This window comes from Xiphophorus maculatus, chromosome 7 (genome assembly GCF_002775205.1).
Source record: "Xiphophorus maculatus strain JP 163 A chromosome 7, X_maculatus-5.0-male, whole genome shotgun sequence".
Lineage (NCBI taxonomy): Eukaryota > Metazoa > Chordata > Actinopteri > Cyprinodontiformes > Poeciliidae > Xiphophorus > Xiphophorus maculatus.
Genome location: NC_036449.1, coordinates 15902871 through 16190398, shown reverse-complemented (window position 1 = coordinate 16190398; position 287528 = coordinate 15902871). Strand labels below are relative to the sequence as shown.

The window sequence follows — 287528 nt, the reverse complement described above, 5'->3', positions numbered from 1 at the left end:
TGAAGATGGGAGTCACCGAGGCCACCAGCAGGTGCAGACCCTCAATTAGCTGCGAGTTAATGTCACACAGAAATGTCAGGGGGAGAACAAAGCACTGCCTCGTGACTTTCAGCAAACCTCAAAGAGCCGTGAGAGGTGAATGAATAAACGTTCCCAAATTTCCCTGTCGTTTGCTATTATCTATAGTGTAAGTTTTTAAAAATGAGGCTTTTATTCTTTGATAGTGCTACCCATGATAATCAAAAACGAGTTAAGAAAAATTAGCATATGTGGTGTTTAGGAGCATAATCGAAAAGGTCACCTCTGAAAAGCTTGGTCGGGTCAGTGAGAAAAGCACCCGTTTTAAAGCCCCACTTAATTTGGAACAAAATACTTCAGAAAAAGAGGTCTGTCATGCACCAAAAAGAAGGACTCGTCTGTTTTCTCTTTTCTTTCATTTGCATAATTTAATGAATCAAATTCATTGTAATGCAATACCAAGTGCCCCAGCAACATAGAATGACAGTTTGAGTTAATGAAATGTGTTAACGGTATCATCATTTACTTGTATGTTAATTAGTCCAATTAATTTCCCCTGCTCGGTAATCTGAATATTGTAATAATCTTTGCTTCCCTGCAGGAATGAAACCTATGATACACAGACCTCAGGGACGATCAGTGATGGGAATCAACGCTTTTTTTTTCCTCCTTTAAGTTTTGGGGACCGCAATGTAATCGTTTTTTGTTTTTTTTTAATTGGAAATGTAGTTATAATCATGCAAATTTTTACTTCAAACTTTATGATGATTTGCCTGAAGGATGGAGTTTGGGAATGACACCCCAGCATTGTTTGATGCAACAGCCAGAGGTGTGTCTCCTGTCCTGACAGCTTAGTGTAATACGGCATCAGTAGCAAATATTAATTTTTCTAGCAGCTGCATGTAGATTTGTTATTGTGCATACTTCCACACTGCAGTTAGCAGAGCTCAATCTGGACTGTCAGGAATTTGATTCCAGTTTTTACCCAGGTTGGGATAAGTAGAGAGTAAGGAAATTTACATTCAGTCATTCATTCCGTAATTTCTTTATTTCTACTGTTTTCTCTCTTTGATCTTTCTTCTTTCTGTCCTTCTCTGTTTTATGTAATTCCCTCCTTCTATATCCCTCTGTCTTATCTAATGTTTTCCTTTTGTTCTTCCTTTCCTTTTTTTCTTCAGTTCTTTCATTGTGTGGTTTTGCAGATTGCTTATTTAAAGTCTCATCCCTAAATTCACACTTTTCCTAAATTCACTTTGAATTGAATTTTAGGTAGCAGCACGTGTACCTAACACTGGGAACTTTGGCAAGTTTCTTACTTAAAAATTTGTAGGGATCTTGAGTTGAAGTCGCATGGGGTCTAACCAAGCCTGGGGGCCATCATACCCCTTCCCCGCTTCCACCAAGACCAGGAGCAGTCTCTCATGGGAATGGCTACCCAGACTACAAGCCACAAACAAAAATTGCTCAGTGCGCTGCAAACTTGATCCTGAAACACCTTTAATACGGAACAAATCAGAATCAGATCAGAATTATAACAAGATTTCTTTTTTCCCTTTTTTTATACTGATCTAGATAGAACTCCATTCTCCATGGCAGATTAGTAGATTAAAGTGAAGAAATTAAAGATTAAGTGGTTGCTGTCCCTTCTGACTTGATTTATGAGAAACTTTTGGCAACCAACTTCCTTTGTCTCTGTTCTGATGAATATGTCAACATCACTGTAATAAGAGGAGCTCTCATCGTTCCAGTTAATGAGTCTTAGCAGGAACCTTTGGTTTAATCACAACGAAAACAGCGGCTTTGATTTGCCAAAGCCCCCATCTCGCTGCAGCAAACACTCAGAGAATCTTGTAATTGTTGCTGCGCAGACATAATGTGAAGCACATTTTGCAAAAATGAGTCAAACAGAATCTTGTTTTTTGAAGAGTTTTCAATTACACGACCACGGTGTCTTTTGTGACAGACGGGTATCATTTCAAACTGTGCTTGCATTACAACTTCTCTGTGCCGTTTTGTTGTAGCAGATAGCTGTGGTTGTTCTTGCACCCTTTTCCGAATTGCTGTGTAATTGAACACGGTGCTCAGCTTCTCCAATTCATGTTGCAAAATGCATAAATAAAATAACTATGTGGAGGGAGAGGAACACTGTAATCATGCAATAACATTTTCCACTGTACGTGTGGTAGAATTCAAAATGCTATTGGGATTATGGTTCTTAACCATTGGGAGGTAATGTGAACTGTTGGCAGAAATGACTTATTTCATTATGCTGTCCCAAATATATGAAATACTTCAGCAAGAGGGCTGCTTCTTCCCTAGCCGTGCCCAATTTTAACTGTTTTCCCCAGTTGTTGAAGGATAGGCCTGCAATTTTGTAAAATGACTATTATTTGCCTTTCTCAAGGAATCAACAACTTGAAAGTACAGTGCAATGAATTGTTGGGGTTCTGCAGCTGCATTCATTTACAATGTTTCTTTTTTTTTCTGCAGCAGCTCAAAGAATTTAGAGCGGAAAGCTGTTATTTATTTTCTTTTGGATATGAGCTGCAAGTCTCTTCATAAGTGGAAAGCACTTACCATCCTGCCTAATGTATTTGTTTACCACAGACTAGTGATGCTTGCTTCTTCTTCTTTTTTCCTTAAACCATTAGGACATTTGGGGCAACATTTTTAAAAGTGTCGCGTCTCCACACACACATTCTTGCCCTTGATCTACTGCAAAAGTCAGACAATAGCATAGATCTGTTTTTTTTTTTTCAGCCACAGAAACCCAGCATGGATCAACTCAATAACCTGATATTCCAAGAATGTGGACAATTTAGCAGAAGGTCAGCATCTTTTTTTTTTTTTTTTTTACACCAGAGACCATTTGGTGACCTCCCTCTGGATCCCCAGCAGGACCAGAGGAGGATGATTGAATTGTCGAGCCAGAAGGTGCCAGTCCGCACACTGGACTTCTCAAGGTGAACAGATACCTGGTGTGGGACAGGGGAGCTATTATGTACAGTGTCTTGTTGAAGTATTTATGCTCCTTGAACTTTTTCTCATTTTTTTATGTTAAAACCACAAACTTTGTTGTATTTTATATAATATACCAAAACAAAGAGGTCCATACCTCTTTACCTGGAAGGAAAGCTATCTAAATTCCTTTAGACATTTTTACAAATAAAATCTGAAATGTGCCTTTTTATTCATCCCCATGCAGTCAAAAATGTTTTACATCCACATTTCACTGTAATTATGGCTGTCAGTCTTTTTCCACATAAACCCAAGCTTAGGGAAACTGTGAACATTAGTTTTAAAGTTTTATTACATATGCTCAGACTGCTTAAGGCCTCAGCTTTGACTTGTATACATGACAACATTTTGGTATAAATCCTTCCACCGTAGATCTGGTTGGATGTTTAGGGTTGCTGTCCTGCTGGGAGGTGAACCAGCAGGACTGAAGTCTGAAACTATTCTCAGAATATTGAAACTATTCTCAGAAAATTCCCCTATTTCCGTATTTTCTCGTCGAGTATATCTGAAATATGTCAAAGAAAATGCACTTTAGAGCTACTTGATATTTGCACTTGCAAATCAGCCAATCCAGGACCGCCATTAATTTTCCTCGACGGTGATTGGCTGAACTCCAAAGAGTGGCGATAAACTTTCAAGAGAAGACGTTAGCTACATCCGGGGCGCCAAGACGGGTTTCGAGGAGGTATATTTGGTCTTTGAACTATTAAAATAGGCAGTTATAAGCTCAGATTTCAAATGTTTGTGGGATGATTATGGTCAGTATGATCATCGATGACGGCAGATAAACGGTTTTTCTGCAACAGTAAATTGTTTCTCTGCCATTAGCACATTTATCAGCTGGTACATGAGGTTGCTAAGACCTTCCTCCTGGCTCTGGTTGTTTTTGGTCGGGAATAATCGGGAGCAGTGCATTTCGTCAGTCAAAGATTACCCTACTACTACGACATGGTGACAGTTTAACAGATATGTAAAAGACATATCGACTGTTTATTGGTCTTCGTGATTCTGTTTGTTCTCTAATGTTTTCTAACAAACCTATGGTGCCTTCACAAACCAGCTGAATGTACAAGAATTAATTTTACAGACAAAATTTCATCCTCACTTAATTGCTCCCCGTTTTGTCACTTTCTAAGCACAAACAGCAGTGTTTTCGTTTTTCATCACACTAAACCTGGTTTTCCTAAGTTGCTTTTTAGGAATGTTTTGAATGGACGGTAAAATGTAAAGAATTACACTTGGTAGAGGAGTACAGCCTGTGCACATCCGTGTCTGCAGATTGCCTTCCATCTTCTTTTTATTTGCAGAGGTGCCCTTCACAGTTTTAAATTAAACACTCTAGTTTCAGGGAAATTATGGTCTGACCATGTCCTATTTCAGGAGGGTGGAGTTCAGACTGGATCTGTCTTTGCTGTCTTTATAGAAAAATCTCTTCCTCCTGCCGTTTTGCATTTATACTATATGTTTTTTTATCCAGATCCAACTGTGAAAATTGAGTCGACAATGAGACACCTGCATCAACATTTTCCACATTATGCTGTTATGTTGAAACACGGTGTGCATCTGCTTTTTAGAGTGGAGAAAATTGAATATGATTATGTTATAGATCTATGAGAAGATTAGATGGATAATTTTTAGCCAGTCCTCACAGCAGTCATATAGTTTTCACTCCATATGAAGTACCTCTCTCTATTGTGCACCTCAAGGTCAGTCAACTGCAACTTTCCCGGCTTTGAGTGAGAGAGAAAAAATGTGAGATTGTGTTCAGTATTTTCTTTTGGTGACAAGAGGTGGCCTCCAACCCATTGAGAGTGATTTCAGATATGAAAGGAGACGTTTTGTATCTGAAAATGTACATTAAACGGTGTCAACAACATCCGAGAGGTCAGAGTATAGAGTCCCCATGGAGAGTGAGTCTGGCTGCTGCGCTCGAAGACCCGACAGCCCTTCCCTGAGTGGCGGCTCCGTGATGGCTCTCAGTTTCTCTCGTCATGTCCCTGGCAGCTTTGACACAGGTAATATGCATGCAGCCTGACAGTGGCTGGGATGTGCTGCAGAGACAATGATGTACATATCATTTTCCTTGGTGACTGATTGAAGACTGTAATCTGTGCTGGACTTTCTCTCTGATTACACACGTCTCAGGGAGCAAAACAAGGACTCGGAGCTGCCACTGGGCACTGTGCTCATTCAGGGCTTTCAGCCTTCAAGAGGACTGAAGTCCGCCTTTACGGTGAGCTCAATTTTTGTCCCATTTACACCATTGTTACAAGTGTCGGATAGAATGCATCTAGTAGATAGTGGTCAAACATTGGCTGTCTGAAGATGACACAAAAACAGAGATGTGTCTGCCACCCAAGGTCATCCCATTCCTGTCTCCATCATAAAATTCGTTATGTGAAAACCACCACTGTCTTGACTGATAACTAATAATGTATAAGGTTTAGTTGTATGCAGAATTAGGAAGTCCCATTTATAAAGGAGATGTGCCATGTTTAATGTAAGAAAGATATCAGCTAATTACATTAAACATTCAGTCTTGTTTAGTTATTTCTAAGTTCTTAGGTTTGGTCAGTGAGGATTCACAATGGACCACTGAGGATACGTTGATGTTAATGGAAGTAATGTATTTTTTTACTGTGTATTCCACTGCAGCACTGCAAAAATAAGCAGTGGATGTAACTGGAGTTTTGGTTAAATTTGATAATTTAACAAAATCAATCTATAAAAGTAGATGTCTCCGAAACACTGGAAACATGTTTGTTTTGGAGACGCTGAATAAAACACTGGTGACATTTGATGCTAACAAAATAATTTTGCAGTTATTTTAATGTAGATATTCTATTGTATGAGTCAACTTGAATGCACCACAGGGGTACGCGACGCAGAGAAAAACATTTAGACAGGAAATCTTGGCTAGAAAAGCAACACATGTATTATGACTGATGTCCCCAACATATTTTAAATACGTACCGTCTTCCTTGGTGGAAGTCCTAGAAATCTGAGAAGTCAATAACAAGCTAAGCAAATCAAACTATCTGAAGATCACATAAAGTACATCTGGCTAAAAGTTACTTTACTCTGCATAAGCCATTAGACACCTTGAGGCAGATGACTTCTTGTGTTTTGCTTCCTACTTGGAGTTAAGACAAAACTTATTCACAAAACTTTTCTTGCACAGTTATAAAGACCAGAACACAGCAAAATTCAACATACACTTGGTGCTGGTTGATGGTTGAAATACATTATATTACTAAAAGTTTTCGGTCCCTTGTCTTCAAACACACATGACCTTGAGTGGGATTCCATTTTTATTGCATAGAGTTTAACATAACATTGGTAGACGTTTTGCACCTATGGCAGCTTCAGATCTTCTGAGAAGCGTTTCCACTAAGTTTTTTCTTTAAACATTCTTCTAGGAGTGCATTCATGAGATCAGACACTGATGTTGGATGGATGACCTTGCTCAAAATCTCCTCTCTAGTCCACCCAGAAGGTGTTCCGACAGGTTGAGATAAGGACTCTGTGCAGGTGAGTAAAGTTTTTTCATGTCTCAAACTTTTACCACCAAGAAGTACTGACATGCTGTAGTCTTAAGAGTGCATGTAATTGACAGACAAAAAGACATTCTAGAGAATTGTTAAAATTCTCTAGAATGTCTTGCTGAATCCAGAGACGCTGGGTTTCATACCTCTGAATCCTACACTTTTTATTTGGGCCTCCCCTAGGATGTAAATAAGGCTTCAATGCAGCTGCTTATCTAAGGAAAACCCACTCCATGCTCTGAGCTAACCTGAAAGCCACATGACGTCTGGTGGTGTGTAGCTATTGACTATGCATAAAATTTGTGACCTTTTTACATTTTCTTTCTCAAGATCCAATGACTCCTCTTTTTTAAATGGCCAACCACGTTGTGGGATAGGGTTGCTGTTGTTTGCAATGCCAGCTCTTCACTGGCCAGAGTAACCTTGCGAGGTCTTTCTGTGAAAGCTGAGAGATTTCCTTGTTGACAATAGATCAGTCCTTTACAGAAGGTACCTTGCACATTACAAGGTTGGTCTCCAGGGAGAAGTAATGGGTTCTGGGCAATTGACCAACCCGCCATGCTTTACTGCACCTGCACTGAGTTAGAGCTGTCATCATTACCACTTCCTCTAACGTTCCCCCGCAGCAACCCAGACACTCCCACTTAGGGCGATATTTCACTTTGGTGGAACATTTTCACTTTGCATGCATCCCTCCGCACACAAATGGAGATGGCTTTAAAATTCAATGCAGTAAGGTTATATCTAAGAGGAATTTGAGGTATTGAATAGTTTTTTTTAGAATAGCCACCATTAGTGATCTGCCTTGAACTTTTCAGGCGGACAACTAAGCCTTTTGAAAAGAGACATTCTTGAGGATAAAAGGTTGTAAGAAATGTCTACCCATACTTTATCTGTGTCAAAATATGAAGAAGATGAGGTTAGTCATTTCAGTGGCATTTACCCTCTATTTTAGTTGAGTTATTCAAAAATGATTGCAAGATTGTATAGTCTGAAAATAATTATTAAGCTGCTCTGTGAAAAAGCCATTTGAATGGTTCATTAAAATGACTCAGATGGGGAACAAGCTCCTGCATTAGTTGGTTAATCAGGACTTGCTGTTAGAAAGCACCTTTAACTTAATTTTTCATTAGTACAAGCCTTTAGAAACTGTTGAACATTCAAATGAGTGCAGCTACACGACAGGCAGACAGAGGAGGAATCAAAACTGTGGAGGTCACCGACATCACGCACATATGGCTTACTGATTACAGCACCGTCTGAAATCCGGACTAATCAACATCTACAACAAAGTCTTTGAACTCCATTTACTGTTTGACCCATATGCACTATAGTCAGTGGATAATGTATTTATCTATCTATTTTTTAATTAACAAATAGTTGTTTTTCACTGCAAGGTCAACTTTATGATGACCAGTAACAAAGCAAAGAATATTAAAGTGAAATCAACAAGCCGGAGTAATTTGGAGATGGAAACAAGACTGAAACTTTAGGAAATTGATAAATATTAACCTATAGGAAAACAAATTTTTTTCTGTGTTCATTTGTATTTCAGAGAATTAGCTAACATTACGCTGCAAGTATTTTAATGTAACCATGTTTCACAACTTTTTATTTTTTATGATGAATTTTAAGTAGCGAAAGTATATTTTTAAGGAATAAATCCATCAAAATGCACCTTCTGTTTTCTTTTATCGTTAATTTTGAAAAGGTCACCAGTCAGGTCACGAGATCACTGTCCAGAGTTTCACATCATCAAGCAAATTTTGATCAGACAAAAATAACTTGAGTAAATACAAAAAGCATTGGTCACCATTTCATTTATTAAGAGAAAAAAGCTATCCAAACCAACTTGGCACTACTGTATGTGAAGATGTAATTGCCTGCTTGCTATATCACAAATTAACTGTAATGAACCACCTTTTTTGAACAGCTAGGTGCCTGACCAGTGGAATCAGCAAATTATTTAAAAACAGCCTGTATGGCTGCATGAAGTAGGCTACAAGATGCCAAAAAAAAATAACGCCTCATGCCCTGATCTGATACAGACGTGCAACAAAGCTATTAGCTTCTCTCAGACTATAGTTCTGCAATAAACGTGCAACCTGAAAGGTGGTACAAGTACTTCCTGATGTTGCTCAGGTGTGTGATACTTGAGGGGTCGATTTCTAAAAGTTTTGTTGAGGCCTAGTCAGAGTTTGGGTTTAAATCAGTTAAGAAACAATGCATAACCACTGTTCATGCTCAAAAACCTTCCAATTTTGCCAAATTAGAACAATTTTGCAATGAAGACAAACACGTTTGACTCATTTTGGTCCACAAAGATGTAATAGACTGGTTGTGACTGCATTCTTGATGAGCACAACCAGACACATAGTGAAAGGTTAGGTTGGATGGCTTTTTGGCCCTAATAGAAAAAACCCCATAATTTTAAGACTGCATTGTGTTTTACTGATTTTCTTTTTCTGAATCAAAAAATGTTTTTAATTTTTGTTTTTACTTTTTTGTTAATGCAAAAACATTTAAAAAACTAAACAAAGTCAGTTTTTTGTCTAGACTACATATAAAATCCAAGTTCTCTTTGCTTTATATAAAGACTAAACTCAATAAATATTTAGTTAACTGTAACATTAAAAAGCTATTCTAATATTGTAAAGGTTTATTTCTTTCCTTCTACTATGTTATGTTCTTTTACCATTGTTGCTTTTTCAACCAGATTTGATCAAGTCTCAGTGTTGTGAGCCAGTACCAACTTTGCTCTGACTCGCAGATGTTTTTCTCTCAGTTTTCACTTCCTCCTCCCACACATGTCTTATATCAGTATTTGCCGGATCCAAAACGACCAGCTTCGAAAATGAAGGAGAGGAACTTTACATTGTGCCAGAAAAAGGAATGGAAATTGCGGGCAGTGTCAGATAATTGAGCTTGTCGTAAGAGACATGTTAATAACAGACGAAGATGCAGAAGACTTGTCACTCCGTACCCCGGGTGACAGACTCTCTCTGCCGTTGATGAGCTGTTTTAGAGGGGAAATTGTTCCACGCAAACACCATCGTTATTACAAGCTGGCAAGCTGCTCGCTTGTGTACCCAATTCTGCTCGAACTGACAGAATCCAATTGACCGGCACATATTCATGCACTTTATTTTCTTTATTCTCACCAACAATGCAGATAATTACTGCACCAAGTAAGACTGAAAATAGAATTTCACTGTGTCCCAGAAAACAATGCCAGAGCTGTCTCAGCAACATGTCTGCTGAAATTGCTGTGACTAGGAGTCCTACTGTAAGACAAGCAGCAATCCAATATAACTTGTCAACTTACAATCTACTGAAACCATAGTGACACTTTCTTCTGCTATGAGGTGCAATAAAATCACTTGAGTTCTGTATTGTGTCTTTACTTTAAAAAGAACCTAAGTGTCCTGTTCTCTCCTATTGAACAGGACGTGTGGTTACTGCAGTGTTAGGACATGGATAGGGTTGATCTTGTCATAGGTAAACACCTGCATTTACTATCGCTCAGCCCTAGAAGGTGTCTGCTTCTCAGGCTTGAAACATTACAATCAATGTCTTTAGACATTAAATGTTGTAAAGTCTGAAATTACTGTATCAGAGTTGAAACTTGCCATGTTATCAGTAAGTATGGTTTTGGCTTGACTTTTATTTGGAATCAATGGGAGGCTGGTCTGGGACTATACTTTCTTGGCTTTTAAATCTCACCCTTATCAGTCAGCTACAAATTAGACACTACCTATGCTCAGTGGACGGCAGCACTTTGGGTCTTCTACTTCAGCAGATCCTTTATCCCGGGCCCTCAGTCCTCTGTCCTGTATTTTCTCAAAGAGAGGTGTGAAATTTGCAGCTCCAAGCCACATACAGCTCTTTACACCTTCCAAAGTGGCTCTTAATGTCTTTAACCCAAATTTTTGTATAACTGTTTTTAAATATCTAAGCAAGAAAAAAATCTAATTTACCAGTTTTTGGTTTTTACATTCAGTATCTGTATAGACGTAGCTGGAGTCCGTTTTTTTGTTCCGTATTATATTACACAGGGTTTCTTTTTTGTTTGTTTTTCCCACAAATCTGGATTTGTTATTTTACGAGAATGCATTTATTATACCTTTAAAACATATAGATTTTTTTATTGTTTTAAAGTCCAAATATAGGAATCAAATGATTTAATAACGATTTATTTGTAATTTTTTGTTTTTGAAAAGCTTTTCCGAAGGTTGTGGGTTGAAGGGTCAAGCATAAAGTACTCATCAAATATTTTTTCTCATAAAAACCTTTTTGTACATCCTTTTGTTTAATTTGACATGCACTTTTTTGTACAACTTAACTAATCAGTTTACACTGCAGCTAGCTCTCTATGGATTTGCTTTGTAGCTTTGTTCTGCTTTTTGCCCATGTAGCTTGCTAACCAGATATTTTTTCAGAAATAAACACACAGCCATAAAACCCACTTTACAGTTAATTTTTTAAATTCACATCATACTTTTCGAGCCAGCAGGTGACATTCAGGATCGTGGCCTACAGCTCACAGTTCACCTGCACATTAAGTATATCAGGCTAAGCTCTACGTTGTACCACTCATGCAGGTTGTCCAAAGTGTGACCCTCTGTGTATTATTCTATCTATACAGATTCTGGAGGATCATCAGCTGTCTCTATGCCCACAGACTTGTGTGTTGCAGCCGTTGTATTTGATTTGTATTACTGTATATCACAATAATACACTCCCTGTTCCAGCTCAAGGTCCTTATGACTCTATGACTATCTGCTCAGGTGTAAAACTGGTGGCTCAACTCAAACCCCACATTTTGTGTCAGTGGTGAGATTAACAGATGTTAATTAAAAAGTAATCTGAACTGAGCTGTCTACATTATTTCTAAAACATTCTGAATTACATTTTACTACATACAATTAAATATTAAAGCAAACTTCTTTACTGATGAATTTTCCCTCTGTGAGTCAATAAAGGCTATTTCTATTCTGTTTTACTGGGAGCAACAAACACGATTTATCCTGCAGCAATACCACTAGGAATAAGGTGGATAGAATCAGAGCTGTTTAGCAAAGTTATCATGAATCTATTAGTTCACTAATTGGCAAAATTTGATTTCCTTGTGGTTTCTACTATGGTCCATGAAAAGAAAAAAGAATGATCAAGTGAAACAGGGCTTGTTGAGGAAATTGAGATTTGCAACAATGTCTAATGATTACACAGACCCATAGCAACTAGAGAAAGACCTGATGACCAATTATCTTGTCATTGGAGACATTTGGAGACTCTGGCTTGAAAGCTCTTATTGTTCTCACCTTTGCCAATAAGTAGGGGGACTGCTGAGGGCCATACACAACACACTCAAAGGCAACCCCGTCCTCACTCAGCAGTCCCTCCAAGCTGCACTTGGACCTGGAGATAGTCATCCTTTCACATGCAGACTGCAAGCGAATTGCACATTGTGAAGGCGTGACTGGCTGGGGTGCTGTTTAAGGGTTCAAAGTGTATTAATCAGACTTGAGGGGGAAAAAAAGTATTTTTGGGTTATGTTTGTCAGTCCCTCTCTGGATGAAAGAGAATGCTTCAAAAACACAATAATGGACTGAAGAAAGTGAATTTCCAAACATGTTTAGTGTATTTCTTGGTCTCTTTTTGTCTCTCTCCACGTTTTTGATTTAGGAAACAATACTTCTGAATTTTTAAAGAAATTCTCAGCAGATATATAGTTGTTAATTTATTTATAGGATTTCAGATATTTTTAATAATGCTGCTGAATCAAGACCAAGTTTGGCCAAAGTGTTGAGATATCTATGAAGATTAAACGCTGAGTGTGATCACTTAAATGACTGAACATAGATTTTGGTCTGGTTAAAGGGTACATTTACTCTAAACTTCATGACTGTGTTCCCATCATTAATCCCCTTGGGAGTTTATGTGATCAGCGATTGAGCAAATGGCTTGTTGTCTGTGATACCTTCGCCCCTCGGAGAATACTGCCAATGCCTAGAAGTGTCTCACAGGGACCAGAGCACATCTGCTAAGTTCATGCCCCTCTGCCACGTCCAAAAGCTCATTAATAAGGGGACGTTACCAACGCCATGACAGCGTGTCATGTATTTTCCTGAACTTTAACTTTTCTTGCGTGCCCCAGTGTGTGGAGGATGTGCGGCTGTCATAGTAATGTATAGGGACAGTGTAGTGCCGCTGTCCAACAAGTCGTCCGTTATCTGAGGGAAATATGTCCGTCCAGAGGAGGGAGCAGCTTTGTGCTCTCAACCAGGCCATCTCTCAGCCTTTGTGCCAGTAACAAGCTCAGCTCAGGCTCCAACGAAGCGAGAAATTGTAAACTCTCCGGAGAGGCCCAGCGGAGAGATAAGGGCTTAGTGTTTGCTGGCAATGTGCATGGGGATGAATCTGATACGGCCGAGTCCCACGCCAGAATGGGAGTGATGATACCTCCCCTTCTATGGAGAGTTATGTTTAATCCCCTTTACCAGTGTATTCACTTGCAAATATTCCTGTCACCATTAATATGTATTAACATCCTTCACAAGCTGTTCAATACAGATTTATCGGACTCTTTTTTTTTTTTTTTTCTTGCCTCTTGTGTTCACCATCATCTCAGTCCTGCTCTTGGACCAGAGCTTTTCATGAGCAGAAAAGACCTGCTGATGTTCAACCAGCCCAGAGATACAGCAGGGACTCCTCAAGCAGCCTGCAGACAAAAAGAAAAAAACCTCAGTGCTTTATTTCTCTCATACATATTGTTAATACTTTTTTAAATAAGTATATGCCCTGCTTTCAGCTTACATCATCGTTTATGAGTGTTAGGGGGGAAAAAATAATTTTATTAAATGTAACAATAATTTAATTAGAAGTCAAGATTTTACTCTTGACTCCTTTAGACACACATCAACATGCTAAATCAATGTTTCCATCAAATCAAATACACAAAAAAATCCTGAACCAGATGATTTTGGCTCCATTTCACTGAGAAGTCCTTTAAAAGTGTTCAAGGAGAACATCCTTCATTTTTAGGTCATTATGCAAATTTCAAAGATTAGGTGCAGCATAAAATACATTTTTCCCCCTAACTTTTTGATCTTTGGTATTGACAGCAATAACCCATCCTTTATTTTTTTCTTACATGTAAATCTTTCATTGATTATAAAATCTTTAACCCTAATATTTACTTTCACAAACACAATCATTTACTTTATTATAGTTAAATAATGTAAACTTTTACATAAAACAGATTAGTTGTAAGTTCCCATAAGGCATTACATTTTAGGTATATATACATTAAGGCCGTAGCAATACACTAATTTCACAATACGATACGCAACATTCTGCTCACAATACGATATATAACATAATATGCAGCAAACTGCACAATTCGATACATTTGTAAGATTTTCTGGAAGATTTTAGAGGGACAGAGTGATCTGGTTGTTTCGTTACATGTAGGATTTATTGTATCGATACTCGTAAACGGAAAATTGATACTTTACAAGGAAAAAAAATAGCGATAAATATTGCAGAATTGATAAAAGTACACAACCCTAACATACATACTAAATTTTGTCTTGAAATTACTTAGGTTTTTTTTACTGTAGATTTTTACAAATAACTCACAGTGGCAGTCAATGTGCTTACAGTTTTCTATAAAACCAATCTAATTTATGTCATTAACTTGCATAAAAGTTAATTAACAACAAATCAATAAATTTAGTACATTTGCAAAAATATGTAGAGAAAGTATGTATCTTTCTGAAACAATCAGAAGCCTCACATCAAACTTTCATTTACCAAAATGTATTTTATGTTTAAGTGGGTTGACATCTCATTTCAGTTTATTGTAATTTAGTGCATTCAACAACAGGATAAAGAGTCTTGGATGGGATTTGCGAGAGATTTTTGTTTGTGTTCGGTGGTCTAATCCAGACAAAGCCGTGAGAAGCTCATTACAGCTTGGTGAGGCCTTAAGCCTGCATTGTCTGCATTAAAGCAGCCAAGAACTGTCTGTCAGCTTCCTGGCAGAGCCAAAATCAAGCTGTCAATTACTGGACGTGTTTATGGAAATTATATGTTTGTTAACATGCTGGAAAAATGTGCTCTCGGCTCAAGCAGCATGTGTTCGGGGAAAACAATTTTGCTCGGAAATCACCTTTCAAATGGGATGAAGGTGATCCTCATCAGATCACAGACAGAAGAGGCATTTTAACGCTCCCCGTCCTGATATATGTGAGGGAAAAAAGCCAAGACGGGAGGAGACAAAGCTAACAATCAGAGGTGGATACATAAATGACGGCATGTTTTTGTTTATCGAGTCTTTTCTTGTGTTTCTTTGAGCTCCTTTGTTTTCTCTTTTGGATGCAAAAGCAGTTCTGGCAGCTGATGCAGGGGTGAAACAGAAGCATCTCTTTAGGATTTGAAATCTTCCTGCAGTTAGTATCCATCACACTTTATAGATATTCCTGAATGTGCCAAAAGGTGAGTTTGAACCTTCACTTGCACTCCTTCCTTTTTCCATTAAATGTATAGACATGTACCTGAATGAAAAAAACCCTCAAAGTATAGCTCCACTTTGAATAGATTCATGGAAATGGCTTGTCAAAATGGAGCTCTCTGTACAATTCCCTGTAATATCTCCAATGAGATGTTTATGTCAATTTCCGCTCTGATTTTCTCCCACATAAAGGCCTTGATTTCAGCCTCCCAATGATCGTGAAATTGAGCCAATCGACATGCATGTCTCGGATGTCTGGTCGAGCTCATCTAAGACAAGGTAATTTTGCCGGGAGCAATTACCATTGTAATGTATTCCAAAGCCGGGGCATTTGCCGCTGCTTAGGTGAGCCGCTGACAGCATGTTTTGATTTTTAAGCAATTGTGCTTTTCGCTCCGAGATCATGCCCAGGTCTGCGTTTCTCCCTATGTAACAACCCTCCATGATTCCATTATTTCACATTAACATCTAATTACCGCTCTCAGACCTGCAGCTACATTGAAAAACCGCGTCGAGTTCTGGGGGTTTGACGGAGCTGTAAGTAAAGATGGGCTGGTGGGTGTTTATAGGAAGAAGAAACTCTAACTGTACGTATGCAGCTCCCAACGGACCTGTATTACCTGTCACGGATGATGACAATACCTCTGAGAATGTCGCTGTGCAGTGAAACTGTCATCACACGATTACTCTCACCATTACTGGCCCAGACGTCTCAGTGTAATGGCTGTGGCACACTTAACAATTCAGATCGTATTTTCAGTCATTGCCACTTAAATGCCGCAGTCCATTTTATGAAAAGATACAGATCTGTGTAATCTGCCAGGAGCTCAAGCGTCCTCAGAGAGCTTGTCAGGCAGCATTTTTGTTGTTCATAAGAAGTTGTCGTGCCCTGCAGCATCTCTCTTTGTTGGTCTGGAGAAAGTGTCTTTTTGAGTGCCCTATTGTGTCCTAGTTGATAGATGCTTGTACATAGACGTGTTTGGGTCCTATTATCTGTTTCAGTCATCGCAGGATGAACTGTAATGTCACATTACAGTTCATCTCGTGATACCACATTACTAATGTGGCGTGGTATCACAGAAGGAAATTAGTAATGGTGTATATTGTTCAATACAGCTTATGAGTGAAGATCAGCTCAGCATGTTAAAGGATCTTTTAGTCATGGATCATCAAATACGGATAAAACTGCAGATTTTATGTTCTCATAACCTCTGTATATCCTTGTTGCTGAAGAAATAAGGCTGAAAAATAGATTTGTATTGTTATATGTTGTTTTTGAATCACTGATATGTGTAACTCCTCCACAGATGCAGCCTGCCTTCTTTGAATGTGAAACTTGTCATCCATAAAGGTATTGCAAGTTTATTTGTATAGCGCCATTCAAACGCAACAAAAAATAAAGGTCTTTACATTTAAAATAAAGTAGCATGATTTCAAAAGAGTTATATCCAAAAGAAAAAAAATTATAGTAAAATTTAAGTATCTCCAAAAACGTATGACAGAAACTGGCCTTTATGAGAAAGCAGCAGCAGCCAGTGTTTTTCTTAATGATTCAAAAATCAAACACTTTGAGCACATCTCAGATTTTCAATGAGTTTGTTCCAAAGTTGAGGAGCACAGAAACTTAATGCTGCCTGTTGATTAGTCCTGGATTTGGGGAAGATGGAGTAGAAAGGTGTCCGTCTGCCTGAGGGAGGGCTACAGTTTCATAATGACTAGTTTCTCTGAAATGTATTTATGTACAAAACAGCTTAGTGCCTTATAGACTAACAAGAATGAATCAAACACAGCAGTTTTTATGGCTTGTTTAAAAAGGAAACCACTTGTTCTATTCATGGTTTCTCTTCATTTTTGAATCTTTGCTGCGCTGACATGTTGCTTTGCATTTTGTGGGACCAAAACCAATACTACCCTTTCCACATTAGGTTGGATGAATTTCTGACCCATCCACTCATTGATATTATGAACACACTGACTCAGTGCCAACAAGGGATTGCGGTTGTGAAATAGAAAGGTATGCATCATCAGTATATGTATTGTGAAAGATATTGTAGCCTAATCCAAGTTAGGAGGAGCAAATTGATGTTTAAATAGATTTTTATTCTCAGATTATGGATAAAAGGGGGAAAAAAATGATAGTTTCAAAAATGTCTAAAAACCCAAATTGCCCCTTTAGTCCTACCAAGAACTTTTTAAAACTTTCTATTTCAAGCCTTGTGTTAAATTTCACACCTTTGTTTTAATTACAGTTCTGGAGTAATGAAGAGGTTTTTACTACTGTTACCCCTTTTACTGTGGTAACTAGTACAGCACTTTAAGATCACCTTTGCACTTTATTAAAGGTACTTTAACAAGCTCTTTAATGAACACTTCACTTTAAGCATAGATTTGCACATCAATAACCATTTGCACACAATAAGTTTTAACCATTTATTCAATATTCGTTCAGTATTTTAATAATTAGCATGTAGCCTTTTGTTCCAGGCTCTGCACAGCTGCTCCTCGTTAAAAAGCGTGGCGGTGAAAAGCAGAGGAGAAAAGAATTGTTACTTGGAGCTAATACGCTCTACTGTTTAGTGGTGATGAGCTGTAAACTCAAAGTACAAAATATTTATAAAAAGTAAACGGTAGAATATATATGTATTTATTAAAGTGCATGCTATGTGTATAATGGATGGTGCAAGCTGATGAACACACCTGAGTAAATGACTGAGTCTGTTGAAGGCCTATGTTCTGTCACTAGAAGTGAGATGTTTGGTGTGGTTCGAAAGCCTGACAAGCCATGTAATGTCCATCAATTTGTGCCAAATGTGGACAAATAAAGGCCTACTGTTTTTAATGTTCTCCACTATAAATCCAGCTGCAAAACGTCAGTATATTTGGACTTGCGTTGGTTGAGGCAAATCATAGCTAAACTTAGTTATGCACCAATCAGTTGGAAAAAATATCGCAATCAGCTGATTTCCCTTAATCGTCTCTGAGCAAATAATTAAAATATTAGTTTCTTTCACTTTTTTTTATTTAAATGCATCTGAGAACTCCCACTATTTTGAGTCTCTGAATTCATCAACACATTGCAGGATATGGAAAGCAGTGAAGCTATGATAAGAAAAAATTCAAGTCTTTCCCATCTCTAAATTTGTCACAGCAACCCAGATGATCCATTTTCTTACCCTTATAAATATATAAATACCCAGATCCTTCAACCCAGTGAGAACCCCACATCTGAATCCAAAACAGAATAAAACTGAAAATCTAGTCTTGCTTGTGCATTTACTCGTAATTCAGTTCAATTAAATGTAAAACACTTTATTTCTACAAAACCAATGTTCCAACAAATTTAATATCGCAGAACTTTAAGATTAGGCTTTTAATAAAGAGTGATATATTTTTGTTTGTTTATTTATAGCTACATTCACACTTCTCAGCACCCCTTGTAAAGATGTGTAACAAAACATAAAACAAGTCTATTTCAATAACATAATAGCCTTTTAGTACAATATAGGAGAAAAAATACATTAAGAACAAAATTAGTGTCATAATTACCAGCAAATCAAAACATTCCTATAAAATAAATATAGTTGAAGTATTTCTGAATGCATATTTTATTTAAATTGATTACAATATTACAAAACATTAAATTATTATTTTTTCCCAACCTTGTGTTTCTCTGGAATATTAATATTTTGTTACAACGCAGACTCCTTTATCTTACCCACTCCTCCAAATAGGAAGATAAAATGTCATTCAAGTGAGGTTGACATGTTGATCATGTCCAAAAGATGGCTACAAGAAACTAAAACGTACCCATAGATAACAATAATTTAAACGTTTAAAACATCCTGAACTACAACAAGATAGGCTGGATCAGAAATTTATGTTTGAGGGATTTCAAATATGCAGGGTATTGCATGTATGTTTTAACTCTAATTAGTGACAACATTAAATGTTACCATCTTACCTGGTTCAGTTGTTTGCCGGTCTTGTAACAGTCGAAGGCAACAAAAAAAAAAAACCCTCATCAGGCCTTTGCATGATAACAGATTGAGTTTAACAAGCCAGATGGGATGTAATTGTCTGATCAATCCCATGTTTGTGAGCTTTTATGCTTTTTCTTATGGTTTGTTTTTCTTACATGCTATATCCTCTGCTGATCTGCCGTCCCCTTGGGGAGTGCCTGTGTCTGAAACGCTTGCTGCCTGACCAGCGTTGCTTTGCTTGGTTTGTGGAGTCATATTGGGCGTGCTGTCTCAGTTAGGCAGGAAGAGACAGGTTTTTATCTCTGCTCCCGGTCGGCCATGCCGCTGTGGTTTCACCGTTCAGCTTTTCAGAACGGTACCCTGTTAAGTTCTAGGATTTACAGTGTCCTTCTGTAGAGGTTGCTGAGGACTTCACCGCTTTGAGGAGTTACACATTTTCAAAGGATCATCCTAAATTAACTTTCTTCTCTTTGAAGTAGACTTTGAAAGTGTATACACTCCTATCAAAAAACCAGTTTTTGTGGCGTAGAAAAAGAAGCACAAAGTTTTTCACAGGAGGCCAGTTAAAATGAAAAATCAAATCTGTTAAAATTCAGAACATTAAAAATCTCCAAGATTTACTTTTTTTTAATACTAACCCAAAATATCATCTATAGTAAATGTTGATGATTTTGCTCCTTGCATCTTTTAGCCAAAGAGGCACAGAGCATTGTTGTGAGAATGTTTGCAGAGAGTTTTGAGACATTAATAAAAAGACAACAGGGAAACCTTTCATCCAGGCTGCCTGGCAGTAAATGTAAACTGCAAACATTTCCAACAAGGACTGGCTGTGCTTTACTTGTGACAATAATTTTATGTTTTCTATATGTTTGAACTCAAGATATGTTGTTGCAAGAAAAAAAAAACTTTTCTACTGACCAAAAACATGCAGATCTGATTAAAATCTCAATTTCAAAGCATTAATCAAAATCAACAAAAGGAGGATTTAACCTGAAGCTGACATTTTGGTGGTCAGAGGGCTCAGTGATGCAGATTGTATAGCAGCCTTGCTTCTGTTAGACTATGCCAGGCTAGCTGTGGCTACAGTGTAGCTCACCACCATCAGCATGGGTGTGTGAACGTGTGTTGGCGTGACCAAATGTAGTGTAAAGCACTTTCGAGTCCTCTGTACTAAATAAAGTGTTGTTCAAAGACAGATCATTTCCAATTTTTCATCTAGAAGGAGTTCTGAACTATAGAAAATGACTTAAAAAGGGTTGCTGTGGACAAAAAATGTCCTCAAAATTTGACAAATTTACAGAACGTTTGCTAGTTATTGTTGCCATAAATTAAAAATGACTAGTATATGGTAGTGCAAACATATGCAAGTCGTTGCAGGTCTTTCTGGCTCTATCAGATGATTGTTTTGCAGTTGAATTACACAGGATATCTCACATTAATGGCAGAAAAGTTTTGAAACTGATTTTACAGGAGATGACTTTCCTACTTCACAAAAATCTGATATTAACAAAGGTGTGTACTCCTTCAGGAGCCACTTTATATCAAGGCAAACCCTAAGTTCATTAAGTTGAAACAAGCACATGGGAAGCAAACATACAACGGATTTAAAACTTTTCCAAGACAAATGCAGGCATTGTTATTTCCAGGCAGGTAAGTAAGTAACAGCAGGCACTCTTTCCAATCACAACTTAAGAGTTGGTCTCTGTACAGACGTAAAGAGGTTAACCCTTCACTTTTGGAAGCCACTGCCTGGTTTTCTTGCCTCTCCTTTACTTTATCACAGTAATTGAGTCTATTTCGTGGCACTCCTGTTTCTTTTCCGAGATATATAATGCACTGGATTGATGCTCAACATGCTCAATCACACAGAACTAATTTGACTCTATTGTTTGACAAGTGTTCCTTACAGCTTGGTGTGAGCGAAATGCAATCTAAGAACAATTATGCCATTTTCTGAGAACAGTATGGGGCAGGTAAGAACCGTTTTAGATTTTCGCAGGTTAAATGTAATGACCACTCTTAAGTACTGAATTGCAGAGTTTGGGAGAAAGAAAAAAAAAAAAAAAGTTGACTGCTTTTTCTGCAGGAAAGAAAAGGAAAGTGAAAGATGAAATTCCAACACACCCGCCATTTTTCCTACCAGATTCTTACATCTTGTTTAAAAGCCGGCGGATTGGTGACAGCTGCAGAAAAGAGAGTCGGGTCATTTTATGCACTATTTGGCGAGCATTTAATTTTAATTCTGTATCACATCAGGAACCTAATCTTGAAAAACGGGTTGGTAAAAGATCCTGAACGTTTCGGGCATTTTGGGAGGCAGTTAAGTGAAAGAGCTCAAGGTTGCGTGGGACTGAAGCCCACCTGAATCACATCTTTAAAGCCCCTGTTGGACTTTAAAATTTTTATCACCCTTGATATTTGTTCTCAATGGCAAATTAACAGCCTTCCGTCTGCCATTCAGTTTCCTTTTCGAAGACGAGGCTTAAATTTTGTCTAACTGCCTGAATTTACTACTCTTCTATTTTTCACACGACAGAATCGATAGCGGGACTGAAGAGGAGAGGATAAAAATTTATGGTATCTTGCAATTTAATGGTTGAAAAGATGCAATTTGAAAGATCATAAATTGTGAAGGAGCTCATGCTTCATTGCTCTTGATTCAGTGCTTGCTGTTAGAACTTGATTTGCGAGTGTCTGCAAAGTGTGATTAACGAGGCGATCAATGTGCAGCGCGGCACACTATGGCACTCCTAATGCTCTTCATTAGAATAAATAAAATAAATTGACTGCAGCTCTGTGAAAACTCTGTAATGGTTAAAAATCAAAGAATGTCACCCCTTCTCCCTCTATCCTCCCCCCTTCAGCCACGATTTAGCTTCTCCCAGCCTGCATCCACCTTGATCACATTATCCTGACAGCCTTGTCTCTTAGACTGCAGGGGCCCGGAGACGAGCTCACGGCGAGGAAAGTAAAAGGTAGCGCCGTGTCAACGGGGGCCACAGGCTGTTGCTTAGTTGACTGGTAATCATAAATCGGAGGCTTTTCTACTCAAAGACCTTTGGTGGGGGGGTGAGGTGGGGGGGTGCGGTCTGTGGAGTATTAATGCATGAAATAGCATTTCAAGCTGATAAACGGTTTGCAGGATGGTCAGTCTGCATAGACCGCTTCTCTCCTCGTTCTCGTTTCATATTGTTTGGAATAACATTTACCAGAAAAATCTATTCCACTCCATCTCGTCGTCTTACCAGACGGCAGCTTGCCGTGGTGACGGGTGGTCGGACTCTGCTGTGACGTTTGCATCTCCTCCAGCAATGTTGTCTTTGGATTATTGTCCTGTTAGATTATTCTTGGATTGTGCTCAATACGAGCTGTCATGCAGTCACTTAACTTGGCCCCGGCATTGATTTCTTGTTACCTCATCTGTGAAGCTGTTAAAATCAATTAGGTATGAGCAAGCGGGCTGCAGAATGTATTTGTAAATGAGCTCGTATTGATGTTTTCATCTTTTTCTCTCTATTAAAAGCAAAGTATCGACTCCGACGTTGACCGCGTGTGACATGCTCTCTCTTTATTAAAGTAAAAAAAATTAGAGCCAAGGCAAATCTCTCAGTCAGAATCACATCAGAGGAGTGTGATTGCATGTGATGTTTTTTAATTTGTGTGCTGTGGCAGGATTGTAGATGCTGATGAGATGGGGCTCTTTGCAGGATGGTGGTAAGGGGCGTGATGGAGTCTGTACTGTAAGGTGAGTCACCTCTCCTGCCATTCAGAGCCACCTGTGTTAGCTCTCTGGCCATTAAACGTGCTCTGAGAGCTCATTTTTCATGGAGATGTTTAATTGCGAGCCCGCCAAGGCTCTAGCTCTAATAGGCTAAGTGCCGGCTCCTACAGAGACCACGCAAGCTGTATGTGCACAGCAAAACTTTGCTCCGTGCTGCAGCACATCAACACTCATTATTTTAATCATGCTGGAAATCTCACTCTGCTTTCCAATCACCATACATTTGTTTTTAATCTATTTAGAAATTGCCCATAAAGTAATTCCTCCTTGATAAATATTTCCGTCGATGGACGGCTCAATTATTTGTGAAAAATGTCTTATTGCAGTTGAACTTAAAAACGGAGAAACTTTCCTGCACACTACAATCACTCTGAAGTGATTGCTTAAATGCATTCATGTGTATCAGATAAAATGAACTAATTATTTTGACAGGAGGTTCAGTCTTGTATAAAAATCATTTGTGCTGGGAATTAACTCCAGAGATTTGCGTTTCTAAAAAAATAAAGAGCTTAAACAATTGAACAATCTAAACAAGCGGGACTTCTAGGAAGTAAGAAAGACACAGGACAGAATAAAAATTAAAATGAAATAAACATTTCTTAACTTTTTTACATATATTTATAAATTTGTACACTGCTTCAATTGCTAAAGTATTTATACTGCTTGAATTTATCCACATCTTGTCTTGTTGGCATGTTATGTTATAGACCAACAAAATGGAGCATAGCGTTATGAAGCTGGAGGAAAACAATTTAAGCTTTCTAAATTTTCTTAAGTAGAAGAAAAATCCTTTAGTCTGATACCCCTAATTAAATTCCAGTGAAACCAACTTCATTCAAAGGTCATCTAATTAGTAAATAGAGTCCACCTGTGTGTAAATTAATCAGCGCATAACTCCAGCTGGTCTGAGCGACTCACAGGTTTGTTGGAGAGCGTTAGTAAACAAACAGCATGACGAAGACTAAAGAACACCACAGAAAGGTCAAGGAAACAGTTGTGAAGAAGTTTAGTTACTAAAAAAAATATCTCAAGCTTCGAAGATCTTACATAGCATCAATCCATCATCCGAGAGAAAAGACTAAAATACTACTGCAGATTCACCAAGAATGCAGTAGACCATTATTCACAAAGTACTTAAGAAGCTCATGGTAACCTCTGGAGGAGCTGTAGAGAATCATAGCTCGAGTGTGAGTCTGCTAGCATAAAAACTATTGGCTATGCATTCCATAAATCTAGCCTTTATGAGGAAGGAAGCCCTTTTTGAAAGAAAGTCATAGAACGTCTTACAGATTGTCTCAATTCACGTAGGAGGTCTGCAAACATGTAAAAGAAGGTTTTCTGGACAGAAGAGGGCAAAATTGACCTCTGCAGCCTACAGGGAGAACACATTTAACCGTGAACAAGCCATCCCCGCACTGAAACGTGGTGGTGACAGCGTCATGCTGTGGGGACATTGTTCTTTTGGATGAACAAGGAGGCTGGCTAGAGTTCATGGTAAGATGGGTGAAGCCAAATACAAGTCAACACTGGAAGAAAACTTTTTCAAGGATGCAAAATACTTGGCAGGGAGGTTCAATTCCCAAATTGTGGACATGCAGCTAGCGCTGTGATGCAGTAGTTTAGTTATGAGTTTATTCATGTTTTCAAATCCAGAAAATCTGATTGTGAAAATGTAAATTAACAACTACTTTCCATCCAACCTGAAGAATGGGCAACAACTTCAGTCTCTGAACGGTTGTGCTATTGAAGGGGAACCTGAAAAACAGTGATTTTTGTAATGTTATAAAAATAAGAAAAAGTTTATCTGGTTTGAATATTCAGATACTGGATAAATAAGTATCACTGAAAGAGAAAAAAATAACTATCTCAGCATTGACCAGCAAATACAAATAATGTTTGTTTTTGTTTCCGGATCTACCTCTAGACACAGAAGAAAACTGGCATTTTAAAGAGCTAATAGAGCAAGATTAAGAAATAAGCGGTCCAGTCTTGACAAAATGACAGGTAATAGTTAACTAATGAAATCTGAACAGTCTAACATTTTTCTGTGGTGGTGAAAATTGAATTTTTTTCCTAATGATCAAATATGAAAATTAAGTGCTGAAGAGAAAAGGTTCAGTATATTTAAATACACTTCTCCCCCATTTCTATGAAAATGGATGTAGATGTTCTTTCACTCAGTTTATTAGTGTAACACAGAACAGGAGTGGTTGTCTCATTAGATAATGTCACTAATACAGTTGGACTGCAGTGCATTTGTCATTAATTTTCACTAGTAATTTGGCTCGTGAGGATTTTTATGTCTCTGCCACTGATCAATTATTCAAGATGCCAAGATACCGAGTCCAGATTCAACACTAAACTAAAGTGGGTCAAATCAGTACCATCTGCAGGTTTAAAACCTAAAAGCTTTAAAGTGCAGTAAAACAACACACTTTTTTTTATCAATGTTACATGTTCTACATTAGTACTGTCGATGCTAAGTTTCCACCAGAAAACTTGCTAAGCCCGGTGGTTGGGGCGCTCGGCTGTTATTCATCCAGCCGTCCGCTGTGTTTTTGAGTTAAAAAATGTGTAAAGTTGACAGGAAATTGGAAAATATGACTTGATAATTATGTGTTATTGGAAGATTAATATCTGAACACCAACTATAAAGTCTTAAAAAATGCAAACTTAAATAAATAAGCAATGCTAGGCCTGGTGGGGGCACAAGTAAAGCCTGGTGGCCCGCCAGGTTTATAATGCACTTGGGGAAACCCTTGTCAATGTCTAACTCATTTATAATGTTTATGGAGCTGCAGTCTCTCAGGCGTTTCTCTCTGAGAACTCCAGCTTCCTCCCAAAAATATTCATATTTTGAGTTAATTGACCTCCCTAAATTGTCCTTAGGCCTGCAGAATATGCAGACATTTGTATGTTTATCATTCTGTAATAAACGTACTACGAAACATGTCATGTTGAATCGTTGACATGTAATACATCTACATGTCATTTTAGCAAGTTTATTTTCCTTTTCTTTTCAGTTTAACTCACTTTATTTTATTTGTTTTTATTAATCTCACAAACTTAGGTGACCAAAGATAGGTGGGTCACATTCCGGTTTCCCTAATATCAAATATATGAAGTGGTGTTGATAGATAGACCACGTCTTTCTTTTCTTTTTCTTTTTTTTTCATCAGATCCTAAAAGCCACTTGTTACTAAGACTCTACGGTATGTCTGGATGAATAAAATACTCTTAAAAGACACAACTAGAAAACAAACTGTCAAATTATTTGCACTAGATATATAAAACAATATTTTGAACTAAAACCACCTTGAGAAACATGTCTATTCTATAAACTAATTTATTTAATTGAGAGCAGATCTGTGTCGTGACTGGACACAAAGAAAGAGGGGAAAAAAAAGAGAAACTCTTGAGATGAAACAGGGTTGGGCCACTATGGGAAAGAATGAGTGTGTAAATATTTAATCGCTTCAAGAATACTGTTGTGCCAAGTCTTAAACACTTCAGAAAACTATTGTGTGAGAACAAAAACAACTACAGCAGCAATAATCAAAGCTATAACATCTCTACGCAAACAAAAGTATACGAAAATTAGGCATTGGTGTAATTTTTGAACCCAACATGGACACTTGTTCAAAAATAGGTACCAGATCTGTTTTCACATCTGTAGATTTGTAAACACAGTATACTAAAAGTTGGAAAAATCATTTAGAAAGCCTGTTGAAGTTGAAAAACTTGTCTGGAAAGTTGAACGTCTCCAAAAAGGGTTTACATATTAAACATGAAAGTTGGAAGAATAAACTGTTTATTTGCACTTCTGACAGGTTGATTATCCTTAAACCAGAGGCAGCGCTGTGCAGTTTATATTTCTAACTATTTTCTAGCTGTAGACTCTATAAACAGGCTTACTGCTGAAATTTGTTATATTTTTCCAAAGTAGTTCCCCTATGTTATCGCATGTTCAGCACTCCTCCATAACCTTGTGTAGAGGCCACACTAAAGGAGAATAAAATGAGCACACACATTCTGCATATTTTACAAAAGCTTGACTCCTTAGTAAACCAAAGTCCAGAAGCGTCACCCCCAGAAACCATTTTGTTCATCATGAGATGAAAAATGTATCACAAGAGACTCTGAAGTGTTGAAATCTTATATCAGGCAAGAATAGAAAATGGACAGCATTTACCTAGCTCGCTGTCAAGCGCTCAAAGCACTTTGCTGGACATGTCGTGTTCTCACACTTACTTATGCAGAGCTTTTTATTTCAGTGCATTTTGCCATCACACTCAACACTGAGCATATTCGAGAAAATATGGGGTCTGGTGTGTTGAACAAAGATACTTCAATATGTGCAGTTGAGCTTCTGGAGAGTGTGACCTGATTTTATTCCCTGAGAGTTTGGTCTCTCTGGAGCTGAAGTAACCACTGGATGTTTTTAGATTTCAGAGAGGGAAGAGGAGCAAACTTGTACCTGTTAGAGAACATTTCTTTGATTAACATTTCTATTTTTCTTATTTTTAGACAGTATTATCTATTGTCTATTTCAACTGTGATGAGCAGAAATACATAAATCACCATTTCCCTGGAGCTGTTTAGCCTCCTTTGTCTTCAGAGTTGCAACTTAACTTCTCCCAGTACTACATCCAAAGCGTAGTGAAGAGAAATCGACTCATCTTCCATTATTTAACACCTTACTTTGTCCATAAAATACAAAAATAACTCATTATAATATAAACCCCCTGCAGAGTAAAAGCCTTCTCTCGTTTTTGTCCAGTTGGTCAGTGTCTGCAGGGTTTTCTTCTCTTGCAGCTGTCCGTAAGGGGAGGTCCATTTCTGCTCCCTTGTTTGCTTCATATTTTTGCAGCTAGACTGCAGGTCAAACCGCAGACATGGTGGCCACTGATAGATTTCATAAGAGAGTACTGGATACCCTAAAGTAATTATGGCAGCATTTTGTTTTTTTGTTCTCTTGATGATTTCCCCAGGCGTCTCTTTTCAAAAGGAAGACAATGTGTGCAGTCATTTCTATATTTTTGTTCTTCACCATCAGCCAGAATAGTGCTAATAAACCTTCTTTTTTAAAGGTGAACTGTAACACAGTTATGGGAATGGTTAGTTCTGTAACAAAGCTAATTACCCATTTTGTATCTACGTTCTTTAAATAATTTCAGCTGTAATTTTTATGAATAAATCTGAGTTGTTTTTTCCTACTGTGCTTTCAAGGTAAGCAAGGAGACTTTATCATATTTTCCACATTATGTCACAATTAAAAAGATCTTACATAATTATTATTTCACTTTGAAGCTTGCTCAAAGAATTTAAAAACCTTCAGACCTAGTGGGGTTTTCTTGGTGGTTATAATCAGAAATTTGCTATGTTAACAAGTGATTTGACATTATTTGGATCTGATTTAAAGTAATTTAACCAATAAGTCCTGAATAAACATAGAGAATTATAAAATGTTTTTATGAAGTCTAAATTATTGCAGTAATTGGTGCTTGTACTTGTTTTTAAAAAATAGAACTCGGAGATTCAAAAGTTGAACATTATAATATCTGTAATGCCAGACGTGGGTAGTAACTGGTTACATTTATGCAGGGGATTGTGATCAAAGATGACCCAGACAGCAAGACGCTCAAACTCCTTCATTGAGACAGAGGCTGACTCTAAACAAAGAAGATATCTCTCTTTTTTTCTGTCAAGTTGCCTCCAACCTAAAGATCAAAACCTATCATTCTTAAGCCAAATACTCTCCCCCACTACTACACCCTGAAAATTGTCAATCAACACCACAAACTTGTCCCAGTTCTCCATGGTGATTCTGAAGAGGCAGGTCAACCACAATAGCCTCAAGACATCCAGAGCCCTCAGCATCTTGAGACAAATTTGATCCGATTTTAGTTTCAGTCTGCAACTGTGATAAACTTTCTGTAGCCCAACTCAATCTCTGGAGGACATAAGGATCAGACTAAAGGAGCCAATTTTTCGTCATGTGGTCAACCAGAGCTACTGCTTCATAGAGTCTGCATGGTAATGTGAAGGAAGTTGGCTCAAACTAAGAGCAATTCAAAGACCTTGCAGATAACCACAAAACTTACCTACAGAAGGTAAATCACTCCCCTAGAACCAGACTGTTTGTGCTTGGCCATGTTGAAAACAAAGGAGCAGTAGAAAGCATGGCCCACTGCCCTTTGGTAAGGAATGTGGAGGTGAACTAGATGGACCTAAGCTAAATGTTGATTTAATTGCATCTGATTGTTAAAATATCTTAGTAAATTACAGGTTAATGTAATCTGTTAACTGGTTTCCACATGGAATGGGATGTTTCGCCAGCTGGTTAATGTTGACATTATTTTGTTAATTTCACAGACAAAAATAAATGTTTTTAACTTGCGGTAAATTTTAATTTTTATTCCCTGCGGGATTTAAATACATATTATATATTCCTTTTTATATATGCCTTATACTCTCTTCATGGAATGCTATTACACGTTTCCAGGTATGTCTTTAGCTCCCTCTCTTCCTGCGTGCTGAGAAAATGCTCCTGCTGTTGCTTTCTGCCTCATAATAGTATAAATTCACTGATTTGAAACTTTGACATCACACTTCATATCACGCCCGAGAACAAGAAGCCGGGAGGGGGCACAGGGCAGCCGAGCTGTGAATAGACCTCATCAGTGAGGGTGCGGGTTCACATCCTTATATTAGTTATACTGGAGTCACCCTCCCCGACCTAAGGCAAATAAGCCACTTAACGCAATTATTTGCAATCACTAAAGGTGGTATTCATTATAAAAGATTTTTTCTTTCTTTGCCTCAATATAATTTCCTATTGTTCATGTGAAAATGGCAACCAAAAGAGCATTTTAAGTGTTATTATGGAACGAAGGGCTATTTTTTTTTCCCCCAGGAGCTGGCTTTCAAAGTCTGAATAAACTTTTAAATTGTGAGATAAAACTCTGCTTTACTGCGCTGACCCATGCGGGGGGAGAAAATGGCAGGCTTCAGCAGCACATTGTATTGGGCATGATTTGTAAATAGGGGCTTTTTAAACGCAGTACAATGCTCCATCATGAATATTTCAGTAGTTACACATTTCAAGCTATTGTAGTAGTTGGACTGTTTTTATTAACCTTATCAGGAGGTATTGTGGTCTGAGATTTTCCATCTCAAGGAAAATTGTCCTTTTGGGAAGAATAGTCACTGCAAACTTTTTCTCAGATGTTTATCTGTACATCTGTCTTTATTTGATTGCAGCGCAGGAACGGAAGCCGTGCTACCTTTGCCCTCCTATCTGTGCAGGCTGGAATGTGCTAGTTGGTAATGCATGCCAAATATGTGACTAATTAGCAACTCCCTCACGTTGCTATATGTTTTGTTTTTTTGCTCCGCATATTTTTGCCTTCCAGATAGTAATGCAATTAGGCGCAACATTTTTTTTTTTCTCTTTGCAAAATTGCTTAAGTAGACGTAATTAGGGAGTGAATGTTTTGATGAGAAGAGAACTTATGGAATATATCCACAAACCTTTCCATTGTAACATCCTAAAGTTGCTGTAAGAATCATGCATCTGTAATTTCTGTAGTGTCTATTTTAATACAATACTCCTCATGAAGATTAGGAGCATGATTGGTGGCTGTAATTGTTCTGCTGCTGGATAAGTGCCTCCTTCTGTGTTTTGGTCACGTTGGTAAAAACTTAGTTTTTTTCTCCTTTCCTGGATGGCATCTTTCTTGAGTAAAAAGCCAAAGTTTCTTGATTGTCTAAATTGTATGTAATAATTTGTTGTTGGATGCAGTTCTGCAAAGAAAGAGGAATAAAACATTGGTCAGGGAGTGGTGGATTATCATAATAACAGAAAAATGCTGTGATGAAAACCAATATTATTTTTTTTAATATTTTAAGTTTGAATAGGTTATTTATCAGGGACCATGCAAAATTACTAATTGTCACCATAGAGTGAATAAAAATAGTATTATTTGAGAAAGCATTCCCATCACGCTGTTTAAAATGCAGAAAACAAAATGTTTGATATTTTCAATAACGCCAGTGCCTCTGGTCTTTCAAGGCATCAAATGACAATAAAAAAGCATTAAACACAGTATAAATACAAAACACCCACACTGGATAAGAAACTTGGCTCGGGAGCCCTCGTTAGCCAGTTTTCCACTCCATTTTGTTAAACAAAGGTTTCCAGACCCACAAAAGCAACACAACCCTTTGGAAAATAACCAAGGAATATTTAAGAATATCTATTGCAGAAAATATGTATGTTTTCTGACACAAATAGCAATATTTTTCAGTAAAAACCTCAACTTTTTTCTATAAACAATTTATTCTAAAAATGTTAGATATTTAGAAAACAATCCCTTGTAAAAGTTAGTGACATCCTTTTATGAAAATTCAAGATATTGCATTAAGTTTTTTAATAATTCCTCCTCGTTGTACCTTTGCCTACATTTGCCATGGCAAAGCAACAATGTCTATCTGGTCTAAAGGTCAGTTGCCTTTGACTCCAGAACCACATGTGACTCTTTGGACCTTCCACAGTGGTTCTCAATAGTTTTAGGCAGAAATTATATGGAAAATGTGAGTCATTTTTGAAAGAACTGCAATGTAACATGTTTAGATTTATGTTTTTATAGAGGAAATTAAAGACTTAAACCGCTAGCACAACAGGACCTGGAACCAGAATGAGCTTAACAAAAGTATCCAGCAACGAATGATGGAAAACATGGAGCTTGAATACTCAGGCAAGAATTGAAAATGGCATTGGGTCCAGGTGAACAGCCGTGTGAGAGTGAGAGCAGGGAAACTGAGGGAGATACACTAATAAACACAGATATAGAGAGGGAGCAGAGCCAGAAAGAAAAGGATCTACAAATCAAAGGGAAAGAGCCTCAGAATAACATAAGAGAACAATCTAAGATGCACAAAGGGAAGAACACAAGAAAACAAGTAATAAACCAAACACAAAAGAATCGACTTATGTGGCAAGACCAAAGTAGCAATAATTAACCCCAAAATTGACAGAATGTAAAAAGACCTAAATGGGAATAGTAAAGCCCAGAAGTGAACAGAAAACAAACACAAAAGACTCACTGAAAGTAAAACATAAGGAAACAGGCCATAATAATACATGAACTAAAACTAAAGTTAGCAACAGCTGAGACAACACTGTAAATTTAATGAGACAGTGAAAACAAGCATAAAGATCGAATACCTTCTACCGCTGTATCCAAAATGTTACTTTATTTACTCACAACTGTGCTAAATAGTGGCTGAAGATAGCCTGATGTTTTTGGATTTTGAATGATGTCCAGATGCTGCTGTACTTCATAATTTTGCAACAAGTATCCAAAGCTTCATCCTCCGTTTCGCTTTTTTGCACAATGAAATGTTTCACACTTCCAAATAAACGTTCATATCAGAGAAAGTAAACTGAGTGAAATTAAAAGGAAAAAAACTGTTTCTATTTCTAAAAGAAGAAAATGTTCTAAACCAGTCATAGATAATTGCTAATCTATGACTTCAAAGTGTGGTTGATGGTCTCGAAAGCTTTGACTGGTAATGGACCTAAATTTGTCTCAGTTCTGAGCCACCCAGGCATCTTCTCTCTGTTTTCCCAAGACCAGAACTTAAAAAGGGGAGGCAGCATTTAGTTTCTATGCTCCTCAGATCTGGAACAAACGGCCCAAAAACCTGAGATAAATTGATCATTTTAACATTTCATTAATTTCATATTTTTATTACTGTTCCTTATGTCTTGATGCAGTGTTGCAGTAAAGACCACCAGTGTTGACCAGTGGTGCAGACCAAGACCAAGACCAGAGTGTATCGAGACAGAGACAGGACCTTTTAGGGTCTGAGATCGAGTCAAGACCAAGACCAGCGCCCAGCACTACATGACACAATAAAATGTGAAATATGATCAAAATTGCTAATCAAATTGATCTGAAAGATTCACATTTCCATAAAAACACCTAGATATTAAATACTTAGAGCTGAAATAAATTTAACCTATATTAAAACCAGAACAAACTCTTTGTTCTGCTTATGTAGAAAGACAATGCCCTGGGCATTTGCCCATATCATTCATATCAGAAATCAGCACTCGGTGAGGCTCCAGTACAGGGCCGGCCCAGGCCTCCATGGGGCCCTAAGTGAAATTTGGTTTTGGGGCCCTCTAGTCCTGCTAACAATGTGGACTGGCTGCAATCAGGAGCCCGATCATTAGATCATTCACACACCTGCTATAGCCTTATTGCTCTGGCATCTCTCTTATCAATAAAATAATAATTTCTACATACATTATCAAATATATATTATTGTATAAACAAATCACTTCATGGTGAAATTGTGTGTTTTTGATATTATAATGACAGAAATTATTACAAAAAAATAAAAATAAATCAGCTCCACTGAGGGGGCCCCTTTGTGGCCCTGAGGCCCTAAGCGGCTACTTAGTTTGCTTTGCCTTGGGCCGGCCCTGCTCCAGTCCTATCTTCTTAGTAAAGAGAAGTTCAGAAGACTCGGATCGTTCATGAATGTCACGTCACTATATTGCAGACTTTTGGACACAGTGTTGTCCCATACATGCTTACCTTTCTTTGAGCTTCTTTTCTAAGTGACGAAAAAAGTTAGACGTAGTCCCCACTGTCTGTGAAAGCGAAGCGCTGCAGAATTAGCTGTCGCCATCGGATATCTTATGATTTATGCTGCGCAATTCTATTACTGACGATTAGACAGACATCTTCTGCCGCTCAAAGGAAACCACTGCGCATGTCTTGGAGCGCCGCTTGCGAGTGAAAGGTGGGGAGGGGGACAGAGGAGTAACAGAAACACGTAATTGGTAAGTCACGTTATTGCTTGGATTTTAATCGGAGCGTTTTGCATCCAGTGAAAACAAACATGTTAACAAATACACTGGACAGTAAGCTGTAAGTTTGGTGATATTTCCACAGTTGCGGTCTTGAAATAAAATCCCGAGTCCTCAGCGCCCGAGACCGAGACAAGTCCGAGACCAAATGCGGTCGAGTCCGAGACCATCAAAAAATGGTACTACAACACTGTCTTGATGTAATGTAACGTTTTCGCCTCTGTTCCTTTATTTTCCTTTAAAGCACATTGAAATTTCTTTGTGTATGAATGATTCTATACTAAAAAGCTTTCTTTACTTTGGCAAAAAATTGGGCAATTAAAATTGAGATGTTTTTATATCCACTACTTAAATGTTTATTAGGTTTCTGTTGGCATTGCCTCATTTTCAGTCAAACCCAGCTCTGCCTGAAGCGTCTGAAGCGCTGACTGCCATTAAGTCCCAAACAGAAAGGGGAATTTGTGGAGGCATGAGCATCTGTGTGAAAACTGGAAGCAGCACGATGCGTCACAATCGCCTCTGATCAGTTACAATGGGAATAAATAATTCATGCTGGAGCAAACGAGTCTAATTAGCAGGCAGTTTGGGTCCTTTGATAAAGCCGAGGACTAATTCTGTGAAGGGCAGGAAGCTCTGTCATCAGTCAGCCCTGAACAGATTAGCATCTATTATGAATGAGGGACGAGCAGCCTGGTGAAACCGAGTGTGTCCGAGAGACAAACTTAATAACTCCTGCGATGGGACGCAACTTCCCCCCCACCCTACCCCTCTCTCTGTGACTGGAGCACACACATGCTCCCTCTCATCAGGCGACGCCGCCAAGATGCAGGTAGCGGCAGTGGAGTCCATCACCCTGACAGCTGTGGAAATACACTCGCCATGCTGCATTAAGGAGGATCCACCCAGATTTAGCAGCACGCTTAAACACAAAAAGAACCTCTGACGGCCCCCACACACCCCTCTTCCATGCCTGTTCTCCACGTCCTATTCAAAGCAAATATCACTGAATCCTAATGCCGTGTTTCCTCCTTCTTGGAGGATTTGTCGGAGCCGCTCAGAGTTCAGCGTTTGTGCCCCGTCTTTTTTCCGGCGAGAACAGCACAATTGAGGCCAATTAGAACTGAGCGTGACAAGCAAAGGTCCCGGTATCAGGCGGGACAAGCGTGGGCGGGGTGAACTTGTCAGCCCTACATTGAGGGAGATAACAATAAATAGCTAATAATGGCACTTAATTGAGCTTGATTAAGTTGATTTGTTATGGAAAAAGAGCTGCGGGATGGTGAATGTGACGAGAGATGGATTTTAATAGATAGAAAATACTGTTGGGGCTTTGCTGCACAGAGGGGCTGCAGAGGGAAAATAAGGTGGCGGATAGACCCTGAATGGGTCCCCATGAGACATATTTGAGATAATTAGATAAATTTTACTCTAACATACATCTCCCAGTCAAGGACACGGTGATGAACATGTTATATTTCTCATACATCTCCAAGAAATGGCTGCTCTCATTATTTTCCCCTTCCCAACAAGTGCAATATGTTCGTACAGTATATGAATGTGGTTGAATGCTATAATGGGAGCAGTAATGACTGCCAGATAATTATCCCTCCCACTCAGACTTGACGGCTGCTGAATTTCTTTCATTTCACTACATAATTGTCTGTGATTGAACTGGAGATTTCATATAGTTCTCTGTTCTTTCAGGCAGAGTTGACTTTCCACGAGGATGGCAGATGGATGTCACGGAGGCCCCTACAAGTCTCCCGAATTGCCCCGTAAACAACAAGCAATAGTGAGCGAAGTTTCCCTCCGGCTTTGAATGTACCGCCGCCAATTTTCCCTCGAAAGCCGCAGAAAGTCAGATGAAGGGAAGTTTAATTAAGTAAGAACCTGTTGAGGAAGATTTCCAATCATGGTCTTCAGAATGAGAGCATTCAGCGTATTCATCTCCAGGCGATACGCGCTCTCTTTATCCAAGAGTGAGCTGGAGTTCTCTAGAGGGACCCCAGTTAATTGAATACATTAAAGTGTAGCGCCCGGGGCTTTATTTATTTTTCTACTTTAGTCAGGCTTGTTTAAAGGAGACCGACTGCTGATGTTTGGCCCCTTCTAGAGTATAAATGGTCTCTACACTGGGAGTGGCACGCAGGAGCAGCGGCTTGAGAAGGGATCTGATTTAATCCACTGCTTCCTTTATTCACCCAACCCCCTGAGACTGAACCTAGTTTGTATACTTGGCAGTCATTCAAATGTGCATCTTGGCCCTTAGGCCTGACTGCCATTATTCATTCATGGGACTTAATATGTAGAAAGCTATGATGGTTTTATTTTGTTCCCTGTAAAGCTTCTCTGCAGCTCCTGCTTCATTCATACAGCCTTGTAACTTTTTATGACAAGTTGCACAAGGTTTTCTGCAAACATGAGCCAACTCAACTTTCATTCATAAATCAGTTTTATGGATGTGGCAGTATCTCAAACTTGTAGTTGGGTGGAGGGTTTGTTTTTTTCTTGTATTTTGAATTGTGTAGAATTTCCAGAGACTTTTATATGAATTTGTGCAAATCAAAATGAGTAACACTTAGGCTAAAGGAGTAAATGTGAGTAACAAGGCTTTTCTGGGATATTTGCAATTTAATGCACAAAATCATAATCACAGTTAACTAATCTCTTAGTGAATTAGTAGAATCTCACAATGGCAGTTTTAGGAAAATCCAAACTTTATTTGAAATATGTTTATTTAGAGTATTGAGAAATATAATAATAATTTTTTAAAAATCCCCCCTGCCACACTTACTGTAATTTAAGCATATTTTTAAATTATAGTTTACATTTTTGACTCAATCAAAGTGCTTTGACAATTTTAATTAGTGCTTCATGACTTTTTGTTTCACTGGGGAGTAAATATGACATGACACAGAGGCCCATGTGACTTGACCTCTCTTCAAAAAGGGAAAGACAGGAAACAATCAAGTAAACGAGGTGTTGATCCTTTTTTTTTACCCCTCCAGGGGTCTTTTGTGGGCTCTAGTGTCCCTTATATGACAGTGGGCTGACAGGAAACGGGGAAGGAGAGGGGGGAAGACATGCGGCAAATGTCGTCGGGTCCGGGAGTCGAACCCACGACGGCCGCGTCGAGGACTCGAGGCCTCCAAATATGGGTCGCGCTAACTGCTACGCCACCACGGCACGTCCCCAAAGTTGCTTTTTTTTTGTTGTGTTTTTGTGTTGATCTTTTAAGACAGAGTGAGAGCTCTTCTCCAAAACTTGTCAATGTCTGTTGTTGAAACAAAAATTAATAATCGAAAATGTCCTTTGTTTTATCATGTTGCTGCCATTTGACATTTTTCTGCTTCATTGCCTGATCGACAGAGCTTAAGGAAACTATGAAGTACTGCCACCATTAGATCTTTGAGTACTTTAAGCTGATACTCAGTGCCTCTCTATGGTAACAGCTGATAAATAAGGAAGCAGAAGCTTTAACACCATGTTGGATTTTGAGCTTTTGTTCAAACTGGTCTTGATATACACTGCTCAAAAAAATAAAGGGAACACTTAAACAACACAATATAACTCCAAGTAAATCAAACTTCTGTGAAATCAAACTGTCCACTTAGGAAGCAACACTGATTGACAATCAATTTCACCTGCTGTTGTGCAAATGGAATAGACAACAGGTGGAAATTATTGGCAATTAGCAAGACACACTCAATAAAGGAGTGGTTCTGCAGTTGGGACCACAGACCACTTCTCAGTACCTATGCTGTCTGGCTGATGTTTTGGTCAGTTTTGAATGTTGGTGGTGCTTTCACACTCGTGGTAGCATGAGACGGACTCCACAACCCACACAAGTGGCTCAGGTAGTGCAGCTCATCCAGGATGGCACATCAATGCGAGCTGTGGCAAGAAGGTTTGCTGTGTCTGTCAGCGTAGTGTCCAGAGGCTGGAGGCGCTACCAGGAGACAGGCCAGTACACCAGGAGACGTGGAGGAGGCCGTAGGAGGGCAACAACCCAGCAGCAGGACCGCTACCCTCCGCCTTTGTGCAAGAAGGAACAGGAGGAGCACTGCCAGAGCCCTGCAAAATGAACTCCAGCAGGCCACAAATGTGCATGTGTCTGCACAAACGGTTAGAAACCGACTCCATGAGGATGGTATGAGGGCCCGACGTCCACAGATGGGGGTTGTGCTCACAGCCCAACACCGTGCAGGACGCTTGGCATTTGCCAGAGAACACCAGGATTGGCAAATTCGCCACTGGCGCCTTGTGCTCTTCACAGATGAAAGCAGGTTCACACTGAGCACATGTGACAGACGTGACAGAGTCTGTAGACGCCGTGGAGAGCGGTCTGCTGCCTGCAACATCCTTCAGCATGACCGGTTTGGCAGTGGGTCAGTAATGGTGTGGGGTGGCATTTCTTTGGAGGGCCGCACAGCCCTCCATGTGCTCACCAGAGGTAGCCTGACTGCCATTAGGTACCGAGATGAGATCCTCAGACCCCTTGTGAGACCATATGCTGGTGCGGTTGGCCCTGGGTTCCTCCTAATGCAGGACAATGCTAGACCTCATGTGGCTGGAGTGTGTCAGCAGTTCCTGCAAGATGAAGGCATTGAAGCTATGGACTGGCCAGCCCATTCCCCAGACCTGAATCCGATTGAGCACATCTGGGACATCATGTCTCGCTCCATCCACCAACGTCACGTTGCACCTCAGACTGTCCAGGAGTTGACGGATGCTTTAGTCCAGGTCTGGGAGGAGATCCCTCAGGAGACCATCCGCCACCTCATCAGGAGCATGCCCAGGCGTTGTAGGGAGGTCATACAGGCACGTGGAGGCCACACACAATACTGAGCCCCATTTTGACTTGTTTTAAGGACATTACATTAAAGTTGGATCAGCGTGTAGTGTTATTTCACTTTAATTTTGTGTGTGGCTCCAAATCCAGGCCTCCATTGGTTAATAAATTTGATTTCCATTGATGATTTTTGTGTGATTTTGTTGTCAGCACATTCAACTTTGTACAGAACAAAGTATTCAATGAGAATATTTCTTTCATTCAGATCTAGGATGTGTTATTTGAGTGTTCCCTTTATTTTTTTGAGCAGTGTATAAAGTTCCTTAATCAAAGATCATTATTACACACAGAAAAGAGGATAATTGGGAAGGTAAAAAATAAAAAGGAGATTCAAATCTCGATGATAGAGAACTGCATCAATATTTTTGCTATTGCCAAAATGATTCATTTACTTTTCTGCATGTCTTTACTATGGTTACCAACAAAGATGGAGGATGGTGCAACTGTGCTTTCACAAGTGTGCGACCAACACTTTTCCGCAAAGTGATTCATGTGTTCAGACAGTATTCTTGTCTACTGCCTTCTTCTTTCTATTATTGGCAAGTTTTCTACAGTATAAATGGGTAAAACAAACTGACTCTAACGGTGTATTGTTAGTGAATTTGAGCAGATAGCATTACAAAATATTTAAAAGTTTCTCACTGTATGTCATTAAGATGAAATAAAATAAGATAGTGTTTTTCTGAAGATCTTAAAATTTACCTAACAGTTGAGCTTCTGGCCTGTTGGAGGAAGCCAGAGAACCCACACATGCACTGGGAGAATATCCAAACCTCATCACAGAGAAAGACCCCAAGATGGGTTTTGAACCTATGACTTTCGTGCTGCAAGGCAACAGTGCCACCAACTGCATCATAATGCAGCAAAGGTTGGGGAACCAGTAAATGCAATTTATTATGTAATAAAATCAGCTATCTGAATAAGGTTAAAATAGTGAAGACTTATGCAGAGATGCTGAGTGTAACAGAAAATAAATGTTTGCACACATTTTCAGAAATGTTTTCAAATTCAGTCATTTCAGTAATATTTTCCTCATTATTTTCTTAAAATAGATTTTATTGTGAAAAGCTAGAATGTTTAACCTGTTGTCTTGTCTTTGCTTTGCTTTGCCTCATTTCAGAATCGGGTGCTGACTCATTTCAGTGCAGTGATCCTTACACGTGTCCAAATTCCTTATTGCAAAAGAAAACTGTCTCATGTTTTATCACTTATGTCAGCCATCCCAGCATGCCTCATGACTTTCTTGTCTTTTTTGAAACACACTCCTGAGGATTCACCTTACAGAGTGAAAGCTGCATCTAAACCTGAACCTGGAAAGGACAGAATCTCTGTGGGAATGACAGAGCACAGTTTGCACCCAACAGCTTGTCTGGTGGTCCTCGGGGTGTTACCGTCACGCGATGTGTGAAATTCAGACTGCGGCTCCCCCCCACACCCCCAGAGGGCAGGGAGATCAGATCCCTGGACGATACTCATTAGTCAACATGCTCCTCACCCTCTTCGTCACATTTATCACCAACACACAGTGAAACTTACTTGCACAAGCATATTATATGCTCATTAATAACCTGCGGCAGCATTCATCTTGCAGAGAGGAAATTAATTCCCTTGCTCTTATGCACTTGTTCATTTTAATGTCAATTGTCAGAAAGCTTTTTCTTTGTTTTGCTAAGTAGGCTTTGCAATGTCCATTCAATCATAGTTAAAAAGCTAATGGGACAAATTTTATTTGGCATTGTTACTCTGAGTAAGTGTTTTGAAAGGTTCAAACTTTAATTATTTTTAGGGTAACAAACTTTTACAGAGCGAAAGGAGAAACAAAGGGGGGCTTTTCAAATGGGAACACACCTGCTGAGGAAGTTTAATCGGAGAACTGTATGTATTACTCACTTCTTTAAAGAAATGAACGCCTCTTTAGAAGAGAGAAGGATAAAACTGCAATTTTATGCAAACAACTGAACTGCACATTAATGGAGTAGGACAACATGTAATAAATGAAGATTCATGTTTTAGGCCAAAAATAGTATTTTTTGCTCAAAATTTGACTGAAAATCATGAAGTACGCCAAACACACTCTCCACTGTGGCATTTGATGGTGGCAGTATCATGCTGTGGGAATGTTTTTCCTTTCAACTGAGAAAAACTTTGGGGAAAAACAGGCAGAGGCGAACAAAAGAAAAAACGACCCAAAACAAACTGCCTTTTATCTACAGTAAAATAGTTTGGATCAAAGCACATGTATGTATTAGAATGTCCTAGTTAAAGTAGAGACCAACGTTTAATTGAGAATCTGTGGCAAGACTTGAAAATTGATGACTGAGGTGGAGCTATTTTGCGAAGAAAAATGTACAGAAATTTCTTTAACACATCCTAAGACTTATATTTTTTTTATTTTAGGGCAACAAACTCTTAAAGGACAAATGAGATGGGGGGGGGTGGAGTTTTTTACATGTGAACCTGCTGCTGAGTAGATTTAATCAGAGTGAGTAAAACACTCGGACTTAAATACCGGGATGCTTCTTAATAATAAAACGTCCAAACTGAGATTTTAAATGAACAAGGTGATTAAGAGCGACCGAGCTGGGCATTTATGAAGCAGGGCTGCATGTAATGAATGAAGATTCATGCTTTAGTCCCAAATTTGAATTTTTTGCACAAAATGTGCCCAAAGAAGGGAGCTGTTAATCACCTTACTGACAGGAGTAACTGCTTTCATTTAACCTTGACTGAAGATGGTGAATTCTGAAGCGTTTAATTGGATACATCATTTAACAGAATGAACAGAGCAAATTTTCACGTATTCAAAGGCTCAGATTGACAGACAGTGGCAGTAAGACCCACCACAATTAAAGCTGATCTGTATTCACTGGCCCTGTCACCCATCGCCATTAGTGATGTGACTGTTTGATCATCTCTGCAGAGAAACTTTGCTGAACTTCACCTTGTTTTGAAAGGAACAGACGTAGAATGAAAGACGAAGGTTTGGGAGGGCTAGGGAGGTGTAACAAACCACACACACACCTCTGGGCCCAAAGTTCCCCCTGACGCACCTTCAGTCCTGAAACTGGACATGACAGGACAAAAGAAAACAGTGAGATTCTCATGCCATTATGTTTATTATCTCCATCAGTGGCTTAATTGAAATGTTTCAAAATCAGAAGATGACAAACGTTGGAAGTAATGGCTTTGTCTCGACGCTCTCGGCAGACAATTGCCCCAGCGATGTGAGAAACTGTGTCAAGCGGCACTCAGTGAAATGTGCGGCAGACACTTAATTGTTTTCCTGCCTTTGACTTTGGAGAGAACAAATCCAATCTGCATGCCAGACATTTCCTCTGTGACTAAGCCTAACCAGCCAAAGCATGTTTGGTTAAGCAACAAGCCCCAGGGTTACATTTCAGATTTTGCAATTACACTTTTTGTTAATACACAAACTACATTGTGTTATTTAAATGAACATAGCTTTGGGAGGTTTCTGGTAACCAGATCCAGTGTTGAGTCTCTTAAAGTGGCTTCCCTCAGGGCCCTTTTGAGAGTGCTGGGGGAAATTTGGCAGAAAAATGAATTAAATTTTTGACTTACAATTGAAGAAGTTAAATTTTTAGGTCATTAACAAAATGTCTATATATGCTATGGTGGAAAATCAGCTTTCTGAGGCAGTTTAGAAAGCCCTTGTCATGTTTTCCTTAATATAAATATTTTGATTTGTATGAAATTATTCATATGCTACCTGTAAGTATTTATATAAATTCAACTTTTTCACATTTATCCCATCAAAACAACTAATTTCAATGTATCTTATTGGGATTGTATGAGACAGGCAGACACAAACCTAGTTAGACTCGAAAATATGCACATTGTAGTGTTTATTCTGATATCCCTAAATGCAATCCATTCCCTGGTTGATAAGCAGAGTTTACTCATGTGTAATGTAACCTCAGTTTAGATCCAGCTGTCTGTGAAGGTCTCAGAGGTTTGTTAGAGAACATTAATGAACACAGAACATCATGAAGACCAAGAGACAAGGAACAGCGAATATACCAAGGTGTGGTGATGTTTAAAACAGGGTCAGGTTATAAAACAATATCACAAACTTTGAACATTTAACAGAGCACCTTTCAGTCCATGATTTGAAACTGGAGGGAATATGGTACATTTGTAGAAGGAGCCAAGAGCCCATTGTCAACTCTGGAGGAGCTGCAGATGTATGAACATCTGCACTCTGCAAATTTCTATGCATGAAGAAAGTTATTGTTGAAGAACAAAAGCTGTCTTGTTTGGAGTTTGCAGCAAGTCATATAGGGGACACAGCAAACATGTAGAAGTGGATGCTCTGGTCAGCTGAGATCAAAACCAAACTGCTCTACATTCAGATGAACACTGCGCATCACCATAAATTCACTGTTCCCTACTGAAACTGGGCGGTGTTAGCATCATGCTATGGGCTGCTTCTGCAAAACTTAAGATTGAAGTGCTGGTATGCATTCTTGCTCCAACATACCTGAATTAAATAAATAGTAAAAGACCAGATTTTTGCAAAACTTGGTGACATGCCAAAAAAGTCCAGTCCTAAATCCAAGCAAGAATATGTGACAAGACTATGCATTCTCTCCATCCAGTCTGACTGAGCTTGAGTTGTTTATCTATAGATGTGCAAAGATGGTAGATACGTTCACTAGATGACTCGCAACTGTAATTGCAGTGAAATGTGGTTTCTACAAACTCAGGAGAACTGAGCACAAGTGATGAACTTACGTATACTTACGTATTATGTGCTGCTTTGTGATGGTCTATCCAATAAAATCCCAATAAAATCCATTAAAGCGAGGTTGCAGCGTGTCAGCATGAGAAAAAGTCGAAGGGGATTGAATTCTTCTGCAAAGTGCTGCAACTGTTTATACAAATGCGAAACATCAAACTCGGCAGCTTTATTTACTTCATGCCATCCTCATGGGAAAAATCCTCTCAAACTTTCAGCAACTGGGAGTGATAACAATGTCCCGCAGCTGGATTTGATCATCGCTGCCATTTTTCAAGCAGAAGAAAGGCATGTTAAAGGAAATGCAGATCGAGGAGACCAAGAGTCAGATCCTCTCGACTGTTGTTCGTTCTGCCACCACCACAATACAAACCATGTGTGCTGCTTTTAAGTGGTGAAAATAATCTCAAGATTACAGAGTGGTCCATGGTGCTAATTGTCTAAGAGCTGTTTTTGTTTTGCTCCCAATAATTCTCCCTTCAAGCACTCACCCAGAATGCCTTTTTTTACTAGATTTGGTCAAACTGTTAGCTTTGGAGATATTATCTGATGTCAAATGTAATGAGGGAATCATCATTTCAACATGTGCGGTGGAAACAGAGCCTCACACATGTTCTGCGGGACAGCTGTCGTAACAGATTTGAAATGTGAGGAATTTCAGACGAGAGGCTCTCAGCGCCGACTCGCTGATGTGTGTGCTGTTCTCATGCTCACTTAGGAAGGCGGCGGATTTATGACATGTGAAAAAACTTCAGTCATGAGGGAAACAAAATCAACTAAGTCTGGCTAGTCTACGCTGAATTATTTATTCTTGTTGGGTGAACACAAATCTAACACTATAAAAGGAAACTTTCAAAGAGAGATTTTTGTTTTATGCTCCTAAAGAGATCCATAGCTGCTCAGGCTTTCTGAAGCTTTCTGAAATGCTTTTTTGACATAATTTTAATTTTGCTTTTCTTAAAAAATATAAAAGTTGAGGACAAAAGAAGTGTCAAGTCCAAGATGCCATTTACAGCAACTGATGGTGAAGAAATGAAACCTGACAGAGATGTCGCCCTCCATCTCATCATCTACTGTGTCAAGTTTCCGCCTCTCTGAGAATCACTTTTTTTTGTGCAAAACACTGTTTTGTCAGTCAAACTGTTTTCTTAGGTATTTTTCATAGATTCAGTTGAAGCACTGGGGCTCAGCCATGTCTTTGTAAAAAGGAGCTACTGAACGTCTGAAGATCTAATTTAAATTAGTTTGCCTAAAATCTATTTTTATCAGTTGACAGGAAGACACTGCTTCATCATTTGAGATATGGAGTCATTTTGTGCATAAATATCACATACAGTAAGTGTGACTAACAAATGTTCCTCTCAAAAAGTTCATGAAATGGGATAATAATTAATGAACATAGGCCAAAACACACCAAGCACCACTTCTTGCAACAACATAAAAACAGTTACAAGAATATCTGACTGCTTTATGGAAAACAACAAATAATTGAGATTTTAACTTACTCTAATGTGTGGGTTTGCCTCAGTTAAAGGTTTGTCTCAAAATATGTGACCAGTCTAGAATAACCGTCCATCTTCAACACGTCTGCATAGGTTTTATCTATATTTAAAGTGGCCCTTTTACCAAAACTGCAAAAATGAACTTTCTTTTTCATTTTTTATGTATCAACAAATTGAATCACATTGAACAAAGGTTTCATAAATCTCAAACTGTTTTATAAAAAAAAAAATCTCTACTGAATGTAGACCAATTTATCTTTGGTCTCATTGTATAGATTTAGAACTGAAAATAGTCCAATATAGTGAAAGAAAACCTTTTTCCCATACCCTGTCGAAATGGCTCCCTTGGCAGTGAGAAACATCACCCATATCAAAAGCCACCCAACAACTGTTGAAAAGGTCAGAATAACTTTGAAATGTTTATTTAATCACATCAATTTTGTCCTATTTTAACCTGTTTGGAGGAATTTATCAAGGCTCAAACATGAAACAACCAAACTGTTCTTGCCAAAAGATTCATTTTATTTCATAGACTTATTTTAAACAAATGAATCTATGCTTAATATATTAAAGCAAAGGAAAGGCTTATCTCAGTTAAAATAAAATTAATAAGAATTCATTTTAAAAAGACTTAAGTTAACCTAGCCAATATATTTTAAACATAACTGCTTTATCATGAAAGAAACCCGTATAATACTGTGTGAGAGAATATTTTTGCATATTTGGCGTACATTTAACCAGTTTTTTTTTTTAAATGAAGCTTTAATGGATAAGTATTCCGATTTAATTTGCTTTTAAATTGATGCAGCATTGTGTTCCTCATAGTTTTTAACCAAAAAAGCTATTTTTCACATTCGTATATGTTTACCTTATGAATAACTGTATGTATTTCCGTGTGACTGCAGCCTTGTCAGTCATGACAGCCTTGTCAGTTTGCACAAATGTCAAGAGGAAATCTCAGCACTGTGTTTCACACTGTGTTAAAGCTGGGCTTTTAGGAGGTGTAGAACACATCTATGTGAGGAAGAAAATATAAGAAATACAAGCAACAAATAGTGGGCATTTCTTGAAATCCAGTTTGCTGCATCTTAATTAAATCCAGGATCAAACAAGTTTCGCTCAAACATTTCACAACAGTTCAGCATCACATTGTCGCTTGTCGACCAAAAGACTCTCATACACCTATACTGTTAGTAGAAGGAAAAAGGTGAAGAAGGGTGGAAATGGTCGAGTTGGGTGGAGGGGTGTGCTGCCACAGCAAACCAACACCATCCATTTATTTACCTCCAGACAGCCTCCCTCTGCTCTCCCTGCGATCCAGCGGAGGCCGTCACTTCTGTGGAGTTAATGGCGATGCAGGGCATAGCAGCGTGCATAGGCACTTTCATGACTGATATTGTTAGGTTTAAGGCTATAATATTAAACAAATGGTCCATTCTAAAGGGAGGCCCACCGGCGACTCTGAAATTCCTCGCTGTGAGACAAAAAGCGACTGTCGAAGCACCACTCAGGCACAAAAAGTAAGTGAAAATACTGCTGCAGGAAAACAGAACGGCTACCTTTTGAATAAAGGTATGTGATTGTGAACTGACCTTTGTCTGTTGCAGGGCTTTTATAACCGTTGCTGAATTAACTGCCCAATCTAACTTTCTCCATTTTTACATTGTTTTATTCTTTCTGAATCCATCCAGAAGAACCGACTGCACAAAATAAGGTTTGATCAGTGGGGTTTTTGCTCCTTATTTGATTTTGGCAGTCACTCTGTGCGTCCAGCAGCTTGTGTCCGTTCATGACCTGCAATGAATCCTCTGTTGTAGGCTCTGAAGGAGAGAGTTAATGAAGTAAAAATTAATGAAGCAGATGAGTAGCACCATCTCAAGGCTACTCGGAGCTCCTCCATGCCTCATTTATAATGCATGATCTCAATAAAATCAATCCACTGTACCAGCTCTTCCACTTTAAGAAAAGATTTACAGATCAGAGCTCTGGTCTTATTCATCCCCTAAAAGTAGATTGCACAAGCTTCAGGGCTCTGCACCCAGTGTTGCTGCTGGACAACATTTTGCTCCAATATTTCATTTAATCCCTGAATATTTAGCTCTGAACCCTGAAATTAAAGCAAGAAAAAAAAACTCTCTTGTGTTCTTTTTAGCTGTAAAATATTTTATGTCTGTTAAATACGTAGTAGTTCAAGCATTCATTTAACTTTTTCCTAAACACTAAAGACTTGTTGAAAGTTGAGAGACTAAAAAGACGAGCAGGTTACCTGTATTAGAGCGCCCCCGTCAGGTAATCAGGAGAACTCGTTATCTCAATATCAGCCTCTTAAGCATGCTCTGAATGAGAGAATAGGAGCATAATTTAGGAGACATGTGGACATATTTCTACATTTTTTTAATAACATATTTTATTTGGAAAATGTTTATTTATACTTGCCTGAATTTCTGTAACAACTCTTTTGTTTTAGTTTTAGTTGCTAACTTAAAAGTGAAAACATGTCTCTCTAAAAAATTACTTCTTTAAATTGTATTATTATTACTATTGCATATTTTGAATTTATTCATTATGTATTCTGAATGCGTTTTCTCTGTTTGTCCTTCCAGATTTCCTGCCATCCTGGGATTCATCTGAAATATCGCGATCAGCAGTATTCCCAAGCAGGTTATGGTTATAATATCCGCAATTAAAGTTTAACATATCTCCAAACGTGTGACTTCTCTACAGAATAAGCAGCCGATGTTGTTTCAGACAAACCCACAGAGGCTTTTGGACGTGCACACGAGGAACTAAATTGCCAAGTTCAGCTGCCTGATGTGCCGAGCCCTCCACCTCTTGCGAACAATTCTGTATTTATAATGTCATCTTATCACGCTCCCCTTGAAGGCAGCAGCAAGTGCACTTATGCCTTTCTTTGTTAGGGTGAGTTGGCAATTTCCTGCGAGATGGAGCAACTGCAGGCAGCCCTTTTCTTTGATAATGTCCCTGACACCTGGACCAAACTGCTGTTTCCATCACTTTCCTGGCTGTTCCAGCCGGGAAAGGAACATGTCATAAGCCTCCTGCCACCCAGAGTCACTCACTATGCATTTAGCAGCACTTTTCTCACTGTACTTCACAGGAAGTAGAGGTCAGAACCAGTGGGGGAGACTTTATGTGGAAAGTCTTCATGATGAGCCGCATCAAAAATAGAAACAGTCTGTCTCTTCCCCTCTGAAATGTTTGCACCTATTATATTTGTCCAAGCATTATGGTGTGTTCAGGATAATAGAGTAGCTTTAATATAGTCCACATTATTGTACCATGTAAAGCTGGTTATTAAGCAGCAAGCCTGAACAAGTGTTTATTACAGAGGCCTGACAGATTGATTCTAAATTATAATTAATCAGTTGATTTTGACCCACAGATTGTGATTGTGCCCTGTGAGTTTCATTTATTCAGCTTTTCTTCTGGCTCCGCTACAATCACCGTAGACCTGCAGGACTCTCAAGCAAATTAACAGTGTTCACGCTACCCTGCAGCCATAATGAAAATATCAGTCAATCAAAACCCATATTATGCTGTGAAATCCTACCACATATCTCCAGACCTGCATGCACATAAATCTGCAGCCTGTTTTAGCTCCATGGCCTGCAGAATGTCAGTAAAACAATGTTTTAAAAGCCTCTGTTGAGGGAATATGTATGTTTACGTACAATATGGTGCCATATTTAGATGTGACACGTCCAGGTGTTGGGTCAAGCTGGAACGTGAGGTCCCATCTGCAGGTCTGGTTGTGAACATCTGTGAACTGGACAGCCTCAGCCAGGATCTCCGTATTGCTGCTCGCCGCGCCGTGCTACTCAGGGCACTTCAGCCCCCAGACCCTCCTCACAGGTACCCCGCAGCCCACCACCGCGCGCTACTCATTTACTGCTACACTGGTTTTCATAATTAGCACCGCAAGGCCTCATTAAATCTGCTCTAATGAATAAATATTGTATTTCATAGCCTGATTACCAGATCAGCTCAATGCTCGAGCGTTGTAAACAATTACTTCCCTAAATATTCATCACCCCAAAGTGGATGATCATTGATATTTAATACAGGACCAGTATTCTCAAGTGCATCTTTATTATACTAATAATAGTCTTTGAAATGCCCCTTTTGGAAGGAAATGCATAAGAAAAAGAGGTGACATTATCATTTAACATATATATATTGACTAAAAATATGCATATTTAAGATTCAACTGATTGATAATTACTAAATCATTTAATATTTGATTAGAAATGACAGAAAACGCTACATTTGTGAAGTTATTGTCATTTTACAAACATTCAAAGCCAAAGGGAATATTTGCACTTTTTCTGATATACTGATTGCTAATGAAAAATTTTAATTCACTGTTCTTCCTGCTTGAAAGATTAGTACATTTTAGTCAAATACATTCTTAGAGTAAGATAAAGACAGCGATAATAACACTGAACTAAACCTACTAGACAGCCCCCTCCCCTAATAAATCACTGTTTAAAAATTTATATTGGCACACGTATTAGGGAGCCTTCTGTGTTCATCTGCATGTTTTCCACTCTCTATTTACAAATAGCTGAATCTAATCCAATGTATTTATTTGTTTACTTATTTATTTAGTCATTTATTTCATTATTTTAAAGTTGCATAAAAACAAATGCACCCTTTACCGCAGATGCTGCGGTAATGGCCAAGCTAAAGTAATATAAAAGAATCATAGACAAAAGACCAAGTAAAAAATGTATACAACTATGCAAAAAAAAAAAAATCTAGAATGACTATAAGAGATTCATAAAGAAAATTGAGAAACAATATCACCATGTGTAACAATGAATACTTGAGAAAAGGCAACTAGGAAACTATCACAAAGTGGTACACATCGTGTGAAAAGATAACAGAGAATGGATCGCTGTATGCAGGTAAACACGCTGGGTCAATAGATTTATGCTTGCATTTGGAGTGGCGTCTGCATATGTGAACTTGGTAACAATAATACGAATTGTGCAGCTCTGCTGAAGGTTTATCGCATCTATTGTCAGTGTTCTGCACGACTAACATCAGGCAGCTTTAGTTCTCCTGCTGTCTTCATTTCTGCTAAACAAATGGCAGCATCTGTTGAGCAGGAAAACCTGAGGGCTGTGATGATGATGATGATGATGATGATGATGATGATGATGATGATGATGATGATGATGATAATAATAACAATAATAATAATAAACAGATGGGCCATAATGTGAGCTGTAAACATAACACTAAATCTGAAAGTCATTGCTCAAGAAAACCATGAGCAGAAAGCATTACAAGAATCCATATTCTGTCATCAGTGACTTTAAACTGATGGATATTCACAGAACAACTAAGGATTTAATTATTTAAATGTTAGTAAAAGTATAGTCCTTCCTAGTAAGTTCTTCTCAGTTTTTATTGGCTGTTGTAACCATCCATTTCCTGTACCTACTAAGTCCTTTTCAGGGTCACAGGGCAGAATTAGAGCTGAACTTTGGACCAGAGGTGGCTGGTCCATCACAGAACCAACAGACACACCTGAGGAAATTAGAGTTACTGGTTAACCTAACACCAATTTCCTTAAACCACATTTAGTGCATTTACAGCTGCAAGTCTTTTAAACACTGAGAGGAAGCTGGAGAGCCTGCAAAATTCAATGACTGTGAACACCCAAGAAGAATGAACATGAAAAGTTTCTTATAAAACCGGCGAAATGCTGTACTACTGTTTTTCCAAAAAGCTGAATCTTTATAAAAGTGTCTTCACAGGTAGCTGTGAGGTATTTGTGTCATGAAACGTGAATCCCTAATTTTACTGCAGTGCTGCTAAATCTGCAATGTAAATGAGTCAATCTTTGATCACACACATATTCATCTTCTGACATGTTTCCAGTTTGTCAGAAAGCTACATTATTTACTTGTCCTCCAGCATCACATCTGATTTTTGTGTCAAAAAAGATTTTTTGATCAATTTCAGTGATACAAATTTTCAAAATATACTCCAATATGAGTCTGTTACATTGTTATGGAGGAATTGTTCCCCATTCCTCTGTACAGGACTGAATCAGTTCATTGAGATTTGAGGGCATTTCTTCTTTGCTTAACTTTCCTAGGATCCCGCCACAGCAATTCGATCAGGTTGAGACCTGGACTTTGATTGGGCCATTGGAATATGTAAGAGACTGCACAAACCAGCCAGAAAAACAAGACAACATTCCAAAAATATATTCTTAATCTATGTACAAAAATCAACTAAAATATTTTTCAAAAATTAAAAGTTGGGTCCATAACATAGGTCAACACAACAACAGTAGCAACATAGTAAACTCAAGCCAAACTGATCTCACGGGGAAACTTAAGTACAGGCTGATCAGACCATTCTTGACACAACAGGAGACATACCAACTGAAAACTAACCAACAAAAAATACAAACACAGGTCAGAATAGCACTAATTAGTAAAAAAAAAAAAAAAGAAAAAAGAAAGAAAAATTTATTTATTGGGTCAGGATTATCAGGTCAAAGTAGCAGATAAACTGAACAAATAATAAGCCGTTCATCCTCCCAGCCCTTACAGACAGATGGTGGTATGACCCACTTCAGTGATTCTGCTATTTAAGGAAAACAGCTGTGACTCTTTACCTTCAATCCTCTACCTACCTCATTGGCTCTTTGTGTCCTCTTATGAGTAATTTTAGTGGCAGACTTCAAACTGTTTGAAAATGACCTTACTACCCTACACAGATTGATGGAGAACACTAGTTGCAACCAAAAGGCATTGCTGATGTGTTTCCATTAGGGCTGTTGTAAAAGAATATTTCTCTCTCCCCGAAACGTGATCCACGCAGTTCCCACGGCAGAAATTCAACGCCATGCTGCTGCCAGCACGTAGCAACAGCGCTGCCCACCACAAATAAAGACCCGGGCGGAACACAGGCTAAATAATAAAACATAATTTAACGAATCTTCGAGGCACATACATTTTCCCCGAGAAATTTTAATAATCGAGGAATCATTCAGACCTAGTTTCCTTCCTTGATCACACAGACCTGCCTGCTATCTTTCTGCATACTAATTTTTTCACTTTCACAGCTTGTAGACTGCAGCTCTCTCAATTGAAGTTTTGGGTCTTTTTTCTGCCTCTATGCATGCTTAAGGTCTAACAAAAATAATTCTAGTGCCTAATACAGATCAGATCATTTTTAATATAAATAAAGTAACTGAATGGGAGGTGACATTTTTTTTCCTTATCATTTTTATTAACGTGCAAAAATGTGGCTTTTTGTTTGTTTTTAAACCCACCCAGTACGGATTTCAGTTGCACCCTTAATGCAGCGCTGAGCTGATGTAAAAGGTGATTATCTGACCCACTCAGGCTTGTGCATGTGACAGCCTACCTCACTGCTCGAGTGTTTGTAGGACATTGGTTCTGTTCAAATTTACTGTGAAGGAGTGAAGGTTTCACCAGCTGTCCCTCTGTAACATTAGGAAGCCTCATGGTTTCATGTCTTTAGTCACTGGATTTTCTTCGTCTTTCAATAACAGTAATTACAGCTGCCACTGTTACAGAGAAGACCACTGACATGATTCTGCACCGATTAACGCTTTATTGAACATGTACATAAAACACAATGAACCCGAATCACATTTCCTTTGTGTTTGGCACACAGAGCCAGCAGTATAACAACCTCCACCTGCAATTACAGCAAAAGATAAAAAAATATATATATCTAACCGATCACATTTTTGCAACAGCATCATACGATTAAGTATCCTCAACCACAGGTCAAACCAAGAACATTTCAACAATGAACAGCACCAAAGGTTAATTTTATGTCATTTCATTTAGCGGATCAGAGCTGTGAGCGGAAAACGCAGGCTATAACTCTGCTGCCACTTCAGTGGCACCTTCAGCCATTTCTGCTCAACAATTGAACGGCAGAAAATGAGCCACGGAGGCTGGTGCAGAGCGAGAACGTGCTTTAACAGGGGAAAGTGATTTACAGGTATGAGATTCCCATTAGAGTGTGCTAATTGTTTCCACACCATTAGTGACAGTTATCTAATGAAGGATATTTAACCAGGCGCTGCAGTTTATCACAGCTCCTCACGGTTTAGAGGAGGAAGGCAGTGGACCTCGCTCTATATGCCCTTTTTTCAACCTACAGCAGGAGGATCACTGGGCCACTTCTAGAACACAACAGGCAGGAAGGCTTTCTTTGATTTCCAGCAAGCAAATATAAGCGGAACTTGTAAAAACACAAGCATTAATGTGAAGCGAAGGAAAGGGCTAATTTGATTTAACAGCATTTTTAAAAAAATACATTTAAAACAATGTACAGTACAAGTGGATCAGTCCAAAGGCAATGCTAACATCACAGGACTATTGCATTTCATCACAGGTAAGACTGCGGATGGTGTACTGGGCAATTTTTTGCTCAGTTATAGCTTACAGTCTTAGTCTGGGGTTTAAAATCTTTAACTTTATAAGTTTGAGAACAACTTTTGATCAAAAACCTGAACAGAAATAATTAGCATTGAGAGTTTCAATGCTTCACACTCCGAGCCATATAAACTGGTCAAGAAGAGCGTCAGTCTTCAAGGGTATCTGCAGGAGATTCTCGTTCGCTTTTCACTTGCTGCTTTCTTCCTCCAGCTCCTTTTTCAAGCTGCAGAAAACATAAATAATAAATGAACTCAAGTTTTTGATATACATTAAAAAAATAAAATACTAAAGACCATAAGGTCAGGCTAGATGATTTTTAGTTCAAATGGCTAGTCAGTCAGTCTTTCAAAGTAAGTGCAATATACCTAATGTAGTTGCTACCAGGTTGCCTTGGCAACTCTCTTTGATTTAGAAGCGGTCACTGAGAAAGAAAACTCAAAACTAACAATTTTTGGGAGATTTGTAGAAATTATGCAAGAGACTTCCAGAACTATTTAGAAGAAGACTACTGTCTATGATATGTCTGCTGTTCATTCAGGCTACAAAAAAGCGAGAGAGAGCAAGACTTTCAACAAATAACAGGAAGGTTGAATGTATTTACAGTAAAATTGATCGCCTATATACCTTTCAACTCCTGTCTATCAGAGAAGACAATAAATCTGTATGCTTTTAGTAGTGAAACTGACTTGAAAATTACAATAAAAGTGACAGTAAAAGTATTCAAAATTCCTCTGTCTCACTGCCTGGAAATAGGTCCAGACTAGCCAGATTAGATTAGCTGCATTGACATTAAATATCAATGCACATAATGGATTGATATTAGATTTTAAAGAGGCAAAATGTTTAAAATGGGACATCTGTAATCCTTTTGAGTTTTAACAAAATGAAAAGTTATTTTACAACAATGGTTCTCCAGTTATCAAAGCTTAAAAAACAATTGACAATAAACCCTATATTGGGGCATCTCTTAAAGGCATCCTCACCTTTTCAGGTAGGCGTGCACATTATCAAAGCCATGGTATTTAGCAAGATAGACCAACACTCCAGTGGCACAGCGGCCTTCTCTGGCCCGACAGAAGCTGCAGTTACAGATCCCTCTGCACGGCGGACACCACCACTCCTAACGAGCAAACGATTTATTAGTCAACACATGCATTACGAACGGTCATCACAGTGCTAAATGACGTGGTACTTACTGGATTCAGCAGAGCATCTCGAACCTCCTCTCCGTATCGGTTACGGAGGCACGGGCCGCAGAACTGACCTCTCACCCCAAAACACTCGGGATTACGGCAGTTGGTCTTGGTATCGGTCGTCTTCTGGCGGCACTGGTGGCAGGTGGAGCCCTGAAAACAGATAATTGATATTAATAATTCATAATATTTCAGTCACACAGCTGCACCAGCGCTGACTTTGATCAGAGGTGCAATGATGCGGGACTCACAGTGGAGCTGTTGTAGACTTTCTCTCGGACGTTGTTGCAGATTCTCTGCAACTCCAACTCGGTAATTTCCTCCACAGGCCGCACCACATGAGGGAGGGTCCGCTGCCTGTTACAGCAAAAGCGACGTGGCTGCGCAGGAAAACATTGTCATTACGAGACTATTAAAGCAAAGAAGACGGGGTGATTCAGTGGTGTTTATGATTAGACTTACAGGTTCATCATCTTCCTCGTAGTCGGGGTTTTTGCGAACCAGGCTGAATTTATCCTCGGTGTCTTCTTCAGGAGGCGGGCTGGGAGGTCCGTCCACTTGCGAGCGGGACCGCGTACGGGGAGGGAGCAGCCGCTCTGGGGCTCGCCGTACACCCCATGGTTTTCTAGGTGACCTCTGAGGCGCCTGTCTCAGCTGAAAGTAGAAAATATTAGTCCATGCCGACAAGTACATTTGTAACTCAGCAAATTAATTATAAGTCATATTACTGTGGTCAAAGCTGACTTTGCCATCCGTTTCCCTGGAAGGAGTCCAGGCACTTTGTTCAGTTCTGCTAAGAGCTTTGCAAGCTGAAAATAATAAATAAAATATAATTAACATGTATCAAGAAAATCTCTTAAGGTCCTTTTGGAAAAGTAACAAAAAATGGAGAGGTGATCAGAATCTGCCAATTTACAACTTTATTAGCTCTGACTGGTGGTCTGACCACAACTTTCTATGATCAGATTAGAGTAAGAGCAACAAAGTTGTACTGAAGAGTACAACTTCAGCAAGTGTAACTCATTGTTAGCCACTTCCAGCATTAATAAGGCTTGAAAAATGAAATCTCTATGACGTGTTGAGAGATGTCTGTGGTTCATTCGGGCTCCAGAAGAGAGAGCAAGACTTTCAGCAGATAACAGGAAGGCTAACCATAATAATGGTCAGTCCTTCTGAGTATGCAACATGCTGGATTTGAAAATGTTGGCAGCCTTTTGGAGATCTCAGATTTAATTAATTATCAATATTCTTTAGGGAATACGCGTGGAGATAGGTTTTATTATCGGTAATTCCCAACATAAGGTTTTGAAGATAGGTTCAAATCCTGTAGCAAAATCTTGTGAGAGTTCTTCCTCTCTCACACCTGGTGTGTTATTTACTCTATTGCAAATACACTTCATTTTAGTTCCGTAACAGAAATCTTAATTTGTTAAAATTGGAATTGGCAGGTCAGGGCTTTACAAAAACTGGTAGAAATTCTGATCAGTGCACCTCTGGCTACAATAATTGCTGTGACCTAAATGAAACAGATCATACCATTTCTTTGTTCTCCTTAATATTCAGAGCCCTTTTAGCCATGAAGTTCTCTTCCTCAGAGTCAGAGTCCTGCACTTTAGGCTGTGGCAGCGGTTCAGATGCAGGTCTCTTCTTTCCCGTCTTCTTGGTGGGGAACGCCATGGCGACTTTCAGGACATTTGACCTGCGGCCAAGTTTCGGAGCCTCACGGCCGACTTTCTAAAAGAAAAATATATTTATAGCCAACAGAAACCTAAGAGTTTTATTGAGCAGTTTTAAACTTTCTGCATTACTTACCATTGCTTTAATCTGCTTGCTGATCACGTTCTCCTCAAACCCGCTGCATGTGTCCTCCTCTGACGTTGCCTCGAACACCTTTGGTTTCTGTGCGGTTCTCCTCGTCTGTTTCAAGCTCCTCCTCTAAAGTCAGAGAAAAGCATAAGCTGCAACGATCGCAACCACAGTTTGCAGCCAGATGTTAAAGATTGCATTTACCGTATTCGCAAAACCTCCATCAGAACCGAAGCTGTCGCAGCTGTCATCAGAAGAAGAGGACGAGGTCTCCATGGGGACCAGCGGGACACTACGGAAGCTCCTCAGGCTCATCCTGGTTGATGGAGTCTGGGCAGCCAGCTTCTTTAAGAAACAACATGAAACAACCATGCAGTCAGATGGGCTTCTGTATTTAACTCAGTAACTCCTCAATATGGGTGAGAAACTGTAAAACAAAAACTTAACATGCAAGTATTGTTCGACACTTATAACTTAATTAGATATCTTCACAACTATAAATCAGATGCATTACAACCATCGTTGGATCATGTAGTAAATGCAACGATGCAGCGTATAACTAATAAAATCGTGAGCAAATATAGCAGAATATAAAATGGGTCGTTTGAAGTTTGTAGGACACACCCCTGAGCACAGAGTTCAGACTAAACCAGATGATCATCAAAATTAAATGACATTCTTAGTCATAAATAATGCAAAAAAAAATGTTAACGTATAAATAGTTTTAATACTTTAGAAAAGTTTGTCTAAAAATAGCGGAAAGTTAATGTCAAATCTAATTCTGCTGATGATGTTTTTTTTTTTTTTTGCAAGTATATGAAAGTAAAAAAAGATGATTAAAAATGAAAACGCAATATTACCTTGGAGCGAGTCAGAGGCATTTCTCTTTCTTTTCGAAGCGGTTTGACTGTGTGGTAAGAAAGCTCGCCGTGCAGCAGCTCTACAGGGAACAATGCAGGAGCTGCAGCTGCTTGCAGTCAGACTCCGTTCATTTCCCGCGCCACCGGAAGGTCCTGGAAGCTGCATATAAACATCCTGCGGGCCTTTAACGGCATTAATAAACAGATTGGTTAAAATGCAACGTTAGTCATAGCTTAGAGTTCAGTTTTTATTCTTTGCTCGAGTCCAGCGTGTATTTGAATTTTGACACATTTCTGATTAATACATTAATGCGAGGTTTGTTATGCACCTTCCATGTTCTTGGCAGTGGCGCGAACATTTCGTTGCTTAATTTGCATACAAGGCGCGTAAAATGTTGTAAACGATCCAAGATGTTATCAAGTTTCAGGTCGATATGGGGGGAAAAATGCCCAGGGTTATGAGATTTTCTTTATGTACAATTTCTTTACATTTGATGTGAGATAAGGTTTCCTAAAGAAATAAAGGAGGTGTCTGATAAAAAAGAAATCCAAGAAAGTTTTTCAACAAAGACAGTAATGGAAGACTTCCTGTTGCGAAATCTGTGGTATAGATCACTTAAAGACCTACATTACAAAATTAAAATGTAGAGGAGATAACTGTATATTACATGTTTTCTGAAATCAACTGGAAAGAAACATGATCTAACCACTGGTGAGGGTGTAATTTGCTTTTCTGTAAGCCGTATAGCAGTGCATGATTTCAGGTGTTGTGGAAATATTTTACAGCTTAGAAGTTATGTATTATGGAAAATGGTAATAAATGGTTAAAAGAAAAAAGCAGAAATCTCATCTAATATCAAAGCACACAGAATATTCTTGTCTGAACACTTTATTTTACACTCTTTTCCGAATTACAGTGGTTCTGTTTCCCTTTTGGATGACTACATACACCTTTATATTCAGTAAATTATATTTTCCAATGATGCTTGTTTGTCACCTCTTGAAAATTAAAATGTTTAAGCAAGTGTTAAAACTTTCGTTTATTCCACATTTTTAAATTAATAGTTTTTTCTATTGGTTTGGTGTGATGTGCTAACATTCAATGTCAGCTGATTTTAGTCAGCTGTAGGTGGAAAATCATAATAATTATCAGAAATAAAGGCTGCTGCAGCATATTTTGATCTATTTGAATTAGACTTCACTGGACGTCTTCCAATAAGGCAAATTTCCACATGGGCAATGTGGACACTGGCTCAGATTTGCCAACATTGCAGTTTTCTCTAAGCTTTTTAGAAGAAACCAAGCTAACTGAAAACAACATCGCAAAAGTGGTAAGAAGACAATCTCCAAATTGACAAGACTGAACCTTTGCCCCCCCCACCTTTTTTAAGATGTGCCATACTATTTGCAGGTTGAGTTTGTTTTAGTGTTTAAAGATCATAATAACTTTTCTATGTGTCAACAAGATAGAACAATAAGTTTGATATTGCTATGTAATATTTTTAATGTTCAGCATTCACACTTTGACCAAAGAGCCATTTATGAAGTCAACTGTTACAAGTGGTTTTTCTGCAGTGCAATATTAAGATATCATGAGGTTGCCTTTCCTTCATTATCCACTGTAGGGCTGCATGGTGGTGCAGTTGTTAGCACCATCTGCTTATCACAGGGTAATAAGCAGTCACCTGGTTTCCTCCCACCATGTATGGAGTTATTTGCCCTTGCTAAATTGCCCCCTACGTTGAGTGGATGGTTACAGAGACCTGAGATGGATTGAGGACTTAGTCAAAGTGTGCCCTGGGTCTTGGCCATTAGCAGATGCAGATCCATGGAAGGATTAAACAGGCATGGACAATGGATAGATTATTCATTTTAAGTAAAATATTAGCTATTAAGTAATTCGGATTATGGATTGTCTTTTTTAAGACGCTTTCTGGAGGCCAGTGTTAGACATTTGTCACTATTATCTATCTTTGAGGTTAAAAAGCTAACCCAGTATGCTGGTTCAAACACCAAACTCAACCCTGTTGTGTTAAATAAATGCAGGGCTGGGCTAGCAAAAATAACCCAGTGCGTTGTGTTTGTTCATCAGTTTTAAGAGAAAGATGGGTTATTAAATAATGAAAGCTCACACGTTTGAAAGAAAATGCTTTATTTTCAATGTCCAATTAAATAAAAACTTGGTCTTCATTACAGGTTTATCAGGTAAACAATGAAGTGTCTCTCAGGTCCCAGGTTATGTTTGCTGGATTTTTGTATGTTTCAAAAAGAAATAAATTGTAGATCCTGTTTTGACTGGATGGATAGGTCTTCTTGGCCAGACGACTTCTATTTTACTTATTTACTTCTCCTACTCTTAAGGCAGTCGCTGCACAATGTATTCATAGCTACATATGAATACATATGTTCATAGCTACATGAATTGGACAGAAAAGGATGCAAAAAAGCAGCAACAGATCACAGACAAACCTCCAAAAATTCATTGTATTTTATTTTGGTATTGAGCTGCAATTTGCATAAAACAACAATTATAAATAACCATCTTAAAACTAGTTTATTAGTGGATACAACCAGCCCATAAAATCAAATGAATTAAAGACAAAATGATCTGTTTTGTGCAATAAATACATTCTGAGCATATGGACTCATTCATTTTATCCCAAGAAAGGACATGTAAAAGTAGTTGAAGCTTGACGGATACATATCACACCTCAGTATGGTTCTCTTCCAGCATGCGCTTCATGTAATTCATGTTCTGATAGAAGTAGTTGGGCCACATTATGATCTTCCTCCAGCGCCACGTCCTCCCCTGCCTTCTCTCCTCCCTCGACCTCTGGCTGGTTTATTGTCCTGACGGGGTGGCTTTTTGTGTCGTTCTACTTTGATCCACCCTCCGTCACCGGCTTTGCCCCCCTCTTTTTCCTCACTGGGGTTTCCTGTCACAGACCATATACCCGGTATCAGCGGCGGGCGGCTCTGAGGTGTGACGCTGTAAGTATTTGATCGCGCCTTCCCCGGCTGCCGTGAGCCTTTTCCGCCCTTGTTGCTTCCTCTGTTGTTTGTCCACCAATGCCCCCGCCCCTGCCCGCCTCCCACTGCTAATGCCTTGCCAAAGTAGCTGTTCCTCCGTTGGTCGTACATCCCTCCGGCGCTGCGCGGGCGCTCACGTTCCAATGTGCTTTCCGACGTAGTGCTGGACGGACTGCTGCCCTTGGACCCGAGGCTTAGCGGTGACAGTTTGGCCGACAGGCTGCCAGTCGGCGATGAGCAGCGAGAATCGGTCCAGGGAGAGGAGCGCAGGTGGTTTGGAGAGCGGCGCAAGGCAGCGGCGTAGGAAAACGCTTGGCTTTCATGCGCAGAGAGGAACTGAGGCAGAGTTTGGGCCTCAGAGCTGTTCAGACGAGTCGTCTTGTGGTTTGACTTCTGCGTCATCAAGTGTTTGTGCCGCACGTTGTTCATCCATGCAGGATCAAATTCTTAAATAAACAATATGAAATGCACTTTGAATATACTGATTACTTAAAACAAGAGTATTTCTTTAAAGATGTCTTTTAAGAGAAGCAACTTACTACAGTTTGTTCTATCTCTGGTGTCCGCCATAACTGGAGTCGTTTCAATGACCAGCTCCACGTTTTTTATCTCATCTTGTCCACCACCGTGGGTCCACACCAACACGCAGCTGTGTCTGGTCGACTTTGGTGACTTGACATCATTCTAATGTGTCGAGTGAAAAGAACACAATGGAAATAAATATTTAGATAAAGATTTTAACCGTCACACAGGATTCTAGGTTTATAAATTTGCTGTGCTGGAATGACTCGCCTCATAATTGACCGTGTAGTCTATTTTCTGGTTCTGTTCCAATCCAACGATCCATTTATCCATCAGGAATGGTGGCTGCAAGAATAACATAAAAAAGTTCAACATTTGATAGTTGCATAGACAATACATTCATCTTGCAGGCTAATTTACAATGCTTTGCAAAAGTCTTCATGCCACTTGACATGTTTTTCTTAAATTGCAGAATTTCAATCTTGTGAAGAGGTTTAAAGCAGGATTACATCATAAAACAATATCCCAAGCTTCAGCATTTTATGGAGCACTGTTCAATCCACCATATGTAATTGAAAACAGGATGACACTACCAAGAAATGTCCACCTAATCTAACAAGCCTGGCAAAAAGAGAATTAATTAAAGAAGCGAAACCTATGGTAACTCTGGAGTAGCATCAGAGATCTTCTGCTCTGGTTGATGTACTGTAAATTGTCAGTCATAAGAAGTCCAATTAGGAGTTTTCCACAAGCCATGTGCGACACAGCAAATGTGTGGAACAAATCTAACTTTTCCCACTACATGCAAAATGCTGTTTTCTATAAAGACATTTATCAACTCCTGCAAAAGTCATTTCATAGTTACGAGCCTTTTGTGTAAACCCGGAGGATCACTGTGACCTAGAAGACTGAGAAACCTGACTGACATCATTCAGGTAAAAAATTTGAGCAATTCTAAAAACAAGGAAGAAAGGAAAAAAACAAATGAACACCTTAGTCATCCGCAGAACTTCCACACCCGGTCTGTTGGCATTAAAGATGACATCTTTGATGTAGGTTACGGCAACCTCATCTCCATCAAGCTCCATGTACATTTTCCATTTGCAGTCCTGGAAAGAAAAGAGGTAACGGCGGGATAATGTACCTCTGCTTTACACGCATGACAAAGTTTCTAATTACACCATTATGTTGGGGAAGAAATTACTTCTTCTTGAACATAAATCAACAGCACAACCTACAGGTAGTTAACTGTAGCGACAGTTTATGGCTTATGAAGCCTCATGCACATGGTGAGACACAGCAAACTTTTAAACTCACAAACAGAAACGATTTTTAAAAATGCAATTTGTTTAAAAGGTTTTAGAGAAGATTTCAGTCTTTCCCTAAATTATGATTACAAATTATTATATAAATTCAAATTAAGAAAAACACTGGATTTTTGGAAGAAACCAGCAATAATTGTCCAGCACAGCTTGATTTCTTACAGCGAGGATTTTCTTTTTTGTTTGTTTCCCATGAACTGCTGCAGCCTGCGTACATCATACTCCCTGGCACAAATCAGTGCAGTCTCTTTCTGCATGCAGAGTGCTGACATTGCAGTAATGAATCCTCCTTTCCTAAAGATGTGGCCACGGAGCCACAGGTCACCGCTTAGCCGTGCTGGGTTCATGGCTCGGGCCATTTCATTGTGTCGAGATCACAGAGAGAGACATCAGAGGAGTGGCGCTAACACACTCGTCTGAGGAGCCTTCGACCTCTCCTTCATCGTCCCTAGGGGCTGGAAGCGGCTCAAAGCACGAGCTTCGGCAAGCCGCTGGCTCAGAGACACACCAATGGCCCCCGCGTTGGCCCCGGCGTCGGCCCTGGACGGTCGCACTGGGGGCTTCCCAGGTCCGCGCTAGTCTAATCACTCCAGCAGAAACAATGTCTGGTAATGATGCCTAGGACCCAAGTGCGTCTAATGACAACTCATACATAATTCAGCACCTTTCACTTGGCTGCACTGTGATATCCTCATTAGTAGGGGACCCTCAGTGGCTGTCAGATGGTGGCCGCACAATCGCAGGCTCTCATTTTGTCTTTGAGAAGTGCAGCTGCTTCCATGACATCGCCAGCAAAGAGGGGCAAAGGGAAAAAAAAAAAATGCAGCGCGGGTTTGTTTTATTTAGTGCAAAAAAACCTTCCAGTTTGTAAAAACAAGGCTGACACGGAACCTGACACCAGGCAGGGGAAAATAATTAGCTCTCATTTTCTCAGCCTCCTGTTTCCTTCTCCCTGCTGTGTTTTCTACCCACTAAACCACCACATGTCAGAAGAAATGGGAGGCAATTAGCAGGCTCGTTTCAGCCCCGCCGAACACACTGAAAGAGGACTATTTATGATGGGACAATGAACAGCTGAAAGATTAAATAACGTTTGCCTTTTAAAGGAAAATGACTTCTGGCTAAATGGGCTATTTTTGATTAAATTCAAACAGCAAGTGAAGAGCGGCCCCTTTCTCCACAGTTTCACACCCCAACAAAGGGGCTGCGAGCGAGTCGAGGTGGATGTGGTACAAGGCTGAGAGTGAAATGTTTATTTGTCTGGTTTAATACATGTCTAGTGATGCCCTCAATGGCCAGTTTAACAGGCCGCCGTCATGCATCTTCAGAACAAACAGCTCCAGCAGCAAGCGGGCCGAGGAAAGTATCCATTATTATTGCCCAAATGTTCAAAGTCAACTCAGCATCTCTGTGTGGTATTCATTAATTGTTGGTTTCACAGAGCCAATAAGGAGCTGCATCAGACGCTCACAGCTGCAGAACATGTTGAAGTCAATGTGTCTCTGTGCAAACTTACAGATTTTCCTGTTCCTGCTTTCCAGTGGTACCCAAACACCAGCTCCAGATTGACGGTTTTACTCTGTTCCACCTCCTTTTCCAGCTCATCCTTACAGGGGAGAAAAATACAACAAACCCAAATATGAGCAGAAAATAGAAATATACCCCAAAAAAAATCAACTGGTGACTGGCCAGTAAGGAACTCAAAAACATTAATTCAGCATAACCAGTAAGTCATAAATAACCACAAAGCTCTATCTGTTCGATGTAAAATAAGTATTAAATTTGGAAGGTGTTATGGAGAAAAAATGACTCGAAGCTAACTATTTCAGTCACTGATCTGTTTAAACAGAAGACAACAAATTTTCAGCTTCAGCCTGTTATGCAACACCCTGGATTTGGAAATGTTTTAAGGTAAGCCTCTACATTCAGGGCTGTTTTTGTAATGCTAGCTGGACTAACCAGGCTAATTGCTATAGCTGAATGGTGCAACTCAATTTCATAATACATGAAATTAACCATGTTTTTAGACTATAATGTAATTTCATCAGATTAAGTACTAGCAAATGTAGTTCATAATTGCTTATTTCCGCCTCTTTTGCTATTGTTGCTCTTAAGGTTTAATGGGCATTTGCCAAATAACAACTTAACTTTTGCTCTCAAAAGGTTTGATGCAGTCACTTCTTACAGATCATCTATAAACACAATTGACTAAAATCGGTACTGTCAAGTTCAGGTTTTCAAAAGACAGGAGATTTTGATCAGTGCACCCCTCACTGAAAGCAAACAACACTTCTCAGTGAAAAAGAAGAAACTCCATACCTTCAGCAGTGGTGGGAAGTGGAGAAACCCAAGGTAATCATTAGTTAACTTTTCAATCTCTGCCTGTTAGGAGGACAATTTTTTTTCACTTTACAGTAATGACAAAAAGGAGTAGGCTTTGCTTTATAGGTTATCAGGTTGTAATGAGCGCCTTGCCTTAAGGTGCATGACGTGACCTTTGGACTTGACTCCCATGTCCTTCATGTCTCTCTCTGTGAGCAGCAGCAACCTCTTCCCGGTGATGTGGTTTTCTTTGAATAGGTTGGCGTAAAGCTGCATGTCACACGTTCCGTCTCCTGACACAAACAAACAATAAATTAAGAGCTGAGAGTCTGAAATACTCAGCGTGACACTAATAAGATGCAAGAAAGGAACAAACCTGCACCAAATAAGTGCTGCATCCAGAAATACTGTAAAGGTAAAACAGGAACTGCATTAGTTTTAGCTGTTAGATGATAAAATAGTTACAAAAAACAGTGACACTGACCACATGCTCCTCTGTCCATGTGTATATGTCAAGGGTTGGCAACAACTGCAGAGAAACACAAATTGAAAGATTATAGCAAATGATTGTGTGTGCAAATAAACACCAGGTGTGTTTATAATTTAAGAAAATGTCAAAATGGAACATGGTGATTTTTTTTTTTTTTTACCATTTACTTTACCAGGAGAACTCTGTTTATGTGATTTGTTATACTCTAAATACTAAACTTGTCACTAATATTCAAGTGTACAAGATTTATGCTAGATTATATCTTCTTATTTATTAAATGAATCTATTTAATATTATTTTACACTATTTCGAATGTAAAATTTCTCTAAAATAATAAAATAGTCAACCAACAAACTCCTCCTTCCTCTGTTTTGAGCCGAGGTCAGTCGGATAAAACAAAAAAAAATGAAACAGCTTGTACTTTTCTTACCCAAGTAAGAAAGTGCGTCTCAACAACTGCACTCCACCACATCCCGAACAAATTGGCCAATCTTAATGTCAGCAAAATGTCACTTCATCATAAAAGCCTGGACTTCTCTAAGCAGCAGGCTCACATTGCTGTTTCTGCACAGCATGGCACTATACATCCTGAACATAAGGCCCACAGGACATGACATCCATAATGTCCACAGGTGGAGGGTTTTAAACATATCTGATCATCGCTACTTGTTTCTTGCAGTTTGGATCATAACATATCTACATCAAAATAATACATTATTTGTGAGGTATTGCAAAAGCATTCACGTAGAAATTGGAATGCATGGCTTTTGTATTCAGCCCCTTTATTCTTAGACCCTAAGAAGGTTGAAGGCAGGTCAAAGTGAATACCGGATCACGAGAGACTCACTGGAGTGTTGGACTGTTCAATGAGTTTGCGCTCCCACATCTTCAGACGGCGCTCCCGCTCCTTCAGCTCCTGCTCCTTGGTGCTGAGGTCCCTCTCCAACTTCTTCAGCCGCTCAAGAGTAGCTTCAATCTCACACCTTCAGCACAACAAACATCAGCTTTTAGAGGTTGGGCTCATCAAGATGTTTCCCATCAGCAGACATATATCTGCACACTTTAACATACAAATCATCTTCCAGAATTTTTGCAGCAAACATTTTTAATCTGTAAAAACAAGAAACTCCAAAGAAGGAAGGGAGCAAGGAAGGGCAGAAGGATCGACACAGTGATGGAAAGAAAGAGGAGACGATAAATAACAGGAAGGGAGGTACAAAGAACACATAGGCAAGAGTGGAGGAGACCAGTAAGAAAGAAAGGACAGAAACAAGCAGGTGAGGAACAAAGGAAGGACACGAAAAAGTAAACAATCAAGGTAAATTCACCAGTTAGCAGCAGAGCTAACGTGGGAGTTTTAATTAAGGCCCTTCTGTTGAATTTTCTTGAATTATTGCACAGAGTTAAAATGGAGAAACAAACAAAAAAAATCCTAACATTTCTACTCTTTACTTCACACATTACATTTTCTGGGCTTTGATATACAATTGGGGATGCTACCATCAAAATATTAAAAAAATATTTAAAATTGATAATTTAATGTTCCAATTTGCACTGAAGAGAATAAACCAATTTAGGCTTTTGAAAGGGTCCCATTTTTATATTCTATACATTTTAGCATCAGGGACTCGTTTGTGTCTTTTCTAAACATAACCTCTCTTTTGTCTTTTAGGATGTTACTGCACCAGTTGCAATGTGGAGATAAAAGATGGATATTTATTTTGTTTTGTTGTGAATGTTGAGCAACAGCTTCACTAGTGCCTTCGTTGAATAAAACTACCTCCTCATTTGCTTCGTAATACATTTTGCCGTCTTTGTTGATGGGGTTCAAGACTGTTTCTACTAGAATTGCAGATAAGTCTTGTCGATGTTGGCAGAAAGACACTGATAACACACCTGTCAAACAGGGAACTCAATTGATGTGTTGAGCTGCCCCAGAACGAATCATGAATTAAACCAGAGCAAAGCTCAGCTGGAAACCCACTAATCCTTGGAAAATCCAATGCATTATGCTCGACTCACGTTGGATAACTTTATTCTGTCCAGCAGGTGGAGCTGCACTAGCTTCTCACATCGCAATGATAAACAAATATTCTCCAGGCAGGAAGGGCAAACCTTGCTTTTCCTGTTCCTTCAGTTCCTCAGCTCGCTCGTTAGAAATAACCCTGTGTGTTAAACCATGTTACACCTTCCAGAGTGATGAACCTTTTTTAATCTTTTAAAGTTGTGTGGATAAATACTATTTAAGGCTTTCTGGATGTTTATCAAAAAATGTTTTTTTAGTTGATTTTACAATTACGTGTGTTTAAAGAGAGGGAAAATTGCATGAATGGAGTACAAAAGAAAACGTGTCAAGCTTTAAAACTTTACCTACACCAGATGAACAGCATGGGAAAGATGTGTTTTAGACAAGATCAACTATTACTGCACAAAATCTCAAGGGGGACCTGAAGGATGCGTCCGCTCATTAAAACATTTTTAGCAAACAATTCTTTGGGAGTCACCTTTTTGGAGATAAAAACCAGATGTTCTAAAAGTGTTTTAACTGATGCCTCCCATAGATTTAATAGCAGAAATGGGAAAAGATTATGTTCTTGTGACAAGCTGTTGGTAAGTAAAGTTCCTTTTTTCAAAACTGGCATTGCTAAACCTATATGTGTTGAAATTATGACAAGTAAAAGAGGTAGTAGCTAAATGGTTTAACAAATAAAAAACAATTCTGAATATGATACAAGCCAAAATAATTCACAAGTATAACAAAAATTTTATTTGGATTTGTGTTTTCTGTAGCTCTGTAGGATATTCTTAAGCTCATAGTTAATAATTTAAGGCTTAACTGCTCTAAAAGCTGCAAACTTCAATGAACATCAAAAATGAACTTGAGGGAAATGAGACATGCGTAAAGATGAAAAGATTTAAATTCCTAGTACGGGGCTCAGGGAGCATAATCGACTGCGAATGGCTGAATACTTGGGGCCTTTTCTAAAAATGCTTAGAACTGCCTATTTTATAGCTCAAACACCAAAATATGGATTCATGCACACAGTGGAAACCATGTTAACTTTACCGCAGAAGCTAATATCAACAGCCTTCCTCATCTCTGTTCTCTGAGGTCCACCCAGTCAACACGAAGGAAAATAAACAGTGCTCCTGGACATAGTGTATCAAGACATTTCAGCTTCCCAAGCTGCATTTTTTCTTGAAATATGTTCCACAGACATATCCATGAATACTGAACTGCAAATATGTGCAGGTTCACTGTCACTGGACCCAGATGACAGCTAAGTGGGAATGCAAAAGTATACTGATTTTGAAAAACAATGAAAGTAATGCAATAAGAACTAGCAGGTAGCTTTGATAACACCCAATCTTTGTCAGTTGTTGCTAACTTTTTCCGTATCAGTTGAGTATTTAAAAATGAAATCAGACAAAGCAGGGTGATGTTAGAGGTTATCTAAAAAGAAATAATATTTTCTCAACATGTCAAGAGATGATTAGTTTATTAACACAATGAGAAAAAGAGGTAGACTTTCAGTAGATAACAGAAATGCTGAATATAGAATATAGAAATGCAGAATGTTCAAAACATTAACTCAACAATAATTTTCAATTTGTTTTAAAATATTAGCAAAAGCCTGTTCTTACAGTAAATCTCCACAAACTGTTTGTGTTGTCACCTCTGCTCCTACCAGGAACATACATAAGGACACTAATTCCTAGAGGGTTGGAAAAAAAGAATAAAAAGAAAGAAACAAAATAAAATTTGGCTAAGATCCAATCAAAAAGTTGAAGCTTAAAAAAAGAGATCAGAATCATCTGCAAAATGTTGATCGGCGTATCTCTCTATATACATATTTTATTCAGCTAAGTAATATTCATTTAAAGCCCAGTGTGTGAAACCAAGATATTTATGATTGTGCTGTCTTCTTAAATACTAAATCATTAGAAAAATTACACAAAAGCAGTAACTCTCTTCAGTCCAGCCAACACAGAACCTCTTCATCATCTTTGCCTGTTCTCAGCAGGCACAAGTCTCTTCCTTTATGCCATCATCCAGCAAACTTTCTGTGCAACACATTCTCGCTTTCTGCTTTCCAAATCTGAAATTCTCTCCACCTGCAGATGGCTGCCTGGACACGGTGCAACCAGCACAACTTCTCAGATGAAAAACCCAAAAACTCCTCAGCGAACAGACGAGGCCCGCAGAGAGGCAGACAGAGAATAAAGTGACAGCTGAGACTCAGGCTGTGCTGAACATCACCAAACATCCAGCTGCTCATACAGGCCAATTAAACACTTCTACTTGAAAAAGATGGTGATTATTTTTAGGGTCTTATGGGTAAAGAGAGGAAGTATATCCAGATGGATCATTCTTTGGGGGTTTTCATGTCTTTATGTAGCTATCAGTGTAATTATTTAGGATCTATATGCATGATCTCAAGCTCTTTTTTATGCCTAGCGGCCCCCATCAGCTACATTTCCACATCTTTCTTAGCAAACAGTTGCACATTATCTTAGGCTGAGGCAGTATACTGGCAAGAGAAAAGTGTCATAAATGCATTTACAGGCTGTGCAGAAGAGCTGATCACATTACCTCCATTCAGCCTTGTTGTGAAGGAAAGAGTTGCACTGTTCAGGAAGTTGGCTGTCTTTAGCCATAGACTCCAATGTGCACAGGATCTGCTTGAACATCGGCCTTTCCTGCATGAATATATAGATGCACATATATTTATTATGACTCTCAGGAAAACACACATTCTGCATGTGTTTGAATCTGACTGCAAATGTGCCTCACTTTTGGCTCTGCAGTCCAGCACTTCCTCATGAGCTCTGCAAAGCTTTCCGGACAGCAGCTTGGGATGGTTAGCCTCTGAAATATCCACAGGACAGAGTAACTTTACTTAGAGTGTCTATTACTTTGACTTAAAACATTAAATCAGAAAATTAAGACTGCGTTCTTCCTGCTGAGTAAAACAATTAAAATGGCAGTATTGTGTATTTTCCAAGCACATGGTGCAATTTTAGAGCACATTTAAATAAGTTACATTCAGTTTTTATAAAAATGCTATATATATATCAAACAAAAAGAAACTTTACTCTGCAATTTGTTGCTTTGAAATTGTCCCTGTCTCTTTAAGAAGCTTCTAGTATTTCTGGCACTCCACCTCCAACAATTTGTCACAACAATAGCTCTATTACGACCGTTCTTAAGAACGTTGGACTTAGAAGTAGTTTGTCTGATGACTTCAGGAGATGCTCAGTTCCACCAGGTGTTTGCTAATTGCTGCTGCCGCTAGTCTGGAGGAGCTGAGTAGGGAAGGCTTGAGGGAGGGGTGCTCTGTGAGGTGGAAGCTCCAAGGAGGAGGTTTGTGGAAATAGGCATCCACAAGAGATCCAGTATTTGTTGCAGGTCAGTGGGTGTGGCTGTATTGGTGTCTCCAGCACTAACCAGGCAGAGAAACTGATCTCACAAGTCAATACAGTTTAGATCAAGACTGCAGACAGAATATTTGTTCCTCTCTATTTCCAAACTAGTAGTCCGTGATAAACTCCACTTTGTGGGGGGAGCCCCCTGAGATCTTGGAAAACTCAGTTTGCCTTTAACAGTAGAGATAAAGGGTTGCCACTGGCTGCAGAATCTCATCTTGGTATCTGTGAGTTTGCGTCCAACAATAACAAGGCTGGTTATCCACTAAAGTAGATGCGACCCTAGACCATCACACTGTCTCCACCACAAGTGGCTTGGCATTGACTGAGAAGTATTGGCAAAAAAAAACTGTTTTACTAATAGTATAACTATCATTATAGAGAACCATTGTTACAACAAAGAACAAAATCAACACTTTTACACTAAACGTTTATGCATTAATTCATGATTTAAAAAAAGCAAATAAAGAACCTAAAGCTCACAGGGTAAGAAATGTATATCTGTATAAAAGCACATCATAAAATACCTCATTTTTCTCCACCACGAGCCAGGCTACTTGCAGGCCTTCGAGGCCTTTAAAGGGTATTTCACGGGTTAGCATTTCCCAAAGCACCTGCCAACGAAGGTTAGGGAAAAGAGTCAGGAAAGAAAGTAATAATGCACACACATGTACAGTCATTACATCAATACATGCAAATAAATTTATTTATGCTAACAGCGCATTGTGTTGCACTCAGGATTTCTAAAGGTAAAAATCAGAAAATGAGTTTTAGTCACAATAGTTTGTGTCCAGAATGTGGGGGGTCTGGCGAGATGTCATATGTCCTTTTCCTGACCCTAAACATGTACAAGTCCTGGATTCAGGGAGGTTTAGGCCTGGTGATCCCCTCTGGACACCTAATTGTTTGTTGTTCTAGAGCAGGTTAAGTTCTGGGTGGTTCTGACCACACCAGTGCACCAGCCGGGCAACATTCTGTCTGTATGCAGACTAATAACTGTCCCAGATCAGCTCAGTGGCGATAGCAGCAACTGCAAACCTGAGATGTTTCAAGTCCGCTGAGGTGAAGTCTAGAGTGTACAGGGAGAAGAGGAGGGGGAGCTGGTCCTGATGATGCTGAAGCCAATTAAAGTCCTTAAGAAGAAGTTTAAAGCATATAATTTGACTATAATTTTTTTAACTTAACTTCTTGTCTTCTACAGATTGAAAAGACAATCCTGTGATTTCAAATGTTGCCTCACTCACATCATTACAGAAGCATTTGAACAGCAGTAATATTAGCCTGTTTTCCTGAGGCAATAAAACATTGTATTTACCTTTTCTGATAACAAGACTATATAACATGCCTGTTCATTTCTGAGTTAATGGTTATTAGGTTATTTATGATGCTATGTGGTTTTAGTTATTTTAAGATAATGTCACTTTGTACTTAAAATGTTACTAAAACGTTGTGATTAAAAATAATTTTACAGCAGATTTGGCCAAGAGTTGGGAGTAATAGTTCTATGTTTAGGGTGATTTCTTTTTACCACATAGAATCAGGTTGGTTTGGATCATTTTTCTCACTTAATAAATAAAATAATCTTTTAAAAATCGATTTTGTACTTACTCATATTGTCTATGTTTGATAATTACATCTAATTGATGATCTAAAGCATCATCTCAAGTGTGGGGAAAAAAAAGCAAAAACCAGAAGTAAGTCTGGAAAGAGGCAATTACTTTTTTATGGCACTTGTACCATATATGAGTATGAGTGAAGGGAATTGTTTGAAAATGTAATCTACATGCTGAAGGGACCTTTCTACAGAATACTGGATCTAATTTGCACATACTGTACAAATTAAGAGTGGCTCGTTACATAGTCTAAATTAAACATTTTTTTCCTGTCCTGTAGAAAGTTTCATGTTCTCTGATAGGAAGTTTAAAAGTGTAACTGAGAAAAGACTCATTTTATGTCTACTTCCAAATACCCCGAGGAGCTTTTAAGACCAATTGAAAAAAACACCAAATTTCTAAGACGTTGTTCTTCTGCAAAGGTCACAAGTCCTGCTTTTGACCACCCACGAAGAAAAAAAAATGTATAAAAAGTGCCTGGCAGCCAAGAGAGAGACTAAAGTGCATTTTTGTGCAAATGTATTTACAGTATTAAAATTTTCCACAAGTTTGATTCCTCCTTGCTGGAAGTAAAAGCCTGTCACTCAAGTCTTCACTTTAGAAACAAAGTAGAGTCCAGATTCTTCAGCTCAGGCTTTAATCTTCACAGTTCTCATCAGTCACTCTTATGACCTTTCACTTTGCAACAGATTGCCACTTAATTGTATTGGATTATTTGTAGGACAAATAAATCAATCAAAAGGAAGACAACTACAAATATTTTCAGGAACTCTGTTAATTTCTGAATTAAAAACTCGGATTTAGGAATGATGTCACATTTGACCTAACTGTGATGGAAACCTAGTGAGATTTGCTCATTGATGTGATCACTCTGCATCCCCAGAACCAAGCAGAAAACTGCAAAACGGCTGAAACACTGAGTTCCTTTAAATCTAGACTAAAAATCCAACTCTTTAGAGTTGCTTTTGAAAGAAACATAAATTAAACACTACAAACATTTTGATGTATAATGATGGCACTTGGCAAAATGTAATATTCACTGGTTTTCTCAATTGATGACTGTGTGGTGTCTTCTATGACTTTTGTGTTTGTGTTTTGGTAATATGTAAAGCACTTTGAACTTTATTGCTGCTGAAATGTGCTACAAATAAACTTGATTGATTAGTGATCGGGTAAAGATGTTCAGAAATCCAAATAAATGCTTTGGCATAACATTCATCACCACTTTTAGTGAACATCGCAGACATATTGTTGACAATTATAACTACACTGTATATTTTTTTCACTGTTCACTTTTAAAAGAACCCTTTCAAGAAACCAAAAAAATTGCAGGCTTTATAAGTTAGTTGCATTGCTATTGTGGATATTAGGGACACAGCATCAGTAGTTTTCTGACGTGAGAACGTGATTATTTCAAGGTTTAACAGGCGTTAATCTTGTGTGCAAGATTTGTACAAAATTTTAATCTTAAAGGAAGTGGTATAAGCAAATATGCATATTTTGAAACTGAAAAGTGACAACATATCAACTTTACACCAGTATGTTTTATGAACTCACCACACCATATGAGAAGGTGTCGCATGTCTCTGACACAGGGAGGCTCTGGATAACCTCTGGAGCCATCCAGGGAAACGTTCCCACTAAGGACATGTGCGTTGTGTGGGATAAGAACTTAGATGCCCCAAAATCACATATCTGAGTTAACAAAAACAAAATAATTAGACCTGCTTAGTGATATTAAACATATAATAATTGCATTGTATTATAAAATATGATGAACTTAAAATTTTTCACACGATTTAGGTCACAATAAAAAATAAAACAAATAGGAACGATCTTGAATTATTAAAGCAAATGTAAACAACAGTACATAAACAGCATTTGCCTCAGGCACTGATCAGAGAACCATAACCTTGATTCTTCCAGCTACCAGATAACTAATCATAGAAAAGTCTAAACTGAGTCTTGAAAACCCTGAACTGAAATGATAGTAGTAATTTTTGTTTCATGTAATTAAATGTGATCCAATCTACCCAGTAAGTTATACAGGCCGCACTTCCAGTGACTAGTTATAAATGTAAAGTTAGTCACTGCCCTCTTGTGTTCAAGCTGCAGATAAATACAAATACTTGTATTTTCCTGCTCTAAAACTTGGACAAAACACGACTCAAATTTAGCAAAATACCATATTTTAATGTTTGTATTATTATTATTATTATTAAAACAAAAAGAGAAATGTAACAACTTACCTTGAGAACTTTGTCGGCGCCCAAAACAACTGAAAGAAGCAAACATAAAAAACGTCTCTAAGTCGTAACAGATGTAAATGTTGTGAACTTGGTTTAATTCGTGTGTAGATATGAAGTCTGTTACCATTCCTGGATTTCAGGTCTCTGTGGATCACCTTAATCGGGGCCTCTGAATGTAAATAATGCATTCCTAAAACAGAGGAGAGGAGTGAGAGATCAGCAGAAACTCGCTTTGCATGACTTGCTTCTTGTCCCTAAACACAAGCTGCAGGTACCAGCAGGAGCTGAGAAAAGCCCACAAGTGAAAATGTTTAAAATCAAAATACTTTCTAGCATTCAGCAGGTTCTCCTGTGAATGCTGTGAGTTGTGTAGTTATAAAACTAAAGTTATAAAACTAAAAAACTCCGTTAACAACCAAAGCCAGCAGCAACAAATCAAACATCATATCTGATTGTATCACTTTAGGATGAATTTACACAGTTACACTTCTTCTTCATTCATAAAATCATAAAAGTCATGTTTTGTCATTTGATAAGATTTATATGTATTTCTTATCTTAGACTGAAATAAACAGAATAATTTATGACTTTTTATGAGTGTGTGTGGATTTTAGTGGGTTATTCTGTTATTTAAACCATGTGGGTGGATTTGGGTGAGTCATGTGCTTCTGTTTGCATTACTAATAACAGACCAAGAGACACCATTTAAAACAAACCAGTGAAGTCTGACTGGTTTGTAATTTATTTGTTACATTTTATCTATCAGCACAATACATAATTACCCAGTAGGAAGGTTTCTAATCCATTTCAAAACTAAATACTTGTCCAGATTCAGATTTCTGAACAGTTTTTAAAACATCCTGGATAATTGAGTGCAACACATTCACCCTGAAAATGCACACTCGGACAGCCAGATTTGACAATAAATAGTAGAATAGTAGAATAATAATAATAAATAAAATAATAATAAATAACAGTTGGTCTGTTCATCCCAGAAATTATGAAATAGCAAAATGCAGAAGTTGGCGTCTGATTTGGTAGCATGATGTAAGGGTCAATTCACAGTTTCTTGGTATCAGCTGCTTTTTAAATCCTATCATGTTTTAACTTGAATTAAATCTGGACAAATTTCTACAATAATTTTTAATATCATTATATTCATAATAAGAGATAAATAACAGTCTCAAGTCTTTTTGCAGTTTCTCACTGGTTTTATTCCGTAATGTTCCTATATTTAGCTCCAACCATCTTTCCATCAACTGTGACCAGATTCCCTGACTGTGCAGAAAAAAAGCATCCCCACAACATGATGCTGTCACCACTATGTCGTGTGTCCAGGGTGATGTACAGTATTTGTTCACCATATAAGGCAGAATGCTTAGTTTTGGTTTCATCTAAACAGGGCAATATTGCTTCATAACTTTGTCCTGCTTTCAACATCTCCACAATTTTATTCCTCACTGATCTGCACAGCACACATTTCGGTTTTCATTTGTAAAAAGTTTTAAAACTGTCAAATAATATGTGTAGTTGTAATGTGACAAAATGTTGACAAACTCTAGGAGAACAAATACTTTTAAAGGCACTGAACTTGCAGTCTTGTCACCTCCAGATAGTTTTTCTGTTCTTCAGTGTGTTGAGAGAAAGAATATCTCCTTGTTCTTCTGTGCTATAATGAAGAAAATAACTCATGTTTACCTTTAGCAATCTCTGCAGCCCAGCTCATGATCTGCCCCATGTCCATCTCCTCGCTCTCGTCGCTCGACAGGTAATCATAGAGGGAGCCACCGCTTGCATACTCTGAGGAAACATTAGGAAATGTGTCTTTGATAGAGGAAAACACCAAGAACTCAAGTTTTCTGAGAATTGTTTAAAAACTGACCCCCACATGAGTGCCAGTTGACCGCAAGGTCTAGCTCAACCATTGAACTTCCTGTTGCCCTTTGTCTCTTCTGATCTAACAATCCCACAACACAAAGGAATAACCTCTCTGGCCTGTTTTCAAAGGTTTCACTTGCATACTTCTAATGAGCCATTAGCAGAATATAAAACTTGACAATCACACTGTGCTCTGCAAAATCTGCTTTGCAGAAAGAAAAAAAAGAGAAAGCCCAAGACGCTGGAAGAAAGGCTTTGATGAAGCTTCTGTATATCAAAGATATGTAGAGCAGGGAACGTTTCATTTGTAGACAGGGGCTATTTAGGTGCTTCAATAAAGATAAACAAGCAGCAGCTAGAACAGCAGGAAGGCTCTGTTTGTGCATAATAACCAACGATATCCTAACGCGGTATATGTAAACATGCACAGGCACCAAGACAGGAGCCTAATTAACAATCATAAAACACAAAAAAAGACTCATTATTACAGCGCAGGACTTTATGGGGCTTCTTTCTACTTTCACAGCAGAAGAAGGAGTGTGTCTCTAGATGTAAATACTTGTTTCTTACAAAATTACTTCCTTATTTCGATTAAAGCTTCTGCACTTTGCGCCTGAACAGGTTTGTCCACATTGCACAGATAAAAGTGTTGTAAAGCATACTTTCATTTGAGCTCAGAGACATGAAAAGGCTAAGTTCACTTACATTTAGTCAAGCAGGCAAACCCACCTTTACCCTCAAACAACAACTCAGTGAAACTCATCAAGTTTATATTGCTGCTAAGTGACAGCAGGTATGGATAAACTCCTGCAGGTCCCTGTGAGACTTCATAGAAAGAGGAAACTGGCTGTGTCAACATTCAGGGGCAATTTCCAGCAAGGCTGATGAATGAGGACCTGGCAAAGCAAACAAGTAAAACTTTTTTTTTCTGTTGATTGTGCTAATTAGATTCTGCCGTCATAAACTCATACAGCTTGCCTCGCCGCTGAAGGACAGCTCAGGACTTCTTTCTCTAACTCTTCTGAGCATTTTCCTCCACTCTAACCGGAAAAGCTCGCCAACACGGTATTTCGTAAAAATAAGAGTCTGTAAAAAGTCCCGCAGGGCCATTCATGTTTAGCTGTAATGCAGCTCTTCTGGGAATAATAAATGTTTTTCTTCTGCTGCTGTTCCAAGAAAAAGGACAACCTTATTTCAGGACAAACATGTCTCACTTTTACTGGAAAGCCGTCGTTAACATTAGATGGATCATAATTTTAATTTAAAACTCTAAAATATATCCAAAGATTTATGAACGTGTAAATTTTTGCTGCAATGGTTTGAGAAAGATTTATTCTTGTCATTTTTTATGGCAGTTTTGTGAAAAAAATGTAGGATATTTAGCTTCCAGTTTACTTTTTTATCCACATCCAAATTCATCCATCTTTTTATTGCACTTTACACAACTTCACATGCACACCCCTGTTAAAAAGCCGGCATTTTGTGATGTAAAAAATTACACAATTATAAATTATTTCAAAAATATTTTCTGTGTATAATGAGACATTTATGTTGACCAATTCAAGTGATAAGAAACTAATTTGCTAATAAGAAAATTCTTAAAAAATCAGATTTTGAGCTCCTTTGGGTTTTATTTCAGTATTCTGTCTTTTGATGGAGTCGATCAGCATCACACATCTTGATTTAGGAATATCTGATCACTCCACCTCCCACTGATTTTCATGAAATTTAATTCTGGTCTTTGACTAGACCATTCCAAAGCTGAAAAACTATTTGTTGAGTAGGATGTTTACCTGGACTTACTGTGACATAAAAAAAAAATCTATTTTCAGTCTTGTTTTCTTTTTATCAGGCAATTGATTTTAAATCATCTGAAAAAAAAGCAACCTCACAGCACAATGCTGCCACTGATCTGTTTCACTGTAGGTCCACTGCTTGATGGATTAAATGCAATGTTGTTTCTTTTACATGTACCAGTCCAGAGACAAAACTTCATCAGACCATAAAATTCTTCCACAAGATTCTGGGAGAGTTGTGTAGAGATGTTGTATTTGGAATAAAATGATTCTGTCTTGCAACCATATTCCTTTGTAATGGTGTGTGGAGAATGCATAAGATTGCTATCACATGTAAACCACAAACACTCAGGAATTTCTGCAACTGCTTCAGTGTAGATGTTGGCCTCCTGGCAGCTTCGCTGACCAGTTTCTGTTGCGTCTTTTTAGTCATTCTAGAGAGCGGTCCAAGTTTTATAAAGTGCTGTATCATATTTTCTCAAATGATCAATGACAGCCTTTACTGTGCCATGTTTCTCTCCCTTCTCGTGACTGACATCTTAGTACAGTGAGATGGTTTTGATCTTTTAGAGCCTCTCTGCAAACTGTAGCTTTTATTAAATGCAGGACCCAACGGGACAAAAGGGTTGAATTAAACCTTAAAGGTCCTTTTAGGTAATGTTGGATATGAAGACATTTTTTAAAAAATTTTGTCTAACAAATTTGTTAGTTTTTCACTATAATTTTACAGAATAACTATTGCATTGTATGTGGAAAAAGTTGTGAAAATATTAAACTTGGTCTTAGTCTTGCTTCATAAAATCCCAGATTAGAATGTCATCATAAAGTTAATTCATATCAGAAGAAGGAGTGTGTTTCTAGATGTAAATACTTGTTTCTTACAAAATTACTTCCTTATTACTTATGCAAAAAGCAGAACTGGGCCCCAATCTCTTGAGTGGTCTTTGCTTTTAACCCCTGTTGCATGGATATATTTTTCTACCAAACTTTTTCCTCCCACTCAACTTTCCATTTACATCCTTGAAATTGGCGCCTTGTTTAGCAGTGACATTTTGTGGCTTTTTCTTCTTGTGAAGAGTCTCAGTGACTGCTGGACAACAGTCAGGTTATCACTGTTATGTAGTTCATAACGTAGCCTTTAAGTGATTAAAATCTTTTACTCCATTTATTATAAGCTATTATAATCAAAATGACCAGAAATAAACCACTTAAAAGTATCTATTTTAGTGTAATGGCTGAATTTCAAATTTGAATTATGAGAACAATAATTTTATGGTTTTATTGCCAAATAATTTATTGGTGTAAATTCAAAGCCTTGATGAAAAGAGATGAAAGGCTTTGCTCAGGATGTGGGTGAGACTCTTATAGCTTTCATTCACAACATATTTCCTCAACAAAGGCTGGTCTTTGTTCAAATATGGACAGGATATTAAAAATGTGGGAGGGGGCTCTGCTACCAAGAATGCAATCCTTTCTAAACTTCACAGATTTTTGCGCACTGAGTCACCGAACACAAACTGTTTGTTTTAAGCTATTTTCATTGTACGGTGAGCAACCAGGCAACCCAGCAACTTTTTCTTAATGGCTCATTTTCAGATCTTATATGGACACTGGCTGCTGCCTGAACCAATCAGAAAATAAAACTTCACATGCCTACACACGTTCACATCTGCTGCTGAGGCGTAAGGACACATCGTTCTCCAATCCCAAAAGAGCCCTTGGGTTTCCAACCACATAGTCTACATCAGACGCAGCAGATCACCAGCAAGTCAACTGAGGTTTCAGGAAAATTAAAAATAAATAACTCATTAAAATATGTTAATTCTAATAATAAAAAGTAAAAGGTTAAGGGAGAAGAAGAGTTGTGTATCTTTTGTTAACTCTTTGGTAGATTGTTTTATACCTTTTGGTGCAGCCACTGTGCTTCCATTCACTGGTTAAATATTTTTTTTTACCTTAGTTCTTTGATTCTAATTATAGAACTTTTTTTTCTTGACCTGACTTTTTTACGTTCTGTTTTGTTGTTGTTGTTGTTGTTTCCTGATAGAAGCCTCCTATTGAGGTTTTCATTGTCTAACTGGATTTTCTTTCCGTAACACTTCACCAGAGCTGCAGAGGAACCTTATCAGATTTCACAGAAATAAAAGACCAATGACACGCATTGCGATGAATTCAGGTCAGCAACTTTTAGCTCAAACTGCTGTTAATAAAACAAAGCTAACTGAGATCAATAATGCTTCTAAATCCATCACTAAAGCACAACAGGCCTGCAGTAATCAGCTCTATACAGTCAATGACACCAGCTACAGGAACAAAAGCTGAAGCATCGTCTAAAACCACAGAAAGGGTTTTTTGAACTGTGGTGAAGTAAAGGAAGTTGTGTGGCCTGTTTTTCTACCTTTCTCTTCCAGTGAATTGAATGCAGACGGTGCAAAGCTTTTCAAGGCTGGCCAGTCCGTGAAGAAAATCAACATCCTAAGAAACTTGTATTAAGTATTTTGCAAAAATGTCTAAAGAAATATAAAGAATGTTTCCATGCAAACTTTCAACTTTGGTGCAATCATGGAAACTATTGTTGCTGCCTTTGAATTTCTGATTTCATTTCTGATTGCCTGATTCAATAAATCTTTGAACTTATTTCCTACTTTAAGAAGGATTTTACCCAGTACTTTGTGGTTTAAACAACTGCTTTACCTTTTGCCCTTTACATTATTGGCCCTGAACCAAAGGAAGTCAATAATACTGTCAGGTACACAGAAAGGCTGTATGATCATTTACACTAAACATGATTATGTTTTTCTGTATTTGCTTATTATTGCTTTTGTAGAAATGTATCAAAGACTCAGCTCTTTATTTATGTATTTTTGTAACTTTGTAGTCTTTGATATTTCTATTGGAGGAGGATTGAAGTTTAAACTCACCAGTGACGATTCCATAGTTGGGAGCCTCAACAATCGCACCATAAAACTGGATGATGTTCCGGTGGCTAAGGACACTGAGGATTTCTGCCTGAGGAGGAAGAAGAAGAGATAAAAAATAACTTTAAAGATGAAAGTAGGTTAAATTGCTTTTGACTTTGGTCTGAATAAAAACAGCTACCTTTAAGAGTCAAACGCGTGACTTGTTTACATTTTGCCTGCAGCACTATTTGCAGAAATATTTTGACAAGAAAATGTATTTAAACGTGTGAAATGTTAGCAGAGATTTATACAAAGATCATGAAAACAGTGCCTGTTTATGGGTGATCATGACTTATGTTACAAATGCAGCATCAGTCCTCCCAAAAACTGTGAAGTGGAAGTTTGGCTGGAGGCTGCAGCCCCAAGGAGGAGGCACTTTGTGACAGCGAGCGTTCATGCACCCTGAGTGGATGGATTGAAATGATTTCTCAAGCATGTATGGAAGAATCAAATCAACACTCCAGTTGTGTTTTTGATGAGGGAATCACATTGTCATATCATATAATGCTCAAAAGTCTAATAAAACATTAAATCTTTGTCGGCACAGGCGCTAAAATCGAAAATATTCTAGGATAATTCAATGATTAATGTCTGTAATATCACAATATTACAGACATTAATCATTGAATTATGATTCAATGATTTTTTTTACTGTAAGTAAAAAAAAACATTTTAAAAATTATCTTTAAAAAAATAACTTTTAATTGCCTGCGAATGTATATTTCATCCTCAATTATTTAAAAGTGTAGCATATATAAAGAACAATTAATGTCTAATTTTTGCCCAGAAAAGCTTACGTCTGGTGGTTTCTTGAATGAACAGAAACCTGACAGAATGAGTTCATTTAATTGTTATCACAGTCTATAATTAAGGGAACAATTGGTTCAATGTGAAAGGATTACATTATCATTTTCACTGAACAATCATCTCTGTAGCAGCTGAGTGAAGTTGAATGGATATCTGTGATCTCTTACAGTTTCATAAAAGAAACAATGGGCAATATTCAAACGCTCAAAGGCCAACCCGTGTAAAACAATTTCCCCTGAAAAGATTTCAAAGATAAATCTTTTTTTGTCCTTAAGAGAACTAGGGTGTGCTTTCAAAGAGATTTCAGGAGCAGACTCTGCAGTAATTGGGCCAAACACTTTCTTTCCTTTGGCAATAAATGTTTCTTCTTCCAGCACATTTCTCAGAGTGGGCGAGCATAATGACCATGAGTGATGGGTAAAGAAGTCACCACATCCAACTAAATGGGGTAGTAATTAAAATGATTACCACACTGACAATTAAAAAGTATATAAAAGGGGACCCCGGGCAATTATGTCTCCTACCTCTTTCTCAATCTTCAGCAGTTTCTTCACTGCTACCTCTTTGTCCTGGGAGATCCACCTGGCCCGGTACACGCTCCCGAAGCTGCCGCCGCCGCAGTTCTCGTAGAAGAGAACGTCATCGAACTGGATGTGCACGAAGGACGCTCTGGGAGACGACATCTCATAATGACGCTCGGCTCCGACTCAGCTTCACGACAAGCGGTTGAGTCCAACCTGTAGCTACATGAAATAAACAGACACATCAGTTTTGATCAAACTCAGCTAAAATGAAAGGCTACTTGTCTGCTTGTATAAGGATGCTGGGGACGATGCAGCCACAGATGGACTTTTCCTTTATTTTTTTTTTGTTTGGCTCAAGCAGGGATTGTGAGTATAAACCAATGCAAAAGCAGGGAGGGATCCTCATATTCTCTTTATCTTTCCAAGCCAAGAACGAGACAGCTCTGCTCACGTAGAGGCCAAACATGATTTGTAAACTCATGTTGGGAGCTGCCACAGCAGAATCCACAGATTGATTTTCACCTCCCTTGTTTGTCTGCAACAGCATAAAAGCATCTTGTACAAAAAAATAATAATAATTCCATCATTACAGGAAATTGTAGCTCTGTTATTGTTCCTGGGCTTCCCCATTTACGGCAGAGCAATTACAGCTCTTAAAAGGCTGTTACCTTGGTCTTCATTGGGATTACTATCCATCACAGTGGGAAATGTCTCCATTGTCACAGAGGGGAGTCGCCGCTTTCTGCTGATTTACTTGTATTCAAGCTATACTTAGCTTCAAAGCAATTTGCTCAGTAGCCCAGTTCCCCAACCTCCAGTATTGTCCGACCACTCAAGAAGCCAGGGTTACTGGGATATGGTGGCACTCCTCCAGTCATTGCTGCAGGTTTCTCACCTGACAGCAAACACGATTTCAATGTGCAATCACATCTGATGGCCAAATAGCAAATCCAGAACCAGCCTGAGGCATAAGCAAACTAAGCGGCTGCCTCTGGGACAAAACAGGGCACTAAAATGTGCTTGACTTATCAGCAAAAGTACAGATACAAATATATTGTACTGAAAGTTTTTATTAAAAATAAGCCTAATTTTGAACTTGATTCAAATTTATGTGTATATTGGGTCTAAAAGAAACATTTAAAAGAACCAACAAGCACATTACTTGTCATGAAATTAAATCAAACATCAATTGCTTAAAAGTTATGTTAACAGATAAAATGCAGTGGTTACACATTTTCATGTTTGATTCCTGTTAAACAATAATTAACATGTTTTTCTACTTTCTGGCTGAACTGAAAATGCAAAGATTTCAACAAAGAAAATTCAAACACGAATTGTTAAAAACAGCTCCAATTCTGCACAGCTGAGAGTCAACAAATACTGTAAAATCCTGCATTAATAATCCTAGCTCATCAAAATGGTTTTTCATTATAAAAACATAATGTGAGCCACAACTCAAGATATTCAATGGTCATTTAAAAAAAGTGGTGCCAGCTCAATATTTGAGAAAAAAGCTTTAATTTACTGATATGTGTATGATTTGCCAGGAAAACGCAAAGCAACTTTTACTGTAATGTGTTCAGATTTATCTGCAGATGTCCAACTGTCATCCTGAACGAACAGATGACATGCATGAAAATGAAATACCTTTCCTTTCTAGTTTCTTACGAGTTTTTGCACATCCTCTGACTGTAATTTATGACCAACTGCATAACATATAACATAAGTCCAAACCAGATAAAATGTAACTCTAACTATAAATACATTTTCTGTATGGTTGTATTAATTTGTTCTAATATATTTTTGTAAATGAGACCTGTTTGTCCTGTAACATGCCCTTAGACGACATTTGTCATTAATTGCTGCCATTTACATAAACTGTTACTTTTTACAGCAACACCTTCCTCACTGAAGAGTGGTCCAAAGACATCAGTTGGTGCTCATGAATGGTGTGTTCACTAATCTGCCTCTGGACAACTGATGACCAGTTAGGGCCCACCAGACGTAAAATTGCCTGATTCTGGTCAACATCTCATTTCTCAATGCATGTCCAAATTTAAAACCAATTTAATCATTTCTGCTGGCTGTGTCTGTGCTGATAATCAGTTAACGCTCACTGCAACTATGAATACACTTTAATAAATAACGGACATTTCTCTGCCTATTTTATTTTATTTTTTAATGAAAACCCAGTGAGCACATATTTGTCTACGCAATTTATTCACCGACTTAGTTGTAACTCAGACTGTCACGTCACTAAAGTGGTGTTGTAGCAAAAGCCGTTCTATAATATTACTTCAATGGTTGAAAAATTGCTGAAGGGCCCAGGTCAAAAACCACATGCAGACTTTACTGTATATGATCAATGGATAACTGCTGCTTACAACATACATAGGCTAGTACTGAATTGCAAATAGTAGATATTACGCAGCAGTTCGACTCCTGTACGCCCTAATCTACTGGAAATGGATCTTACTACAACTTGTCCGTCTCCACATGGCAGCAGAAACTCTTCCAGCCTGTAAATTTGCCTTCTTTTCCCACTCAAGGAGAAAAGAGGGGAAAGTCACAGGCTGGGAAGTTGTTAGAAACTTTACATACCAACATTCAGAGTTCGGTGTGAAGCCTGGCAGCAGCGGCTCGGTGCTCCTGGTCGCGCCGGGCACGAAACAGACTTAAAGGAATACAACTGGTAGTTCCGGGGAAATCAAATGTGACGTTCTTTCATTTCTGATTTCTCTTTCCCTACCCCAGTAGTTTGACTGGTTGCGCAACTCTGGGGAAGCGGCTAGTTCAGCAGAATAACCCATTTTCCCAGCGACCAAACTGATGACAACAGCTCCCCCTGCTGGAAGACAGTGGGATAACCTAACACTTTTCCAGATTTCTTTACATGTCAATATTGCCAGAAGTGGGTGGAGTAGTCAGAAATTATGCGTAAGACCAGTATTACTCCGGTATATTTTTTCTCAAATAGAAGTAAAATAAAAAATATTTTAAAAAATCTGATAAAAACGGCCAGTCTGAGTAATTGCTTGATCATAACAACTTTTTAAACGTGTGAAAATAATGTAACAGGACAGACCAATATAAAAAGTAATCATGTGCAAATTATGATATTTTAAAGGAAAACACTGTAAATGTCATATTGATACAACAAATTAAGACAGAATAAACACACATCTCCAAATGAAGGTTTTCACAAGATAAGCTTGAAATCAGTACTTACAAATTGTAGAACTGCTAAATATTCTTTAAGTGACAAGATGTACTGCATACTCAATATTTACTCTCCTCCAAAGGACTTAGCAGATTGAAAGCAACAGTTGAACAATTAGGTTTTTGCACAAAGAAACCTTATTCATTGAAAAACATGCAGATTCATTAGCAGGTACAAAATAATAAAAAAAATAAGCCCCAAGACACTGTACAGTAAGAGTAAATTTACAATATGAGTAATATAAAGTACATTTATTAAAAACCTACTTACATAAAGAAACATGCAGCTAAGTAGAATAATTACAAATTTCTAAAATAAAAAATGTATGAAAAACCAGCTCAAAATAATATAATTCAAGTCAAGTAAAAAACTAAAATGCAGTAAAATTGCTCCTACAAGAACTTTTATTTATTTATTCAAAACCGTACTTAAGTAAATTTAACTGAATACAACTACAATAGTTACTATTCACCTCTGGTGAGAAATAATACTCAAATAGGACAAACATTATTTTAAAATGAACTCAATAGGAATACAAGAGTATTAGGTGAAACAATTACTCAAGAACTTTACAAAGTACTAAACAATTTTGAAAGGTGATCTGTCATGTTTTTGGACTGTGGGAGGAAGTCGGAGTACCTGGAGGGAACAAACTCCCTGCAGAAAGAACCCCAACTGGGATTCAAACCCAGACTGGGGTAGGGAGTGTTTAGTGTCTTGAAAAGTTCAAATTACTTCCAGTCATAACATATACTGTTTTCTTTATTTAGTCTCATTCCCATCCTTATAAAAATGTCAATTCAATCATCAAAAACTTAATTAATTTCAGTAATTAAATTCAAAGACTCAATCTTGTGTATTAATATAACTTGATTATACACAGAGTTACAAGTTTCAAGCGTTTTGGCATTAGGTCAGTGCAGCACAGTGACTCAAGCAGATGTCGGGTTCTGCTGATTATGAAATCAGCACCTTCATAAAGGTCTGGAGGAGCTGTGCAACGGATTAAGGTGCTTGTTTAGTACTGCAGGATTTTACATTTCATGTTTGGTTATCTCTATTATGCTTATACTGAACTAATTCATTAATACAGTATTTTAATATACGTGACCTATGCATACATAATCAACATTATGTAACAAGTTGGAGGAACACATGCAAAATAAACATTCAGATAGTTTATTTCCAGCTTTCAAAGCTCATCAAGCTCAGGTAATTTCACAAACCTTTGCCACCCAGACCCAGAACACTGAAAATTATCATTTGACTAAGCACTAAAACTCTCATCTAAAAGCCTTAAAATGAGCTTAGCTCTGACATTTTAAATGGTTGTGGTTCTTTTTACAATCTTTGTTTTTATGAAGTATTTTCAGTGACTTCCCACACTTCCTTTTTGAGTGCAGTCAGTTTTCTCATTCTAAATTAAAATCATCGTTTGACTCCCAGCGAAACAATTTTAGTTTCTTAACATGGTTTTTTTCTCCATTGATTCTTTTGTCTCAGTAATTGTATACAAAAAGCAACACATCATGTTTTAACACCACAGCACCAGAGCTGTTGTTACTCTCAAGTATTTGTCATTTCAACCATCCCAATATTCCTCTTTAAAAGAAGAACACAAATAATAAGTTGGAGATTATTTAAAAAGTACATTTATTTCAGTAATTCAACCCCAAAAGCAAAACTCTTACAATCAAATTAACATAATCTTACCTTACATTTAAGTAATCTAAACAAATTAAATACTGTTGAGCTGGATCAAAACAATGATGTTGTGCTTGAGGCAAAATGTTCATAAACTTTACTTTCTGAAGCTGCCAGAGAAGTTTCATTCAGTATTTTTTCTGACTTCCTGTTTTCCTTGATTTTCATATTGGACTTGACACCTTTATTCTTATTTGTCTTAGTCAAAAAAGAACGCAAAAAAAAAAAAATCTGCTCACCTAAATGTGTTCATATCTACCCTCAGAGCAGTGACAAAAAAGCTTTAAACAACTGGAAATTTGACACACAACGCTGGACAAAAACCCAATTTTATCTTCATAACCCACTCAGTAATCTGGCTTTTTTTTGTAATAAAAGATCATTTTAATGAGTATGTGCTTTTTAGAAAAATCAATTTCCAAAAATCTTAGCTGTAACAATTAAACTCTATTTTATAAATGCACAGAATTGGATGGATTTGGATTTTCTATACCAATTTATTCCTCCCATAGCCACAGGGAGCAGGGGCAGATACCATTCTCCAGTCATTACACCCTGAAAGCATAACCACTGCCAAAGGGCAAAATAGAGTTAGACAAGTTAACGTGTATGACTTAGGATTGAGGGTGGAAGACAGTGTCCCCAGCAGAAAAATACAAACTCCATGCAGAAAGGCCCTCAGCTGGGATTTAACCCCTGACCTTCCTGCAAGGCAAAAGTGTGACCAACGTCTCCACTGTACAGCCTTTGACTGGATTTCAGAAAATCACATCACAAGACATGAAACATGGTTTGCAATAAATACTTTTGTAAATTTGTCTGATTCTTCCATTTCTGTGCTGTCTGCTTTTTAAGGAGAAATAAACAGAACAAACAATGTCTCAGGTGTTTAGACTTCAATAATTCAGAAAATTATCCATTTATGAAAACTCAAACTGCACACAACGAAAGTTGGAATAAATACAAAATTGAACATACTATGATTGTAAACAACATAACAATAAAACAGCAGATACCAACTGAATTACAGTACGCCAATACAACAAAATATTTAATTTTAATATCACGTTTAAAGCTTAAAAAAAAGACATGCTGAATTAACAAAGTCATGCTTAAGTCTAATAAATATCTGTACAAAATTTACAACAAACCTAAATAGGAGTAAAAAACAGTTTGATACAAAAGATACAAAAACTTAACGTCAGGAGAATTGAGGCTAAAGCATCACATTTTGTTTACATCTGAGATTGTACACAATGATCCCATAAATTAGACTCCCACCACCCAGAAGTCATCATTTCCTTTGCCTGTTTGGGTTGGATATGATATGATATCTGCATGACATCGATATAAGAGGTACTTCATCCCACAACAATTACAGTTGTTGAAAAATCACAAATGACTGTAATAAAAGGCTCAAGGCGTTGCTGAAACAATATCTCATTATCAAACACCTCATCAGGTCCTCCATGTGATTGCCTGTGTCGGGAGTAAAAATGATACGAGTACAAGTGCTGCGTTACGTCGTGAAGCGGCATTAGAGCGAAAATGTTTCTGCCCCCGGCTGGTTTCAAGACCTGCGGGGCTCAAGTCCATGAGAGAGCTGAGTTAGGGTCCTTTGGTTGTCGATCACGCTGAGCTGACGAACGTAGGTCCAAACATCGGGGTGATGCTTCCCAGCCTGAGGAGAATCTGGGCCTGATTTGATTAAAAGATGAGAAAAGTTATAAAAAAAAAATTAACAATGTGAAAGAGGATTCTTTGGATATCTTTTAAAAAATAATAGATTTGAGGATTTCACTGTAGCACTTACTGAATGTTTGGCTCCTACAATATCTCACTGTTTTCACTGTCTTAGCTATCATCCGCTGGAAAGCAGAAAACTACAGTCAACAGCAAATATCTGCAATTGCATGAAAACTAAAGAAGAGAAAGAGATTCACACCAACTGTCAGACAATGATCTGCACCTGCAGTGCCTCACCATTTTCTCAAAATTGACCAAATTGTCGATAAATGTTTTGTTGCCCTCGTGAGTGAATGTCATGTCTGCGGGAAATAAAAAACAGGAAAACAATCGTGGAGATTTAAAGGTGCTGGAGAAGCAGTGCAACACCAAAGTAATCGAAGCGCAATAAAAATGAACAGTTATCGAATCAATGGGGATGACCTTTTATCATTAGTGGCATGAAGGGAATGACGGGCGGGTCCAGTTTGGCGACTGTGAGTCGATACGCCCGGTGATTCCTGGACGGATCCTGCAGAAACATTGAGACAGTTCTGAGATCTACTTTGCTACATCACAATCTGAGTGCCTTGCAAAAGCTTTCACGAACTTGAACCTTTTCACATTTTGTCTCCTTACAACAATGTTTATTTTATAATATGTGTTACTTGTTTGTAATATCAAAAGTATCTTTTGGAAAAAAAAAAAAAAGATTAAGCAGGTATTAAATATGCTCTTTGTTAACGCCACATTTCTGCATTAAACACTTTTTATCAGATTGCTGTAATATTTAAATCTTAAAATGTATCATTGTTCTTCCACCTCACGGTTATGCACTACTTCTTGTTTGTAAAAGCCCCAATTAAATGAATTGAAGTTTGTGAAAAGTTTAATGGGTGTAAATACTTTTGCAAGGCACCGTAACAAATAGAAAGGGAAATGTGTTACAGGTGTACCATTAGGTTTTCAAATTCTCCGTAAAACTTCTTAAACTTGCTGGGAAGTTTCTGCAGACGTAAACAAAATGGGAAAGTTAACCTGCAGTTTCAGATAGAGGAAGACAAAACAACAAGTTACCCACCTCCCACGTCTGACTGAGTCTGCTCACTGCTGGATGACTCAGTCCCATAATGACGGCAAAGAAGGCATTTAGATTCTTGTATTCTTTACAGCTTTGCAGAAGATATAAGAAGGAGGGTTACAATAAATTTACAATAGAAGTTAATTTTGAAAAGCAACAAACTGACCAATTCCTGAGAGAAAAGAGATCCACTTACTGAGCAGCGATCTTGATAAACTTCTTGAGGAGCTGAACTCTCTTGTTCAGCTGGGAACACAGACAAACCTCTGTAATTACCCAGAACTGAATTTCATTAAATCTCTGGAGGAAGAGATCCAGATTCACTGTGGTTTTCTTGACGTGCTGTCTCCCAAACGTGTGATAGATGAGTTCAAGCTGGAAGACATCAGAGAATAAAAAAAACAACAAAGAAAAACAAGCCAGTATCCCATTAGGTCCAGTAAATAAAGACAGTGTGTGCCAGCCTTGAAAGCAAATTTGATTAAACAGAACCTGCTAAGGCGTCCTTATTGCTCTATAAATACCTCATGTACACAATGGAAAAGCTCCCAGTCGTAGAAGGTCATGTGGTAAGCCACATCCTTAGAGCTCATCAACTCAAAATTGGGAAGAGACCCAAGAGATGGACCCTCCTGTTCAGACAGAGGCATCTGGGAGACACAAGAGATCAGATTAAACCCTGAAACGTTCCACCTTTTTTAAACTTTGCAATCACAAATGTTAATGGATTGCATTGGGATTTTAAAGTAATATGTAACTGTGAGGTTCAATACAAAATACAACTTAAGCGTGTAGTTTAAATTTGTCCAAATAAAAGTTTAAAGGACATTTTCGCAAGACGCTATAAAACTGAAAAAGGCAAAGACACTTGAATCTGACTGTTTGTTAAAAAAAAGTGATAAAATTGTTCATATATATGATCAAATAAAAGCAGTTTTTTGGCATTAGTGGAAGAACTGTGATGTTAGTATGTCATTGTGATAAGAAGTATTTGATTAAATCAACACACCAACACATCCAGCTGGGCCCTCTGGCAGGCAAAGAGTCTTCCATTTATGCTGAGTGTGGAGAAGATGGAGACATCGTTCGGTTTGAAGACAACTTTCTCTGCCAAAAAGAAAACAAATCATAATAAGATTAAAAATAAATAAATAAAAGAACTAGATTATGTTGTCGCAACATAAATCTAGTTATGTTAAAAATAAGAACTAATTTATGAATGCCGACATTCAAATATCTTTAAAATCTAAAAGCTAAAATATTGAATTTAGTCATACTAACTAATTAATTCAAGTAAACATAACATTGAGAAAACTCATGTCATGTTCTCTCAAAATTTTAATAGCCAATCTTGACAATAAACTATTCTTCTGTGTTATACATTTTGAAACAGCTTCTATTAAAAAGCACAACATAAAAGCAATAAATTAAGTAATGACTAGTTTTGATGGCATGACTTTTTACTACCAGTGTCTCAAAACTGCAGTCTGGTTTTAAAGTGTGCTGGAAATCTCATTGTAGCATTTATCCAGAATCCTTCTAAGAACTGTGCCTATTACATCCTAACTTTAATCTCATTTTGTAATAATAAACAGGAAATTAGCTTTAGGGATATAGTCTGCTGATATAGTCTTTTCTCACAGTTTAATTGTACCATTTTTTTCTAATCCGCTGAAAGAAAAGTGATCAAGTTGATTGGATTTTTTCTAAAAATGTTTTATAACTATCATTAGAAATACAATTACAGACTCACATAAATGTAAAAAATAATGCAAAGAGTTTTATTGGTGAATTCCAATAAACTGGATTAAATAATATATCTCATAGTTGACTACATTTGCTCTTCATATTTAATTCCAATAATTTCCTCATCATGTACAGCTGCTGCTCTCACCTCCTGCTGAACTGAGGCCGACCAGGATCAGATCCTCCGCTGACCCCAGCTTGTCGGCCACAGCCTCCAGGACCTCTCTGACCGAGGAGGCTACCGGGACTCGGATGGTGGTGTAGGTGTGGTCACAGCAGTAGACTTTGAAAAGGACTGGACGTAAGAATAGGAGGAAACGGAAGAAAAGATATGATATAGGATTCAATCTTATCTCAACAGTGATGAGAAAAAGAAGGCACACCATTTTTTTTGGGGAGTGAATATACATATCAAATTGTAAATTATTTGCGAATTAAAATCGGAAAAAATGCAACAATGGCTTCCATTAAGACTTCTTTCCTATGATATGTGTAAATAAAATGCAGCATATTCTACACACTCATTATTTATTGAATAAAGGAAGTAAAAAACGCACCTCTGCATTCACAATGTTTGAAAACCACCATCAGAAGCACCAACATATTAGAAGCCATTTTTAAATGACTACCAGCTTCTCACAGTTCCTCTCTTCTTGCTTGCATGATCCAGATTCAACCAGCATTCAGCTGTCACACACTTTAGTTTACAGAAAATCTCATGGTCTTCTCAGTGACTGCAAGATCCTCAGGTTGACACAGCATAACAAGCCCAAATCATGACTCCTCCTTGACCGTGCTCAGCATCTGATATGGAATGTTTGCGCTCATAATTGTCATCCTTTCTAGCCTTTCACTAAGTGTACTGACATAAACCAAAGCATTTAACACCAAATGTGAGGTTGTGTAAGGCATTTTTCTGATCATTGCTCTGCAACTTTAAAAGATTTTCGTGTCTCAAATTAATAGTTCATGAATAATTTATGTAAACTTCAGGACTAGAAATACATAATTCAGAACCTGGTAAAGATTAGGTTATACTTACTGTATTTCGATAATTAAAACCTCAGAATTGAAAGTGGATGTCCTTTATTTTTACCATAACTGCACAAAACTTTTCTGCACTTACTTTCATCAGCTCCATTGATGGGCTGCCGTTTCTGAAGTTTCTCATCTACCATATTGAAATGCTGCAGAAGGACTTTGTGCTGCAACAGAGAACATGTTCATAAGGCAGCAACAGAAAACATCTGTATAAAAATGTTAATCTAACAGAATTAGCTATATACCTTTCTCTGTGAGGATCTGGCATCGTCTGCACTAAAAAAGTAGAACCAACAGATATGTTTGATATGTGTAAGTCCTATAATTTACTGTTGGAAAGCAATATTTAGACCACTTATCCATACAATTTGTAATAGCTAATCCTAACTAACCTGATTTTTATGACTTTCTCCAGCTCTGTCAGCTGATCCCTGAGGGCTGGAAGCACTTTGGCATCTTCTGAAACAGCCACGAGAAACTCCTGTAAAACACGACAACCTTTAGTGCAAACAAGACTTAAAATGAGATAAAGTCACACTAATTTGAATATTTGGCCAGTACATATTGACACATTGTAATGAAGAGATCTTCATTACTGGGGCTATTTTACTGAAATCACTGAATAGCATTTTTTTTTAAAGTATTTTTTTGCACTTTATTAACAAGCACTTTATTTAGCACTGCACTTTAAGCATAGATTTGCACAGCAATAACAATTTGCACACAAGAAGTTTTAATTGTATTTATTGAGTATTTTTAGAGATTAGCATGTAGCCTTTTGTTCTGGGCTCTGCACAGCTGCTCCTCATTGACGAGTGAGGTGGTTGCCTGTGGAGGGAGGATAATTGTTACTCAGAGCAATGAGCTACTGGTGGGTAAAACTGAACAAATGTGTTGTGCATAATCTGTTAGGTGTGGAGTGCTAATGTAGAGTGACTCACCTGTCTTTTCTGTGTCCTCTCCAGGGTGTTTGGACAAATACTGCCCCAGGGGTCCAGACACCATATATAGTCTCTGGGAGAGGCCATTGAAAAGTGTGGGGGGGGATTGTTTATGGGTTTTGTGGTGTTTCATATGGTGTAATGATAAAACATAAAATATTTATAAAAAGTAAATGGAAATGTTTGTATTTAGTAAAAGGTATTTTAATTAAATAAGTGGATACTGATGAATTGAGATTCCCCGGTGAATTAAAGGTGGTTTGATCCGTCACAGCTGGGACTATTTAAGACTGCAGTTTCACCTGTGAAGTGTTGTTGATTTTGTGTGAAGAATAAACCACTGCTGTTTTCCACCTGACTCTGCCTCAAAGCTTCATCCTCACTGTAAAATCCAACCGCGAAAGGCTACCTTGTTACACACACCCTTGGGAAACTGAAATACAGAAATTTATTATTTTTTTCAGGTTTTTTTTCTGGCAATCCAAGATATAAGAATCTCTAAGAATTTGAGTACTGAGACATCATAATTGATCCATTAATCCAAATCTCCTAAATATGTGTATTTCTGAGGCCTTTTTAAAAAGGTTAGTTAGTTTTTGCTGTTTTTTTTTACAGACATGTTGAATTATGTCACTGAGTATATTTTACACATTATGTATAAACAATGCAAACTGCATGGGAAAAACTGTAAAATAGCTTTTAAAATTGTTATGAATGTTGTTTGAGTGTGCTGTGTGGTTTTGTATTGCAAACTAATTAAATGAAGTTAATTGTGACAAATGAAAACAAAAACCCAGTGTATAAATTATGATATGACAAATGGAAACAATTCTGTTTGGATGGAAATATCCACTAAACAGATATTTTTTAAAATCTAAATCTTAGCACATCTGTGACATTTCTAGAGGTGATTACAGTCAGCTGCTTTTGTTACAACTGTTTTGGAGACCCACTGACCTCAAGGAAGACCATGTCCTGCTGCTGCAGGTCTTCTCCATGCACAGCAGCCCATTTCATCACCAGGCGGATCACCCGGCGCTTGTTGTTGAGCGTGTAGTCCAGCTTCTCCATCTCTGAGCCTTGTGAGGCCTGGGCATGGTAGCTGCACTGCCGTTAAAGATCAACAAATCTACAGCAAAATCCACATTTCACTGGGAAAAAGACTTTTCTTTAATGTAGGCCAAAAGGATATTGGTCGCTCAGCACAGGACATAGCTGACTGTTCGGGATGAAGACACAGTGCGTGAGCACAAAATCATCTAAGGCCGAATCTGAGACAAATAACAGAGAAGATCCGGTTAATGGCACATCAAAGACACCTTCAAACACATGGCCGGGTCGGTTCCCTCTGCAGGGAAAGTGAAAACCATATGTATCGCCACACATGATGGCAATTAGATCAGCTCTGCGATGTGGAGCTAATTATAGACGGGAACAAACGGGTCATCGCAGCACAGAGGACAGATCAGAGATTTAAAACACAAGGCATATCTGAAAACTGTTGGGTGAATTTGTATTCGGCCTCTTTACTCTAATACCCCCTAAACAAAACCCAGAGATTCAAAGCTTAGGTGGGAAAATCAATACATGTCAATTAATTATGCATCCCCACAAAGGCCAAAGGAGGGTGGAGGAAGGCGCTCCGCCCAGACCGAAAAACAACATTATGCAATAAAAGAAATATATAGGACAAGAAAACAGTCTTCTCTCCACCGCTCATTAAAATTTGAGGTTGTAATACTATAAAATCTGAAAAAAGCCAAGGCAGTGTGGCTGAGAACTCTTCACAGTAAATGATAGATATCATTAAATTATTTATGGTAATAATGCGAATCTCTTGTGTTTGACACGATGGGCAGCACCTGACTCGGTGAACTGGGAATCCAATCGCATCATTTCGAGAAGGTGCTCCAAAATCTTCTCCGGCGTCCCGGACATGATGTTGTATCTGAAGTAACAGAACACAACAAAAATACACACAAACCCTTCATTAATCAAGATATACAGACTCTTGATGCATAGTGGCACCACTACTGATTTCTCTTCCTTCAGTGTGTGCCTGTGATTGGCTCATTTGAAAACAATCCTATTTACAATCAGTGCTCCTGAAGATGAAGAAGAGGAGAAGATAAGAGCCACAAAATAATCCTAGCAAATATATTTATGAAAAAACAAAACAAAAAAAAACTTGGAGCATCTTCCATGACATGAAGGGGAACAAACACAAACCACCCTTGGTTGTTTTTATTACTTGATAACAGCGTGACAAGAGGGAATGGCGCTACGAAAGCACGGACGTGTCTTCCCTTCTCACGGGGCAGTCATGACACTCTTGTGTGTCAAGAGTGGAGTTGATTAGAGGGCAACCCTGAACAAGTAATTGTGGCTTGCCAAGCCTCCTTTTCCCCCAGGAGCCAGGCCATCATTACCATTAATGTGTCTCTGTGTATTTCAGCCACAGTGGGGCAGTGACAGATGCCTCTATTAGGAGGAAACACTTGCTAGCAGCAGAGCATCTGATGCAGCTTTACTTCACACTCACTCTTAGGATCAGACTGAAACAAATGACTGCTTTGTGACAATTATCTATCTATCTATCTATCTATCTATCTATCTATCTATCTATCTATCTATCTATCTATCTATCTATCTATCTATCTATCTATCTATCTATCTATCTATCTATCTATCTATCTATCTATCTGTCTGTCTATCTATCGCAAATCGGTCACAGGCCTTAGCTGCTTGCAGTTTACATGAGAAGTTTTCCAATGTTTTGTTATCTGATTTACTTTGAGTGGGAGTGATGCAGCATTGTCATAACACTTAAACAGCTGGTACAGATTCTTTTTACTGTATGATTCCAGTCTATAGCTGTAAACTGTCATGTTGAGATGAAGCTGTTTTTGTATCACAATGGAGTTGGATCGAATCAACTCAGAGCTCAGTTATGGTGGGAATATTCAATTTGTGTTTGTATGACTAAAGATTAATGTAGTGAAAGTAAATTGAGTTTTTGTGAGGGTTTCACATGGCAGGGACATTAAGCCAACACAAATTTCTCTTAAGACAACCATCATAATAAATCACCATCCCAAACATCGTTGGTGAGTGAGTTTAGTGTACAATAAAATAGGCCATGCAATGCTGGTGAAATGTAGAGTGTTACTTTACCGCACTTGAACACTACACATAAATTTCGAATACATGAATTGCTCTCCTTAAATCCCTGTGATGGGCATCTAGCATCCATCTCTGAACTGGTTGGTGTGTTTAATTACTTGTGGTGAGCTGCAGAGGATCCATGGACAGAGTTTCTGCTGAGACTCTTCTCCAACACCAGAACATCTTGGCCGTGCTCCTTCAGACGCACTGTGTTGGCCTCCACATCCTTTGTAGTAAATACAAACAGACAAAGTGAATACGTGAGATCTCTGTTAATTAAAAAAGGAAAGGTTGGAAATGTTATAGAAAGTCTTTGAAACGCTGCATTTATTGGCTTTTGCAGACTTTGATGTTGGTGATATGACTCTCAGAAAGACTCTGTCAGGTGAGAGACGCATCAGTCTCAGTCCTTAAAATACAGCTTGTTCTTGTTTGTTAAAAAACTTATAAAATGATATGTGGTTTCACATAAGATGATTTACTCTTAAAGTTGGTATTTAACACCAAACAATCAGCTGTAGCCTCATTTCAGAAGGCAAACTTTTGACTGCATTGCTATGTAATTGCCAGCAGAGGGCGGTAGTGTTTTTTCTGATATTTGCAGAGCATCACAAGACGCTGACCTTAAACTCACCCTCAAAATCCTGTTGAAGTCCTCCTTGTCCACTCTCAGGAAATGACAGTCGTCCTCTCGAAGGACAATGGAGGCAGCTCTGGGGGCGTCATTGACCAGCGCCAGCTTCCCAAAGTCGTCTCCTTCATGGAGTGTGCAGACAACACCCTGCACAAAGCAGCACTCTGATCAGTAACTAACAGTCCAACAAAAGTAAGAATCAGAGGATCATTATAAGGTGAATAATCACCTACTTTTCCATAGATGACAACATTCACCGAGCCTTTTAATATAATGTACCAGGATGTGCCCTCTTCTCCTTGGTGGAACACTGAGAGAAAAAAAAACAACATTCTGGGTTTTGCCATATTTATCATCAGATGGTTTCTAAATATCTAAATATACTCACACACTGTTCCTGCTCTTTCATGGGATTCAAAGATAAGAACTCCTGCTAGTTCCCTCTTTACCTGTCCAATCCAGGAGAGAATAATTAAAAGAGGGGAGAGACCTATTTTAACCCAAATAAACAACACATTTTACTACAGCTAAAAGTGAATGCTGTAGCACGTCAAGTGTTTTGAATTGACTGACACAGCAGTAACACTGATTTATGATTACATTTTTGTCACATGTAGTCAAATAGTCACACATTTTGCCACATTACAACCACTAATTTCAGTATGTTTTACTGGGATTCCATTGGAAAGACTGATGCAGCTTTACTTCACAGTTTACAAAAGAAAATATAAAAAGTGTTCTATGCATTTGTAATTAGCGCTTCGATAATGTGCAATGTTGGTTTGTCTTCACAAAGCACTATTACTTTTGCTGCCTAACAGAAGAAAAAGTTTGATTTTGCTTTTATCTAACCAAAGAAAATCTTTCTTCCAAATTGGGCTGTCTGCATATAATTTGTAAAACTTTATTTTCTGATTTCCTTCACAATTATATATTTTTTAGGACACAGAAAACTGTTAGTAACTCACAGTGGTGGACAGGTGAGATAAGGCCTTTATATGGAGCAGTTCTTCATAAATTATCTCCAAGTCATCTGGTGTTCTTTCAGACGGCCTAAAAAATAGGAAACAGGCTAAAGGAACCAAAAGCTGTCTGAAAGATTCACTTTTCTGTGGTGAGTGCTGCATCAGAGCCTTACGGTTTCCTCAGGATCATCCTCATAAGAGCATCTGGTCCAATCTGAGACAGGTTGAGCAGAGTGTCTTGCAGCTCCTCCTGGCTCTCCCTTTTCTCCTCCTCACTGGGTATCAAAGCCTCCTCCTGCTCATCATCCAGGAAGCGGTAGAAAAGGTACTTGTCCTGGAAGACCGTCTCTCCATCCACTGCATCACAGCACAGATAGCCAGGCTAGCATTTTAAAAAAATAGTTTCTGTGATTGTCTCCCATGCTGAGGCAGACATCATGCAGGTTCTGACCGTGGTTGAGGACACCTTCCTCCAGCAGCACCTGCCACATGCCCACAGCCTGAATGCGGGAATGGACGAAGGAGCTCTGCAGCATCTGCCAGTCCACCAACTCTGTCCCCACACAGCACTGCCTGGAGAAAACAAAAGTTTCCATAAGAACCTGGAGGAAGATGAGAAATTATGTAATATTTTAATCACTTTGGTAACACTTTAGTTAAAGGGGTGTGCATAAGACAAACATAGTACTGTCATAAACCTGATATAACACCTGCTATGAATATGAAGGCGTCTTCATGAATGGTTATGACTGTTTGATAAATAGTGACGTTTCTAATGCAAAGCTGACACTTTCAATGGACTTTTAGTGCAAGTTTTAGTGCAACTTTGCATTAAAAGTGTCATTATTTACCAAATAATACAAAGATAGTAATCTTAATGCCCTTTTATGAAACATTGCATTATAAGTGTCATAATTTACTGAATGACACTTTATGACAACAGTTATAAACATTTATGAAGACTTCTTTATGTTCATAACAGTTGTTATGTTTATGACAGTATCATGTCAGGCTTATGCACACCCCTTCAAATAAAGTGTTACCATCCCTTTGATTTGCCTTAAGTTTGAATGATTCTTTTTATCTGATTGTCTGCGTTCATGTCAGTGGGATTTGCTGGTATTTCCTACAGTTGCTGAGCAAGAGACGGATCCTGGACAGATCTCCAATCTATCTTAGAGACAACCCTCAACTTCATTATGCTCTAGTTCAGCGTTTCTCAATTCCGGTCTTCAAGACCCCCCTGAACTGCATGTTTTAGGTGTTTCCCTTCTGCCACAAACCTGGATTGAATATGTGGGTGATTAACAGGCTTCTGAAGCACCTGATGGTCATGGAATCATTTGAATCAGCTGCTCTGGAATAGAGGTACATCTAAAACATGCAGATCATCTGAGGACTGGAATTGAGAAGCACTGCTCTAGTTTAATATGAACGAGGAACTGTTTGTAACCAAGTCTCTCACTGTCAAAGTCTGGTCACTGAAAATAAACTCCTGATAAAATTAAAAAAAACATAAAAAAAACAGAATATGTGGAATGATGCATGGCAACTTATTGGTGAGAAAATGAATGTAGTGAGCACTGTGGCCACAAGGATCACAGGAAATACAAGTTAAAAGAAGAAGATTCTCCTCAACCACAAAATAAATAAAAAAAAATTATTTTGGAAGCAGTTATTTTCCTAGGATGATTTAAAATAACTGTTAATAATTATTACACAACTACAACAAATCCTCATTTAAACCATTTAGACCTATTGTTTCTAAGGTTTGAGTCTAAAAAGCGTCCCTGTGTTTATTCAAGGGAAGGAACAACCCAAAGCAGAGGGGAGGGGAAACAATACAGTTCATGCCACAAATAGGACAGAAAACTCAAATAGGAAGTCAACAGACAGACCATCAAGACAACCACTAGTCTTGAAAGTCAGGCATCAGGATCATGATTTCATTTTTTCTGTTTTTCTTCTTTCCCTCTGTCAATATAAAACATCTGCTGATGTCTGCAGATTGTGTTAAACCAGAACTACTCTCACTATCCATCTGTATGTTTTCCCATGATAATTAGCTTACTGTGGTTTGAGATTTTTTTTGTGTCTTAGTCAAGTGAAAGAGAAAGTGTTTGACTGCAATTACTGTCTGATTGTATGACACAATTTCACCTCTCCTTCCAACCACCACTTGTGTTGCATCAACCTTTTTAGGGCGAGACCACATATCAAGAGGACTACAGACTGACAGTGGCATAATACACAGTGTCCTCGTGGTATTATTTTGACTTTATTATTGTAGCGCTGCCAAACCCTCATGAGTAAGACTATGTGGAGAAAATAAAGGCAATTAAAATTTAGACACATTGGGTCCTTCATCGCCGAGGTGAGCTACAGGCAGCCTGGAATCACAACCGAATGCTTTTCTTAATAGTTCGGCTTCTGTTTGGTTTCCAAGCTACTGCTCTCAGACAACATTTTTCCTGACCTCCTCCCCCTCACTGAATAAATTGGCATATAAAATCTCATTTTCTGAACTAAAGGAAATATTGCTGTTCCTACTTCTGCACTGATGCCTGAGTCTAGCTTTCAAGCTTGGCATCATCAGGATTCAACTACTTTCATCTATTTTCTCAGCTTGAATCTGCTACCTTTCTTTAGATTTCTAGATTCTAATGGAAGCAGATAAATTGCACATATACTACAACTAAGAACACAGTTAACAGGGAATAGCTGCAAAGTGTATTGTTTATGGCCTTTAATCAGAATCCCAGAGTTACAAAATGCCAACTAACCTGTATGTTTTGAGATGATACTTTCTGTCTCGGATCATGTGAGGCGCTCTGGAAAGGATGGCATGGCGGAGAATCTTCCCCGCTCGCAGGATCTTCTCAGAGGGAACCTATTATTATAATAACATTAATATTTTACAACTGAGTTCTGACCATAGATGAGGACTGAAGTTTCAACCTGAGTTGGACTTTTAGTATGGAGTTTGGCTGGACTTTCAAGGAAGGACTTCTGCAAAATGAAATAAAACAGAAAAAGTTTTTTCAGCTGACTTGGAGGAGAAATTATGGCTTATGGAAAAAAAATGCATGAAGAGTGAGAAGCCATTGTATGCTCAGGAGCCCTCAGGCCATGTCTGCATTTCTTTACAGTCAGGTTTTTATGAATCTTGAATAAAGTATTTTCTTGTTGCAGTTGGACACATAATATATTTTTCCATCACTTTTGTTTCTTGCTGAGAGCAAAGGAGCTACAAAAGTCTGACATTCAAACAGCTTTGGGAATTGCTCAGAAATCATTGCAACTCGGTCATTTATGCAGCTGATTTTGGGCTTCATGTTTTATTTACATCAATGAGGAAATTTACTGAAACAATTTTTTCTGCTAGGTTAAAAGCACATTTATTTAATTGCAACAAGAAAGCAACCATACACTTATCACCTTTTTTTCTCCTTTCTTTTTTTCACAAAAGTCAACAACTCTGTGTTGTGACTAAACTTCATGTCTGAACAAAGCAGGCACCATAAATCTGTTGCGGTGCCACACTATGAAGCAGGAAATGAGGAAAGGTGGGACAGGAACTATTCAGGATGGAGACAATAACTCCAGTCACCTTGTTTATGTTGGGGCTAAGCTTAAAACAACTTTCTCATTCTTTATTCCCACCCAAGCATAGAGGAGTGAGTAAAATACTAAAATGTGTCAAGGAAAGCAGTTCACAGCTTGTCTGGTTTCTCTAAGATACAAGGTAAAAAAAAAAAGGATGCATCATGTCAATATATTAAACTCTTGATTTGCCTTTGCATGATTTAAAATCTAAGCGCAGCACTCTTCAAATTGATTGGCACAACTGATGAAAAAAAATCTCAACAGAACCTTGAAATCATATTTTAGTCTAGTAGAATAATCTCACCCTGAAATGTTATTATTATTATTATTATTATTATTATTATTATTATTATTATTATTATTATTATTATTATTAGTTCCTGGCTCTGGTGCTTAAATAAAAGATTATTTTATCTTTATGAGAGGTGACTAAAAGTGATGTAGGTACAGTAATATAGAGACATTACGATATTGTGTTGTTCTACAATAAAAAATACCTTATTTGGATGTTTGGACACTGAGACAAATGAATTGCTGCTTGTGTTCTCTTTTTCTGGCATTCCTATTGGAAAAGAGAGAATACAATAAAATATGCAGAGTAAAAAAGTTAATTGATTAAAAAATTTAGGAAAAGCAAACCACAGGCAACACTTGATTGATTCAAAACCTTATTTGACATACAAGACAAGTAAAGAAAGAAGTTTAGTTTAAAAGAGAGTTGTCAAACCTCTTGCTTATTAAGTTATCCATAATACAGGCGGCATTGGGGGATTAATTACTGTGGTTTGATCACGTCATCATTTCAACTTAGCAAGATCAAATCAAAACAAATAATTTATTTGGTTTTAGCACTTCACTGTAGTAAATAATTAAAAATGCCAGTCTCCGCTGCTGTAAGTGTTAAGACTAGGCAGTGCTACACGCATGACTGGAATAAATCAAGCATGGCTGAATTTAAAAGCACCTTGCTGTTAGCACCCATATTGTGTAAAGGAGCAGGACTTGAATGGTAAGCTGTTAAAATATGCTTAATTTATATGATGCAGCTACAAATCCATTCAGCTGCTTTGAACAAGAGAGAGTACAGCACTTTCCACCCTCTGACTCCCTTTAGACATCTGTCACAATGTAAGCAATCATAAAACATAAGTTGTAAATCCCATAGAAACTGGATTGCAAGCTACAAAAACAGAGCAAGTATTTCTTTTTCAATGCTGTTGCATGATGGAAACAAGATTACAGGCTTCCATAAAACCTCCACTTGAAAAGATGAATCTATTATAAAGCAACCATTTATCCGTTATGTTTGACAAATATTGAGCAGTATCTAGTTTGAACACCACCAGTAAACCACCAGTAAACCAGCAGTTTCTGGATTTCCTTCCCGCACACTGCTGCTCATCATCTTTATGATGCATGACGTAAAATCTGGTTACAGCAGTTCTCAGAGCCAATATCGAGTTAACTTGCACCAGAAAACAATGTTTCAGATTTTATCAAAACATGAGAGGATCGAGTGGGGGATTGGGGTCACATAAAGTTGGAGACAGAAATAACACTGGATTGTTTTCTGCTAATTCTCAGTTTAACTGGCGTTTTGGAAACAAAAAAACCCTTTAGTGTAATCTTCTTCATATACTCTTCATCTGAAATAGTTTTTGACTTTAATTGACTCTAATTTAAGCCTCAAATGTGGGCTTAATCTACTGTACATTAAGTCATAATCTAAGTGTAAAACAACCATTAATACTGTAAGAACTTAAACAATAGAGAAAATGCCATAAAACAAGAAAAAGAGCATCTCTGAAATACTCACTGTCAGATCCACTGCTCTCCATCACGCCATAAGGTGGAGCGAGAAGTCCAGCCATGCAGGGGTGATATTTCTGCCAAACAAAGCAATAAATATGGTTTTAATTTTAATCAATTAAAAGTCAAATCAATAATTTAACATTGTTTATATGTAATCTTTAAATATAGTTCAAAACAGCATTGGGAATACTGAAATAGAATTGGAACCAGAGCTTTTAAGTACACACACTACTATTAAATCTAAATATTTTATTCCTGTTTCTAGTAATTTAAGATTTTAAAAACATATTGCTACATTAAAATATTTAGTCTGATTCGGGGTCACATAAAAGCAGCTAAGGCTAGCCAGCAGCGCAAGCTGGTGTTTATCCGCTACTGTTTTATATATGTTGATGAGCCCAAATAACATCCTCTGTTATGTCTGTACACATAGGAATAGCAACAACTTTCAACTCATCTAGAACCAGGTCAACAATATGGTAGTGCACCATTGCAATACTAAAAAACTTAACTTGGGGCGAACAAAAGAAACCCTGATACTCTCAGTAATGTATGAGCTGTACTCTGACTCTGCTGCAGTAGTTCAAGTGAGCACTCAGTTTGTGGGTGTGGAAATGAGATAATTTAGGGTTCTAGTCCTAAGGGCAAATCTACACAGAGCTGGAGTTTAATGTAAAAATCATTAAGCCTGTTTACCGGGTTTGGCCATAAACCAGAGTAAGCTTCCTGGTTCTGCTGATGGCTTTTGAATGCAACTTAAGAGACCACCAGAATGATTACAGTACCCCCTGTGGGAAGCATAAATCTGAGTACAGAATTTCAGAACAGTCCATTTGGTGAGTGTCAGTAAATGCCTCTGTTTTATGTTTTATGATTCAACCTACAATGCCAAACAGGAAGGCAATAAGATTTAACACAAAGACAGAAAAATCTGTTGGTTTTTTTTTTGCACCTTAGACTGTACGCCACACTTGGTTATTTCATAACCAACTTTTTGTGGATCTGTCTACCACCTTTTGTTCTGATTTTTCATTCCCACTGTGTTATCTAAAGTAAACAAGTAGCTGCCTGATTCTTACTAGTTAAATGTGCAGTGTCATTTCCTCAGAGCTAAGCTACTGTGTTGTGTTAAAAGGGAACATGGTACAAGTTAGATGTCATATGCATGCCATGTTTTCCTTGGTCATTATGTGGTGTGTGTGCTACGCTTTCCCTTCTCTTTTCCTAATATGGTAAATTGAAAATCAATGGGATATGTCAGCCAACACAGAGGGGGCAAAAACCATGCGAATGGCCAGCTACACACCTCCAACCCCCGGGCAGCACCCGACTCAAAACCTTAAAGGCAATTAAAGCTAAAGCACCTTATATGATTATAATTAATTATCATCCCAAACAGTTTTTTTGAACATGACAATGAGTTCAGTAAGCAATCTCTGAAAGTGCAGCTGACAAATTTGCAGGATCCGTGTGACGCTATTATGTCAATATGAAGCAAAACCTGTCAGGGAAACTTGAATCTATACCATGAAAAATTAGGGGAGTTTTAAAGGTGGAAAACTGTCTGACCAAATAAAGTGCCCCATAAGTGTAAGTATCTTTTGTCTGCAGAGCCAGAAATAATATGAAATAAAACCAGAAAGGTAATCTATTGATCTGGGGTGTAACCAACTTGTCTTGTTTCCAAATACAGAGCACTCAGCTGCAATCTCTTTTGTTGGGGGTATTTTTTTCCTGTTGCCCAAGGAAAATATCCTGCCTCTCAATTTCTCATTAGTGTACTCTGTGGTAAAGGATACCGTCCTCCATCAAGCAGCCCAACATGCAAAACAAAAAGGAAATCATTCTCTCTGTCCTTGCATGTGTTTTTGCAACTTTATCCCAGTTGGTGTTAACATACAAGTAGGACTCAATGTCTACAGAAAGGACAGTATTATAAAAATATTATTCACTGTTTAAAGTGAAATTTTAAACCTTAGTTGTATTTGTGGGAGTAATTACCAGTTTTATTCCAGATCAGATATAGTGAGATTATTAAGCAACTATCTGTCTCACAACCCTGCTGTGCCCAGTGGCAACATAGATATTACATAATGAACGCAATGAATAATCGTTCTGCACCACTGCATTCATGCAAATGTCATGTTTTTGTTTACAATGCTGATGCAACAGAAGGTCAATTCATATGCAGCCAAAGAGCCAAAAGCAAATCATGCTTTATATAGACTAGATTGTTATTAATAAATTCAAAGATATTTCAATATTTATCAACACTGTGACTGGATATATATTATAAACAATTCACATGAATTCAAACAGGCCTCTATATATTTTTCAATAAAGATCATTTTAAATGGTCATGCCTAATTCCAATACAAAACAGTGAAGGATTTAAATTCAGCCTATGCAACACAGTCTCACAAGACCAGATTATGGTTGTCAGGTAATGTTGGACATTCAGGTACATGAATCTGTATCTGAATCCAGCCAAAAAAAACAAACAAAACAAAAAAAAAAACTAATGTTTTTCCAAGTTGGTTTATCACTTCAACCAAATTTGCAAAGTAGTATTTCTAACAGAGTCTTGATGATTGGGTTAAATGGCACAAAGTGGTTATGTGCTGCAGAAACTACACTGCAGGTCAATCAAAAACAGATTGAGAGCCTCTTAGCAGCAAGCTAATAATCTTTACCTTTCTATCTGATGGTCAGTAGAGACTGAAGGAAAATATAAACATAGAATTTCTTTGGTCCCCCTGATGGAAATGTCCTGAGAGGTCATGCTTATAATTCAATTCTGCTGTCTGAAGTCAGTAAATTGCTTTAGAAAGCCATAAGGGAACCAAAACCAAATAAGCTGGTAACTGTTTCTTTAAACTACTCGTTCTTAAAAAAAAAAAAAGAAAAAAGAGTTATGTCATTGTCAAGTAAGGTTTATGAAATATGTGCCTCAGAGTGGTTTTGAACAGATGCAAACAATAGATTTAATTACTGAAATCTAATCAATGCAGATTCACTGAAGCCTTCAGAGTCAATTCAGCCGTCATATCAATCTTTGTTGACAATTAAAGGATTAGGATTAACTAGAAGCACTTAAACTCAGGAGCATATGAACAAATGAACCAAGCCTCTTTGAGCCCTCAAAGCTGCTCTCCCAGAGAGACAGGCTCCAGGGTGCAGAGTTGATTTAAAGAAGGATTAAATCCTCTGTCAGGTGTTAAGAAAAACACTTAAAGACAGTCTCCAAATTTTGTTGAACACAACAATTCAATTGCAATTAGTTACAGTTCGGTAAAGAAGTGCTAGTGTCCATGCAAATTGTTTTCTGTTCTTACTGTTATTACATTTAAATGTTTCATATCGTTAAACTAATTTAATCTCAAACAAAGATAACCTGTGCTGGGTAAATTCAAAAATCAGTTTTCATGACACCATGTATTAAGAAAAACATGGTATTCAAGCCAGCCTGTAACTGCTTTGAGTGTTAAATCAGAAATTAGCCGTCATTACCCAATGTTTTTGGAAAACACAGTTCAATCATATCAGCCACACCCAGATCAAATTACTAGAAGACCCGTAGAATCAAGAAATCACATAAACAAAAGCTGTCTGTTCACTTCAACAGCAGACAAGCATAAAAGAACAATTATATTTTAATAAACATGAATGTTTTAAATGAAACACCGCTAAAGAAAACAACAGCCAACACCGAATCCCTACCTCCAGTAGACCAGCAGCACAGCTTGGTGCCATGAGAAGTAAGAAAAGCAGCAGTGTTAAACTTCCATGGGTTCTTGCTTTAAAGTTTGTGGGATTGGTTATTAACCTTTTACTGACATTTGTCATCTGGGAACCAATCAGGTGGGTACTACAATCATTGTCGTTCAGCAGTTTTCAATACGGACGCTCATATTTCTGAGCTTTAAATCATTATTTAAAATAAAGGGATAGTCTGAAAAAGCAGAAGCATTAGTTCTCTGCTACATGCAAGGATAACATTGTGCTTTAAAAGCCTCAGTCATGGATCTGCCCACATTCCCCCCAAAATGTTGGCTTCCCGCTCACATGTGAACAGTTCTTAAAATTTTTACAAGTCTATAAAACAACCTCTGTTGCATCTGCGGTTCAGTTTGCATTGTCACGTTATAGCCCTATACCTGACAGAAAAGTCCTTAGTAAGGGGAAAATGTAATGGTAAACGCTCTTTATGATCTCTTAGATGTTCCAGCCCATCAGCTGTATTGACAAATGGACGATCAATAGTTTTAAGGCACAAACATGTCCTACTGAGAGAGACAGGCAGCGGTTCTGCACTCTCCATCCACTGAAGAATTAGTGCTCCTCCTTGTGAAAAGAATGGATTAGAAGGACAAAATATCATGCTGTCTGTTAGGTAATTCTGCAAGGTTACATTTTCATTCAGTGAGCGGTAGCTTAGCGCATGTTTAAATCAGAGTTGCTGTCAAAAAATATTGTTTTTCTTAGAACCGATTCAATGAGGGCGACTTTGGACAATTTCATACAGACAAATTAGTCTATGAATACTTGTATGAGTATAATGTAAATGAGTTGTCACCTTACTGAAATGTAAATTTCATCAATTTCCTTATTTTCAGTAGAATTACCTAAGAAGTCTCACCAATATACTTTTCCTGAAGGTCTCAGACTATTTTATTTTCATTATTTCAATGTAAAACTTATTCTTACTTTCACAGTCAAGAGCTCACTGGAGTAAATGTTTGAAGCTCAAATAGGTTAAATCTTCTTCAAAGTGCTGAGTAATTTTGTTATATCTACATGATGTCATAGATCTGTGTGTGATTTGTGCTATTTTTAGTCATAATAAATGTGAGGTGTCCTAATTTTAAATATTGTAAAAAATTTTGTCACATTTACTACATTTTTTTTAAAGGATATTTTCTTCTGTTTTTTTATATTGCATGAATTTTTTGGTATAAGTAACATTGATCCTAATTGGCCTAAACCCAGAGAGTTGCAGGGTGTGAAAACTTTTAAATGTGACTGCATATCTCATGCACAAAATGTACATCTTTTAAGAAGTAAAGAGGTAAGTTTAGCTTTACCGTGGCTTTCAAGCGCCCCCACAATATTTCCCACTTGAGTACTTCGATGCACCATGAGCATCACTAGGCATTAATGCACGCCTAAATAATTTGCAACGAATTACATAATCAGCATGGTGAGAATTGCTCTTAAAGTGCTCAGTGTTTACTCTGAATCCGCAGAGTCACACTTCAGGATCTGTGGGAGGAATATATGAAATACCATTCTAGGAATTTAATTCTGCATCTTTGATAGAGTAAAATAATTGTGGCATTTTAAAACTTAAAGGAGCAGGAAAACAGTTTTTGACATTTCAGCTGATAATTTCTACATCTTCTACAAGTTGCTATAAGATAATATTGATTCATAAGTATTGTGCTAATTCTAATAATATCAAGTCATCCATGTGCAATATTGCATTAGATTTTTTCAAAGGTTTAGTACAAATTACCTGGAGATGTAACCAGTAGCACCCTGAGCAGCTTGCTGTTGTAATGTCCAGTCCCTCCTAATCCAGGTGTCACCAAAAGCTCCAAGCAGGTTCACCCAGCTTTTAGAAGGTTATTCAATTTTAGCATATCAAACATCATCCAGCTGTGCCTTCTAGGCTCTCTGAGAGCAGTGTGAGCAGACTTTCAGCCACACAGCTATGGAGAGCAGTGGTCAGCTGCTGACTTCTTCTGAGCAGCAGTAACTGCAGGATTATTCAACTCCACTCACTGAGCTCACAGCAGAGTTCACCCCATCTCTCCTCCTCCCCTCAGTCCGTCACAAATACGAGCTAATCTCTGCACACAAGGTGGGGAAACTCCTTGTCTTGCAGCAGGACCATATAGCAGCTGCTCATGCTGAGAGATGTTCCTCAAACAAAGAATAAATCTGAAAAATATTCATGTTGCATGTGTTGAAATATATATGTATACATTTTTGAAGGGTGGTTCTTTAGTATATGTATGTTTCTTCTTTCTTTTTAGCCTTTACAAAACAGAATTTTCATGCACCGTTGTCATTTTGTCAGTGTGACTTTAAAATATTAAATCAAAAGTTCTGATCAGTTTGTCAGTGCTTAAGTAGGTCTTTCACCATTTTTTTTAACTTGAGTAATTTCTTGGACAGCTACTTCTTAATTGAGTGAAATCATGCTGGAATGGTGCTACTCTTACTTGAGTACAATTTTTGGTCACTCTACTCACCTCTGCTTCTAATCCAACATTCAGCACAGTTCAAATGGTCAAATCAAGAAATCTTGTCAACAGAATGATGTATTCATCCTGACTCGTTAAAGGCAACAACCAAAAAGAATAACTTAGGCTTTCAGATTTTTCAGACTAAGCTTTTCAATCATGCAGCAACTCTGTAAACAGAGAAAAAAGAAAAACTGCACAGATCCGCTGTGTGCTGTGCAGAAGATAAAAATGTTTTCCCCAAAACCTCCCCCTCACCAGGCTTCAAACTCCTGAGGGCATTTTACATCCCTGCCACTTCCTTTTCGTCAGGTTTCTCCTCTGGCTGCTCACTAGCCTGACTCTACAAGCCAACAATAGTCACATGCTACCCTCCGACCCTCAGCCTCGTTGCTAGCAGATGTGCTTCGAGTGTAAAAACGCATTCAGAGTTCAGCTGTAAGCATGCATACTTCTATTTCACTCAAAGGATGCAGAGGTGCCAGGTCTGATGCTCAGAGCAAATGTTTAATGTCCAGACCCGACGTGGGGTGAAGAGTCTGCGGCAGGAAATGAAGGCAAAATGTATCCCAGTGTTACATTTCAGAGATGATTAGCATCTGAAATAGATAACAAAGCAAAGAGTATAGTTGATGATAAGGTCATCTAAAGCCGCAGCCAGTCTCCCAACTGTGTGCTGCTGAGCTTGGCTAATGTCTGCTCTGTTAAGCAAACAAGCCAAAGGCTGCCAGTTCAGAGCGACTAGATCCAGATTCTGTCCTGTACAGAGCTGCATTAAAGCTTGAGTTATTGCATGAGACGGCAACACGAAACACATGAGTAACTAAATTACAGAAAGAGATCCACAGGAAGTGATTGTAGTGTGTGTTGCTGTCAGCCACCAGCTGTTGCTGAGAAATGTTGAGGAGAAATGTACATCAGTGATGTAAATCCACATTTGTGTTTTGTTAAAGATTTCTTCTGAAATAGATTTGAGAAGCAACACAGAACCATAATAATATAGCAACAACTGCTTTCTAGCTTTTAATTGACAGTCTTATAAATTCTGTGATTTCTATGCATTTTTCAGTTCAATACTTTGTTTTGCCACCTTTGGCTTCAATCACAACCTTCAGTTATCTTGCATGTTTCTCTACAAGTTTGGCATACCTCTTTCTGGGCATTTTCCACCATTCCTCCTCGGCAGAACCTTTCAATCTCATTTAGGTTGGATGGGAACTGTCAACTGTTAGCTAGGCCTTAAATCCAGAAGTGTTTTCCACTCCAAGTCATGTTCAGTCAGCTGAATTTACCACAGGTGGACTCCAGCGATGATGCAGAAGCATCTTCAGGTTGATCCATAGAATCAACCTGAACTAAGTCTTATGTGTAATCAGAGGTGGGTAGAGTACACACACAAAAATGTACTCAAGTAAGAGTAGCACTAGGTCAACATGTTCAACATGTTTTAACTCAATTCAAAGTAAAAAGTAGTCATCTAAGAAATTACTCAGGTAAAAGTAAAAAAGTATTTTGTAAAAATGCTATTCAAGTATCATTTAATATTTAAAAATTATATCATCAGACAAACCAAAATATAAAGTTAGGTGGACATTTTGGTAGTTTTAAGGATAATATAAAAAATAGGACTACAAAATAACAAAATCAGGTAAAAAGAAAACGTTTTTCCAAATCAATTGTCAATATAAAACTTATGAAACTTTAACAAAAACTACAGGTGTGTAGCTGTCTATAAAATTTTTAAAACAAGCCTGTTCTTCTGTTAATAAAGTCACTCACAGTAGATAGAGTCTCCAGAACTGTTCCTCAAGTGAAAGCAAAGATGCATCATAATACATGGTAAAAGTAAAAAGCATAGTATAGTAAAAAATACTCCTAAAAGTAATTTTTCTTTTCAAAAAGTTACTCAAGTAAATGTAATTAGCTACTACCCAACTCTAAGCGTAAAAGTAATGATTGTGAATACTTATCCACCTATTTCTAAATTTCCAAAGTTGTCTACACTTTTTCAAAAAATGCATGTAGATTCCTATATAATTCAGAATTTTTTTTAGAAAACTGTACTCAGCTCAGTTTAGAGTAAATCTGTTACTTTGTGGGTCTTCTTCTTAAACATTAGTCTTTCCACTCTCCACATAACAGCTCCCATGTGGCTGTATTTCTCTCCACACCGAAGCTTTCAGGGTTTTAAGCAGCAAGAGAACTGACCTCATCTAGCTTAACTTTGCTCTTGCACCACTAAACACAGTTCAGCTTAAAACAAGCCTATGGGAAGCAGCAGAATCTCATCTCCCAGTACAACGGCATCTTATTTCCAGGATAAAAAAATAATAATAATAATTTCAAACAATGATAGCTGTTTAAACTGCAGCATGCTGATATCAAGGGAAATAAATACCTGTTGACAAAGTATCTGAATTTTGACTTGAGATATAATCAGAAAGGATGAACAAGAAAAGACTGGACTAATATGCAAATTACTTTGTGGGAAAACATCTAATAATTTAGGTATCAACAAAATCGGCAAAACAGTAAAAAGTTGTGCTCATGTAATTTACATAAAAATTTATATAATGCAATGACAAAAAGAAAATCGCTTTAAACTGATAGGGTTTGGTATAGGAGAGAGATAAATGTAACCTAAGGTGGTAAAAAATATGTTTTCACCTTCTTAATTTAATGTAATTTTTGCATCATCTGAATTAAGGAGAGAGAGGCTAGCTTGGTGTCTGAATGTTTTGAAACCTAGTTTCGTCTATGGTTCACATGTCATACTTACGTAGATTAAACTGTTGATGCTGAACAAAATATACTTTGTTTTGGGTTAATATGGAGCCATCCTGACAATGTCTTTTTATGCAGGATCCAACCCACAGCAACAGAGGCTCTTAGTGAAAGCTTAGGTCATGCACAACTGTCCAGACATGTCACATGCTGACATGTTTCAGCATTTTATGAGCTTAAAAATGTAACAAAGTAAGTCTCAGAGTGTTGAGCCACAAAGATATCAGGTGAGAACTGGAAGACAAGTTTCTCTCAAAACAGCAGCAAATCCTTTCCTCATTTCCAGAATTGTTTTTTAACGTGTGCATTGAAAACCTAATCACACAAATGAAATGTCTTCTGAAACATTTATGTTCTTCTCCCATATTTGAAAAAAAAAAAAATCTCGCAATTAACTTGACACAGACTTTAGCATTAATGTATATAACAGTAAAGATGAAATGTGAACTAAAGTTTCTTATTAGAAACTTAGAGTACTCCATTTTGGCTTGGTCATGTTTCACGTTTCTAATGTTTACGCTTTTAGGTTTTGTGTTTTGTTGAATGTTTATTCTGGACAATCTTAAAGTTTTTGTTGCTTTGTCATTGAGGGCTCTCCATTTATTGTATAATATACAATACTTTTGAGATAACTGCAGACATAACTTCTCTTTTAGATATTATCTAAAAGAGGAGCTATGTCTGCAGCCATCTCAAAAGTTGAGCTTGTTTGAGTTTAACTCCATAAAGGTTGACTTTTGTCCTTAATCCTGTTTGTGGGGCTTATCAACTGGACAGCAAGCAGTATAATTTGGGAACCTCTGGGTTTCATATTTTCTTTTGGCTGAGAAGACACTCAGCTCATCTAAATCTGAGGCAATTATCCTCAACTGGAAAAAGGTGAATTTTCTCCTATTGATCAGGGATTTGTCTCTGCCTCATTCAGAAAAATTGAAATGTGTTTGTTTCTTCCTCTCAAGTCATAACGCTCCGTTTGCTCTATTGGTCTGGAGCTGAAGGAGAAAAGTTTAATTTTCTGATAAGTATTGATCCTTATGATATGGATGATGACCAAAAGAGCAAGATCCTGAAATTAGCTTCTTCTTCTTCTTCTTTAGGGTGGCTAGGCCTAGGCTCAAAATGCAAATCATCAATAATCATCAGATCATGGTGAAGTGCAGTCAGAAAAAGTCATAGTTTTATCAACCGCTCCAACGCTTGAAATGGATCACAGGTAGCTGCACCTTGGAGCATCAGCTTCAGGCCCGACACCATGAGTTTAGGTTCTTAAAAAGAAGATATAGAGGATGTTTTTTGATTCAGGTTTCATGACCAAAGTGGGATCTCGATGTGGAGTCACCGCTCCTCTGCATGAAAAGTCTTAAGCATTTCGTTAAGCCCTCCCTATAATGATTTCAGTCAGACAGAGTTGGTATTCTGGGATCCCCCAGAATGAACAGGAGAATTGGAGAAAGGGGTGCCTCCCTGTTGCACCTGAGACTCAATCTCAGAAAAGCGGAAGAGAGTGGGTAGATACTCACTCTTGGTTATTTCTCTATCACCTAATCTCATTATCTAGAATATATACTCCAAGATTTCATCTCTAATTCCTCAAACTCTTCTGCCTGTCATCAATGTTCTCATCATGCTGTCTTGTTTGCTTATTTAACAATAGTTTTTTGCTTCTGAATCTGCTTTAAAGATGTCTGTATCTCGGGCCTTAAACTGCAATTTTATGGCAGGTGTCTTAAATCATGTTCATGCGTAGTTACATGCACACATCTTAAAATCAAGTTCAGTTTATCCTGTGCAAACATTTTAAACAGAATATACCATATTAGTCTAACAAACACCCAAGAAAGAAAAACAAGCTGCAACAAAAAGGTTTCAAAATGTGAATGAGGCAAAAAGATGAAATTTGCAGCATTGCAGTGCTGAGTTAAAACTTACAAAAATGCTGGATAGCATATATAGCCAAACATAATTTCATCACAAGACTAAGTTCAGCAGCATCTAATAACAGCAAAAGATAATGTAAACATCAGAAAGAGCAGCTGTAAAATCTCATTTGAGCCTAACCTTGCTGAAGATGCCGCCTCAGGGCAGAGTTGAAATGTTTATCCTGGTAGTCTTTCAGTGGGATCTTTTGTCTATGTGCTGCCAGAGCAAAGCTGTCAGCCTCACTGCTGTTGGCCGGCACACTAACACCAACACACAAAGACCATCATCTAACTTACTGATGCCCTATGGTCCCAGAGGAAAGGGGCTGGCTCTCTCAGGAAGCCTGCCTGGTATAAAGTGGGAGGTATGAGACGAGGTGGTCCGCAACAACATTCACTAACTGTTATCAGTTAAGGCAACCCAAGGCTTTACCCATTCACAAATAGTAGCTACAGAATTGCCTATAACTGTCCTCTAATACAATTATGCACAAACCTATTTAAAACAAGGACTGGCTGCTAAAGAGGCCTGAGAGAAACAGGCTCTGTACCACACTACCATCTAGTGGACATACAGTGAACATAAAGTGTTTTGAAAAAGATTTGACTGGATGTGAGCTCCTTCACTATAACAACTTTCTCTGTGTTAAAGTGACAGATCTGGCAGCGCCTTCAAATCATACGTTTTTATCTGAGATGTACACCGTAGTAGGCAGAACATTTTCTTAACATACGTTATAACTCACATAACACACCTCCCAGAGAGACCTGAACTCCTTTTGTTCAATGCGTAGGAGCTCACTGAATTCCCGAGTGACAATCGTAGCATGTCTGGGAGTGTTATCCAGGATCGACTCTCCGAACGCTGTGCCGGTCCCCAGCGTGCAAATAGTGACAGCATCCTGCAAGAAAGGCAGACAAGGTGTTCTGCATCATGCATCACTATTTCTAAACCTCCTGAGGAGTTTTCATTTTGGAAAATTTGATCTTGTCTTCATACTACAGAAGAATGAAGAAGAATGATCCTAATGTGAACCAATTTTGCCATATTTTTGCATTTTTATGTTTTCATAAAAATCTAGATCACTGGAAAAAAAATTAAGAGACCACTGCACTGAACCCCATTGAAAACCTCATGGTTATTCCACCAAATATTTATTTCTGAACTCTTCCTGAGTTAAAACATTAATATTGTTGTTTCTAAAAGAATACAAACTTGTTTTCTTTGCATTATTTGAGGTCTGAAAGCACTGCATCTTTTTGTTATTTGACCATTTCTCACTTTCTGCAAATACATTTTTGCTTGGAATTTCAGAGACATGTTGTCAGTATTTCATAGAATAAAAGAACAATATTCATTTTACTCAAATATATACCTATAAAATGTAAAATCAGAGAAACTGACCATTTTAAGTGATTTCTTAATTTTTCCAGAGCTGTATAATTATCCCTAATATGTTTAATTTTTTTAAGTCAGCTTTCTGAGACTTTCAGATTATAGTCAAATGTTTTTCTTTTCTTCTCCCTGTATTAACACACACACTTTTCACTTTCCTCTATTTTTTTAATGTCTCTAAAAATTAGAGTATGAGGAGAGCAATAAATGAAAGTGTTCACCCACGAAAACAAAAGAAAATCAACACCCACTCTTCAGCCCGTGTGCATTGTGGGTGGGTTGCTGCCCACGTATTGCTGGATGCTTGTTGAATATTAACCCTGCAGTCTTTTGCACGGCTGTCCTGATTCTAATAGTGTGAAAATGGTGTGGAAAAAGTGTTCTAACCCTAACATTTGTTCTTGTTTTTTTTATTTTGATGGCTCACTTAAATGTTTAATTTTATTAAACTACTTTTTATTGATTGAGATCCAGAAAACCAGTTAACATTTCATTAGACCGGAGGTGAGAGAAATCTCTGCCGATTTTGAATTGCATAAAAATTCATGCATAAGAACTTCATCCTCTTCCTCTCATGACTCTTTCATCTTTAATAACTCAAATAGGATTGCTGAACATTTCTTCTTTCAGATCATAGTAGATTGTTTATTCTTTATACTTACATGAATGCTAGTTCCTTTTAAAAATAATATTTCTAATCAATCAAATGCTTGTGTCTTACTTGTAAAGTTACAATGAAAAATAGTTTTTTTAGTTAAATCCTAAATGGTCAAAATACTTATATGTATGTCATTGTTTCCATGAGGACACAGGTGTCATCTTGACATTTAAGGGGTTAAAGAAAAACTAAAGCAATTTTAAACTGAGAATTGTAAAAACTGAATTAAGTCAAATTAATTTACTTGAAATATACTTTACAACCCCGATGTTTACCATCAGCCTTAAAATAAACTCTTTTACTGCTGAGAATGATACAGGAATCTAAAATATTTCAGGAAAGATAATAAATCCCACATTATGGAATAATTTTAAATAAAATAAATGCTCTACCCAACAATTCATGTAAAAAACTTTAACTGAAGAATGTTTTTAGAGTATTTTTTAAGACATACTAATTAGCAGTCCAAAGTCTTGTTTTCCCGAGGTGTAAATATGACAGGACAGAGATCCATTTCTCTTAGCCACTGTGAAAAATGGATGACAAGAGGGCGGAGGTGTGCCGAGCTAAAAGGGTAAAACCAAAAGTAACGGTTGTCTGTCCCTAATAAATGAATCATTGGATTTAAATAAAACACGTTAATTTAAGTTGTACCTGATAGCTTGATGTTTCAGACACTTTCACTTCCAGGGAACCAGAAAGGACAGCATACCAACTTGTACCAATGTCTCCCTGTCGAAACACTGTGAAGAAAATATTGCCAAGCTAAAGATTTATGATCAGTGAAATTTTTAATGAGCTGCCTATCTTTTTATCTGTTGAATTTTGACCTACGTGTTATCCCTTTTTCCAAGCACTCGTAGAACCCACACAAACAAATCTGCTGCAGCAAACGGGGGTGGAATCGCTCCAAAGCCTTCACATTTTTCAGACGAGCCAGGATTATGTCGACATCTTCACCCGAGCGCTCTGCTGGTCTGGACAAACACAGCATTGAAATAGAAAATAAAAGTAGAAAGTCAAATATTAACATTACCAAAAGCTCAAACAACATGAGATGAAAGATAAAGTTTAAATGAAATAACTTGAACAATTCTGCTGGCAAAATAAGAAGATGAGATTTAAAGGGTAGTGTCTATAAAAACCAAATGCATTCATGTAGTAGTTTAAATTGTTTATAATTCTAGTGTTTAGCATAAATTAGACCATGGAAGTTTCAAAATTGACAAAAGCCTCCACATAAATTTTAATTGAAAATAAAATTTTCCATTCCATAGAAATACTGTCTAAAAGCCTGTGTTTCTGTTTTACTTTGGTTCAGGCCTTTCTTTGTAACTCTAATTTATAGTGTTGATTTTATATGTCTAGTTTTTCTTTGTTAGTCCAGTTTAATTATATCTAGTTATTCTCTAGTGCTAGATTAATTTTCTAGTTATTCTTTAGTGTTAGTTTCATTTTCTAATACAAGAAATTAGGAAATATGATGTGCACCCTCTCCCTTGCACCCTGTGCCATTCTCTCTCTCTCTCTCGCTCTCTCTCTCTCTCTCTCTCTCTCTCTCTCTCGCTCTGTCTCTCCTCACACCTGTAGCCCACTAGCTCATCAGCCCAGGCCTTTTGTTTCAGCGTTCACCCTCACAGTATCTAAACTACAGGTGTCAAATTCCAGTCCTGAAAGGCCACTGCTGCCCTACAACTTTTAGATGTGCCTCTGCTGCACCACACACGAACAGAATAATTAGTTCACTAGAAAGGCTCTGGAGAACTGATCTACACAAGAAGATAAGTTAATTCCAGTGTTTTGTACCTGTGGCACATCTAAAAACTGCAGGACAGCAGCCCTTGAGGACTGGAGTTTGACACCCCTGATCTTAACCCTTCTCATGCTCAGGGGGAACCAACACTACAGCATGTAATAAATCATTGTGAAAACTATAGGGTATGTAGAGAAAAATTAAAACAAGAAATATGATGTGGACACAATAAAAATGAATAAGATATTAGTTAAATACAATGAGATAAACAAAGCACTTATAAAATTTTTGATGGAAACAGAATTGTATATGAGAGTTTAAATAATGGTTGATTATTTTTTCACCGTGGGTTAGGCTGGTTTGAATAGCTTGTATCACTTAGCAAAATTCTATTTCTTTAATGTCAAAAAATTCAGACGGACAAGACAAATAAGGAAAACAAAGACATATCTAAGGGCAAATACTTCTTATTGCACTTTGTATCCTTATAAATAAGCTTTTTTTTTTTTTTTACAAATGAGACAGCAGTGCTGTTATGTGTTTTACCTGCAGAGTGAACAAGGTGAGTTTGTTCTGTTTGTTGTGCTTAACTCTTTTCCTTTTCATGACTCCGGGGTATTTGTTCAGCTCCTTCTGTGACACTGCCTCCATTTGAAGTCTAGAGCCCCTAATGTATATGTAGGCAGTTGAAATGCAGCTTACAGCACCTAAAAGACACTGTCCTTTCAAAAAGTGAAACCAAATACCAGTAATGAGCCAAATTTAAAAAAAAAAAAAGCTTATGGCTCGCTGTTGTTCTAAAAACATGTTTTTGTACTTTGCTGTGTCTTCTACTCTGAAACTAATACTTGTTCATCATGTATTATCTGACGAATCACTGTTGGGTCAAATGCTCTGCATCAGGGATCTACTTTATTGCACTCTCTAAGGGTGAAATTTAAGACTTGGAGACATGCGTAGGAGCAAATCCTTTTTTTTTAAGTTGAAATCCATTTGAAATATTCTCAAGCTTGATAAATATTTTCTCTGATTTGACTTCATATCATAGATGCACCTTTTGACCATTTCATTTAAATTTCAAGATTTTGACCTAATAACTGGGAGTACTGTGTTTGTCTTGGGTTTCATGTAGAAACTGTGCAGAAAAGGTTCTACATTCAAACTTGATTCAACCAAGAATGGTGACAATAAGAGGGTTAAATTGGTCGGAAAAGATGAGTCACACAAGAATCAGTTGATTTAAGGGGAGCATGTGGCTTCTGCAAGCAACCAGCGGATGCTCGTGTGTGAATACATCTGGCTTACTCCCATCAGTTTGCTGGGTTTTATTGCTGATGAACTTTGGACCCACTCGCTGTTTGCTTTCTTCATCCTTTACCTCTCGATGTATCGCTGCCTCCTACTTGTCTCTGAGTGATGTTCAACCTCTTTGCTTCTCACATAAAACGTGTTTATAAGCCAAAAGTGCAAAGTAATGGTTACTATTTTATAAAAGCCTTCACAAAACCCAGTTTTTTTTTATCCTGATAAAAGAATTGTAGTGATTGTAGCTTTGAAACTGAATTGAATGTGATGACATCATACTTTGCTTTGCAGCTAATGAGTAAAGATAACTTTTGTTCTTGCATCACTGGATCTCCAGTGTTATGTCTTGGACGAGGAATTGGGCAGCTCTCTTAACTTTCTCCTGCCTGTTCATGAGTTGGACCTGCAGGGCAGGCTGATGCACAGACTTGTTACAAACCAGGCAGAGGACCTTTTATGGGAGATTTTCAACTCAAACCTATTTAAAGGTTTTTTTCATGTTAGAGGTGTGAAACCCTGATAGGCCATAGTCAGAGGTTTGCAGATTCAGCTTCCCAGAACTATGGGATAAAGGTCCTTGGTGTTTATTGTGGCAGCAATTAGAGGTAATGAAAGCTTTCAACCAACAGAAGGAAGTATTTAGGGCTCGGCTGTCTTTGGGGACTGCTAAAACAGCAGGCAAGGTACCAAGTGGCCAGAACATCTGCAGTTTCTGTGGGTGCAGAAGTAAAACTTAGAACGTGTCTGGGAGGAATTCAAGAGATGCTGCAGAGTAGGATTTTGAGAAAAATGTAGAAACTAGCAGCTGTTCGCAATAAACTAATCCAACAAGAACTGAAATAGCGCAACATGACTAATAACAGATATAATAAGAACTATGCCAAATATAATACATGTTTAATAACTGTTGCAAGTATTCAACTCCTTCATACTAAGCATTTTTAGTGCACAAGAGGAACTACCTTTAGCTGTTATGACCGGCTGTACATGTGATATACTTGACTGAATCACTGTTGGCCCCCACCTGCGACATAGCTTAAGTCTTTCTCTTACTTCGATCCAGAAGTTTGAATAGTTCCTGTTTTTGGTTCATTGATACACAGAACAGAGTGATGGCTTCTTCTTTCTGTAACATTTCGAAGCTGTAGCCATTAGTCGACTTTAAACTTAAGAACTGTGCTTCCACTTGTATCTCTAGGAACATCCAGGCCCTTTATGTCTGTTTGTTTATGTGAGAAGAGCATCTCTGAATGTTTGACTTAGCCACATTTCTAACATTCATCAGTTCTGGTATTTAAGGTGTTCTGTTTCAGCACACTTGATGCTAGGTGACCCCTTGATTGGTTGCATCATTTGTACCTGAGATTAGCTCTAATATGCAAATATATGCGCTCATAATTCTGTTCAAGAGATGTGGATATTATAGCAGTCAATGGAAGGAGGATTTAGTGTGGAATTTGGATATGACTGTACGATTGATACCTTGTAACATTAGTTTTATTAAACTCATTTTGAACAACTGAGTCCAGTTGTGTATGTTTTTTTTTTTTTTTTTTTAAGATCGGCAACAATTTAAACAAATTCAAGTGAGGTAAGCGCTTTTCTCCTTGATTCTTAATAGTGGGGATGTCCTGTTGGTTAAAAAATAAACCATGCTCTCCAGTGTTCCCACTCAACAGCAGATCTTTCACTGTAAGGTTTGTCAAACAGGAGGTCAAAGGCTCCGTTCGCACACGGTAACCTTGGAGCTGTCCAAGGATGCACTATTTATACAGATCCATTAAGTTCCGCTGGGAAATTTAAACTACGGCCGCCTCTGCCGTGGTTGTTGGGAAACAACCCCAAGCTCCTACACGAGGAGAAGCCAAATAAATCTCTATGATAAAATCGTATATTGAGTAAACCAAGAAACCGGAGCATGTAGTTACCTTTTATCCAGACAAATAATCCACTCGGCAGATTCCGACGAATGAGAGGATGTGTGCGCTGCTACCATCGTGTCTGATCCAGTTAAAACTCCTGCTGTTTCTGCTGCTGTTGATGCTGCTGCGGCTGCAGAGGAGGAAGAGGAGAGGAGGAGCTGCTACAACCACTGCGCTTCATCTGCCTTCACTCACTCAGCACTGACTCCTCACCTCACTCACTCGCTCACTCGCTCATTTGGGGAAGAGAAAATCTTGTTATATATTAAAAAAAAAAAGAAAAAAAAGGCGTGAGCAAAGTCACTTTGTTCTTAGAAGGCTGAAAAAAAAAGAAAAGGTTCTTGAAATATGAGTAAGGCAACAGTTTACAGAAGATTTGAGATCACTTTGTTTCTCTTTTAGAGTTTAAAGGAGGTCACAATCACTACCGTGCTTTTGCTTCTGCTTTGCGCATTTTTTTGCTAAATTAGTGCAGTCAGTTTGATACAACAGAGTCTTCTGATTTTATAAAGGATGCCAGGTGTTTTTCGAATTTCGTTTTAATTTAAATTGATAAAAGTAAAATTTTATCAATTTTACTTTTCTCAAAAGTAAGTAGAAATTTTTACATTTTGTTTTCATATTTAAAAGGCAAGAAAAACATAAAGTCGCTACCACAGAAAAAAAAAAAAAACAATTTAGCCTTTTCCTTCCCACTTTCCTAGACCTGCTCATTTCTGTGACCGTCATGATGGGGACTCTAGATGGCGCTGTTTGTTCCTCGCGTTGAGAAACGCGTTGAGTTTCTCTCCGAGAGGAAGGTGCCGAATAGAGTAGATGTGTTTGAGGAAAACCCAAAGCAAAGAGTCAGTAGTTCATACTGCATCAGGTTGTAATTCTCAGGTTAAAATGTGCTGTGATTTCCATTACAGTTTGCATTACATTTTTTTGAGGTTGGGAGTTATTGGGTTACCATGCATATGGGAGGATACACATAATATGCACAGGACTCTTTGCACACATATAAAGTATGATTGATTTATGTCCAGTAGATTTGATAGCAAACTCTTTGATCTCCGTTTTCATAATATCAATACATCTGACATAACGTATACTTGTCCAGGAAGTAATAACGTAAAGAAGTAAAATCAGAAAGTTATGAACTACAGAAATAGAAACAAGACACAGTAGTCATGGTAAAGCAAAAAGACTGAGGCCATGACAGGGATCTCATAAAAATCTACTGTGATTATTTAGTGTACAAGGACTCAAGCCACTCAAACTGTGTGCATTCAGCAATGTATTTTACTATTGCTGCCTTACTGCAACTGTAGTGTGGAGAATGACATTGTATCTTAAGTGGGAACATTTCCATATTGCCCTGAAAAAAAAACAAGCTTAGTAAGAAGAGGCCACATAATGAAAGGGTCATTGGCTTTTCTGTGTTACCTAGGAAACAAACTTTTACAGAAAGACTGGGGTGCAGCAATGCCGTCTGTGCTGGCAACGTTGTAAAAGAAAAGTCATAGCAAGCCTTTGTTATTACACATTTTTATCACTTGCTGCCTAATGCACATTGTTAGATACAAAGGAAATTTCTCTCACTTCTTTCTCTCCTGGTAAGCTAAACTGCCATTAAAGGAGCATAATACCACACTGAATAATTTTGAAAAATCAGCATGCGCAGAAGAAGAATCCCATGTTAAGAAATTTTTGTTTTTTAAAAAAAATGCCAGTGGCACACTGGTAAATACATCTCCACCTTCATCATGCATCTGTTATTGTCCTGCTGCAACTTTGGTCTTTTTCAAATGTCTCAAAACATGACACTAGAGGCCTTTGGCGGACAGAAATTGACCGCAAATGTACACCAAGGAAACAGAAATTTATTGATAATTAATTAGAAGTTTCTAGAAACACTGATGTGCTGAAAAAAATAGAAATATAAAAAAATTAAAAAAAAAAAACAACTGTCAATTATTTTTAGTTCATAGAAGGAATTGTCCAACAACTGAACCAGCTTTAAAAATAAAAAATAAAAATCTTAACAGGTTTTCTTTCCTCCCTGGTACAAAGGAATTAAAGTTTGCTATTTTTACAGCAATTTATTTAATATTACGCTTTTGAAATAAAGAATAAAATGCAGAGATTATGAAGTATAATGTTGTTTGGGTTAGTACATACCAGCGAAGCCATCACAGAATAAAATCCTCTTCTCCAAACATAAAGTGTAAATTCATAAATGAGTTACCACACAAAGTTTTAATAATTTCTGCTTTTGAAACCATTTCTAAGACAGACTCATCTTCTCTGCACAAGAGGGCGGTATTGTGTCTGTGTAGGTATACTGATGGGATTATGAGACATGAAATGGTTAAAATCATGTTACAAAGAAAATAGAGGAGGATTATTTCTCCTGTATTCAAATTAACAAAAAAGTGGACTTTTGTCTGATAGCCTGAAATCATCTGCTTAATCTTTTGGTTGTTGGACCTTAGATTAGGATTGTTTTGCCAGTGCCTTGCTGGCACTGGCAAAACAACAATACTTGCTGTTGTAGTCTTGCCCTTGCTTGCAAAAGTAAATCTTGTTAAAGTAAATATCAGGGATACAGGACTGGGTTCAAGCTAGGGCACGCACAACACAAAACACACATTCCTGTAATGCAGCATACCATCTTCTTCCAGCTGCCTCACATCAAAACATTGAAGAGGTTATGCACTGCTGCTTGTTACCATTACCTAAAGCTTACTGGTCACAGATAATATTCTGTTGGTAAGAGGTGTTACATCTTGTGATTTCATTCACAAAACCCTTTACTCTGATTCCTCTAAATAACATACAATAAATCAAATTGCCTTCTGAAAATCCCCGACAAATACATAGAGTCAACCTGTGTGCAATTTAACATGAGTATAAATACAGCTGTTCTGTCACGGTGTTAGAGGTTTGTTAGAGAACTTTAGAGAACAAAAGGCATCATGAAGACCGAGAAACACAAATTTCTGGAGATGTATAAAACCAAAGTTGAATGATGGAACAATATCACAAAGTTTGATAACATACTGGCATTAAAGGTAGGTGGTTTTATTTGCTGTGAGTAAATAAGCTCAAAAGCATTTCTCCAAAGTAATAAGAGATGCAACTATGAGAGCTGCTTTGTCCCTACCTGCAAAGAAAATAAAAGATTTCCTGAAAATCTCCACTTGTTCCTCTGACCAGATCACCTGCTAATTTCTCTTTACAGTTTTCTTTTCTTTTTCATTCCGTGTTGTTTGACATGTTGCTACAGCGACCACTGTTGCTTGGACTTTACCCCAAGCCAGGAGACTGTGGGGCATTTCAGAGCTACAGTTGCTAGGAAATATTCCTGCAAGCTCCAAAAGTAAAACACAGAGACACATGGAGCCCTCATGTGCACATGCAGCATAAATCTTTAATCCGTCTGAGCATTTGGAAATAGACTGCTGGTATTTTGAATGTATGCCTTTGGAGAATAAAGCAAATTTGAGATGTCGCTTTTGCTGCATATGCAGAAGTCTTTCTTTTAACAGCAAAATTAGAGTAATGAAATGGAGGTTAAAACCAGAATGCTCCATAACTGAGTCTGACTCCAAGGATTTACATAAAACAAATGAGGGGGGAAAGCCATATTTTACACTAACAACAAAGAGCTTGCATAACCTATGAACATGAGTGTGGATGTAAGTAAACGTAGAAAAAGCTCCACATATCAGATAATGACGCCTCAGATGGAATGTGAATGCAGATAACTCTAGAGGAAATGCCTGAGGACTGAGATTTTTCCAAAGACGTCTCATTAGATGCTTGAGGACATCAGTGTATGTACAAAAGCAGGAAACATGCATTTAATACATTCTTAAAATTATTTAGACCAGTGAGGGAGCATAATAAGAAAATAATATAGAAAGTCAGTATTTTGTGTTACATCCAGTTGAAACTGTAAGTGGGATATCTCCTTAGGCCACATAAAAAGATGACAGCGCTCTCAGAAAGCGCCCGATAACTAGAGCACCATCTGTCCAAAGCTTATGCTGCAGTCTGGTTTGTTTTTATCAATAATTGCTATGCTCTTTGCATTTTGTTGCACAATGCTGTGTTAAATAAGGCTGGGTGTTCAAAGTTCCTGATAGTAATTTATATATTGTATTGGAGCAATGAAAATTCACAACTGTGTTAAAATCTCATGTTTAGCAGATATCAATCAAAGTCGAGGTGAGACATATTGTCCTCCAAATCCACTAAACTGCTTTATTCAGTGTGTGTTTCCTGGGTCAGTTGGCTGAGTGATATTTTTGTAATGTAGGTTCTTTGCCACCGAGGAAATCAAAGTACAAGACACTGAATGGCAGTGTCTTGGTAGACAATCACAGGAAACAGAAAATCTTTATTTCTGAGTGGAACAACTGAACTAAAACTGTATAATATTAGATGTCAGCAGTACAAAAAAATACCAGATATCAGCAGTAAAGAGAAGAAAACTGTACTCTGGGGATATCTAAAGCAGGCGAAAACTTAATACAGAAATTGAAAGTTCAGAAATTAAATAAATGAATAATATGCTGATTTAAGGTTTTTTTTTTAAATGAGCAAAAACTTCATGTACAAATATCTGATTGTGGCCTATTTTTATTGAGGTCACATATACACCTGGTGGATAATTAGGCTTTTCTTGTATTGTTCTAAGGAATACCAAAAGGAACCACAAAGCCACGTGACACTAACTTTAGAGGAGAGACAAGGCATGGAGAAACATCAATGACGTGGCATTTACTAACCATCTCAAGCTCAGAACTTTAAACCATACTGCATTAAGCTCAGGTGTTTTACTTGCTTCCTTGTTTTTAATGCTCCATTTTTTTATCCCAGTGTTCCTGTTTGTTTATATTCTATTAAATGTTGCTGATATAAAACAACAGCTAATTGAGCTCACAGGCATGTCTCTTTCAAACATGTCTCATAACAGGCTGCACCTTTCAAGCAGCTGTGATTCCTCATCTGCTACGAGCAAGAGGCCTTCTTCAGACATCTTGAACTGTCATGCACACAAAACAGGGATTATCTGACAATGTTGTTCTGTTTTTAATGTTTGTTTTAGCACAAATGTGAGGTTTTGCAATATGTGATAGAACAACAAAACGTGGTGCATCATTTTGAAATGGAGGGAAAATTATGCATCATTTTATATTACTTTACAAATAACATCTCGAAAAGTGGAGCAAATATTCCCCATTTCTTACTCCCATAGCTTTAACTCTATGCAATCAATTGCCTTCATAAATCAGTAAAAGGTCAAGTCTGAGGCTTTAGTGAACAATCAACATCATGAAAAACAAGGAACACGCCAACAAGATCAGGGAGAAAGTAGAAGAGAAATTTAAAGCAGTGATAGGCTATAAAACGATGTCCCAACCTGTTAACACATTTCTTCAAGTCATCGTCTGAAACTGGATAAAGCAGGGCACAAACACAGAATCTATTAGCACACTAAAACAGAAGGAATGGGCATGGAGAGCAGTAATCCAACAGGTCCATTGTAACACTGGGTGAGCTGCAGAGTTACACAGCTCAGGTGAAATAATCTGTCAACAGATAATGGTATGAAGAAAGCCATTAAAAGAAGGTACTAAGATGTCATGTGTTCAGGCACCCATTAGTTAATGCAGGTGATACAGCAAGCATGTGGAAGAATGTTAGCTTTGACTAAAACTCAACTTTTTTTCCCCCACATGCGAAATGCTGTGTCTGTCGGATACTAACATTGCACATCACCCTGAAAAAGTTAACACTTTTAGTGCAAGATGTGGTGTTGGCAGTATCATGCCGTGGGGAAGGTTCTCAGTAATAGGGAAAAGGTGGTTGGTCAGAGTTAATGACAAGATGTAGGTCAGTCCTGAAGGAGAACCTGTGAGAGGTTGTAAGAGACTGAGGTTAATCTTGCAACAAGACAAAACTCAAAATATTGAGCCAGCACTACAATGGAATAGCTTAATATGTGTTAAATAAAAAAAGTTCATGGGCCATCAACTTTTTGCAGCGGGATTTGAAGATAAAACATGTTATTTCAAACATGAAATAAAGTAATGCATTAAGTACTTGAGTTTGCTCTTTTTATTGCTCAAGCTTTTAGAGCTACTCCTTCAGTGACAAAAGGTAAGCTATCATAGCAGGAGAGTGAGGTCACTGCTAAAAGAATCCTGAAAGAAAGAAACTCTATCTATGTTAATCTGAGTCATTTACTGTTACAGTCCAATAACATTTCCATCTTCATACTCATGATGAGTCCTTTTTTCTTTCAGTAGTTCAGCGTGAGCTCTAGTTCCCACGCCTTTCTTTTAACATTTCATTTCAATGCAAGCTGTGCTGTGGTGAAACTGTTGGTCGGGGGGGGGGAAAGAAAAGGAGTAGTGGGTTACAGTCCTGGAATGTGTGCGCGCTCCCGATCTCTGCGTTCCCGACTGGAAGTGGCTGACTGCGCGCGCAGCTCGCGGCACACACACGGGTCTGAGGAGGCAGGGAAACGCCGCTGGAGCGGGGAATGATGGCGGAGATCGAGAAGGAGCAAGTTTGATACCGGAGCAAAACTGGAATCTCGGATCGAGCTCTTCGGCTTCTAACTCTGTAACGCAACTAGGTGAGAGGCCGGGAAAGTTGTTGTTTACGTTTCGTGTTCACAGCAGGACCGTGTTTGACCGGTGCGAACTACTTCAACGACTCGTACTTGAAACGCAACAATCAATTGTTTGAAGCTGAGGTACTAACGTTCGGGCTTTATTGGAGTGTCGCTGGACTGAGTTGAACTTTGTGTCGCTCTTTATCTGTGGGTGGAGTTGCCAGTGGTACCAACACAGGTTAACCTACCGATTTAAGTACCGCAAATGGTTCTTTTTTGCGTTACTTTCGAGCCTGAGTAGTTTGGCTTAAGTTTAGCTCAAGCTAGCAGTCAAACAACTTATTATTCAGGTCCACTCAAACGGTTGTGCACGCGAGCTAACCTTGAAATCAATGTTAAGTTGCACCTGAACTTTTCTGATTTCCGTCTAAAATGTGTTTTTATGTCATGACTAGTGTTCACAGGGTTGTACTAAGGAACGACCTCCCACCACTTTTCGCGGTTAACTACTACATTAAGGAAAGCACAAGTCTAACGTAACTTTTTTTTCTTTTTTTTAAAGACAAACAGAGCACAAGGACTTTAAAAAGCATATAAATTTAGTTGGATTACGACTTTGCAGTCTTTCTTCTGAGCTCCGTTGAACATTAAATTAGATTTTATAGTTTCCCAGGTCTGGGTAAGTATAGTAAAAGCGAAAACTGAATATGGATCAAAATACACTGACGTCACTCTTAGCAGCAAACCTTACCACCAAGCCCGGTGACATTTAGATGTTTCTTTAAGTAAAAAAAATTGTTTATGCTCCGACGAAATAAGAAGTAATTAATTAACTGCTGTGCTCTATTTGTTTTCATCTCCTAAAATAAACATTCCCAAATAACCTGAATGAGACATTTTGATTTATGGGAGAAGCTTGAGTTCCCAAACTTCATTTCTTATTCCATTTTCTAAAAGTAGTATGGGACTCCATTAAAATTTTTAATTGAGTTAATTGCAGGGTATGAAATGTATTGCAATTAATCACAAGTTAACTAGAACTATATGTCGACTAAATGAGCAGCATCTTCAGTTATACACCCCTTTTAGACATTTGAGCTCGACAACAATTATATTTATCGTTTCTAATATGCTTGAATTTTTATTTTTATACATCATAAATTTAGTTACAAACAAATTTTGTTTTACTAAATAAAACTAATTTCCTCCATTGTGGAAATGGATGTAAAGAGCTAAAATTAATAATTGGTGGCAAATTCCAAAACGCATGGCTCATATTTTGGTATCTGATTGTAGTTTTGGTGAAAAAACTATTGTTTTTCTCTTATCAGTCTAACCTCTGTTTCAAATATTTTGTCATCAGTAATGGTTCTCTGAACCCTTTATTGACTCTTAAAAAACAGAATACAGAAGATCCGTTCTGTATCAATTTCATGCACGACAGCTCCTCTCATTTTTTATGATAGCTATTCCAAATATTAATGGACAGTAGTTGTGACTGACAGTTCAGAAATTAAATAAATGAATAAGAAATAATATGCTGATTTAAGTTTTTTTTAAATGAGCTAAATTATTAAGTTAAATTAAATGAGTTAAATTATTGTCATTTTTGAAATTGTTGTTTAATTCCGTCTCGTGTCTGTTAATTAATTAAAATGTTGATTTTCTTTTCTTTAGATGACTTCGCTTGAATTGAGAGGACAGTGCTCCAGAAAATCTCTGCCGGACCCATGGAAATGGTTGCCTAAACTCAGATTGTAGTTCTCCATCAAAACATTTGCAAGGCTGATTTGTTTTAGAGTAAAGTTGCAGTGATAAACAACCAAGATGATCAAAACAGAAAACAAAGGAGGGGAGAGGAGCCTGAGAAGTGCGTCCCCTCACAGAAATGCATACAAGTCTGACTTCCACGCCATCAAGTGCTCCTTTGATGGGCCAAAGTCCGAGGATGCCTCAAAAACATTTGCAAACGGATCAAGTGAAACCCGGGATGAGTCTAGGGGAAGGCCTTTTGGAACCAGAGTGAATAAGATCAAGAACATATTTCTACAAATGGATGGACAGCAACCAGAGTCTCAAGAAGTCAAACAAACTTTAAAGTCTGACGCCCCCCATGTTTCCCCAACGAAGCTGCAGTTTCCAGTCAACGCTCACAGAGTTAATTTAAACAGCGCTTCAAGCCCCGAATCCCACAGTTTAGAGAAAACACCCAAGGGGGAAGATGTTGAGATTGACAAAGTGTCTCTGGCGGAGAAGTTTTCTGTGACCAGAAAACTCTTTGAAAGAGGCGTCAAGGAGCAGCCAGCAGCTGAGAAACAGTCCCCAAATAGAGTGGTTAATCGTCTATCCCTCGGAAGTGCCTCAGATGAAGAGAAAAACGCAAGGAGAGCGTCGGGATGCAAAGAGAGTCCTGGCAAATTGGAGCAAACACCCACATCGGCAGCTAAAAGTTGCTCAGATGAGATAGCTGATGGTGAAAAAAGGCATGTGTCTAGAGTGTCGCTGAATGCAGGGCCTTTGTCGAAGAGGTTGGAAAATTATATAGTTGAGAATGACTCAGACGACAACAACACATCTGCTGGGAAAGAAGGTGTGGCATCTGCTAAACAACACAGCACCACTCAACACGTACAGCCTACCGTTGCGTCCAAGGACGTCTCACACAAAGCTACTTCTCCTGTCAAAGAAGTCACCGACTCTTCATTTGCTAATAATGTCCTCATCAAAAATAAAGATAGCAAATCTGGATCTTGGGGGTCAAATTTGGGAACTAAAGCGACATTACCAGCTAGTGGTGATGTATCTTTGGCAGCAGATGCCGCTCCAAAACTTCGCTCATCAGAGCAAACGACCTCAATTAGCCACAGCTACAAGTGCCCCTCACCAGCAGTTGATAGATTTAGTAGGACATCTGTTGGTGATGGTGCTAAAGCATCGAGTTCACCCCCAAGGGATGGGAAAGAGCCTTTGCCATCAGCTGGCGGATTTCTGAACGCAGATCGGAATAAACACCCGGAAAAACTCAAGAGTAACGATGGCCCAGCTCTCAGCCCTACAGGGCCCAAGCCACAAAGCAAGACTTCATCACCTGACTCCAGAGGGGGAAGCACAGTGCGGGCTGAACTGGTGGTGGTACAGAACGAGTCCTCGGACAGTGAGGAGGATGAAATCACTGAAGATAAGCAGAAAGACGAATTCTGTGAAGACCTACAAAGAAGCTTTCCATCAGGACAAAACCTCAACTCTCATCAAATCTCCTCACAAGAGACTATAGAAGAAGCACAAAGGGGGGCAGACACTGAATATGAAGGTAGAGTCCCAGCAGATGACAAGAGATTTGGTTTAGAGAAAAAGGAGGATAACTTAGCTGTGAGTCAGGACACTAATGAAGAGGATGAAGCAGCGGAGGAGGAGGAAGAGGAAGAGGATTCACTAGAGAAGCAAGTGGAAGAGAACATTCTGGATAGAGTCTCTCCAGTAGTGTATGGGATAGAGAACGCAGCATTTGTGGATGATAGAGATGTAGACCAGGTCATCAGGGAAGAGGAGGAGAAGGAGGAGGAAGATGAGGAGGAGGATGATCAAATCTATGGGAATTATGATGAGTGTTACGAAGTTATTGGTCTCTCTGATGAGGATGACGCTCCCCCAAAAAGGAAAATTAGGTTCTCCACAGATCCCATTTTGGTAAGTGTGTTGTTTACGTGCAAAGCATTGTTATTCAGCTCAAATGTAAAATATGTTGTGCAGTACTTTCATCATAAACCACTGTCTCACTGACTCAGCAATGGTGTCTGACCTGGTGTTCCCTGTAGACTCAGAACAAATTAGCAGAGGCTGAAAATGAATGCTTTTGTCTGCTATGCTCGCGTCACTCCGCAGAAATCTATCATCAGATAAGCTCTGTGACTTAAGAAAAATAAAATGGTTTACTTAATCTTGTTGAACGGGAAGGCGGGTGGTTTGACAGCCTACCTCCTTAATCTCATGAGAGCTGTGAGAGGAGTTTGGAGACTAGGCCAATGTAGTAGTAACGGTATTTTTGGAAATAGTGTTGACTTTGCAAAGTTCCTGTGAAACCAGGACTATAGCCTGCAAAAGTTGCTGTCAGGGTTTCGTGTGAAACGTTATGCTGTATTGTAGAAAATCTCGGCCACTTCTGAGTGAGTGCTCTGAGTTGATGTTTTTCCAAGCATGCAAGGTTGTTTTGAGGAATTTATTGAAACATTTTTAGTTTACTAGATGCCTTTGTGTGACTTCATAGCTGTTTAAGGAAAGATTTCATATGACGTGACAGAAAAATTGTAATTGTTCAGGGGGTTACAAGGAATCTGTGCATATTTGTAGCACAAATTGCTTTCTTGCTGAATTTACGCTGCCTTGTTTTCATTTGTTGGTGCTGCTGGTTTGAATTAGTGAAGTATTGATGGCTGAAAACAGTCTGTTTGAATAAGCTGTACATCTTCACAATATGCTGTAAATGGTGTGCTGCAAATATCTGGCCTCTTTTGTGAAATGCTTAAGCACCACTTCACTGTATTTTTGAAAATTTCTCCCACATAGGGTGGGACTTATTCATAAAGAAGAGAGATATTACCTGTGACCCCATTGGAGGTGGAGCTAATATTCAATTGCAAAATTAGTATTTGTATAATTGCAGGCACAAAGAACTACTTGGATGCAGTACCTGGTAGCCAGTTATATTTTCAGTGCCAGGTGTCACGCTCTGCATCCTGATAAATATTTGACCAGTTGGATAGATTTTTCCTACCTTTGATTCCTAAACCTGATTCAGATTAGAGACAGATGGCAAGGCTTTTGGGTGATAGAAACTTCATTTTGAGGGAAAGGAAAAGTCCAGAATTTAAGTTGTGTGGATTTACTGCAACTTCTTCACACTGTTCAACAATGATTCTTTAATTACATGTTTTTCAAATATTATGCCCCCTTTGGCTGCTGGTTATATTTTTTGTGCCACAACTGTCTTGAGTGTTTGGAAGTAAAGAATATCCCTTCTATAGCCTGCTGGAAGTATATGACAGTCACCACAGCTCAGTAGATGTAGCTGCAGATAAAATCGGACTGTTTTTAACAACCGGTAACAAAAGAAGAGTCTCTAGTCTCTAACATTCCTGTCCTAAGCCATATCAGAGGATCCCAGTTTCATGTGTGACAATAGAGCATGCAACACAGTGAATTTTTTATTAGACACTGTTATGTAAATGTCATTTCTTGGTTACTTAATCTTAAGGTTAAATTAAATGAGTGAAAGTGAAGCATACTGATTGTAGTTGAATTATGTGGAACTGAATTGAACTTAATCACACTATTAACCCCTCAAAGACTTTAATTACATCTGATAACCTGCATGACTGCTCTATAGAAGGTTGCTGTGTGTTTAAAGAAGATATGTTCGTTCCACTGATGGAGTAAACACAAGAAATGTCTTGTGTTTTGGAAATGGATGTGATAAATGGTTTGGACGAATACAAACGTCAAGTTTAAGTATATATATATATAATATATATGTAAATACATTTTTTGTTTTGTTTTACATGACTGCAATATCTAACCAACATTAAGATAACACAAGCAAACAAAACAACACTCCCTTGTACCCCAGCACGGTTTTCCATGTTTATTCAGGCCTTCAAAATTTGGTGTTATCACAGGGTGTGGATCCCCCTCCCAGTTTCCATCCCAACCATCAGGGGGTCCTGGGAGAGGGAACCAGAAGATGACCCAGAGGGAAGACAAAAACAGATTGCTGTATGTGACTAAAATTAAACTGGGACATTTAAAAGCCTATCCTTCCAGTGTCATATCAGAGCAACAAGCCAGACAGTTGCTCTTTTTTAATTTTAGCTACTAAAGCTGCATAATAAATTGAAACACGACTGACTTTGTAATTTCAATGTTTTCTGTATTGCAAAGGATGAATTGGGAGCATGACTTGGTTGGACATCATCTTTCAAGTGCCAGAGATTTAGGATCTGCCTGCCAACAATATATTTAGCCAATTGTATGGTCTCTAACTGCCCTTGATAAACACTTTATATATTTGTTAGTGGCTGAGATGCTAAAGCTCACAGAAAATGATGGGAACGTAAGGTAGAAGGCTGATAAAGACACATATGGTTTTCAAACATTTCTCTGACATTTGCACATAAATCTGGAAACTCCTATTGAGCTCATGCATTTTCTGCAATTGCAGTAGTATTTTTGGTACTGCAGTAAATATGTTGATACCAAATCTAATTGTTTTAAGAAATAATTACCAAATAATTATTTGCTCGAATGGCAGTGATGAACGTATAATGCAGCGTGAGAGATTAAGAGGAAGTACATAATTTAAAATGATGTGAGATATTGCTATGGTAGCTTGTAAGAGAAGAAACCTTGTGAAGACTTTAAATTCAAACTTTTGTCCTAAATATGTACCAGGTTTGGGTTCAACTGTTCGCTCAAGAGGTGGTGGCGAAAGGTTTGTGTCGCAGATATTGCTCTGTTTACATCTCTACATGTAGCTTGACTAGCTTTCCACTAACAGTACATTAGCTTTCCACTAACAGTACATTCTACTAGATAATTTGGCACTGGAATTGGATTCATTGGAGCTTTAGCTGACCAGGAGAGAAGAAGTGCTTTGTGCTTGTTGTTCACATCAGAATTGGATCCCTTAGTATCCTAGGCCTTCCTGACAGATGAGATGTCTTGTGTGGAAGAAAGATCCTCTTTGTGAAGGAAAGGAGGGAGCCACTTTCAACATGCAACAGCCGTATCTGGGCTAAAAAGGAAAGCTTGGATGAAGACAGCTTCAAGGACAGAAACAGAATAACTACTGCCAGATGAAGTTGGCGTCTGCTGCTCCACATGTGTAGCAGATCACAGAAAAGCAGAAAGTACCCTCTGCCATAAAATAAAGTTGTTGTTTTTTTTTGTCATTTTTAAATGGTTCAGATTATCAACACATTTTAATGTCAGACGGAGATGACCAATGTAAATACAATATGGGCATCACCAGTTTTTATTAGGTGAAGAAAAATGTTGTACCCAACATATTAGAGACAGTTATTGGCCTCTATTCGTCTGGATAGGGTTACAAAGCCATTTTGTAAGATGTGGGTACACCAGCAAACTACAGTGACTGCTATCCACAGAGGCATTGGTGAAACTGACCTTTTAATTTCTTTAATATGATTCATCCAGAAAATCACTGAAGAACCCAGAGCATTATTTAAAGGAACAGAAGCCTCAGGTTTCTTTTTTAATTGTAAGTGTTAATGATTCAACATTAACCAAAACCTAACAGGGGAAAAAGATCATTAAAGGGCATATCTGTCACATTTGCCAACAGTGGTCCCTTACTTCCCCAGTTCATCTTTAACTTTCTGGCTGTGGTTTCTTAAATCATTTAATATCTCAGTCTTAAATGGATGAGTGCAGCAGGGGAGCTGAGGGTCTTAGACTTGTTAATAAATCTGGTTTATTCTGCAGAAATAAACTTAACAAGGTGGAATAATGTAACAGGCTAATATAAAACATGATGGCAAAGGCAATATTTACTTCTGGAGATTAATTGATGATGTTCATGATCACCTATTTCTTGGAGGGATTTTTTTCTTAAGCAGTTGCAGCAACTCCACAAGAAGTTGTGAAGTTGAGAAAGCGATGTCTCCCAAGTCATTCATTTGAAAGAATACCACCAGGGCCACAGCAAATGTTTCGGACATTTACCTCTGTCATGTCATCCCTCAGAATAACTTAAAACATTTCAGGAATGCATGAAATCTATATGGTTGTATTAGAATTGAAATGAGCTTGAATGGTTGTAATCTGTCTTTTTACATATAGAGCTGAGTGTTTCTCTGCATGTTCTAGTACCGGAAAAAAGTCAGAAGTAATAAAATGTGAAGTGTGCCATGCTGTAGGTGTGTCCTGTTTGGAGGACAAAGAGCACAGTACTTTTTAGAGCACGCTATGTTGTATATCTAAATAGGTTGTCATAGTATTTGTTTCATATTGAACAGAAAGACACTTAAAATGGTCGTCAAGAATAAAGTTCACAGGTCAAAACTAATATTTGCTCCTGCTGACTTTGCCCCACCCCCTACAAAAGAACAGGAAGCCCCAACTGTGGTTCAGTCAAGCAATTACCTTCTGTGTTCACTGGAAGCAGGTGTGGTTCAGGAATTTAGTTCATTGCATTATTTGTTTATCTTTTCTTTATTCCAGTGTTTGTTTTGCTCATGCAGGAAGATGCACCTTCAGTAATCTGATTTACTTCCTGTGCACCTGCATTTTCGTCTGTAATCTGACTTGTGAATCCTTCACCTGTTTCAGAAAGAACAAAGTTTTAAAACATGTTTTACTTTGTTGTCTTCGCAAAATGCTCGGATTAATATTTTGGCGAGCGAGTCATTTTCAAATGCGCTTTAAATCTTGTTCTAACACTATCAATGCCACTCTGTATTAAAACCACACAAAAATAACAGCTTCCATCTGCAGCTAAATGACCGCTTTGCTGTCATGGTTTTGTTTTCGTTGCCAAAATGTCTCAAAGCAGATCTGACTTCCCTTCAGCCACCTGGGCTGGTGGGTGACAAGAGAGAGCAGAATACTAATGCAGGCAGACCAATGGTGTTTATTAACCCTGTATGTCGTGAGGTTAGAGGTAAATACTTTGAAAATGTCTCTGATTATTAACCTCTTACCACTTTCTACTGAAACAACAGACTAACTGTTGAGAGTTTTAGCAGCTTTTGCAAGGACAAAAATAGCTTTTTGTCGGCCATTTTTGGACAAACCTGTTAAACCTGTTCTTGTGCTCCAGTACTTTGGAAATTTGATCCTATCTGCAAACGTGAACTCTGTGGTTTTGTTTCACTTGACAGTTTAAAAAAAAGCCTAATTTATATAACTGAAAGATTTGTCACTGTCTGAATTTAACCCCTTTACAGACACGCACCCACACTCTTTATTGCATGCAGTGTCATTGTTTTTCTTTCACTACTCTTCCCCTGTTGATTTTTCTTTATCTGCTGCATTCGGTGAGCCTGTTGAGATGAGGAAATATTGCCACAGTCGGCACATGCATGCAGTGCAGTAATAAAAATCGGTGCTGTGTCATTACGTCCATAAAAAGTCTTTGTTGGTGTTATTGAACAGGTACAGTTGTAGAAAACTACGATGCACAAGCTTTGCAAAATTGATACCTGACAGTAGAGGAGACAGAGTTATTAATTAGACATTTTGGAAAACATACCTTCAATTTTCAAATCTGAGTCAGAAGTCTGTCTGCATACAGTTTGCAGAAAGACCCGTGTGAATGTTGGTTCTCTATGGGTACTCTGCCTTTCTTCTGGTATACAAAAACGTGATTTTTAGGTTAATTGGTACTCAGGTGTGAGTGTGTGTGCATGTTATCTGTCCTGTGTGTCTTTGTGTTCCCCAGTGATGTCAGGTTGCAAGTCCAGCTATGGACTTGCAACCTGTCCAGGACAAATCCCTCTGCTAGCCCAACGTCTGCTGGAGTTGGGCAGCATTGTAGGTTTCATTGCTATTTTCTGTGATTGCAGCATTTCTGTTTGCAGCGTGTTTCTGTTACAATTCTTTTTTTTTTTTTTTTTTTTGGAGTTTGTAGCGTGTTTCACCTAAATGTTTTGACATTTGCTATGTGTTTGCACCTATGGATCACGGCATTATTCAGAACCAACAACAATGTCTTCACTAACAATTTGGTCGTTTGAGATACCAAATTAGATACCAAGTATTTCCTTGCACAGTTTATTTATATTTAGATTCACTTGCAATCGTGTTGAATGGGCTCCATGGATAAATTGAAGTGCAGCAGACAGAGCAAGTCTTGTTGCAAAATAAGTTTTTCTGTTTCAAAAAACAAAGCTCACACAAATAGAAAGCCTTTCACTATTATCTCTTGTTTGTGTACCTGCTTCCTGAAACAATCTCCGACTTTGTCAGTAAATCATTGTGAACTCAGTCAAGTGTTTATCATTTCAGAGGCATGTGCACAGGAAGTACTAGAGACATAATATGCTCATTTTCTGGTATTTATCCAGGATCTCAACCAGGCTCCAGTTCCTTTTTCCCCCCCCTGACTATGCTGTGGTGCCTCCTGGCTGCCACCCTTGGTCCAGCTCACCCTCACAGCAGGTTTTAATTTGTTGTCTTTTGGTGGTTCAGTTTACATTACATGCTCCCCAATCCAGTGGACAGCCTTTGTTTTTTTTTTGCACTGGCAATAGGTTTTCTCTGGTTTGCCTTTCCTCACAGCTGCTGACTCATTTCCCATTCTGGTGTTCTGTAGTATGAGGGGGAATTGGAGGAAAGATGGAAAAAGTTTCATTTTGGGTGTGGGCATGGATGTGTCTGTGCGTTAAAACATACAGAGTCGGCACAGGCTATTAAGACTGTAGAACATGAAATATAAAACAGGGTGAAACCATCAGCAAGTAACTTATTAAAGCCTAGTGTAAAGGTTTCGTTTAGAATGTAAATTATGCTGTTCGATATGATCAATGGTTCCAATGGGAACAGTTGGCTTTTAAATATGGTGAAACATGTTTGTTTTCTCTGCAGAAAAAGAAATATTGGGTAGTTTTAATTTGATCCAGACTGTGCATGTTCTGAACTGGTAATTGGAAAATTTGGCAAGAGTGGTCAGAGGGGACACTGACCTTTGTTTAAGGACATTCTGGAAAAAGCTCATGAACTTATGATTGATTTTCTGTCTTTCTTACCAACAAGGATGTGATTGTGTGATCAGGTTTCTGCAAAGAACTTTTTTTTTTCTTTTTCAAAAAGGAAGTTTTAGGATTTTGTGGCAGCAGGAAAGCCAGACCTAACTAATCAAGAGAAGATGAGAAGAACATTTTCAGCTCTTAATTACATAGTCTAAACTAAATCTTATATTTCTGCCTGATCTAGTTCTTAGGATGTTAATATGAAATTTTACAGCTTTTGTCATTAGAGTTGCTTTTAAGTTTCGAAGGTCAACGTAAATAACTTAAATACAGTGAAAATCAGATAAAACAAATGTGTTCTACCCTTTGTTGGTTGCTTTTAAGCCAATTAAAAGTCAATACTATAAATTTGTTTGTGAAATCTCAGTTAAACATGGAATCCAATAAATGGCATCAGCCTAAAATACAGACGGGGGGGCTGGTGTGTACATTTTAATTTTTGAAATAAGTGCAATATTCATCCAGCACATGCAGTGTTGTATAAAACTAACAGTTATGCCTTCATGCCTGTGTCTACTATTCAGTATAAAATTGCTACAATAGCTTTCTTTGCCAATTAAAATATAGAGCTCGGTGAGTTATTCTGGAAATTTACTGTCTGCACTGCTTTGGGCTGCATCCAATGTCTACATAGTAGGGAGACTGAAGAATGACGATTTACTTTTTTTCATTAATTTCTCAACTGCTGCCGCCTTTTTTCCCACAGTAAACTAGTTTTTAACCTTGTAGCAGATTCCTCACCTGTTCTTATTCTCTCATCGTACTCTTGTTATAATGACATCCTAAAAATGTTTTGTATTTAAATCTATCTTAGATATTAAAATTTCTTTTATCTGAGGAATTTAACAATAACAACTCTAAAAACAGAAGACGTGAAACACATGAAAAAGTCCATTAAAACAGAACAGATTACTGGACTCCAGCTTTAGTTTGTGTCACCAGAAGCGCTGGGGCTTCTGTATAGAACCGTTTCAGAAAAGATCCCTGGGCTCTGCTCCTCGGAGTGTCGGTCATCAACCAGATGCTGAAGATAATTAGCGGTTTATTCTATAATGTCATTTTTTTGTGCATAATGGGTGTTGCTAATCTAATCCGAAAAAATTTAACCTGCATGCATTTGAAAACTAAATCTGCATTATGGAAATCTGATCTCTTTGTTAGGAAACATTTCTAGTTTACAGTTGCGTTCTCTGAGCAAATCTATTATGTAACATCTTAAGAACCAAAACATAAGCAGGCTAAGTCAGTATGAACATTTCTATACTTTATCTACTCTCATGTCATTTAGATTTTAAAATTAACTCTAAAAAATTCAAAAGATTAAGCTCCTCTGTTTGTTTTTAAGTCGTCTATTTACTGAGAGCTGTCATTCTCCTGTACAAATATTGCAGCCAAATTATCAACATGCTTGTGATGTTTTTGTGACAGAATCATTATGACTTCATCCAGATAAGCAATAGTAATACTCTAAACTGAAGGTTTTTGTTGACGGTCCTTTGTTGGTTCATCCTTATAATGAGGCATAAGCTCCTCATGGAGTCTGCTAAACTAATCTGTTTTCTTATCAACAGTTCACAGGCTCTGTTCAGGATTTAATTAACTCCTGTCTTGTTTCTAATAAAAAAACGTTTTTTACACTCCAAAGTTCAAATCCAACATGCTGAATGGGTTTCTGTTTTGTTTGGCATTCCTGCAAACATGATTAATCAGTCAGATGCCATCATCCCACCTGAGTGTTGCATGTGTGCTTTTCAAATCCTATCAGAGATTTCAGATGACTGTGATGGCCACTCTAGTTTGGACCTGAAAACTTGCTTGTGATTGTTCTTTTGTTTGAAGGTCATTTCGCCATTGATTGCGTTTTCATTGTGGTCTGAAGTCCAGGAAGGATTAGATACTTTATTTAGCTCAGTTTCTGCTGGGTGTCTGAGGAATGAATCTAAGATGCAACAGGATTATATGTTTAAGCTGTGGCTTCTGTAGCACTGTAGAAAAATCAACAATGCCAAACAGGTTTATGTTAAAGACTGTGTATTTTTCCTTTGTAAGCCCCTTGGCTTGTTCTATGTCTTTTTGAGTACATAGAACATGTGCAGAAACAATGTGATTCTGCAGGATCAGGGCTGTGATGAGAGCATACTCAGCAGACAGACTTCTGAGACTCTGAATGCAGGAACAATTTGGTCTTATGCCAATAACTGTGACTTGGATAAATGTTTTGTTTATAATAAACAATGTTTAGGAATCTAGTTATCAAAATATATTTTTTTCTTTGACATATATTCAATTTCTTTTCACTGAGAGGAATATTTGTCATACATCTTTGCTTGATTACCTCTCCACAGCTGTGCCCCACTTTCCACAGTACCTCATGATCATCACTACTGCATGTGAAAAGTCTTTTTGAGATGCATCCAACGCTCTGAGAAACCCGCCTGCAAATTTCACAACTCCTGACATCTCTGCAGCATATCGTTAGGGAATTCTTTTCATGCTTTAGTGTTATTACATCTGCCAAATATGTGAAGCGGCGGTCTCCACAGACAGATGAGTAAAAATTAGGCATCTATATATGTTCAAAAAAAAAAGGAGAGGGGATTTCAGTGTTGGTGGTCCAAAATCATTATCCATCTATCAGCAAGTGTTAAAGCAAAGTAGCTCATTTCTCTATAGGAGCTTAAATTGTGAGTGTAATCACACCATTCTCAAGAAAAGCAACAACAAAAAAACAAAACAATGCATCCTCCTTGCTTCACTGAAAAAGAGATGTTTAAAAATTGAAGCCATCCAAATAACCTATTTTAATATTTTGGACAGGTCTTCAGCACCTTCTCCAATGAGGATTACGATCGGCGTAATGATGATGTGGACCCTATTGCAGCGTCTGCAGAATATGAGCTGGAAAAGAGAGTGGAGAAAATGGATGTGTTTCCTGTGGAAATTCAAAAGGGTGAGTCACAAAAGGAAGTTTTAGTGTATTAAGCAAGTTAATTCAAGAGGAGCATGTAAGAAAAGTGACATTCAGATTGTTCTCCAACCTTCCACCTAAGGCAACGTCATTCTCACCGCTGTAGAACATAGAATTACAAGTTTTTTTAAAAACAAGACCGTACAATTAATAATTAGAGAGTTTAAGCAGATCTTAGCATCTGGTATCAGCTGTTACTAATACACGAGTCCGTGAGATCCTTCCCTGCAGGTTGTAACTTTGACCCTCAACTAAAGCCTCCCAGTATTTTTTAAATGCCCCATAATGGAGAGGTTGAAAACCCAAAAGGAAACAATAGAGCTACGTCAGTGATTTGGCGCATGAATTAACCACAAACATATCTCCATATAACAGGAAAATTTTTTTTCCTTTTTATTAGCTTTTTATCTCTGCCTTTTCTGTGACTCTGTTTTAAACACAAATATCCATCATTATCCATCCATTAAGTCTTTATCCCTCCATATAATTTATGTAATTTATTTATATAATTTTTAGCATGCTTTAATTACCAAGAGTTAAAACTTCAGGTTTATTTTACCTTAAGCCAAATGTTAGGCATTTTTAATTTTTAATAAAACTGTGTAATGCAGCTTATTTGTCCGTTCTTCCTGTCTGTCCTTCTATATCAATATTTTTGTCTTCCAGCAGGAGACAATGGGCTTGGAATCAGTATCATAGGAATGGGAGTGGGAGCTGACCAGGGTTTGGAGAAACTCGGTATTTTTGTGAAAACTGTAACTGAGAATGGAGCAACTGAGAAAGATGGACGGTAAGTCTCTTCTGCGGTAGTTAGACCCGTCACAATACATTCTTCCCTTTTTTTCTATTATCTGAATTATAACACGGTGAAAAACGTTTCTATGTTTAACATAAGAGACATGAAAAAACCCCCAATAATTTTTATAAGCTGTCTCAAAAGAAAGTAAGAGAAAATAGTTGTTTAATCCTGTCTTTTGAACCACATTTAATATATTCTGTTTCATGTTGAAGGTGTGTGCAAAACCCTACAGGAATGATGTGCTTTAAAATCCTCCTCACATGTTTAACTTCCTCTTCCTGTAGGATACAGGTGAATGATCAGATAGTAGAGGTTGATGGGACCAGTCTGGTGGGAGTAACCCAGCTGTTTGCTGCAACTGTCCTGAAGAACACCAAAGGCACAGTGAGGTTAGTTTAACTCCTCCTCTGCCCTCAGAACAACCTCAATCTAAATATCCAGCTGGCAGCCAATCTGCGCTGCTGTTATCCCACTATAATTAAATAAGCCGGTTGAGAAACTTTTCTTTCGTGAGAGTTTAGACAGGAGGCCAAGGTTCAGTGTACTATGGTAATGATTTATAGGCAAATTTAACTCCCCTGTATTACAAAGTGAGTTCAAAAACACATTTCTAGTTTTCATACTTTAGTGTCAAAGACACAAAAAGCTGTGTAGTAGGGTATCCTAAGCAACATGTGCAATGCTACATTGTACAGTATGCTCGTTCTTATAAAAAAACAGGTTTCTGATTGGTCGAGAGAAGCCGGGAACTCAGAGTGAGGTGGCCCGCCTCATTAGTGAGACACTGGAGCAGGAGAGGAACCAGCAGCAGCAACACCTGGATGACCCTTACGACCACTCTACAGAGGAGGTGAGTCAGCTTCACAGTGACCCTTAAGCTGGTCATTTAGTGCTTTGTATGAAAAATTTTTTTTTACAAAAGTAAATCCTGTAATTATGATAATGCAGTAATGACATTTGCGCAGCATTAGCCATTTTACCGCTCCCACACCAATCCCCCCTGGATCATCCAGGAAATTAGCAGCTATCTATGAGTAAGCCATGCGTCGCAACTCTTCTGTTGGAAAATATTCATTCAGCTGCCATCCGTTCATCAGAGTTGGGAAATATTTGTTTTCTGAAGTTCAGGCCACCACAGCAGTATAATTTTGCAACATTGAGACTATCCAGGGATTAAACAGGCTTTTTTAGAGCAGAGAAAGACAAACTTACAAAGGTGTGTGCCTGTGCAAAGAGTGTGGTCATAGTCTTATCTACTGAGTGGGTTGCTCATGTTTGCCTTTATTGCCAGGAACATTCTTAGCCAAGCCCCTGAAGTGACTCCTGAGGACTAATTCAATGTTGTTTCCTTCAGGCAAGGGGTAAACCCTGGAAGTATCGCTGTACCAATGTTCAACGTGTATGAGGTCATCAGGATGTGTTTGAGCTCACAGTAACTGATATCTTTCAGGAGGAGAGGTATGAGGACGAGGATGACGACGTTATAGAAGAAAGAATTCTTGGGTCCAATTTCTCTCCAGGGAGAAACGTGGAGGTGTTGGAGCTGCCGGACTCGGAGGCCTTGTTCATGCCGACCGACATGAACAGCTCTCAGATGGCCTTCAAGTTCAAAGAGGTACACCAAATCTCTTCTCTGTTCATAAATGTTTAAACTTCTTGTTGATACAGCATCTGATTTATTAGATGGAACAAACTATCTAATTTTAATCATATCCCATAGCTGCAACTGAAGCACAGCGTTGCTACAGCTGAAATAAATCAACTGAAGGAAAAGGTAGGATAAGAAAAAATGTACATATCTCGTTTAAAATTATACACATGGCAAATATTAGAACAAATGCAATACCTTGCAAAAGTAGTCACACTCTGAACCATTACAAATTTTGTGGCAACCACAAACTTCAGTATGTGTCATTCGGGTTTTATGTGATGGACCAATACAAAGAAGAACATAGTTGTGAAGTGGAAGGACAACGGTTCATGATTTCTATTGTTTTCATGAAAAATAAGTGCAGCATTCATCGATAAGTCAATACTTTGTAGAAGCACATTTTGCTCCAATTAAAGCTGCATATTTTTGATATTGTGCTTCTTCTAGCTTTACATATACCACTATTATTGTCAATTTTGCAAAATAGTTCAATGTCAGTGAGATTTTATGAAGTGTACCTGTGAACATCGGTTTTCAGGTCTTACTACAGATTTTCATTTGAACTTTGTCTGGACTATTCTAACACGTTTATTTGAAGCCATTTCACTGTTGCTCCAGCTGTATGTTTAGTTTCTTTGTCCTGCTGAAGTTCTGCTTTATTCTCAAGTCTGTAGCAGACTCTAGCAGATTATGTGGGATTTCCCCATGTTACATCCATCTTACAATCAAGTCTGACTAGTAAATGGTAGCATGATACTGCCACAATCTTATTTCATTGTGGGGATGGTGTGGTCAGGGAGATATGAGATGTAACCTTCCATCACAAATAGTTTAACTTTGGTCGCTTCTGGCCAGACGACCTTCTTCCATTTTTTGTTCTTCCTCTGCATGACTTGTGGAAAAATGCTCACTGGTTTTCTTATGATTTTTTTCTGTTGACTGATTCTTCATGGATCACTGCAGCTCCTCCAGTTTTACCATGGACCTCTTAGCTACTTCTCTGGTTATACCTTATTATCCTCGTCATGCTGGGTGTTTATATTTCATGCAACTTCATTACTTTGTGTCAATCCATCACATAAAATCCCAGTAAAATAAATTAAAGTTTTTGGTTGTAAAATTACTAAATGTATCCAGGTTCAAGTAATATGAATATATTTGCCAGGTGGTGAATGTAGTGGCTCTAGACAGTACCGTAATTAGACAGTACCGGTAATTACAGTATATTGTTATATATACAGTAATGTATATGGAACAATCTTTGTATTTTTAAATAATTGTTTCACCTATAATTGAAGTGTTTCCCCCACTTTAGTATTTAGCTTTAAATTAAAACGCACAGTTGGCGTCACAGCTAGAAGAAAACCAACATTTCTGTAAACTTGTGGTACAAGATTGTGTTTTTGTTGCAGCTAAGGAAATCAGAGGAGGACAAGTCTTTGTGGGAAGAAAGGCAATCTGCACTGGAGCAAAAAACTGAGGAGAGCAACGACAAAATCCTAAAGCTGGAGAATTACTGGCTGGAAGCCCAGGCTGTGTGCAAGAGTGTGAATGAACAATTAGCCGAGAATCAGGCTCAGTATGAGGCCCTGGACAAGAAGTACAACAAGGCCAAGAAACTGATCAAAGACTACCAACAAAAGTGAGTTTAATTTCTTTTTTCAACTAAGATTATGATTTTTTTTTTTTTAAGTGGTTTTAGTAGCAATCAGCTGAAACCACTATGTCATTACCAAAAATACGTCTTCTTGGAGCAACATTTTTCATATCCCCAACAGAGAGATAGATTTTGTGAAGAAAGAGGAGGAGCTGAAAAAGACTCTGGACGAAAAAGACAAATGGTACAAGGAGCAGCTGGAGAGCCTGCAGAACAGGGTAAGAATCCGGGTCAGAAAGTGAAAGCTTCTACACCTGTTAACCTGCTGCTGTCACTGAAATAAACATGGCCATGACGTCTTCTGTCCACAGATTGCTGCCCTGGAGTCCAGAGGGGCTTCAGCTGTGGAGAGTCAGAGCGGTCTGGACTCTGCTGCTGAGGACAGACTCAGCAGCCAAGACTCTGTCAACAACTCACAATCCATTGACTCTCTCTTAGGTATAGTGCACGCTATGATTAAAATCTCAAAAAAAAACATAAATCTGTAAAGGTGAACCCCCTTCTTCAGCAAGCACCGCTTATTTTTCTGTTGTAGATCAAGACTGGACTGAAGTGATCCCTGAAACAGCGCGCCTGGACACCAGCGCTCAGAAGGCCAAATGCCGGTTGGCTCAGATGAGCCGGCGCCAGGCTCCAACTCGAAACAAACTAAAGGAAGGCCTGGCTGAACCCGCTCATCATTCTCAGGTCTGAAACTCTGAAGCCCCTCTGTTCTGCTTTAGCATATGGGCAGCATGCTCACTATGGAGGTGGGATTCTGTGTCATAACCTGCAGGATGGACTGCAGATTTGATCAACTGTTGTGATATTTGAGTTTTTCATCCTTCTCTAAATATACAGACGTGTTCTAAAAGACAGTAGAGTCCTTTCCTAACTCAGTTTGAAGATGATAACATAACATTGCAACACAGCTAACCAGAGCTTTCATCTACATAAATAGCTTTTATTCTCCCTTCCTTGCATTGTCCTTCTAAATAATTAACTCGATCCCTGCAGGAAACTGAAGAAGAGGTTGAGCAGGAGGAGCAGGAATCTGCCGGGAGGCAGCAGTCAACACAGGAGAGCCCAGCACTACCTGTCGACGTCTGCCACACTGGACAGAAAGACAATCCGGGCGAGACCGGAGATGCTTCTAAAAGCAAATTGGAGCTGTCCAGCAGTCCATCTTTGTCCCCGTCACTGGGGGACAGTGTTGAAAGCTGTAGCAATCCTTCGTTGTCTTCTCCAAAACACACGTCCTCACCACACTCTCCTTCGGGTTTTATGCGCAACGTGAAAAAGAGAGAGTCCAAAGGCAAAGGGAAAGAACTCAAAGGTACACAGGAAGCTAATTTGATGTCTGCAACAGCAAAGGCTTTTTCTTCTCTCTAATCTCTGCTGTTTTACAGAGGAGTTGAGTGAGTCTTCTACAGCGGTAAAACCTAAAAGGCGATTTCCAGATTTTGGGCAAGTATCTGAATTATTCACTGATCATTTGTAGCCAAGATCTCGCCTTCTAAAAAAAATAAATAAATATCCCTAATGATCAAAACAGAGGCCTTCGGAAGTCAGGCGGCAAAGGGAGAAAAGACAAAGAGAAAGAGGCCATGAGAGCTTCTTTGGACAGCAGGTATTACTCTGCTAATATTCTATGTTTTCTTAAAGTTAAGATGTTTTCTAATTTACACCTAGCATCTAAATTCCTTCAAATTGATAAAATGTCATTGAAAAGTCAACTTCTACTTCTTTCAGCAATTCTGTTCCAAAAGTGAAAGTAAAGTATTACTTAGAATAAGCACAAACACATTTCTGCTGATTTAGAAGGTCAAAGTTAATAAAAACCTTAAATGTAGTTTCTCATCAAATTAAAATATTAGATAAGAGTAATAAAACAGTATTTTAAGAAATGCTACATTCTAGTCTTTGAGATACACAATATGCAATATCAGACTCTGGCCAGAAGCTAGATTGTCAAGACAATGCAAGACTTCACAGATTACTCATTATGAGGTTTGTGTCGGATATGAACCCCAAACAGAAAGGCATTAACAAAGTTTGTTTATTTATATTAAGTTATATGTTTACTTTCACCAACATTATCACATATTGCATGTTTTCCTAATATTGTGCAGCCATAATATTCATCCTTATGTCGCACAAAGTGTATCAAAATCGGATATCATGAAAGTGTTATTTTCAAGCATTTTGTGGGGGGGGGGGCAATTAATGGAAGGAAAAAGTGTGGTAGAAAGTGGTGCATAAGTTTATGCACCATCACTGCAGTCTTGAGAGGACCATGAAGCCAAGTCCATTCAAGAGTTTGCAGGAGAGGCTCTGAAGTTTCCGGTTCTGGTCCTGCTGTTGGTTCTGTGTTTTATCAAGTCCAAGTTTGTTGGAGATGCTGAGTTCATTTCCTACCTGGCCATTCTCCCAGAGGCTGGGAAACTGGGCTTCCTTAATGCCTCGGCAACAGTCTGATCATCTTTATGCATTCACTGCATTGATAAATGGATACATGCAAAAAAAAAAAAAAAAGCACACTTTCAGTAGGCAAAACCTTTTATTATTTTTACTATTAGTTTCAAAAATAAACACTTGAAGTATATCACTCTGTTGCAATTTCTACATTTTCAGTGATAACCTTAGTACAAACATGAGGGTGATTTATTTTAGGGTTGTTGCCATAGCAACTGAGTAGCTGAGGCTTTGAAGCAGAGAAATATTGTAGCTTTTGTCTTTTTTGATGTCAGAGTAGCAGAATTCTGTATCTCACTTCTGATCTGATGTCCAGGGGTTCTGCAGAGTTACTAGAGGAATCTGGAGGGAACCTGTCTCCTGCAGAGTCCATGACCTCTGTCCCCACTTGTATGCCTTTCTCCTGGTTTGGAGACAAAGACAGAGACAGAGAGCCGTCCTCGTCCAACAGCAGCCTGCCATACGCTGCAAATGAAACCAGCAGTGAGCAAAGCCAGGATCGTAAAACTAAGGTAGACAACTATTTTGTGAATTTATTTATATAAATTGTAGGCACTGCATTTTATTTTAATTATCTTTAATGTCTCTTCCTGTCCCTCAATGTCTAAATATTGTGTGTAAAACTGTTCCAAATAGCCAGGATGAACTTACTTCTTGACTTCCTTAGGCAAAATGTTTGGATCCATAGAGAATGTGGTAACTCCGTTCTGGTTGGGTCCTGTGGTGTTTTTCCATCACATGGTACTATGCAGTTCCTCATCAATGGATAGGCATAACATTTTGTGTATTCGGTAATTAGATGTTTCAACTTGCTTTACTTGGTTACTGTGGGAAAGTGGTTACAGCATTCAGCTGTTCGTATTAGAAATATTAGTCTGAATCTGCAGTGATGCTGCAAATCTACTGAGTGGAAAGCCTGACTGTCACCCAGATTTTAGTGGGCTGCTGTTCCCACAATTCCCATTTAATGAGTTCAAGACGTGAGCTGAGGCTTTGGGTTCACTTATTGTAGAAATGACTGATTTTGTGGCTGTTTTCTTACTTTACTGCTTTGCTTTCTGACAAGTCTCCATTGACCATGTTTCTTTAAACAGACAAATCTCTCCTGGTCCTCTTTATTCAGTCGCTCTTTAGATTTGGTACAGTATACACGTTTTATTATCCTTCGACTCTAAATCACACTCAGTAGTGTATTACTAACCGATCCAGTCCTACATCCCTGGAATAATTCACTACTTGTTTTGTAGTGGGTATGTGGTAAAGTTTTAACTTCTAATTCTACCCGTTTTTTCCCCTCTTACATTTACTTTAAGAAAGAATTCAGGCTAGTTGGAGAACAAACAACCCATTTGTAATTTTCTAGACTTTATGGCTAATTGGAAAATGCTCTTAAGAGTTTTATGTGTAAATAAATATAAAGCGTTTGACTTCTGTCTAACTTGGTGTGTGTCATCTGAGTTTACGTATTTGTCATTCTAATGAGTCACTTTGATTAAACCAAACAGCCTGCCAATATGGATGTTATTTTCTTTCCTCCAAGCTCAGCAGTCTCCTTGTAAAAGTATTCACACCCTTTAATCTTATTCTTTCTTCATGTTAGAATCACAAACTTGAAATATTTTTTGAGGCTACATACACACTGTGCTGAAAATCTAACACACTGATCACGCCTTACCCACAGTGAAACATGGTGGTGGCAGTAATACACTGTGGGGAAGCTGCAGGACAGCTGGTTGGAGTTTGTGATGATGGATGGAGATTAATACTAGGCAGTGCTTGGGTGAAAGTTCACCTTCAAGCAGGACCAGCAGCCTAAAAACACTGCCAGTAGAATGGTTTATAGCAAAGTATGTTCCTAAGTTAGAATGGCCTAGTCAAAGTTCAATCCTAAATCTTTAGTCTTAATAATTATGCTCTACATCAAATCTCTCCACTTGTTCTATTTAGCAAAGAGCAGGCTAACCTTTAAGTCTCTAGATGAAAGAGGCCCCAAAAGACTTGAAGCTATCCACACTTTTTGGGTTCATGTTTGTGAAAAATATTGAGAATTATATATTACTTTGCTATTTTACAATAATGGGCTGTTCTGTTAGCTTCTCACATTGAATGCTAATGAAATGCATAAACGTTTGTGGTTACAACAGGGTAAAATGCGGAGACATTAAAGGGGTGTGAATACTTCTGCAAGGCTCAAAGTAACAAGTCAAACGTATAAACATTTATGAAATTAAATCCTTGCTGCTGAAATACCTTCATAGAAAACATTACCTCATACCTGGAGTTAGTGTTAGTATTTGTTTTTGTTGTGTTTTGTTTTTGGGGGGCCAGGTTCTCAGTAGAAATGACCTCCTTGTAGTTTAGAGTGTCATCATGTAATTTGGGTGGTGGATTGTTTGCAGTTTGTAGGATCTGATCTTTCTTCCTCTCACATGTTTAAGGTCACAGTCATGACTGCTGTGTAATCAGTATTAACTACCACCACTGTAATTACTTTTAATCCCCATGAAAACATTCCTTCCCTCAGCTGTCGTCCTAAACAGAAACTGGTGTTTTGGTTGATGTTGCTTTAGTAAATGCGTTCCTTCTTTCCCATTGTTCCAGAGTTTTTCAGTCATAGATGATTCTAGCCCTGCCAGTCCCAGTACAGACATCTCTGGGTTAGTCGCTGAACCCAATCTGTCTGGGCGCTCACACACTTTAATCTTCTCTTCCAGCGAGGTGAGTGCTCTCCTTGTTGTTGCGGTCACAAAAGCTGTGTGGGGACGCCCTGGTGCAACTGAAAGGGGACATTCTCAAGCATGCCCTTTGAGCCTCGCCCCCTTTCATAGCACAGATTAAACCGTGAATGGACAGAGACAATATGAGCGCTGCATGTCTGTGTGTTAAAGCCGGTTTGTTTTGTGTTGCCGCAAGTCACGTGGCTTAGCTTTTTCTTAAGTTGGCTATGATTTGGATGGTGCATACTTATGCTTTATCGCGGCTGTGTCCTGTTTTTCCCTGTTTGCTTAGTGACGTTTCTTTCACCTTCTAATCTGATTCAGTTCGTCTCTGCAGCTCAGTGTGAAAACTGCAGAGTTTTGGGGTGTTTTCTAGAAATGCACGCTTGTTTTTCTGTGTACTAGTTTGGGGAATGTTTATCAACTTTTACATGCTCTTGTTTACTTGTTTTTATAGATTTAGGAAAGTTAAAATTTGCTTTGCAGCATTTCTGACCCTTCAGTAGAAAGGTAAAGATTTTACTCTGCTTTCTCAACATACTTAAAGTCCTGTTGAAACATATTTCAGCTATCACCTGTCGTTAATATTGATCAGCACTCTCACAGAAATAGTCATAATGCCATATCATGTGGCTGCTGAACCAAGTTGGGGGGAAATCAGTAGGGGTGCACCGATTTGAATCTTACCCACTGATGCCATCTACTACAGCAAAGGTCGAAAAATCAAGCACTGTCTTTTTCCTCTGCAGTCAGATAGATTTAACTGATAAACCGGCCCACCAGATTATTTCTGCGCGTTTGCAGTTAAAAATAATTTTAAAAATCGGGGATCGGTGAAAAAAATCTGCAATCGGTGCACTCGTATAGATCAATTCTAAGTTTTGGTCAGAAATTTAAATAAACTCAACATCACCTTGAAAAGTACATTGATTTGGACCTTTTTGGATATGACATTTAAAGTTCAAGGACGTGTCCTTGAACTTCAAATACAGGAATTTGGGATGATGTGAATTCACTGTGAAATTTTTAAATTACTCTGATAAACACGAAGTGAAAATTATGCATACAACCGAAATAGTCTATACATAGTTACAGAGAAAGTACATTTTTAATTTAACCGTCAATAAACTGGTTTAAGTTTGACTGAAAATGTAACCTCATCAAAAAAAAAAAAATTGAAGTCATTTCAATTTGTTCATTTTCATGTTGGAACAACCAGTTTTGTCTACCCTGCTTAACAGTTAGTGTTCCTATGGGCAAAACATGAACACAATTGTTTTTTCCAACAGCACAATGATCCTAAATGCACATCAAAACTTACATTGGACCCTGTTTCATATCATTTTAATCCGGTTTTTGGATTAGAAAAACGATTCACAGTTTAAACTTGCACACCCAGATCATGTTTTTAAACTTCACTGTAGTTGTATGAGGGATTAATATCCTACCCTGGAAAAAAATCAGGGACTATGATGAGTATATGCAAACTTCTGACTGGAGACGTATGTCTTACTAAATTTTTTTTATGTAGTGGAAATAGCATAATCCGCAGGAGGAAACAAAAATAGTGCTGACAGCCAGCAGGTGCTCAACTTTTAGAGTTGGTTTTCAAATACATTTCAATTAATTTAAACATTTTGCGTGAAGGCAAATAAACAATGGATTAAAAGCAGCAGTAGGTATATTTTTACTTCCATCTATAATATCTGTTTTCTTTACAGACCTTGGATGATGAACCAGTCCCTGTTGGGAAAGAGTATCAGTGGCAGAATCGGCCCATCTCCGATTGGACCAATCAGCAGGTCTGTCACTGGTTAATGGGCATGAACATGGATCAGTACACTCCTGAATTCACCGCAAAGGGAATCGATGGCCAGCAGCTGCTGCACTTAGACAGCGACAAACTGAAGGTAGAACAAATTGCACTTTCAAATTATTCAGTAAGACCAAGAAATGATAAAATGTTACTCATTTTCCAGTGAATGCAGCATCACTTAACTCTGGTCTCATAGTTGCTGCCCCCTTCTGGCCAAAGTAAAATAACTTCTCTAGCTTATTGGAACAGAAAATTAGCTGACAGAATTAAACTTGCTGTAAATTAATTCAGGTAATACATTTGTATAGTTTGTCTCAGTGTTGTGATTACATGTTTTTTTTACCCTAAGGCACTTGGTGTGACAAGTCAAAGTGATCGCTCAACTATCAAAAAGAAGCTGAAGGATATGCGGAAGGCCCAGGAGAAGCTGGAAAAACAGCGGGAGAAAAGAGAGAAAGAGGGCCGACGCAGTGGGAGGCTGCCGGTCCAGGGTGACTCCATCTGCTGATCAGAGCTGAATTAAGTCTTTCCTTGACTTTCGTCCCTGTTCAGAAAAAAAAAAAAAAAAACTTTTCTGCATTTCTGATTCCATGATGTTCCTTTCAGAAGATCACAGTGGTTATCACGGTTGGCTTCAATCATTTGGCCAGCTGTGAGGAGCTTTCTACCATTTTCTACCTGTGCAGCTTTTCTTCGCAGTCCAGAGACATTCATAGTGTGAATGAACTAATATAAGTTGTTCATTCGTTTTGGACGGACAACCATCCTTCTGTGACTCTACAGGATATTTGGAGAGAGCTGGTCTGGCTTCTCATGCTGAGACCGTGATGTGCCAGAAACCTCCTTGTAGGACCTGAGGTGGTGGTTTATATATAATAATAGAATGTTTCTATTATTGTTTTCTATCAGTTTCCATTAACTACAGCTAAAAAAACATTCTAATTAAATGATAGGGGATATCAAGTTTGGTAAGAAACCAAAACAGATGTTCTAACGCTTTTACCACTAAAAAATCTTGAAACTATAATTATTGAGATCTGTTTCCAATTATATTGTACAGTCCAGATAAAAGCACTATCAATCTTTTAAGCTTCAAGGCAGCAAAGTTTTAAATGTATAAATGAGTTTTATACATGTGCCTGTTAACTGCATTTTTACTTAAATTCCTTATTTTATTGTATACTATCTACATTTTTCTACTAAGTAGAATAGCCAGACTATTTTTTTTTTTTTGTCAAAAAGGAAATGAAATGAGAACCTTATCAAGTAGGGACCAGGTGAATGCTGCTGCTGTGTGCCTGACTCAGACTGGCTTGAATGGTACCATGATGCTCTGTAAATACTCAAAGGATGAGCCTGTGGCGGCGACTGGTGTGGATCCAGAGCCGTGTCACGTGTGAATGCAAGGCTGAACGATGAATGTTCTCCATGAAACCGAAGTGCTTCCTTTATTCTCAAGTCTAGCTCCATGTTTGTACAAAATATTAAGTGTTGGACCAGAAGAAAACGATGTTTTCTGAACTCTCAGAGAAGCTAATCTTGGTACATACAGCATCAATAAACTAATAATCACTTCTTATGGCTTCTATTGTGTTTGCTTGTCTTCGTTTCTTAAAGTCACAGCCAAATAGTGTACTACAAACGTTAGCTACCCCCAGTTAAAGCAACACGTGTCCTCTTCAGGTGGCATATGGTTTTGAGTTACCATGGAGATATAAACTATACCTATAAATCACATGGAAACGAATAGTGACAGATTAAGAAATGTGGTCACATCTTTTGTAGGGCTGAGCAATAAATCAATAGCCACATAGATATCTCAAAAGTTCACTCCAATCCAGAACAGAATTCTGGGGGATGTAGGCAGAGGAAAGGCTTAGCCAGTCAACCTCTGATGGCGGGTGGCAACCAAGGTAACTCCTTGGTTACCTAGAAACAGACTCTCGAGTAACTTGCGCAGCAGCTGTTTGAGGTTTTGCCACTGTGCCTCAGAATTGCTTAAAAATAAATAGGTGGCATGAAGGGACAAAATTATTGCTCAGAAAAGACGGGAATCACCATGACAACATGAGCAGTGACGTAAATTTAAGGGATTCTTTTCAAAATAAGAGAATTCTTAATACAACAGAGCAGGGCTTTAAAATAAACAAAACAAAGAGACTTGGAGTAAGTTTCATGTACGTGATATGCTCAAAACAATAATTCAAATCAAACTCTTTCAGATAAGTTATATTGCTCAGGATAGATTATTGTAAATTCATGGTATGAAGAGCACTAACACCAGTGATGTGATCAAATTGTTAATTGAAAAATAAATCTCACAATCTTCCACATATGTTTCAACCTTTCCAAGTTACTTCAAATACAATTTGTTGTCAGGGTTTTATTATTAAATAGGTTAAATCTTTATCATTTCTGTGAAGAAAACTTTAAAAGTGTTTCGTTTTCTTAAACCTCCCTCTTTAGCTTCTTTAAGAATGTCCAATTCAGTTCTCTGCCAAATGTTCAACCTTCCCTAGTCTGAAACAGTGTCTTATGTTCAAAATATGGCTTTTAGTTACATTTTTTCCAGAATCCCAAAGATACCAGTTTAGCAGTTCAGCTGCTAACATGGCACCAACAATGTGCTTTTAAATTTAGTGAAATAAATGTAGTTTTGTGCTCATTTTCGCTGTAGTGAGTGTTAACTTTACAACTAGACAGACTTTTAACAAGCAGTCATTTTAAATAATTTATTCAAGCCTTTGTCCCAACAGAGCAGCATATATCATATTCTGAGAAACGCAGACACTGAATGTCCTCAACAGTCCGGCAACGTGGAGATTTGCTGCACAGTTGAACCAACATCTGAAGACTGAACCATCACCTCCCTCCCTCTACTCTGTTTGCATAGAGCTTTCAATACAAAATATTCTGTTAAATCTTACAGATAAGTGCTTCTAGTGCAACATGTCAACAGTGAACTACAGCAAACACAAACAGCTCTCTATACTGCAGCATATTGGTTTATAGATGACAGGATCCTCATACGATCTCATCTGAAAGGTGCTGAATCTCGGTTGAAACAGAAAATCCAAAATATTACAATAAAATGTCTAATGTAAATATTTTTATGACAGTTGTAACAGAGTCCTGTTGAATATTTTCATCAAAACAAAGAAAAAAAGGTGCAGGTTTGCTTTAAAGTTTCTCACTATCCTCAAGAAAAAATATCTGAAAGTCAAACAAAATTGTTCCAACAACCCAAAAAGCAGCTAATTTACATCAATGCCTCCTATTTGTTCCTCTTAAGACAAAATATCACCACATTTCAATAAGCACAGCTACAAACTGAAACTACTGACGCCTTTTTAAAGCGAAAAGAAATTCTACCGAACTGCAGCAAAATTATGCTCTTATTCTCAATGCAACAGCTATACTTTAAAAAAAAATACTATATGACACCAATTCATTATTCAGATGACAGGAGTGAGAGCTTGGAAATGAATCCAGAGCTGGTTGTGCTTTCACAGGAAACCAGGTCCTACTCACCACGTCTGGAGCCTCCCATACAAAACTAGTAAAATATATGGCACAAAATTTTCCTCCCGTTATACTTTTTTCTTCTTTCTTTGAACAAATCACCACCAGTCATCAACAGGAAGCTTTTTTTTTTTAAACACTCCTGGAAACAAATTCACTCTTTGGGCTCAGAAACTGCGAAACGTGGTCAGGTCTTTGGGCTCCTTGCTGGGGACGCACCAGTCGTCGGCCTCGTGCATCGTCTTGTAGTGCTTCCAGGCCGACTTGTTGTACACCGGGAGCCTCTCGATTGACTCCGTGGACAGCGCCTGGAACAAGACCGAGAGGAAATTCTGCTATTTTATTTTTCTTCCTCTCGTTCAGCTGAAGAAGCCTTTAAATTCTTGCGCCGAAACTCGGGTTACCCGTATGTAGATCACTGCGTCGGTCCCATATCCCTCCAGAGAGTAGAGCTTCAGGTCTCCCTGAAAGTAGCGAGCGTACAGGCGAGAGATGGGCAGGCCGTAGCCGTAGCCAGCCTGTGGAAAAGCTTGAATGTAATTTTTTGGGTTTTTTTTTTTCAAATATTTCTCAATTAAGGAGCTGTTTTCTGTAACCTCACATGGGTGGTTTCTATGCTGACTGAGCAACAGAATCAATAAATCTCTCCAGAACAGTGAAAATAGAGTTGACCCACTTGTTAACAATAGCCCACTGACTTTATGCTTTATCAACACAGACCAGCAGCATAAATTCACCTATAATAGAGTACAGAACAGACTATACCTTAAAAAATAAAACTTGTTCACAATAATTTAGGCAGGAATGAAAACAGCAACCAGGAGGTGTTAATTAAAAGCCCTATATATATAATAATGAGCAAGTGAGACCACATGCATGTGTGTGTGCGTTTGTTAACACAATGCCAATATAGAATGACATCGGCAACGATCATGGGGAGGAATTTGTTCCTTCTCATAAATCTGGGAAGTTATTGGAGCTAAATAAGTATATTTCCAAAAACATTTTAGAAACTGAAAAAAAAAATCTAAAACTAAAAAATGAAAGACTTGAAACTAAAAAAACAATATGGAAACTATTTTTTTTCACCCTTGTTTCAATTTTATTTGTTAACAAGACAAAACAAAAATTGTGAGCCCACTTTAGCTCCATAGAGGGTTTTAAGTCTATTTCAAATCTGTTTTGATCTCCAACAGCGAGAGATTTTCCAAAGTATTAAAACACAACCGTGTGGCTCAGTTAGAGCAAGTGCACCACATGTAGAGGCTGCAGTTGTCTGGGTTTGATTTCCAGACTCTGGTTATTTGCTACATGCCTTCCACTTCTCTCTTCACCCTATTTCCAGTCAACTTACTGTTCAATAAAAAGCCATTTGTGCCGAAAACTATTTTTAGCAGCAAAACTCGGTCCGATTATATGATGCTCATCATAAAACGTCTGGGTACTCCGCGTCAAGCCTAAAGTGCACGATGAGAACATTTTTAAAAAACCCTGAAAAAGCATGGCTTATTCGGAAGGCCCGACTTTTAAATCCAATAATATTTTAATTCCTTTATTTACTCTATGCAAAACAAATAACACAAACAACATGGTGACACTACCATGATTTTCTCTTTAAACCGATGGATGATTTATCTAAAAATCATCCATCAGGAGGTAGATGAATTTTATAGGTGAATTATTTTTGCCCCCTTTTTGTTTGGGGTAAACTTTCTGCTTATATCTTAAATTTATCTGGCCCAATGTGGTGCAAATCAAATTTCTAAAAAAGACATTGAGTAAGAAGAGAGGTGCTTTTTCACTGTTCTCACTGACCAGAGGAGCGGCTCGGGAGTCGTCGATGCTGGGCCGCGGGGCTGTGGAGTACGTGTAGGTGAACAGCCTGTCGATCTTACGCAGAGGCACGCCACCTCCACGGTCGCTCACCTGATCAAAAACACACAGATTAGTCCAACGAATGTGCAAACCTAGGCTTGAAGCTTTGCTTGTAAAGATTAAACCGGACTGGAGTTCAGTGGAAAAAACAACGAGAGTTTCCATTTTACCTTGACGGTGAGATCCTCAGAGCCCAGTGCAACCTGTGCATGAACGGGAGGATACTCCATCGCGTCGCCATGTAACTCCATGGTGGCCCGCATGGCGTTCTGCAACAAGCATGACAGAAAGCTTTGACAACGGTACACCAAGGTTTAGAAACTGAGAAACAAGAACAAGAGCAAAGAACGGCTCACCTTAAAAAGCTCAAACACCATGTGGTACAGATGAGACGGAACATAGACAACAGTGACGGGTTTCCCCTCTTCTTTGGCTGACGGGAAAAACAAGAAAACTGGATCAGCTGAAGCCCCTCCACTGTTAAATAGGACAAACATAACTGCTTTCTGAATAAATTACCGTTAAATTCCTCCAGAATGAGCTCAGGAGAGTTCATGTAGTAACGGTCACAAAGGTTTCTAGCATTTTCAAAGGCATCTGCAAAAAAGTGGAGGTTTTTTTTTTTGTTTGGTTTTTTTTAGATCTGAATCTTTAAAAAACAAAACAAAAAAACAATAATAATGTCAACAACAGGTACCTCTGATAACCTCACTGACACCACAGTGCGGGTCGATGCTGCCGATCTGGTTGGGGTGTGCAGGATTCACCTTGACCTTCCCACCAAACAGGAGAGCTGCAAACAACAGGCCGACAGTGAGAGCGAATAACTCTACGCATTAAACGTGGAGCAGGAGTTCACTACGACGATATAAAAACACTGGAGTCAAAAAAATAAAAACACTTCCTGTTCGATACTAGATATAAACATCAACTTTTTCCTAAACATGTTCATATATGTGGTAGAGTAAATGATATAAATCTAAACATTTCTAAATAATTCACAACAGTTCATAACATTTTTTTAACATGTTTAACTGTATCTGACATTTAAAATGTTTATGCATTACATGAATGACCTACAGCTATTCTGTGTTATAGGCAGGTTAGATGGCAGAATCCTATGTGAGAATAGTAATTACAGCAACTACAGACCTGAACTCTGTTGGAGTAAAATATTTAGTTAGAGGGCTTTCAAACCAACCCATGTACAAAAAATGATTTATCTATGTTTACAAGGTGGGAACATTTGACACTGTACTACACTTTTGTATCTCTTCAACACAGGCTTCAGTGAGTTACGCTTTTACTTGTAGAGGCAGATAAGCCACATGCAGCATCAGGTTTGTTATTGAACATGGAGGAGTGGGTGTGGAGTGTTTATTATGATTTTGTTCATGGCTTGGAGAGGGGGAAATTTCAAAAATGGCTGCAGGACGTTTTCTGAAAAACTCTTGAAACGTTTTAGCTTTGACCGCTGATAACAGCTAAATATTTGAATAAAGAGAACGTCTCACTGTGCTGGTTGAGCAGCATCCTGATGGATATCCTGCTCATGTAGAAGCGATCCAGAAAATACTGGACGTTCTGGCTGACCACCGGGTCTGTGCCGTACGTCTCCTTGTACTCCACCACCCCCTGAGCCATGGTGGGAATGACATCGTTGTGGCGATTTCTGATTTTTATCACCGCGTCTGTGAAACTAAGCAGAGAGAAAACGATTAACGAATCTAAACTGCAAGGACAGAGTAGCTATTTGCATGAATGAAGCACAGAGAAACTCACGCGTATGTGACTTTCTCATCGTCTGCGTTTTTATCTTTGAACTCCAAAATATCCTGAAAGCTCTGCATGTACCTGGGAAAGAAAATAAAGCGGTTCTCTGCTGGTTTGGGAGTGAATGTAAAAGATTTTTTTATTTTTTATTTAAAAAAATAAAGCAAAACCTGCCTACCAGCTCTGGACCAGCCCCACTGATGGAGTCTTCAGCAGGTTGTCTGGCAACAAGTTGATCTCCTTCATGATGTTGGCCAGCCTCACGGGAAGCTCATGCCTGAGGAAGGCGAAGGAGGTTTTCTCACACGCATTTTCTGAGCCTGTGAGAGAAATTGAGAGATTTCTGTGGGTGTGTAACTTCCCTCACTTAGACCATATTATTATTTAGAACATACTATTCAGAATTTGTATTTATTTTTGGATAGGACAGAAAAATGCAAAAGTAGTGCATCACTCCCCTTCAACTTTATCATATAAATTCTGAATGAAGTACGTTAACCTTTCTGGCTGTATTCAGTTCACTTTGAATTCAACAGGCTATGTGGCTTTACAATACCGTTTCGTTTGGTTCCACCAACCTGTGCAGCTCTTACCGAAGTCCAAAAACTGCTTCATTGACAGCGGGGAAGGAGAAAACCTGGAGTAAAAGTCAACGTCCTTCCCAATGGAGACGCTGCTCCTCAGAAACCTCAAAAGCCTCATGATGACACCTTCCCGAACCTGCTGGAGTCGAGAAGAAGAGCTGCGTCCACGGCGAACACGTCTTGTTACTGCCTCGCCGTTTGGAGGATTGTTTACACACGCGGGAAATCGCAGGTGTTCGGTTGTTTTAATTATCCGTGGCGTACTTGACTGTTTGATTTTGCTTCTGTGTCCACAGTCCCACATACACTGCTGTGTTTCGGCATCGTCCTTTAATTCAGGTGGTCGCGGCTAAATCCGTGCAGGCAGATAAGTCAACAAGCTAATCCAGAGAGCCATTACAAAGCCAAGATAATTACCTCCCTTCGCGTCTTCGTGTTGCCTCATTTCTGTGATTGGGAACCGGCGTAAAGTAGCGCCATCTACAGGACTGGAGTGTAGAACAGTTGATATTTAAAAAAAAAAATCTAAAAGGATTCTAATCCTTATACTTTTTTTTTATTATAGATATTTAACTATTAAACTGCTTGTAGTACAATTTCTGAATAATATGTTCTTGTACAGTTTTTTCACTTGTTTGAATGTTGTTTTTATTCCTACTCACCTGAATATGTTTTCCTGAATGTTGAGGTTATTTTTAATCAGTAGAAAGTATTATTTATTTTATGTTGTAAATTTGTCCTTACTCTGTAGACTTATTTATATATATATTTTATTTTTGTGTGCTCCACCCACTGTTAGTAACAAACATACTGTAATCATGAGACAGAAACGAAACACACATCAAGTCTGAGTTCTTGTCTGTGCACAAGCTTTGTTGTTCCAATGTTATTTCCATCTGCGGTTCAAAGCGAAAACAAAACAAAATTATGAAAAGTTTTCACATCTGTCTATCTATTAGGGATGCTCCGATCAGGTTTTTTTTTGCTGCCGATTCCGATACTGATCGCCCATGAGGCCGATGTTGCCGATCACCGATCTCTGCCGATCACCTGGATTGGCTGTTAATTTTTCGCTTTAAGTATAAATACTGCTCCGGGATCTGGCAAAATGGAAAAATGATCTGGCAATAAATTCACCTAATTTAGATATCCATTTTCTAACACCCTTGTTCCTAGTGGGCCTAACGTTCCGGGCGAGAGGCGGAGTTCACCCTGGACAGGTCGCCAGTCTGTCGCAGGGCAACACAGAGACAGACAGTCATGTTTTTGGACTGTGGGAGGAAGCCAGAGTACCCGGAGAACATTCAAACTCCGTGTAGAAATACCCCGGGCCGGGAATCGAACCCAGGACCTTCTTGCTGCAAGGCAACAGTGATACCAACTAGCTAGCGTGTAGCGGCGGTCCAAGAGCGGGGGCAGAACCAACGTCTTACACCGCTAGCTCGTTGACGTAAATTATTTTTCGGGTTATTTGTTTAGCTTTCTGACCGTGATGCTCTTCCGGGTGAGTGTTTGTAGTAGTGCGCTGCTATACCTGCTATTTGACCCCTCCGGATGTCCCTTCTTTTTTGCCTGCAGTGAGCCTCAATGTAGCCAAACTCCGTCAAATGTTTGTTTTTTTAACGTCATATCCATCCATCCATCCATCCATCCATCCATCCATCCATCCATCCAGCCATCCATCCATCCATCCATCCATCTCTGTTTTGTATCCTTTCATACTCACAGCCCTGGCGACGGAGGATCACACTCTTTACTTTAATCATTCTTTGAAACTGTCAAAACTGTTTTATATCTCCCTAGTTTGTTTGCAAGGCTGCGAGTAGAACCAATCAAATTTCAGCTCCAAAATTTTATAAGCTATGATTGGATAGAAAATGTGTCAATCGAGCAGAAAGGGGCGGGACCTCCTTCCGGCAAACAACAGGATGTGATCTCCTAACTGCCGTCATTTCCTCCAGATAGCGTCAGAAATGTCGGTTTGCAGGGCCACGTTTTGAAGAAGGGTATGTTTTTAGCTTTTAGTTGTTGTTAATTATGTGGAAACTATTTTAAAGCACCCGAGAGTGAGTTTATTTACCACCTTGTCCTGAAAAATTTTGCTAACAGACGCAGAGTTTCTTCGGCGGGGTAACTTAAAACAACTCCCGATCCCGACCCGCCAAAAGCCGCGGAGATTCACCGAGGAAGTAACCATTTTGTCCAGCGAGTGAAACCATGAGTGGTGGATTCAACTTCGGTCAGCCTTCAGGCTTCTTCCCAGCCCAGAAGACCACCGCTGGTGCTCCCGCCGCAGGTTTCGCTTTAACAAACTCCGCTCCTGCAGCCACCGGAGGCGGCTTCAGCTTCGGGGCTCCCACCGGTCAGACCAACCCCAACCCCACCGGCTCCTTCAGCTTCGGCAACCCAGCGAAGAGCTCCGCACCCGGTACGAGTTTCTCTTTTGGGACCCCCACCACCACGTTTGGCCTGGGCACGGCCCCTCAAACCACAGCGGCGGCCCCGGGGCTCACTCTAGGCTCCATGTTGGCTCCCTCCACGGGGACTGGGTTCACTCTGGGCGGGGGGTTGTCCTCTCAGACCACCGCTGCAGCTCCTGCAGGTGGAGGCTTCACCTTCGGAGGTGCCGCTCAGGCTCCAGCTGCATCAGCAGCTGCACCTGCAGCTACGACAGCAGCAGGAGCAGCAGGTGGTGTTCCGTTTGGAGGCTTCAGCTTCGGGGGGTCCAAAGTCCTGGTGACCACAGCTTCAGCATCTCCTGCTCCAGCTGCACCAGCACCAACAGGAGCAGGAGGTGGAGGAGGGTTCAGCTTCGGCACCACTGCCCCCTCCACCTCCGCAGCTGCGACAATCCAGAGCGGAGGTGGAGGATTCAGCTTTGGGGTGAAACCATCGTCAACCCCGGCTCCGCCTGCCTACACCCAGGCTGCCTCTGCGGCTCCCTCAGGTCCATCTCTGTTTGCTTCACCCCTCACCACGGCGACAGCAGCCCCTGCAGCAACCACAGGGTTCTTGCTGGGGACAGCTCCGGCATCAATAGCGAGCACCGCAACACCGTCAGCTACAGGCGGGGGACTGAACTTCACCCTCAAGCCCCTGGGGTCAGCCGCTACCACGGCTGCTGCCTCCACCACCATCACAGCTCCAGCCGCCACGACTGGCACCGCTGTCGGTTTCAGCCTGGGAGTCAAACCTCTGTCCAGCACCGCCATGACGGCCATCACAACAGCCGCAACCCTCACCACTACCACCGCCGCCACCACTACGAATCCTCCGGTGATGAGCTACGCCCAGCTGGAGAGCCTCATAAACAAGTGGAGCCTGGAGCTAGAGGACCAGGAGAGACACTTCCTGCAGCAGGCGACGCAGGTGAACGCCTGGGACCGCATGCTGGTGGAGAACGGAGAGAAGATCACGTCCCTGCACAAGGAGCTGGAGAAGGTGAAGCTGGACCAGCGGCGGCTCAACCAGGAGCTGGACTTCATCCTGTCGCAGCAGAAGGAGCTGGAGGACCTGCTCTGCCCGCTGGAGGAGTCGGTGAAGGAGCAGAGCGGCACCATCTACATGCAGAACGCCGACGAGGAGCGAGAGAGGACGTACAAGCTGGCTGAGAACGTGGACGCGCAGCTGAAGAGGATGTCACAGGACCTGAAGGAGATCATTGAACACCTGAACACATCCAGCGGACCAGCAGACACCAGCGATCCGGTGAGATAAGAGACCCTAGAACTGGGCGATAAATGGATTAGATCAATTTATTATTTATTTTTGTTGTTTTTAACGTTGCAGTAAATGACTTAAAAAAACAACAACATGTATATATCTAGAAACAACCAATCAGAGCCAGGAGGTGGGTCTTAGTGGTGTCTATCACCTCTACATGTGGTGCTGCTCATCCCCTCTCCCCCTTGCTCTCTGCAGCTAGCAGAACCTGTAGTGAGTGCTAAGGCTCATTAGCATGGCTAAAATGAATTAAAATCTAAGCTAGTATGGGTGGAAAAATCTGTCATCATTAAAGCTGCTCTGAAGATGATTAATTAACCTCTCTGTCTTGTTTGTTCTCCGCAGCTTCAGCAGATTTGTAAAATCCTCAACGCCCACATGGATTCTCTGCAGTGGATCGACCAGAACTCGGTTCTGCTACAGCGGAGGGTGGAGGAAGTGTCCAAACTGTGTGATACGCAGCGCAAGGAGCAGGAGAAAACCTTTCGCTTAACCTTTGACTGAAATAACGTATTTCAATGCACAATGAATGTGCATTGACATAATGCTACTTTTTGGGAATTCCCTATTTCTCCTTTGCCTCTACATTACTCCTGTTTACCTCTAGAGCTTTGTTGGTTTGCATAAATATGAATATTTTTGATTCCATAAGCTTTATAAACATGCAACTTCTTCTGTATTTGAGGAAAAATGTTTCTAATGTCTTTTGAATTAGTAGATAAATAAAATGGATATTTCTCAAAGTAGGTGTCCTTTGCAGAAAGCTGTCACTTATTGGCACATTCTTCCTAGTTGGTATGCTTAACATAAATTACAAGTGTAATGTGAAAGGGTTTATTTACATTCCTATTGCAATGCACTGATTTGATTCATCCTGGCTGGTAATGATTTTATGTTTTTAAGCTGATTGACAAGTTCTGATTTAGATTTTTTATTCTTACCACACAGGAATATGTTGGAATTTGTTGGTATTGGCTGTAGCATCAAATCCAGGAGGAAATGGAGCAGTTCTTCCCTGATGAGCATCAAAGCATATCTTTTTGATCTGTATTTGTGAAGCTAAGACAAATATGCACAATTGGTGCTTGTTGATTCCTATATCAATGAAAAATGGACTAACGAAGTAATGAAAAGATCACATGTTCAAGATTGGACCTGCTGATCCCCCCCCCAAAAGTTGGCTGATAAATCTGTGCTCTTAACTTTTCAAAGCTATGAGTTGAGTCCATTTTTTTGTGTATGTTTGCATTTTGAACATTTAGGGGGGTTTAAGATGAGCTGAGGTTGTTGGGGGGGCTTGTCAATTAAAGTTTGATTAAACATCAACAAGTCCCTAGCATAAATCTGGTAGCATAATTGACAGTTGTGCTTGGCAGAATCATAATTGTTTATTAAAAAAGGTTGATTTTTAATATTAGCTTATTACTCCAAACCAGTTTTGATCTGTCTTTGTTGTTTTTTTATCCTATTAGTAAAGAATTTACTTGGGTAACAACCAAAGAACCGCTGAGGTTGCTGCAATACATAAACTACGACATGTAGGAACAGCAGCATCACGGTCCACATTGAAGACAGTTTAACATTAACAATGAGGGACAACAACAAAAAATAGACCTTGCTCCAAACAGCTGAAATTTGCTACTGACATGGATGAGAAATGTTCCTTCTGGAAAAAAGGGTTTTGTGATCAGATAAATGGAGCCATTTGCTCAGAATCACAAACTTCTCATTCTGGAGCTGAGGTGAGGCTTCCTAGCTTACGGACAGTGCACACATGCAATAGAGCATGTACATCAGTAGTACTGATACAAAAGAATTAATCCTAATTCTTCATTCTAACAGCTAGATGGTTGAAACTTGTACATGGATACATGGTCCAACAGGAAAAGGGTTTGGCTAACACCAGGCTTCTGGCCTCACTGTGGATTTAAAGGCCAGGTTCAGACCAGAACAGTCAAGTAGTTTGAAAGAACTCGACAGCCTGGTTTCTCTGCTACTTCCTGAAACATCAAAGCAAACAGGGTGAATGTGTTGTACTTCTGTACTAAATTTACAAATTTCTCTTTAAAAACTGCTTTGTCCTATATTCACTCACTTTCGTAAAAGAACATGATTAAAAAAAAGGTGCATCACCAAGTTTTGATAGACATTAAATTGAAGTAAAACAAAAATTTATAAAGTGTAGATTAGGAATGGTAAAGTGTCTACATCTTCACAAAACAAAAGTGTCTTAAAGTGTTTTTATTTTTTTAATCCTTTCAACTTACAACACACATTACTGAAAAAAAGTACAATTGTTGCTTTTTTAAAATCTTCCCTTTGGATTCCTCAAAAAGATTCGCCTCAGTGATGATCTACAGTCCAGTGATTGCTACCTGAACATAAATTATGCTTTTAACATTTCATTTTTTGACCTGATGTACCTAAGATGAGTCAAAAAGGAAGGTTTGTAATAAAGTTCTGAAGGTAGAAATCTAGGGGTTTAAATTCATGTTACAGAAAGTGAGCTAGTTGTACCTTCTTTTCATAATTTGAGTTAAAAAAAAAAAAAAAAAGACAGTACAGCTCCAGAAACAGCAGTAAACCAAACAGCTTCGGTTGTATGGCTATTTTCATATAAAAAAAATAAATACAAAATGTGCAGAAATATTTCAATATATACAGCATTTAAAAAAAAAATCCTTTTTACAGCATGTAAATTCATTGTTTTCAACCCCAATTTAAAATAAAAGCACTCTATTCACACACCCAGGAAACATTAAAGTTTAGTGGCTCTAATCCAACCAGTTTGTAGAAAGAAATAAACATTCATGAATAATCGTCGTTGATCCACGTCGTCATCCACTGCTTCTTTTCTAAAGCACCAGGTTTCATTTTTCCATCGCTGTGGCCCGGAGTTTCCTTTTTTATCCGCACTGCGTGGTAGCGAGGTATGCTGTCGTCTTGTTTGGAGCGTCTGAAGAACCCGCACTGGTGGGAAGAGACGAGATTTAAACAAGAAGTTCTTCAGAGGTGATAAATAAAGGAGAGGAGTGCAAGATGGTTAAACATGCTGTGCGGCGTTTGCTTTACAGAAAAGGCAAGGAAAAGCGGTCTGCAGAGAACAGCGCTGCACACGGAAATACGCTGAAGCATTTCTTGGCAGAACAGACGCACATTCTGCAAAAAACGACCTAATTACTGAGCACAAGCTGTTACTCTCACACAGAAGAAAAAGATGTCTCTTTTCTGCTGACGTTAGATAGAAAGTTCCTCTAAGCGAAAGCCTCCAAATGACTCATCTTCTGCTCAGTACAATATGTGTCTGATTGAGAGTTTCTGCATTAGGTCAGCGGGTTTGGCTGGGAAAGCGAAGCTCGTTAGCAGCTGCGGTAATAATCACACTTCATGCCGACTTTACCCCCTGATCAGAGGGAGAGAGAATCAGGCTTCATCAGAGAGTTTGTCTTTGTCAGAGGGCTGAACGTGGATCTCTGCCTTGTGATATGCAGCACTGTATTGTTCTTTAGTCGGTCTCTTGAAGAAACCGCACTGAAGAGGGACAAGGGTGGGCAAAGGTTAAGCGTGTCATCATCCACTGAATGTTTCATGACTTTTTCAATCTAAACTCACACTTCTTTTCTTCCAGATTTCAGTTTTTAATATGAATATTTGGTTCTTTTAAAAAAAATTTATTGTATTACATATTAATTGAGAAAATGTTAGTCAAACTACAACTATGCAAATGAGTGTTGGAGCTCAAAACTATTAGAGAAAAGTTACTTGAGAGAGTTGTTCCTATTAGTCACCAAAACATGTACGATTCTAACTAAGGTGCTCATTAGGTACCAACTAATTTAACATGTTTTATGCTGCTTTTCCTGACACTTTGCACTATAATTCCCTCAGCAACAACATCAGAAGCACTTGATAAGTAATATACATCTCTTTATTTATAGCACATAGATTTATCAAGTACACCCTGTTTGGTTGCTTTGTCTTGAAAAAGTATTGATCCCACTTCTGAGCTTTCATATTTTGTCACATTTGAAAGAAAAACATCAGTGTTTTTTATCAGGACTTTGTGTCACAAACAAATACAGCGTTGCTTCATGCCTGAACTTTAAAAAGTGACACTGCATCAAAACAGAGAGGATGTTTAGCTATCGCTAAATGCTGATATTTGACATTAAAGTTTCCCATGTAGGAACAGGAAGAAAAAAAAGTGAACCCAACCAATATCTGCGTATGCATTTTTCATCCGTTTTCAATAAATTAAATCTTTCTTTATTAGGCATGAAATCCTGCTACTCACCACACACAACCCATACAATCATCTGCTTTGGTGATTCAACATAATGTGTGAAATCGATCAAATATTAAAGACAATTAAGTTGATGTCAATGCCTTATTTGCATCTAATTTGTGCTTTTCGCTCACCTTCCACAACAGAAACACCATCAATGCCAAAATCAAGATTCCTGCCAGAACCGCTATCAGAATGATCCACCAAGGAACTCCGAACTGAGCCACGTCGCTGTCTGGGGATACGGGCACCTTCACCTAAAACACAATGTTAAGGCAAAAATGCTGACCCCAGGGGATTTATATCAAGAATGCTGAAGTTAATATTTCCATTCAGCTGATGAAGTGCTTACAGTAAAGTCGGGAGATTTCAGGATAATGTTCTGAGCCTGAGACTCAAGTACAAGTGAAGCCTTCACAACTAAAGTTATGGTTGGAAAGGAAGCATATTCCTGTGTAAAAACAGAAACAAGAGCTTTAATAATCAATCTGGGCCTCCATCAATACACTGACCAACTCTCCATGGGAAAAGAGAGGCGATAAAAATTACAATTTGTTACCTCGATGAAGGTGGAGTTCCACAAACGAGATCTCAGCTCAACTGCAGTACCATCAATCCCCTGCAGAGGGCACTTTAGCACCACACATTTGCTTTCCTTCTCACAGGACTGCAAAAAAGGAGATAAACCTATAATCACTGCATATCTGCATGTTTAAAACAAAGCATGTTTACATCTACTCACCAAAACTTTAGTACTGCTTGAACGAAAAGCAATTTTGCCACCAAGTTTTCTTTCTTTTTTGACAATTTCCTGTTTTGTCGGGGAAGGAGATCTCTTCTGAAATCACATGTATTCATGTTAAACCAACACAGAACAAAAATGTAAATATCTGCAGGAATATCTGAGCTGAAAATAACGTTGTTTTAACACCAAATTCTTAGAAATACCAACCCAAATGTCTTTGAGAGAGTGAATTTCAGATTGAGGAGAGCAGGCGATTTTCTCAGGTCCATGAGATGTGACCTTCACCAAGTACAGAAGCCATTTCCCATCTTTATTGTCTCTGGGCCAATGAATGTGTAGAGTGACGGGGGGAGGAGAGATCGAAGGCGTCCACAAGTTACTTATCTGGAGGAGAAATTCAGATGGCCCAGCTCCTGAATAGAACTCTTAGAACAAGAATTAATGTTCTTACATAAGTTAGGACTAAACTCACTCTAAATGTAAAATTAATCAAACTTCCAGCATCCTCTTCTGTTTTCATTGCAGTTTCTGCTCTCACAACACCGCCAAAGGAAACCTGACTGGGTTTGGCTTCACTGATGGGGCAATAGAAAAACACTCAGTTTATATATATAAAAAAAAAATAAATATATATATATATATATATATATATATATATATATATATATATATATATATATATATATATATATATATATATCAATGTACCTACCCACTCAATGTCAATGGGAATTCAGTTATCACTTTGCTCTTTATTTTCACAGAGGAAATATTTTGAGAACTTGTCCTAAATGAGAAGAATACAATTTTATCAAAAGACAGCTGTAAGTATCAATATTTTTGGGGGTCAAGTACAGTTAAAAACAAACATAAATAGTTAACTATAGAAATTTACAAAGAAATCAGTTTCTAGAACTAGAAACTTAAACTAGAACATACCATATCTTCAATAAGAAAGCTGCTACTGAGTGAATCCTTATTATTATTATTATTTATTGTTAGTGAGATATTTAAAAGATAAATAAAAAGTAATACAGATGTAAAAAGCTATTCAAAAGGAAACACATTTTTTTCTTGATTTTCAAATCAAGACAATGTCTGTGGTTCACTTTGAGAGAGAGCAAAACTTTTATCAGATAATAGGAAGGAGGATCAGAGAGCAGTGAAGTTGCTTCAGTTGATCCTTTTTATGCTTCAACCTCAGGGACGCAATTCGTCCCTGAGGTTTCTAAATGCTGACAGCCTTTAGAAAATCTCAGACTTTAGTTATAGGTCTTCAGGTAATATCCACAAACTTGAATTCTAGTAAAGGTAGCCAAACTACTCAAGCTTATCTTTTAAAAAAAATCATTGATATTTAAAAAGTTATATCCACAATAATATTTTGTTTCAGAAAAATTAAAAACCCTATTTTATACCATCTGATATCTCAAACATACAACGTCATTTCTGCTGTTAAAGTGCAGTTCTATGAAATGCAGTCTTCCCTTTCCAGGTTTATCGTTTTTGATTTTTTTTGTGACTGCTGGTGAAGAGCAACCTTTTTACTCCATTCCTGAATATTGAAGCGGCACGAAAAGTCATCTATAACATCATGGTTTCCAGGTAACATGATACAGTTTATCACTGCAATATGTAAAGCTCACCTATTGAAATGAGCAGATCACTTACGTTTGGAGGTGAAGATCAATCTCAAACTCAGTGGTATTGAGTTTTACAGCATTGTGCGCAGTGCTCAGAATGATGTAAAACATGACCTTGTGTAAAAAAAAACAAGACAAAAAAAACATATCTCACCTTAAAGTAGCTATATCTTGTCAAGCAACTCTTAAAAGTTCATATGTTTACCTTTGAGTTGCTCTTAAGTGGGTTTCCCAGCTCACACTCTGCTTCAGATCCATTATGGTTGGCAGTACAGAGGATCTGCTTGTTTGACTAAAAAGAAAAAAGAAGTTATTTTTAAACAGCACTCACATCCAATCAGATTTTGACCAAGCGAATTCTATTCAATTAAAATTCCCAAAATTTAACCTTAACCCTAACCCTATCCCTTACCCTAACCCTATAACCCTAACCCTAACCTTAAAATTTAACCCTAACCCTAAAGGCTGTTTCACTATAAAGTTGGAGATCTTAAAGCACTACATCCGCTTCACACTGCATACTATCTGCCCTTTTTCTTAAAGGCTTAAATAAGGCTCCTGCATCCACTCGTTTTACACATTTTCCATGCTGGCATAAGAGAAACCCGCATTACACAGGTCTAAACATGCTAAATGAATTTTGTAGAACATCCAAGTTAACTCATGACTATGAAGAATGTGTATCATGTTTTAGGTCAAGCAGTGTTCTGCTGCATCGGGACAGCAGAACATTGCTCTATGAGAATCCCCCCAAGTGCTAGTCAAATTAATCAAAAAGATGGGTAGGGTTGTTTGTTTCACTTTTAGTTTTAAGCAACCGACATGCCGAGGTGAGTAAATCTTCACCAGTGTACACAAAGAATCTGCATTACTTGGAATGCGCTTAATTGATAAAAATTTTGCGTCAATGGTGCAATAATATTTGTATTGCAGTTGCATTGACAATCAGTGGTACACATGAGCGACATACACTGGCTTTGATGGCTGTGGAATTTACCACATTTTTAAACATATCTTGTGATCAAATTCTGCGTCCAATAGTGTCAAAATGTACCAAAGTGATGCTGGAGCATTATTGTTCATTATTGTCATGTCTTTCTATGGCATTGACACAAAAAGCAGGAAGTAGCGTTTAAAATTTGATTTACCGTGCATATTTAGATTACACGTCTTCTACCCCTATTCAAAATTCATGACATCATGTGAAAACATGACCACATACAGTAACATCAAAAAGGAAATCTTCCTTTCACATTCAAAAACGTCCTACTGCTTGTCATGCCTGTGCTGCTGTGTTGTAAAGTTCTCACTGTGGACTCAAACTTACAGATCGAACTCCAGAATACGACAGGATTTCTGGGAATTTCCCCACAAGCTTTGCTTCGTAGGCATCGTCACCATTTTTATTGGTCACCGTCACCTTCACAGCCAAGTCCTTCTTCTCGTAAGTCAGCTTAAACTCTGGTATATTATGTGCACTGCAGAGATACACAAACCTAAGAATCAGCTTTGAGGAAACAAAATTTCTAACATAAATTTACATTTAGAAGCTCAAAATCTTATCCAATGTAGACAAAGCAGACTTACTTGTAGTAACTAAAAGAAAATAAGGATTTTTTTTTACTGCAGTAAATAAACTCAAGCTCAGAGCGTTGTCTTAATTCTAATTGGATTTACAATTACCATGAAATGATTTTACATTATAATTTTTTTTAGCAATACAAAATTTTTATTTGAACCTTTTGCTTAACGGGGTGAATTCATTCCTGCTGATTGGTATGTAGTGCAGATTGTTCTCCATTTTTAAATTGCTATAACAAATCCTTTTATTTTTACATCCCTCCTTTACAAAGTTTACCTGCAACAATAAACCAAAAACAAGATGTCATTAACAAGATAAAAATATCAGTTTCCACAAGCTGATATGAAAAAGTATTCATAACACTCCAACATTGTGCACTCATAGCTGCAAGAACCAGATTGAATAGGCAACATTTATGAACAGTTTTCAAGTATAATCGGATATAGAATTGGATTTGGACCTTGACTTTAACTAGGTCACTCCAACACAATAATAAGCCTTGAAATCATCCTATTGTAGCTATGGTTGTGTGTTTAAGGTAAATGTCCTGCTGTCCCAGTGTTAAGTCTTCTGCAGCCTCAGATTTTCTTTCAGGCTTGGTCTGAATTTAGCTCCAAATGTTTTGCATATTATTCTTCTGTCTTTGCACAATGGTTTTCTTCTTGCAGCTCTTCCATAAAAGTCAGATTTTACACTGGATGTCTAATAGTTTTCTTGTTTTTACGTTCTCCAACATCAGCGCTGTATGACGTTGGAGAACCTGAGATTGAATTACACATTAAATACTCTATTTACTTCAAAAAGTTACCACTTTGTGTTGGTCTATCACATACAATCCCAATACAATTAACTGAACTTGATGGATGTAAAATGATAAAATATAAATAACTGAAGTGATGTGATTAATTTAGCAAAACACTGTTAAAACTGATATGTGACTTTTTACCTCTGTGACGGCTTGCCGTGGCTGGGTGGCGTCTAAAACTGGCATTATCTGAGGTAGACCATTTCCCATTTTTTTTAGTTTTGCTTTGATAATTTCTGCAGAAACTTCAATGACAACGCTGCGCATCTTGTCCTTAATGTTGTCCTGAGCAAATGCAACACAGTTAAAAGTTGAATAAGTTGAATATTTTCCTGTTTAAACACATTAGCCAGTAATAAAAAAAAGTCAAACTGACAAAGATCTATTGGGATTGGATTCAGACCTACATATTTTCACTGATAATATCTTTCAGGCTCAAGCTAATTTTAATCTGACAATTGTGATTTACCTTAAGCCCGACGTTTATGCTGACACACTGTCCTGCGTTTTGATTCTGGAGCTCCAAGGTGCCATTAAACTGGACGTCTGATTCAGGATGAGTCTTAGTCAGAAAAATCACTCTGGAGTTCAGTCCTTGTTTCCTGCGGTCTCCATCTGCCTCTATGAAGTAGCTGATTGCTGCAGGATCAAATTTAATCAGATGTTATTAAAACTAGTAAACATCTGTGCACCATGAAAAGTTCTTTTTGTACTCACTGAGCCTCTTGTTGTAGGATGTCGCTGTGTAGTTGAAACATGCTTTCACAGTGAAGCTAATGGCAAAAAAAGGAAAATTAACAAACAGATCATCCTGTCTGCAGAGTCTGTTTGAGTGCAAGAACATCTGAAGACCCACCAAAAACTGGAATCACAGCCAACACTGAGGTCAATTTCCTCAGGAGAAACCGTAATGTTTTTCCTGATGTTAACAATTGGTCTCGCCCTGGAAGAAGGTTGTTAAATTAAAGAATTAAAGACAACAGTAAAATCTTCATTTATTTTCCTCTTCCTCCATGTTTACCTGTAAATCAAAGCTGCATCTGACAGAGATCCTACAGCCAGGTCTGGATAAGAGTTACCATCCAGGTCCATGTTTCCTGCCAGAGAATATCCAAAATATCGAAGGCTGTGCTCTTTGCCTGAAAGGATCTGAAATGAAGAAGAAGAGATTTTAGAGAATAATGAGAAGAAAAATTAACCAGAACCCATACAGCAGTAATACTTGTTGCATCTGCATTAGTTTAACTGCTGGGAGTAAACGATATCATTTATAGTTATAATTAAAATGTGCTTATGGTGAAGTAAAGAATGAATATCTGGATTCAGAGTTGTTGTCTGATTGTCAAGAAGCATCTCAACATGTTTACTTTCACAAGAGGAGCATTACAGCAAAAGCTACAATGCTCCACTTGATATATAGTGGATAGATATAAGGAAAAAGACAGAAGGTGGAACAAAAAGTTAAGAAAGAATGAAGAATAAAGAGAATACAACATCCTAGTCTGCTTTACAATTGCAGAAAGAGAGAGAAAAAACAGAGAACTAAGAAACCACAGCGACCAACAACATACAGTATGTATAAATAATGTCACTGAAATTGAAATTATTTATATTGAAATTATTATAATTAAAAAATTATTGGTATCCACAGTCCAAAATAGAGAGCATCTGTACACATGAATCCAAACTCGTCTAAGTTTAAAATAACAAGCTAAAAGTTAGAGTCATGTCACTTGAGGGATAAAGTCCAACTTGTTCAGCTTTCAACAGAGGTACACATATAATCCACAATACAAAAATGATGATACTAAAACAAAATGTTATTAGAACCAACCTGTGCAGGAGTTGTTTTTATTCCTTGTGCAGATCCATGATAAATGTAGACTCTTCCTGCCCCCTCATCGTCCTGAGGAGCTCCAACTGCAATATCTACACAGGTATAATTGCTGATTATTTATATACTCAAGCTGCTGAGACTGCAAAGGTTTATTCACTCCTTTGCAGAATCATGTCCCTATTCTTTACCAACATGTAAGGATCCAAAGCTGTCTGATCCAGCTTTGACTTCTAAACTGGGCCTTATTACATTTTAAGTACAACTTCTGTGTATTTAACAGGGATTAATGCGATAGACCAACCCATTAAAGCATAGCATTTCAAAGTGGAAAAAACAATGATGGTATAAATTAAAGTGTCCTGCATTATTGTATTCTACCCCTAAATCAATATTTTTCAGAAGCACCTGTTGCTGCAATTTTATGTCCAAATCTATTGGGGTATGTCTCTGCCAGCTTCGCACATCTAGATTAAAATATTCGTCCATTTTTCTTTTTAAAGCATTTCAGTCTCTGACTAAATGGATAGAGTCGACAAGACCAGTTTTCAAGTTTTGCTAAGTTTTTTATGAGTGTCCTGTATTTGGTCCTAAGAAACCCAATCAAGTATGGCCATCTTGTTGCAAAAGAAAAGCATACACACAGCATGATGCTGCCACCATCATGTTTCAAGGGTCGGGCTGCACATTTAGGATGCTGTGCAGTGTCAGATTCATCCTTCCATAGTAGTGGGGGAGCTGGCGCCTATCGTCAATTAGCCTGTCTAAAGAGTCAACAATTTTAAATGTAGCTTCCTTCACTGTCTTTTTTTTTATAAAGACCACATTTCTTAAGTGCATGACTGACAATTGTCAGGCCAACAAATTTTCCTAATTAATTGTGGTTTTACTCTCTTCTTGATAACTTTTAAAAATCAGTCAGCAAGTGCGAAATGCCCGAAAACAAGATTTATGTTTCAAAGCAGATAAATTACCATTAAATGAGTCCTGATTAACATCCCCGATGTTTTCCACTGCCAGTCCGAACACTGAATCTTTGGTCCCGTTTAGGCGAATCGGAGTTACATTATCCCACTGTCCTGCTGTGTTGATATAAACATAAACGGCTCCACCGATGTCTGTGTCCTTCATGTAGAAGTAAGGGGCTCCCACGACAATGTCTTGCCATCTAAATCATATACAGAAAATATAGGGACACTGTTAGCTTGCAGCACCATCAAAGATTACAGGAGAATTTTCCTCATCTGATGTAATTCTAATGTAATGTAAGGTTTTAGGCCAAAACTTGGGCCTGTTCATAATTCAGTTCTTTGTGAATAAAAGGAACCCCAGAGCATGACGGCGCCTCCACCGTAGTTCACTGTAGGAACAAGGTTCCTTCTGTGACAAATGTTTAATTTTAAACCAAAAGATCCAATTTGGATTCATAACACATTCAGCAATGGAAGACTTTGGAGGATTTTATCTAGGCCTCGATGTTTTAATTGGAAGAAAATAATTCTGTCTTGCCGGCTCTACACAGGCGCACCACCAGCACTTGTTGGAAATTCCTGCAGCTCCTCTAGTGCTGCTGTCCTTACAGCCTCCCTGACTAATTTCAGTTTCAGTTCATCTCTTCTTCAATTTTTGAGAAATTTCTGGTTTGGGGAATCTACCAGTTGTCATATACAATGATCATATATCCTTTGTAGCTGATTTGCAAACTAAGACGTCAGCTGAAGGCCACAAATGAATCCAACAAAACTTAACTTAATTTCAACTATTGTAACTGGTATAAGCTATACTGAAGAAAAACAACAAAACGTTCCCTACCCATCACCATTCAGGTCGACCACAGCCACATCGTATCCAAATGAGGATCCCAGTCCCGGCCCATGCAGAAGTTGCTCCACTACGAGTTGCTCGATAAATTTTTTCTTCAGCAGGGCTACAAGTCCCTTGTGATTGGCTCTCGGTGCGCCAGCCACCACGGTCAGGTCACGGCTCTTCATGATGTGGTGCCCGGTGTCCAGAGAGAACCCTATAGTTGAAACATCAATATGGAGCAAAAACTATTTAACTTATAAGGAGAATGGAAAAAAAGATGGCAACTACACATTAGTTTGATCTCATTGAAACTGACATAATTTCAGGTCACAGTTTGACAAAGACCTCAGTTGTTTCTCTTCTACCTCTTCCTCTTTCTAGTCTATGCCCAAACATGTTAGACAAACACGCAGGCCGCCATAGGATGTCCTAAATCTATGCATTTTGGAGGCAGGTTTTCCCAATATAGGTTGCTTTAGTCAATCCAAATGTTACTCTCCACCCAGATTGAGTAAAATCTACTCAATCAATGTGTGTGTGTGTGTTGATTTGAGAGGAACCAACATACACACACGTTGGCTGCTGCTTGTGATCTTGTAAGTTGTTTGAAGCACATTATTGCACATCTTATGTAAAACCCTTGGTATGATATATATTAACACCTCAAGTTTTGCAGCAATCAGTCGGAAACTGTCATTACAAAGTAGCCCAAGTGATACACAAACATTATGTGCAGTCTGTTTTTTAGGTAAATAACTCACCAAGGTAGCTGTGGGCTGGCACAGGGTTGTTGGGGTGTTTAAAGTTGTCGTTGTCGTTTTCATACTCATACGGTCCATCGTTATATATACCCCTTTCTATCAACGTGATGTTTTTTTGTTCCACTCGTACCATCCCTGGAGATAATTTCAAAAAATAAAACTTTGATGCAACAACACTGGGTGCAGAAAAATGATTAAGATAAAAACAGTCTAAGGCAGGGGTGCCCAAAGTCGGTCCTGAAGGGCCGGCATTCTGCATGTTTTAGTTCTCTCCCTGGTAGTACCAACAACCTTTTCAGCATGTCAATGTTCTTCTTAGGCCTTCTAACGAGCCATCATTTGATCCAGGTGCGTTAAACCAGGGAGAGAATTAAAACATGCAGGATGCCGGCCCTCGAGGACCGACTTTGGACACCCCTGGTCTAAGGAATATATAATGATAATGACCTTTCCAGTTTCTTGCTCCTGGGGCTCCAAACACCACATAATGGTAGTCCTTGGTGAAGGTGACCCCCAGACCTTGTTGACAGACTCCATACCATGCATGATCGGTTTCTCCTCGTCTCCCTTCACAAAATTTCCATTGACCTCCATCCATATCATCGTAGTTGATGGTCAAATTCTGACTGAAGACATAACAGCGACCGAGGACAGACTGGGAAACTCTGCTATGCTTTTGATATCGATGCGCACATGTCTGAAACGAGATCATCCAGAGTTCAGCAACGCAGAGCAATAAGAAGACACAGAGAGCAATGGTACGAAAATGTGTTGTGACGTACCACAACCTTTCCCCCGGGTCCCTGACTCTGCACAGACACACCCATCCACTGGTCCTGCTTACTCTCCTGGCTTGGATCCTCTTTCAGTTGAGGCAACCAAAGAGAAAGAAACAAGACTTGTGTTACTCAAACAGGCAGGTAGGATAGTAGGTATGTAGGCAGGTCGATTGGTTTCTCACCATCATTATCAAATTCAATGCGCTCACAATTATCAGACTCAGAGATTTCACACTTAAAAAGGCCCCCAGTCACATTGGATTTTTGGTTTTTTAAAGCCTTGGCTCTCGGGGCACCAATTAGTAACCTGAGAAAACAAAAACACAACAAAACCTTTTATTTTAAAGATTGTACGCTAGCTTCCACCGTCATAATGCTGCATTTGAGATTCGATCACAATCAAATACAGTGGACCCTCGTTTTTCGCGGGGGTTACGTTCCAAAAAGAACCCGATACGCGAAATTCGTGAAGTAGAAACCTTTATTTTTTTTTACAATTATTATTAGGCCTGTCACGATAGCAAATTTTGCTGAGCGATTAATTGTCTCAAAAAATTATTGCGATAAACGATAATATTGTCTGAAGACCTTTTTACACTGATTTAATAGAAATGACGTAATAATGCATGTGATTTCCTGCCAAAGATAGATACACTTTATTTTCAAAAGAATATTTAACACTGGAGCTGATAAACTAAATAAACAAAACAACCAAAAAAAAATGGATTCTCAGTCTCCATTAACAAAAAATGTACTTGATAAAAACTAAACAACATAAAGCCAAAGTGTAAATAAATACTGCATTCAACCAAAAGAGTGCAGATTATGAAGTCTGTATATTATGTTGCCCTTCAGTAATAATTAGATTTAAATAGAGAAGATGGGCACATCGACTACCTGATGCAATATTTCACACTACATGATTTTTTGCTCCTATTTTTCCCCATACAACAATCTTAGACCTTTGGTCTTCCTAAGGTTGTGTGGTGTGTTACGGTAGATCCTCGTTGCCGCTCCGATCTAAATCAGGGGTTTTTCCCCGACTGGGAGCTTTAACTCAGCCTGTTGAATGTGACAGGCAGCCAATCAGAAAGCGCGGATTCTCCTCCGTGTTTTCTGAGGGGAAATTACGTCGGGGAATCCCAAACAGCTGACACGGCGCAACCCGAAGTCCAGCGGACGTGGAAACAACATTAATGTTTATTCAACATGCAAAGAATATAGAAATGACAAGAGGAGGAGTTGGAGCGAAATTGCTACCGCAGTTGATAAACCCGGTAACTTTTCAGCTGTTCTTCGTTAACGTGACGTAAATAGGTTATAATGATTTTCATTCAGTCAGGACTTTACGCTGACACTAGCCACATGCATTGCAGGTAGGTTGTAGTAAAGCATTGATTAATACCTGGTTTTAAAATTAGTTAACTGGACTTGTAGCCATTATTTTGTGCCCATTGTTGGACACCACACGGCAGGAACGAACCCGATCAAACCGTTATACCAAGGATTTTTTCATTCGGTGTCATTAACAGAAAGAGAAAAAGAGACGATAATGCCGATAATTGAAATGACGTCGATAGTTTTAATTTATCGTACGATTAATCGATTTATCGTTTATCGCGACAGGCCTAATTATTATACAATGAAATACTCCATAATACATTAAAACCAAAGAACAAAACCTTTTTACAAGCCCAAGCATTTGTTTAACAAATAAAAGTAGCTCCTGTATAAACGTTTTTTGGGTTTTTTTTTTTTTTACAAATAACTACTGTACTGTAAAATAATAATTTTAATAATCAATATGAACTGAAGGCTTCAAATTGCGGAGATCAGCACCGCAACCCGAGTCATTGGATTAGAACGGGAGAAAATGAAAAATGATTATGAAAAAAAATACAAAATACAGTAGGACAAATAGTGACTCGCGTGTATTTCACTGCTCTTCTGACTGAATCGCTGCATCCTGACTCCGCTCTGCAGCGTTTTTTTCTTCTAAAGCCCGCGGTGCATGTGTGTTTTTTAGTTTTTGTCGCTCTATTTTCTTCTGGCAAAAAGATTCTTGAAATTGGCAAGCTGTTTTACGTACGTGTACATATTACCCTCAAAGTTATTGACACACAGGTAGAGAAGAAGCGGAGAGACTGTTTAGCCAATCAGAATGCAGAACACAATGCACGATGCAAATCCGTGAAGCAGCGAGACCGTGAAAGGTGAACCGCAATATAGCGAGGGTTCACTGTACACACTTTTCAAAAAGGTTACACAGAAGCATTTTGTTGTAGATGGAATATTTTGTTCATATCAACTGTAACAATGACAGCAAGCAAGCCCAGATGACAGAATATAATTAGAATTTTAATTTATTTTTGTCCGTCCTAGTACCGTTTACCAAATTAAGAGAAAATGATCAGCAAACTAACCTCTCACACTCATTTGTCTGGGTTTTATGTCGCCCTGTCCACAGCTGCGACTGTCAAAAATGAAACAACAGCGGCATCCTGTTTTGTTAAGCCACAACATCTCTTTTCATTTCTATGAAGTGACCTTTGTTGCATACTTCACTGATGCACAGTTTCCTCTCAGCAGTCTCACTATCAAGTCCATTTGTTCAAAGCATATCAGAAGAAAAAACAGATTCACAAAGACATAACCAATATAGAACTGTTCATACACAAATATTACAATAAAAAGGAACAAACATATAGAGCAAAAGCCCAAACTTCCCAAAAATACTAGTTAAATTAGCAAAAGGACAATTAACCCTCTATGGCATGGCGTTGCCCTCAGGCAACAAACCACATAGCTGTACCTCACATTGCTCCTTTATTTTATTTTTTGGGGGGCATGATTTTTGACATATTTTTGTCCAAAAAATAGTTCTTTTATGAATATAGTTTTTGTTTGATTTGTATTTCATTTCTCATAATCAGTGTAGACAATCTTGGTGTTCTAGACCAATGTTACCCTGAGGCAACAAACCCAAATCTGGTTCCAGGAGGTGTCAGAGTCCGATTTTATGATTGACATGTAATTAGGGACCACCAAGCTCCCAAAGAATGCAGGAAAATATTTCTTCCCCACAAAAATAAAAAGTCATGCCATAGAGGGTTAAGATGAAAACATTTTCCTGATATCTCGAGCAACAATAACTATAAATGTTTCAAGTCCATTTGAGAGGAACACAAAAAACTGATTACATGCCAGAGTTTTTATTCTATTTTTGTCCATAAATTTCGACACATCAAAACCTGTTTATTTGCATAAATAGTACAGTTACAGAAAACAAAAACTAAGTACATCTTTGTTGCTTCAGCTGCATCTTAGACAGTAGCAGCCAAATCAAAGGTTGCCAATTGAATACCTTTGATTATGTAAAACATCATCTAGTGTTATCACCTGAATAATGGCAAGGTTTGACTTTGTGTTGTGCAATTCAAATAGTATCAACATATGAGTTGTTCCCCCACACTGCAAAAACACAAAATCTTAGCAAGTAGTTTTGGTCTAGTTTCTAATTCCACTGGCTGATTATTTCACTTATAACAAAACATTTTTCCCATGTTATAAGTGAAATAATCTACATCAATATTTTTCATCAGTATTAAAGGATTATTGACTCTATTCAAGCTCTTATATCTTGCTGAAAAGCTACTTATGAGCTAGCTTTGACTTATTTTAAGTTTACTAAGATATTTCCACTAAAAACTAGACCAAAATTGTTGGTAAGATCTTGAGTTTTTACAGTTCATGCTGGTAAACAGCAGCTTCTAGCACAAAGAAACACTAACACCGCAGTCTGTAAACAGCTGGTAATTGTTGAGAATTGATTAAGTTTGCAGATGTTCACATGCCCCCAAAATCTGGATTTTCATCATGTGACAGGTCTGGAGCTTACAGGTGTTTGTGTTAACACAATGCCAGGATGGAAAGACATCAGCAACAACCTTAGAGACAACTTCTGTTCAACCCAAAATCAAGCTTAAAAACCAAAAAGTTTGATCGTCTTACCTTTACTGACCTCAGTTATCATTTTAATCTTACTAAAATTCTGTACGGTACGATGAGAAAAAGACCCACTGAACTCAGGATTTCATCTGTTAAGCACGATGGTGGAGGGGTGATGATTTGGCAGCCACAGTTGTTAAGTAGACCATGAACTCCTCTGTGTGTCAAAGTGTTTTAGAGCCAAATGTGAGGCCATCTGTCAGCTGAAGCTCAGCCCAAAGTGGGTCAGAAGTAGACAATGCATTTCGGTGATTTCTCAACAATGCAGTTATTATGTCCAACCTCAGGCTGAACTCAAGCTGCCACAGAGCGCCAACAAGGAGGACACTGTGTCTCATGGCTGACTCATACCACTGGTCGAGGGGTAGATGATAATCAACACAATTTTGAACTTATCAAAGGGCTTAATAGATGGTTATTTAGGATTCATTCTCTTCAAAAGGTGTTTGACATCAAGGAGTTATACATCATCTGGACTTTGGATCAGAACTTTGGAAGGTTTTAGGAGTCTCTCAGTAGACATTTATGGCCAAAAGAAACATACGTGTAAAGTTCTACCTATATGGATGAATTTTCACATGATGAGACGGCAGCTGTCAAGCAACTCTCTGACTGACACTGTCAAAGTTGTGAAAATGTGCAACGTAAAACCACAGTCTAGCTCGTGTTTCCTGCCTGTCAAAGTTCATGAAGCAATCAGCTATAACAGGTACACCAGCTCCTGATTACAGGGCTTCTTCTTATACTGAGGAACTTAAAGTTCAGTATTTTTTTCCTATCAGAGAACTTCAGTACCCGTCATTTCTAGACCATCTAAAAGGCTCCTCACCTGCTGAACCAGCTCACAGTTCCAGTGCATGAGGCAGATAACACATCTAGCTCTAATTATTACTACCATTTATTTTCTTTTCAATAGAAGGTACCTCTGACCCACTGGTTCTGTGTTTGCATCTCCCTTTAGAGCGCTCAGCCTGCATCCGACTGAAGCAGATGATTGATTAAAGAGAGTGGTTTCTCTCAATCATCGGATATTTCATACAATCTGTTCTACTACCATTGTAAATATGACAATGTAATAAATTAAACAACAGACTGTTGGGCTGTTTGTAATTGGAGTCAAACCTGACTGTATGTGGATTGTATTGGGCCACAGATTACTTTTGTTGTAAATATCTATTCATATTTATATGTTTTCTTCTAAAATCTCATATCCGCTGTTCAAATCTACATCTATATAAATGTCATCAAACATTTACAGCTTCAAGAGCTTTAAGGTAGAGGTTGTCAGACTGAAAGATTAAACAGCAGTGAGGTCAGGTTGTTGTTCTTATCTAATTAGTTCACAAAAAAAAATTAAATAACCTAAAAATGAGAAGCTACAGAGTCATGTGTGCATTACCAAACTCACCATTCTTAAACTCACAATAGTTTATTTCTTCAAATGTGGGAGAGGAAACCCTGCCCACCCTGTTCCCCTCCCCGCAACCCTGCTGTTTCCTCTCAAACCCATCTATTGATCTGTGATGCAGTGCTGTGGCTCCTCGTTAGCTCAACAAGGACCAGAGGCATCCAAACACACCACAGGACACTTTACAGCCAGCTCCAGTTTCATATTTGCACCTTTCTGCATCAGAGCCTGATTAAAGAGATAATATCATAATCTAGTATCACAATCTGATTGCTGCACAATTAAAAAAAAAAGTCACATGATGATCACATTCTTCAAAAACAAACAAAAATAAATAATAGTAGATACAAACAATATACGACATTGTGTGATATTGAGAAAAACGATGTGTCCAAACAGTCTCCTCAAAGCTTAAAGATGCAAGTCTCCATGAATTTAAAACTCACAGGGCCTACATGTAGAAAAATCTCCTGAGAGGCATTTCACGTGTAGTTAAATATGTGCAACACAACATAAACATTTAAGGTGAACCTGAGAACTAACAACGCAACATGCAAGAGAAAACATTCAAATACTTTTCCACATAGCAAAGAGGTGGAATGTCAGTACTTTTAAATTACCTTTTTCACTACCAAAGGCCATTAGACTGGACATTAGACATTAGACTCTCCAAATTCAGGCGACTTTGGAGAGTGTAGTTAATCAAAATGAAGCCTCCTTAACCCTCTGACTGCACCACCACCTTGTGAGAAAACATTACAACCTGGAAATGCAGCAGTGATTACAAATGTCTTTTAAAGAGTCAAACATTTCTTTTAATATTGATTAGCCTTTTCTATTGCTTCTTGGAGGTTTTTTAAAAGTTACTCTTTGGACTTTAGCTAAATGTTCATTCATTTTCTGTCTAATTCAGAGAACATTGAGTTATATATTGTACATGTTCATCTTAACCAACAGCATCATCACAATTTTCATAACAGTATTACAATTCTGCACACAAAGACCTCCTCGGCATTTCCTTTAAGTTTTTAATTTCTGCTGTTGGGACATACTGTAGCTTGGGTCGTTTTTACCAAATATTGGGTCAAATATTGTGGCCCAGTTTTGTTGGGTTGGAGAAGAGACCAGAAGAAGCTTCATGATTGTTTACAGGCTGTCATTTTGAAGCGTACCTTTTCAACGGGATGAAATTAAGATATGATAAGATGTTTAAATTATGCACTTATGATAACGTTGTTTTTGATAATATTTTCAGGAAAATAAACCTAGACCTAACGCATTAGAAATGCGGCAACAATCACATTGATCAGGTTTTAAAATCTAGAAGTCATTTTCAGCTAAAATCCTCATCAAAACATTATGTCTCTCACTATAGAGTAAATGAAAACGGGTAGAGGTCAGTATGGACTCACAAAGTTACCTCACAGGACGTCTTGGCGCACCAAGACTCTTCTTTAGCTAGAGGAGCCTCCACAGCTGTTCTCACTGATTCACTTTACACAAAATACTCTGGCTGCTGCTGACCTGCAAACAGCTGGACACGCATCACAGAAGAAGGCGCAAATATTCAGCATCACATCAATTGAGCAATAAAGTCCACAAGTTTCTATATTCTCTGCTTTAAGTCAAACTTCCTTATCGCTAGGGAAGTTTGACTGGAATGTCTCAGTTGATGATTCACCGATGCCTTTAATCTATCGGGTTACATGCCCACAGATGGTCATGCATGTCCAGTCTAATGGCCTTTTTCTCTGGTTTCGCTGAGAGAATCCAGATCATTTACTCAACATCTTATTCATCCAGGAGGTATCTGACTGCTTCTCCTGTGGTAAATCAGGAATCCTCTTTCACTCAGAATAACATTATCTAAAAAACGTGAGAGATTTCTATTTAAACTACTAAAAACCTAATCAGATTTAGTGTCTAAGAGTTTTGTACAACAGCTAAACAGGCTCCCTATCAGATAAGAGGAACACTACCCACATGTTCACGTCTCCTTCTTACAGGAAAAAAAGCGTGCATGCAGGATTGTGTAAAGTCTCCTTCTTCGCCTCACATAAAGGATTTAGAATAATCCCATCAAGGCTAGAAGTGAAAACTGGCAAAAATTTGCAGCTGCCAGCAATCATTATCAAACATTTGGTTCACACAAGCTCAGAGAAGACAGATGGGGCGAGCGTGGTACTTTGCTGTGTTGTGGTTTTCATAAAGTTAGTGTTTCTTAAAGTTTTACAGCAGAGTTAGTCATTACCCTCGTATGTGCGCTCCGCTGAGCTTCTGTATGTTTTTGGCTTATTAGCCCATGGATCAGGTGAAAATTTAGAAAGATAAGATAATCCTTTTTTAATCCAGTGAGTGGGAAAGTTAAGCTGACACAGCAGGTAGTTTTCAGTACAAAATAAGAATAACAGAGATAACACAACAGAATGAAAAAATGGTGCCATGTAAAAATAAACACCTTACAAGCTAAGCTAGAAATGAACTGTAAATACAAAAACATCAATGAATACACAAAAAGATATACACATAAGATAAAGATTAAGTCCTACATAAGAAGGATCAATAAAGTGTCAAATACCAGATGATCTCGGTATCAGAACAACTCCACTGTTTTTCTGACAGCTATTTTGATAAATTGTCTCCGAAGTAAATCATCTAAACTGAGCTGAAAGTTCTTCCTAAATGTTTTCAATGAATAAACATTGGAGAAGAGTTTCTGTTTTCCAATAAGCTACGACATTTTAAATTTGATACCAGTGATGAAATTTAGAAAACAACTACGAGACAAAACAGCTTAAAATTGGAAAAGCTAAATGTTTTTGATTGGAGGCCTAAATGTTTCGAGCTCTAGAATAACTCTGCACAAGTATGGAGGGAAACATTTATTTTAGGCAACATTCAATGCAGGGTATTTTTATTTTTACTAAATGATTAAGATGAGCTTCAACAATGTGGAAAATAATAGACAACTTGTATCTCCTTTTACAAGTTGTCTATTATCAAATGACCAAGGTGAGGATGCGGCTGGTTGCCATGGAGTCTCAACAAAGGCCAGTGGACAGACATCGCTGACTAAGTTGTAACACTGATTTCTTAGTGTTTGTCATACTTCTTACCTGTTAATGGACAACAGGTTAAAAATGTGACTGACACTAAAAAGAGACTCCAGTGGAGGTAATAAAGTTCTCCTCTTTGAGAAAGAATAAATGACTAAACAGCTTAAGAAGGGCATTTCCAAACATAAAACTCTGACATTTTTAATTTGAGATAAGAAGCATGAAAAGGGACAACAAACATTGTTGTTTTATGCTGAGATGTTGAGGAATTCATATACACTTCTAAACAGAAATTTCTGAAAATGCCCCATTTGCTATGTAAAAGTAACATGCATAAATGTTACAGTGATGTAATATTTAACAATAATTTGGGCAGAAAATAACCACTGACTTCTCTATATTCTGACTAAGCTATGTTTATCTGTCTCTGGTTATTTGTCTTAGTCTCATTTGAGCAGACAGCTGTTTTCTACAGTTTTATATCTAGAGGGATAATGTAAAATCTCCAGGTGTTAAAATGAATAGCATAGTCCAAAACTGTCAATTAATATTTGGTATGTGTAAAGGAAGAAAAGCAACTTCTCCCTTTATTTTCTAATCTTCCAATGTCAGGCTGCATTCAGTCAGGTAAAGGACTTCCACATAACCAGCTATTTGCAACAGGCACCTTTGAACCCTGACTTTGGCTTTAAGGCAGTGTTACTTGACATGCTATTGGATGGTGTTTGCAAAGCAGCCAATCCAGGAGCACCATTACATTTCCTTAGCTCTCGGGTCCATAATGCTAACAGATAAACGTGCTCTAGAGTGTGTATGTGTGTTTTTAAGTGAGTTGTCAGCAGTCAATTTAGGCAAAGAACATTTCTGTCAAAACAATAACAGCTTCTTGTTTTCACATTTACTATGCTGTGCTTGAAGTGTTTTTCATCAAAGAAAGTCTTCAAATTATTTAAAATATATCCCATGTGTTACAAGGATGTATTACACTTCCCGTTATTCATATTGAAGTCTATTGCTTGGCAGGATGTTTTTTCACATTATGCTGATAATCAAGCTCATATTACTCAATAATTATAATAAATGTTTGTCCCATTATATTCCAAGAAGATACCAGACCTTAGCACTGAGACTTTAGTGGATTTCCTAATTATCACTTTATTTTGAAAAGCAAAAGTTCAGTTTCATGAGCCACACTCAGGCATGATTCCTGCTAGACCTGCAGATTTTTTTAAAAAATGGCTTAAATAGAACCTGTCTGACAACATGAAGTAGGCTGAAAGATCTCAAAAGAAATTGTAGAAAAATGACAAGCTGTCATTCTTCAAAGGTTACCAAGACATTCCTAACGCTTTAAGACTCCACTGAACCACAGAGAGAAAACCTTCCAGGCAGGGAGTGCGACTCAGTCACAATGAACCTGTAAAATTATCTAAACTATTTCAGATCCCACTTGACTCAGTTAAGGTCAGAGTTCATGAGTAATAAAGAGACTGGACAAAAATGGCATCCATGGAAAAGTTCCAAAGAGAGAGTGAGTCTTGCATTGCCACAAAAAACACCTTAATGACTCTCAAGACTTTAAAGAAAATATTCTGTGGACTGACAAGACACAGAGTGGAACATTAAAGTTCTTTATTATTTACTATTTTTGCAAAATAGGACACACTTGGACACATCTGGCTTATGCATGGAATCAATCCATAGATGCATTTTAGCAGAAAGCTGCCACAGCTTTCTGCTGAAGGAGTCTGTGAAGAGACAGTCCTGCTCTCTGCTCCTACCTGCAGAAAACAAACTATCAAGCCAGTGTCATGTTTCTGGACTCTGTTTGCCTGACAAACATAACATCACTTGCACAGCTCTAAATCACTTCAGATCAGCCAACAAGATTACGCCGCCAATAAGTGAGGTTTCCTCTCCTCTAACACCTGAGATTTGCCAGAATTGTATCATTTTGAAGTGAACCTTTTCGATATCCCTACAATCAGTTAATAGAAAATCAGGATGTTAAAGTGCTGCAACATACTGAAAAAGGTTTACTAGTATAGCTGTCAGATTTACTTGCCAGGGAGCAATTTGGTAGTAAACTGTTTTGTTTGATTCAAACTCTGAGGTGAAGACATGCAATAAAAAAAAATCTGCAAAGTAGGTGTAAAACTGAAGAGAAGCAGATGTTCCACCTCTGGCTGTGCTCCCTGATCTCAACCTTTCACAGACACATTTGCATGATAGTTGGATCCACTGTAAAACCACTTTTTTGTTCTTTCTTCTCTTTCCATTTCACGTTTCACGCATCATTCTGACTTTAGAAACAAAAGTACCAAGAAGCTCTGAGAGGTTGGGGGCCTTTTCCTGTAGCTTCAATGAATATGTTGCAGCTCAGTCTAAAAGTATAAATGTTGGATGGATGTAGAAATCCTTCAAACGAAACAGCCCATAATCGACAAAACCTTTGATGAGGGTTTAACTTCAGGAAGGAAAGAGGATTAGACCAAAAACACTTAAAAGGTTTTTATTATCTCCTGCTGCAGAGGATCTCTCGCGTTTTAACATTTGTAAATATAAACCAACTGCAAAGTTTATTTAAATTTTCTGTTTAATTTAAAGTGATTTTATATACCGTTAAATTCTCTTATTCCCTCCGGTGGTCTCTCTCCAGAACTGCGCTATTCAATGGGTAATTAAATAAAAGCAGAGTGAAAACTTACAGGACTTTATTCGGGTTGACTTGCTGGTGCAAGGCGAGGGAGAAGCCGAAGAGAGACCCCGGCTCCCCGCCTTTCCTGATGACATGACGGGTGTCCAGGTTGAAAGCGCGCAGTCCGCTCGGCTCCAGCAGATGACAGAGAAGGAAAAGCGCAGCCTGGACAGCAAAGTGTCCTCTCTGCTGCAGCAGCGCCATGGCAGCGACGTCCACACTAGTCCAGGAGGTAAGAGCCCGGGGGTCCCGCTGCTCTTCCACCCTTACTCACTTTGTTAATGAGGACAGCAGCCGGCTGTTTAACTGGTTGCTCCACAGCGCCCCCTTCGGCCGTCTAAACGGACCCCGAGTCAATAATAGCCCCGTAACTGAGAAACCACAATATCAGACAACTAAACATATAAAAGTAACCTTATTCTAAAAGTTACTCAAATTAATGACAAAGTGACGTGGGCCTGTAATGAGCTAAATTATTTTATTATTATTTTACGGGCAGTACTTTAAATGTTTTGAGTGCTATTGAAAAACAGAACTATACAATTATTTTTTTTAAATCTTTCAACAAAATAAGGATCATATGCATATTTTTGGTTATTGGATTGTTAAATTCTGATCAAAAAGAAAAGAAAAGCAATAAAATTTATAAAAATAAATATTGATTCATTAGCATTTAGTCATTCTTAGAAAAGCATCACTATTGTTCAATTCAGTCAGCTAAACTTTCTGTTCAGTATCTGGCTCTAGAGTTGAATACCACACCCTTAACATGACGACAACCACCAGGTAACCAATGTTAAATAGTACAGCTAAATAATCCTTTTCATACATGTAGCTCAGGAATCCAAATTCTCCATTCTGCCTAAATGAGATAAAGTCATTTAGGCACTTTATCTCATCTGTGCTTTTAAAGAAATACTTTGAAGTTGTAGTCAAGAAAAAGAGGCTCATGACTTCAGCTATGACTGCATTTTCCTGAATGAGATTCAAAAAATGTGTTCATCCAGTTCCACCCAATCCTCCCTCCGTCAGCTGCTGACTCATTCTGCAAAGCAGTTCTTAAAAACAGGAGCTAAAAATACACCAAGGGATGTATAAGATGGATGTTCACTTTCCATAAACTAAACAGTGTAAAAGATGCACCAGTTACCACTAAACAAGAGAAATGACTGCTTACAGTGGCTCAGTCACTTCATGGCAAACAAAATATTTTCTGACTCAAACATTAACTAATGAAGCAACTAGTTTCTCCTTCACCTCCAATACTGTTCTTATCTGGTTCTTTGATTTTTTTTCTTTTTTACAAAGAGTTGCCATTAAAACTTAGTAGTTGTAATAACTTCTTAAACTTCGACCATTTTGTACCCTGCGAATTAAACAATGAGCTTTGATTGATTTTGTTTTTAATCGTCATTAAATGAAGCTGGAACTAAAACAATTAAATCAAAATTGATAAGAAATGAAGACCTGGTTGGGGATGCGTTGCTATTGTCCTTTTTAATGATAGGAAATCTACTTCCTTCTACTTGTATTAACTCAGTTCTGTTCCTTTTAACACAATTAACCAGTAACAGGGGTAACTTTGAAACAGAACCTGCCATTATTTTTAATCTGTGCTCTGAGCAAAGATGAACCTCATGACTTGCAGCCTCTGAAGGTTTTAAAGGTCACAGCATGACTCTGTCTGCCCTGTATCTGTATCACTGTTGCTGTTTCCAATCTCAGTTCAACTTCATGTTTCAAAACCACAGCTTATGATAGTGAGGTAATTATAAGAATATATTTTAATAATACTATTATTCAATAAGCAAAAGGATATGTAAAGATATGTCCTTATATGTAAGGATAAGCAATAAGTAAGGATATATCTGAAATTATATAGACCTTTTGGGTCTGTGTGGCCCAAAACTTTACTACATGTACTAATCCCAGTTCTATTTGTTATAATTTCTTAACCAGCTGTAATTTGTTTCCAATAAATTACTCAGTTTTAATTAGATTTGATCAGTGTTACCCAACAGAGGAAATTGCACATCATAATTCTCAACCCTAATTCACAATAAGAGTCATTTTTAGGACCGTAACAAGACAAACAGGTTCTGATAGGGAATTGAGGGAATTGATACTTTTTAACCATTTATTTATTTACTGATGTCCACTGTTAGAACAAAAGGTTTACTGTAAGCAGGGAGTGACAGAACAGTGGAAGATATTAAGGCAGTTTTTAATTTTACTAGTCTACCTTCAGCTTCTGGGTTCTAGGTTAACTTATCTGACATCGCCATAGGAATAGTACAGATTAGATCTTGCAGTGGTTGAGCTAGTTGTGTATCATCTACAATCCATACAATCCATAATATTGAAGGGCTGCAAGCCCCCATTGGAGTTGGCCTGCTGGAGTTAGCTCGTCTGACGCAGCCAAGTCTAACACACGTCTCCTCTTTTGCAAAGGACAAGTTTTTGTGTCCTTGTGATTCTTTCAGAGTTTATTTGAAGAATAAACCTAACAGGTTTAATTCATGTCCAGTTCATCAAGTCCTGTTGGGTCCAAAATCTGTTTATATTGATCCTATTCATTCCAACACGATCTCATCATGTAGTCAGACATAGGCAATCAGACATTTTTGATGATTATAGAAGATTCCAGATAAATATATTGAGACCTTGCCTGAAAATATTTTAGTAGTTCTACAATGTTTCTGTTCTAACATCAGACAAAGATAAAAGTCAACAACATTTTTCACATTTTTTTTTTTATCTCTTGAGGAAAACAAACTTTCTAAACCAACTCGTAAGAAAAAGTAACGACCCCTAAAACTAACAGCAGCACCTTGACTGCCAACTAACTGCAATCAAATGGAAATTAGTTTTTCACATCACGCTGAAAGAATCTTGGCCACTCCTCTTCATTGCAAAAATGTTCTAATTCAGCTGCAAAAAAAGCCTGTTAAAAGTCAGTATCTCAGTCAGAACTGAATCTGAACTTTGACGAGACGACTCATAAACATTTATTACGTTTTGTTGAGCCATTCAGAGGAAGACTTTCTGGCATATTTTGGATAATTCTCCTGCTGAATAACGCAAGAGCACTTCAACTTCAGGTAATAAACTGTTTGCTGGGCATTTAAATCCTTCAGGATTTTCCAGTAGGAATCAGAATCTGAGGTTCTGTTGCCGTTACAACAAATCTTCCAGGTCCTGAAGCAGTGAAGGAATCCTCTACCAATTACTTGGGAACTCTCCAATTATTGCCCAGTTGTTTTCTTAATGGTGAACCATTAACTGTCTCTACATATCGTTCAAGTGAGGTACACAGTACTTTAAACTGGATCTTTTGTGACTTCCCGAATGGGCCCTCAATGTTTTTTTGGAGTATTTTTTTGAGAAGGTTCACCACCATTTTGTGTTTTCCCCATTTGTGGTTTACAGCTCTTGTTGTGATTCACTAGAGTCTCAATGCTTCAGAAATGGCTTTGTAACACTTTATTGCCTGACAGATGTCATTGCTTTTTTTCTGATCTGGTTTTGAGTGGTATTTAATAAATCAAGTAATATTTTTTTAACTATTTTTTCTATTTACTCTGAATATCTTTGCCTGATATTGAAATTACTTTGATGATCTGAAATATTTAAGTTTGACAAAAAAGTCAAAACAGAAGAAAAGAAAAATCACAGCACTATTTGCTTGGTGAGGCATTATACTGTAACCTGTGGTGGCAGCATTGAAAGATTATTCTGCTGTTGTGAACAGTAGGTGTTTACGTCAGCTGGACAAATAAACCACCTAATTTTAGACAAACCAGGAGACGATTGGCTGCAGGGCCAGTAAACTGTTCCTCTAGCGTTTACACACTCATAGCAACAAGATTTACTGCAAATAAAACACCTGAGCTTTTAAAACAAATGCTCTTTGGTCAAAGGGCATATCTATTTGTAATCTTAGGTTTATCTCAACAAGACTCTAAATCCAATATTTATGTTTCCGTTATTAAGAACACCTGCTGATGCTCGTTAATAAATAATTACTGCCTGAGAGCGTTTGGGTCTAAGGTGCCAGTCAGCTCAGAGATTCTTGGCTTCAAATAAAGGATTGGATCTTCTTCTGAGCTTGTCACTGGATTTAAATCAAATGTTGACTTTTTTATTGTTTAGGATTTAATAATTTGGAAGTATTTAAAAAAAAAACCTAGAGATTGAAATCCTAAATATTTAAATGATATTTTCACAAACAACCATATGCTTCCTGGTTCTTAAGAAAATTGCATTTGAGATGTTGGAAGTTTTCCCATCGCGATCTGGTGTGATACGGGACATTATCTGTCATCTTTCAAAACCTGCCAGGATTTCAAAGCTGCTCCTTCATATTTCATGCCCAGTCATCCCGGTGGTTCTGCTGGTGTTGGATGGGGGCGTGAAGCCTGAACTAGAATGGGCCAAGATCACACAGCAGAACACACAATGTGGATATTGTTGAAGTTCGAAAGGCCTCTGCTTGTACCAGTATGAGAGAGTGTGTGCTGGCAAGAGGGGGCTGGATGGGTGATGCGTGTGTGGAGGGGTGCAGCAGGGTCTTTGTCACATTCCTAATTGCAAATAATACTAGAGTAAAATAAGTGAAAGGCATTCCTTTCACTTATTTTGTTGCTGTGTATTGAACACATCACAGGCCTTTCCATTGCACCCACCAGTTTCAGTGCAGGGTTAACTCAACATCATCTAGTGTTAATGCGACTCTCTAACTACAAATAATTGTAGTTGGCTGCACTGTTGAGTGATAGCAAAAGGTGCTGCGTTTGAATCCAGGCCAGTTAATACATGGCGCTTGCATGTCTTCCAACATGCATGCGTGGGTTCTGTCCAAGGTCCTCCCACAGTCAAAAAACATGCATGCTGGGCTAATTATCCTCCCTAAACTACCCTTAGGAGGTTGTGTTTGTGTCCATGGTTGTTTTGCGCCGCGACAGATTGGCAACCTGCCCAAGGTATATCACCCCTGAACCCATGAATGCTGGAGATAAGCACTAGCTCCCCATAGTCGGGCACAGATAAATGAATGTAAGATAGTCTCATTTTCCAGGTATGAATCAAATTAAGGCGTGTTAAAAGTAAACCTGAAAACTAAAACTGAGTAACAGCTTTCATGTATGCTCCCAAACAGAAGTATTTACGCCCTTTAACCTTTTCACATTCTGTTATATTAAACCAGGGGTTTGCAACTCTGGACCAGTTGCACATGAGGATTGGAGTTGCAAACAACAATGGTGGACTCATGCAGGTGCTGCAGCTGCTGCAAAACCTCACTAAACCTAAAACTTCTGCAACAGCTGCAAAAAGTCCTACCAAAGATTCCAGTCACGCTTCGTAGTTTTCAGCGCTTATTTTTTTGTTGTTGTTGTTGTTGTGTTTGCCACTAGCCTCATGTTTAGGCTATATGCAAATGTGCCATACTTCATGCTTAGCTCTACTTTCAGGTCTGGGAGACTAAACATAGCCTCTGTGTTTCCATGTGGATTAAAGCATTTCTGGAACTGGTGGCGTGTGAATGCAATGTTTTTGAAAACAACAACCCATTTTAGGGCCCTTTGACCCTGTAATTTAGTTTTGATCTAAACAGCTCAGCTGTAGCTCAGTCTGAATGTTAGGGTTGCTGTCCTGGGGTAAGGTGAACTTCTTTAAGGGTAAGAAGGAAAAATAAAACTTTTTTTTGTCAATCAAGTACTGAGTCTGCTTCACTGTGTTTTATTAAAGTTTTATACATATAAATAAGTCCGACCTTCACAAAGTCAGACTTAATCCAAACAGAGTGATGTAAATAGGTTTGTTACTTTCAGCAGGTTTAGTACCAGACTTGATGTAATTGGTGCATTCTGTTTGGCAGAGCGAAGGTGGTTTAACTGCCTTTTCTTTGAGGTTACAGTACTTCCATTATTGCCCTGAGTGGAGATGTAACAGGATCTGTGAGAGTAGGTGAAGCTGCCTGGTCTCGTATAGTCTGAGGCCAGCGGGATCAGAGAGAAACCAGAGAGCAGAAGCAAGTCCAACAGGTGAAGCCCTGCAGGTGACAGCGTCTTTCTTTCAAGATTAGTTGCGGTTTTGTACAAACAAAATGAAAACTCACATGAGGAAGGTCTGCAACCCCTCTTCACACCCCCCAAAAATGTCAAATCACTGCCTTTTAGGATGCACTGATGACTCCTTTTTCATGCTATGAATGTTTAGATTCTTAAAGTTCAGAGAATGTTTAATGATATCCCTAATTTGAATTGAAATTCAAATTCAATTGAATTTCAATTGAATTGAAATTCAATTGAAATTGAATTTCAATTTCAATCACCAGTTTCATAATAAAAACACAAAAGTGCCAGAAGGGCTTTTTTTCACCACAACTTGTAACAATATGTATTTTATTCGTTTTTGTGAATAGGATTTGTTTTGATGCCTAAAGTAATATTTAAATGTCAGATAATTTTCTGCTTTACTTTACTTAAAAAAAAAAAAAAAACTTGACTCAGTCTTTATTCAGGCTTTAATGGAAAACATATTAATTTCCATTTATCTCTCCCAAATAAAATATCACACTGTTGTAATGTGGTCCCAACAGAAAGAAAGGACAATAATCAGTTTGAAAAATAGTTCCTTTCAATACAGTTTAGCAAACAAAAACAATTATATTTCTCCATTGGATTACTCTGATTACCTTCTTTCATGTTGAACACTTTTGGTGTTCAAGGCTCTGAAATCCAAACCCTGATGGGCCAGAAGGGCATGCTGCTTAAGTTTCAATGTCCCGAGGGACAAAATATCAGAGAGATGGAGGAATTCAAGCCCAAATGTTACTGAGGTGTGGGTGAGAAAGCATTTCCAAAATGACCAGCTGTTTCTGAGCAGCTTGCTGTGTACCAAAACATAAAAGACCACTGATGACTGTAAGATCCCATGAAGCATATGATACAGCTTTAAACACAAGACTCATGTTGTATCTACATTAAGAACAAGGTTTCTTCACAGCAATCAATTAAATGTAGAAAATGTTCCACTATTTGATTGACCTATTTATTTACAAGCAGCGAATCTCAGATTTGTGTCTGTACAAATATCTGTTTGATTCTGTCTATATTCACTTTGCGTCTAACATGATGACATTTGTAGGTTCTTGGAGCTCAAACAGCAGCACTATTTGTGAGACAGTATGAACGGATACTTGGGTTTCAAAACTGGGTCCATGTCGCACGGACAGAGAGAAGAAACTGAAGCCATGTGTCACAGAGAGCCAAGAAAACTCCCAGTTACCAGCTGGTGATGCAAGAAGTTAAAACATGCTAAGGGCTACAGTCAAAGAGGGAAAAAGACTGTATTGTTTGACACAAGAATAACTTATCTATACTGTAACTGATACCTAATTGTGTTGAAAGCGTCAATTTATGAAGCACAAAGAAACTGGAATGTTTCAAATTTCTTTTTATCTTATCTGATGTTGAGCAAAAGTCTAGAATTGCAAAGAGGTCAAAATAAGAGAGTAAAATTTTCTGGGATTGAGTTGAGAAATCACAGTAAAGCTCAGATTTTTATATTTTGTAAGCTATGCATTTGTACAGGATGCTCCAAAGACCAGGTGATGCACAACCTGAGACACCAAGGCAAAACAGATGTGAATAAATTGATGCATTGTTAAGAAAAAACTGGAGTACAATGGGCTATCAGGTGCAAGATTAATGAAACAAACAGCCATTGCAAGTATTTGACTTTTCTTGAGTTTGTCCTTGAGATAAGAAGTGAATTCTTTGCAATTCAGCAAGCATAATGTAAACCAAAGTCAGCAGAAATTAGATCATCTTAGCTGTGATTCCCTCAACATAAGGGTGGAATATTTACTCCCTGTTATGTGGAAGGAGATATGAAAACAAAAGTTGTGTCTGCATCAGTGGCTGTTCATTAAACACACGTTGTGTGAAAGTTGGAGCAGCTCATCCTGGTCGTGTTGTGACAGGGCGCTGATCCTTTGTGAGGAGGCCATCCGCAGTAAATCTGCCCCGCTCCACTCGCACAAAGGGTGGGGGTGGTGAGGGAGTGGGCGTGCCACAGAATCAACAAAGAGGGGAGCAGAACCTCTCAGACCTCTCATTATTCCTCCTCTGACCGGGCCCATGCAGACAACACTGGGAACTCTGGGGATTCCTTTGTTGGCCCAGCAAAAATAGGAAACCATTTTTGCTTTTGTCATGTTAGACTCTGAACATTTAATAATTATTAGGTGAGGCTTCGGTCCTCAAAGAGGAACTTACAGGTATAACAGACGAGTTTCAGCAACAGAATTTAAAGAGATTTGCAGAAATATTGGCACCGTTTAAACTTTTTAAAATTTTGTCACATTACAAAGTGCAAACCGTGTTTTATTTTGTTGGGCTTTTTTTAAGAGTCCTTCACAAAGCAGCACATATCCTGAAAAATCTGAAAGGTTTGCTGAGAATAATGTATTCATCCCCATTCATTCTGATACCCCTAAAATCTAGTGCAACAAATTGCCTTCGGAAGTCACCTAATTGGAAAAAAGCAAAAAGTAGTCTATATAGTCTATATACGTATAAATCAACCCTTAAAATCCAAGGAACAGCAGGAGGGTTAAATACATACATTTCATACTTAAAAGATAATTATCTGTTTAGAAACCCCCCCCGAAAAAAAACTTAGCATTTTCCTTTTACTTCAAAATTGTATAGTAATAAGTATATATCTTAAAATAATCAATTTGAGGTGGAAGTTAGAGGTTATTACTTGAAAAAAAAACCCAAAAGAACTCTGATGGGTATGAATACTTCTGCAAGGCTTTGCATGTAAAGTTTTAACACCTTTCATAGAATCATTCAAAACTATAAAAAGTTAAAAGTAATAGGCTTTTCTTTCAGTATTAACAGTGACTAGATCTGGTATTTGACCATTTTGTTCAGTTTGCAGAATAAGAAACACAGCAGGAACTTTTTTTTTTTTTTTTTTAGCAAACATCTTCTATGAATGACTCATCGAACATCAACTTCTGCATCTGTTATGAGCTCAGCACTGGACCCTTCCTTGCCATTGTTAGCGCCGGCCTGAACTCGTCATTAACGCTTTTGTTGATAAAAATAGTTTCTCACAGGGGGGGGGAAAGCCACTGTGTCTGATTGTGAGGAAACGCATGCCCAGTTAAGAACACGCCGCCAAAGACTTCTGACTTAAACTCTGCTCGTGTCCGAAGTCAAGCAAGCTTAACCTTTGAAGCAGAGAGGTCAAGAAACAGTTGGTAGATCATTTCCATGTTTGTAAGAAACACACGAGGTGAGTCCCAAAGACATTTTCCATGCTGACTCTGAATTGTCGGCTTAAAACTTGTTGGAAACAATGGAGAAACACACCAATCCCCTGCTGCTACCTTGGTTAGTGTATAAGCATTTTTATGCCAAGGCTGAAAAACTCCTAATAATGTGATTTGAGTTAAAGGGGGAGTTGCCAAGGTGATGAACTCAGTGCCTTGGCTAACTCAGCAGGAAATCTGGAAAAAGAACCGACAACCAAATCAATGCAGAAACAGGAATCTGCCTCCATTTAACACAAGGAAATGTAAACATGAACCTCCCACCCAAACACTGCTGCAAAAAAAAAAAAAACAGTCGAACAATACAATAACAGCAACAACTGAATCATTAAAAGATATAAAAGATGGATGGGTGCAAAGTCAATGTAGCTCAACTGGGGAAAGTTAATGTTGCAACTGTACACAAATCAAAATAATAATTAAAAAAATACTGGAATTACAAAGAAAGTGAAAATAATCAAATCACCCAAACAGTTCAAAAGTAGGAGGATGAGTTGAGTTGGTGTTTGAAAAATATTGTACTTAAAATATTAAGTATGACTATGCCATATCTGACGCTTTTATGGTATTTTAATAATGAATGGTGACATAGGGGTGAGGCTTGATGCTAAATTATTGATTGCAGGGGAAACGTGGCTATAAATTAAATGTATGCTTCTTTTTTAGATGTAGTGCTAAATATGCTTATAGTTTTAGTTTAAGAAAAAACTGTTTTACCTGGAAGTTCTGGAGAAAATAAATACATTTCTAATAAATTATATTCTCATATGGTCACTTGCCTTCTTTCCCCTGAAGTCACTCAACCCTGGAAGGTTCATTATAACCAGCTGTTCTGTGACAGAAGAGGAAAAATATAATTTAGGATCAATTTACCAGATATGGCTGACATTGCAATTAATTATTCAGCTTACCAAGCAAGGAGAGGAGTTGAAAATGTCTATATTTTTCTAAAATGGTGCCCTGTCAAAATATTTTAGAGTCTGTGTTTTTTTGTTTCAGCACCTTCTGGTGCTAATTTTAAAAGACGGTCTGAAATATTGATAACTTCATAATATGATATTATTTCATGTAGAAGAAGATGGTTTTAAATATGTTTTCAATTGAATACAAAAAAAATGTAAAACATAATAGACCCTTATACCAAAAAAAATAATATTTTTTGTCTGTCCTACAGCAGTTGAAGTTTTTGTCTGCCAGCCACAAGAATAGATTTCATAGTAACAATCATAGACAATCAACAACAGCAAGAGTCTAAAACTAATACAAATTTAAAATAAAATACTATTTTACTTATTTTGTAGAATGTTTTACAGAACACAATAGAAAAATGATCTGCTGCAACAAATTCCTGTATTCAGCGGCTGCAGACAGGTTTTAATTAGGCTAAGAAAATGAACGCACATGATGCTGTCAGCATTTCTCAGCCTGGGGTTGGAATGAAAACATTCATAACAAGATGCAGCACAATGAATAACAAACGTCTGGAGCTGCAGAACTGCTGTGTCAGAATAACACTGAATGATGGCAGATAAAATGTGATCCCACATTTATTGAACCTTTCCATTAAGTTCAGGATATTACTATTTAAGCTGTTTTAAAAGCTGCCTTTATCCAGTGCAATAACTGCATGGAAGTAAAATATACTCAGTGGTTGTCACTCTTCACTGGGATCTGATAAATTCATGTTGACGTGCCTTTATAATTTCAAAACTCGGAAATTATACAGATTTTGAGGGATGTTCTGAATAATCTCAGAGACCATGATTACATTTGGAGACAAGAAGAGAAAAAACTTTTCAAGCCTGAAAACACCATCCCACCTGTGAAGCATGGAGGTGGAGCATCGTGTTGTAGCTGTGTTGAGGAGGAAGTGGCTCACTTCATAAAATAAAAATCATTATGTGGAAATACTGAAACATCTCAACACATCAGCCAGGATGTTAAAGTGTAGGCAAAATGGGCTTAAGCATCCCTATGAATTAGCGACAATCTTTAAAAGACAACAAAGTCTGTGTTTTAGAGTAGCCATAAGAAAGTCCATAAAAATATGATAAGAACTGAAAAGGTGTTTGAGCAAATCTGAATCAGTTACACCAGGTCTTTAAGCCATTGTGAAAAGCTTGTGAAAATATATACGTTTTAAAGGGTAAATCAACCAAATAATAATAAAATCTATATAAACTAATACTTTTTTTTTAAGTTTTCAAAAAATTACAAATATTCAGACATGTAGGAGGCAGAAGTATTTGTTGGAATCCAAACTGAACTAAATCAGGAAATTTGTTGTGTGCTTTAATCCTGTACAGTGCGCAAAAAGCTAAACTTGTGTATCTTTTAGCTATGTATGTTTAGCTAAGTACTAAGTAAGTTTAGCTAAGTACGTCTGTCTTGTAAGTCAGAAATTTAATCAACAAAAATAAGGTATCACTATAACTCTGGCATAAACTTCCACAGAGTTGTTTAGCTCAATTAATCTTCTTACGAGCTCTAACCCTCTTTCTTGGCTTTGCTGATGGATGAATGTTAACTTTATCAACCACTGGCATTTTATAAAAAAACAAAACAAACAAAAATCTTTAAGTAGACGGAACTACACTGCCATCTTGTGGCAATGGACGAACGCACCTGTATAATAAATCGAATTACACACGATAATTGATTTATTTAGTCATTAATTTATTTACATTTGTCCGACAGCAAAACTAGATAGGATCTAAAGACCGGTAATATAGCAGCAAAATCAATAGAGGGTGTCTGCTGTCCACTTGCAGGAAGTGTGGAAAATGAACGAAACAAAAAGAAAGAAATTGTTGCTTGTTTCGACACTTGGGTGCGCTGTAGTAACACTCTGTGGAAATCATATTATAACATCCAGTGTGAATCTCACAGTTTAAGTTCATTCTGCATTCCGGTTGGCCATTGCCCTTTACTTCTTATATAAGGTAAGTCAGATGTTCTTTTAGACACTTACTGGCCATTCAGTAAACACACCCAGACTCCTACATAACTCACTGCAAGCACAATCTGAAGATAAAAAAATAAACTAAAAGAAAAGCCAGTAAAAACCATTTACTGCATTTGTGTGGCGATTCCTTTTGCTAATATCTATTTTCACTGCTTCTTGTTTATCTGTCGAAATGGAGAGAAGAGATAAACAATGATCCTGATATTTTGTGACTTTAGTGTTTCTTTTCTTTCTAATTCTTTATAATGCCTTCAGACAACCAGGAAACGTAGACCTAAGCAAATAATAGAAACTGGCGTGGGGAGTAGTCAGCCGTGGAGCCCTATACTCATTGGTTGCCTCAGAAACAGGAGCTCTCCCTCTCACTCTCTCATAAACGCGCTCCCACCGCCAACCGTGGCAGATAATCACAGGCCACAGGGAAGAGGAGGACACACCTTCCGCTGATTTTGCCACAGTTTGCACGGGGATGCGTTTTGACTCACAAAAAGGTTCAAGATCTGACTCGTGCTTTTTGCCAAGAAATTTTGCCATTTTTTGCGCACGCATCGTCTCCGAGGCTGCGCGGTTCCCAACCCAAGATGACGGGGGTTTTTGAGAACCTGAACACAGATATGCATTCGAACCAGATTACCTCAAACAATTACCACAGCTTGCACAAATCGCAGGAGTCCCCTACTCTGCCGGTCTCCACGGCGACGGACAGCAGTTTTTACAACAACCAGCAGCCAGGGCACTGCGCCGGGTCTCCCTTTGGCCAGCTCGGCTCTTACCAGTACCACGGCAGCGCCACGGGCTCTGTGCCATATCCTAATGCAAAGTCATACGACCTGGGTTTTAATTCTTCGTATGGTGCATACGGCTCTTACGGCTCCAACTCCTCTCCTACTCCAGCCGAGACAGGTAATCTTTCTTCCTGGGAAGTGCGCGCATTTTGTCGACTTTTACGCATTTTGTTTGTGATGCAGAATAACGTCTGACCATTTTCCGGGACACAAATTCCAAAATGATTTGTGCAGCCTGATTAGAAACTAAGTTTATTTCAAACCAAGTTCCTTTCTCTGTTTTTAATACATGACTTATTTGTACCCAAATTTTTCATTGGATGCATCTAAATGTAGTTGATTATTTCATGCAAACAAACCGCTGCAAATGTGCAAAAAGAAAAAGTTTCGACCAAAAAGAAGTAGCTAAATTCCTAACTTAAATTGCTTTGGATTTTCCCATTAGAGAAAGAAGAAAGCGAGCCAGAAATTCGGATGGTTAATGGAAAACCAAAGAAGGTCAGGAAACCTCGAACCATTTACTCCAGCTTCCAACTGGCTGCTCTTCAGCGGAGGTTTCAAAAGACCCAGTATTTGGCTCTGCCAGAACGAGCCGAGCTGGCAGCTTCGCTGGGCCTTACGCAAACACAGGTGGGTGCATTTGAGGCAAGGCTTTGTGCCGTCACATGTCAACTTTCCTAATTAAACTGACAAATGGAGATTTAAATGTGGTTAATCGGTGTTGCTATCTGTGTCCGGCTCAGGTCAAAATCTGGTTCCAGAACCGCCGCTCCAAGTTCAAGAAGCTGTGGAAAAGTGGCGAGATCCCCCCAGAGCAACACGTTGCTTCCAGTGAATCTCCTCCGTGTACGTCTCCGTCGACTACTGCCTGGGACTTTCCACAGACTCAAAGAATGAACGGTGTCAGCTCGGTTTTACCTCAGAGCAGCGGCAGCCCTCCCAACACGACTGCGCCTTCGTCGTTTTTGGCAAACTACTCTTGGTATTCAACGAACTCTACGACGCATCTGCAGCCTCCTTTGGTCCAGCATCACCACAACTCAGCTATAAGCGCTGGGACGATATTCTGAAATAAAAATAACAACAACAACAACAAAAAGCATCGGTTCTAAATCAGACAATAAATAAATGCCAATACCTTGATTTCACAGACCTCGTGTGCGTCGTTACGCGCAGAAGCTAGCAGAAATTAACGCAGCAAGACAGGTTCATCATGGACTAAGTTTGATGCTGGTGATGTGATGGACACAGATTTCTACACTTATTTTTGTATTTATTTATTTTCTTTGTGTGAGGGATGAATGAACCACTATTACCCAAAGCATTTACAGCAAGGCTACGAGCCCACTTTTACGCGGACGTCACTTTTTTTGACATTTTCTGGAAAAGAAACCTGAAAACTTTGACATCAGGACAACCTGGCTGTCACAGATGTAGCGAAAATTATATCCTAACTGTATTGTGCCTTTTGCAATATGACCTCAATTTGTTCTGCGGGAAAAATAGCATATTCACTCCTCAGATAGCTTAGTTGATATAAATATACAAGAATGGTAAAGGTCTTTGTAAATAGCTTATTTTATCACATCTTTTTTTACAGTCTTTGTTGCTCTGACTCTTCTCCTTAGGATGTTGGTGCAAATTCATTAATCACCGTACAAGCTACTGATTGTTCCACCCCTGATTTACTTGTATCCCATTTTTATTGTGGTTTGGTCTTATTTATTTTAGCAGTGTTTCATATATGGTCAGATGTTATTTAAATAAAATGTTTCCTGTGCTCATGCATTCAGCTTTTTACTTAGCCATGTTGTTTCTTTTAATAATTCTTTTTTTTTCAAAGTGTCTCTTTAAAAGAAAAAAAAACTCTATTTAGTTATTTTTATTGCAAAAAAAGGAGTTCAAATATCTTTTTTTTACATGAACATTCTGATCCTTCATTTAGTGGATTTAGTTTAATGTTCAGAAACACGTAGGAAAACATTCATACTCTTTATGGAGAGATTTAGTTGGATATATCATTAAAACATACTAATAGTTTGATACATCATCAAAGTGCTCTCAAATATCAACTTAAATCCTCATTAAAAGTCAGATTAAAAGGAAACGCCTTAATTATTTTAGCAGTAATAATTATATAATTAGCATAAAATGCTAAAAAATCCTTGTCAAGACAGCTGCAAACGCATCTGGAGATGCTGACATAATTAATAGCTTAGGAATATTTCTACCTCATAGCTGACAGTCGACTGTCATTATTCAACCTTTGTTCACCTTTCCAAACGGGAACAACTCCAAAGAGTTTTAAGCGCCAAATTCTTATTTATCTAACAATATTTAACTAGAATACCTACAAATAGTAGGAACTCCCAGACAGACACAAACACGTCTAGGTACTTACAAAATGTATATCTTGGTGCTGTTTGCTCCTCGTCTCCGTTTTAGAGCTTAGGTTGCTAAGCAACAGTAACAATTGGTTGTCTTGGGTAATTTGGCATAAGCGATAAAACGTTTAGGCTAATTAATATTATGCCGATATTTTTAGCTTATAAAACAGAACTTATAAAATACAAGGCTGCAAGTATGTGAGAAAAAAATCTTTATGTGCTGGTGGCACTTAATATAGAAACAATGGTTTACTTTTGCAATATATCATGGCAGACATATAGCTTATATTTTACATAGGAAGCAAAATTAGACGTGTTTTTTTTAACATGTGCTATACTTTTTAAACAATATTAAATCTAAAAGGTCAATTTATATCAAATTATTACAAGAAATGTGGAAACTTCTTGGTTAGTCAACCATGTTAGAAACTTAGTATAGTTAAGCCATCATGCTACCATTAGCTTTCATGCAAATACCCACCTTATATAAACTCTGCAGGATTAATTAACTTGGGTTGCTAACCAACTATGACGATTGATTAGCTTAGGCGGTTTGGGTTGAGTTAGCAAACCTTTGAAGTAACTAACGTAGCAGTTATCCACTATATGTTAATTAAACAATTCTGTTGGATTGTTTTTGTAATTATTTGTACATATTTAACCTTTATGGCACTGGTATGCAGAGGTGAGTCTTCCTTGAAAGTTGCTCTTAGTAAGTCCCAATCCTCTGTAGACTACAATTCTGCTGTCAACACACCCACAACTAGAAAGATCAAAAAACCTTCTTCAAAAAAGGTTTATGTTCTTATATTTATTTATTCTGTAACTTGTCAGAAATTTAACATTTTTTTTTTTTTAAATCTGTTAACTAGCATTGACCTTGACTTGGCTGGCCACATTTTGTGTTTTTTTTTTTTAATATCTAGCCAAGGTGGTCCTTGTGCTCAAAACCTTTCAAAAATATTATTTTTTGCATTTCTCAAACAGAATAAAGGTTCCATGAATCTCAAATTCCTCTTAAGGAAAGGTTTGAGCAGTCAGAGAGTTTTAAAATAAGTAAATAAATAAATAAATGCCGGCTTGTAAGCTGCAAATCCGTCACCAACTTCAGTGTCGTCAGCCAGCCGCAGTGTACTTACATTGCTTACACAGCATAAAAATCCCCCACTTGAGTGTTTGCAACAAGCAATACAAAGTTACTTTGCGGAGTAACAGACAGAAAGTTTTTTGTGTTTCAATGGTTTCCCCCCAGGTAATGCTGCCCAGGGCAGATGGCAATATGTCCCTTATCAAAAACCACCCTTGTTGGCAGAATTTATGGGGATTCTTGAAATGTATGTGCTTGGTATTTTCCATTACCAGTTGTTTAGAAGAGCAGAAAGTAGAAGCATGAGGAGCTACAGCAAGCTTCTGGCACGCCAGAGGGGAAAGATGAGGGAGGGCAAAAAAAGAAGACAAGTTCCTCAGACTCTGTGGAGTCAGGGAGACTTTTTTTTTTTCTCCCACCAGACGTTTTATGAACTCAGCCTTGCAAGAGAAAAGGAGACGGGAACAAGATCCAAGACAGCCTGGAGCTTAACTAGACCATCAGGCAAACACTTCTCACGTCTCACAACAAGCCTCTGATCTCTGAGGACGAGCAAGTTGACCCACATTATTCATGTAGATTGAAGAGAACATAGACACACGCCTTGGAACTGAAGCAACACGCACCAAAGATATTTTATATATTGAACATATTATTTCAATTTTTGAGACTATTGAATGAGCTGTTATAACTCCAGCTGGTACAGTGCACTGCAAAAAGAATCAGCATTGAGTAATATTCATTCAAATCATTTGAAACTTATCAAGTTTGAAAATGCTGCAGCCGATGACAGTTAAATCCTAATATTTAGACTGCAAAATGTTGGGGCGGCAAAAAAAGTAGCTGAGGGCATTCAGTCAGTCAATACCCTCGTTCAATATTTGTGGGTTCCAGCAGGAAACTGCAATGCTAATAGCTAGCATTTAATGGATTTTTAAAAGGATTAATATATCTGATTACTAAAAGTTGATAAAACCTGTGCATGAAAAAGTTTCTGTGCTGAAGCAGAAATGTACTTGTAATTTCAGCTTTAGCTTTGCAACTTTGTTAATGCTAACGTCAAACTTGCTAGCCAACTTCACTTATTAATCCTGGGACACATGACGTCAGCTAACGTCATATCTTAGTCATAATTATCAGAGGAAGGGGCTACATGACATTTGGTAGAATAGATTTCAGAAATGCATTTTAAAAAAACTATGCATTTATTTGTTTGTCAACAGCGCTAATGCTATAGTCAGCCCTCCAAGCAAGCTGAGCTTGTTAACCTTGAGGTAAAGTTGTCAGTGAAACACACAAATGTTTCCATGTCACTTCATTAGAATTTGATTTTAAAACTGTGTATCCAACGTAAGCTAATTTTGAAGTGCTGTTGCTATGGCTAAACTTTCTAGCAAGCTTAATTTCTCTGTTAAGCTTAAATTGCTAATGAACACCTGTAGTTGTGTTCAGGTAGTTGTTTAGCATCCTACCTGATTAAAAAAAAAAAAAAAAGAACTGTTTCTGTTTTTGACTTTCTGCTATTTCAGCCACAATCACAAACCAGTTCTTATTCCACACGAGCAAAATTATTGTAGTTTAACTAATCTGGTTTAGTAAATTTAAATATTTAATAAATGTATATTTTTCTAGTTAGGTCATTTCTACAAAGACATTTAAATCTATTTAAGTAAAATGTACGCAAATTGCAGTCAATTTGATTGATTTTTCACTTCTCAGTGGAGTATGTGTTAGTCGGGTTGTATTAAATTGATCAAATTATTACCTTTAACCGACTAGAGGCCATAAAGTGGGATCTTTTCCTTGCACAAAATGAGGACTGCAGCACGTCAGTTGTTATATCTGATGGAGACCCCCACCCTCCATCCCTGCCCTCCACCTCCTGGGGAGCTGACAGTATCTGACAGGCCTCCAGGCGTGCAGCCAGCCTGTGTTGTGTCCTAACACATGTATGAACATGCTGAATAGATTCTATATCTTTATTTATTCTGTAAGCTGTCAGCTGATGTATGTAGCCCAGAAGTATGACAGATTTTCATGATCAGTATATTTGCAGCGTGAAACTACTTTTTGTGTGTGTGTGTGTGTTTCTCAGTGCCATTTAAAGCTTGTGGTTCATAGTTTTGCGTTTCTCTGGGAAACTTGTAAATGCCACAAACCCCCCTATCCCCATTTAAACCCTGATCTGTAATTTCATCCACATTTGCTCTGGTTGGAGCATTCCGGCTTTCAAATCTGAAAGCCTGCAATTACTATATAATTCTTCGCAATTTCAGATGTCCTAATATGGGGTGTAATTTTTTACACAAGACAATTTCCCGCTATTTCAAGCATCAACATTGTCAAAGTTGTATGTACATAATAAATGGGAATATCAATGCATAGTTTTTAGCCTAACATCTTGACTCAACGATAATTATATCCGTGTGGAGCCTACGCGGAATTAGCCTGAATTGCATGGTAACTGCTGCTTTAAATTTAAAAAAAAAAAATTACTCATAATTTCCCCCAAAGATTACCAAGATCTCGAGTGCACAATGTCATCAGCGTAATGAGGAGTAAACATTTATGCTAATAATCTACAATTTTTTCCCCCCTCGTCGCCTATAAAAAGGGGAAATAAAGCAGAGATTTCCAGTCATATTCGGAACTCTGCAGCTATAGCATTGGACCGACACGTGGAAGGCATTTTGCGGGGATTTAAAGCGCTGATGTGGAGCCTGTGCTGCGGGGAAGCTTTTCGCCACATCTGCATCCACGCTGACTCCTGAAGCTCCAGGGAAGGGAGTTCAAGATTCAAACTCACAGGTGGGTGCTTGATGTTTAATCGTTAAGCTTTAACCTTAAAGTCAGATTGCATTTTGCTAATAAAAATAAAAATAAAAAATAAAAGGAAACAAACTGGATTTATATTTTTGTCTAATTTTCTGAAGTGAGTATACAACTTATTTTAAAAAAATATGAACAAAAAAAATATATTAATTTACTTCTGCAGTTTGGTAAACACCCAGTAAAAATAAAATCTTCATATTTTTTTTCCCCGCAACGCTTTAAAAACCGTGGCAAGCAAAGCGAAGCGAACTCGTCACTCTGACATTGTGCCTAGCTAATTTCTGAAGCCTCTCCGCATTGACAACTCGGTGATGTACACCTGCAAGCAATTTGTCAGTCTTATAGCTACACATTGGGCTTAGTCTAAGGGGAACAGTGACAAAATGGCAGCTCACCTATTTCGCTTTTTTTTTTTTTTTTTTTTTTTTTGCTTTTTTCTTTAGCAGCAGAACATTTCCTTCAGAGCACATTCTCTTTTGTTAAGGCAGAAAGATCCTCGGTGCGAAAAAAAATTGCTCATAATTACCTCAGAGATAGGAAACTGCATTAGAATAAATAAGGGCGAAATTACTGTAATTATACCGGGTTTGATGGGCTCAACTCGTATAATCAAAGGGAGAATACAGCGAAATAACACTGACCCTCTTGGGTGTGCAGCTGCGCCTTTTCTGGGAGTAGGTAGGCAGATTTTATGCCACAGTGCTCCTGCTTCCTTAGTGGTATATCTTAAATAGGCCTGCAGACATGATGTGGGCTGTTCACAAAGGACTACATGTGCCTCAAGTTCATAAAATAACAAAGAAAGCAGAATATAAGGAGTAATAAACAAGGCCAGAGCCTCTTAAAAATGTACTTCTCTGAAGCTAATAATAATAATAATAATAATAATAATAATAATAATAATAGTAAATTGCGTCTTTTTCCTAAAGCATCTCTCCAACAAATTATTTCTACTTATATACATATATAAAGGAGTCGATTTAAAAGCTTTAGTTGAGCAATGTTTTAATATGAAAATACAAAAACGAGTATTGCATTTTCCTTTTCTTGCCATTCTGCCATCTGAATAAATTGTTTGTGTTATTTTAATATGCATTGCTCTTTCACAGCAGTGCATTTCACGCGATCCTTGTGTGTATTTTAAAGCTTCTTTCCTGTTTTACAAAACCGTAACATTTAATTTCATTAGAACTTAGTTTGCTTGTTCGTTTTTCTTTTTAATTTTAAGACAGAGTGCAGGCATTTTTTGTGGCATCACAACAAAAAGTGTATGCAAACTTGGACCGTAAGTCCAAATATTTATATGCCATATGTCCAGCCAAGAAGCCCGCTGTGTCGATCTTTATTACTACTGTTTAAGTTGTTGTGCTTTACCAAATAGTATTTTCACACTGTTTGAACACTTTACAGATCTGGAACATAAATAATCTCTATCGTGGCAAAAAAAAAACTATAAATATTAATAGCTCTGGTTTTAAATGTACACATTACAGATTAATGTGTAGTAAATATGCTTCAGTGGTCAGGAATGGACGCAATCATTTTTACAAGTGAATCTGCATTTCTGATTTGCAGTTCTTTCCAACTGTTTTACCACATCTGCATTCACTGAGCAGAAGCCGGACAAAGGCATGTAGGGCCGATTGTTAAACATGGCCATAATCTAAACGGGGCGCCTTTTTGCGGCTCAAATGGTGTCTGCTACAACAGCCAACATGATCCTGCTTTGTGTCAGCTCGCATTAAAGCTGCACGGCGCGGTAGAAAAGAGGAGGAGGAGGAGGAGGAGGAGGAGGAGGAGGAGGAGGAGGAGGAGGAGGAGGAAGAGGAGGTGGTGCACAGGAAGAGAGGGTTGAATCAGACACCGTGCTTAAACATAATTTAAATCATATTTTACTGCTTTTGAAACTTTTTCACTTTTATGTACATAAAAAACTCCAGAAACAGATAAATAAATTAAGTGATCAATACAAAACTAAATATCCTCTATGGTGACTAAAACACATGTCGACGAGTAATATACACAAAAAGCCTAAAACCCTGTTTCACAGCGTATCCAGTAACAGCACAAATAATAATAATTAAAAAAAAAAAAAAAAAAAAAAAAAAACGTTTCTGAAAATTATACACAAAATACAGTGACAAGTTATAGCTGCTCATCCTCTGGATATTTTTTTTTCTCTCTCTCTCTCAAAAGCAGCGAATCGGCTGTCCTTTTACATTTGTTCACATAAAATCGGGGCACGGCATAGAAAAAAAAACAAAAAAACAAAAACAAAAGAAGCTCTGCTTGCGTTAGTGCAGCATTTCAACAACACAGTGTTGTCATCTCAAACATGCACACAGAATGAACACAGACAAGTCTGAATAATTTAACTTAAATAACAAACACATAGAAACAACACGGCGACGTGAGGATTTACTGTGGTTGTGTTATGCTGTACGCTGGGCGGCCTGACCGGTGGAGTCTGGGATCGGTTATTTGGTTTAAAGCCTTCACTGCTGAGGCCTGATTGGCCCTCAGGTGTTAATGCATGGTTTTAGGTCGTCATCTGGCGTAAACAAAAAAAAAAAAAAAAAAAAAAAGCTCTTCTCATAAACATGTAGCTCAACAACAGAATTCTTCACACCAATTCGAGTTTAAGAAAGAAAAAAATAAGAGAAACGTAAACAACAGCAGCCAAAGGGAAAAAAAGAAAAGAAAAATGTTCCTTTTTTTTTTTCTTTTTTTTTTTTTTTGTCGTTTTGATACCCGCTGCCACGGGCTTGCTGCCCCGCGTGGGTGCATTGTGCGCCTTTTCGCTCTCTCAGCTTCCCACCCCCCCTCTTCTCTTCTCTGCTAGCTGGCACGAGGAGGTCTCCGTGTCAGCTCGCGGGATGCGGCAGCTGCTTTTTTTTTCTTCTTTTTTTTTTTTTTTAATTATTATTATTTTATCGTGGAGCATCAGCAATGCCGAGGCCGAGCTCGGGCGGCTGCGGGGTCCGTCACCGTCCTTGACGCCGGAGCATCGGCTCACATGAGCTGCGACTGTTGCATAGACTCTTGGTGTGTGGTCGGGTACCACGAGGTGTAGCTGGGGATGTAAGAGCCGGTCGTGCCCACCGACGTCTTCACGGTGGTCGGCGACGTCCATACCGGTGCCACGGTGGGCGAGCCGGTGGAAAGTCCACGACCGGTGGCTAAAACGTTGGTGTCGATTGTGCTGCCGCCTTGCTTCATTAGCTTCTTGAATTTGGAGCGTTTATTCTGAAACCAAATTTTGACCTGCGGGGAAACAAAGGACATGTCAAGATTGGAAAGCAGAAAAAGAAAAATTTAGTTTTACGCACAATTTACACATGCAGTTAAAACACCAAATATAATAACAATACTACTACTACTACTACTACTAATAATAATAATAATAATAATAATAATAATAACAATAATAATAATAATAACAGTGTGTAGGTATTTGATACTTTTTTCTTTTTTTTTTACTTGCCTGTGTCTGAGTGAGACCCAGCGACGCTGCCAGCTCAGCCCTCTCCGGCAATGCCAAGTATTGCGTTTGCTGAAATCTCCTGTTGAGCGCTTGGAGCTGTAAACTGGAGTATATAGTCCTTGGTTTTCTAATCTTTTTCCCCTTGCCGTTAAATCGCACCTCCCCGCCTTCCACTACTGTGTTCTTCTCCGCTTCTGGTGCCGCTGGAGGGAAAACAAAGGGAGATGCGTCGGGGAGAAACAAGACGAGGAGGCAGCTGCGACCAGCACCGCTATGCAACAGCGAACACTTGAAGCACAAGTTTTACAGGCTGTACTTTAGGTATAATTACCCTTAATTGCATACATTGTTTATAGCGTTACGCAATAAATAATTGGAGAGTCTAATTCCACATCTGGGGTATCTGTTCCACGCTGCCAGTGCAGGAAAAAAAAAAAAAAAATCCAACAAGCAGAGAAAGGCGCCATTAAATGAGAGGGAAAAGATGCCGCTGCACGCTTACCTGGGTCCTCCAGTCGCGTCTGTGTGAGCCCCGAGCTGTTCTGGTAAGTCTGTACTGTACTCAGGTATGGACTTGTGGGATGGCTGCCGACGGAGTTTACGTACGGATAACCCAGAGATCTGGGGAACGACGAGGCTGGGCTGTAGCTGTCGTGCTGCGTGTGACCTGCAGAATGTAAACAGTGCATGGGGTAGTGTCCGTGAGACATGGAGGAAGGAGACATTTGTTGACTCGGGGGTCCAAACTCCATGAAAACGGCTTTTCCTGATGCAGGGCTATTAAGACCTTCTGGAATCGTGGTCATTGTCATCTCTTCTGGCGGTTCCCTCCTGTCTCCTCCGCGCTTTTGTTGTTTTCCTCCTTCTGTGATCTCAGCGAAAGGACGGGTCCCAATTTAAGCCGGCCTGATTTTTTCTCCTTCCATTCATAAGAAAATGCAGTTTGCGCCTGTGAAAAAGTCCTGGGAGTGATGCTGTGGACCGAGACAAACTCGCTCAAAGGTTTGAATCTCGGACTCATGAATATTCATCAAAGGCTGTCGCTGATTGGTCCACTCTGTGCGAGCGAGAAGCCGATTGGTGAGCGTGGGGCTGGGGGTCCGAAGAACCTGAGAAAGTCAAGGAAAAACCACAAAACCTTAGATCTTTTTTTTTTTTTAAATATATATGTAAAGATGTGATTTTCTTTTTTACAAACAGAGAACCTATTTTATGATAGTAATACAAGTATTAAAGGTGGAGTTAAACAACATTTTCCTCCCAGTCACAGCTGCTTTGTCTGCTGGCCAGTCTGATTAAAGCACTTTTTGATTAAAGCTCCTAATGTGCCATCAGGACGACGGCGTATATTAGCATAACACTGGCGTTCAATTTTCATAAGTAGGTCTGTAATTAGTCATGTATTTAACACGGAGAGCAACCTGAGGTGTCAGTTACACCTGCAGCAGAAGGACGAGGATTTACAGGCTCAGGTATGGGCCTAGTGATGGTGCATGACACCTAAAACGTTTGTAAAATATCACAACAGTTTGAAATAATCTGCTAATCACGCAGTTAAACTCATCCAATATTTTAAAGCAGTCGTTTTTTTTTTCTCTGCATACTTTATGTGATCTAGGTTCGTTTTTTGATGCATGCAAATGTTTTCTAAGAGTCTCATTTTCAAGTTAACGTCTATCACTTTCTGTTTGTCTCGTTTTAACCATTACATTAAAAAAAAAAATAAACGGAGCAGCATATTTACATAATTTAATGTTTGGCAGTCGTGCGATCTTAGTGATGGTCACAGGTGTGATGTTAAATCTTCTATCTTGTTTCTTCCATTAAATTTTAACAACAAAGGCAAAAAACAGAACATTAAAAAAAAAAAAGAAGAAGAAGGAAAAAAAATTGCTTAAAGATTTATTTCAAAACATGGGAGGCCTAGTTGCTTGGAAGGAAAAGCATAGTGGACGTAAAGTTTCCTAGGTTACAAGATCTGATGTAAATAAATTTCAGATCCACATCAAACTTATATGCAGCTCAAAAGTATTCATGCCCACGTCAGATATGCATTTAAATTTATTCTCATTCAACCAATAATTGTTTTCAAGATAGAAAATGGCAAAATATAATAAAAACATTTATCTGAAATAATAATAAAAAAACATATTTATATTTTCTTAAAAACTCACGTTGCAAATTATTTACTCCCTTCTAAATAATCAACGAAAAAGAAAATCTTCATTTTCAGACTGTAGCAATCAAACCCTTGTTGTAATTGCCGACCAGCTCTTTACGTTCACGCTGGAGGTTGGAAGGCCTCCCTGCCATCGCCCTAATCTTTAACTCCATCCACAGATTCCCTGTCAGATTCAGGTCAAACCTCTGGCTGAGCCACTGCAAAATGGGTTTGTTTCTCTCAGCCAGAAAGACTGTATAAATAGAACTGGGTCTGCCCCTCGATTTGATTTCTATCAACGCCCCTGGTATTAATCAGCTGCTAAAGTCAAAGAATGTCCACTTACTTTGTAAAAGAAAAAAAAAAAGAAAGAAAGAAAAATCACGTGACGGAGGAAAAAAAAAAAAAGAAGAAGAAAACAACCAGATGTGCGCCACCCGAGGTCAGAGATCCTCCTCAGGACGAAAGCGGAGCAAAGTCTCCTGCAGGTCTTCATTTCCCCGGGATTCATCTGCAGATCGCAGCTCCTCCGCCGCAGTCTGCGCAGAGCAGAGGCGCAGCCCCGCTCCTCCATCCGCGGTCCCTCCATCATCTCCACCTGAATAACAAATTAAAGGCAGTTAAATTCCCTCACTGCGATTATCAGCGTAATTGCATAATTGAACTGCAAACAGAACGAGTAAGTTGCAGAATGTGTTATCAAAAAATGCCGGCGGCTGACATCACAACAGGCGCGCGTGTGTGTGTGCGCGCCACAATGTGCCAGAATGCCCGCGGATGCTTGGGATTTAAAGATTTCTGTGAAATATTAGGCTATAACCAAAGGCTTGGTCCCGTTGTCCCCCCTCTCTCTTAAAATAGGCCAATTTGAAGTGATTTCTCCTGGAATTACTTTCGGAAAATGCCTCAAGATTTTCCTCCATCAACAACGACAATGATAATGGTGGTACAACCGATAATTATCATCTTCCAGAACAGAGGACAGATTTTTTATGGGTACTTGGTGGGTGCGACTGATAACTGTCATTATTTTTCCCACGATTATAGTATCTACTGACGACTGTGAGCTAAACCATTAGCAGAATTGAGGCAGAATTTGGAGGAAACATGTAAAATAATAGCACAAGTGTACTCCTAAATGAGAGATGTTTATGTGATGCAATGCGGAGCTAGAAAACACTTATTTCATTTTTTTTTCTTCTTTTGCAAAAAGGTTTTCAGTAACCCAAAGTAATAATCTAATGCTAGAAGGATTTTCTCAAGCCTCCTAAAGCGCCATTAGGATGAAGCAGACATGTGATAATATTACCGCACTGTCATTAATAATTTGACTCGCCGGCAGGAGGGCAGCGCAGGCCACAGCAGCGCTACCTGCAGCGGGACTCTTAACTAGCCGCACTAAAAATAAAGTCCTTCATGCACGGATGGATGGAGCGCGGAGGCAGGACTCATTAGGAGTGAGTAGCTCTGTGGCTGAGGGTGTTTTAACACCTGCTGCTCTTCACCTGAGGGGTTAGTGCAGAGGTGGAGAGACAGACGGGGAGAGGTGGTGCTGGACGGGGGGTGGCGGGGCTAAACGGCCAGCATGTCACCGACTTTATTTCAGACCGGTGATAGCAGGCTCACCTCAGCTCCCCACTCATCCACCAAATGTTATCCCGGATGGAGGACCAACTGGTGCGCAAAGGCGCAACCTTTACGCACCCTGCAGCGTCTGCATCTGAGCGACAATTAATTACTGTCACTGCAGGTGAAGAGCAACGAAATTAGAAAATAAATGTTTTTTTTATTTTATTTCATTTTCTTGTAAATAAGAAAATGTAGCTTTAATTCGAACTTATGATCAAATTTACGTGTTTTAATCGCCATTCACACCATCATACGTTTAATTCGCCTCAGAAATGTCAAGCAGCATAACGTCCTTAAATAGCAAACATAAAAAAAATAAAAGAAATCCCACCAAATAAAAATATTTATGGAATTACGGACATCAGCTCAGCCACATATCCAAGCGTCATTTGGTGAGCACGTACCAGCAGAAAATGTCAAAACCGTGAAGGTAGAGTTTCAGGTTTATTATTATTATTATTTTTTAAAGCAGCTGATCAAACAAGTGAAAATTGTCTTTTGTTCTGCGCCGTCTCCGCCGTTGCTTCTCCCTGCCATCCTGTAATTTGCGGCCGTCAGTTAGCGCAAACTAGATGCGGCACAATTAACTCGATTCTGGGTCTATTTTCACGTTCAATGCGGCGTCAAAATGTGGATTGATTTTGTTTGCTGGGTTATATGTAAACAGGGAGGAAAAATGAATATAGAATCTGAAGAATGAGATTGGTTAAAATGGTTTTGTAAAAATACAGAAATTATATTTTAAATAAAAATAATGTGAGGCTTAGTAATTTGTATTTTTGCAGTTTTAATAATTTTCTATTTGTCATTATAACTCCTCTTTATTAATAATATATTGCATTGTAATGGTGCAGTCAGCTATTTCTATTTGCATGAATGTAAAGTAATATATTACATTTATTTCAAATGTGATCTCTATCATTTCTCTTCTTACTGTAGTGGAATTTATATCCAAATCGAAATAAAGGAAAACCTCATTTTACATAAAAACATAGACATGGGAATTTCACCTTCCTTCCAGCAGCCAAAATGAATCGAAATTCTCTTCAATTCATTTCTACACAAATTATTTTACAGCAGCTGTCATCTCAAGACACTTTATGAACATGTCCAATTCATATGCAGATGTATGAAACCTTCTGCTCAGATTAATCCAGAACAATCCAGGCACATAGTCACATTCAGATCCAATTAGAAAGGGTGTAATTTGATTCTAATAACAACATCAGCTGATCTTAAAAGGCCACTTGGTATAAAGTTGTCTAAGGAAGTCTAGTGGGAATATTGTTCAGCAATTTCTTCTCCTGTTGTTAAAAAAACAACAACTTGCAAACTTTATTGAAGCATAAGATTTGTTTGCAGAATATTAATGCTATTTTTGTTTGTTTTTAGGCTGGTGACACCAAGATCCCACTTCACATCACCTTGTGCTTGTTGTTCTCACAGCCAATTACTTCAGAGCTGCACCTATTTGATGAAAAATCAAGCAGAAGCATCTCTTTTTCCTGCACATTAACTTATATTTCCAGATTGTTTTTATGTAAATAACATTTAAAGTCCCGTTCACATCTAATATCCCTAACAGCAAAATCCTCTTTTGCAAACACAAATAATCCCGATTAACCCTCCTGATTAACCCAGCACACAGTGACAGACACCATGGTGAAACTTCAAAGTCACTTTTCAGCTCCCTTTTTTTTTTCTTTCTTTCCATTTCAGCGTTCAGAGGCGCTCTCCTCCCCAGAAGGCAAGGGGGTCGCCGTGTGGAAAAAGCCCCCGGTGAACTGGTAGAAATGCTGTCCCCATTACAGCAGCAGCAGGGGTCAGGCCATGGCAGCAAGCATCCAAGCTGCCCAAAATTGGCTGCAAAATGACCAATTACCTGAGTGAAGGCTGAGGAGAAAGGACTTGGAAAAATATGGCTTTTACTTAATTCAGCTAAACTGTAAAAGAAACTAGTGTAACGGCGATGCCTCATACTTGCTGCATGTCGCAGCATCCCACCTGTTAGGAGGGAAGATCTGCGCCTCAGGCAGGAAATGCATTTATAGATAAGTGAGAAACAGGGATAACGTTTTGCGGCGTGACGTAACTGCTGGAATAATGTGAGCCGGGGGAATTATTACACCAAAACAATGATTGATTAAACATCTTTACATGTAGGTCTTATTGAATTAATTCCCCAGCAAATGGAAAACATGCAAATTCGGCAATTAAGTCATTTGCCCATGGAGAGCGCGGCTGCTTGACGTTCAGCTGCCACTGCGCCTTTAGTCTGAAACCCTTTTTAGTTTTTTTTTTCCTGTTAAGAGTTAAGTCTCCAACAAAGACAGGAAGGAGGTCAGCACTCAGCCAACACCTGAATGCGGCTCTCTTTTTTGTGCTCCCCTTGATCCCCACAGTCTGTGCCTGTCATTAGTCTTAATGATGGAAAATTGTCATGTTGATACAAGTCTTGCTCTCCCCCTCTCTTCTTTGTATAAGTAGAAGGTGGAAGCTCCATTTGTAACAAAGTTCTTTGTGACTAAAAGCCGTGGACATTGCATTTGTGCCGCGGGAGAAAAAAGGGGGCTGTAGATGCTCTTTCCATAGCTGGGATAATTATTCCTACTGTGACCTTAATGATTCGCTCTGTTCATCCTGCATCTCATCCACGCGCCAGGCCCTCAGCGGAGCCCCGTGTCAGGGAATATGAAAAACCCATATAATGAAACCATTTTGGGCTGATGGAAAAAAGGGGGCTACTGGAGCTGCACTTGCTACAAAGACGGCTCAATTATATGAGTAATTGTGATAATTTTCCCTCCATTCACTGCCTTCTCTGAAAGGTAAAAAACACAGATGCTGAAAGGGAAATTACTTGGACAATATATAATCTGTGAAATGGTCACAACAGAAAAAAAGATGACTGTAAGAAAGTGAAGGACTATAAATAGGTATGTTAATGCAGGGCCACATAAATACACCCTCAGAAGCTCGCAGACATAAACAAACAGCATGCCACTGAGTCCACAAGAAGAGAGAGAAGGGATGGAGGAGGGGGGGAAGGCAACAAATGACCACAAAAAAGAAGAAGGTAGATGTGCAGCTGCCAAAAAAATTAAACCTCCTTCTTCTTCCTATTGACGAATTTCAGCTCCTGAAAATGCACCCCCCATAGTTGGCTATCATTTGTTGTTCTCTGACAGGAAAAGGATAATTATCTCTCTCAGAGGCAGCGAGACTGACATGCCCTTTAGACTTTGCCATGAATGCAGAGGCTTGATGGAAAGCCTGAGGAATAATTTTGTTCTTGTGCTTTTCCTTCATCTTCAAGAGCATGTTTTATTCCAAAGAACATGGAGATGACAGGATTGTGGAGTGCATTAAACCATTTGGATTCTTTCTGTAAATAAGGCATCGCTCCGTCTGTCAGCGTCTAAATTTTGGGGGGAAAAAAACCTCGAAAATGCTTTAAAATGTCAATTCTGTTCCAGTGTAAGAGATATGGGATAGAGAGATGCATATGTTTCTTTTAAATGCAAGTAAAACATTGTTTTATTTTGTTAATAAAAAAGTAGAAGAGAGGTGTATAGTGCTTTGTGAAAGTATTTACATTTTGTGACATTTCAATGAGAAACTTCAATGCATTTTACTGGAATTTGAAGTGACAGAACCACACAAAGTATAACTGTGAAGTGAAAGAAAAATGACACGTTTTTTAATTTTTTTGATGAAAATACTTCATACTTGTGACAAGTGTTTGTCTTCTGCTCCCTGTTAAACCCACTACACCCAATTGCCATAAGAAGACCACCTTAGGAGCAAATAATTGGAGAAGTTTAAAGCAGAATTAGAAGCAGCTAAAAGACCCATAGAAAACATGGAGGACCTACAAAAAACACAGGAGACTCTTGTGCTCGGATACATATAAACTGTGCACTCCAAAAATTAGTTTTGTTATTGCAGACTGGTGAGAAGAAAAGTTTGATGGAAAGAAAGACATCTCGGCTCGCTTAAGGGGACGCTCTGCCCAGGTGAAACCAAAATGAAACGTATATGTGAGGGAAAACTGTCAATACAAATCAACATGAGATCACCAAGGAACATGGTGATGGAAGCATCATGGTGTGGGGACGTTTTTCTCATGCAGAAATGCGAAATCTCCAGTGGATGGAGCTAAATACAGGATAATCTATGAAGAAAACTTATATTAGGAGGGACTTAGTCACATGAGAATGGCCATTTCTCTTCACTTCAGAGTGATGTGCTGCATTGTGTGTGTCTATCACAACCATAAACATAAACATAAACTTACTGGTTTTAATGTGATGATATGTGAAAAACTTCAAGAGATCCAGTAGCCATCATACTTCAGCAGTGATTATATTCTTCTGTTTGAAGATTTTCAGATCTCGGAGACAAAACATTGACACAAGAAGAACCTGCTGCTTCTTTTTTCTCATGTTTATCCACCCCAACTCTCCATCTCTACCAGTTTTCCTTCACACCTCCCATGTGTGACGCCGCTGGCCCCTCAGACACGTCCGTCCGCCTGGAGCAAATCGTCCCAGTCAAGCTGAGCTACATTGCAACCTTTCAGCTCAAACACTTGTATCAGACCGAAATGACGAGTCGACGTCACAAACCGTGTCATCGGTTTCACCCTCCCACCCCAATAACTTCCGTCCCATTGAGCCGCCTTCTGTGTTACGGAGCCGAGACAGCACGAGACCCCCCGGTCCTACTTGATTGTGGCTCTTGTGACATGGAGGAGCAGCTCCGTCCCACCAACAGCCTGAACTCTGCGTCGTACACAAATAGACGCGCACACACAAAACCCTTTAAAGCCTCCAATCTGAAATCAGTGCACCCCACTGTGAACTTCCTGACAGCCTCCTGAAATGTTTTCAACTTGTCAGATCCCTACAGTCGTACTCCAGGGTGCAGAGAACACAGCAAAACAATAATCATGTGATCAGAAATGGAGGCCATGTAAAGGCTGTTTGGGCTGCATCTATCAGCCCCTCTCAGCTGCTGCTCTCTCTTAGTTTCACACAGAAAACCAGGGAGTAATATCGAAACTGTTTGGCCACCTTGTCACAGAAACAAACAGGCTCTGAGCTGTTTGTCAACTGCAGCAGCAACAGCCGCTGAGACTTTTGAGCACAAACAAGTTTTTACAAACAGGTTTATTTATTCTGACAGCAGCGAGCTGGAAAATTATTAGGAGGATGAAAAGTAGATGAAGAAAGTTATTTTCTTCTCTCTTTTTTTTCCTGAGGCGATGACAAGAGGGAGCTTAACTTTCTGTTTTCCCAATACTGACAGAAATGTATTCTGTTTTCAGCATCCATAAAGGTCAAACATAACCTCTGCTTTTAAAGGTCAGCGTTAAATCAAAGATGGAGGTTTTTCATCAGCTGACCATGAGGTACCTTCAGTTGTTGTCCCTTTTTAAATTTGCACAACAAGCAGAACATTGTTGTGCACCTCCATAGACTCATAAGGACTGGGTTCAAATGAGGTAAAGATGTGACAACAAGCTTCAACCTTTTAAGAATCACCATCTCAGTTCATGTTCATTCAATCCTAACACTGAATTTAATTTTTTTTTTTCACTTCTGCCAAATCAGGATTTATCCAGGCAATACTGGACAAATTTTTCCAGGCTGTAAAAGTAACACAATTAAGCAAAGAACAGTTCAAGTTGCAATTGGGATTATATTTGCTGAGTTATGATATTTTGTAACAGCATAATATGCAATAAAATCAAATTTAATTCAACATGAAATATGAATTAACCTTTAAAATGGGATTTAAAAATATTTCCCCAGCCCCTCAGTCAGCCAAAACAAAAATTTCCAATCTGACATCATTAAAAGTACAATTTTGTACCCTTTGCTGCCAGCAATAAAATTTAAGCCTAAATTTAAGCAGGCAAAATTCATAATACAGCCTTTGTCATTCAAACTATTATTAAATATCATAAAATAATACATTTTATGAAAATTTTAAATAATAAATAATCATTAAATTATTATAAAAATTCTAATAAACAGAGACTTTCTCATATAGAAGCTCCTCCTGAGCCCGAAAACCAAAAAATAATAATAATAATAATAACAATAAACAGTCCCTCCTTAGAGCATCCTTTAAGCAGAATGAATAACTTTAGTATAAACATACGAGGAGAAAAAAAGAGAATTTAATAGTTAAATCAATTATTTTATAGAACTAGCCTGTCCTCTCAGATCCCTCTGTCTCCCAATAAATGTGCAAAATTTACTCTGTTGTAATAATACATCATCACTTGTCAGCATTAGAATACATAAAATGATATAATTTGTGCTGAAATAAGTTTTACATGCAGGTATTTTACCACTTTTGAACACCACAAAGAATTTAACTGAGTTATCTCTCAGATGTTGCTTTTAGCTGCAACAGCAGAAAGGAAAAAGTCTAAGACACCCGAGCCAATACATGCTCATAAAATACTATGTTTTATTCTAAAATTACCACAAAGCGTATTCTAGTTATAGAAAAAGTAAAAGTTTAAAAGTTATGAGCGGGATTCCTAGACGGAGGCGTAACTGCAGGGTCCACATCTTTGCCTCTGGCAGCAAAGACACTGACCCTCTGACAGAGATGGTCTGATTTTTCTCTTCTTAACCGGCAGTCTGATGTAAACCAGTCTGACCTACAGCTGTACCTCCCAGATATTACAAGCTAGGGAAAAAGAGAAAGAGAGGGAGAAAAACAGAGAGAGAGAGAGACTCGTCTTCCAATTACATCGCTGCAGCGCGACCTGAAGCCCAGCCATCTATAGAGAAAGACAAGGCTGTCAGGGACTTTAATAAATGTAGGGAACGCCGCATGGGAAAAGTGTTGCTGTCTCAATAGAGTGGCACAGACAGGCCAAGGCTGTCAATGGAGCCCCTAATGACAGAGTAAAATAATGACAGACCCCAGTTAGAATCAGCAGGAAGAGGAAGATCAATCTGCAGCCAGAGAGGGAGGGACGGTGCGAGGGAGGGAGGAGGCAGATGAAACTGTGGGCTCTTTCTTTTCCATTTTCTCAGTTTTAGCTCATCTCATACATATCTCCCCGCTGCAGCTGGCTCACGCCGTGGCGGGGCAGCTCTGCATTAAGCGCACAGTGGATCAATAGCCATTACAACTCCCTCACAGCCTGACACTTTGCAGGGCCGTAGTTGACATTTCACTCAGGGCCGCATTGATCCCCAGTGCACAATATTCCAGCCCTCGGTTAGTGGCCGAGCCTGGGGCCTGGCTGGAATTGAAAAGCAGAGGGAGGGGGCTGTAGCCGGCAGAGGGGCCGGCTAACCAGCTGCCCATGCTGCAAGTAAACAGCACACCCCTGGATGCATTCCTCATTTTCAATCCACTGGTTTTCCTGCTGCGGCCGCTCATTCTGAGAGGCCGTATCAGAGCATCAAGGCTTGACCTGAGCGGAATTATTTATTCGCGCAACAGATCAGTGGACGTGTAGGCAGAAATAGCCACACTGGCATCGTTGTTACCAGCATGCATGCACTCTCGTAAAGCGTTTGGAAAGGCGGACTAAAATAAGCATTCGGTGCAATTAAAACCTGGGAGTTTCCGAGGAACCTTGCTCAAAATAAACACAGAATGCAGCAGACGACACAAAATTAGACGTAATTTGACTTAATTTCTTTTTAATTGCCTTCTGAGACCAAGATGGTATCTCTGCGTGCAGAATAGCCTCAGATGGCTCCAATGAAAAGTGTGATTCATGCAGTAGATGTTTATTAGAGAGCTGTATTCTCAAATAGACATGACAGGCATGTATGTATGTCAGAATGAAATCAATTATTCAACATGATTAAAAATGAAACATGTTGATCTGTGAAAATTGTATTACAGGTTACAGATATTTTTCATATCTATCCATATATCTCCAAAAATGCTTGTGTGCATTTTTGTGGTCAGAGAAAAACATTTATTCCACTAAAATGGTTCCATAAACATTTTAAGGAAGAATTTTTTTGCATTTATACCACATGTTTGTGTTATAAGTGATACAAGGAGTAAAAGTAGTCTGAACAAACAAATAAAAACAGAGCATAATGTAGAATGTATTGTGTTTAACTAGTGCTGCTTCTACACTTAAATGGCATCAATAATTAGTTTCTTCACAGTTATTGTAAGGTTTGAAAACTGAAAGTCTAGGTTTCTTCATGTCCATGTACATAGAGTAAAGTCAGAAAAACAGGACTCATCTGAATACTTGGAGTGCTAACACTGCTAATATTTAAATTGCACTTGAAAGCTGAGCAAAAGCAACATATGAAACATATTACAAGTATCTTTCATTTGCAAACAAAAACCAAAACGTTTTTGTCGCCAGTGTTTTTGAGTTTGCTTCTAGCACTCTATTTATGTGTTTCTTTATTCATTTACTATTACACTGCTCAAAACAATAAAGGGAACACTTAAACAACACAATATAACTCCAAGTAAATCAAACTTCTGTGAAATCAAACTGTCCACTTAGGAAGCAACACTGATTGACAATCAATGTCACCTGCTGTTGTGCAAATGGAACTTTGTACAGAACAAAGTATTCAATGAGAATATTTCTTTCATTCAGATCTAGGATGTGTTATTTGAGTGTTCCCTTTATTTTTTTGAGCAGTATATTATTATTATTATTATTATTATTATTATTATTATTATTATTATTATTATTATTATTATTATTATTATTATTATTATTATTATTATTATTATTATTATTATTATTATTATTATTAAGCTGGGTGTGTTTCCTGTCACTGTTTTGGTTTGTAAGTCACTTACTGTGAATTTTCTGTCTGTTTTTTAGGTCTCACTCATATCTTTGCCTCGGATGATGAAGTTAATTTATTTTTTTCAACTGCAGTATTCAGTTCTCTGTGGCTGCTGTTCACCATGAAGGAAATTACTGCAAAGTTTATTAGTTTCAATAATCAACTTAAAATAATAAATCTATGCACTTCATAGATTTACTATTTTCAAACTGGTACATTAAAAGCATTATTTTCTGTTCATTTTGTCTTTCAGCTAATGAAACCACACATTCCGCATCTCTTAGACATAAAGGCAATAAAAGCAGATTTTTAACATGCAATTTTTTTTGCTCTGTAATGATTCATAATAGTCAATGGGAACACTGCTGATTTACAGTTGCTCAAAGTTTAAACATAATAGCCCCCAAAAAATAACCTACTGTTCATTAAGTGCTGTATGTAAGTACATTAAGTGGAAGGAAAAAGTTTAATCGAAAGGATTCTGAGGACCAACTCAAGAGTTTGGGCCAGAATCATAAAGCAAAGGCAGCAGCTGGAGTCTGGGCTTCAAGAGTCACACACACACAGCAGAATCCAAGACCTGAACTACAACTGTTGCATTTCAGCCTGAAACAGAGACGCCAGAAACATCCCACCTGCACTAAGAAGATAAAGGACGGAACTGTTGCTTTGTTCTCTTTTCGTGTAACATTATAACGTCCTCAGTTCATGACTGCATGGGATTATAGCTTAATGCCATAATTGAGCTCTTCCTCTGAGCAGAAATTTGATTTAATCAATTGTTGCCTCCTGCTGCACTGTTTGAGACACCAGGCGAGGCATCGCACAAGAACATTTAACACATGTAGGGAAATGTTAGTGCACATTTATACTAATTTTACACATAGGAGGTGCAGCAGAAAGACACCTGCAGCTTATACAGTTCCTGTTACCGCACGATGAAGATGAGGATATGACGGCGCTGTCTTACAGCATGATGACCCAGTGGAGGAGGCAAGGCTTTTGTCTTGTCTTCTCTGTCCAAACGTGCGACCCAGGACAAAATGGCAGAAAGACATATGAGGCTAACGGAGGACTCCTCCCGTCAACACTGATATACTGCTGCTTTGCTAAAGACTCCAAATAAACAAACAAAAAAACAAAAAACAGGGCTTTTCTCTGAGACTCCCTCACCTCCACATCCCAGTGGCTCATGGCAGACCTAATGTTTATAGAGTGCATATTGTTTAAATTGTAGGTTGTCACATGGAATTAAATCCAAATGTAACCTAAAATATTTTACACGATGAGCATAAACTATATTTTAAAAGTCAAAATATGTCACTTGGGATTTATTATGGATGTGAAAAGTCGCTCTCAATGAGATGAACCCGCGCCGTGGGCTGCATTTTATTTTCCTTCCCGTCTTCTTTGAGATCCACCTCCTTTGTAACGCTCCAAAGTCACTTGTTTGTCTGGTCAATTGCTATGTTTTCCCCCCTCACAGCCACACAAAGTCAAATTGATGTTTTCACTGCTCTGTCTTATGTCAGTGCTTGAGGGAATTATTCCGTCTGCTTTTATCAAATAACGAGAACTTGAATTAGACTAATGCACAAATACGAGTGATTTCAAGAAATTCCAGCACTTTCCATTTTTTCAATAAAGAGAAAAGAAAAACCGTTTTTTTGCCTCTTTTCTTCATTCAAAGAATAAAAAACGGAGTGTGTTCATATACAGTAGCTATTGAGATATTCAATGTGTGTTTTATGTTAAGATGTTAAGAGTTGGGTTTCACATTGAGAGTTGCCCTCAGGACAGCCAGACGTAGCAATCTGCTCCGGAAACACCTGCAGAGAGCAACACATGTTGGTCTGCGCCCACGAACGGCTGCAACTGCAGACGGCCGTGACCTTGTTGGGAGCGTTTGCAGCTCTGGATGCCGTTTGAAACTCCTTGGGAGCAAAGAGAAAAGCAGCAGTGGTGGCAGATTCTGCATCAACCTTGCTGGCTGTTTGCTGAGCAGCCGCTTGGCTTCTTAGCACGGTGTGAGAAAGTTTGCTCCCTCCATGCAGCCTGGATAAATTAGCCCCAGAGCCAGAGTGTGGACAGCAGCTGGAGTGCAAGAGTCAGCTCTGGCAGCAGTGATAATCAACAGGGAGGATGTGGGGAGAGAAACCCTGAGGGAGGAGGGTGGAGGGGAGGGTGAAGGGGGGGTGACTGTGATCTTACAGGCCCAATCAGAGCCCAAAGTGGAGCTGAGGCCTCACGCAGTGTAACAGCACACCATCGCACTGCAACTCTCTACATCCTGGACACAGAGCAGGTCTCCTCCCTAACCGGCTGCTTAACCCTTTCACAGTGTGTAAATGTGCGCGGGCGTGCGTGTGTGTGTGTAAGCGGCTCCCTGGGCCCTCATTCGCTCATCACTGCACTAATCAGCCTCAGAGACAGCAGCTGCAGGGAGCCCCACTCCTAACCTGGGCTGGAGAGGCTGTTGTACTCAGCAAGGGCAGAGCAAATACAGAGCTTAGTGTTCTCGACGCGGACCGCCGAGAGCCCGGGTGTCCGACACCGACGGCTTCCTCTATTGTGTCGCATTCAGATAAACAACATCTGCACAAAAACGGCCTCTTTATCCAGAGAGGCTGGACCTTTTACTATTTTCAACTCATTTATTCATAATTTTTATCAAAGTAAAAATACATGTTGTCAAGTACAAACTTGACAGCAAGTTTGTTCTTGGCAACACGAACAAGCTTAAATCAGCTAAATCTAAATCTCATTGATTAACTTCTTTATTTCAAGAAATTACAGGCGCAGATCATCAGCTGACTGTATAATTAAGAAGCTATTTTGTGTTAGTAATTCAGATTAAAATGTGAAAGTAGTACTATATATATAAATATCCATTACAAACTGAGTGATTTCGGACATTATTTTCTGATCAGTTTAATGATCACAGCCTAGAGCTGATGGAGACTCAGGGCTCCTTTTTCAGGAATTACTGCATGGAGAGGATCAGATGGTTCTGCTGAGGCTCAGATGGTTCCAGGAAGCTCAGGTAGCTTTAAGAGCGACCTTCACCTCATCTACATTGTTGGGTCCGGCGTCTCTGACCTTCCTCTGTTGGGTTTGGATCAATTTGCTGGCCAATCAAGCAGAGTAACACCACAATCATCAAACTATATTTTGGTACCTTCAGCTGTGTGGACAGGTCCAAAGTTCTGCGGTAAAGTTAAATCAGCATTTCCATAAAGCTTGTCAGCAGAGCGAAGCATGAAGTGCTTTAAAATTTGCTGGTAGATGATTGTGCAGACGGAAGAAATAGCTTAAAACGCCATGGAAGATTTTAGGCAGCTCCAGTCTTCCTCCAGGCTCTGATTTACAAAATTTTACTCCAGCTGAAAAGAGGAAACTGGACAACCAAGCAACACTCCATTTCTTTTCTTCCAAAAAGGCTTCCTATGTCCCACATCAGAGCATTGGCCACCTTTAGTCTTCAAGTAGGTGGAAAGACTAAAGGTTTGCACCAGAAATATTACAACCACTCTGCTTCCTCCACAGATTCTGGTTTGGAAAAAGTTGGCATTGAATCTTGCCTAGATTATCAAGAAGTCAAGCGTTTTTGACATCAAACTTCTGTCAGGCATTACTCGAATTTTCTAGCTCATAAGTTATTCAAAATAAATCCCAAAATCTTATCTGCATCCAATTTAGCCAATAAATAGATCAATGTCAAAACTTAGTTTTTACTCGAGTCCTGAGATAAGGTCTGCGTCAAAACTCACAAGTGAGGTAAAAAAAACAAACAAATAAATAAATAAATGTTTGTTTATTTATTTTCTGATTGTTTTCATTCACCCAAAACAATCAGGAAGAGAAACTGAATATCAGAAACTTCAAAAGAATCCACACTCGTGCTATATTTTACAGCAGATATTATCCCAGCAGAACAACATAAGAATTGTTCAACAAATCATTGTTTTGTTGAACCTAACCTGGATTGTATTACAGAAGCATTCACTCACCAACCCAAACAATTCAGGAGTTTTAATCATTTTCACAGATATAAAAGTGTATAAAATCCAGCAGCAAAGGCTTGCAGACTGCTTCTAGAAAGACTGGATCACCCTCAGTGAACACTATCGTGAAACCCTGGTTGGATCTGTGGTGCCACATGTGCAGTAAATCCAGTCGTAAAATTTCCTCACTTATAAATATTCCACATTCAGCTGTTAGTGGTCTTATAACAAGGTGGACGAGATTGAGAATGATAGAAACAAGGCCATAAAGTAGCAGGCCACGTAAAATCACAAAGCAGGGTCAGGTGCGTAATGCCCAGAGGTCGCCATGGTATTAGCTACTAATTTTATGTGGCCTCCAGATTAGATCAGGAACAGTGTTTAGAGAGCTTTGTGGAATAGATTTCCATGGCTGAGCAGCTGCAGCCATGCCTTACATCACCAATGCTGCAATGCACAGCAGCGGTGCAAAGCACACAGCCACTGGACTCGAAAACAGCAGTAGGTTGGGGATGACCCCCGTCCTGTTCCAACGTGACTGCACACCAATGCAGGACGTACGGTCCATAAAAACATGCACAAGCTAAGAAACTTGACTGATAAAAGCTCTTTGTAATGAGTTAGAGATGAAACTGTGAGCCAGGCCTTCTCGCCCACCATCAGTGTCTGACCTCACAAATGCAATCAGTCGTTCCCAGAACAGCTGAATCTGTTGTAGCTGTATAGGATGGGTCAACAACACATTAAACCTTATGGATTTAGACTAGGCTTCTCGTTTATGTGTGTATGAATGAAAGCAGATGAGCAAATACTTTTGGCAATGTAGTGGTTCTCCAACTATAACCACATCTTAGGAGAACACCCTATCCTCATTTACTGCACATGTAAATGGGAAATAGAAAACAGTTGATGGTACAACAAGGAGAATAATTTCTGTCCACATGCTTGTAGATTTTTTAGACTGCTGGCCTCAGCCAAACTGCACTGTGGTGCTTTTTGTATGAATGCTATTCAGAGTGAGTTCCTTCTTTACTCTCATTTTAACAAATAATAGTATGGTTCACAGATTATATTAAAGTAATTAATAAGTACAGTTTTTACTAGTAGATAGTACATTGTCCCAGTTAGCAGCGCTAATGCAAAGGCATCAAAATGCCCTGTTTGTGTTTTCACAAATAGAAAACTTTGTCATGATTCACAAGTCTAACTAAGGTTTTGAACTAGAAATGAGAAAATACAGTCCAGATTTAATAAAAAATAATGAAGTTTGCCCTTACTAAAGTGCCTAATAAGATAAATGTGAATCAAATACCAACTTTAGCATCAATATGACAAAAAAAGCCTTCTTATTCTCTTGAAGTGCTTACAATGTGCCCAACAAATCCTGGTGACCACAACTTACAAATTAGGCATGCAAATAATATTAAGCAACAATATATTTTAAAAAAATAGATGCAAATACCGGGAATAAAACTCATTTTGCACCAACTGAACCAACAAAATGTCACGCTGGGTGGTCAGTTCTTCTATTTTTTTCATCAACTTGAGAAGTGAGGTATTAAATGCGTTACTTGAAACTCACTCAAGACCAAGTCATGCGATCTGAGTACTCAACTCTGTAATGACACGGATGAAGCTGGAACACGTTGGTTTACTTAGTCCATATTGGTCAATAAAACGTAAACTTGAAGTGCCTCAAATTGTGCCGAGGAGAACTACTAATGATGTTCTTTCCTGCTCGGCTTGAGTGGGTACAGAATAAATCAGAGTGAGTTTAAATAAAGCCCTGATAAATGTTAAAGGGAAATAACTATTCACTGTTAGTCCCTGTTAGTCTCTGCAGAGCTGGCTGCTGGGGCTTATCCTCACTAAATCAGGGAGCACGCGTCCAGAGCGGTTCATCAGCGTGTGCGTGACACTCGGCGGTGATGGAGGGCATGAAGGAACGTCCGGACAGGTGGGGTCAGAGCTGGGTCCTGATTGCACAGCTGCTGGTCCTGCTTTTAGACTCAGAGGCAAAGCAGCGCCTCATTCCTACTTCCTGACCTCTAAATCCATTCATCCAGTGATAAACCAGACGGAGCTGCTGTAGTTGCTCTAGAGCACCCGAGTCTAATATCAGAATTGAGTCTGATTTAACCATGATGGAGTTTGTGTCACTGTTTAAACTGCCACAAATAAACACCAGGAAGAACATCTCTATAAAGCCTGGTGTCCAGGAAAGATCTGTGTGCTACTGCTGGAGTCAGCGCAGTCTCTGAAGCCCTGCTCGACACGACATGAAGCAACGATTTTATGTTGTCTGTCAAATATACAGGGGGAAAAAAATCAATGCAACATGACAGCATTACATAAAGAGCCTTTGTGTCTTGATATTTCTTTTCTGCTGGCGTACTTTTGTCTGGAGTGCAGCGAGTCGCTCTGCATGCCCGGGGGGGTGGAGGGGGGCAGCAGTTCTGCAGAGAACAATGTGGGGATCAAGCGGCATGTGTTATCTTTTCTCTGTAGCGTTTCGGCTGCATCTTCACAGATCATTTCATACGGCAACACCATCCATCACAGCCGACAGGTTACTCAGAGTGCACCTTCAACAGGAACTCTGGACCGTGGATGCAAAACTGCTTCAAAATACCAGATTAATGAGGAGAGTTAGGATGATATCAATTCAGCGTGACATTATTTTTGGCTTTAGTCAGTTCATTTGATGTTTATTTTCCTAACCCGACTCTCCATTCTCTGTTTTCACTGCTCGCGAACTCGCTTTGTGGCTTCTAAAAGAGGCGAGTTCTATAAATTAACAGTGCAGTTTATGAAATTGATCAATTGCATTTCAAAACGGCAAACGTTTGAAGCACTCACTCAGGACCCTCACACTGAGTGCATCCATCCGCACATAATTAACTGGAGTTCACATTCACATTCATCAGTACAGCCTGATGGCTTTAAGGCTCGGAGCCTTCAGTAAATATCCTAACATTGAATTACCAGTATCTGTCCTTATCATGCGCTGTCAGGCATCCAGATAAAAACTGAATAGAAACAAGCCAGCAGCAGTGTGGACTCTAGGACTTCCACCATTGTGGATGGTATTCTGCTTTGGTTAAATTTATAGTCCTACAAGTCCAAAGGTCCTGCAAAAAGGTAAAGCTTTGCAATCTAATCAAATCAACTGTTGACTTATTGGCAAACTATTAAAGTAGGAATGTTAATTTCCCAACAAAACAATGTTAGCGGTGACTGGTGGGTGAAGGAACCCAAATCAAAACTCTCTCTGGGTAGAGAAAATCTTGGGCCCACTCTGGATAATGTTACGGGAACCTCGGCTCAGTGATGCTCTGCAGCAGAGGTGATGAAGCTGGAAGCGCCGCTCATTGTCCAGGTGCAGGCAGACAGCCTGAAACGGCTCCGTCTGCGTGGGCCAGCGGACCTTCAGGCTTCAACCTGCGGAGTCTCAGCCGCGGCTGAATGCTGCAGCCTCCCACTCTGCCTCTCACCCTGAAGAGGATCAGCGGCAGCTCAGAGCTGCCGGGGCTGGGAGGTGAACAAGTGAGGCTTTTGAGGAGCCCTCTGCCAGTCAGACAGAGAGCTCCGGGCCTCCAGCCCTCGGGGGTTAACCTCTCAGACTGCCAAGCAAAATACGGCAAGAGGCTCGCAATTACAGAGACAGTCAAAGGCCACACGCAATTTCCAGAGCTATTTACACAGTTAGAAGCCCCCCACCCCTTCTTCCTTCCAGACCTGCCAAGAATAGGCAGAATTAAGATGGCAGAGAGAGGGAGGGCACTCCTTAAATACCTTTTGGCCTCTTGTGGCTTTAATCCATTCACAAAGCAGCTGAAGTCTGCATGTTTGAAGTGCAGCAGCCATGCAGCATGTATAATACACTGGATACATCTACAAATGCATTCATAAAATCACCTGTTCACTAACAGTATAGGGGAAAATATATTTTCACGAGTTGCGTTCTTCATGACCAGTTTACCCAAACTGGACATAACTGGCATCTTCTTCAGAAACTATCCTCAGATTTAACACCCTGATTATATTGAGTAATTTTTATTTCTTTTGTGGTAATTATGTCCTGATTTCACTACATTTTCAGTTGTTAATTATATCATGTTGCTTGATATTAACTTCTTTTTGATTTTGGCCCTTTTTTGGGTCTAATTTAAAAAATATATATTATATTCAGTCCTGTAGAAGCAATCATTCTGAATTTGACTTTTAAAATATTTTTAAGATTTTACATGATAGACCAACAAAAAAAAATAGTGTATTATTGTGACTTTGGACATTATTGGTACTTTGTATGTCGGCAAAAAAAGTAGATTTAAATCTCATCTGACCAGAGCATCTTTGTCCACATCTTCTGTGTCTCATATGCCTTAGATTTAGTCTCTTCTTTCCACTACAAAATGATCTTCTACTTTATGTTGATCTTTCAATAAAATACAAAGGAAGTGCATTAAAGTCTGTGGTTCTATCAAGGCAAAATGTGTAAGAATTAAAGGGATATGGATATCCTTATAAGGTGCCGTATGTGATTATTTTGAGAGTCCTTTTGGTACCTCCCAGACTTATTTTAGGCATTTCAATTCCATTCGTTTGCCTTCATCTCTTCCTTCACATCCCTTTCAATTTCCCTTTAAGCTGCTTTGTGCTGCTGGAGTAGCATGCTTTAAAATTGTACTTTTATAACTTCTGACATTCGAGAGCTCGAGGGGTAAAAAAAAATAAAAATCACATATTAATCATGTGTTTTTTTGTAATTAAGCGTTTCCTTTTGAAGTCTACAGAAATCTATGACGTTACCAGGTTTCCAAATAATAAAAAAAAAGAAAAAAGGAAATAATACTCTCTTTTATCATTTGCCAAATCATGGAAGAAAAAATAAAACCACAGATGAGATGCTCCAAAGCCCCCCCCCCAGAACTGCAGAGCAAAGTAAAAACTGGATATATTTGATGGTTCACAAGTTTCTAATGTCTCACAGTGCTCTGTAAAATCTGATTACTTTGTGAGGTCAGAGCTTCCAGTTACAGTACTGTCTCATTCTGCGTTACACTCTCTGCCCGCTACACTGCTCAGTCGGTCATGCACCGTGAGATTGTGCAGAGAGTCGGTGCAAAGCCCTCCACCAGCTCAGCCTCTCAGGGGATCAGAGCAGCCTCTAACCCTGCACAGCTGTTCTCCAGGTCTAGAGCCTCTACAGAGCAAGCCAGTTCCTTTTGCCTCAGGGGCAGCGTGGGGGGGATGGGTGAGTTGGGGGCAAAGGGCTCTGATAATAACAACATCTAACATGCAGACCTGGGGTCAGGCGAAAAATCGTGACCCCTTTCCCAGAAACCTGGACAGGAGCCAGAACACAGAGTCACAACGCTGCCTGGGAGAGGAGGGCGAGGAGATCCACAGGGTGGGTGGCTGGGCCTTTTTAGGTCTCCTTTCACTTCCTGCTTAATGCACCACCACTACCACCAGTCTGAGAGCCCAGGAAGGGAGGGGGCGACAGACTTATAGACGTGGGAAATGTTAAATTATGGATGCAAATACTAAAATGTGTCCCATGGAGTTCAAAAAATGGTGAAAAACTAACAATAGGGTGAGCGAGTTTTGCTGCAGAGTGGCTACACAAATAAAACTGAACCTAGATGACACATTGAATTCATTATTATTCTCCACAACAAAGCAAAAAAACTGAGACCTGTATAAAGCTTGTATTCACACTTTTCCAGAGATCCAAACAGTTTATGTTCATGTGCCCAAACAGCTCCAGCCCATTCGGGTCCAACGGGTCGGCCAGCGGTGCACTCCCGGTTTCTCACACGCTCCATCCGTTTGGGGAATACTTGGCCCTAATTATCGCCAAGCATCTGGCAAATGTCAGCACGTCTCGGCGTGCAGAACTTCTTATTTGCTCAGTAAGCCTCGCTTTGAGCTGGAACAAATGCAGCAGAGAGCCTTGCAGTGTTTCAAACAGGCGTCCTGGGAGAGTGACATACAGTATGTGTAGTGTTACAGCAGCCGTGTCATTATCCAGCCACTCTTTGGCGCTTACCGAGCGTTCCTGGTGCCACTGGAGGGTCCTTCACACCCACACAAACATGTCCATTACTCTGTTAGTGAAGCAAAATACTCCTGATGTGGATTTGTAAAAGTCTCACAGAGGATTTTTGTGAATGATTTTGATTGAGTTCAAACTGGAATTGAGGATAAGATCTCTTTTAATGCCAGTGTTGTTTTTAGTGCAGGCAGGTGGAGTCCAGCTCGTGACAACATCATCAGAATGTGTGTAGAGATTCATTTAGCTATCGCTCACAACAAAACGAAGCTGTTCTCGTTGTAAGCTCTTCCTGTTAGGAGTGTTTTCCTCCACACTGCAAAAATACATAATCTTAAGTATTTTTGTCTACTTTCTAGTGCAAATATCTTAGTACACTTATAAGACAAAACTAACAAACTCACAAATAGCTTTTCAGCAAGATATAGGAACTCGTTTTAAGTCAATAATTCCTCAAAATCTAATTGATATTGAGGAATTATATCCGCAATATAATTCCTCAGTATCTGTATAAAAAAGTTGCTGGACGATTATTTCATTTTTAACATGAAAAAAATGCCTTGTGAAAAAGATCTACCAGTGGAACTAGTCCTTTTTTCATCAGTATTTAGGAGTTATTGGCTTTAAACAAGGTTCAACATCTTACTGAAAAGTTACCTTAAGTAACTTTTGTCTTATTTTAAGTGTGCTGAAATATTTGCACTAGAAACCAAAAATACTTGGTAAGATTTTTGTGTTTTTGCATTACATATTACCTGTTTCTCACAAAGTTAAGTCTCACATTATATAATATAATCTCAGATCTCAGCGTAGGTCCATATGTTTTATGAAAGTTTTCAAGGATTACAGAAGACAGGATGTGAACGAAGCTGTAGAGAGGTTTAAATTAAAGTTAGGTTATGAGCTCAGGGAGCAATCTGACATCGGAGAACAGAAGAAGCACAACTGAACTGCAAACCTGCTAAAACATGGCGGTTCATCTAAACTGACATTAATCGGAGAAGCAGCCCAGAGATCCATGGTAACCATAGAGGAGCTGCAGAGATAAAAGAGAAAAACTCAGGTTGGAGAATCTGTCGACAGAACAATTAGTTTATAACTCCACAAAACAGGCCTTTATGGAGCAAACGAATGAAAGAAAGCTAGAAATATCCAGTTTGCAATTACCTCCAGGCCATGAAGGGTCATGAGGAAGAAGCCGCTCTGAGCTGGTTAGATCAAACCTACATGGAACTTCCTAGGCTCTGTGCTGGAAAAAACAACAACCCTAAACATAAAGCCTGAGCTGCAATGCATAATTATCTGTTTGTAGGGCCTAGTCAAAGTCCTGACCCCCAGGCAAATTGAGAATATGTGGTATAACTTGAGAATCACTGTTCATAAATGTTTTGCCTGAGCTTGAGTAAAGAAAATCTGTCAAGGATGTGCAAAGATAAAAGACTTGCAACTGTGATCGCCCAAATCTTCAACGGTAGGAGAACATATCCTGATGCATACCAAGCTAATGTTGTTTTTTATTTGTAAACAGACATTTAAAAACCATATTTTTCTTATTCTTATTTGCTATGCGCAACTTTGTGTCACTCTAGCACAGTGGTTCTCAAATGGGGGTACGCGTACCCCTGGGGGTACGTGGAGGTACTGCAGGGGGTACGTGAAGCTTTTCAAAATATCTTTAAAAAATCAGTAGGCTCCTCATAATAAGTCTTGGGAAAAATTAGTTTGTAAAAAGTTCGATAAAATATAAATGTGTGTTCATGCACTGAATTATTATTTATGTATATATTTAATTTTGTACCATTACAGAGACCAATATAAATTAGCAGCGTTTTGCATATTTCAGTTTTGACTGGTTTTATACCTTCCTGGTGGTCACCGTCTTCTGTTTTTCTTTTTTGTTTAACCATGCAATGTTTGCAATATGGATGTATTTGTCAGGTTCACTGATATAAGTTGTTTGGCTTTAGTAAATCAGACAGTGATTTTACAGCACTGTACCTCTTTTTTATTCCAAAAATGTTTTGCCCGTGTCAGGGGGTACTTGACTAAAAATATATTTTTAAGGGGGTACATCACTGAAAAAAGTTTGAGAACCACTGCTCTAGCACATAAAAGCTCAATAAAAAGCATAAAAATTTGTGGCTGCAATGTGTCGAAATGTGAACATTTCAATGGAAATGTTTATGATACCTTTTGTATATTAATTAAGTCTCTAAATCTGTGCTCTCTCGGAACACTCAGCTAAAATAAAAAGCTAGCATTTGCACAGCAGAAGACGAGCAGTGTTCAGTCCAGTCGGCTCGATCTCAGCCCAGATCTCCGAGCTGACATGATTACTCAGAGAGGCTTCCTGTCTCCTGGACCTGATACCATCTGAGTCTGACTTCTGGCTCCCCTCCCTCACCGCTTGGTCCCAACCTTCAGATAACAACAATTACAGCCTAATGGGACAGTCTGAATTAGAAAACCCCAACGTGTTCGTCCAGCTCCAGCAGCACGGCTCATTTAAGAGATTTTGATCCGACGAGGGCCAGCAGCACGAGAAACCTCACATTTTTGGCTCATTCGGGAGGCCATTCATGTGCAGATCACAACATAAAGCCCACTGTTAATGCTCTTTTTCTACAGATACAATTAAATCCTCCACGCTGGGCAAAAAGGCTGGCACATGAATGTTTCCTCCACCTCATAATGACTCACAAGGAATTTTTAGTTAAACACACAAAGAAAACGAGTCCTCTGTGGATTTTTTAACCAACTTCCTGGTGGACGCTGTTAATGTCATATTTCATGCTGCACATGGAGCAAATGAAAACCAAATGCCACAGCAGGTTCCAGTCAGAGTGATTATATGAAGCACGGTGACTTGAAAAGCTAGGGGTCGTTTGCATTTGTTCAAGTCAATTAAAACGGCACAACAGAAGGAGAGGAGCACAAAAAAAAAACGGTTTAGGAAATTAGGCCTTTTCAATAAGCTTCGTCGTATTTAACGAGCTGTGAGGAAGGAAAAGATTATTCTGCAAGCATGCATCACTTGTGGCAAAAATAACAAGTCTGCTCATGCTCGCTGTCAATCAGACTAACAAAATGCAGCGCGTTATGTGCACAACTGATCCATTTTCATGTCATCTGAATACAAATCCGGCTTAACGCGGTCTTGATTTGAAAGAAAAGCATGACCCCCAATTGGGAAACAAAAATCAATCACAACAAACACACTTTTCACGTACAGAAAACTCTGCAGAGGTTTCTTTATGGTTCGCTTTCAAGGATCCAGACTTCCCTCTGTTCTTTTAAAGGGGTTTTCATCAATAGTTCTCCTGAATATCTGAAGGTCTTTCATTTGACTTCTGCTGCTTTTTCTCTCATTTTCAGTGTTTGTGCTGGAGCAGAAACATTCCTCCTCGTCTGCGTGGCAGGTGGCTGGTGCCGATCTCCAGCAGTCAATGGGTAAGAGGTGATGAGAGCATTTTTTAAAACAGAATTTGCTTCCTTACACCCTGTGCAAACATAAGTTGTTTCCACTCACTTTCCACGTCAACTGACTGAAGATTTTCTCCATCCTTTGCAAAACATGAAAAACTCGGTCAGATTTGAAAGTCTCGACACACCTGAGTTAAGTTGGCTCTCCCACCTTCTCCAAATCAGTGAAATTGTGTCAAAAGTTTGTGCTGGTTTGCGCATCTATGATTTTAAAGATAGTAAAAAAAACGCTTCCAGTGGTCATCATAGGTCAGCCAGCCAGAGCATGTTTACAAAAGTCAAACAAATGTGGTGTGAATCAACTGTGTCCCAAATATTTTTAGCTGAACAAACCAGCACAATAAGTTTATATCTATTCGGTTTGATTTTATTGCTGGAGTAAAAATGAGAGAAAAGCAGCAAAAGCAAAAAATAAATAAAAAATGAAGCAGATCACCTTGCAAGATTAGAAAATATGCTGAAATGTGTGACGCTAATATCTTGCAACTTTTAGATGCATCCCTGCTCTAACACACCTGAATTTCCTCTTCAGCACATCATTCACGTTACACAAGTCCGGTAATGAGCTATTTATTTGCTTTAGGTGTATTAGAGAAGTGATGCACCTAAACGTTGGAGGATAATTGTGGACTTGTGGACTGGGGTTGGAGACCTCCTGTCGTAGGAGATTTGCAGACCTGACCAAGTGAGACACCGGAGTTTAAATCTGCAGTTTCACAAGTCATGTCATGTTTGTTGTGAGAGGAACTGTCCGATAAGACTCCTGCCTTCAGACTCTCGACAGCAGCACTTTCGCCGCGTCCTTCGCAGGAGCAAATTACCATATCAGCATCAGGATCTGAATGCAGCCCTAAGAAAGCACAGTCTGCGCTTTCTGACGCACAATTAAAAGATGTCAAACCTGGTTTCTCTTACTCTGTTTTGGTCCCGGCTGTCAGCGCATCAAACATTATCTTAAAGGGGACTCATTTAGGGAAGAAAAGGAACCGTCCAGGTTCACTGACTGTGATGGGCAGGTTCAGTAGCCCGCGGGTATCTGGGGAGGACAAAAGAAATGGATACACGGTGAGGGCGGTGGGAGGAGGTGGAGGAGGTTGGTAAAGGGGGGGGAGGACTCTCTCCTGGGAACCTGGAGGCCAGGACGGAGGAACTCCTCCACACAGGTATCAAGTTCAGCAGGTCCTTCGGTGCAGCCGGGCTCCGGTCCAAACCCCGACTATCTGCCTCACCGCAGAGATGCCGAGGCGCCACGAATAACAGAACAGAAGCAGAAATGCCAACAGGCGAAACCAAATCTTCAAGTCGAGCCCGATACTGTTGTTGTGATTCCGCGGGAGAAGTGGCGTTCGGCCTTCCTGTCTGGTCCAGTCCGAGTGACGGGCAATTACTGGAATGATTAAACATCCACAAACACGATCTGGAAGAGGCAGCGGTGAATGATGCGACTTCCTGTCCTTTTCTGGCACATGAAATGTAGGGAGACTGAAACTGAAGATGAATCCTGCCACACCTCCACCGTGAACTTTTTCTTTCCAGTTTAATTGGATCAGGTTTGACACTGACTCGTGTTATTCTGATCCATCATGTTGGAAAATATAGACGTCAGGATCAAACTGTGCCTGGTTTATTAGAAGTTCCCAATGTAGAAAGTTGTCACTTTGTATTTATACCTCTTGAATTCCCATCATCCAATCATAAAATATATTTTTTTTTTTTTTCAAATGAAAACATAAAAGAGTGGAGTGTATCTACAGACTAACATTTTTACCTTGTAATGTTGGTTGGAGAGGGTCAGTGAACATTCGCGCTAAATAATCAAATCATCGTCATCATCATATGATGAGATGATGCGACTTCCTGTCCTTTGCTGACACATGCAGGTGGAATATCCCACCTGCAGAGGTATGCAATGAGGCAATACCTGGTGATAAAAGCTATATATCGTGTCATGAATTCACGTTCTGCTTATTGAATATATATTTGGCCAGACAGATGGAGTCTAACCGCCTTTAATGAAAACCTGATATTTTCAGTGGCTGAGACATTAGAGCTCAAGTGTTGTATTGTCACTGTATCATTGTAAAGAAAACTAGGTTCTCAATAATGTGAGTTAGTTAAAATCAATATCGTAATCACAAGTTTCGGCTATATTATCAAAGTTTTACCGTAGATTTCTGATTGGATTCATGTCTGGTCTTTGACTAGGCCACTTTTATGAATATAGTTTGACTAAAATAACAATAAAAAAAAAACATGTTCACGTCTGAGTTTGCGGTTGAAACGTGACAAAACATGGAAAAGCTCAATGAGTTATGAATATTTTGCAAGGCAGAGTAGGTTTCACGTCCCCCCAGAGCAGAGCCTCAGATCCTACAAGCAAACTGAGAATAATGACGCAGCATCTAAACCTGTTCGCCCACTAAACGATAATCCCACTTCCCATTAGCAGGTCGGTGTGCTAAGCTTGTACAGCGCGATGCAAAATGTTCACTCAGTGTAGAAAAAGCAGATAAAACTAAAGCGAGAGGAGGCCCTTCGTGACCATGAGTGGATTCAATCAGTCTGAATTAGAGATGTGAAGGGTTCCAAGGTTCGGTCTTGTTTCAAGTGGAGGGGGAGAAAAAATTGAAAATTGACCCGCAGCCTTCATTTAGTGACAATGCGCTAAAGTAATATAAAGTATGATGGGTATTCATCACAGTGATCTGCACAAGCAGGGGCAACACAGCAGCACAAAGGGTTTCCAATTGAAAACTATAACGCTCATTAGTCTCAACACTCAACACCAGCACCAATCAGAAGTTACATTAGCTCTGAGAGGGTCTCCCGGACAAATTACACCACTAAAAAAAATCCCACAACACACTAGGAAGTGAATTAATCAGCCTATTGTGTTCTACAACAAGACTTTTCTACATGTCCGATTTTACAGGGATTCATCCGTATGTCACACACTTCGGTTTTATTCTGGCATCATCATTCACGGCGACGGCTACAGCCTTGACAGGACGGAGATTTCCATCCTCGCAATTTCACATCGTTATTCGTCTCAAAAGAGCATGATGACTGGGGATGAGGGAAAACCCACAGATCCTGCAGAAATTACATTCAGCTATTTTAGACAATAAGCTAAAAATAACCGCGAATAGAGAAAAAAACAATATGAGGAAAAAAGAAGGAATAACTAATTTTCTCCTGCTTGAGAAACAGGAAAACAAAATATCAGAGCAAATTTTTTGTAAATCTTTCATTTACAAAAACTTGCCTCTGAAAAATGTCTGAATTTTTACCCGTTTGATTATTGTGCATAAGTTTGGAGTCACCGCTCTACTCACCTTAAAGAAGCCAGACTTTTCAACCTCATACTGATCCATAGCTATAACATTAAAGATGTTCTACATTGACATTAATCTCCCTCGAGTTAATACTCGAACCTTTCTACTAACTTTTCACATCAAGATACTGAATTAAAACATATATATGTAACTTAACCTCAGTCAGATTTGAGGGAAAACATCAATATTCAAGTCTTCCCAAAGATTCTCAATTGGATTAAGGCCTTTAACTAGGCCATTTGTACATGAATATGTTTTGATCTTTTTTTCAGATGGATTGAAGAGCTCTAATGATCTTCAAACTTTAGGATATTAATTCATAATCCAACCATGCTTTAAACATCTGAACTCCATCTCTATTTGTCTGCTTTGTTCCTTGGTTCTACGATGCTGTTTGTTCTCTGAAAACAGGTCTTTATTTTGGGGTATCACAGGAGAGAGGCTGAATAAAAATGTCAAATTCCTCGGGCTTTCTTTTTAAGTGTCAACCATATACTTTTTCCTTCTAATTCACATATCGTATACAATCCCAATAAGTTATGTTCAACAGAACAATGTTTCTGCATCAGAACATCATATCTGCAAAAACATAAACTGGCAACCTCGTAAATGAAAACAAAAGGAAAAAAAAGTCAAATTTGGTTACTCCGTTTTATTTGTTTTCTTAAGAATGACCCCCATTTGAACAACATACAAAACACTATTTCATTTTTACAATGAAGTCCTTCAAAAAAACGCCTGAAACTGCAGACAGCAGAGGTTAAGAAAATAATGGAGAATAAATCGAGTTTATTTGAAGGATAGTGAACTTGTGGTTCCATGTGAAATTATTACACATCATTTCATATCGCACAATGTGATCAAACACATGGAAGAAACAGGAAGTCCCCCCCACTCAACCTGAATGAATTACTTCCTCTGGTATAGAAACATCAGCTGGGAATCAGGCAGGACTCGACCAGCGTCATGTTGGCTGCAGCGCGAGTGCTGCGGCAACGTCTGTACAGACCGGACTGTGGCCCAGCAGGATCAGGCCTGCGATGCTAGCCTTTCGATGACTCTCCTGTAGTCGTCCACGGCGAGCTGGTAGCTTTTCTCCAGCTCCTCGTGCTGCGTCTGCGTGTCCAGCTGACCCATGTGGGACACCAGCTCCTCTGGCCGTAAGCACTTCCTCATCTTCGCCAGCTCCCTCTGGTTTTTCTGCACCGGCAGAAACAAACATCCCAGATTAGCCTCGTCATTTCTACCACCAAACTATAAACCAGTGGTGAGGAATCTGGAGCTTTCACACTCCTGACAGTAATGTGGCACCTTCGTAAAACAAATATCACGAAGGTGGCCCAATAACTACAAGAACCTGATCAGGACCGGTAACTGGCCAGAAGAGACGGAGCAGAATCCAGAATTCATTTAGCAAAGAACTCAAATATCCAAAAATATACATGACAACCAAAAGCAATAAATAAAACTGAAGTAAAAAAAACACACATAATTGAAACCATAAAAAAAAAGAATTACAATGACTCTGTGAACAAAATTGTTATTAAAAAAATATTAATAATCAGAATGGAAATGATTGAGTTCATTTTAATTTATAATGTGATTATTTGATAAATTGCTTATTGCGACAGGTTTAATGGATAGACAAATATGGATGGACGGACAGATAGGCAAAATGATGGGTGGATGGGTAAATGATTGGATGTACAGATGGATGATGGACAGAATAATAAATGAATACATTCATTGATGATTGATGCTCAGGTGAACAGATAAATGGATTCTACAGGAAATAAAGTCTAGAAATATAAATATTTTTCCAAACTATTGTCATTTTTTAAATGATCTCAACCTGGAAAACCCTGGTACTCACCTAAAAATGCTACTTCTGAACTAATAGGCAGCAAAGTCATTAGCTAAGATAAATTAATACTTAAGGGACAATGAAAGAAAATTTGTGACAGTGTTGTTAATTTCCCAGGGTTTCAGCAGGTTGCAGGAGAAAACGCAGACGCACTGAGAGCTGAACGATGTGCTGCGTGCGGAGGAACCTGCTCACCCATGCTAGCCAACATGTTCACCAGGGAACTGGAGCTCAGGGCAGAAATGAACAACCCCTCTTACATTCGCAGGGCTGTGGCCTCTGTCATTCAACTGACTACAAGCTAAAATCTCCTGAGGGAAGCAAAAAAAAATAAAAAATCCCTCTGCATCTGGCCACCAGATCCCTCGCTGCCACTCTCCCAAGGAATTCCTCCGTCCCGCTTCGCCACATAGGTCTTTTCAGTGTCAGTCTCTGCCTTTTGCCTGAGACGTGCGGTTTCCCCACTGACAGCAAATTCTCTAATGGATGGTATGCAAAGTTTCACTGAGCAGCTCAAACAGAAAATGTCACAGGCAAACAGGATGTAGGGAGTTATTCTGGTGCACACATCAACTCAGTGTTTCCCATGTCGAGTCTGAAACACGGACTCAGAGGAGTTTCTGTATTTTCTGTGGAACTCACCCAGAGCACAAAAAACAACAACAAAAACATGAGATAAAAGTGCGCTGGCTTTCAAAAGAGCCAAATTCTGAATAGTTACAGGGTTTTTTATTCCTCTTTTTTTTTCCCCTCCCCCCGCCCCGACAAAGTGCTTCAAATGCACGATCATGAAATGATTTCTCCCAAAGAAATGCAAATCCCGGCTAATGACATGCCTGAATAGAAAAAAGCCTGAGCCGCAGCAAAACCACAGACGCCTGGTGCGCCCCATTGTGGCTCTAACAATGTGCCACTGGTAATCTATCAATTTTCACAGGCCTGAAGATCAATTTTTCTGCTGTTTTAAAAAGGTAACATAATAAATAGTGACAATACAAGACTGTGAGCCGATCAAGCGAGCGCTGTGAATGTACCATTCGTCTTCTCCCAATCAATCAGCTGTAATGTTATGCTAAAAAGAGGTGGAGGACTACACACTGGATCCATGTTTGACAGCAAAGACAATCTGACATTCACATTTATTTGAATACATATGGAAATCGCTCAGAGTGGCGCTCTGAAAGCCGACTCCATGCGACGTAATTATAACCTCACCCTATAGGGTCCAAAGAGCCTCTTCTTCACCTCTAACCGGTACGCTCTGGCTTTCTCTTCGTCGCTCATGTCTGTTGCTCTTAGACGCAGGATTTCGTAAACTCGCCTCGCATGTTTCTGCAGGGAACAAAAAAAGAAAAAAAAACAGAACGGTTGGCATGATGTCTTTTGTTTTATTATATTTTAATTCAGCCCATTATGACTCAACTGGCATGTATTGGTATTAGACTGCTGTGGTCTGATAACATTTAGTAAAATTAGACAGATTTCATGGTTTTTATGCGATTTTTTTTAATAAAAATGATCAATTAATTTTTTATTAATATTTTTGTTAAGTTTTTGCAGCACCTTGTTGATTTTCAACTTTTCTTGGGCCTCTCTGATCATGTCGGTGGAGAAGCCGAGGTGCAGCTTGTCCGCATCGAAGGACGGCAGGTTTTGGCAGAACTTCGTCAGAACGTAGTCTCTCAACTTCACGTAATTCTCTGAGGGATCTTCAGCTGCAAAGACACAGAATCAGACCATTAACATTTGCTGATATGACTGGTCTTTTTTTCGATTCATTTCCCTCCTATGTGGGCAGAAACTTTGACAGTGTAGTAAAGAGCTGGAATAACTGGAAAAATTGGAATAACTCATAGAAATCCAACAACTCTAAGATTGACAAGAAAGTTATTAGGTGTTGTCCTTACCCTCCTCTTCATCTATTTGCTCTTCTAGTTAAGATAAAAGGATAAAATAAACTTAATAGATCATAGTAGTCAAAGTAAATGCAGTACCATTAAATCTGAATTTAATGGAACAACAGAGCTTTGGGCTGTGCAAACTGCAGCTAGATATCGTCAGATGTTGAAGCAGGCATCCTTCTTGACTGAGTGTCTTCATCAGAGCGATGATCACTGGGTCTTTCACCAGGATGCTGCACTTCATGAAGGCTACCTGACAAAGGGCTTCATCAGGAGGATAACATTACTCTGGTCGGTCCTGTATGTTCGCCTGATGTAGAATCTACTGAAGATATTCAGGTTTAGAAAAATTCATGTTATTTCCAGAGCATAAATCCATCTTTAACACATGGAGCTACCTTCCCACTTACCTAATCAAGTTATTTCGTTGTTACTGTAAATTTTAGTTTGGGTTTGAATTAATCTAGTTTTCAATAATTCACCTTTTCCATTATTTTTAGCATTTTGAAGCTGAACTCTAAATCTAATATATGATTCAGAAACACAAAACAGAAAAATAGTAACTTTTTGCCCCAGATCTGAAGAAAGATCTGCTACCAGAGATCTTTTCTTCCCAGAGAATCACCATCAACGACTCTTGCGTGCAGTCCTTTGAGATTGCAGTGTTGCACATGGTAACACTGAAAAAAATCATCAAAACTTGCCGGAATCTACAGAATAATTATGAAAAAAATGAAGGGGGAAAAAAAAGAAAATGTAACAAGAAAGACTGGACAAAGCTGCACCTCTGAGCCCCCCAAGTCTCAATCCACCACAGTTTGTTTTAAGTGTTTTTCCACCAAGTCTTTAACAGAGTGAAAACAGCCTAAAACAGAGGTGCTCAAGTAAAGTCCTCGACATCTACCATTCTGCAAGTTTTACATCCCTTCCTTCACCAACAAGCCTGAATCAAATAGCTCATCAGCATCTTTTAGCCCAGCAACAAGTCATTTATTTGATTCAGGAAGGGATTCATCTACAAGTTGCAGGATAGTAGATCTCGAGTTCTGGACTTGGACACACAAGGTCTGAAACGTCAGCAGTAAGTTCAGATGGGTTTTTTGGGGCATCGTTCACAGCAACAAAAGCTTCTGGAGGCAAATGAAGAGGCTCTCTACAACACAACCCGGTCATTTTTATCTGAAAATGCATTCACTTAGTGGATATGGCTTGGAAACACTTTAATATGTCATTTTTTTGCACAGCCCAAATTATTTTTCATGTCTTTTGCATGCAAACTATGTAGAGATTTTTCCCCCTGTCTTTGCAAAAAAGAAGAAGTGAAAATCAGTTGAAATCAAACTTGTGTTTATTTATACTTTCACTGTTACGTTACTCCTAGGAAAACCTTTCAGTTCAAAGCTTGCTTCTTTAACCAACCAGTAATACAGCAGAAAAAAAAAGATATTTCAAGCACAAATGTTTAAATATAAATGAGTCCATCCAGTCTTCAAAGACAGGTGATGCTCACCTGTGATGTCCTGCACTTTTGGCAGGCTGCAGTAAAACCTGTGCACGGCCTCCAGGAGCTGAGCGCCATGGCCCTCTCCTTGGAAAGGAGGCAGGATCAGCATTTGGCTGTTCAGTTAAAGGGAATTGAGGGGGGAAAAAATAGAAAAATGTGAGTGATGTAAGTTGTTGTTTTTCTGAGAAAGAGAAATTCCTTGATTGAAAGCAGCAAATAATAGACTTTTATACTGATTCGTCAATGCAACAAATCAAATCACATAAAAAGCTCATCTATACAGTTGTTTTCAGATACAAATCCCCCTGGTTTGGTTCTGAAACAAAATCTGGATGAATGGTTGGCTATAGAAGCCAGTAATTTGGGCTCTTTGGGAAGAGGATAAAGAAATGTATAATTTTCCACTCCTTTTTTTAATACAATAGAATGGGAAGGCACGCGCTGCCCCAGCAATTACCTTACACGTGGTCGGGTTTTGTCTGGGTATACGTAGTAATTATAAACTGTCATGTAGCCAACAGTGGCGTAGAGAGTCTCCCCGTCTTTATTGTACTTTTCAAATCTGCAGATAAAACACAAAGGCAAACAGGTCAATTACAGGCACACTCCCGGAGCAGTGTCCGTTTTAGCCTCTCTGTTCCCACGTCCGCACTCCCCCCACCCCCACCTCACATCGGCGCGTTCGAGCACCGATTGGTACACCTGCTGCAACCTGAATACATTATGCACTTAATTGGAGTACTGCAACTTAGAGGAAGAGAAGGGCTTGGAGGAGGGTTTGAGCTCCTCCAGATCACTTCAGTCCTTTTTACCCATTGTCGCTTCTAATAGGTGCCAGGGTAAAGAAAACACTGGCAGAGGCTCTTTTTACTGTTAAGACATTGTTCAGTGTTTCAAAAGACAACAGTATTCAATTCAGCTCTTTGCCCCCCAAAAATCTGAAAAGGGCTTTGGGTACAAAGGAAGCTCTTGGCTGATCAACAATTCTCCAACAGGGGGAAATATAATCAAACTGGCCTGGTAATTGGTCACAAGCGCCTCAAAGGGGGGCTTTGTTTTTCAATGACACAATATAAGCTTTAGGAAAAAGCATTGGGGGTGGGCAGGCGGGGGGACGGAGGGATTGGTGTCAATTAAGGAGGGCACTCACACAAGAAAGAAGTCCCAACGATCGTCGTCTATGTCGAGGAAACTGGCAGTCTCGATGAACCACATGAGGAAGGTCTGCAGGCGCTCGTGGTACTCCTGGAATCCGGGGCAGCTGATGTCAGCCTGGAGCAAAACATCAGAAAAAAAAAAGTTTCAAAACTGGCTCAACAGGCGAGGAGGGGAGCGCGAGGCGTTTGTACCTTGTGAATCTGGTAGGTGAGTTGCTCTGCCTCCTCGTTGTGGACTGTGTATGAGTGGAGCATGGTACCGAACGGTTTGAAGTTGGCCTCCTTCTCCAGCAGAGAGATGAAGTCATCGGTGTTGGAGGTGAAACCAGCGGGAATTATCTCCCGGATCTTCGCTTCAACGTCGTCGGCCTGGATACCACAACCAAACCCAACTTAGTGAAGAAACATGTAGTGGACCTAGCAAAACAACTAGCACCTTTCCCTCTGCTACAACCTCAAACTTAAATGTATTTTATGCTTTTTGTGATTATGTCTATTGTAACAAGCAATGAATCCATTAAACATATGAAAAATGAAAACAAGCTCAGAAATTTCCATTTGCACGAGTGTTTTTCTCGTGTCTCTCCCTCTTTCTACCAAAAACTGGAGGACAAAAGTCTTCAGTCTGGTGCATTGATCTCAACCATAAGTGGGGAGAGTACGCAAAGATTTTACTCAATTCAGAGTAGAACTACTTAAACATGTTTTTACTCAAGCAAAAGAAAAAAATAGCCATCCAAGAAATTACTCAAGTAAGAGTAAAAAAGTATTTGGTAAAAAATCTACTCAAGTACCGAGTAACTGATCAAAACATCAATCGTTTAATATTTACAAATTATACCATCAGATAGATTAAAATATAAAGTTATGTGAAAATGTTGGTATTTTAAGGACCAAAATAAGAACAATATATGACATAATTACAAAATAACAAAATCAGGGACAGGAAAAAAAAAGTTCTGAATCAATGTCTGTGTCTGGTGAAATTTGGTCTAAAACAAGCTTGTTCTTTATTCAGAGATGTTACTCAGTGGGTAAAGTATCAAGAAATTTTTATCCAATAACAGTAGCAATAATTCATAACAAAGTAAAACTAAAAAGTACAAGTAAATTTAACTAGTTACTACCCACCTCTGGTCTCACCTACCCCTTGTTTGAAAGACTATTTTGTTTACAGACTTCTGTTTCCATTTTATTTGTTGTTATGTTTATTTATTTTTTATATTCAAAATGTCTCCGAGTTCCAAAGTGAAATGTTTGTTAGAAATTAAAGTTTGTTGATCTTTGATAGGGTGTACTTATACTACTGTCATCACCTTTATGTTACTTGAAAATGGTCTGAAAACAACGATATTATCGTTTATTGTAATAAATTTATCATCCAGCAAAATTTGTCATTGTCACAGGCCAATTTGTGTTAAACCAACACCAAGAAACAGTGGCAATGAAAGAAAAGCACAAGTACATTTATATTCAGAACCATTAATTCTGACACCCCAAAATAAAATCCAGGACAAGCAATTAGCTTCAGGCATTAAACAGACTGATACGTCTGGTCAGAAGAGCATTAATGAGAGAAGCAGCCAAGAGGCCCAGGATGACTCTGGAAGAGCTGCATAGGTCAAGACCTCGGGTGGGAGAATTTGTCAGCAACTATTGGTTGTAGAAAAGTGACAAGAAGAAAGCTGCCATGAGCCACATAAGGACCACAGCAAACATGTGGAGGAAGGTCCTCATGTCATACAAAATCCCAACCTACAAAATCCTTTTCATCCTTTCCTACTTCTCTTTTGTACCTTTAAGCAGCTCCTAAATATATTAGTTTATATTGTAACCAAGTATTTTTTATAAGTTATGGAAATAAAAAAGCTCAAATCTCACGTTTTACTGCACATTTTTACCTACAAGCTTAATATTACAATGTATTCCATATTATTTTTGGCTCTAGAGCTATTAGTAAAGCACACAATATGTCGATGAATGCTGCAATATCTATTACACTAATATTTAAATAAAATACTATTTAATGGTGGTAATGTCTTTCTTCTTTGAATTCATTGCAAACATAGACCTCCAGACAGAGGTCACTCCATCCAGCTACTGGGGGGAAAAAAAACTTCTTTTTTCCATCTTAGGACCACAGTCTTATCTTAAAAAGTTGCATCAGGCTCCATCTGCTGTTGGTAAGAACAACTTAATTCTGCTATAGAGGTTCCTCCTAAAACACTTTCTGCTGCGTTAGACCACAATTATCACTAAATGCATTGCTGGTACGGTGAGTCTAAATCAATGACATTTATGTAGTTAACATTTATTGCAGTACAAGCAGTTCTTTGCTCAACTGGTTTAGGTCAAAGCATTTTCATGTGTTAGAGCGGCCCAGTCAAAGCCCAGGCCTGAATCCGATTTAGAATCGGCCAAAATTGTTTTTCTGTTACACAAACTCTGTATCCAATCTGGTTCAGTGATTCTGCAAAGAATGTGCGTAAACATTACTAAACGTGCAAAGCTGGTAGACACATGATGCTGAAGCAGTAATTACACCCTGCAGCGGGTCTGCAAAGCATCGACTCAAATGCACAATGCATTTCTCATGGTTTTTATTTAGAAAACATTTTGTTGTGCTATCACATTAAATATCTCTAATTTTTGATTAAGCATGTAAAATGAGAAAAATGTGAAAAAGTCGAATGAGATCTAGAAGAAACTAGAAAATGTTTTCTCTCTTTATTAAGTTAAAGCTGCAAAAATAAATCTGCAAGTGTACATTTTTAGAGCGGCTGAATAGAAACCCATTAGGCAATTAAAACTGTCAGCTGAGCAGAGGCACCCACCGCCCCAACGGTAACAAGGCCACTTAAATCCGTACATTTACTACTTATGTTAAACCATGAATATGTGATGAAGTTGCCACAATAAACACATTTCTGCTTCTCGCTGAGGAAGAAAACCCCATGAATTGATCTCAGCTTAACAAACCTTTGGGCATCCATAATGGAGCCCTCTCCTCTAATCCTGCCAAGTGAACCCAATCAAACGAATTTGCCCCCGCGTTTTCAAAGAGCCCCAGAGACAAAGGGCCCCTACCCACGGACTTTTTACTCAGTACAACGTGTGGTTAGTTCAGCTGTGATGTTTGCATTGTATCCATTTCCACAAGGATTGACATGAGAACACTTTGCTAAGCAGCCCTTTCACACCATTTACATGTGTGATGGGCATTATTGGAGCACAGAGACCCTCGCTGCTCAGCATTGAAAACCGGGAAATGAAGAAGGTCTGAGCAAAATGCGCCACAAAAGGCTAATGCAACATTCTGCTAATTCTCCCCCTTTTCAGACATCAGCTAATATCTAACTGGAAGTAATGCACCTGCAGCTGAATGCCTCTTAACTATTGTGATTGTTCAGCCACATTTCTGGGGGGACGAGGACCACACTTAAAAGACCATGGACAAACAAGTCGCTTTGTCCGGCCCACTCTCCAACCTACTAGACACTAAATTGCACAGCCTCCAAGAATAGGCGCCTCGTTTTGTCCTGAATGTAACTCAACAATGTTCCTTTGCAGCAGTTTGTTGATGTCTTTTATTTCTAACAATAAGCACAAAGGCAGTACAAAGTATCTCATTTGTTGTATTGTTGCAATTTTATCTGATAATTCCATTCAGAGGGCCAGTGCAGCATTGAATAATTATATTCATCTGATCAGAAGTCACAGTTTAAGACATTAGTGTGGATTAAAAACAAATGTTACGCATTTAAAAGATGTTTGGACCGACATAATGACGTGGCTTTAAATTAGTTTTCTGGAAGATTTCCAGCAGTGAGGATGTCGTTTTTTTTTTTCTTTTAAATGTTAGAAGGTGAGTTCTGGTCAGAGTTTTGAATCAATGTAACAAGCAGCTGCATCAACCCCCTCATCTTTCGCCAGCTGCACCGCACCCCGACCGTCTCCACACACACTCAGAGACAAACACTCTTCAGACGCAGCCTGAACCGTGCAGCTCCCCTCGTTCCCTGCAGCTGCACTCAAACCCTTGACAAGGTGAACCAACGCGCCGGGGTCAGCGCTGAAGTCGGAGCGCTTTCCAGTTTGCATGATGGCTCCAAACTGTGCTCACCAACACGTCTAATAATGACATGAATCTTTAATTGGTTAATGCTAGAGTTGCACTTTATATAAAATTGTGCTATTTTGTGGTAGGTTCAAACAATTTGGGCGCCATGCATTCAAACTGTGCTTGTCAGTGATATACTTATCCCCTTAGGAGGGCGTTGACTGTCCACACCTGAGCTATAGCTTGGTGACAGAGATGCAAAAGCTCTGGGAAGGAGATGGGGACAGCATCATCATGCTGGGAACAAAATGTCCCATGTTCCTTTAATATTGCAGCCCTAGATGAAACCATAAAGACGGAGAGTAAAGATCGTCTTCTGTTTCATTTACAACTTTGCCATTTCTTTCAAAATAGCACAAGATGTAAGGAGAAGTGAGATGCCACAGGCTTTAGTTGACCGATTAATGCTGGTATTTCCTCCTTACCTGATTAATGTCATCAAGTAAAAAAAGAGCAGGGTGCAATATTTCACTTTAGAGTCAAATTCTGTATTTAAGCTGACTGATTCTTTCAATTAAGTTGAGAATAAAAAACCAATTCAACTATCAGAAAAACATAAATCCATTCTATTCAAGCATCTTCAGGGATAAGTTCTTGACCAAAAGCTCAGCCCTGGAGATTACTTATATATATTTCATCCAGAAACTATTCACAGACCTTCACTTCTTCCACATTTTTGCTACACTGCCGTTTTATTCCTAACTGGATTAAATCGATTTCTCAAAACTTCACACGCAAATTTCCATTACACAAAATGTTTTTATACATTTTTATTATTATATATTTTTAGATTAGATGTACACAAGTATTCTTAACAGACCCGTGGCAGTCATTACAGCCTCCAGTCTCTTTAAACATGCTGCCACTAGCCTGGTACAGCTGCTGTCTTTGGCAGATTCACCCGTTTCTAATTGCAGAATCTCTTCAGCTCCATCAGGTTGGATGGGAAATGTTGGTTCACATCCATTTTCACATCAAGTCTGGCCTCTGGTTAAGTCACTCAAGGTCAACAACGGAGTTGTCCTGAAGCCACTCCTTAGATATCTTGGTTGTGTGTTTGGGGTCACTGTCCCATTGAAACATGAACTGTTGCCTCAGTCTGAGGTCAAGAGCGCTCTGCAGCAGGTTTTCATCCAGGATGTTTCTATACTTTACTGCATTCATTGTTCCCTCTATCCTGACAGCATGATGCTTCCACCACCTTGCTTCTCTGGTTTGCACATGATGTAATCCAACCTTGATTCGACACAGATACCAGAAGTATGCTGCAGCTTGAGCCAAACACCTTCCCATAGCCTGGTTTACGTTGCATTGTGGGATGCCAGTAAACAAACTCACTAATATAAACATATTAGTGAGCTTTGTCACACAAGCTAATGTAACTATCAATCATTCAGTATACTTCTCAGATGATTTTGCTTGAAATAGTAACTAGAAACACACACAACACATATATGAATATACAGTATTCTCTGTGTTTTCTTCTATCAGAACACAGAACCAACCTCCTGGATTTACACTTGGTACTCCTGTCTGACCAATAAACTGACTGAATGTTGTTGAAATGATTGAATTTGAGATGGTTTGGAGTTTTCTCTGAGTGAAAAAAATAAAAATCTGAAAAATTTACATCCAAAGGAAATTAACTAAGTGTGGAAACACCCTCTAAAGGAAGCTCTACCACCATTTTTCTATAGTCAGGGTTTGTACAATTTAATTTGGTAAATTATAACAAAAGTATTACAAAAGATTTTGGATATGTTACAAAATAAATACCCAAAACTGCTGTCCAAAGTATAGCTTTTCCAAAAATAAGACAAGGCCTAGAATAAAATTCTGAAGAACTCCACATGTAAAGTCAAAGTCAAATTTCAATAAAACAATTTTCTTACCTCCACACAATCAAATGTGTCTGTAACTTTTGATGAGTATTTCACTTTGAAGAGTGTACTCAGGTTTCCGGCGGTGTAGAAGAGCTGAATCTGAAGACCTTTGTACCCAAAAGCGACCTCACTGTGGAGAGAGCAACTCCAGTTAGATTACAAGTCCAAGTGAGTTTGCGTCTATACAAGAGACTCACAAACACAGTATTATAAAACCCACTGCTTCATGCATAGCCTCATTAAAGCATCTGATTATTCTTTTTGCATCTGCCATCATTAAATATACACCTGGCTGGATGTAGTGAATGCTTGCTAGGGTCACTAGTTTCACTGTGCTGCATTGTGATATGATAATGAAAGAAACAAATACATTTTGGCAAAACAGATTCATCATTATGCAACTGTGTGATTAAGGTTTACCAGCAATTAACGCTTGCTGAAATAATTAATGCCCCAATTACAGAGTTCCTTTTGAGTTGATTGCAGCGAGCGCAAAAATAACCGATCCTAGTTTTGACTAATTTGGAAGCGCAATTTAGAGCAGAGCGGCACGCTACTGTATGTCCGTGCCCAGAGACAGGTGTCACCACCAACAACGCAGAGCTGCTCAAGTTCAACATCTCTTTAGTGGAGCAAATTATTGGAATCCTGCAACTCTGCAATGTTTTGTAAGATCCCACAAACACTGGAAGTATATCTGTGCTGATGTGTCTACACCTGGCTCCTCTTTGTTTATCTAACATGAAAAAAAAGAAAATCACATGTTCTGACAGAATGTGTGATCTTTACAGCCCCAGATGTAAAAAAAGAAAGAAAAAAAACAATTAAAAAAATCTGAAAACAATGATGAGCTTACTGAAAAGCTATGTACATTTGGTTAGATTCACCGTCACTTAATGGAAAACTTGTTTTGATATCGTGCAATGAGACGTGAAACTGCTTTAAAATCTCTTTAAATACACAATTTAATCTAAATGAAAGGCTTAAACTATTCTAAAGCTCTTTGTTTCAATTACAAATAATTTACTTAATCCTAATAAAAAACATAAATGTGCATGTCATCATCTCTAATTATTAAACCAGCTTCTAATTGCCTGAAATAAAAGTGCAAATGTAGGTGGAAAAACACATTAAAAAAGGATCACAATGTACCATTTTTATCACTAGCAGATGTCAAACAAAATATTAAAAGAAGCTTGTGAGAAAGTTTGTTCAAGCCATATTCTGAGTATCTGCAACCATGCAGCATATAAACAAAATCATATACAAGACAGGATGTTATGCATGGTCATAAAGCAGCAAGAACCGTTCTAATGAGGGAATTTCTGTGTTACTATCGCCTCCCAGCAAGATGTTTCACAAATCCAACATGCCGGCTGACTAGATCCTCCCTGTGAGGAGTTTACATGCTGTCCCCAGGCCTGGGATGTGTGCGGCTTTCCAGCTTTCTCCAAAAACTTGGGTTGTTAGGCACTTGCACGAGCCAAGTCAAGACAGTTTATGAGGACTATAAGCGCTTATAAATATGATGCACATCTGAAAGAGCATACGTAAGAAAACAAAAACAAAGAAGCCGTGTAGGAACAGTTGCAGCGCTTTTTGTTTTCCAGTCTTGTTAAAGGGGCAGCATTGTGTATTTTCCAGACATGTTGTACCATTTATAGTACAATTAAGTAACTATGTTACCTTGAGTTGTTATAAAAATGTTTTATATATTAAACATAAATTTAAAGAAATTTGACTTGCAATTTAATGCCTTGAAATCGTGTCTCTGTCTCTTTAAGAAGCTCCTGCTCTTCCCGACACTCATCGTACAACGCTTTTCCATTACGCCTCTAACAACTTTCTTTGGAGCATTAGACTGAGAATTAGTTTATACGATAAGCTCATCAGATGTGCAGTTAAGCCAACTGTTGGCTAATTGCTGCTGCCACTAGTCTGGAGGAGCTGAGTGGGGAGGGCTGGTATAACTACTGGTATGAATTGTTCCCAATTGACGCAGGGTCAAACATCTCAAAGCCAGATATCTCTTTTTAGTGCTCAATGAAAAATAGAAAAATTATCAAACGACACACAGGAAAGTGATAAGTTTGATATTCCTGTAAAATCCTTAAGCAAATAATAATATATTTGTTTTTTGGTGCTGATAAAGACACAGAATGGGTTTATCACAGCTGCACAAACATCATTTTGACTCATACTCTCAGCTTTAGGGAAATGCACACAGAGACTGCAGACAGAGCAGCAGAAGTAAATACATCCCTTTGTCAGGTTTGGCTTGCTAATTCAACTTCAAATATACAATCCTGGGGGGGAAAAACTCACTCATCTCCAAATAGTTGGTGACTGTACTCTGGGTGGAATGTGGTGCCATCATCCTCAACGTCTTCAGGAAATCGCACTAACAGCAACAGATCACTGATTAGTCTGAGAGCTTCAGAAAGTCAAATAAAAATGTTTAATAACAAATAAATGAGCATATGTCATAAAAAATAAAAACACCTACCTAACTTTAGGCAGGTCGCTTCATTTGTGTCACACTTGTATTCAGCCAGTTTCTTCTCCATCGCATTTACATCTGTGGGTGTCCATAAAACACAATTGTTGCCAAGGAAATGCTCTCCGCTTTTTATTTTGACAGAAATGCAGCAATTTTCTTCTTAAGCATATGTGATTGTGTTTTTTTTTGTTGTTTTTTTACTGAATCCAACTCCACATTAACTGGTTCCTGAGCTCCATATGTCAAAATTTGTAGTTGTCCTTTGAATAACATTGATGTCTGGGAGGTCACATGAATAAATACAGCAAGATGTATTTATTCCTGAATCTTTCATGTTATCAAAGATCCAGGAATAACTATTATTATCTTCTGAATGTGCACATGGAGCCAAATAAACAAACAAATGAAAAGCAACTTTTTGGCTAAATTTGAATGTTTCAGATCAAACAGATTTTTAGAAACCTGAGAAAATAAAAATATGAAGTTTTCAAATGATGCAATTAACAAAGGGGGAAAATATCCAAACTACAGTAATCTGGGACTAAGTAAATAAATAATCACACCATGAACCTAAAAACAAGTTGTGCCACTCTTAACACTGGACTCAGACATGAGCGTTGCATGCAGTAACTTTGTGCATTGCCATGGAGGAATACTGCTTCAATCTTCTGTGCTAAAGTGTTTTAATTTAACCACACTGGAAGGATTCAAGCAAAAATGGTCTGTCTGAGATTATCACACAGCATCTCAATCAGATTTAAGTCTGAACTTTAGCTAGACGAATCTAAGTCTTTATTAAATTTTTTAAACATTGAGAAGTGCCCTTACATCTGTGCTTAAGGCTCTGTAATAGACTGCAGTAGAACCAAAGTGTGTTTGAGCTTGAGATCAACCTTCTCCTTGAGATTTTTTAGTAAACAGCTGAAATTATAGTTTCATTAATTAACCCAAGTTGTCAAGGTTCTGACGAGTATCAATAAAACACGACCACCACCATGTCTGACTGTCGGTATGGTGTTCTTTTTACACTGGACATCACAGTCAGCAAATCTTCCAAAACTTTCTCCAATTTGACAGTTACTTTTTCCTGCTTCATGTTGTTGAACAGGTTCTATTTAAAGGATGTAATGATTCTACAGGTACATAATCAGTCCTCTGTAATAAAGTTTATGGATGATATAAATTTTCCCTGAGGAATAGGTTGGTATATTTTTTTTTCTAGAATTACAATGTGAAAACTCATTGAAAACCCCTTATTTCATTCAATTTGATTATTTTCTGATGTTAGAATTTTGTTAGTGACTCTACATTTTTTTGAATCTTGCAAGGACTGCTCTTATGTTGCTTTTTATATTAACAGCATTTTACATATTTTTACAATTTATAGCATTTTATATTTTATTTTTATTTTATCTACAACTACTACTCAGTGGTAGTTGTTATTGTGTCTGCGAAGTAATTTCCCTGCTGGGATGAATAAAGTACTTCTATTCTATTCTATTCTAAACCTTAAAGTGTAAAAAAATAAATAAAGTCCTCTATCTGAGCAAATATGTTTTCACAGCACTGTATTATCAATAGCTCTTTATACCCAAAAAGACATTGGGAATGAAAACTATTACTCTATGCTAATATTACTATTGTGTAGCTTTCTAAAATCAATACTACCTTAATCATATTTACGTCGTCTGCTAAACGTCTTTACATCTGATTGTTAATAAAATGCTAAGTTTCTGTGCTTATAGAAGATCTACAAGGACATGTTACCACAGATAAACTGGGTTGAAACTCCATAGATCCATCATATAGTTTGTAAATCAGATTACAAAGCATGATGTTTTATTAGAGAAGATACAGCAGGAGAGCTGTCAGCCGACTAAATAGCATCATTCCAGCACAGTGAGAACACCATATTTATTAATACAGCTACACCCAGCATAGATTTGAATATAAGTGTTTCTAAAACCGAAAAATGTGATGCCATGACAGTCTGAAAGCAACGTTAGCTTACAGGCGCCCCTCTGCTTCATTTGCTATGTGACGTTAGCTCGTATTTTGCGGTGTTTTGAAGACATTACAGGTCAGGTATGCGCTTCGAGCAGGCGAAGAGAAGTCCTGACACCTACCGAGGAGCGAAATATACGTAAATCAATGCTGAATGACTATAAAACGTAAACATTTAGCCCCTTACCCGCCATTTCTGCACACTGTGTTTTTGTCCCAAAAGACCCGCGGAAAATGGAGTACTTCCGGGTGAACGTGTTTCCGTGGAAACAGGATGTACGTAGTCAACTTTTTTACTTTTTATTTCACACCGTCAAAAACTGAGATATTGTATAGAAATATCATATAGGTTTACAGCCAGATAAAAGTTAAATTCGCTTTGTAATTAACTCGACTTTCATTTAAAAATATATATATATTACACAAAAAGAACGGACTGTCTGTCACCCAGACTCTCGGTGGTTTTATTTTATTTTATTTTTAAAAATACATTTTTTAAAATAATATCCCTATTTTTTTACTTAAATATTTTGACCTGTATTTTTAGTATTATTTGCTGTTATACATATACATTAAACATACATGCTTTTATTCATTTAAAATTTTATTTCATTAAATGCAGTCTATTGCTATGCATGTTCTTGTTATTTTCATTGACTTTATACATACATACATACATACATACATACATACATACATACATACATACATACATACATACATACATACATACATACATACATACATACATACATACATACATACATACATACATACATACATACATACATACATACTTATAGTTTATAATATTGAGCCTGTTTGAAGATGAATTCTGGAAGTAAACTATTAATTCAAACTTGCTCTAATCATGCAGAGGCGTTTTATTATTATTATTATTATTATTATTATTATTATTATTATTATTATTATTATTATTATTATTATTATTATTATTATTATTATTATTATTTCTCTGATGTGAAAAGATGTTTCAAATAAAGAAATCACTAAAAGCTAAAAATACATTGGATCTTTTTCCCCACAAAGAAGGTATACAAACATTTCACCACAACGAATTTGTGATTTGGAAACACCTCATGAGGAGACTGGATGGAATGAATGATATGAAAATACAGATAGATGACTAATGAGTGAGCCACTCATAAGCCTTTTTTCTTGAATGCCAAATGAATTTTATTTCATTTTTTTAAACTTTACACACATAGTAAATATAAAATAGTCATCATGTTGAAATATTCAAGCTTAGTTTATTATTTTGTGAGGGGGAAAAAAACATCTGAACAATTTCCTTACACAGCTGAAGAATCCTGCTTTGCAAAACAAACCCTCAAAATGTAAATGGAATTGTTTTCTTCTAATTAATGGCATCTTCTCTGATCAAGAAGAGGAAACAATTATGGAATCACTCAAAACAAGATGCACCTGGATAACTGATGAGAAGCATGACTCAAACGAAAGAGCTCTAGGTTGAGACAATGGGAAGAATTATATAACTCAGCACAATGATAGCTGACCCATAGTTAGCTGTATTGACAATATCTTCTTCAGCAATTACAGTTTTGAAGGCTGTAATTCTAATTTAGCCTGTTTAGCCTAAAATATTTAGGCTAATACAATTTAAAGCAATATAGTCTTTTTCTTTAAACAAAAAGATTACCAGTGAATGACTAAAGTAATACTGTGGAAATATTCACGCAGTGTTAAAGATCATTTTTAATAACAAAAATAGAAAACATTCATCATTTTCTTTTATTCAGTTCTGCAAAGAAAACTGACAAAACTTAAATTATGTTCAAAATTTTTACCCTTTAAATGCCAGTTTAATTAATTGAATTATGGCTTGTAATAGTAATAATAATAATAATAATAATAATCAATAAGCTAATGGTAACCAGCACCCCTCCTAACCTCAATGGGACAAGGGTGTAAGAAAATGGATGGATGAATGGATGAAAGTTAATGCTAGAAGGTTTGGGCGTTAGTGGTGATTAGCAACAAACTGCTCTCATTGAATTAGTATTTTTATAAGGCCCAATTCTTCCAATTAGTGGCTAAAAATTTTCCAATGATATCTCTTTAAACCATTTTAAAAAAAATCTCACTAACAGTATAATTTATGCAAGAATTCTGATTTGAGTTAGTAGGTAATACATAACGTTTTTTTTTTTACTGCAGTCTATCTGATTCAACATATTTCTTATAGTGGGCATCACATTTTAGTACTTTTTAGTACACATTTTATTCAGCTTGTGTTTTTGTCCAAGACTCTAATTAGCACCAGTTAGCTCCCTCTATGTAACTGCATTCTGAAAATGATCTCCAAGACCTGAACAGTCTGACTACACTGAGTTGTAAAGGAAACACAGTCTTCCTTTATAGCTATCTTTAGCTTTTGTACATTGCTTTGTCTGATGTCTCTCATCCTCCTCATAGTATTTCATTTATTCTCTATGGGGTTTAGATCAGTTAGTTCTCTGGTGTAAGCATGGCCATTAAAGAAGGTATTGGTACTTTTGGCAATGTGATGAGGTACCAACACCAGCTAAAAACAAAAAGCTTGTTAGCAGCATGCTGTACTTCCTGGCAGATGGTGGTGTTGACTTTGGGCTTTATTAAACACAGTAGATCAAGACAAGCAAATGTTGTCAAATCATAAATTACTGTAGAAAAAAATGGAAGACAATGTCAGGCAGACAGGATGAATAGGAAAGTGAGGTTCATTCTTTGGGCTCCTTGGATTTCTCTCTCTAGTTCACGTTGTAAGAAGTCCACAATGTCAACTTGGGTGCAAGAACGACCAAATAACTAGACAATACAACAAGAACAAAAAGCAAACTAAAAATTGACAATGAAAGTCAGACACGATGCTGACAGGAAAACAGGAACTAACTAAACCACAGTGCACAAGGGAAGACAGGAGCAAAAACAAAACAGAAACGAACTGAGGCTACAAAATCTAAGCAATAAGCAAAGACGATGCAGAACAAAATCATAAGAATACAAAGGCCTAAGGATTATGACACAACCAAATTCTTCAATCTATTTTGCTGCACAGTCCCTTTAAAGTTGGAGCAAATTTTTCTACATTTTTTCCTTCCACTAAACTTTCCACAAATGTGCGTGGATACAGCAGTCTCAAAACAGCCTGGTCAGTTAACAGTAATATTTTGTGGCTGACTCTCTAGTGAAGAATGTTACCGAATTGAAATTAAAATGAATAGAAATACGGCTAGTGTGAACGAATATATTAGTTTTTTTACTTTGAATTATATCACTGTAGCAAAATCTGTTATCTTTACTTTCATTTAACATCTTCAGAAGTATTTTTTTTTTTTTTTTTACAGTGTAACAGGGAAGAATATGCTTGCCCTTGACCTGTTTTATTCCACAGGACTTCAGTCACCTTTACTAAATTCAGCCATGTGACTGTATAGTTTGTTTCTTGTAGGCTATCCTGTGTTTATGGGCTACAGGCAACAGGTGTGTCTTCCCACCAGCGCAGACAGGAACATGCTGCAGCACCTCAGCTGCAGTCATTTCTCCCATCACAACACCGGTCTGGCCGCAGAGAGAGAGAGAGGGGACAATACTTGGATAATTTTAGCTCAGGGTCCCAGACATCCACATTGCTGCTGACATGCCCGCATGCTGAACCCCAGCGCGTGCGCTAGTACGGTCCACTGCAGCTGACGTCACATCCAGCATGGCGGTCAAGGTGACTCCGTCAATATTTCTTTAGCAGAAATGTGTTTAAAAACGATGTAAAAGCGGCCGCGGGCTTTGCGCTTTGGGGTGCGGAGGACGTCTAGTCTGCGCGGACGTGTTGGGGTTAGAGCTTCACCGCAGCGGAGTCCCCTCCTCCCTTTTATTGTATTATTGCTCTGCATCCTGACATATAGGCGCATCTCCCTGGCCTCAAAGAGACAATTGTAATTTCTTTGCTCTGTTGCTTTTGTGCATCTGAGAGATTTGTTTCGAAGCTGTTAAAAAAGACGCTGGAACTAGTTATTTTTTGCTCGAGTCCTGTGATCGATTCTGCTGAAAAAAAAAAAAAAATCAAAGCTGAAAAGTGACAAACTGAAGTCCAGTTTTGTTGATGACAGAGATTTCTGTGTGAATCTTAATTTCCAGACAGCATTGTGTTCTTCTGAGAACTTTTTTTTTTCATGGAGACTTCAAACTTGTGTGTTACAGGTGCAAGCCACAAGAAGAGCTGACCCTAATGACTTGAAGACTATTTTTCTGAAGGTAGGTTACAATTTTTGTGTCTCAACCTCTAACAAAAGCACAGATGAATAGGAAAACACTTTGTATGCATGGTTTGTTACTTTATCTGTCAGTTCTGCTTTTGCAGTGCCTGGTATAACTCCATCAAAGGTCATATAAAAGGTTTTGGTTAGCGTCGGATCAGCTATAATCTAGAATTACTTTGTACATTTTGAAATTTAAGCTTCTTACTGAATTTTGTTTCATCCTCTTTTCAAAGCCTTGACTAAAACTCACATTCCTGTCAAGTGGAAGTTTTTGATATGGATGATGTGGCTCTTTGTCCAGGGTAAAATAGCCTTTGGGGCACCCCAACTAAGTTTTCTTCCACTTTTTTGCATTTTCCCATGTGAGGAGAATTAGTGCCCCTCAGAGTTGTTCACAGAGTAAAAACTTTAAATGGTTGCTGGCTGAAGTTGCTATCTGATTTACAATTTTTGAGTGGGTCATTCAGAAAAGGGTTATTTAACTTCCTATATATAAAGAATTAGGGCTGCACTTAATAATATGGGCTGGCCAAACTTGAACGGCACAGATATTCTCTAAAATAAAGCATTTACTCTATTTGTGAAAACACAAAAACCCACTTCACTGTCTTATTTTTATGGCATTAGTACCACTTTAGATTAGTTGTCGTACAGAAGGAGGAGTTGTCAAGCAGGTACTTCTACTGCCCTTGTCACAAACCTGTAGATTTGTTTACTGTAGATATTGTTTGGAGTAAACAATACACAATACATCTGTCAAACAATATGTTTGACTGGTCCAAATTTAAACTCAGTTATTCTGCATGGCACAAAGATTATTTTAAACACGGTTTGGGATTTACAAAACAAGTCATTTCAAAGCCATCCTTTGACATCAGATTGTTGTTGGTGTGCAGAGCGAAGGGGCTTTCCCAGGGTTGAATTTAGCCAAGAACTTCCATTGTTCTTTGTCACGTCTTTAGCTTTGCTTATCCTCTGAGAGTGTCTTGTTTGGAGTGTAAACTTGCTCCTGAACGAAGTGACTCAGTTCGAAATGCCGGTCTCCTCGTAGCCCTCAACATCCCTTCACTCAGCTGTAACAGTGCTGTTTAATTTCAATGCATATTCAGGTGGAAGGGTTAATTATTCACTCTGACTGCCTGTATAATTTGATTAAGAACTACTTGAGGCCTACTGTGAGGGTGAAAAGATACACAATTGTGACGGAGAAGCATGGCAATAGATTGCTTGAAATTAATATTTTCCATCTGAAACATTAATTCAGCAGAGCGCATTGAATTGTAGCTGTGAAAACACTTGGAGTTGGAGGGGTCTCCTCCCACACCCTTGGTTTCTCTCTTTGAGTTTGGCTCTGGCCCATGAGCATGGCCTTTCTGCTGCCGGTTCATGCTCCCCTTCTGCTTCCAGAGCTATCTTGGTGCCAAACATGAAACCCTATCCAGTCTCTATAAATGACTGTACATCTTGAAGCCCTGACACTAAGATCAGGTTTTACTTCAGTCATGTGGAGTAGCATATTTCCTAAGCTTAAAGGTTGATGCTTTTATTTGTGTTGCATCCATCTAAAGCACATTATGGAAAAGCAGAGATTATATATCAATTAGTATAAATGCTTTACAGTAGAAGGACCTAAATTTTGTTTTTAATATTTAATTATTTTGCTATAATGATAATATGTATAGATAAAATGTTATGTTTTTAAAATTGTATCGTTTTGCTTAAAAAATGTTGCTATATAAATGATTTAAAGGCTGATAATTAGTTTTCAATAACATGTAACAAAATAAACCCACATCTGTCAGATAGCCTTTGGTTATGAAGAGCAGGATTTCACATACTATAAAGTTTTTAAAAAATGTACTAAAAACGCCAGCTTCAATGCTTCATGTGCATTTTGGCTGATGACATCACAAGAGGTGTAAGAGTAGAATAGATCTTAAAGATTATGGTACCACTGTGTAGAATACAGATTACTCCTTTAAAAAATAAATGTGGCTGAAAACATGCAAATAAATCTGAAAAACAAGACAAAGACAATTGAAATCTGATTAGTTGCTTTTCCCCCTTCTGTGATGTCACCAGAGGCGTGTGGGATTTGAAGCTTGTTTTTGGGAGGGTTGCCTTTCATTGTGAACAAACAAATAGAATACAACAACAAACTGGCCATGACATGTTTTATCAATGAAAAATGGGTTTTGCTGTTTTTTACAGAGCAGCCTGGCAAGTAGCTTTAAGAGAGAAAGATGATGTGAAAGAATATGAACAGTTCAGTTCTACGTGTCATTATAGCCCTAAAGCATAGCATTGTATAGATTTTAAATGCGCTGTAGCTGGAGTGAACTGAGATTCCTTTGTTCTTGTAAAACACAAAACCATATTGTGACACAGAAAAGAGATCCCTATAGAGAGGGAAGAGCTCCTCATCTTTCTGTGCACACAATGGAGTTTTTACCTTACAATTTCTCTGTCTAAAACGACATGTCAATCCACGTTTACCGCTGCTTACAGCTCTGTACATGTGTCCTCTGCAGTATGCCAGCGTGGTGGAGGATGGGGAGCATTACATGACCCCCAGAGACTTTGTGCAGAATTACTTGGGTCTGCACACACAGCCTCAGCACAACCCCAAAACTGTGGAGCTGATAGCCGGAGTGGCCGACACCACCAAGGATGGGTGAGTAGAAATCTTGTCTTGGACTGAAATGTCTCAAAACACGCTCCTTATTATTAATGTTAACCGTTTTGTTTTCTACACTTTTCATCCACACACAAGTTTGAGAAATGGTTCAGTTTTCATTTTGTGCTCCAAAACTATTGTTTTCTTTATCAAACTTGCTATCTACAGAGGTCTGTGAAAATTCAAACTAAAGCTGTGAAGCACAGATCAGTGTTTCCTGGTTTCAATCGCTAGTTAAATTCCTGTTTTGATTCAAAAAGAAAATTTTACCCACTTGTCAGTGTTTGTTCTGTCTGCCTGTTTCCTGCATTGCCTGTTCTCCATTACTTGATTATTCCATTGTCTTTCTATTGCTCTGCTTTCAGTTGTCATTTCATCCATCCCACAGCCCAAGTTCCCATCTCCTATTTCTTTGTAGCATCCATTGTGTCATGTCTGACTATGCTTTATTTAGAAGGGTTTTTTTTTTTTATCTCGGCTGTCTTGATCTGTTCCACATATTTTTCTTTTCAATTAAATTTGTCCTTATCTTAGGCAAAGCTCATTTTTGTTTTTTAATTCTGCATTCAGAGGCTTGCCAATAGTTTGAGCAGAAGCTGCCTCCTGCTGTATAAGAAGCTGATTATTATAAATACATATTCTCTGTATATTTTGTCTTCAGTGTTTTCTCAAAGTCGCATTAGGTAGGTCTAAATATTTAAATTAAGTTGGTTTTATATTTCAGATTTAAATGATGGTGACTTTGAGTTTCAAAGTAAACCATTTGCTTTTCACTTGATCTATGTCTTCCTTTGTTTTAGATTTTAATAATGACATTTTCACATATTTACAGGAGCAATGCAACAGCAGAAGATATTGCACTTGTAAAACGACAGTGGCTGTTCAGTTTTCTAAATATTGGTCTTTTATTATTCTGTTTTAATCCCTCAAGTTTTTTTTTTACATAGACAAGATACTGTATGTCTTGTGTGACAACAGAGTGAGGCTGAATATGTCCTAGTGCCAAGTTAATATCAATATAACTTTAATGCATCAAACTGGAAGAAATGACGCCGACAAAATCCAAAATGCACTAATTGGAACTAATCCTGAACCCTGACGTTTTTTGTTTTAACTGTTGTTAAAACTACCTTAACGCTAAGTTTATCTAATGGCTTCATGCCATTAATGCCAATATTATAGTTTCTTTGATTTTATTTGGGGTTTATTTAGTTGATTATTCAAGCTGACACGGCTGTAAAATTTGTAATTTTACTGAAAAAATCTGCTCTTTTCATTGAGAGTACATCTATTCTTTCTCATCCAAACAGACTGATCTCTTTCCAGGAGTTTCTGGCCTTTGAATCGGTTCTGTGCGCCCCTGATGCCCTCTTCATAGTGGCCTTTCAGTTGTTTGACAAGACTGGCACAGGAAACATCTCTTTTGGTACGTACATGGTATAAAACAAGCTGAGAACAGCAAGACACGTTTTAGCTCTTAATTTTGTGTGTTCTCCAAGAGTCAAATAAGCGCTTTGTAGAGCTTCAGAGCAGGACAGGTGAGAGTATCGAACGTTTCTACACAACCACAAAACATCTGTTTTTCAAAAGAATAAAAAAAACATTAAAAATTTGCTTCCCATCTCTAAATGTTTTTGTCTGCCCTACCTTGTCTTTTCTTCCTTTCTTTCCTTCCTTATTTTCTTTGGTGTTCTTTCTTCCATCCTTGCATCCTTCTTTTTATCCTTACTTCTTTTCTTCTATCCTACCTTCTGGCTTTCCCTTTTGCCTCATTTCTTTTCATCTTCCCTGTCATTCTTGTCTAGCAGTCAGGGTTGCACGATACTGCACAAGAAGTGTGTCATCAAAGGTCACAAGACTCCTTCTTGCCTCTTCTGTTTGACCTTTTATAAGGACATAGTTTGCATGTTACAGCTGAAGTTAACATGGCTGACTTGACCGGCTTGTGAAAGACCCATGCAGCCTAAAAGTGCTCTGTCTTTTGAATCAGTCGAGTTGTGAGAAGGTTGCTACTCACCAACTCGACTCAGTGACTACTTCCACTGCCAGATCAGAGGTGTAAGAGCACTACATCGACTTCGACAACCAAAGGCCTTCTAGGGAAGACTCTCGCATTTATTTAAAGTATTTATGTGATAAAGACAATTGAATGGTGTGATAATACAACTGCATGCTGGATGTTTGTCCTTGTGGTTTTTTTTAACCATTTCTTAACACTTTTCCAGAGAATGTCAGAGACATCTTCAGCCAGACTACAGTCCATCACCACATCCCCTTCAACTGGGACTGTGAGTTCATCCGGCTGCACTTCGGCCATGAGAGAAACAAGAATCTCAGCTACACAGAGTTCACTCAGTTTCTGCAGGTAAACATTTCATGTCAAGAGTTTTACCAACCATGTATATATCAGGTCTCCTAGGATTTATCTGCAGTGTCACTGCAGAGACTAATGTCTGGGTTTCTCACCCACAAGATGGCCACAAAATATAAGCCTTCATAATTTTTAACATCTGATATTTTGAGAACTTTTGCTAAAACATATCTTTGAGTTAGAGCTACACAACTTGTTAATTCACAATCAGTATCACATTATCAGGAATTACAATTTAGCAATGACAAAGGATTGCTTCGATGTGATATTTTTTTCTGATTTTGTAGTTCAAGTCTTCTCTCTGCATATTGAAAGTATGCAGTTGAAACCAGATGTTGAGTAAAAAAACCAATACACATTTTTTTTTTCTCACTGTTTGAAATTGAAAATAATCAAACGTCTCTTGTTTTAGTTTAATTAGAATGACCAACACGATTTTTGTTTGCTGAATCCCACAATGATGAGCTCTAGAACATGTCAAATATTGATTTAACTCCCACTTGCACAAGATATGGAGGTCACTGCTTGACACTGTGAAAATGTAGTAATGTGATGAAAATGGAGACAGAAAATAATGCTTTAGAATAAAAGCAACATAGATGACTATAGCCTTGCACATGACCTCGTCTCCTTGGGTTTACATGCATTGAGTAATGTGCCTATAAAGAATTCGAAGCTTGTTCTTTTGTGGGACTTGACCTGAATCTGAGTGATGGTTTTGTGGTGGGCAAACGGCATCGGTGTATGTGCGGAGGAACCTGGTCCGGGCTTGAGGGCTGTGGTCTCAGGAAGAAGCTGGGTGGGCTTCTTCTCTACTTCACTGCGGGATCCCTCACAGCTCTCTATGGTTTATTATAACTGACTCTAGTTTCCCACAACTGCACAAATGATCCTCTTGTGTACAGGATTTCATACACTGATGTCATTATTGTTGTCTGCTGTCATGGCCAGGAATAGTCAGTTAGCAATAGAATAAAAATTACAAGTGTGTCTATTTAGCTGTTGTTCAGAGCTGCAGCGCTGCCACAATGTGTATTTGACTAAAAAAGCAGTACTGGTGAGTATTAGCTTTGTCAGCTGATGAAAATTCATCATGTGCTTTCAACAAAAGACAGTAGAAAAGCATTGGCCAATCCAACAATTAGGCCAGTGTTTCAATGACGGTGCTCCACTCTCCTCTGGTTCTAGGTGATGAGCTCCGACAGCAGGGTTCAGGTTCCCCCATATCCTCTCCTGATTGCATGGTTGTCGTATTAAATCATGTCTCTGCAAACACACACCTGCCAGCCACTGTGCAGACGTTCGGCTCTCAGACCAGGCTTCTCAGGACCTGGACTTCATGAGTCTCTGGAGAGAGACAATAGCCTGTGTGACACTTTAGCATCTGACGGCTTCTATATCTGTGGAGATGAAAGAAAGAAAATAAAGTATCTATCCATCCACGCTCACTAAACAAGAATCTGCCGTCAATTCGTAGCAAAAATTTTGTGCTTTAAAATTTATCAAAACAGATTTCATAGTTCTGAAAATTTGACCCCAGAAACTACTTGCGTTGGAGTTTATTGCACTAGATATTAGCAATGATTCAATTCATCTTTTGCCATTTGCATCTGCCTATTTTTGCAGGAGCTGCAGCTGGAGCACGCTCGCCAGGCATTCGCACAGAAAGACAAGAAGAAAAGTGGCACCATCACTGCCTTGGACTTCAGTGACATCATGTCCACCATCAGGCACCACATGCTGACTCCTTTCGTAGAAGAAAACTTGGTTTCAGTGAGTCGTAAGACACACGAGTGACACTATTTAAAATAAAAAATCCTGCTATTCTGACTTGAGCTGACTGTTTGTTCAGGCTGCAGGAGGCAGCACCTCCCACATGGTGAGCTTCTCCTACTTCACTGCCTTCAACGCCCTCCTCAACAGCATGGAGCTGATCCGCAAGATTTACAGCACCCTCGCCGGCTCGCACAAAGAAACTCTCGTCACTAAAGGTACTTCTAATCACCTCCTGAAATTCAGCAATCTCCTGAATTTGACGTGTGCTATGACATCTGGCTGTTCGATCCTATGTTTAACTTTCTCGACAGAGTGGTGTGAGTGAACACACAGGGAACATTAACTGTAGCACTAAATTACACAGGTAAATGAACGTTTTTAATGTGGTAATCCGATGACCCCTCCTCTACATGAGTAGCTGATCCTGTCAGTCACATCTGCTCCCAAATGTGTTGTCCATTGAGATCCAAACATCAGACTTCTCTCTCTCTCCATGGTTTTTCCTCCATTTAGAGAAGACGTGGGGCTAATAGTATTTGCAAATAGTAGCAACATATTCAGGCTCAGACAAACACTTCTCATTTTTCCTGTCGTGCAAGGCATGTCCACACAGTCCACTACGTCAAGTCAGCTTGCAGGTTACATCTGCAGAACTGACGGAAAGGTCTTTTTCAGGGGAAGCGAATAACTAACTCTTCCTTTCCGCAACAACTACCATTAGGTTTCCTTTTAGAAAGACCACCCGATGACCACTTTGTTACCTAGCAGGCAGCAGCAAAGAACTAAATTTGAAGCTCAAATAATAGAGCAATGCTTAGAGAGTGGATGTTCATGCGGCGAATACTTCCAGAGAAGGAACGTAAGCACATAAAAAGTAGTTTAAAGGTTTATACTTTCCATTACATGCCTTTTCAGCAGCAAACATATAAACTAAGATAACCTAAACACGCAAAGATCAGTATTTGCAAATACTATTGTAATTAAAGCCTATTTACTATAGAAAATACCTTTTTTTATTTCCACCTCTTGGTCTCTAGCTTGGCTTTTTGAGGCATGTTTGTATGACTTCCTTTTTCCTTCCATTTCTTTGAACCGTAGAAGAGTTTGTTCATGCTGCGAATAAGTTTGGTCAAATCACTCCTATGGAGATAGACATCCTGTTCCAGCTCGTCGGCCTCCACTCTCACTCTGGGTAAGATGCTGCATTACCAGCATGCAACAGTGTGGAATCAAAGCAAACCAAAGTCTTCTGTTTATTAATTTGTGTCTACAAAAGTAGAATAACCCAAGGAGTAGATTTTGCTTCTATCAGACTGTCCAGGGTAGGTGCAGTTACAGTCCAGTAGCTGACTGCTATCAGTGTATCATTTACCAATTTGAATATTTGTAAGCCAAGCAACCAAGGAAAACCTGTCCATATTTAGAAAATAATTCTGCTCACCTTATACTAAAATTAATATCTTATGTTTTATTTGTAACTGGTGGACTGTAAAAGGATTAAAATGAAACAAGCTCTCTTAAGACCTCCCTGTTGCAAAACCCAATGATGCTATTGGTTACAGACCTATTTTCTCAACGCATTTTGGGACATAATCTGACCTCAGACTATCAGGTTCTTCTTAAATAAAAAATCCAGAGTTATTTAAAAACAATTACTGACACATTTTTCTGTAAAAAGATGCATATTGCTCTAAATCCAAATGACCTCTATGTATGCTCACTATACAAGACTCCACTGCTGAAGAAAGCTGGAACACATTTAAAGTTTCTTACTGAACTTTTAGGCTAGCCATAGAGGATATAGTCGAATGAAGACAAAAAGAAATGGCCCAGCACACCACACCGACAGTTCAGTTTGAAGCATCATGGTGATGGACTTTCTGTAAAGTCCTATGAGATGCCAGGAACCGACCATTGCTGTGCACTGCTAGCCAGCTGGCAGAAAGGGGACTAGTAAATCTTTTTCCATAATTACAAGGAAAGTAATTAAACTGTTTGGAAATACTGTATTTTATTCTGAAACTAAAGTTTACATGCTACATGCCAAACTACTGTAAAGAATCCCTCTGCAGTCTAGTTAGCCATCTAGTGTTTTTACTTGACCTTGTCTATAAAGAGCAGAACAGCATAAAGTTATTTTCCACATAATAATCCCTTAAACTAACACTATATTAAGCAGGTCTTTTATTAAATTTTTTGTGTTACTTTGTTAAAAGGAAGAGCAGGAATTATCGATGCTTTTTGTGTTTCAAATAAAAACGATTAAACTGTTACATATATTTGTGTCTAGGTTTTTTTTTGTATAAATATGGTGACACTTAAAACTTCAGATTTTCTTTTTCTGGAGCAACTTCAAATTTACTTTTTTTTAAATTCTTGCTTAAATAGAATAAATATGTTACAGGTCTTGTTTATTGGCTGTAAAGATGAAGTTGAGGCCCATTTAGCTTAGTAACAGTGGCTCCACTGGCTTATTTTTACAAGACAAACATAAAACATGGACGCAGACTTTATGATGCGTCAGGCCAGCGGGGAACATTTCTTTCTCAGATATTCTGCAGCAAAACACTTTCATTTACCTGCTGCACCTCGGGCGTTTATCCAGCTTTGTTTGTGTGTTGTCTATGCGAGTTTGAATTAAAGATGCAATAACTTCAAGTTATTTGGTAGTAAAAAAACGACTGGAAAATCTTACATCACTGGCTGCTGCAGCTCAGTGGAGAAGCAGTTTTTTTTTTCCTGGCCTAACTCCCACTTTCGCTTCATTAAGGCGGCTGAACAACGCAGACATCGAGCGAGTTGCCCCGCTGGAGGAAGGAGCCATGCCGTACCACCTAGCTGAGACTCAGAGACAGGTATCCTGAGTGACTTCTCTAATACTCCTCGCATCCTCCTCCAACTGGCTTTCATCAAAGCCTTTTCCTCTTCTCTATCTCTGCTTCCCTCTCAGAAAAGGGAGTGAAGAAAGGCAGCATGTTCAGGCTCTGAATTAGCAGAGAGCCCATGTTTTTCTTCCCTTGTGAAGTGCATTTCTTAAACTCCCAGATAAAAGTACACCAATTATAGTCACAGAAGAGGAATGGATTGTTGCGTTGCTTCTCTGTATGAAAGGCTCTTCCTATTTTATTCAGTGCGGCTGCACATACGCATCAGCTGCAATCACACATCTGAGGCGCTAATAAGAGGCTTTTATCACCGTGGGGCTTGAGAAGTTTTAGAAGCCTTTAGCGAAGTCTGCTAATGGCAGGAGGGGAGTGGGAGGCAAGGTGGATGTGGGAGAACAAAATAGTTCCTGCCTCCACCGGATAACACGGCTCTGTGTCAGAGCTTTCAGACCACTCGTGCTCCCGAGACTCGTGCTCAGAGGTCTGGAATTTGACTCCTTCTGGGGAGGCGGGCGCGGGGTAGCTGTGATTCTCAAGCCTGCTCTTCAGTGGAAGTAGACTAATTGTTTAAAGCCTTTGATCAAGACCTCAATCTTGTTAGCATGCGGCCTTCAGTGGAAGCATCTGGGAAGAGGAAAAGAGTGATCTGCTTTGCTCCCTTAATGTCTAGTATGGGGGAAGTTACTCACACACCCCCAGACAGCGCACTCTGGTAGTTTAAAAAACATGTACACCTCTTGACGTTTTTCACATGATTTCAAATTACAACCACAAACTAGTGTATTTTACTAAAAATAAATGTGACTTGTGTATCCTCCTGTCAACCTTCATTGTGAAGAGAAGCATACCCACAGTATAATGCTGCTACCACCATATTCCACAGTGGGGAAGGTATCTTCAGGGTGATATTCAGGATTTATGATATTCAGGGTGATGTTCAATACAGGGTGTATTGCATGTAGGCCAAAAAGTTCAGTTTCATTCACATTTTTACTCTCTCCCTTACATAACAAGAAACTCCTGCAAACTGACATTTTATGACTTTCTTCTTTCTACTCTTTGCCAAACGCCAAATTTGTAGAGCAAATAACGAATAGATGTCCAGTTCGTCCTGAGCTGTGGATCTCTGCAGCTGCTCCAGAGTTACTGTGTTCCTATCTTGGAACATAGAACATGATTATTTTTTTATTTTTTTTTATACTGGTAAATCTTGTTGAGACACAAGGTCTTATTTTCGAGAGCGACCCGTTTTAAACGTACACGCATACAAACTAAAACACACTAGAGTTATTTCAGTTCATAAAATCGGTTAACTGAAAAAGAATAACAAAGGAAAATGAAAGATTGTAGAGTTAAAGCAAGAAGTACATGGACAACAATTCATGCATTATCCTTAAAATACATTTAAAACCCTTCAGTTCAGTGAAGCTGAACAGCTTGTTGCAGTTTGTACCAAGTAGAAGGAGCCTTGTAAGAAAATGCAGTTTTTCCAAGTTCTGTACGTAAAGAAGGAATGCCGAATGTAATAAAAGCCTGTGCGGAGGCCGTAGTTGCTCTTTCCAAATTAAAATATACCAATCGGGTTGTCTACATGTGGAGCATAAGAACCAGTTAACCAAAGAGTATAAACTGCAATGGTGGGTAAGAGTTTCACCTCCTCAGAAGCTTGAGCTCCGTGATAACTAAACATCCAACATCTGTAAAGAGCTAACAGGAGCATTCATGTAAATGACTTCATGTAAATGTTCTTGTTTAAATGAAAATCATGATTTATTTTTATAGAAAATAATCCAGATTTAAATCTGAGATGTATTATAATAAATATGTGTCCTTTAAAAGAAATATTTTTGATCAATCAACTAGCTTAAATATATACAACAAAGATGCAAATTCAACATCTTAGTGGATATTTAGTAATACCACAGTCTTTGCATTTTTGGATGATGCGTTGTGTAGATCTCTGTAGAACATTATATCGATTTATATCTTCATCCAGCTTCAGCTTCTTCAAATGATCCCTGCCAAACCTATGAAGCATTCACAGAATAGCTGGATTTATACTCGGAATAAATTACACACCAGAGATCTTTATGTAGTAATGTGGTTACTCCTGAAAACGACTTTGTTTCACTGGGTTTTATTTGGGGGTATTAAAGTAAAGGTGGCTGAATACAAATGCACAGCATACCTTCTTATTTATATTTGAAAGTCTTAAAGCGTAGTTTATGTCCAGGGCGGCATGATCAGGTGGGCGCCATTCTTACTAAAAAAGGTTTGGCGTATCTTTAAACTAAACCCCAAACTAATTTTCCATGACTTCTTCATAGTAGCATGCCCAGTCACTAAGTATTGTCGCCCCCTAGTGTTTTCCAAAGTCCAAGCAATGTAAAGCTGTTATAAAGCTGGCTAAAGTTGGTGGCTGATACAGTATGAATCTTACAAGCCCTTGCTGAATTAAATGGCTATTTCATTTTTTAAAATCATTTATTATCTCTACTACAATGCTTAAAATATGTAAACTGTTCAAACCTTTCTTAGAACTCAATTTGAGATTCATGAAAGCTTTTTTTTCTGTTTTTAACACACACAAAAGGCATTTTCAATGCTTTTTCACCATCAGTGCCATCTCAGATTGAGACAAATATGAAAAGCACAAAATATAATCAGGCAATCTGTCAAATTTTTTTTGCTTCAGTTCTTAATGTCTGGGAAGAGACAGAGTAAATAGGTGGTGTTTTTTGCTAGAATGATAAGTCGGTGGGTGTGTTTCGGCTTCACTATTCTGTCCCACATTATGTCGCTCTATCACACCAAACTCAAAACAAAATGCATTACAGTTTGTGAAAGTGACAAAATGTGGAAAGGCTGAAGGAATATGAAAGTTTTTGCAAGGAACTGCGTTTATGTAGATTATTATCTGAACACGGAAACGGGTTGTTGGGCTAATGTGTTCCCCTGCACTCCAGCGGAAACAAAGAACATCAAACACCAGTGCAGAGATGATGGAGATAGGAGAGAAATCGTACTTTTAAAATAAAAACCAAATGTTTGGATCACAACCTCCAAGATGAAACACATGTGGAAAACTCCGCTACAGGTCCACACAGTCATCCAGAGCTAATCTGTCTCTGACATTTAATACCGACTGCCTGTGAATCAGACTGTACATGAAATGTCCACATTCCATCTCCATAACATTTTTCTTTCCACAATGTATCCGTTTCACTGTGGCTTGATAGCCCGCCGATTCATGATTAGCGCTGTGATCCAGCCTCCATCTTTCTCCAGATCCATTTGACCGCTGGTGTCTCTTTCCTCCCATACAGCACGCTCACGAAACGTCTCGGCCCGTCTGGCTCCAGGCTGCAGAGTCCGCCTACAGGTTTACCCTGGGCTCAATCGCTGGAGGTGAGTGACATGAGTGACAGCAGAGGCCCCCGGCCCGCCCGAGGGGTAACCTTAGCCGCCCCGACTGGCGCAACTGAGGCCCCGGGGCCGGCCATTGTGTTTCAGGGGAGAGGGGCTGTGATGTGAGGCTCCGGCATTGTGCTGCCGTGCCACCGGTGGCTCCAGGCTGTCTTTGGAGACGGAGCTTTGGAATGACACAAATCTTCCGGAACCGCAGTCCCTGGAATCTCCCTCTCTAATTACACTGGAGGGAGCAGAAACAAGGAACCACTGACATAACCGGCCCACAGACAGGAGCTCACTCCGACTCTGTGAGTGTGTGAGTCTACGTCGTAGACACTCAGCAGTGGCCGATTAAGACGGGGGCCCGAGCGAGATGTCTGTCACGAGATGTAACGGTGAAACTGCAATTTCTTTGATGCAATGAGTTTTTTCTCACCCTTTAGGTTCTTTGAATGATTAAGAACAATCAGTACACCAACAACCGATGTCAGACAAGATGCAGCATGTGCAGCTGAGAGCAGGGATTTAGTGCAGCTTACCTCAGCATCACTCTAGGTTACAGAAACCAGTCATTTTGGGTTCTTAAAGATGCATTCGAGCTGCTAATATTGTTCAAGCTGTGAGGATAAGAAGACAACTTAATAAATAGATAACAAAAATGCATTGTTGGATATATTTTAACAGGTTGCATCTCTGCAACTCTGTGTGGATGACACTTTAACATGACATGTTATTAATAAAATGCCTTAAAAAGACAACAAAGGTTGACCAAAGTGCTGAAGAGCAACATAAAAACAAACAAATAAATACATAATGGACAATTATTGTATGTGATAAATCTGAATTATTGACGGTAGAAGCCGACAGCATGGCTGGGATTGTTACTTTTACTCATTTTCTCCACTGTTTATTTTTATGGCTAGTGTTTGCATTTGTGGGGTTTTTATAATAGCCAATCTAAACAAATAAATGAGTTCTTATGGACTTTTTATTGTCACTTTTATTGTAACAATAAATGCAACATATATTGTGACAACATTTGAAGTCTATGTTGCCCCTCACCAATGGAAACAACCAAGGCATTCAGAAGCTCTGTCGTCTCTCGACTTGAATCCTGTTTTTTTGAGAATTCAATTTTTACACCCTAGAAAAAGATTCATGTCAGGATTCTGCTTGGGCCACTTCAAGATATTAATATTCTTTCCAGTCAGAAATAAACCTATTATTCAAATTAAAAGATAACTTTAAACCTAAGTCTAGTCTTGGTATGGATAATTTCGTGGGGTTCTCTGAAAGAAACTAAAAAAGTAAGATTTGCAAAGTGAGTGTTTGGAGTGGCCATCACAAAACCCTGATCTCAGTCCTATAGACAATTTATGGACTCATCTGAAAAGGTTTGTGTTAGTGAGGCGGCCTACAAACCTGACCCAGTTCCACCAGTTCTGTCAGGAGGAATGGATCAGAACTCCAGTAAACTATTAAGGGGGGGTTGTGGAAAGAAACCCAAAATGTTTGACACAAATCATATTGTTCAAAGGCAATGCTACCAAATATGGAGGAATGTATACAAACCTCTGATTGCTAATAAATTGATAAACGAATCTTTGACGTTCTTTCTTTCATTTCTGACATTTAGCAATTAGAAAAAAGCGGTCAATCTAAATGACCCGAAAAGGAGAAGTTTTGTTTGATTTTTAACTCGTCTTGACAAGTTTCACTCTTTCAAAAGTGCAGATTTTCTACTTTTCTTCATTAAATTAGCCAAAAAATGCAGTTCAAAAATAAAATAGAAATCTCCTTAAATACTGCAGTTCTCTTTTAACCTATGCAATTCTCTACTGTTTTTGGTATCAGCACTGACCACTTGTTTGCTCTGCAGCCACCGGCGCCACTGCCGTGTACCCCATCGACCTGGTGAAGACTCGGATGCAGAACCAGCGCTCCACAGGTTCCTTCGTAGGAGAGCTGATGTACAAGAACAGCTTCGACTGTGCGAAGAAAGTGCTGCGTTATGAGGGCTTCTTTGGATTTTACAGAGGTTATTACATTTCCATATATATATATATATATATATATATTTTTTAAACAACATGTGCATGTTGATTGTGCAACGTGGCCCACATGATGGGAAAGTATCAGGGAGCTAATGTCAGGAGCATGGTTTTCTAATTGATCCCAGAATCCTTTGCCCTCTGTGTTCAGCAGCAGCCAGGGACTTTCATTATCTCTGTACCTGGGAGAGTTCCCTGAGCGAAAATGACCAGCGGTATTCATGTACCGTCTGATCTGCCTCTGTCGGAGTGCTGATAATAGTGCTGAAGGCTTCTGATATACAAGCCCTTCAGCCCCGGGGCTCTGCTGCTCGCGAGGGAAGTCAAGACTGCCATCTACAGCTGCCTCCTTCGCTGCAGCGTCTTATTTCTCCCTCTTGTTCATGATAAGAGGCCGATCGACTCAGAGACAGACACGCTCGGCTGTTTTCTGGCCGCATACCAGCAGCGGTCACTCAGCAGCTCCTTCAGAAGTTTATCTGGTTTGATGAAGGACGGGCGCTGAAACAGTATGGCGGCTATCGCCACTGTAGCACCCAGACCTCCAGGCCCCCCTCTTAATCTTGTCCATGGCCACACAGCTCTCTCTGTTCCCCACCAATAGCTGGATCAACGGATCCTATATTCAGGAGCAGTCATTTCTGGACTTTTGTCCGGTTTCAATGGGACCTTTTGTGTCTCGATGCATCACATGTATCAGCGACTATCTGTAAATATTTACAGGTTTGTTTTAGGCTCCCAAGAACCCTGCTGGTCGCATTGTTCTGGTTGTCAGCGGATGTATTCATACAGCCAAGATAAAAATGAGCACTCATCTCAAGGCAAACTTTGAGCCTCAGATGCTATCTATGAATAATATTTTGCAGGTCTCCTCCCGCAGCTCATCGGCGTCGCCCCGGAGAAAGCCATCAAACTCACGGTAAGTCATTCCACCACGTAGCTGCAGAAAAGAAAAGTTGATACGAATGAGTCTCTGAATGAAAGAATCTGAGCAATCTAAGATGTGGCTGCGGCTCATGTAAAATTTACTGTCTTGCTTTAAAGATCGACTCTCATTTGGCTCATTTTTTTTCCTGAATATTTTTCCCTTTTTGTTTTGTTTTTCCAGGTGAATGATTTCGTCAGAGACAAGTTCACCACACAAGATAATACCATCCCTCTTCTGGCAGAGATTCTTGCTGGTGGATCTGTAAGTGTTAAATTATGTCCTTAAGTGAACCAAAAACTAAGAGCGGAGTTTATTTCATTTATGTAGCATCAATTCCTTTTACAGTTGCTCCTAAAGGTCTGCACGTCCCTGTTAAAATGACGGGCTTTTTTAATATAAACAGTGAAATCAAGATGAACCACTAAAAACCTTCTTCACCTTTAATGTGACATTTATCCTGCACAGTTCAACTAAAAAACAAACAGAAAGCTGAACTAACCCTTGTTCCATAAGAGTGCACACCTTAACACACACTTAAATTACATGAACCCTCAATTCAGCTCCGAGTATAATGCAGTGCAGTCAGCTAGTTAATAGAGATCTATCTAAGGAAGCCTAGCAGATTTGATTGACTTTGTAGCAAGTCAAATCTTGTTCATCCTGAACAAGCTTGTGGCGACCGTGGAAAGGAACAAATCCATTTTAACAATAAAAAAGCTCCAGCAGAACCAGGCTTGGTACGAGCGATAAAAGACAGGGAACCAGAGAACCGGGAATACTTTCCGTGTCGGTTGTGTCCAAACATTTTTGTGCCAAAAATGGTTAAAAATACCCAAAGACCACAGAAACAGTTTGGAAACAGTTTTCAGTTTTAGTAGAAGTATGTTTGTGCTCCTGTTTACCAGGACCCACTTATTGACATTTTGCCTTTAAAAACATCCACAATTAAGCCACAATTTAGCTCAGATGTTGTGACTTAACCTATCAAAAGCTTACAAATCCATGACATTATAATTTCATCGTTCCTAATTGGTTTTAGGCATACACATAAAAAATACTCCTCTTTAAATGAAGAGTATTAAAAAAATATTTAAAAAAAAAATAGAAAAGACGATTTTCTCGTGTCATAAGTGAAAGAATCTGCCTGTGGAACTAAAACTTTTTAATCAATATTCAAGAATTATTGACTTAAATCAAGCTCCTATGACTTGCTGAAAAGTTACTTTTAATTTAGTTTTGTCTTATTTCAAGTGTACTAAGATATTTGAACCAGAAATTAGACAAAAATATATACTTTATGTATGAGTAAACTTGTGAATTTGAAGGCAATGAGCTGAAAACTTTTTGCTTATCAATATAGAATAAATATCAGGTTCAAAATGTATAAATACCCTAACTAGTATTTTGTTAATTACCATCAAGTTTAGTCGCTTTCATGCATTTTCTGGAGACATCATCAAGACTCAGGTTGAATATTTAATCAGATATTATTGGCAATATTGATCAAGTGTATTTAAACTGGCTGGTTTCTCTGCTGATGAGGCAGATTTAACCACAGCCTCTTCATGTTCAAAGGCCCTCAGGACCATTCCAGAAGGATGATATCTGCCCAATTTATTAATTCACAAAAACATTTCGATGTTTTGGGAAAAGGTTATCCTGCAGCAACAACCCACATTTGTTTAAGCATTTAAAATATTTTAGGTGGGTCTCCTTATTCATACCAAACTGTCCCACATCATGATATTGCCACCAGCATGTTTGACAATTTGTTTAGTGTTAAGTTTGAAAGCCTCACTTTGACTCCTTAAAATGTGCAAAAGATCATATAAATGACAATGATACGTACTGAAAAAAAAATAATCTGGCTATTTGTTGGTTGATGTTTGTGTAAAATTTAAAGTGAAGAAGCAAATATTTCCCCATCATCGGGAGCTTTGTTCATTTTGGATGTGCAACTGTGAGAAAATAGACGCAGACTTAAACTAAATAAAATGTTATTTATTTAGAGTTTTTGTTTTCCTCCGTTTACAATTATCAGCCTGTTTTGTCCTCTGACTCCTTTGAATCTTAGACCACAAATCCTACACAAACATGTTCTGTAACGTGTTCTGAGAGCAGCGTTGGATTAAAGATGTAATTCCTTCACTCAGAGTAGATATGAGAGAGGCTGAAAGAATGAAGGCCTGCAGGTTGGGCTCGGAGGAGCGGGGTCTTTGAGGTTGCGACCCCTGTCAGAGTGTAATTGGAGGAAGAGGCCCTGGAGGGTTCTGGATGAAGCAGGGTCTAGCTCCGCGTGATTGAGTTTGACAATGGGGTCCAAATCAGCGGCGCAGGTCCCAGTGCAGGTCTTCACGGAGGACAACCAGGGTGTCCCATCTCTCAATTGTTGCAAACCAGAAGTTTGAGTTTGTTTAATCGGCTCTGAGGAGTTCCTGTTAATTGTCCCACATACACACGCAAGCACACCCCCCTACACGCCCACACACACTCATGAAAGTTTAAATTCAGTTTAATCTGATAACTCGCTGAATTATCACTGCAGAAGATGAAAGACAGGAGATGAGTGCATCAATCTTCAGAGCAGCGGATATTCCTCCCCTCCGCTTTGAAAACGAGCTTTTTTTAGCTCGGATGTTTACAGATAAGACCCCTGCCCTGAATGTCAGTGGCAGCCATCCTGGGGCCTGATTAGATTTGGGGAGGGTGATAAATGTGCCAGAGTCAGAAGGTGCCATGCCTCCAGGGCACCGCTTTCCTGGACTGTCCTGGTGATTCAGCGCTCTCCCCTGGGAATAGGGGTTGAATTGGGGAAGTGTGCGGGGCGAGGCCGGGCCGGGCCGCTCACCCTGCCACAGGAGGCGCCTGGAGGGGAGGCGGCGGGGGCAGAGGGCCGCTGCCAGGGTCACAGCCTCCCAACCATGAGCCAGTGGCTTCTCCTGCTCCGCTCTGACCCCGGTTGTTCCTCCATCAATGCCGGCTTTTTCCTCCTCCTGTCAAGGCCGTTCGGAAAACAGGGTGAAAATAAAGCAACTTTTGTGCTTAAGTTTACTGAGATGATTTAAAAATTCCCATAAGGGGGGAAAATGCTTACACACCATCTCCGTTCTCACCCAGAGTTCACCTCACAGGGGTCAGAGGGACAAAACCCACTCAGGAAAACAGCTTACCATTTACACGCAGATATATTTGTATGTGTGCTGCACTTTGTAGGCTGGAGCATCACAGGTGATTTTCACCAACCCACTGGAGATCGTGAAGATCCGCCTGCAGGTGGCTGGAGAGATCACCACGGGCCCCAGGGTCAGCGCTCTGAATGTCGTCAGGGACCTCGGCTTCCTCGGCCTCTACAAGGTGGGTCAGATCCTCAGGATCCACAGCACAGCTGGGCAGAGGAACACTTGACCTGCAATATGCGCTTTCTATTAACTTTACTGCCTAAAATAGGGTTTCTACACATGTTCTTGAATGTTTCACCCAGTTTTTGGGCCATATCTGGTATCCTATTCAAACAAATTCTCATGAATTTTTTTGAAGTTGTTGAACATTATCATTTATTAACATTATTATCTTTCCACCTGAACTATAAAAGAATAATGACCAGCCAACACACCAGGAAACAAGGGGAAACATGAGTGTGTCCATTTTTTTATGTGTCACTCATATTATTATTATTATTATTTATTGGAAAATATAAAATGGGGAACATTCTGAAAACATTAACAAGCTAAAATAATAAAAATACTAAACTTGTCAAGACTTTACGCATAGCAGAAGCAGCTTGCCATCTAAACTTGAATGGATTTTATAAATCATATCAACACCAAGGGGTTATTCTAAGAGTGAGTCAACATTTTGATATTGACTGATTCTCTTTTTAGATGTGGCTCTCAGCTGCTCTTCCAGAGTCACTCTTGATGTTCTTCTTACCCAGCGTGTCAGTGAAAGTGGGCGGCCATGTCTCTTCCTGAAATGTCTAAATATTTTTTCAATATGTATATAAAAAAACATTAAAAACCATCTATTATTTTCTTTCTATTTCACAATTGTGCCCCACTTTGTGTAGGTCTATAACACAACAAAACAAAATTCATTATGACAATGATGTGATTGCCTCAGTCAGTTCTGCTCATGCTCTATAGAAAAAGCACATTTATTTGATAACAGCTAGAAAAGTTGGATGCTTGATTTACTAAAATAAATTCAAACCTCATTTGAAGATACATTAAGAATATGATGATTGAAAATGCATTACTTCTCAATGTTCATCAAATGAAAGAAACAAAAACTCCCTAAACAGTCAAATTACTTTCATCTTTAAGTTTTTGCGGATGAAACACTTCAGCATTTGAAGAAGCAGCTGTACGTCGACAACATTTCAATGGGAAACAGAAACCTGAACATCAGACATTGTGTTGTTGAGTGTTTTCAATCTTAAAAAATAGTGTTAAACACGCAGACGGTTGCTGCAGCCAACAAGCAACAGCAAATTGGTGAGGGACTGCGCTTCACTCCTGCTCCCCTCCAGATCCGTGTGGCTTTACTTACTGCTTGTGACTTTTTTTTTCAAGTTGGCTTCCTCTTGGTAAGAGAGCACACTGCGGTCTGTGATGGATCTGTCTCCGGAGGCCCGGTGCTTCAGCTCTCCCTGGAGCCCTTCAGCTCCATCATCAATACTAAAGCCCCTCTGCAGGCTGAATAAATCAGCTCCCCCAGCCTTTTAATCCCTGCAGACGAACCAGCTTTACCTCTCTTCTCATTCATCAGTCTCTGAGCTGATGTATTTGTTTATAAAATGTTCTCTTTTTTTTTATTATTATTCTTGATAGGGAGCCAAAGCTTGCTTCCTTCGTGACATCCCTTTCTCCGCCATCTACTTCCCGGTTTATGCACACACCAAGGAAAAGTTGGCGGACGAAGATGGAAGGGTGGGCCCGCTGCAGCTGCTTACTGCTGGGGCTATAGCAGGTAACAAACATCTGGGAGGACGGCGCCGTGTTGTTTCATAAATGAACGCGTCACATTATCTGCTCGGAAAACCCCCCAAAAAGAAAGCATGTTGGTTTCCTTCCTGTTGTTTCCCCCCATCAATAGACCGACTATGTTGTGATAGTTTTCTTCCCATCACACCGTGAAGGTATAGCCATTTTGGTCTCTGTGTGACTCCACCTGTGCATACCCAAACTGCTTCATTATGTCTTTGTGTGGCAAACAAGGCGTACCGGCGGCGTCGCTGGTGACCCCTGCCGATGTCATCAAAACCAGGCTGCAGGTGGCAGCTCGAGCGGGCCAGACGACGTACGACGGAGTCATCGACTGCTTCAGGAAGATTCTCAGAGAGGAGGGGTTCAGTGCATTTTGGAAGGGCGCAGGAGGTAAGGCATGCCTGCATCCATCGTTCTTTATCGACTACAGATGAGAGAAGCTGACCTCAGGTGCACTTCTGCCTTCCATTAGCTCGTGTCTTCAGATCGTCACCGCAGTTTGGTGTGACCCTGGTGACCTACGAGCTGCTGCAGAGATTCTTCTACGTTGACTTTGGGGGACAGTAAGTATTTTGGGTGTAGAAAATGAGAAACCTGCTCAGTTTCATGCACATCTCAACAATGTCTTGGGGGGGGGGGGGGGGGGGGGGGGATATTCATGAAATTTTCCATCAGCTTCAGAATTGACCTAATTGTGGTGGAGGTCAGTGTTTAATCCAGCTTTTCTTTGGAGGCCTCTGATGTTTGTTAGAGAGCATTAGTGAACAAGCCAGACCAGTCAGGGAGGAACATGTGAAGTTTAAAGGGGCGTATTATGTATTTTCCAGGCACATGTGTCATTTTGTGGCACAATCAAGTATCTATGACACCTTCAGTTGTTATAAAAATGCCGTACATATTTGCCTTGAAATTGGTCCTCTGTCTCTTTAAGAAGCTCTTGCTGTTTCAGACTCTGCGCCTTCAGGAAGTCATCACAGCAACATCCCTCTATCAAGTGTTTAATATCTTTTTTTTTTCACCAACGTGTCACTGAGAGGTAGAGGGAATGATTAGCAGAGGTGCAATTCCACCAGATGTTTGCTAATTGTTGCTGGCTAGTCTGAAGGAGCTGAGCCGGGGAGTCTTGGAGAGAGGTGCTCTGTGATGTGGAAAACTGCAGCTCTAAAGAGGAACTGTATGGAAAAGGCAGTGCTTGGTGAGAACAGACATTCAGGCACCTCCAAACGGTTGCCATGGGAGATTAAAGGATTTCTGAAACATACATTTCATCTGAAAACGGAAACGGATGCAATTGCAATTCCAGAGAATTGCAATTGTATTTCTCTGAAAATGCAATTGGGTGTCTGGCGATCTGAACCAGAAATCCAGGGTAACTCCGGAGGAGCTGCAGATATCTATAGGCCGGGTGGGAGGATCTGTCAACAGGACAACTATTAGTGGAGGACTCAACAAACCTGGCAAGAAAAAAAGCCATCAGAGGTCCGATTTACTGTTCGCTACGAGTCATATTCATATGACACGCTGCAACATTTTAGCCTTCATTCAAAATGTGTCCAACACTGAATACCCTGAACACATCATCCACGCTGTTTAAATCGGTGGTGGAAGTAACATGCTGTGGGAATGCTTATCAAGTCAACATTGCTAAATACAAATGTGCGCCACACTTTTCAGTTTCAGTCACACTTATACAACACTGTCTGCTGTTCACTCATGAAAAATCTCATTAAGGTTAATGTGGATATAACATGAAATGAGAAGAAGCTTGATGGGATTGAGAGAATATACAGCTGGAACCAGCAGTCTGTTCATGAACTGAACTTCTTCCCCGATTACAACAGTTTAAAACACGTTTGATGAAGTCTGGTTTGGACATGCAGTGTTTTAATGAATATTATCATTATATCATCAACTTTTCCGTGTTCATGAGAGAGAATAATCTCCCTTGGGAGAGATCAGTTTCGCTGGATCTGAACCACGCCTCAATGATAGTCGTTCATTCACTACCTGTCTCTCTTTCTCCAGTCGTCCCGCTGGCTCAGAGCCCATTCCCAAACCCGCGGTGAAGGATTTCCCCTCTGTGACCGCCGACCATGTGGGCGGTTACCGTCTGGCTGCTGCAACCTTTGCCGGCGTGGAGAGGAAGTTTGGTTTGCACCTGCCAAAGTTCAAGTCCTCTGGAGAGTCCAAATCTGAACCTCAGTCCTCTTAAACGAAGCCATGGCGGGGAGGCCCGCACGCTTGCCTGTTTTCAAGTTAATCCGAGAGGTCGCCTTTCTTCAAACGCTGCATGGGTGTGGCTTTTATTTTCTTTGCATCGCTTGCACAACTTTACTGTACATATTGTACTTCTCAACAGAGGGACATTATGGCTCAGCGAAGAATTACTGCTCCCTTTATTCCTTGGTGTGTGACAGCTTTGGTGTGCATGGGTTATATTTAACAAAGATGTACAGATATTTTCAAAATATTCATTTTGAAATTATGACCAGGGACGCGGGAAATAATTTAAGTGTATTTATTGTATTTTATTGAAATAAATCATTCAAAGTGTTTCTACTGTGAAACGTACATTCTCTATTTCCCCCAAAGTTTTGTCTCAAAACAAAGAATCTAGTCGGATCCCGTCACTTTACATGTCAGCTATAAACTCGGCTGAGCAGATACAGCATTCATGACTCCAGCCAGGAGGATTAGTACAAAACGGCATCAAAGTAGAAATTTATCATGTCTAAACGAGCAGAGATGACAACCTGAGCTGCAGACACTAACACACACGCACATCTTTGTGAAACG

General features: G+C 38.7%; 11 protein-coding genes across 32 annotated transcripts; 4 read left to right on the top strand and 7 right to left on the bottom strand.

Annotated features, from left to right (window-relative positions):
- Nucleotides 1-52468: 52468 nt before the first annotated feature.
- Nucleotides 52469-57258, bottom strand: cdca7 (cell division cycle associated 7). Of its 2 annotated transcripts, none has more exons than XM_005799408.3 (10): nt 57177-57258; nt 56521-56661; nt 56323-56445; nt 56047-56244; nt 55239-55319; nt 54973-55164; nt 54762-54890; nt 54514-54663; nt 54301-54437; nt 52469-53540 (listed from the first exon to the last, which is right to left on the bottom strand). In XM_005799408.3, the coding sequence occupies exons 1-10, from the start codon at nt 57195-57197 to the stop codon at nt 53504-53506; spliced, it is 1209 nt and encodes a 402-aa protein (XP_005799465.2). In that variant the 5' UTR covers nt 57198-57258; the 3' UTR covers nt 52469-53503. The 2 variants fall into 2 exon arrangements, with proteins under 2 accessions (XP_005799465.2, XP_023192197.1); XM_023336429.1 differs by having other exon boundaries at nt 56521-56658.
- Nucleotides 57259-59648: 2390 nt separating this feature from the next.
- Nucleotides 59649-84901, bottom strand: map3k20 (mitogen-activated protein kinase kinase kinase 20). The gene is made up of 20 exons (XM_005799407.2): nt 84718-84901; nt 82117-82335; nt 80747-80834; nt 75850-75951; nt 74276-74341; nt 74152-74180; nt 73460-73597; nt 70817-70903; nt 69658-69732; nt 69457-69563; nt 65710-65845; nt 64857-64901; nt 64749-64779; nt 64526-64665; nt 64370-64432; nt 63567-63656; nt 61721-61837; nt 60999-61073; nt 60746-60890; nt 59649-60652 (listed from the first exon to the last, which is right to left on the bottom strand). Exons 2-20 carry the CDS (start codon nt 82273-82275, stop codon nt 59955-59957), a joined length of 2391 nt encoding a protein of 796 aa, XP_005799464.1. The 5' UTR covers nt 82276-82335; nt 84718-84901; the 3' UTR covers nt 59649-59954.
- A 3316-nt stretch (nt 84902-88217) lies between these two features.
- On the bottom strand, nt 88218-124972 carry rapgef4 (Rap guanine nucleotide exchange factor 4). Of its 6 annotated transcripts, XM_023337635.1 has the most exons (32): nt 124890-124972; nt 121748-121871; nt 117596-117738; nt 117416-117504; nt 115454-115609; nt 103761-103830; nt 102442-102506; nt 101297-101347; nt 101122-101228; nt 98790-98911; nt 98512-98695; nt 98342-98426; nt 97762-97822; nt 97607-97683; nt 97374-97520; nt 96856-96965; nt 95437-95522; nt 94767-94845; nt 94532-94676; nt 93026-93114; nt 92879-92909; nt 92719-92797; nt 91741-91887; nt 90856-90953; nt 90371-90496; nt 90043-90221; nt 89847-89937; nt 89722-89772; nt 89210-89297; nt 89024-89088; nt 88854-88908; nt 88218-88738 (listed from the first exon to the last, which is right to left on the bottom strand). In XM_023337635.1, exons 2-32 carry the CDS (start codon nt 121813-121815, stop codon nt 88611-88613), a joined length of 3072 nt encoding a protein of 1023 aa, XP_023193403.1. In that variant the 5' UTR covers nt 121816-121871; nt 124890-124972; the 3' UTR covers nt 88218-88610. The 6 variants fall into 6 exon arrangements, with proteins under 6 accessions (XP_023193403.1, XP_023193402.1, XP_023193404.1 ...); XM_023337634.1 differs by lacking the exon at nt 124890-124972 and having other exon boundaries at nt 121748-122296; XM_023337636.1 differs by lacking the exon at nt 124890-124972 and having other exon boundaries at nt 115463-115609; nt 121748-122296.
- A 3249-nt stretch (nt 124973-128221) lies between these two features.
- On the top strand, nt 128222-154758 carry LOC102228030 (neurabin-1-like). Of its 5 annotated transcripts, none has more exons than XM_014468891.2 (20): nt 128222-128375; nt 130032-132041; nt 141935-142067; nt 142755-142875; nt 143169-143273; nt 143605-143734; nt 144335-144499; nt 144605-144658; nt 145948-146177; nt 146314-146410; nt 146504-146630; nt 146728-146879; nt 147189-147507; nt 147581-147638; nt 147727-147801; nt 148963-149158; nt 149741-149785; nt 151248-151364; nt 153085-153273; nt 153529-154758. In XM_014468891.2, the coding sequence occupies exons 2-20, from the start codon at nt 130182-130184 to the stop codon at nt 153685-153687; spliced, it is 4332 nt and encodes a 1443-aa protein (XP_014324377.1). In that variant the 5' UTR covers nt 128222-128375; nt 130032-130181; the 3' UTR covers nt 153688-154758. The 5 variants fall into 5 exon arrangements, with proteins under 5 accessions (XP_014324377.1, XP_023193101.1, XP_023193105.1 ...); XM_023337333.1 differs by having other exon boundaries at nt 142752-142875; XM_023337337.1 differs by lacking the exon at nt 149741-149785.
- A 1139-nt stretch (nt 154759-155897) lies between these two features.
- On the bottom strand, nt 155898-161363 carry pdk1 (pyruvate dehydrogenase kinase 1). 2 transcript variants are annotated; one of them, XM_005799351.2, is made up of 11 exons: nt 160943-161363; nt 160528-160669; nt 160359-160430; nt 160091-160275; nt 159274-159369; nt 159096-159173; nt 158933-159009; nt 158747-158845; nt 158517-158627; nt 157106-157219; nt 155898-157009 (listed from the first exon to the last, which is right to left on the bottom strand). In XM_005799351.2, exons 1-11 carry the CDS (start codon nt 161235-161237, stop codon nt 156869-156871), a joined length of 1410 nt encoding a protein of 469 aa, XP_005799408.1. In that variant the 5' UTR covers nt 161238-161363; the 3' UTR covers nt 155898-156868. The 2 variants fall into 2 exon arrangements, with proteins under 2 accessions (XP_005799408.1, XP_023193106.1); XM_023337338.1 differs by having other exon boundaries at nt 160928-161362.
- Nucleotides 161364-162833: 1470 nt separating this feature from the next.
- On the top strand, nt 162834-165867 carry nup62 (nucleoporin 62). 2 transcript variants are annotated; one of them, XM_023336213.1, is made up of 3 exons: nt 162834-162939; nt 163043-164641; nt 165002-165867. In XM_023336213.1, the coding sequence occupies exons 2-3, from the start codon at nt 163151-163153 to the stop codon at nt 165158-165160; spliced, it is 1650 nt and encodes a 549-aa protein (XP_023191981.1). In that variant the 5' UTR covers nt 162834-162939; nt 163043-163150; the 3' UTR covers nt 165161-165867. The 2 variants fall into 2 exon arrangements, with proteins under 2 accessions (XP_023191981.1, XP_005799460.1); XM_005799403.3 differs by having other exon boundaries at nt 162878-164641.
- Nucleotides 165868-166884: 1017 nt separating this feature from the next.
- LOC102227509 (integrin alpha-6-like) lies at nt 166885-190322 on the bottom strand. Of its 6 annotated transcripts, none has more exons than XM_023336259.1 (26): nt 190077-190322; nt 179079-179203; nt 178900-178979; nt 178565-178814; nt 178118-178252; nt 177363-177570; nt 176525-176718; nt 175551-175645; nt 174738-174865; nt 174573-174659; nt 174434-174489; nt 174186-174355; nt 173858-174001; nt 173069-173187; nt 172657-172807; nt 171535-171621; nt 171358-171443; nt 170399-170473; nt 170159-170261; nt 169894-170070; nt 169684-169779; nt 169501-169608; nt 169294-169392; nt 169076-169198; nt 168039-168187; nt 167539-167626 (listed from the first exon to the last, which is right to left on the bottom strand). In XM_023336259.1, the coding sequence occupies exons 1-25, from the start codon at nt 190268-190270 to the stop codon at nt 168080-168082; spliced, it is 3198 nt and encodes a 1065-aa protein (XP_023192027.1). In that variant the 5' UTR covers nt 190271-190322; the 3' UTR covers nt 167539-167626; nt 168039-168079. The 6 variants fall into 6 exon arrangements, with proteins under 6 accessions (XP_023192023.1, XP_023192024.1, XP_023192028.1 ...); XM_023336258.1 differs by having other exon boundaries at nt 167541-167626; nt 168057-168187; XM_023336255.1 differs by lacking the exon at nt 168039-168187 and having other exon boundaries at nt 166885-167626.
- A 12479-nt stretch (nt 190323-202801) lies between these two features.
- On the top strand, nt 202802-204906 carry dlx2 (distal-less homeobox 2). Its single transcript, XM_005799350.2, has 3 exons — nt 202802-203283; nt 203611-203795; nt 203909-204906. Exons 1-3 carry the CDS (start codon nt 202962-202964, stop codon nt 204233-204235), a joined length of 834 nt encoding a protein of 277 aa, XP_005799407.1. The 5' UTR covers nt 202802-202961; the 3' UTR covers nt 204236-204906.
- Nucleotides 204907-212194: 7288 nt separating this feature from the next.
- Nucleotides 212195-216522, bottom strand: dlx1 (distal-less homeobox 1). Of its 4 annotated transcripts, none has more exons than XM_023336372.1 (4): nt 215540-216522; nt 213458-214772; nt 212956-213158; nt 212195-212735 (listed from the first exon to the last, which is right to left on the bottom strand). In XM_023336372.1, the coding sequence occupies exons 2-4, from the start codon at nt 213765-213767 to the stop codon at nt 212484-212486; spliced, it is 765 nt and encodes a 254-aa protein (XP_023192140.1). In that variant the 5' UTR covers nt 213768-214772; nt 215540-216522; the 3' UTR covers nt 212195-212483. The 4 variants fall into 4 exon arrangements, with proteins under 4 accessions (XP_023192140.1, XP_023192139.1, XP_023192141.1 ...); XM_023336371.1 differs by having other exon boundaries at nt 213458-214064; XM_023336373.1 differs by lacking the exon at nt 215540-216522 and adding an exon at nt 215463-215480 and having other exon boundaries at nt 213458-214064.
- Nucleotides 216523-243070: 26548 nt separating this feature from the next.
- hat1 (histone acetyltransferase 1) lies at nt 243071-259602 on the bottom strand. The gene is made up of 12 exons (XM_023336217.1): nt 259559-259602; nt 259379-259489; nt 257374-257445; nt 257193-257268; nt 254877-254997; nt 249057-249233; nt 248858-248979; nt 248165-248269; nt 247714-247820; nt 245866-246017; nt 245518-245634; nt 243071-243638 (listed from the first exon to the last, which is right to left on the bottom strand). Exons 2-12 carry the CDS (start codon nt 259395-259397, stop codon nt 243468-243470), a joined length of 1239 nt encoding a protein of 412 aa, XP_023191985.1. The 5' UTR covers nt 259398-259489; nt 259559-259602; the 3' UTR covers nt 243071-243467.
- A 3355-nt stretch (nt 259603-262957) lies between these two features.
- On the top strand, nt 262958-287287 carry slc25a12 (solute carrier family 25 member 12). Of its 2 annotated transcripts, none has more exons than XM_005799400.2 (18): nt 262958-263110; nt 263590-263643; nt 266180-266322; nt 267636-267751; nt 268551-268690; nt 270323-270469; nt 270549-270687; nt 271571-271664; nt 273243-273327; nt 276684-276765; nt 278648-278806; nt 279686-279738; nt 279928-280008; nt 282961-283101; nt 284577-284715; nt 284964-285122; nt 285205-285295; nt 286758-287287. In XM_005799400.2, the coding sequence occupies exons 1-18, from the start codon at nt 263099-263101 to the stop codon at nt 286942-286944; spliced, it is 2022 nt and encodes a 673-aa protein (XP_005799457.1). In that variant the 5' UTR covers nt 262958-263098; the 3' UTR covers nt 286945-287287. The 2 variants fall into 2 exon arrangements, with proteins under 2 accessions (XP_005799457.1, XP_023192586.1); XM_023336818.1 differs by lacking the exon at nt 262958-263110 and adding an exon at nt 263127-263324.
- The last annotated feature ends 241 nt before the right edge of the window (nt 287288-287528 follow it).

Bases quoted from the DNA above. Each gene is read 5' to 3' on its own strand.
- rapgef4 (XM_023337635.1), bottom strand. From the start codon at position 121,815: ATGGTAGCAGCGCACACATCCTCTCATTCGTCGGAATCTGCCGAGTGG. The intron at 101,348-102,441 runs GTATTTTTTATT...TTCATTTTGCAG, and splicing joins TGTCCAAACATCCAAATAAG to AAGTCCTTCCTTGAAAGTCC. The intron at 93,115-94,531 runs GTCAGTGGGTCT...CGTGTTTTACAG, and splicing joins AGGACATGGTCTTCCTTGAG to GAGTTTCTCGTGGCTGTTTC.
- nup62 (XM_023336213.1), top strand. From the start codon at position 163,151: ATGAGTGGTGGATTCAACTTCGGTCAGCCTTCAGGCTTCTTCCCAGCC. The intron at 164,642-165,001 runs GTGAGATAAGAG...TGTTCTCCGCAG, and splicing joins CAGCAGACACCAGCGATCCG to CTTCAGCAGATTTGTAAAAT.
- map3k20 (XM_005799407.2), bottom strand. From the start codon at position 82,275: ATGTCGTCTCCCAGAGCGTCCTTCGTGCACATCCAGTTCGATGACGTT. The intron at 74,342-75,849 runs GTAAACATGAGT...CCTCTGTTTTAG, and splicing joins GGCTGCAGAGATTGCTAAAG to GAATGCATTATTTACATTCA. The intron at 74,181-74,275 runs GTAACAGACTTC...TGCTTCTTTCAG, and splicing joins AGACCTGAAATCCAGGAATG to TTGTTTTGGGCGCCGACAAA.
- dlx1 (XM_023336370.1), bottom strand. From the start codon at position 213,767: ATGACAATGACCACGATTCCAGAAGGTCTTAATAGCCCTGCATCAGGA. The intron at 213,159-213,457 runs GTAAGCGTGCAG...TTTTCCCTCCAG, and splicing joins GACGCGACTGGAGGACCCAG to CGGCACCAGAAGCGGAGAAG. The intron at 212,736-212,955 runs GCAAGTAAAAAA...GTTTCCCCGCAG, and splicing joins TGGGTCTCACTCAGACACAG to GTCAAAATTTGGTTTCAGAA.
- dlx2 (XM_005799350.2), top strand. From the start codon at position 202,962: ATGACGGGGGTTTTTGAGAACCTGAACACAGATATGCATTCGAACCAG. The intron at 203,284-203,610 runs GTAATCTTTCTT...TTTTCCCATTAG, and splicing joins TCCTACTCCAGCCGAGACAG to AGAAAGAAGAAAGCGAGCCA. The intron at 203,796-203,908 runs GTGGGTGCATTT...TGTCCGGCTCAG, and splicing joins TGGGCCTTACGCAAACACAG to GTCAAAATCTGGTTCCAGAA.
- pdk1 (XM_023337338.1), bottom strand. From the start codon at position 161,237: ATGTGGGACTGTGGACACAGAAGCAAAATCAAACAGTCAAGTACGCCA. The intron at 159,370-160,090 runs GTGAGACGTTCT...TGTTGTTTGCAG, and splicing joins GATGCTGCTCAACCAGCACA to CTCTCCTGTTTGGTGGGAAG. The intron at 159,010-159,095 runs GTAATTTATTCA...TTTTCCCGTCAG, and splicing joins CATTCTGGAGGAATTTAACG to CCAAAGAAGAGGGGAAACCC.
- LOC102228030 (XM_023337333.1), top strand. From the start codon at position 130,182: ATGATCAAAACAGAAAACAAAGGAGGGGAGAGGAGCCTGAGAAGTGCG. The intron at 144,500-144,604 runs GTACACCAAATC...CATATCCCATAG, and splicing joins TGGCCTTCAAGTTCAAAGAG to CTGCAACTGAAGCACAGCGT. The intron at 146,880-147,188 runs GTCTGAAACTCT...CGATCCCTGCAG, and splicing joins AACCCGCTCATCATTCTCAG to GAAACTGAAGAAGAGGTTGA.
- hat1 (XM_023336217.1), bottom strand. The intron at 248,980-249,056 runs GTACAAACGCCT...GTTTTGCTCCAG, and splicing joins TCACCTACCAGATTCACAAG to GCTGACATCAGCTGCCCCGG. The intron at 246,018-247,713 runs GTGAGCATCACC...GTGTCTTTGCAG, and splicing joins AAAAGTGCAGGACATCACAG to CTGAAGATCCCTCAGAGAAT.
- cdca7 (XM_005799408.3), bottom strand. From the start codon at position 57,197: ATGCCTCTGACTCGCTCCAAG. The intron at 56,446-56,520 runs GTAAATGCAATC...CTCTGACTTTAG, and splicing joins ATGGAGGTTTTGCGAATACG to AGGAGGAGCTTGAAACAGAC. The intron at 55,320-56,046 runs GTATGATCTGTT...TATTATTTTCAG, and splicing joins TTAAGGAGAACAAAGAAATG to CTTGCAAAGCTCTTAGCAGA.
- LOC102227509 (XM_023336255.1), bottom strand. From the start codon at position 190,270: ATGGCGCTGCTGCAGCAGAGAGGACACTTTGCTGTCCAGGCTGCGCTT. The intron at 178,253-178,564 runs GTCATTATCATT...AATTATCTCCAG, and splicing joins AGGAGCAAGAAACTGGAAAG to GGATGGTACGAGTGGAACAA. The intron at 175,646-176,524 runs GTAATTTATCTG...ATACCTGTGTAG, and splicing joins TAATCAGGACTCATTTAATG to ATATTGCAGTTGGAGCTCCT.
- slc25a12 (XM_005799400.2), top strand. The intron at 280,009-282,960 runs GTAAGTGTTAAA...TGCACTTTGTAG, and splicing joins AGATTCTTGCTGGTGGATCT to GCTGGAGCATCACAGGTGAT. The intron at 284,716-284,963 runs GTAACAAACATC...GTGGCAAACAAG, and splicing joins TACTGCTGGGGCTATAGCAG to GCGTACCGGCGGCGTCGCTG.